Genomic DNA, 285758 nt, shown 5'->3' with positions numbered 1-285758 from the left:
TTCAATCCATTGAATAAATGGAGCTTTATATTTATCTTTCCAATGCAGCATTATCGGTCTTTTGGCCATAGAGAATCCATTTACGCTGTCTGGTTGTCAAATTCCCTACAGTAGGCACACAGTTCAAAAGAATATTATCTTTTGAAAATTCTAGCTTTTTCCACAGTCATATTTATATAATCCATGACTTCCCCCCAAAACTTACCAGGATGTCAGGGAACTGCCATCGGAAGGAAGGGAAGTGAAAGGGCTCACACAGGTTGGGAGAGACTCAGCAGCTGAAGAGGGAACCAGTAGGGGGAGAGGAGCTGAGCTGAGGGAAAGGGAGCTGGAGGGATGGCTCAGAGACACTTCCAGCGAAAACAGTGGGGAGGTTTCAGGACCTCCTGTAGGGACACCCACTCCTCGCCGGAAACTGTCACGCAGAGAGTCCAGAAGACGTGTTTCCGTTAAGGAGCTTTTATGTTGGAAGCGATTCCGAAAGCAACCACTGTCGGAATCTGCCAGCGACTGACGGAGCCATGTTTAAGGGGCTCCGTTACAGACAGAGGTTTGCAAACTTGACCAAACTCTGAGGGACTTGGATTTTACACACAAGCAGCTCATCGTCCCACCACAGCATTCCGACAGTCTCCGTGAGCAGCTTGTGCAGGAGAAGGCATCATGAGCAACCCAGCCGGAACTGGAGAAGCAGGAGCTGGAGCGGGTCCAAGCCTGGAAGAAAGGTACCGGGTGTTGGAGGTCCAGCTAGCGCTGCAGACGGCGAGGCTTGAGGAGAGGAGGGCTCAGGATGCAGACAAAAAGGGGAAAGACACCCAGCTCGCCAGAAAGGTACCAGGATTGGTGCAGAAGTTTGGGGGGGAGCCCAAAGACTATCATGGCTTTCGGACAGAGATGCAATATGCCCTCAATCTGCAGTTTGATGAATTCCCTGACGAGGAATCACGAGTGGCTTTCGTGATTGGGCATCTTGAAAAGGGGGCGAGAGACTGGGTTAGACCCCTGATGGCAGCGAATAGTGACGTCCTAAAGGACACGATGAAGTTCTTTCGCGCCATGGATCTGATGTTTTCCAGCGATATTGAACAGGGAGTGGTGCGCAGACAGTTAATGGCTTGCAAACAGGGGAGCCGATCTGTCCGTGAGTACTGGACTGAGTTCACCATGTTGATCCATAAATTGGGGTGGGATCTATCGGCGGAACCCATTCAAATGCTCTTTGAAGAAGGGCTTTCTTCGGCTGTGAAAGACGAACTTTCCCGGGCGCCCAGGGCGGAGTCTATGGACCAGCTGACCAAATCAGCGCTGACCATAGGAGCGCGCCAGGAGGCGAGAGCATTGGAGAGGCGGGAAGGGAAGGGGGAACGTTGGAAGGAGTTACGCATTCCAGACATTCCAGAGCCAACTTTCCCGCCGGCAGAGCCGATGGAAATCGGAACAGCGCGCGCGCGCGCAGTTTCAAAGCCCAGTGAGGGGGGAAAGAAGGAGGGAAAAGGCGCCCGGAAATGCTATCTCTGCCAACAGCCAGGTCACTTTGCCAGAGTCTGCCCCCAGAGGAAGGAATGGCAAGGGATGGTAGGAGCTGTGGAGGGAAGAGAGGAAGAAATACCGGAGCAAGTAAAAGCCAACGCCTGGCTGCCACCGTCGGGGCACAGCAGCCAGGCCAAAGAGCAGTGAAAGTGCCCACGCCAGAACCTCCTAAACCCGCCCTAGTGATAGAAGTGGCGCTAGAGCTGCCAAACGGACACCCTCTAAAGATAAAGGCGCCGTTGGACTCAGGCAGCTCCTGCAATTTCATGAGCAAAGAGTTTGCAGCTGAACACCAGATACAGACGATCCCTTTAAGCAACCCCCTGCAGGTGACCACGATCGATGGCAGGGAGCTGTTGGGAGGAGAAGTCAGCTTGCAGACAGTCCCAATGATAATGAAGGTGGCAAGGCACAGCGAACTGATAGCGTTTAATGTGGCCACCTTGGGAGGAGCTCCCATTATATTGGGGATGAGCTGGCTAGCGTTACATGATCCGCTGGTGGGCTGGCATCAGAGAGTGGTTTCTTTTGGTTCAGCACATTGCTTAGAACACTGCAAAGAGGGAAAGGGTTTGGCAGGGGCCCAAGCCACCCTAGCAGGGACTGAAGTAACGGAGAACGTGAAGGTACCACGACAATACGCAGATCTCCGCGACGTCTTCAGCGAAAGGGAAGCTGACCAACTACCTCCGCATAGACCCTTTGACTGTCAAATCAATTTACTCCCTGGGGCACAGCTCCCTGTAGGCAAGCTGTACGCCATGTCAGACAGAGAGATGCAGGAGCTAAGAGAGTTCATTGACAAGAACCTGAAGAGAGGGTTCATCAGAGAGTCCAGGGCGGTGGGGGGCAGCCCAGTGTTTTTTGTGGATAAAAAAAACACGAACAAGCCGAGGCTGGTGTGTGACTTCAGGGCCTTAAATGCAGTGTCAGAACCAGTGGCTTTCCCTATGCCCAGGATTGACGACATTTTGACAAGGGTGCGGAAGGGAAAGATTTTCACAAAGCTGGACCTAAGGGGGGCGTACAACCTGATACGAATAAGGAAGGGGGATGAATGGAAAACCACCATGTTCACCCCTTTAGGGGCATTTGAATATTTAGTTATGCCCTTCGGCCTACAAGCAGGCTCCGCATGCTTTCAATCGTTTATGAACCACGTCCTGGGGCCTTTGCTTTACAAGAATTGTGTGGCCTTCTTAGACGACGTGTTGGTGTATTCTGAGAATGAGGAGCAGCATGTGAGAGACGTCAGAGAAGTGTTGAGCAGGCTGCAAGCTAACCAGCTGTGGGTGAAACTGGAGAAGTGTCAGTTTCATACCAAGGAGGTGGAATTCCTGGGGTATCGCCTGTCAGACAAGGGATTGGCCATGGATCCCGGCAAGGTCCAGGCGGTGCTGGAATGGAAAACACCCAAAACAAGGAAGGATGTGCAGAGGTTCCTAGGATTTGGGAACTTCTATCGTAAGTTCATCCGAAACTTTGCCCACCTGACGGCGCCCATTACGGACTGTCTCAGCAGTAAGAAGAAGTTCGTTTGGACTGAGGAGGCGGAGCGAGCATTTGAGGAACTAAAAAGGGCCTTCGCCTCGGAACAACAACTCCTGCATGTGGATTTACAAAAACCGATGAGAGTGGAAACTGACGCATCAGACAGAGCGATTGGGGCGGTGCTTCTGCAGCCAGGGAAGGAGGAGTCAGAGTGGAGACCGTGTGCCTTTTTTTCGCGAAAGCTGAACAAATCCGAGAGGAACTACACGGTGTATGACCGAGAACTACTAGCCATTCATGAGGCGTTCCGGAGATGGAGGCACCTGCTAATTGGCGCACAACATAAGGTGCAAGTGTGCACTGACCACAAGAACCTAGAGTATTGGAGGACGGCACGAGTGCTCAACCAACGGCAAGTGAGATGGGCCCAGGAGTTCTCCAAATTTAACTTTGAGATTTGTTACGTGCCAGGCCCAGAGAACATTAGGGCGGACGCTCTCTCACGCAAACCTGAATATTTGGAGGGGGAGGGAGCACCCGAAGAGAGACATGTCATCCCAGAGGACCGCTGGGTGTGTGGGGCCGCATTGGTGGGACAAAGAGAACTGGTAGAGGAAACAGAGAATGATGAATACGCCCAGAATAAGCTCAGAGGTCTTAGGGGTGAGGGAGAGGAACCAGGGGGTTTCGAGGAAAGAAATGGAGCTTTGTATTACAAAGGGGCACTGTATATCCCTGAAGGAGACTTAAGGGGGAGGGTACTCAAGCAGTTGCACGACAGCCCCACGGCGGGGCATTTTGGACAACACAAAACCATGTGGTTGGTCACCAGGGAATTTTGGTGGCCTAAGGTGAGGGAAGATGTACGGGAGTATGTAAGAGGGTGTGAGCAATGCCAGTGAGCCAAAGGGGAGAGGCGGGCACCGGCGGGGCTATTAGAACCCTTACCAACCCCAGAACGACCTTGGGAGGCAGTGTCGATAGATTTTATGACTGATCTGCCGAAGTCCAAGGGGAAAACAGCCATCATGGTGGTGGTAGACCTACTAACAAAGATGTGCCACTTTGTAGCCTGCTCGCATGCAGTCACGGCGGAAGAGACAGCGAAGTTATTTGTAGAACACATTTTTAGGTTGCACGGGGTGCCATTGAGGGTGGTCTCAGACCGAGGAAAACAATTTACTTCCAGGTTCTGGAGGAAGCTCATGAGCTTACTGCAGGTGGAGGTCAACTTTTCGACTGCCCGGCACCCTGAAACCAACGGGCAGGCGGAAAGAGCAAACGGTGTCCTCCAGCAATACCTGAGGTGTTATGTCAATGACAGAGAGAATGACTGGGTAGAAAAGTTGGCGCTGGCGGAATTTGCCTACAACAATGCCGAGAATGTGTCCACAGGGATGAGCCCCTTCTTGGCTAATTATGGGTGTCATCCCAGGGCTTTCCCAGGGGGAGAAGGGGAGAGATGGGGCGTCCCGGCAGCCGAGCATTTTGTAGAAGAAATGGAAGCAATCCATCGTCAGCTCCAGCTCAACTTAGAAAGGGCGAAGGAAGAATACAAGAGGCAGGCAGACAAGAACCGAAGGGAAGGTGAAACCATAAGGGTGGGAGATAGGGTGTGGCTGTCAACTCAAGGGTTGCCGTTCAAAGGAGGTTGTAAGAAATTAAGACCCAGGAGATTGGGTCCCTTTGAGGTCATTCAACAGGTCAACCCAGTGGCTTTCAGGCTCCGGTTACCCAACCACATGAAACTGCACCCAGTATTTCACAGGTCGTTACTGTCACCGTATGAGGGGGGACGAGAAGGGATGGCCACTCAGGGACCGGTCATAGAAGAAAGGGAATGCAGCAGCCATGTGGCAGAAATCCTCGACGCCAGGTGGAAGGGGGATCAGGTGGAGTATTTGGTAGCGTGGGAAGGAGAACCGGAGTCAGAAAACACTTGGGTAATGGCAGAAGATATCAATGACGAGGTATTGATAGAAACGTTCCATCAAAGGTTCCCAAGGAAACCTCAGCCTGTGGAGAGGTTCCGGAGGGAATACTTTGGGACCACCGATGAGGAGGAGGAGTTGGAAGGGTTCTCGGAATCGGAAGGGGAAGGGGAGATGGACTCTGAGGAGGAGGAGTACTTCGAGACCAGGAACCGCAACAGGTGGAGAGAAGTGTTCGGGACATCGGAAGATGAAGGAAGTTCATTCCGGGGTTTTGCCTCCTCACCGCCCGTAGAGGAGGGGGCGAGAGGGGATGAAGGGGGCCCTGGAGGGGAGGTGGATGTCAGGGAACTGCCATCGGAAGGAAGGGAAGTGAAAGGGCTCACACAGGTTGGGAGAGACTCAGCAGCTGAAGAGGGAACCAGTAGGGGGAGAGGAGCTGAGCTGAGGGAAAGGGAGCTGGAGGGATGGCTCAGAGACACTTCCAGCGAAAACAGTGGGGAGGTTTCAGGACCTCCTGTAGGGACACCCACTCCTCGCCGGAAACTGTCACGCAGAGAGTCCAGAAGACGTGTTTCCGTTAAGGAGCTTTTATGTTGGAAGCGATTCCGAAAGCAACCACTGTCGGAATCTGCCAGCGACTGACGGAGCCATGTTTAAGGGGCTCCGTTACAGACAGAGGTTTGCAAACTTGACCAAACTCTGAGGGACTTGGATTTTACACACAAGCAGCTCATCGTCCCACCACACAAGTATAGGACATTATAAAAACATATGTTATAAAGAAGCATTACACTTATTACAGCTCCAACAAAATGATGTCTTAGAATATCCTTTTCTATACAAATGCAGTGGAGTCCGATAACTTCTAAATATTATTTTCTGTTGTATAAGTTGTAACATAAGGTCCCCTGACACCCTTGCTATAGGAGTTAAAACACTCCAGTTATCTAGGAAACATAGAAATTCCCAGTGCTTTCTCTCTCTTTTTGCTAATAATAATAATAATAAAATTTTATTTATACCCCGCCCTCCCTGGCTCGGGGCAGCTAACACCAATAAAATCACAGTAAAACCCCAATTTAAAATACAGGTTAAAATGCAATTTAAAATGCAGTCTCATTTTAAAGTAGCTGATAAATCAAGACCATAAGGGGAGGGAAACATAAGGGTCAGACTGAGTCCAAACCAAAGGTCAGGCGGAACAGCTCTGTCTTGCAGGCCCTGCGGAAAGATGTCAAGTCCCGCAAGGCCCTAGTCTCTTGTGACAGAGTGCTGGGGCCAGTGCTGACCCTGGCCCTAGTTGAAACCAATCTAACCTCCTTGAGACTCAGGACCTCCAAAGTGTTGCTATTTGTGGACCTTAAGGTCCTCCGCGGGACATACCAGGAGAGGCAGTCCCATAGGTACATGGGTCCTAGGCTGCATAGGGCTTTAAAGGTCAAAACCAGCACCTTAAACCTAGGTAGAAAAAAGGTGCTGGAACTCACTCAGTAGACCAACCCCAGAGCCAAATGAGGATCTCTTTGGGTACTGGGGAGAGTCTCCTTGCTAGCCAGAGACTTGTTGAGGCTCCTCAGCTGTGGCATGGGGAGCCTTCTGTGCCTCAGCTGAGCAGCTTACTGAAGCCCCATGCTCCTCTGGCTCACGTCTAGATGTAGGATAGAGAAGGGTGTGTGAGCAGGCGTAGAAACTGGCCTACTGTGGAAGGGTAAGATTTACATTTGCTGCTCTGCCCACATTTGCCTCTGGCCCAGCCCAGCCTGCCCTGGGGCCCTCAGAAAGTTGCCTAGAATGAAATGTGGCTCTTACAAATCCTTAGAAATGAACACATGAGAAATTGATGTGGACCAGAGCCATCCATTTCTACCTCAGTGGGAGTACACAGCCCTTGTCCTGGCTAGATGAAGACCTGGATGAGAGCATTCATTTTAGGGGGCAAGGGAATACATTGAGAGGTTGATATTGCAAACAGAAGGCTGGAGGAGACTGAGATCATTCTAACTCAGCATGTCTAACCTTACAATATCCTTTACCACCCTCTTCTTCACTCTCTTTTCTGCCTGCCCTTATAGTTACCTGCCTCGGTAGGAGCTTTGGGACACATTTTGCCACCTCCTTTATGCAGAATATTGCCAAGCAAGGCAAGCTTGAAGTGCAGATCATCGCTTACTCTGACTCGACCACCGTGACAGTCTCTGTCCCTTGTGAAGGCTGCCCGCAGGAAAAGAACTTTAAAAGAAGGCTCACTGTCGATAAGGGGAAGATGGTGCAAGTTGAGCTCCCAAATTTTGCGGAAATCATCGGCAGCAAAGTTTTCTCTAGCGTTGTCCAGATCCAGTCCGACAAAGATGTGTCGGTGGTGTCCTTGAGCTCCAAGCCTTACAGCACAGAAACTGCTCTGCTCTACCCTGTGAGCAGTTTAGGGACTGAGCATTATGTTGTGGGCCCTGCCATAGGCCCTACAGAATATTTACAAGAGTTTGCTGTCTTAACCACCCAGGGACCTAATGTGGTCGTTATCCACCTGACGAGCCCAGTGACCTTCAATGGGCAAACATACACCGCAGGAAGTAAACTGAGTGTGAAACTAAATGCTTTCACTGGAGTCCAGTTGCAAGGAAAAGGTGATCTCTCCGGCACTAGGATTGTTTCTCAGCTACCAGTGGCTGTCCTGTCCGGCCATGCCTGTTCGTGGAGGTACACTAAATGCAACCATGTCTTTGAGCAGCTCCTGCCCGTGTCCAACTGGGGGAAGACATTTGTGGCCCCTCCTATACCTTGGCAGACCAAAACTGACACCCTTTATGTCTCAGCATCCCAAGCCACCATCCTGACCTACCAGATGGGTACATCAAAGCAGACGAAAAGCCTGGGACGTGGGCAGATCCAGAAGATTCAGATCTCACCCCAAACCCCAATCTACCTCTCGGCCGATGTTCCGGTACAGGTGCTCCTCTATAGTAATGGTGGGAGCACCCGGTCTTTTAGCTACGACACCTTCTTGATAGGGATTCCAGACACTGAAAGTTACAGCCTCTCGTACAATGTGAATGGGCAAGTCGGCTTTAAGAACTCTATTCTTTTGGTGGTGAAGAGTTTGGAGACTGGTGGTCTCACGGTGAATGAGAATCTTCTGAGCGGAGTGAAGTGGAGACCCGTTCCTGGCTCAGAGTACTCTTGGGGGAGATATGACCTGCCAGATATACTTGTGCCCTACATAGTGGCAAACCCCCTGTCCCATTTTTGCGTCATCAGTGTGGGCATTGCAAATATGAATGGCTATGGGTCGTGTGGTGCCGGCAGAGACCGTAAGTAGAAGGTTCCAAAGCTTATCCATGTGTTTGATGTCTTTTTATCCTGCTTTTAAGACAAGGAATAATAATAAAATACATGAGGGCTCTGACACCCATTAGACAAAGAAAGGGAAGCAGAGGGAAAAGTTAGAAAGGGCAGACTGGTTCTTCAAGGTAAGAGCAAGGTAAGGAGTTACTAGAGAGTGCTTATATCCAGTTCAGACCAGGCACATCTTCCCTTGCTAGCAGTGGCAGCCAGAGTCCATTGGGACTGGTGGAGACAGAAGGCAGAGAGGCCAATAGTAGGTGGAGTTGAATCAATAACAGGTGGGGCAAGCTAACTCGAGGTTAGTCCCCATCCTTCTCGCTTTTGAGTTATACAAATGCTACACTGAGAGTAAGGAGGAAGGTGACACTCAGAGCCATCCTCTGGACTAGATGCAATTAAGAATGGAGGCAAGTGGAAGCTGGCTGAGGGCAGACTCAGGTTGGCGGGGCAATGACCCTTGTGCCCCACTAGGTCAGCCTCCACTCTAGTGTTCTTTCTTCAATAGCAGTTGAAGGCTCTTGTTCCTTCGGCCAATGGTTGGGGTTAGGGTGTCTTTCTGTTCCATTCTGCAGTTCCAGGACCACAGATAGGTAGAGCTGAGCACAGTGGTACCTTGGTTGTCAAATGGCTTGACTCCTGAACACATTGTCTCCTGAATGCCGCAAACCTGGAAGTAGACGTTCCAGTCTGCAAACGTTTTTTGGAAGTCAATCATCTGACGCGGCTTCTGTGGCTTCCGATTGAGTGCAGGAAGCTCCTGCAGCCAGTCGGAAGCCACGCCTTGGTTTTCGAACAGTTCCAGGAGTCAAACGGACTCCCAGAATGAATTAAGTTCGACAACCAAGGTGCTACTGTATGCTTTAAGGTAGGGAGGGGGGAAGCAAGCACCCGTTGCTTCTTTGGCTAATTGATGGGGCCAGCTTGGTCTTCCCCCTGCCTTGACTTTCTTTCTGGCATGCAGGGGTTACAGCCTCTCAGTAGCCTCAGGACCCTTCTGTTACCAATTTCCAGAAGACAACTCAAAAAGCTTGTACCCTATGTGGGGATTCATGCTGCAGAGAGTGGGAGGACATTCAGAAGTGGGTAGCATCCCCCTCAGCACTGAAATGGCTACACATACAGCTGTGGGACCCCTTCTGCCAGTGCCAGGTTCATGGGGGAGGGTAATTCACTTGGGCTTCTAATCTCAGTCAATGCCCCCTTTCAGAGTAAGAGGGAAAAGAAATGTCTTCTGTTTAAATCAGGGATGAGGAATCTGTGTCCCACCAGGTGTCAAGGGGCTCCAGTTCCCTTCATGCCTGACCATTGGCCTTGCTTGTTATGGTTGATGGGACTTTGAGTCCAAAACCATAGAGAGGGCCAAAGGTTCCCCATTCCTAGTATAAATAATGCCTAGTCTCACTAAGAAGGAGCAGCACTAGGGGGCAATGTGGTGCAGGTATCAGTCATTGATTGTAGACCTATAGTAAGATTTAAGAGATTTGACCCTTTTGCTTGCAATAATTTTTATTCTCCTCATTTATTTTAAAAATAATGCTCATAATTTTGAAAGCAACTGAGTTTAGGGATAGTAGATGAAGGAATGTGCAATACGGCATCCAAGTTAAAAAGTTTCCATTGTTGCGATAATATTAATCAGCATGATTAATTTAATAGTTTCAAGATCTGAAAAAGTGTTTGAAACTAAAAATATGAAGCTTTGCTAAATCTTCAAAGTGGTAGCAAACTTTGTATGAATTCTAATTGGTTCACAGTGCTGGCAAATAACTTCCTCCCTCCTGTCCTTAGCTGAACCAGAACTCACCTGTAGCAATGTGCTGTGCCGCAGAGGCATGGTGTGCAAGATGATAAATGGTCAACCGCACTGTGTGCCATCCTCTAATGCTACCTGCTGGGCAATGGGTGACCCGCACTACAACACTTTTGACGGACGCAAGTATGACTTCCAAGGCACTTGCACCTACACTTTTGTCAAGACACGTGCTGAAACCTTTGGACTCCCATCTTTCCATATCTTTGCCAAGAATGAAAACCGGGGGAACAAAGCAGTGTCCTATGTGACCGTGGTGACAACTGAGGTTTATGGGTATATCATCACCATGACCAGATCAGAAATTGGTTTTGTACAGGTGAGTGATGATCGATTCAGAGTTGATTCAGAAGGCAAGGTCAATGCCACTTTCGAGTCCATGACGGCCATGTGAGCTGATGGTTACTGCACATGTTCAAGTTGTAAAACAAAAGACTGGTGAAATTTTTTAAATTTTTTTTATAAGATATTTATTAAGATTTTCAAAGTATTACAAAAGAAAAAATAAAAAAATAAAAAAATACAAAAATACAAAATAAAAAATAGTTAAAATCAACTCCATCTTTCCATTACTTATTTTTCATTAGCTTATTTCCCGGACCTCCTCACGCCTCCCTTTTTTGTATTCCAATTCGGTTTGTTGGTTCAGCAAATGCCTACCCTCTTTGTTTATCCTAGTCTTTAATTTTAAAATATTATGACATTAAATTTTTACCTAAATAATCCATTTTTCATATTCCCTTATAATATTACAGCTGAAAACCACTTAATTTCTATCCAACATCATTCTAACATTCATCAATTTTACAATATTTCTGTAGATAGTCTTTAAATTTCTTCCAATCTTCTTCCACTGACTCTTCTCCCTGGTCTCGGATTCTGCCAGTCATTTCCGCCAGTTCCATATAGTCCATCACCTTCACCTGCCATTCTTCCAGAGTGGGTAGCTCTTGTGTCTTCCAGTACTTTGCAATAAGTATTCTTGCTGCTGTTGTGGCATACATAAAAAAAGTTCTGTCCTTCTTTGGCACCAATTGGCCAACTATGCCCAGGAGAAAGGCCTCTGGTTTCTTCAAGAAGGTATATTTAAATACCTTTTTCATTTCATTATATATCATCTCCCAGAAAGCCTTAATCCTTGGGCACGTCCACCAAAGGTGAAAGAATATACCTTCAGTTTCTTTACATTTCCAACATTTATTATCGGGCAAGTGATAGATTTTTGCAAGCTTGACTGGGGTCATGTACCACCTGTATACCATTTTCATAATATTCTCTCTTAAGGCATTGCATGCCGTAAACTTCATACCTGTGGTCCATAACTGTTCCCAGTCAGCCATCATTATGTTATGTCCAACATCCTGTGCCCATTTAATCATATCAGATTTCACCGTTTCATCCTGAGTATTCCATTTCAACAGCAAGTTATACATTCTTGACAAATTTTTAGTTTTGGGTTCTAACAGTTCTGTTTCCAATTTTGATTTTTCCACCTGAAAGCCAATTTTCTTGTCCAAATTGTATGCCTCCATTATCTGATAATAATGAAGCCAGTCTCGCACTTTGTTTTTTAGTTTCTCAAAACTCTGCAATTTCAGTCTATCTCCATCTTGTTCCAAAATTTCCCAATATTTCGGCCATTTGACCTCCATATTGAGCTTTTTCTGAGCTTTCGCTTCCATCGGTGACAGCCACCTTGGGGTTTTATTTTCCAATAAGTCCTTGTATCTTATCCAAACATTAAACAGTGCTTTCCTGACAATATGATTTTTAAATGCTTTATGTGCTTTGACCTTATCATACCACAGATATGCATGCCATCCAAATACATTGTTAAAACCTTCTAAATCCAAAATGTCTGTATTTTCAAGAAGTAGCCATTCTTTCAACCAGCAAAAAGCTGCTGATTCATAGTAAAGTTTAAAGTCTGGCAGGGCAAATCCACCCCTTTCCTTTGCATCAGTTAATATCTTAAATTTTATTCTGGGCTTCTTGCCCTGCCAGACAAATCTAGAAATATCTGTCTGCCACTTCTTGAAACAGTCCATCTTGTCCACAATTTGCAATGTTTGAAACAAAAACAACATTCTAGGCAATACATTCATTTTTATCGCAGCAATACGGCCTAGCAGTGAAAGCTTCAAATTTGACCAAATTTCTAAGTTTTTTTCACTTCCGTCCAACATTTTTCATAATTGTCTTTAAATAAGTTCCCATTTTTGGCTGTCATATTAATCCCCAGGTATTTCACTTTCTTAACCACTGTCAAGCCTGTCTCATTCTGAAACCTCTCTCTCTCAATCGGTGTTAAATTTTTCTCTAAAACCTTGGTTTTTTTACTTATTCAGTTTAAATCCTGCCACCTGACCAAATTCTTGAATTAATTCTAAAACCCTTTTAGTACTAGATTCTGGCTCCTGTAGCGTCAATACTAAGTCATCTGCGAATGCTCTTAATTTGTACTGTTTAGCTCCGACCTGTATACCTTTAACCCGCTGGTCCCTTCTAATCAGGTTCAGCAAAACCTCCAGGACCGATATAAAAAGCAATGGGGAAATTGGGCAACCTTGTCTTGTCCCTTTTTCTATCTTAAATTCTTCCGTCACCACATTATTTACAATTAGTTTAGCCTTTTGTTCTGAATAAATTGCACTTATACCGTTTTCAAAACCTTGGCCTACCCCCATCCCCTGTAGGTTCTTCTTCATAAAACTCCAAGAGATATTATCAAAAGCTTTCTCCGCGTCCACAAATATCAAAACTGCTTTAGTATTTATGTTGACTTCTAGTTTTTCCAGAATATCAATTATATTCCTCAAATTGTCAGACAAGTGTCTTCCCGGGAGAAAGCCCGCTTGGTCTTTATGAATCTCTTCCATCAACACTTTTTTCAAGCTCTTGGCCAAAATGTCTGCAAAAATTTTGTAATCCACATTAAGTAATGATATGGGCTGAGTCTTTTCAGTCTCTGTTTTCGGTATAAGTGTAATGTACGCCTCTTTCCAGGACTCTGGTGCCCTTTCCCCTTCCAATATTTCATTGCAGACTTCCTTTAAAGGCTGTATTAACCACTCTTTCAAGGATCTATAATATCTAGAAGTCAGCCCATCTGGTCCTGGAGATTTGCCCAATTGCATGTTTTGGATGGTACCTTCTACTTCCTGTTCAGTTATTTTATAATTCAACATTAATTTACTTTTTACTTTCTTGAGAGATTTTTTGTAATCCATTTATCTTCAGAAATCGGTCTATGTCCATTTCTTTCTGTGGCCCTTGTGTGTATAGTTGTTTAAAATACCTCTGGAAACAGTTTCTAATCTCAGTTGGGTTGTGTATGTTCTTTCCTTCCACTTCTAAATTTGTGATAGTATTTAATTTTTGTCTTTTTTTCATTTGCCAGGCCAGCAATTTCCCACATTTATTAGCTGATTCAAATGTTTTTTGTCTCATTTGTTTAATTTTCCATTCTATTTCCTGATTCATCATTTCCATATATTGTACTTGGTATAACTTTATTTCTCTCAAAATCTCCTGCGACTTTGGTTTTGCTCTCAATTTCTTCTCACTTTCTTTTATTTTCCCCAAAATTTTATCTTTCTTCTCATTTTGGCTTCTCTTCTTTATTACATTCTGTTGTATCAGGAACCCTCTCATGACAGCTTTGCTTGCGTCCCAGATTACTCTTTTTTCCACATTGGTGCTCATATTTATCTCAAAATAATCTCTCAAGGTTTTTTTGGCCTTCTTAAGCACCTCTTCATCTCTAAATGTGTCATTCATCCTCCATCTAAAGGAGCCAGTTGGTGTTAGTTTCATTTCCATCTTAACAGCGTTATGGTCGGAGCAGGTTTTTGGGCAGATTTCCACTTTTCTTGTCTTTGGTGCCATTCCTCTAGTTACCCATATTTGGTCAATTCTAGTCCATGTCATCTTGGCTTCAGAAAAGAAAGTTCCCTCTCTTCCCAAGGGATTCTTTGTTCTCCAAATATCGACTAAGTCCAAGTTGTCTGTCATCTCGAAAAATGTTTTCGGTAGTCTACCATCCTTGGTGACTACCTGTCTTTGTGCCTTATCCATATTTGTAGATACTACTCCATTCATGTCCCCCATCAAGATCAGATTATAGTCCAAATAGTCCATTAAGGTCTTGTGAAGGGATAATGAGCTGCTTGTGCGTAAAATAGTAGTCCCTCAGAGTTTGTTCAAGTCCACAAACCTCTGTCTGTGACGGAGCCCCTCAGACATGGCTCCTCTAGTCACTCGCAGATTCCGACAGTGGTTGCTTTCGGAATCGCTTCCAACATAAAAGCTCCTTAACGGAAACACGTCTTCTGGACTCGCGGCGTGACAGTTTCCGGCGAGGAGTGGGTCTCCCTATGGGAGGTCCAGAAACCTCCCCACTGTTCTCGCTGGACGTGTCCCTGAGCCCTCCCTCTTGCTCGCTTTCCCTCAGAGACCCACCTCTCCCCCTGCTGGTTCCTGCTTCCGCTGCTGGGTCTCTCCCAACCTCCGTGAGCCCTTCCACCACCTGTCCCTCCGATGGCAGTTCCCTGACAGGTCTCATGCAGCTTTTTAAAGAATTCAGATTTCCCCTCATTCGGTGCATAAATTCCTACTATCAAAAATTTCTCTCCTTGAACTTGAATTTCAATTGCCACAAATCTTCCTTGATCGTCTTTAAAAATAAAGTTCGGTGATAGTCTCTCCTTTGCATAAATCACAACTCCTCTTTTTTTAACTTTATCAGATGAAATAAACTCCTGTCCCAATCTCTTGTTAATCAATACTTTCCTGTGTAGCCTTATCACGTGTGTTTCCTGTAAGCAAATCAAGTCCAATTGTTCCTTTTTTAGTAAATGAAAAACACTTTTTCTCTTCCGAGGAGAATTGAGACCATTACAATTCCAACTTAACAGTTGCAGAGCCATGATGGGGTTACTTCGCTTTACCTCCAACTGCGCCAATTGTTTGTTCTTGTTCTGTCGGTGGTGTCACTTTCTCTGGACCATGCAATCCAAAAGATAAGTTTGCTATATCTAGTATTCCTTTTTCCAGTGCTTTTGGCTCTTCTCTGGATTCCGCTTCTTTCTGTAGATCTTCTCCGTGGTCCTTCAAAAACCTATCTTTGTCATTGACTAATCTTATTTTTATCTTTCTTCCTTTATATTTAAAGGACAGGCCTTGAGGGAATTCCCACCTAAAGATGATTCTATTACTTCTCAACAGGGCAACCAGATCTCCGTAGTTAAGCCTTAAGTCCAAAAGATGTTTTGGGGTGTCCTTAAATATCTCCACACTTGAGTCGTAAATTTCTAAAGTCTTTTGGTAATGCAGATTCAAGATTTTGTCTCTCTCCTCTTTTGTTCGAAGGGTAATCAAACAGTCTCTCACCTTGTTCTTCCTTCCTCCTCTTCCAAGTCTAAATGCACTCACTATCTTAAATTCTTCCTTCCCCAAATTCTGTTGCCAAAAATCTGCAAACTCCTGCGTAAGAAATTCAGTCAAGTTATCTTTCTCAAGTTCTGGTACAGCCCTGATTCTTAAATTTCTTTGTTTCTCCTTCAATTCAATCATAGACAGTGTCAAACCGTGGTCCTCGAGTTGCCTATAAATTGGTGGTATCTTCTCTTGAGTAGCAGTTGCTATATCTTTTGCTTCTTCAGCTGTCTTTCAGGTCAAAGCAGATTCCTGTAACAATTTTTCAATAGACTCTGTGTTGGTATTCACCTTCTGCCCCAAATTATTAATGCTTGTAGTGTTTTGGTCAATTTTAACTGATGCTTCAGCTACTTGTTTATTTGTTTCAGCTACTTGTTTAGTTAATTTTTCCAAAGATTCATTAATTTTTCCTAGTGCCTGAGCCAAAACGTCTTCGGATGACATTACTTTTAATTTAACTTGTGGAGGTGCAGCCCCTGGTAATCCAGATGGTCCAGAAGGGCCAGATGTTGAAGCTCTTCGCTGCGACGCAGTATCTGTCCGATAGGGTCTGCCAGACCTAGTAGTTTTTTCCTGAGTCAATTCTAACTTTCCTCTTCCTTCTGCCATAACACTCTCATGGGAGTCCAAGGTCGATCCCACGGCTAGAATTTGTTTTGGAATGGAAAATTCCCCTAGCCCAGTTGTTATTGTAGCAATGTCAAACCTCCTCTAGGGGGACACAGTAGCAGCCAAAGCTTGCAACTTTAAGAAAAGAAAATAGTCTTTATAAGTCCCCCAATTCACAGGGAAACAACAGTTTCAGTTGCACTTAATCAGTTACTTTAAGCAGTTACTTTAAAGCCAGGAGAAGTCCAGAAACACTGTATCTCTCTTGCAGAGTTAGCTGTCAAAAGTCCTCTGCTTACCGATAGTGCTTTTCACAGAGCAGCATTCCTTGCCTCAGGGCAGTCCGTTCCCAGGCTCTAAGCGGTGGATTTTAGCTTCCTTTCCCTCTTTTTTTTGCAGATAAATACAGTTCGAATCTTTCCCCCCTCCTCTCCTGCAATCCGGAGGGGAGATCACTTTCCTGATGTTAAGATTTAAGTCTTTTTTCAAACGTCTTTCAGAGTTTCCGCTTACAGTCTCTTTGCTTTGATCTGTTTACAAGAAAGGAAGGCGGACTTCCTGTTTATACCTTCCCGCTTCGGTGCCGAATTAAGTTATTTTTCCCTTTAAATCCAATTTAATCCTACTCATGGGTAGTTATTTTTGAAGTCAGATTGTCCCAGGAAAAAGTCAGCGCTCTCCGATAACGGCTGTGCGGCTTCACTCCATGGAAGAAGCAGTCGACTCTCAGCACTGCGCCACTCACCCCGTCTGGCTCCGGAGCCCTTAAACGGGTCCCCTTGCTGTTTGGGGGGTGCAAAAGGTGCCCGCAGAGTCCCCACGTTCACAGGCTTCACCCGCCTGTGATTTTTGAAGGGTCCCCGCTTCGCCGCAGCGGTCAGACCCGATCCCACGGAGCTGGTCCCTCAGAAGCTTAGAGGGAATCCGCCATTACCGATGACGCCAACCCGGAAGTCCTCACTCGACTGGTGACATTTTTAGGCCCTGCCATCTTGACTTTTGAGACATCTTTACATATAAGCCAACAGCAAATTTGTACCTGGCATTGCTAGGGAAGCAGAAGAAACCAAAGGATCAGTGCAGCTTCTAAAGGTTCCTTCCATGATTCAAAATGCCAGCCACTCATATCCAAAGAAAGAGGAAAACCTGCTCATGGATCTCAGGAACAAACATGTCCAATTTGGTTCAAATCCATGCAGTTTTTTAAGGTTCATGGCATCGAGATGGTGTCCAATCGTATCAAAAAACAGCCAAAATTTGTAGCCCAATAGATGGAGAAGCAGGCTTAGCTTAGCTTAGTTTAGTTTAGCATCTGCTGCTACACATGAGCAAATGGTGATTTTACCCTCTCGTGTCTTTCTTCCTCTGTAATACAGGTCAATGGTATCCGGGCACACTTGCCCATTTATCTGAAGGATGGGAACTTGCAAATTTTGCAGGTTGGCACCTCTGTCATACTTTCCACTGACTTCCAGCTGAAGGTATCTTACGACTGGCGTCACCGTCTCCGTGTCACCATCAGCAGTGCTTATCAGAAGGCTGTGGGTGGCCTATGTGGGAATTATAACGAGAATCCCAGCGATGACTTCGAAACCCCTGCAGGCACCACAGCCCCTAACATCCCGGCCTTTGGTAAAAGCTGGGAGGTGACGACTATTGGCAGCCTTTGCTGGCATGATTGCAATGGGCCATGTAAGCCTTGCGAATCCGATCAGGCCCAGAAGTATGAGTCAGAGGCCTACTGTGGTCTGCTAACCAAGGTTTCCAATGGCCCCTTTGCTTCTTGCCATGCCAAGGTGCCCCCCACAATCTACTTTACAAACTGTGTGTTTGACGTCTGCTCCACCGAAGGCAACAAACAGTCCTTGTGTGATGCCCTGGCAGCCTATGCCGATGCCTGCCAGAGCGAGGGAGCCCAAATTGGTGACTGGAGAAGGGACTCTGGATGCTGTGAGTATGCAAAGCAAGGAAAAGAAGGGGATGAACTAACTGAAGGGGGCCTTGTTTCAGATGGGAGTCTTAAAGGTGAGCGGTCTCCTAAATAACAAGCCACCGTTCCCAGGATTCTCTGGGGGAAATCATAATTCTTAAAGTGGTCTAAAAGTGCTATGAATGCATAGTGGGGATGTGATCCAATATAAATGCACAGTAGTGCACTCAGTGTAGGAACTGGGTGGCAGGGCAGAAGACCAGGCTCTCATTCTCAAGATTTGTATTCAGAATCCACCTGCTGTGTTAGTCCATGTTGCCAGTAGGGTCAACATAACATCACCACTGTGACCCACCCAACCCCTTCTCTTCCCTACAGACCTGGACTGCCATCCGAACAGCCAGTACCAAACCTGCGGAACAGCCTGCCCAGCCACCTGCATGGATGACCAAATTCAAGGGCCAAAGCTCTGCCCAGCTGTGTGTGTCGAAGGCTGCCAGTGCCTTGAGGGTTTTGTGCTGAGCCAAGGATCATGCATCCCCAAGAGCAGCTGCGGTTGTCTGTACGAAGGGCGCCCCTATGCCCCCAATGAGGCTTTCTGGGCGGATGACATGTGCCAGAAGCGTTGTGTGTGCAACCCGACCAGGAGGGTGGTGGAGTGCGCAGCTAGTGCTTGCAAACGAACGGAACGATGCCAAGTGGTCAAAGGCGTGCGGGGATGCTATCCGACTGGGAACAGCACCTGCTCTGCATCCGGGGATCCCCACTACTTGAGCTTTGACAAAAAGAGATTTGATTTCCAAGGGCCCTGTGCCTATGTGCTTGCTGAGGTTTTCAACAGACCCCTGGAACTGGAAGGGTTCAGTGTCTATGTTCAAAATGAATACCGGGGAAATACTGCTGTGACCTGGACCCGGAGTGTTCAAGTCAACGTCTATGATGTTGAGATTATAGTCAGCAGGCAACATTCTGGCAAAGTCTTGGTGAGTCTGGCTAAAAGTGGGATATCATTATGGTTATGATTAGTCCCCTCTGGTTCCATTTGCAGAGGACTCTTGTGTTGTGGCCACTGTCCGCTGGCTGACAGCCAATGAAAACTAATTCTGACCACATCCTCCTCCCTATTAAGTTGTGGAAGGAGTACACTGGGGCATATACCAGTGGGAGTTTGGCTTTCCAACCAGGCAAGAGCACTCAAGGGGGGTGCAAATCGGGGGCTGGGTGTGTGAACGCAGAAAGGTCAAAGGTGTCAGATAGAGACTTGCACGGCCACACTGGACCCCTGGACTGGAGTTTGACACACCTCCTGTTGAGATTATGGGGGGGGGGGGAACAAGAGCTCCAAATACCCTTTTCATTTTTTCAACAGCAGCATCTTCTCCTGTCTTCCTAGGTCGAAGGCTTGCTCACCTTCCTTCCCTATAGTGCAGCTGGAGGAAGAATCAAGTTATATAGGAGGGGCCAGAATGCTGTGATTGAGACTGACTTTGGCCTCGTGGTGACCTTTAACTGGGACAGCAAGGTGTCAGTCACGGTGCCCAACACCTATGCCGACATTCTGCGTGGCCTGTGTGGAAACTTCAACGGGAACCCTGAAGATGATGCCCTTGTGCCTGGGAGCATTCTGATTCCCGATAGGCCAGTATTTGGCGGCAGTGGAATTGAGAATATTGACCCAAAATGCAAGGAGATAGTGGACCCCAAATGCCCAGGGATAGAAGAATTAGCTGCCCAGCAGCGTGCAGCAGGCCAGGAATGTGGGCTTATTGTGGCCAAGGATGGGCCCTTCCGGGAGTGCCACGGCCAGGTTGACGAAGAGGGCGCCTTCCAAGATTGCATTTACGACTATTGTTTCTACAAGGGACGCTATGCCTTCATGTGTGCGGCCATCGCCAGCTATGCCGCAGACTGCCGAGCTGTTGGGGTCACCATATACCCCTGGAGGTCTGCAACCTTCTGCCGTGAGTGCTCCATTGTTTGAAGCAGTTCCTGCTAGGAAGGTTAAGTTCATTTCCAGCAGGGTCTAGGGGCAGATAATGAGAGGAGGGAACAGTGCAGATAAAAGAACAGTTTAGAAACAGTGGAGAAGGAATGAGAGAAGAAAGAGGTAACTCTCCAAGCCCACCAGACAGACTTTCATCATCTCCCTTCTATGTTTCCCTTTTAACAAAGAAATCGCGCTCAAATTGTCTATATAAACGCACACGCTGACATGTTTAGTCAAAGAAATGTCTTGCCCAGGCTACAGGGCTTAGACAGATCCAAGCAACCATCCTTTAAAGTTGCAAAAGTTCATAGTCCAATTCAAATTACAGTGTGCTCTCTGCTGGAAAAGTGTCACAGGAAGAAGAAGATTCCGCTTTCTATTGTTCCCCCTCCTGCCAGAAAAGGTGAGAGAATATGATATCATACCATCCCCTGTTTGTGACTCTAGCAACCATGACCTGTGATGTGGCTGCACATCGATCCTCTCTTAGCGGTGATGGCAGGATTTGTAGGGAGCAAGGCAGGGAGCTCAAGAGTAGTTGGAGCCAGAAACAATGAGAAACGGAGACAACAAATTTTAGTTTTCTCCCCATCCTCCTCCTTGCAGGGTTTTACGGGGCAACACAAAGACTTAGGGGAAGGAGGCTGGCAGCTATTGCCACCCACTGCAATGGCTGGAAGTAAGAAGACACTCAGGTGGGGCTGCGTAAAGCCAGGCCGAGTTTGGTGGGGCAGGTCCATATTGTTCTGAATGAACCAGCCTCTACTTCTTTGTAGATGCAAAATTTGAATGAGACCACTAAAGCATAACACTGCCTAACCTCTCTGTTTTGCACTTGCAGCCCTACCCTGTCCACTCAACAGTCACTATGAACATTGTGCCAAGGGCTGTGACCAGACCTGCAGCAGCCTGCAAGTCCCGCCTCGATGCCCGGAGAAGTGTGAGGAGGGCTGTGTGTGCAATGAGGGCTTTGTCAGGAGCACTGACACTTGTATCCCTATGTCTGAGTGTGGCTGCTTCTACAAGGGACGCTACTATCCAGCCTTGGAAGATTTCTATCCAACTTGCGAGGAACGTTGCAGGTGCCAGGCTGGTGGAAATGTGGTGTGTGTTACCGCTCCCTGCACCCCCAATGAAGAATGCAAAACGGTGGAAGGGTACCGCAAGTGCCACGCAGTTGGAAATGCCACCTGCTCGGTGGTTGGTGACCTCTATCTGTCCTTCGATGGCCGAATCATTAACTTCCAGGGTACCTGCACCTACGTCTTAACCAAGCTGCAGAAGCCAACCCAGAGCTTGAAACCCTTAGTTGTTATTGTCAAGAATGAGCCTTGGGGCAATGGGGAGATCACACTTCCCACAATGGTCTATGTGGAGGTCCTTGACAAGCAGCTTGTTTTGCTGAGGAACAACTGGGGAGTAGTGCTGGTGAGTCTCTTCATGCTGCTAAATCGACAAGCTTGGTGGGGTGGGCTTTCATCTCCTACTCACTCTGTAACCAGGATCAGGCCACCCGCTAATCATCCTGAGATATTTGCCTATGGGTTAGAAGATTGTTTTGGAGATGATTTGCTCACCATCCTTCTTTTAGGGCCAGAGTAGAAGCAGTAGTTTTCACACACATAACTACTGTGTGAATGGTTCTAAGAAGTCAATTGCAGGCTCGGGAGCACGATCCAAGTTTGCACCCTGATGGGTGAATATGTGCAGTAGGGAAGCCTTACACATAATCATAATCACGCCCACGCACTGCTAAACTTTCAATCTGAATCATCCCCTCCCTGTGTTTGCTCCTTGCATTGGAAAAGAGATCCCATTTGAGTGAATGGAAGCTTTCCTTATCTAGCCCAACAGAAATACCAGCTGCAGATGACCCATCCTGTTTCGGGACTGTGACAAAGACCCTACCTCTCTCGCCGAGGTCCATTCCATATGAGCTTGCAATATATTTTCATGTAGCCAGCTGCTAATTGTGTGAATGGCATCTTGGCTAGATTGGCCCTTATTCTGCATAGCACACCTTATTCAGTAGGCCAATCCCCTTTATTTCTCCAGGTGGATGGAGTATTGCAGCGCCTCCCTGTGAATCTTTTGTATGGGCGTCTCAGAATCTTTCAGCATGGGATCAGTATCACAATAGACTCCACCTTTGGCTTTGCACTGACCTACGATCTGTATTCCCACGTGAGGGTCACTATTCCCAGCATCTACCAGGACTACATAGGCGGCTTGTGTGGGAACTACAATGGAGACCAGAGTGACGATCTCCAGCTCCCTGATGGCACCGTGGTCACTGATGAGAATGAATTTGGTGCTGCCTGGAAAATTCCAGTTGTTGGCGTACCCTGCACGGATGGGTGTGGTGAAGAGGGCTGCTTACTTTGTGCGGAGGAGAAGAAAGAAGCTTTCAAACAGCCCAGCTCCTGTGGGCTCCTCACTGCATCCAATGGTCCATTCAGTGCGTGCCATGCCATAGTGAACCCCGAGCCATATCTGAACAACTGCATCAATGACCTGTGTGTAGGAGGTGGTGACCAACAGATCCTGTGCCAGAGCCTCCAGAGCTACATGAAAGCCTGCCAGGAGGCCAGGGTCACTATTGAGCCTTGGAGAAGTGCAACCTTCTGCCGTGAGTACCAAGAGAACCTTGATTCTGCTTTTCCTTCTTTCCAGTGGTGGTTGGTACCCACTGAGACAGGCAAGGCACAAGGCAAGGAGACTAGGAGTAAGTGGTGTCTGAGGCAATGAAGGGCAGAGCCATTGCCGACTTGTTGTAAGTAAAAAGGTGTTGCAAGCAAGCAAGGACCACTTGGGGTCTGACTGAGGTTGTTAGGCTAGCATCTTATCATCTCTAACGGATCAACCTCCATTGCTTCCTTCCACTTCTCCAAGGGGTAAATCTCATTGGTGCTGTGACCTGGTCTTTTTGTTGACCAGCATTGCTCTGGCCAGCATCACATATGCCCATCCAAAGCAGGCAGGTTGAATTCTGCTGCTTCTGCTATATGCGGGACCCCCCGATTAACCCTCTGTGTCCCTTTTCTTGCAGCCGTGACTTGCCCTGCCAACAGTTATTATACCACTTGTTCCAACATCTGTGAAACCAACTGTGCTGGACTGACTGACCACATTCGATGCCCGGAATACTGTGTCGAGGGCTGCCAGTGTGATCCTGGCTTCTTCTTTGATGGCCTGAAATGCATCTCCTTGGATGAGTGTGGCTGCTTTGAGCGTGGCAGATATTTCCCGGTATGTGGAGAGGGAGGCAGTGGTGGTGATGGGGATAGTATTGGATTTCCTATACACAACCCTTTTTGTCAGGCATCTCTAGTTAAACTAAGGAATCCACTCCCACAAGATGCAGTGATGACCATTAACTTGAATGGTTGTGAAAGAGGATTAGACATATTTCCAGAACAGAAATCTATCCATGGCTATTAATCACAATGGCTAGCTTCTATCTCTGCTGCTGGAGCAAGAATGTTGTTGTACTCAGCTGCGGCTTGCAAACTTCCTATAGGGCTTCTTGTTGGCCACCATGGGAACAGAATTCTGGTCTCGATGCCCAGTGGCCACATCAAGCCTGGCTCGTCTTACGTTTTCAATGGTGGTTTCCTTTACTATGGAAATCTTTCTTTTCCAAGTGGTCCTAGGCTGTGTTCTCTGACCCTTTCCCCCTGTATACCAGTGTTATCTCTTGATCCCTAGCCTAATGAACCTGTGGTGCTCAATAACTGTAAGGAGAAATGCATCTGCACTGCAGCTGGAGGGTTCAGGTGTGAGGCCATCACTTGCCAAGGAGAAGAAACTTGTGAGGTGATCGATGGCATCATGCGATGCCACAAGAAAGGTGACTTGTGATGATTACTTTTCTAAATGAACAGAGGGATTTTTGGATTCCCTGTATTCTCTTGGATTCCTGCGAAATAGGCAAGGAGAGCTGGGCATTATGAATTCAACCCTCCACTGGTGGCAACGGGCACTTCCTTTGAAACGTAAAAAGCACTTTCAGAGAGGCAGTATTTGTCAAGACTGTAGCAGCACATAGAGACAGAATTGAACGTTCCCTCCCCACGGTTCCAGAACTGTGTTGGCCTCCTCAGTGCTCCTGTGAAGGGAAGAGTGATTCATTGTAATCTTATAGCAAGTTGTGAGAGATGTGACCCCCTCATCTGTTTGCTTGCAGAATTATTAAATTATTATTCTCTTCTTTCATTTTTAAAGTAGGGTTTCCAATTTTGAATCCCTGGATTTAGAGATATTAGATGCAATAGTGTATCAGAAGTTAGAAACCTGATATTCTTTCAATAATATTAATAATGATGATGTAGGAAGCTTTCCCTCAACTCCAATAGGTTTACAGACAACTAACTTTCTTCCTCCTGTCCTTAGTTGTACCACCACCCAGCTGTACCATTGTAAAGTGCCGAAGAGGCATGGTGTGCAAGATGATAAATGGTCAACCGCACTGTGTGCCATCCTCTAATGCTACCTGCTGGGGTATGGGTGACCCGCACTACAACACTTTTGACGGACGCAAGTATGACTTCCAAGGCACTTGCACCTATACTATTGTCAAAACACGTGCTGAAAGCTTCAGACTTCCATCTTTCCATATCTTTGCCAAGAATGAAAACCGGGGGAACAAAGCAGTGTCCTATGTGTCTGTGGTGACAACTGAGGTTTATGGGTATACCATCACCATGACCAGATCAGAAATTGGTTTTGTACAGGTGAGTATTGAACGGTTCAGAGTTGATTCAGAAGGCAAGTTCAATGCTACTTATGAGTGCATGGCGGCCATGGAGCTGATGGTTACTGCACATGTTCAAGTTGTAAAACAAAGATTGGTGACATTTTTAGGCCCTGCCATCTTGACTTATGAAACATCTTTACATATAAGCCACCAGCAAATTTGTACCTGGCATTGCTAGGGAAGGAGAAGAAACCAAAGGATCAGTGCAGCTTCTAAAGGTTCCTTCCATGATTCAAAATGCCAGCCACTCATATCCAAAGAAAGAGGAAAACCTGCTCATGGATCTCAGGAACAAACATGTCCAATTTGGTTCAAATCCATGAATATTTTTAAGATTCGTGGCATCCAGATGGTGCCCAATCGTATCCAAAAATAGCCAAAACCTGTAGTCCAATAGAAGCTTAGCTTAGTTTAGCTTCTGCTGTTACACATGAGCAAAAGGTGATTTTACACTCTTGTGTCTTTCTTCCTCTGTAATACAGGTCAATGGTATCCGGGCACACTTGCCCATTTATCTGAAGGGTGGGAACTTGCAAATTTTGCAGGTTGGCACTTCTGTCATACTTTCCACGGACTTCCAGCTGAAGGTATCTTACGACTGGAGTCACCATCTCCGTGTCACCATCAGCAGTGCTTATCAGGAGGCTGTCGGTGGCTTATGTGGGAATTACAACGAGAATCCCAACGATGACTTCGAAACCCCTGCAGGCACCACAGCCCCTAACATCCCGGCCTTTGGTGAAAGCTGGGAGGTGACGACTATTGGCAGCCTTTGCTGGCATGATTGCAATGGGCCATGTAAGCCTTGCGAATCCGATCAGGCCCAGAAGTATGAGTCAGAGGCCTACTGTGGTCTGCTAACCAAGGTTTCCAATGGCCCCTTTGCTTCTTGCCATGCCAAGGTGCCCCCCACAATCTACTTTACAAACTGTGTGTTCGACGTCTGCTCCACCGAAGGCAACAAACAGTCCTTGTGTGATGCCCTGGCAGCCTATGCCGATGCCTGCCAGAGCGAGGGAGCCCAAATTGGTGACTGGAGAAGGGACTCTGGATGCTGTGAGTATGCAAAGCACGGAAAAGAAGGGGATGAACTAACTGAAGGGGGCCTTGTTTCAGATGGGGGTCTTAAAGGTGAGCAGTCTCCTAAATAACAAGCCACCGTTCCCAGGATTCTCTGGGGGAAATCATAATTCTTAAAGTGGTCTAAAAGTGCTATGAATGCATAGTGGGGATGTGATCCAATATAAATGCACAGTAGTGCACTCAGTGTAGGAACTGGGTGGCAGGGCAGAAGACCAGGCTCTCATTCTCAAGATTTGTATTCAGAATCCACCTGCTGTGTTAGTCCATGTTGCCAGTAGGGTCAACATAACATCACCACTGTGACCCACCCAACCCCTTCTCTTCCCTACAGACCTGGACTGCCCTCCGAACAGCCAGTACCAAACCTGCGGAACAGCCTGCCCAGCCACCTGCATGGATGACCAAATTCAAGGGCCAAAGCTCTGCCCAGCTGTGTGTGTCGAAGGCTGCCAGTGCCTTGAGGGTTTTGTGCTGAGCCAAGGATCATGCATCCCCAAGAGCAGCTGCGGTTGTCTGTACGAAGGGCGCCCCTATGCCCCCAATGAGGCTTTCTGGGCGGATGACATGTGCCATAAGCGTTGTGTGTGCAACCCGACCAGGAGGGTGGTGGAGTGTGCAGCTAGTGCTTGCAAACCAACGGAACGATGCCAAGTGGTCAAAGGCGTGCGGGGATGCTATCCGACTGGGAACAGCACCTGCTCTGCATCCGGGGATCCCCACTACTTGAGCTTTGACAAAAAGAGATTTGATTTCCAAGGGCCCTGTGCCTATGTGCTTGCTGAGGTTTTCAACAGACCCCTGGAACTGGAAGGGTTCGGTGTCTATGTTCAAAATGAATACCGGGGAAATACTGCTGTGACCTGGACCCGGAGTGTTCAAGTCAACGTCTATGATGTTGAGATTATAGTCAGCAGGCAACATTCTGGCAAAGTCTTGGTGAGTCTGGCTAACAGTGGGATATCATTATGGTTATGATTAGTCCCCTCTGGTGCCATTTGCAGAGGACTCTTGTGTTGTGGCCACTGTCCGCTGGCTGACAGCCAATGAAAACTAATTCTGACCACATCCTCCTCCCTATTAAGTTGTGGAAGGACTACACTGGGGCATATACCAGTGGGAGTTTGGCTTTCCAACCAGGCAAGAGCACTCAAGGGGGGTGCAAATCGGGGGCTGGGTGTGTGAACGCAGAAAGGTCAAAGGTGTCAGATAGAGACTTGCACGGCCACACTAGACCCCTGGACTGGAGTTTGACACACCTCCTGTTGAGATTATGGGGGTGGGAAACAAGAGCTCCAAATATCCTTTTCATTTTTTCAACAGCAGCATCTTCTCCTGTCTTCCTAGGTCGAAGGCTTGCTCACCTGCCTTCCCTATAGTGCAGCTGGAGGAAGAATCAAGTTATATAGGAGGGGCCAGGATGCTGTGATTGAGACTGACTTTGGCCTCGTGGTGACCTTTAACTGGGACAGCAAGGTGTCAGTCACGGTGCCCAACACCTATGCTGACATCCTGCGTGGCCTGTGTGGAAACTTCAACGGGAACCCGGAAGATGATGCCCTTGTGCCTGGGAGCATTCTGATTCCCGATAGGCCAGTATTTGGCGGCAGTGGAATTGAGAACATTGACCCAAAATGCAAGGAGATAGTGGACCCCAAATGTCCAGGGATGGAAGAATTAGCTGCCCAGCAGCGTGCAGCAGGCCAGGAATGTGGGCTTATTGTGGCCAAGGATGGGCCCTTCCGGGAGTGCCACGGCCAGGTTGACGAAGAGGGCGCCTTCCAAGATTGCATTTACGACTATTGTTTCTACAAGAGACGCTATGCCTTCATGTGTGCGGCCATTGCCAGCTATGCCGCAGACTGCCGAGCTGTTGGGGTCACCATATACCCCTGGAGGTCTGCAACCTTCTGCCGTGAGTGCTCCATTGTTTGAAGCAGTTCCTGCTAGGAAGGTTAAGTTCATTTCCAGCAGGGTCTAGGGGCAGATAATGAGAGGAGGGAACAGTGCAGATAAGAGAACAGTTTAGAAACAGGGGAGAAGGAATGAGAGAAGAAAGAGGTAACTCTCCAAGCCCACCAGACAGACTTTCATCATCTCCCTTCTATGTTTCCCTTTTAACAAAGAAATCACTCTCAAATTGTCTATATAAACGCACACACTCACATGTTTAGTCAAATATATGTCTTGCCCAGCCTACAGGGCTTTAGACAGATCCAGGCAACCATCCTTTAAAGTTGCAAAAGTTCATAGTCCAATTCAAAATACAGTGTGCTCTCTGCTGGAAAAGTGTGACAGGAAGAAGAAGATTCCACTTTTGATTGTTCCCCCTCCTGCCAGAAAAGGTGAGAGAATATGATATCATACCATCCCCTGTTTGTGACTCTAGCAACCATGCACGTGTGATGTGGCTGCACATCGATCCTCTCTTAGCAGTGATGGCAGGATGTGTAGGGAGCAAGGCAGGGAGCTCAAGAGTAGTTGGAGCCAGAAACAATGAGAAACGGAGACAACAAATTCTAGTTTTCTCCCCATCCTCCTCCTTGCAGGGTTTTACGGGGCAACACAAAGACTTAGGGGAAGAAAGCTGGCAGTTATTGCCACCCACTGCACTGGTTGAAAGTAAGAAAGCACTCAGGTGGGGCTGGGTAAAGCTAGGCCGAGTTTGGTGGGGCAGGTCCACATTGTCCCGAATGAACCAGCCTCTACTTCTTTGTAGATGCAAGATTTGCAGGAGACCACTAAAGCATAACATTGGCTAACCTCTCTGTTTTGCACTTGCAGCCCTACCCTGTCCACTCAACAGTCACTATGAACATTGCGCCAAGGGCTGTGACCAGACCTGCAGCAGCCTGCAAGTCCCGCCTCGATGCCCGGAGAAGTGTGAGGAGGGCTGTGTGTGCAATGAGGGCTTTGTCAGGAGCTCTGACACTTGCGTCCCTATGTCTGAGTGTGGCTGCTTCTACAAGGGACGCTACTATCCAGCCTTGGAAGATTTCTATCCAACTTGTGAGGAACGTTGCAGGTGCCAGGCTGGTGGAAATGTGGTGTGTGTTACCGCTCCCTGCACCCCCAATGAAGAATGCAAAACGGTGGAAGGGTACCGCAAGTGCCACGCAGTTGGAAATGCCACCTGCTCGGTGGTTGGTGACCTCTATCTGTCCTTCGATGGCCGAATCATTAACTTCCAGGGTACCTGCACCTACGTCTTAACCAAGCTGCAGAAGCCAACCCAGAGCTTGAAACCCTTAGTTGTTATTGTCAAGAATGAGCCTTGGGGCAATGGGGAGATCACACTTCCCACGAGGGTCTATGTGGAGGTCCTTGACAAGCAGCTTGTTTTGCTGAGGAACAACTGGGGAGTAGTGCTGGTGAGTCTCTTCATGCTGCTAAATCGACAAGCTTGGTGGGGTGGGCGTTCATCTCCTACTCACTCTGTAACCAGGATCAGGCCACCCGCTAATCATCCTGAGATATTTGCCTATGGGTTAGAACATTGTTTTGGAGATGATTTGCTCACCATCCTTCTTTTAGGGCCAGAGTAGAAGCAGTAGTTTTCACACACATAACTACTGTGTGAATGGTTCTAAGAAGTCAATTGCAGGTTTGGTAGCCTAATCCAAGTTTGTACCCTACTGGGTGAGTTTGTGCAGAAGGGAGGCCTAACACATCATCATCATCATCACCATCACCCCCACACACTGCTAAACTTTCAAATCTGAATCATCCTATCCCTGTGTTTGCTCCTTGCATTGGAAAAGAGATCCCATTTGAGTGAATGGAAGCTTTCCTTACGTAGCCCAACAGAAATAGCAGCTGCAGATCACGCATCTTGTTTTGGGACTATGACAAAGCGCACAAACGTTAAAGACCCTATCTCTCTCACCGAAGTCCATTCCATATGAGCTTGCAATATATTTTTAAGTTGCCAGCTGCTAATTGTGTGAATGGCATCTTGGCTAGATTGGCCCTTATTCTGCATAGCACACCCTACTCAGTAGGCCAATCCCCTTTATTTCTCCAGGTGGATGGAGTATTTCAACGCCTCCCTGTGAATCTTTTGTCTGGGCAACTTAGAATCTTTCAGCACGGGATCAGTATCACAATAGACTCCACCTTTGGCTTTGCACTGACCTACGACCTGTATTCCCACGTGAGGGTCACTATTTCCAGCATCTACCAGGACTACGTAGGCGGCTTGTGTGGGAACTACAATGGAGACCAGAGTGACGATCTTCAGCTCCCTGATGGCACCGTGGTCACTGATGTGAATGAATTTGGTGCCGCCTGGAAAATTCCAGTCCTGGGCGTATCCTGCACGGATGGGTGTGGTGCAGAGGGCTGCTTAGTTTGTGCGGAGGAGAAGAAAGAAGCTTTCAAACAGCCCAGCTCCTGTGGGCTCCTCACTACATCCAATGGTCCATTCAGTGCGTGCCATGCCATAGTGAACCCCGAGCCATATCTGAACAACTGCATCAATGACCTGTGTGTAGGAGGTGGTGACCAACAGATCCTGTGCCAGAGCCTCCAGAGCTACATGAAAGCCTGCCAGGAGGCCAGGGTCACTATTGAGCCTTGGAGAAGTGCAACCTTCTGCCGTGAGTACCAAGAGAACCTTGATTCTGCTTTCCCTTCTTTCCAGTGGTGGTTGGTACCCACTGAGACAGGCAAGGCAGAAGGCAAGGAGACTAGGAGTAAGTGGTGCCTGAGGCAATGAAGGGTAGAGCCATTGCCGACTTGTTGTAAGTAAAAAGGTGTTGTAAGCAAGCAAGGACCACTTGGGGGCTGACTGAGGTTGTTGGGCTAGCATCTCATCATCTCTAACGCATCAACCTCCATTGCTTCCTTCCACTTGTCCAAGGGGTAAATCTCATTGGTCCTTTGACCTGGTCTTTTTGTTGACCAGCATTGCTCTGGCCAGCATCACATATGCCCATCCAAAGCAGGCAGGTTGAATTCTGCTGCTTCTGCTATATGCGGGACCCCCCCCGATTAACCCTCTGTGTCCCTTTTCTTGCAGCCGTGACTTGCCCTGCCAACAGTTATTATACCACTTGTTCCAACATCTGTGAAACCAACTGTGCTGGACTGACTGACCACATTCGATGCCCGGAATACTGTGTTGAGGGCTGCCAGTGTGATCCTGGCTTCTTCTTTGATGGCCTGAAATGCATCTCCTTGGATGAGTGTGGCTGCTTTGAGCGTGGCAGATATTTCCCGGTATGTGGAGAGGGAGGCAGTGGTGGTGATGGGGATAGTATTGGATTTCCTATACACAACCCTTTTTGTCAGGCATCTCTAGTTAAACTATGGAATTCACTCCCACAAGAGGCAGTGGTGGCCACTAACTTGAATTGTTGTGAAAGAGAATTAGACATATTTCCAGAACAGAAAGCTATTCATGGCTATTAGTCACCATGGCTAGCTTCTATCTCTGCTGCTGGAGCACGAATGTTGTTGTACTCAGATTCGGCTTGCAGGCTTCCTATAGGGCTTTTTGTTGGCCACCATGGGAACAGAATTCTGGTCTTGATGCCCAGTGGCCAGATCAAGTCCAGCTCGTCTTAAGTTTTCAGTGATGGTTTCCTTTACTATGAAAATCTTTCTTTTCCAAGTGGTCCTAGGCTGTGTTCTCTGACCCTTTCCCCCTGTATACCAGTGTTATCTCTTGATCCCTAGCCTAATGAACCTGTGGTGCTCAATGACTGCAAGGAGAAATGTATCTGCACTGCAGTTGGAGGGTTCAGGTGTGAGGCCATCACTTGCCAAGGAGAAGAAACTTGCGAGGTGATCAATGGCGTCATGCGATGCAACAGGATAGGTAACTTTTGATGATTGCTTGTTCTTGTGAACAGAGGGGTAAACACTGTTGGATTCTCTATATTTTCTTGGGTTCCTTATTGACAGGGCATTATAGATTCAGCCCTCCATTGGTGCCAATGGGAACTTCCTTTGAAATTTTAAAAAAGCACTTTTCAAGGTTGTTCAGTCCCCAGCAACTCCAGGTCAACCGCGAAATGTCCCTTGCCTGAAATCTTGGAATGCCACTGCCAGTGAGCATAGACAACATATTGCTAGATGGACCAATGGCTCTGACTATTGCAGTTTCCAATGTTTCTAAGTAGGGAGTCACAGTTCACAGTGCCACAATAAACCGTTATTTACAAAATAGAAAAGGCTTCAAGGGGAGCAACAAAGATTATAAAAGGTCTTATCTAGAAAGTCTAAAAGAACTGGTTATGTTGAATCTAGTAAAGAGAAGACTAAGGAGGAAGCAGATCTCTTAAACTACTAGTTCCAAATCTTCCACATAGAAGAGGGCAATGTCCTGGTTTCATCCTGCCCCAGAAGGCTTAGGCTTTTGAAATTCCATACACTTCAGGTTGTATATTTTCAAACTTATCTTCCCAACAGAGTCCCGCTGCTCCCTGATTCCTGGAGCTCAGCTATCCACCTTTGATGGCCTTTCTGGGAAAGTCCCTGCTCCTGGCACCTTTCAACTGACTTCCCTTTGTGACTTCAACTCTGATTATTGGTTCCGTGTGATTGTGGAAGTTTCGTCATGTCCACCCAATGGAGTAGTCACTGCCAACTTGCTCTATTTCTTCTACAAGGGTCTATTTATTACTGTGAATAGACAGAAGGAGGCCTGGGTAAGTAGAAAGCTGAACAAGAAAGGGAGAAGTTTTACTTACGTATTAAAATATTTATTTATACAATATATGTTTTATTATCCCCTACTTTGCCATGACTTTGGGTCAGTCACTGTATTATAAACATCATCACCACAACCACTTTAGTTGTATGCCGCTTTCCCTCTCTCTCTCTCTCTCTCTCTCACACACACACACACACACACACACACACACACAATTATGCTCAAACTGGCTTATGAGAACACAACATCATAAAATCAACAATTGAGATAATAATTTCATATTAACAGCCATAATAAAGAAGCAACGTAAGGTAAATGTAATGGCAAATAAAACCCCTCACCAACATTTTCATAGTATCAATGTTGCAACATTACTCCTCCTAGCACTAATGACAAGGATGTTTGAACAGTTTCACCTTGGTCCTGGATGTTTTAGCCTAGGCTTGCCATACATCTGGAAAATTATGGTCATGCCAGCAAATCGGACACCTAAAATGGTGTCCAGGGGGGATTTTTTGAATTTTAAGAGATGTCAGGAATTTCCCGGACGTATGGCAACCCGGCTTTTGTTTTGTTTTCTGCCCCCCCCCCCCAGATCTCTTGAATTGAAATGCTCCACATCTGTCAGGAAAGGAATTCTGAGCAGGGAGGGTTTTGTTTTTGTGTGTGCATTAAGCATTCTCTCTCTCTGAGGCTAGCTCAGCATGAGACTCTTAATCTCAGGGTTGTGGGTTTGAGTCCCATGTGTTGGGTGAAAGATTCCTGCATTGCAGGGGGTTGGACGAGATGATCCTAAGGGTCCCTTCCAACTCTGCAAATCTAAATCTAAAATCTCTCCCTTTGTGAAGGAGTCCATAACAGCCCAGCTTTGCAGAACTGAAATATGCCACCCAGGGCCTAGCCAGAAAGAGGAAGCTTCCTTAAAAAAAACAATAACAAAACCAAAGTTCAACAACTATGGTGGTTTCCTAAAAACGAAATTTTACTTTTTGAAATATGGCAAGCCTATTTTAGCCACTACTACTATGTCAGCTTCAATTATCCAAGGATAAAATAAGTCTGATCAAATGCCTAGGCCTCAGCTTCCCCAAAGAATCACTGCCCATTTGGTATCACCATTCAGGCACCAGTTCATCTCATGATGTCAGTCACATTCACTCTTCTGCAGTAGCTTCTTACAAGGCTTCCAAAAATACAGGGTGGGGTAGCTAACCTACCGCACAGGGTTTATGAGGATAAAATGAGGGGCCTGGGGTGGAGAATCATGTACAACACCATACGGTTCTTGGAGAAATGGTAGGATATAAATGTAATCAAACATGGGGCCCTTAACAGAGCTGTTCTAGGTGCCCTTGGAAAATGAAAGATGCTGTCCCAGGGCCCTCCTTGTCTGGGTTTCCATCTGGGCATTCCCTTGATCTGAAATGGAATTTCCATCACAATGTGGGTAAGAAACAAAAACAAAACATGGCTGCCACTACAAAAATCATGGTATTCATGGAGACCAGCGGCATTCGCCTAACCACTCCGTGTGGTGGTGCAGGGTCTAGCCCCCAAGGTTGCTCTCAGTCATCAACAAATCAGTATACTCTGCAGGAATGAGGAACTTATGACCCTTCATATGTTAATGGACTCCAGCTCCCACCATCCCAAAACCATGGCCAATGATAAAAGATGATGGGAGTTGTAGTCCCACAACCTCTGGTTGGCCACATGTACCCCATCCCCAATCTTCCAGATTAAACCAGTTAAACCTTATAGCTCTAGTTTGATGCCAAGCACTTGGAAGACAACCCTGTTTCATTGTATGCTTCTCTTTTCTCTGTCCTGTTTAACTGTTTTGTGTGTTTCAGGTGAATGGGCTGCCAGTTCAGATCCCATCCAAAATCACAGAGTCAATAATACTTAATCTGTCTGGTGAAGTCATCACCCTGAGTTCACCTCAAGTTGAAGTAAACCTGAACCTAGCTGGAGGGGTGCAGGTGACTGCTAGTCCAGATTTGAAAGGACAAGTGTGTGGGGCGTGTGGAAACTTCAACAATGATCAGACGGATGACCTAATTGGCCCAAATGAAGTGAAAGTAATTGATGTTCCTGGGTTGTTGACATCTTGGACAGCCAGAGATTTCACCCCCTGGTAAGTTAGCTTTTAAATGCTCCTCCTTGTGGATGACTGAATGGAGGCCATCAAAAAGAGCTACACTGACAATTGCAAAAGCATGTTGGTGATATGGTGCCCCATAAGAGGTTCCAAATCTCCCTCTCTCTCTCTCTTCCCCTCCCCACATTTCACCACCAAGATGATCCAATTCAAAAGTTTGACTGTAACACAGCAATCCAGATTTTTTGCTGCCACCACCAAGAACTTGGCAGCTTTCTACTTGGCTCCACTGGTGGGGAAGGCAGTAGCAGGCCCTCTAGTGGAGTAAAGAATGTGTTGGATTCTATCTAAACCACAAAACTAACAAAATTAGAGTGATGAAAAATTGGAATCTGGTCTGACAGACTATTTTATTAAAACTGGATGAGATCCAGCCAATTGGATCTTCAGAAATGCCCTGGAATTCTACAGTCCCTTGCAAGTGATGGGATTCAAATATATATGTGGAGTTCCCAACTGGAATGGTTTACCCATTCATTTCAGTGGAAGCAACTCTTCTCTGTTCTCATGGGTATTGGTGGGTAGTATTGCCCCTTCTATTGACATGAATGGGAAAACCTGTATGAAATGAAGAGCGCACCAGGTGAGGCAAGCCATATGGGCTTCTTTCATAAATGTTCTGTGCTTTTCTGTCAGCAAACTTAGATACACACCCACCCACCAACATTCACCCCTAACAAGCCCCACAAGGCAATTAACAAGAAGAAAATGATATACAATAACAAAGTTAAAATAAAACATTCATTACTAAGAACAGCAGGAAAAAATAAATTGGTTGACTTTGAAGGGTGTCCAAAAATTCTCCTTAAATAACCATAAAATGACTTAGAAAAGGGAAAATAAACCACCGTGAAGAACCACTGTGATATGACTTCTTAATTCGTATCTTATCAAATTGTGCCATGGTTAGATTTCTCGAGCACTTGAATCAACTCCTTTTGTGTGTGTCGCCCAATATGCATCTTGCAAATTATTTTACTGTGCGACATGTTCCAATTATTCATCAATGTGCAAAACAAGGTTTCAGGCAACAAGGCTTGTGGTGGGCTTGGGCCAAGTTCCTCTAGCAAACGTCTCTGACAGGAGCAGTTGGGCCTAGCCGCCCTTTTGATTTGGAGAAGGGAAGTAGCTCAGTGGTAGAGCATCTACTTTGCGTGCAGAAGGTTTCATGTTCAATTCCTGGTGCCTTCAGGCAGGACTGGGGAAAACTCCTATCTGAACCCCTGCTGTCACTCATGGTACATACAATTGAGCTAGTTGGACCAATGGTCTGACTCGGAAAAAGGCAACTTCATATGTTCTCATGATGCCGCAGAGAAACACTATACTCATGTGCGTTCTGGAAATTAAAAAGTAGCTAGATCCAGGCACATGGCAGTGCTCAGAATCCTGGCCAGAAAGTAAGTAAGAAAGAAAGAACACCAAGGGAACACAGGGCTTCCCCTGCTGCCTTAGATGGGAGCAAACTCAGCAATTATTACATTAGGAGCTTCACTGAATTTACTGAAGTAGAGGCTTGTTTGGTCTAGCAATGCCACCAGGTGGGACTTGAGGGTGGAAGTCTATAGCTCCACTCAGTATGGTGGACTGGACGGATCCCAAACAGAAAAGGTGACATTTCTAAGGACCTAAAAAACAGATGTTCCATAAGACCATTGAGTCTTTATTTTGCCTAACTGCACCACGGTTCAGTCCATTTTATGTTCTAACTGCTACTTTCTCTCACTTTCTCTTTTCCCTTCTCAGTGTGGCGTGAGAGAAGATTCACTTGGTAAACTGAAAGATCCAGACTAAAGCTACTGAATTGTAGTAAGGGGAAACTGGTGTTTGGGTGACTGATGAAATGATGAATTTAATCCTATAATTTGGGTAATCCTTGGCAAAATCTCCTTAGAATGACTTTGTTCAGTAAATCTATTTCTTCAGATCTTTTAATTAAAGGTATGTGAGAGGGAACAGATTATGCCTAATAAAGACATCTGGCTTAATTTTGTCTTAATCTCTCTTGAGTCTAAATATGTAACAATGACTTGGCCGGGTACATGGGGGGAGGTTTCCCTCAGCACTGTTCCTGGGAAAGTTTTGAAAGAAGGCTAGGCATAGCTTTCTGTATTTTGATCCCCTCACTGAAAGTTAAAAAATACTCCTCAGGTCGCAATTAATTAATTAATTAATTAATTAATTAATTAATGTATTACCCACTGTTTGCCAGCAGGCCCCAGGGTGGACTACAACAATTTAAAATTCAGAATTAAAAACAGTTAAAACTGATTACCATCACAGGAATATGGTGAGTCCTGAAAGCACACATCTCTTGTGTCAAAGGCTAGATTAAAGAGGTGCTTCAATTTATGTTTTTATTTAAACATTGCATTATCAGGGGGCCTTACAATAAACACAGTCAACTGTACAATAAAATCAAACGGCAAACATGTGAATAGATTGAAGCAGCTGGTCCCCGAAACCAATACAAAGAGTTTTACGGCACAGGCAAGAATAAATTAAAAGTGTTTGGAAAATGGAACCAGGCCAGCCTGTCTGAGGAGAATGTTTCAGTCAGGACATTGCTGTTGAACAGGCCCTTCAATACACCACCCATGACAGTCTCCTCAGGTTGACTAGCAGTTAAACTAACTGAGGAATGAGATGAGTTTTCCAGAACAGGGCAGTAGATTGTGCCATGAATAATTCAGTTCACGCACTGCACGTATTAGCTGAAATGCACCTGCAATGGTTGAAGGTAGTTTCCTTTCTGATACAAAGGACAAGATGGCACCCACCCCCACCCCACTTACCCATTTCATGTTCCAGACTGGCAGTTGAATCTTAACCTCAGTGTTGGTGGCAGGATAATATTCCTCACTGCCCCTGAGGCAGCAGGCCAGATTATGAGATACCGTGTGGACACTGAGGGGAATTATTGGGGATTCAGGAAAGGTGGCTGTTGCTGCTGCCCTCCCTGGTTAACTTCCGCCTAATTGTAGGGCCATCCCCACTCTGAGGTAAAATTTCTGAGGTAAATAAAAACAACAAAAAGCTATGTAAAGGAAGAACCTCAAATATTACTTTGTGCTTGTGATGATATATTGCACCCTTAGAACCTCTTGCATATGTCACCTAGCGGTGTTAGTTGTATGGAATCTGCTTATTCAAAACATGTGTTGCATTTGCCTCTGAGAAGTTGGAGAGCAATAACCTCCATTTTGTGTATCAGATGCAAGCTGTCTGTCACGAAACAGTCCCTAGGTTCTGCTGCCTGGAGTTCTGAGGAAGCTTTGTCTTTTTATTCTGACTGAACTCACCACCATTAGCAATATTCCTTTCTTATCTTGTCCCCAGTTTCCCCCCTGCCACAGCTGACAATAAAAATGTGATACTGTGACCAGAGGGCCTCCGTTTTCCCCTGTACCTTAGTCCACCTAGTTTCGTTTGCTGTGGAGCCACATGAACGGGCGTGTTGTGGGCACAGAAGAGATAATGTCCCGCTCATTTCAGTTTGTATGAACATGTTGTTTGGAAGAGTGTAATGCAGCACAAAACCCAAAGTAACATAAAACCCTAAGAAAATTTATTTTTATTTAACAAAGTTTTTATACACTGCTTGATTGTAGTAGAACCTCTAAGCAATTTACAAGAAATATTGAAATTATCAATAAAACCATTTGAAAACAACAAAAACAGTTAAAGATAATTAAAATATATAGTAAAAAAGATTAAAACATGTCAACATATTTTTGTCTGGATAGGCTTGTGAAGGGGCTTGCCTGTTTTCAATAGGCAGAGAATAAGTGTAGTCCTTGCCACACTAAAAGGTCAATTTCGGATAAGTGTGGGACGAGTAATATGCAGCATCTGTAACAGTGCAAGTTCCAGTGGTCAAATGGCCATATATGGGGTAAGGTGATCTTGCAAATAAACTAGTCTCAAGCCATTAAGGGTTTTACATACCACTAGTAACCTTGAACTTGGCCCAGTAACAAATTGGCAACCACCAAAGATCTCTGAGCAGAGGTTTTATATGCTGACAGGGTCTCACTCAGGATCTAGAGTGGTCACTTTGTGATGGGAGTAGTACTACAAAACATTTAGAGGGCACCAGGTTGACAAAGGCTGGTCTACAGCCTACAGGTCTGAGCTACATCTAGGTGACATGGGCAAATTGTGGAAGGGCAGCGCTGGCACAAATCCTGAGGCTTTAAGTGTTGATCAAGATTGGAGGAAGGAGAAAAATGAAAGAGTTGGAGGCAGTATTAGCAACCACCCACCATTTGAATGGTTGTCATGTTTTACATACTGACCATGAGGAACAGCATCACCAAAATATGATCATAAGGTCAATTTTTGCCTCTTTCTTCACCCCCAGTCCTGTGGGAGTCTTCTTATGAGGCGATTTATTTGCTTATTTAACACATTTTTTCTATTGCTTTTCTATTTCCAAAACAGCTTACAGAAACAATGAATTGGGGTTATTTACTCCCTCTCACTAAATACTTTTCCAAACATGACTACCAGTTCTTGTCTAGCAATCCTACTTGTTGCACATACACTCCAAACCAGGAAAACCTGGGCAGTTGCTGATAGACTACGTCCTTGTGGAAGTAATAGCACTGACCCAAATGCCAGCTACAACCATCGAGGCCTGGTGGTACTCTCAGTACTTCTTTGACCAGCACTGTAGCCCAGGCAGCTATGTAAAATCATTATTTTGCCAAAACGCTGTCAAGATGGACTCACACAAATGCAAGACCTTTACCAAAAGCTTTTTATTGATTTGTCTGTTAGATTCAACTCGGTCTGGGTCAAGACATTGCTGTGAAACGCCCGTTGCCATGCCCCAAAGACAGCTGTAGCCTTGAACCAAGAAAGACTTTGCTGTGTACCTGGGGAGCAACTATCACACATCAGATTGGAATGTGTTGTACTGTTTGGCAGAGGGACCCCTCTATGTATGCTATGTGACACTTTGAGTCAAATGTGAATAAGCTAGTGAAACAAACTGAAAACATCAAACAATGCAAATTCAAGGAAGCAGAGGCTAGCTAGTGACCGAACTTATGTACAATATCTGTGGGGCTGAAGCTCAGCATTTCTGAGCTGGTGAACCCAATCTGCTTTGCTGCAGGAAAGCACATTTATTTAACGGCAAGAGGTGTTCCATTGTGCTTGGGAGACCAGCTGCCTGTCCTATCCCTGGGATTCAGCCAGGGAGAAGCTGTTTCTGTCACGATACCAGTCCAGATATTGCCTCAGAGGGGTTGGCACACACACACACACACATACACACACACACACACACACACACACATGCACACACTAGCATCTCTTCCTGATCTTTGTAGAGAAACCACAGCCCAACTGAACAAAATGCCTTTAAATTCAAGCATTCCAGTTTAGCCAGGTTGTGTATTGGGATAACATGTTCTTGTTCTTTCAGAAAGTGCTTGTCACTTGCCTTAAACCATGTGCCCTGGTGAAAGCACCGGCATTGACTAATAGGCACACAATGATACCCAGCCATAAAGTAACCCTTTTTGCACTGGCAGCCTTCGGCACAGTTGCTAGAGCACTTGGTGATGCTGACTGCTTCTCTGCAACCTCTGGGGCAAGCTCTGACACAGATATCGTAGTGACTGTTGACTGGGCACTTCATAACTGCAAGAAAGATTGGGGAAAATTAAGTTACTATATGAAAGGGGAAGATGAGTGTGGATTAGGAACATAGGGAGCTAGGATACTGAGTCAGTTCAGACCATTTTGTCCATTTAGCTCAGTACTGTCTGCACCATGGATAAGAAATCACCATCCCACATGCCAAACTTGGCCAATCAAGGGTACAAATTTGAACTGGACTCAGCTGCCTCACACCTGACAACATATGGGGGCCAGATGGAGAATAGGAATTGGTAAATCTCACAGTTTTGTTTATTCCCAGTTCCTTGCTTTTCCCATCTTAAGTTCAGGTCTCCACCTTTCCATGTCAGTTTGCTTTTTTTAAAGTCATTGGGAAAACTCAACAACATTTCAATGTGATTTCTCCCCTGCCAATATGCACAATTTTGTATGCAGTTTTGCCTAACATGCACATTTTTGCAAAGTGATTTCCCTTAATATAAAGCATCTTTGTGAATTATTTCCCCCTAATATATGAACTTTTATGCACACTTTACTCTAGTATATGCACTTTTGTACACTGGGTTGCAGCACTGCATTTGGAAAATTACCAATGTTTTGCAAAGTACGAATTGGGATGTTACATGCTGCCGCTTCCATCACCAAGCCCAGACTATGAGCAGACAAGTTGGTAATACCTGTTCTTGGATGTATAGTTGAGATTGTTAATAGATACTAGTGTGCACAGATCAAGAAGGATGCTGGCAGGGGTTATGAAAGTGGGGTTAGGTGCCCGTGGCCTTAGAAAGCTAATTCTATAGGAGGACTTACGGCAGAATGCTGCTGTCCTCCAAGGCTTGATCTTGACGCCTGCAGCTTGACAGGCAGTGACGTAGGCATGGATAGCCCGACAGAGGATAACAGTGTTCCCTCTTGCTTTGCAGAGGTCATGCACGCAATTGTTGTAGAAGTCTGCAGGGTTGATGGTGGAAAAGCAGGCACTGAAAGGCCCATATGGGGCTTGAAGTATGCCACATTGACTGCTGTGTACATAGCTGGCCTTCCGGCTCTCTCTGCATGCACCACATACTGAAGCGGCACAATCATCTGCGCAGACAGCCGTGGGGACGTCCACTCTCCAAGCAGCTGCAAAGACTTGGACGCTTGAGGCTGGGTGGCCAGTGGGCAGGAAGAGGTCATCATTGGATCTGCCATTATAATTACCACATAGGCCACAGGTCTGGCCCTGATAGGATTCAGGTACTCTGACAACAAGATGGTAGAGCTGGTCAAAAGAGACGAATAAGCCAAAGTCTGTCCGAATCACAATGTTGTCACTATGGTAGTACGCCCACATACCATCACTTACCAACCGGAAAGGTAAGTAGGTGGTTGCACCATTGACCTGTGGCAGTGGAAAGTTAGTGAGAATCAGGCAGGCAGACAGTTTAAGACAATGGCCACTCCTCTGATGTGTCCAAACCAACATCTGATGTAGTTTCACCTTTTGCCCTTGTTTACTGGTCTGTTTTCTACGTATGTTCCTTATACATGAAAACCTAGCATTAGCACATAGCATCCCTGAACACTAGGCTCTCCAGATTGCAAGCAGGGCCCATCACTGTACTGACACCTGCCCTGGACCCCTTGTGCTGGATGGCTTGGAGCCACCATTTTAGATTCCCTGTAATGTCAAAGCAGAAAATTAAAAAAGGTGTTGCCAAGCTGCCCAAACACCAGGGCTGTCTTAAGCATATGTGGCGCCGGGGTGCAAAGATCCACCCAGCACCCCCCCCCAGTTGCCCAGTCCCAGGTGCGCATGAGGGCAGAGCTGGCCGGCCACCCAGCGTTTTGCTGGCTTGGTCGCCCGCAGCAGAAGAGCCCACCGCAGCACTCTGACTGGCGGGTGGGCTCTTCGCCAGACTCTCGGCTGGTGCCCCAAGAGCCCAGCGCCCAGGTGCCCCGCACCCCTAGCACCTATGGGTAATATGGCCTTGTCAAACACTAATTATAGTGCTGCTGCTGCTGCCAGCTTTGGCCACAGGGACTCACTAATGAAGTAGGGGGCCCACCTGTAGAGACTTTCCCAAGGCCTCCCCCAAACCTAGATCTAGCCTTGCTAATATGACTATTGTATATTGATTGTTGCCCACCAGCCACACATCAGTTCTACTGTGCTCATCTTGAACATAGGAAGCTGTCTTATATTGAATCAGACCATTGGTTCATCTAGCTCAGTATTGTCTATACTGACTGGCAGGAACCTTCCAGGGTTTCTCAGGGGTTTCTGCCAGCCCCAGATGTTGGGGATTGAACCTGGAACCTTTTTCATACAAGGCAGATTCTCTGCACTGAGCTACAGCCCATCCGCTGACTCCATCATTACCCATAGCTATATCATTACACAACCTCATTGCTGCAACCATTCACCCTATCTATTCAACACCTCATGTCTTTTGACCAAGCAACCATGTTCCATTGCTCTCCGTTTCACAAAGGCTTACCAGGACAATGCCTCTCTTTTCCCGCAAGATGGAGATGGTGTTTTGATAAGCTGTGACTGACACGACCTTCGTCACAGAGATCTTGCCGCTGGACCGCCTCTCATTCTCCACGTTGACAGAGAAGGGCTGAAGGGAGGTCTTCTGCGTGCAGCTCCTAGCCAGGGTGTAGGTGCAATTGCTCTGGAGGTCAAATGTGGTGCCATCAAAGGTGAGATAGTGTGGGTCACCAGCCACATGACAAGAGCCACTCCTCTTGGGGGCAAGTGAGTGGCATTTCTGGACACCTTCCACCACACGACATTCCTCATTAGGACCACAGGAGGAACGGTGGCAGTCCATGATGCCACCTACTTGGCATACACATCGCTCCTTGCAGAATCCGTTGAGATAGAAAGAGTCACCCGCCTTGTAGTAGAAGCCTTGGTGGACACAGCCACACTGGGAGATGGGAACACACTGGTCGCCACTCAGAACATAACCTTCATTGCATTCACATCCCTCGTGGCATCTAGTAGTGCACGGGTTAAAGAGGCTGAGACAAGTCACTGGGCAATTGCTGGTGCAGACTTTATAGCGGCTGTTTGCGCTGCATTTAGGTGCTGGAGAGAGACAGGAAGACATTATTGACCTGGTGGAACCCCACTTAGTCTGGCGTATTCTCCTAATCCCCCCAACCTAAAATGTAAGTGTAGGAAGAGATACTAATTTCAGACATTTCCAAATCTTGTTTCTAACAGGGGGATCTCCTGATCCTGACTCTAGGAATAAGTGCATAAGCTGAATCAGATCAAAATGTCCATCCAATTCAACATCCTATTTTCCACAAAGCCCAACCAGATTCTTCTGAGAAGTCCACAAGCAGAGGATGAAGAAACTGGTTTTCCCATCAGGCTCTCCAGAAACTGCTACCCAGATTTATATGAACTCTGAAACCTGGAGGTCGCCTATAGCTATCATGACTATAGCTATCATTGATGATGAACATAACATATTACAATGTATTTATATACCACTTTTCATTCCACAGATAGTTGTCAAATCCCCATTGTGTGTATGCAAGTGGCAACCACCACAATCTGGAGCAACAAGTTCCATATATTGTGAACATATTCCCCTTATTTGTCCTGAATCACCTGCCAATCAGTGTGGACGACCTCAAGTTCTAAGTACTGAGAAAGGGAAAAACTTTCTATCCACTTTCACCATCAAATAAAATAATTTTGAAAATTGGCCTGGGAGTTTATGTACTCATCATTCCTTGGCAGGAACTGGGGGTTCACTTTCTGCAAGGTTATTGACCATGAACTTACTACAGAAACTGGCAGACCTCCACTCATAGACCCTGGTGCCATATGCTTGGCAAGCTGCGGCATAGGAGGAGATGATGTGACAGACGGCATTTTTATTGGTCTTGTTGGAGCAAAAGTCAAAGACACAGTCTTTGAAATATGATTGAGGTGGCACCTTGCTGTGGCACTCCCTGAAAGGGCCACGCATGTCCAGCAGGAGGCCACACTCCTTGCTCGTCTTCTGTGAGTGTTCAATGTTCACAAGGTCTGCACAGGCCTCCTTCTCCTTCTCAATGCACCCTGGGATGTCCCGAACTTTCCAGCTTCGGCCAAAGTCCCCTGGGTTAGTTGTCAGAACTTGGCTGTGTTGCAGAGTCATGTCATCATCTGCCCGCCCATTGAAATTGCCACACAAGCCACACACGTCACCCCTGTAAGCTCCTGGCACCGTGAGACGGATATTGTTAGTCCCATCAAATGCGACAGTTAAACCAAAATCAGTCGTGATCACAATATCCCAGCCGTGGCGGTAGAGGGCAACTTTGTTGTATTCAATGTTGTAGGGCAGGTGGACCAACAATCCATTCAACTGGAAAAGGTAGGTGAGGCAGGGAGAAAGAAAGAGAGAAAAGAATTTAGAGATGTTGTATAAAGCAGATGTGGGACAACACATGCTTTTGAGGGAAAAGGTCTTGCCTTCACTCAAATGGACCAGGTAGCAGTAGATGATGGGAAAGATTCTGCCTGCCAATCACTGTCTCAGAGCCACTGCCAGTCTAAGTAAACAGTAATGTGCTAGATAAACTTTCCCCAACTGGATGCTGTCCAGATGTTTTGGGCTATAACACTCATCAGTCCTAACCACCACAGCAAATAAATGAACACATAGTTGGACCACCTGTAGGTATTCAACTTGCAAGTCAAGATATTTGGGAACAAAAGAACACAAGAACAGCCCTGTTGGATGAGGACAATGGTCCATCGGGTTCATTATTCTAGTTCCCAGATGCCCCTGGGAAGCCTACAGGCAGGATACAAGTGCAACAGGGCTACTCTTCTCACTTGCACTTCCAAGCAACTGGTATTCAGAGGCATTCTGTCTCTAAGAGTGGAGGTAGAACATAGTCTTCATGACTGGTAACCATTGATAGCTTTGTTCATGTATGCTACCTTGGATTCCATTACGGAAGAAAGTGTGGATATAAAAGAAAGGAAACAAAGAAGCAAATACATAAATGAAAATGGCGAGTTGTGCCTAGCCCTAGGAGAAGATACTATGGAGACAGAAGAACTTTAAGAGCTCCACATCAATACATAATTGTGAATAAACCATCCTGTTTGGGTTGCTTGCTCCTTTCATACTGAATAATCAACCTCAGAAATAAGAAGTGATTGATAAATCCAAGAAATTGCATGAGTTCTAGCAGAAGGGCAGAAGAAGTGCACTCACCAAGACTTTACTATGGCTGACTGTGATTGTAAAACCATAGACTTTGATCTCAATGGCTTTGGTGGCAGGATAATCCTTGTGTCCCTTCCTTTCATGCCGAACCAGGACTTGAAACTGGGTCAGGTTTGCTCTCTTGTGGCAGATTTCAACCAGGCGATAAACACAGGTCCCGTAGAAGTCATAGCGCAACCCATCAAAGGTGATGTAATGCAACTGTCCCACAGCAGTGCAGGTCCCATAGTAGGTGGGGTAGCACTTTCTCATGCCATTGACAACATGGCACCCTTCCATCTCCCTGCAACGGGACTCATGGCAGATCACTTTTTTATCTTGCGCCCTGCACAAGCAACGCTGATGGCACTGCTGGTCACCCCAGAACTGCTCAATGGGGGCATAGAGACGACCATGGTAGGCGCAGCCGCACCGGTTTTTGGGAATACACTTGCCACTATCCAGCACGTAGCCAGCCTTGCATTGGCAGGTCTCCACGCAGGGCAGGTGACACTGCTTTGGAGCATCAGGGTTGGTGCAGGTGGCTGGACATGCTGAGCCACAGGGCATGTATTGACTGTAGTCAGGGCAAGACATGGCTGCAGAAAGGAAAGCAGAGGTGAGCACATCCACTGTTCTTACATAAAGCCCTATCTTTGCTTGATAGCAACATTTCATCTAATGGTTGGAGGATGGATGGCGGCTAACAGATTGAGGTTGAATCCTGACAAGACAGAAGTACTGTTTTTGGGGGACAGGAGGCGGGCAGGTGTGGAGGATTCCCTGGTCCTGAATGGGGTAACTGTGCCCCTGAAGGACCAGGTGCGCAGCCTGGGAGTCATTTTGGACTCACAGCTGTCCATGGAGGCACAGGTCAAATCTGTGTCCAGGGCAGCTGTTTACCAGCTCCATCTGGTACGTAGGCTGAGACTCTATCTGCCTGCGGACTGTCTCGCCAGAGTGGTGCATGCTCTGGTTATCTCCCGCTTGGACTACTGCAATGCACTCTACGTGGGGCTACCTTTGAAGGTGACTTGGAAACTACAACTAATCCAGAATGCGGCAGCTAGACTGGTGACTGGGGGCGGCCGCCGAGACCACATAACACCGGTCTTGAAAGACCTACATTGGCTCCCAGTACGTTTCCGAGCACAATTCAAAGTGTTGGTGCTGACCTTTAAAGCCCTAAACGGCCTCGGTCCAGTATACCTGAAGGAGCGTCTCCACCCCCATCATTCTGCCCGGACGCTGAGGTCCAGCGCCGAGGGCCTTCTGTCGGTTCCCTCATTGCGAGAAGCAAAGCTACAGGGAACCAGGCAGAGGGCCTTCTCAGTAGTGGCGCCCTTCCAGCAGATGTCAAAGCGATAAACAACTACCTGACATTCAGAAGACATCTTAAGGCAGCCCTGTTCAGGGAAGTTTTTAACGTGTGATATTTTACTGTATTTTTGGGTTTTATGGAAGCCGCCCAGAGTGGCTGGGGAGGCCCAGCCAGATGGGCAGGGTAAAAATAATAAATTATTATTATTATTATTATTATTATTATTATTATTATTATTACATTGAGGTTCTAAATCAGGGTTCTCCCAGCAGCTGGCAAGGCCAATGGCTAGGGATCATGGGAGCTGTAGTTCAAGAACATCTGAAGGGACATAGGTTTCCCATCCTTGCTGTAAGCTTATCTATCAAACTAAAGTAGCCATTCCCCCCCACAAGGTGGTTCAGGATTATTGAACTGCAGGAGAGCCTTTTAGCTAAATAGCAGGGTCAAATCTTTTTATTTTATTTTATGATAGTGTATTCCTGAATACACTTACTTAATATATGCCTATATATGTGCACAGTATTTCAGTATTTCAGTTATGAAACACATTCCCTTCTGGAACCACAGGTTGCATTACTGCAATGGGTCTATGCAGGGCTGAATTTGAGGTTAGTCTGGAAGCTTTAGCAAGTGCAAACTGTGGCAGTTCAATTGCTCACTTGGGCAGGATATTACCACCATGTTATGATGCAGCTGAAAGAATTGCACCGGCTGCCAATTAATACTGGGCTAAGTTCAAGGACTAGCTTACTTAGACGATCATCTCATCCCTTATATACCCAACTGATCACAGCACTCTCCAGGAGAGCGTTTCCTGCAGACATTATCTTATCAGGAGGACTATTCTGTCCAATATAGTAATTAGTCCTTTAGTGTCATAGCACCTACCCTTGGGAACTCCCTCCTATTAAATATTAAACAGGCACCACCTCTGTTATCTTTTGGTTCCTAGTGAACACCTGTCTCTTTGCACAAGCCTTTTAAGCAGAGATCATTCCCAGTCTGCATCTGTGTTGGAAACTTTCTTATATATTTTAGATGTTTTAATGACTTTATATTTTGTGCGCTTGCTTCCCTAGACTCCTTTGGGAGGAAGGGCAGGATATGTATTTCACACGTAAATAATAAATACTACAATACAACCCTCATCTAGGTGCCCATAATTGCATAAGTAGCTCGATCCCTCTCTCCATGAATGCTCTGCAGTACTCACGGCAGCCGGCATGTTTTCTCCAGGCAGATATCACTGCCCCTTCTCTTTGGCAGGCATCAGCGTAAGTCTTCAGTGCTCGGCATAATATCTGCTTGTAGCCCTCAAAGGCACACAAATCAATCACACAGTCGTTCAAATAGGGCTTGGGGTCAATCAAGGCATGGCAATGTCGGAACGGGCCACCTCTGTGCTTAGTAAGCAGGCCGCAATAAGTCTCCGCTCTGTATCTGGTCGCCATCTCTGGAGAACAGCGCCAGCATTTGCCATGGCAGCCATGACTGCATTGGCTATCACCATCTTCCACCTTCCAGCTCCTGCCAAACTTCACAGGATCGGTGGCAAAGCCTCCCAAAGATGTCATAAAGTCATCATTGGGGTCCCCGTTGTAGTTGCCACAGAGGCCGCAGATATGGCTCCGAAAGGCTGGAGTGACCTTCACCACTAGGTAATAGTTCCAGTCATAGTAAACTTTCAGACCAAATGATGTTTCCACAACCAGTTGGCCTCCTCTGTGGTATAAGGAGAGCTTCCCATCATGCATGCTTATGGGCAGGCGGGAGCGTACTTGGTTGACCTGGAAGCGGCAAAGGCAGATAAAAGAATGTTTTTCTTTAGTCAAGATTATATACACATACTCTGCAAATTACCGTATTTTTCGCTCTATAACACGCACCAGACCATAACACGCACGTAGTTTTTAGAGGAGGAAAACAAGAAAAAAAATATTATAAACGAAATAGTGAATATATGATTTTTGTGGTTCATGCTGTGGCCACAGACATGTGATCTGACAGTGAGTTTGGAGTAGCCCAATGCAAAAATCCTGAGGATCCATGTGGATCCATGCTTTGTAACCATGGAGGAGGGAAGGAAGGGGAACTATGGATCCTCTGCTCACGACTGCAGCAGACCCCCCCCCCGCCACCCGCAGGCATTCGCTCCATAACACGCAGAGACATTTCCCCTTACTTTCTAGGAGGAAAAAAGTGAGTGTTATGGTGCAAAAAATACGGTAATTGAAGTGACACAGCAGCATTCCCTCACCCGATGCCCTCCAGCTTTTTGGGACTCCAATTCCCATCTGCCCCAGCCAGTGTGGCCAATGGCAAGTGATGATGGGTGCTGGAGTCCCAACAATGGTGGTGACCTGGCTGACGAAAGAGAACCGGGAGTTCTTCTGGCTCTTGGTGTAGATATGGAAGAAAGGTAGAGCCGAAGTGGGTTGGCAGGTCTTAACCACGGTGTAAGTGCAGGTACCTTGGAAATCGTAGCTGCGTCCGTCAAAGGTGTGGTAGTGGGGTTGTCCAGAGGCCCAGCAGATTGACTGGGCGGGCGAAACAGACACACACTTGGGGACACCATTCACAACTTTACAGGTTGTCCCTCTCTTGCAGTGAATTGTGCGGCATGCTTGTGCTGCTACTGGCACACATTTGGGCCGTCCATTTATAACTTGACATACAGTTCCCCTTTGGCAATGGGTACTATGGCAGGAGCTCGGCAGAGGGACGCACTGGGGCCAGGCATTCACAATCTGACAGACAGTCCCCACACTGCAGCGGAATTTGTCACAGGAAGGTGGGTTGTGCACACATTGGGGGAATCCATTAACAAGCCGACACACAGTCCCCACTTGACAATGTACAGAAGCGCAAGAAGGTGCTGCTGCTGGAACACATGTTGGCCGGCCATGTGCAATCTGGCACACCATTCCCTGTGTACAGTGAGTTTTGTTACAGGAAGACAGAATGGGTACACAAGTTGGCAAGCCACTGATGACCTCACAAACAGTCCCTCTTTGACAATGTGCTCTGTCGCAGGATGGTGGGACAGCAACACATCTGGGCCAGTAGTCCACAATTTTACAAACTGTCCCATCTTGGCAACGGAAGTGGTCACAGGAAGGAGGGCTCGGAACACAGTGGGGCACACTGTCCCTGCACTGCAACTGAATTTTGCACAGGAAAGTGGGCTGGGAACACATTGGGGCCCACCAAAAACCTTTTGACATACAGTCCCGATGTTGCAGCTGACATTTCCACAGGAGGGTGGGATGGGAACACATGTGGGCCAACCAGAAACAATTTGACACACAGTCCCTGCACTGCAGCTAAATTGGTCACAGGAGGGTGAGATTGTAACACACCTGGGCCAACCATAAGCCATTTGACACACAGTCCCTGCACTGCAGCTGACATTTCCACAAAATTGTGAACTGGAATGGGGAACGCATTTGGGCCAACCACTACTGATCTCACATACAGTCCCTTCTTTGCAATGGAACTTGTCACAGGAAGGCGAGATGGAAATACACCTTGGATGCCCTTCATATATCTCACACACAGTCCCTGCATGACAGCTGATTTTTTCACAAGCAGGTGGGCTCATACGGGCAACACATTTGGGCCAACCACTGCTGATTTCACAAACTGTCCCTTCTTTGCAATGAAAACTGTCACAGGAAGGTGAGACAGAAATACATCTTGGATGCCCTTCGTATATCTCACACTTAGTCCCTGCACTGCAGCTGAATTTTTCACAGGAAGCTGGGTTGGAATGGGGAACACATGTGGGCCAACCACTACTGATCTCACATACAGTCCCTTCTTTGCAATGGAACTTGTCACAGGAAGGCGAGATTGAAATACATCTTGGATGCCCCTCGTATATCTCACACTTGGTCCCTGCACTGCAGCTGACTTTTTCACAGGATGACAAGCTGGAACGGGGAACGCATGTGGGCCAACCACTACTGATTTCACAAACTGTCCCTTCTTTGCAATGGAACTTGTCACAGGAAGGCGATACGGAAATACACCTTGGATGCCCTTCGTATATCTCACACTTGGTCCCTGCACTGCAACTGAATTTTTCACAGGAAGCTTGACTGGAACGGGGAACGCATGTGGGCCAACCACTACTGATCTCACATACAGTCCCATCTTTGCAATGGAACTTGTCACAGGAAGGCGAGATGGAAATACATCTTGGATGCCCTTCATATATATCACACTTGGTCCCTGCACTGCAGCTGATTTTTTCACAAGAGGACAAGCTGGAACGTGGAACACATTTGGGCCAACCACTACTGATTTCACATACAGTCCCTTCTTTGCAATGGAACATGTCACAGGAAGGCGAGACGGAAATACATCTTGGATGCCCTTCATATATCTCACACTTGGTCCCTGCACTGCAGCTGATTTTTTCACAAGAGGACAAGCTGGAATGTGGAACACATTTGGGCCAACCACTACTGATTTCACAAACTGTCCCTTCTTTGCAATGGAACTTGTCACAGGAAGGTGAGATGGAAATACACCTTGGATGCCCTTCGTATATCTCACACACAGTTCCTGTACTGCAGGTGAATTTTTCACACGAGTTTCTAATGGGAATGCAGGTGGGCCAGTCATCAACTGATTTACAAAGTGTTCCTTCTTTGCACTGGATTTTGTCACAAGAGGCTGGGATTGGAACACACATTGGCCAACCATCTATAATTTCACAAGTAGTCCCATCCCTGCAGCCGAGTTTGTCACAGGTGGGTGGGATAGGCACACACTGAGGCCAACCATCAACCATTTTACAAGTTGTCCCCTGACTGCAATGGATTTTGTCACAGGACGGTTGGATTGCTGTGCACTGGGGCCAACCTTGGATGATTTTACAAACGGTCCCTTGTCTACAGTAGACGTTTTCACAGGAGTGAGGGGCTGGAACACATTCTGGCCATCCGTTAACTGTTCTACAGATGGTTCCCACTTTACATTGCAACTTGTCGCAGGTGGGAGGGATGGGAATGCATTTGGGCCTTCCATCAATGAATTTGCAAACAGTCCCCTCTGCACATTTTGTTTTCTGACATGAAGATGGCAAAGGCACACATGTGGGCCAGTTATGCACTATTTCACATACAGTTCCTTGTCTGCATTTATATCTGTCACAGGAAAGCGGGATGGGTATGCATGTTGGCTTGTCATCAGCCATTTCACACGCGGCCTCTTCTGTGCAAACAAAGGACGCACAGGACGTTGGTTTATCTGGGATGCACGTCGGCCAGCCATTGACAATATCACACACTGTTCCCGTTTTGCATTCCGTATTCTCACAGGAGTGCGGCAGGGGCACGCAGCTGGGCCACCCGTTCACCATTTCGCAGACATTTCCCACTGCGCACTGGATTTTGTCACAGGATATTACGGTGGGCACACACTTGGGCATGCCATCTGTGATCTCACAGATTGTTCCTTCTTTGCAGTGAATGGTGCCACAGGAAGGTGCAACGGGCACGCAGGCGGGAATCCCGTTAGCTATCTTACATTCTGTCCCCTGCTTGCAGTGAACTTTGTCACAGGACGGTAGGACGGGTACACACCTGGGCAAGTTGTTCACAGTCTTGCATTCAGTGCCAGCCACACAATTTAAATTGGCACAGGATGGCCCTGGGACACACTTAGGCCAACCATTCACAATATTACACACAGTCCCTTGCTCGCAGACGGTATGCAGGCAGGATGGCGGCAATCGGACACACGTCGGGTAGCCATCGATCACTTCACATATGGCCCCTTTATCACAAAGAAGGACACCGCATGATGCTGTTACTGGGACACATTTAGGCTGACCATGGACAACCTCGCATTCAGTCCCAACTTCACATTGTTTTTTTTTTCATGCATAATTTTTATTAATTTGCATAATACAAAATACAAAAACAAAATATAAAAGTTCGATTCTCATTTTCACAGGTTTTTAAGTATGACTTCCTTCAACCTTTCCACAAATCATCCGTAATAATCTTTTATAAAAGTTCGCATTTCTTAATTTGTAATGCCATTAATCATTCTAGTTCTTCCATTTCTCTTTAGACAATACTCTTTTCTTTTTACAGAGCTCCTTTAAAGCCCACTAGTGTTATCTGTCCATCACTTAAATTTTCCAGATATTTCGTAAAACTTTCCCAATCCTTAATGAACCTCTGGTCTTTTGAATATCTAATTTTCCCTGTCATCTTATCCATCTCCGCATAATCTAATAGTTTTGCTCTCCATTCCTCAATTGTCGGTAGGCCCTCTGATTTCCAATTTTGAGCTAATAAGACTCTTGCTGCCGTTGTTGCATACTGGAACAGCTTGTGATCTTTCTTTTTTATCTCCCTTCCTACCAATCCCAACAGAAAAGCCTCGGGTTTTTTAACAAAAGTATATCTTAGAATTTTCTTCATTTCGTTATATACACTCTCCCAGAACCCTTTAACCTTTTGGCATTCCCACCACATATGGTAGAAGGTCCCCTCCCTTTCCTTGCACTTCCAGCATTTATTACAAGTTCCATACATTTTGGCTAATTTTGCAGGAGTCATATACCATCGGTAAAACATTTTCATTAAATTCTCCTTTAGTGTCACGCAAGCTGTAAACTTGAGATGTTTTTTCCAAAGTTTCTCCCATTCTTCAAAATATATATTATGACCGATATCTCTAGCCCAATATATCATTACCGACTTTACTTCCTCGTCTATTAAATTCCATTCCAATAACTGATTATACATTTTAGACAAAATTTTATAGTTGTTATTCAATATCTCAATCTGGAATCTAGAATCTTTATCAGCATATCCTTTGTCTTTAATATCTTTCCTGAACATTCCGTTTATCTGGAAATAGTGCAGCCAATCATAGACTTTCTCTTTGACCTGTTCGTACGGCTTCATTTTCCACTTTCCTTCTTCTTTCATTAACAGTTGTTCATAGGAAGCCCAATTGTCCCTCATGTTAATCTTTTTAACGCTCATGACTTCTAGTGGCGATAGCCAATGGGGTGTTTTAGGTTCTAACATATCTCTGTTCCTCTCCCATACCTCAATCAGTGGACCTCTGAAAATATGATTTTCGAAGCCCCTGTGTACTTTTCTCCTCCCATGCCATAGATAGGCGTGCCACCCAAATCTGTTGTTAAATCCCTCTAGGTCTAGCACTTCCTTATCTTCCAGTTTTATCCATGTTTTGACCCAGCATAGGCATGACGCCTCATAGTACAATTTCAAATCTGGCAGGGCAAAGCCCCCCCTTTCCTTCACATCTGTCAACAGTTTAAATTTTATTCTTGGTTTCTTGCCCTGCCAGACGAATTTTGAGATCACCCTCTGCCAGTCTTTAAATATCTTTATACCCTTAATTACAGGAATGTTCTGGAACAGAAACAACACTTTTGGAAGCACACACATCTTGATTGTGGCTATTCTGCCCCAAAATGACAGTTTTAGCTTGCCCCATGTTTCAATATCTTTCTTAACTCCTTTCCATACTGTCTCGTAATTATTTTTGAATAAGTCTATGTTTTTTGGCGTTACCCATATTCCTAAATATTTCACCTTTCTGGCCACCTCTATTTCCGTTTCTCTTTGTAATTCTTCAGTTTTATCTGTATTCATATTCTTTACTATAATTTTTGTTTTCCTTTTATTTAATTTGAAGCCAGCCACTTTTCCGAATTGGTCAAATTCTTCGAGTACCTCTTTTATTGAATCTATTGGATCCTCCATTGTTACAACCAGGTCGTCTGCGAATGCCTTAATTTTGTATTCGTTCTGCCCAACTGTTACTCCTTTTATCCCCTTATTTTCTCTTATTGAATTTAGGAGGACTTCTAACACCATTATAAATAACAATGGGGACAGTGGACATCCCTGTCTTGTTCCTTTTGCTATTCTTATTTCTGCTGTCTCCACATTATTTATTATCAGTTTTGCCTTTTGTTCCGTGTAGATTGCCTTTACCCCGTTGTAGAATTCAGTGCCAACCTCCATATATTCCAATTGTTTCAGCAGGAAATCCCAGATTATGTTATCGAATGCTTTCTCTGCATCCACGAACAACAACAAACCTTGTTTATCACACCTGTCAGATAAATATTCTATAATATTTACTATGTTTCTTATGTTGTCCTTCATTTGCCTACCCGGCAAAAAGCCCGCTTGATCTTTGTGTATACTTTCTACCAATATATTTTTTAGTCTCCTTGCCAGAATTCCCGCAAAAATCTTGTAATCTATGTTTAATAGGGAGATCGGTCTATAGTTTTTAATCTGTTGTAAATCTGAATCCTGTTTGGGGATTAGTGTGATTAGTGCCTCCTTCCATGTCTCTGGTATTTCTCTTTCTTTAAGGATATTATTCATTACTTCTTGCAATGGAGTCAGCAAGACTGACTCCATTTCTTTATAATAGCTACCAGTAAACCCATCTGGACCTGGGGCTTTCCCTTTTTTTAATTCCTTTATTGCTTCTTTGATTTCTTCTACCTCAATTAGGGCACTCAATTTTCCTTTCTCCACTGTGGAAATCTTTTTTATATTCTTACATTTTAGAAATCTTTCTATTTTTCTCAGATTATTCCTTTCACTGTTTTTAAAAAGTCCTCTGTAGAAATCCAAAAAGGCCTTCCTTATTTCCTTGGGATTATTTATCTCTTCTCCCTCCACCTCGATTTTATTTATTGTGTTCTGTTCCTTCCTTTTTTTAAGCTGCCAAGCTAATAGCTTTCCTGATTTATTAGCATATTCGAAGCTTCTCTGTCTTAATTTTTTGACTTTCCATTCTATTTCCCTATTTATCAACATTGCAAACTGAGATTGTAAAACTTTAATATTCTCTTTTATTCTCTTATTTTTGGGGTTTTTAGTTAATTTTTGTTCGTTGTCCATTATTTGCTGTAGAATTTCATTTTTCCCTTTTTCTCTTTTTTTATTCTTAATTGCACTCTGTTGAATGAAGAAACCCCTCATCACCGCCTTGCCTGCATCCCACACCACCTTTGGTTTTGTATCATTACCTAAGTTATCCTCGAAGTATTCCTTTAACCTTTTCTGAGCTTTCTCTACTATCTCTAAATCATCTAACAAGTAATCTTTCATTTTCCATCTGTATGATCTTTCTTCCAGCCCTTTCAGTTCCATTTTTACTGGGTTATGATCCGAAATCGTTTTGGCCTGGATCCCCACCCGTATAGATCTTGGTACTAGTTCTGCTGAGGTCCATATCTGATCTAATCTCGAGGATGAGTCATTGGGTTCTGAGTGGAAAGTATATTGTTTTTCCAGAGGGTATTTAAATCTCCAAATATCCACCAAATTACAGTTCTGAACCAATGAGAAGAAGGTTCTGGGTAGCTTTCCTTCTTTGCCCATTCCATCCCTTAACCTGTCCATCTCTAACGACACCACACCATTCATATCTCCCAATAGTATTATTTTCTGATCGACGTATTCAAATAGCTTTCCCTCTAACATCCTATAAAACTCCGATTTGTTATCATTAGGTGCGTATATCCCCACTATTATTAGGTTTTCTCCTTGCCAATTAATTTGAACTGCTACTACCCTCCCTCCTTCATCTTTGAAAATTTGTTGTGCTTCAATTTGTTTTTTGATATAAATAACCACCCCCCTTTTTTTACTTTGGTCTGACGATACAAATTCATTTCCTAATCTTTTATTAATCAAAACTCTTTTATGCTTCCTTGCTATGTGGGTCTCCTGTAAGCAGATAATATCTAAACATTCTTTCTTTAAGATGTACTCGATTTTATTCCTCTTTTTCTTATCATTCATCCCATTAACATTCCAGCTCCAAACTTTTAACACCATGGTAGTTTACCTTTGCAAGAAACTGCTATCTCTCTTTAAACTCTTTCCGCTCCCCCCTCCTCCTCTTCCTCTTCCTCTCCCTCTGTCCTCTCTGTTTCTTCTTCTGAGTCTTTCCTTCCTTCTGCCTCCTCACTTTTATCTTCTTCTTTTTGTATTTTCAGTTCTTTATATTTTCTTAAAAATTTACCGGTTTCTTCTGGACTTGTCAATTTTTGCCTCTTACTCTTGTAAGTGAAGGAAATTCCTTCAGGGAACTCCCATTTAAACTCAATATTGTTCCTTTTCAGAGTCTGTACCAGTTCTTTATATGAGTCTCTGCATTTTAGCAGCCTAACTGGAATGTCTTTGAAAATTATTACGTAATTTCCATCACTATTCAGCCTTTTCCCTCTGTTTTTTTTGGAGAATCATATTCCTCATTTCCCTTTCTTTAAATGTAACTAAACAATCTCCTACAAATTTTTTATTTCTGGCTGATTTGGCTTTCAGTCTAAATGCAGATTGTACTGCGTTTGCCATCTCTTCTATTGGAATCTCCAACCAGAGGGCTAATTCTGTTATTAGTTTCTCTTTTATATTTTCACCTTGTAATTCTGGCACGGCTCTTAATCTTAAATTAACTTCCCTCTGTCTTAGTTCATTCATAGCAATTAAGTCTTTCATTTCCTCTTGGTTTTTGTTCAACTCCAAAATCTCAGCTTTTATCTTATCCTCCTCACGTCTCACATCTTTCATTTCTGATCTTGTCTTTTTCAGACCTTCCTCCACTGCCTGTGTCCTCCTAAATACCTCTTTCAGTTGACCCTTCAATTCGTTAACTGTTTCTTCTATCTTTTTGTCCATTTTCCCAATTCTATTGTCTACTTGTTCTAATTTGAGCTCTAAATTTTTCTCACTTTGTTTTATCTCCGCAAACATTCTTAAAATATCTGCTCTAAAGTCTGCTTCTTGTTTGGATCCCTTTCTATCCACTGGTGTTCCCCCTTCTGGTCTTTTTCCCATGTTTGACATTCTTACTTGATTAGGTACAACAGATACTCAGTAAAATAGAGGATCTTAGTTTCTAGCACCCGTTGAGCAATACCCGTTTGGCCCTTGTGGCCCCGACCCACAGTATTTTAACGGTCCTTAAATAGTCCACGTGGATCAACTTAGTTCCTTTTGCAGTAGACCTTCTTTGGAGGTGTCTTGAAATTCTTAAATTCTCACAAAAGCAGTGGGGAAGGTACTCTTAGAGAGTTCTTAGAAAGATCTTTTAAATTACAATTGGAGAGTGAAAGTTCACACCTTAATAGACCCTACAATTTAAGCTGGAAGAAGACCAAAAACATGTGTAAAGCAGAAGAAATACACAGAAAAGAAAGGGAAATCCAAGTTGTAGTAATATACTCTGTCCACCAGGTGGCTCTCTCTAATGCTACACAGCTCCAAAGGCAGTCTCTCTCTGAGGGCAGTCTGGAGAGTCAAGCAGCAGAGGGGGAAAAACTATTTTCCGATCGTTAAGTAGCCATCAGAAATCGTAGATCTTTCCAACTCAGAACTGAGATGTCAGTTAACAGTCCTTAAATAGTCCACGTGGATCAACTTAGTTCCTTTTGCAGTAGACCTTCTTTGGAGGTGTCTTGAAATTCTTAAGTTCTCACAAAAGCAGTGGGGAAGGTACTCTTAGAGAGTTCTTAGAAAGATCTTTTAAATTACAATTGGAGAGTGAAAGTTCACACCTTACTAGACCCTACAATTTAAACTGGAAGAAGACCAAGAACATGTGTAAAGCAGAAGAAATACACAGAAAAGAAAAGGAAATCCAAGTTGTAGTAATATACTCTGTCCACCAGGTGGCTCTCTCTAATGCTACTCAGCTCCAAAGGCAGTCTCTCTCTGAGGGCAGTCTGGAGAGTCAAGCAGCAGAGGGAGAAAAACTATTTTCCGATCGTTAAGTAGCCATCAGAAATCGTAGATCTTTCCAACTCAGAACTGAGATGTCAGCAGGGAGATGGACGTGCAGAAGAGAATTATAAACCAGGCTGATCCATACTGCAAAAGTAGGTAGTCTTTGTTAATTAGCCTCTGCAGCGTTTCCGTTTCTCCTAATGGCGTCGGCACTTTCTCTTCCGCTCTCACTTTACTGTAATCAGCACAGAGAAAGACTCCTTCTCCTCCTTCCCCCTCAGTTCATTAGGCGGTTCCAATATAGAAGCTTTACCCTCTGTCCCCTGTTTTAAACAGTCCTATATTTTTTAATAGGTATCCAAATGCTTTAATAAAAGAGTCTTTCAGGGAAACAAAGCAATCACTAGGGGAACTCACTTTCTTTTCCGCGCTCTGGTGCTTTCCTGCGTGTTCGCTGATTCCGGATAAAGGCTGAACTCCGTAAACCGTTTATTTTCCGCCGGGTTTCTCTGTTCCAGAAACGTTGCACCCCTCAAGTTTAGCTTACTCCCCGGTTTCCTGTGCTTGAAAGCGGAGCGCTAACCCTCGGCGAGACCGGGGCTTTCCGCTACTTGGGAGGGTGGATATGGCTGCCCTTGACCTGCTGCTCAGCGCCGCCGCTCTCTTCGCCTCTTTTAGAGGTTACCTGACGGCGAGGCGAGCCGCGACCAGTCTCTGCTGGGCCCCTGTACCTCCGGACACCCTCCAGAGGTGTATCTGGGGTGCTTTTCGCCCTTCGGCACCCCCTTTTCCTCCCTTTGTAGGTCGGGATTTTCGCTCTCAACCAAATCCCTTCTCGCTTCGAGGACGCGCTCCACCGGAAGCCAAGGATTTCCGTCCCAACTTCACATTGGACTTTGTGGCAGGAAGGCTGGTGGGGCACACACTGGGGCCAGCCATTGATGAGGCTGCACACTGTTCCCAGCTTGCATTGAGTATTCTCACAGGATGCCGGTGCTGGGATACATTTAGGGAAGCCACCAGCTAGGTCACATATTGACCCTTCTTGGCACTGGACTTGATGACAAGATGGTGGGTGAGGGACACACCTGGCATGGCCCTCTACTATCTTGCACACTGTCCCCTCTTGGCATTGGATGGTATTGCAGGTCTGAGGTTCTGGGACGCATTGTGGCTGATTGTGCGTAATGCTGCATACGTATCCCTTTCCACAACTCGTTCCACTGCAGGGGATGGGATGAGGGCTCAGTGGAGGCAGGGCTGCTAGAAAACACAAAGAATCACTGAGGGTAAATGGAAGAGCTATCAGTACAGAAATATCTTGGAAGGCCCAGAAAGGCATGAAAGAGAAAAGGAAATAATAGGCTATGAAATAATGCCCTGTTCCACAGAATCTCAAAGCCTGTCCCCCACCACCAACCATTTCTGTACATCATGGGTGAGGAACCTGTGGCCTTCCAGATGTTGTTGGGCATCAGCTCCCATCAGCCCAAGCCAAGCATGACTGATGGAAAGGGATCATGGGAGTGCAGGTTTCTTCATATAGCACTGTCCTCCCTTCTTTCCTCCCATATCAACCTACCTGTGCACTCAGCTAATCAGAGAAGGCTCTTTGTGTTCAGCCCTAAGGAGAAGTAGGTCATGTAAGTACAAAAGCACATAGAAACACAGCAAGCGGCCTCCTACAAAGCCAGACCATTGGCCCAACCAGCTCAGCATTGTCCACACTGACTGGATGTGGCTCTGCAAAAGTTTCAGATAGGGAGTCTTTCCCAGCCTTACCAGGAGAAACCAAGGATTGAGCCTGGGACCTTCTGCATGCAAAGCAGTTCTTCAAGCACTTCCTCTTTGCCTTACACTTTTGGTGCCTCTCACTCCTTTGCTAGCTGGCTGATCAGTTGGAACTGTTGCTTGCAGAAGGTGGTCAGTTCTAGACCATTTGCAGATCGTGCCTATGTTCCAGGCTCAGTCCTTGGCACCTCTGCTTACAAGAGTCAGGTAACAGGAGTTGGGTAGGGCCCTGCAGCTCTGCTGCCAAGGAAAGCAGATCATTCTGGAGTAGGTGAGCAAATGGTCTGACATGTCATAAGATCACTTCTGTTTCCCTTTTTCCAAAATTGTGTGATGTACCTGTGCTCTTCAACCTTGGGTCCCCAGCTGTTGTTGAACTACGACTGCCATCATCCAAAGCCGGCTGGGGATGATGAGATATGGGATACAGCAATATCTGGACACCCAAGATGGGAGAACACAGTGCTCCATGACACTGTTCTCAGACTTCCATAATTCCCTTACTAAAGCAGCCTAAATGTTCCATAGTAGCAGTTTAATCCTTTGATCACTCGTCAGAGAGAATCCAGAAAATGGAATTGCCAATCTATTGCATTCCAGTGCTTTCTGAGTTCCCCATCCACCTTTTTCAGACCTGATTTGCATCAATTTTTTAAATTAAAAATGCAACAGAGTGCACAGGTAATGTTACTGAAGCTTTTCAGGGCTAATGCCCTTTTAATTAGAAATTTCCTTCTTGGATCTTATGCTTCCTGCTCAGTAGGGATATGGCATTATAGATTTATTTTATTGTGAAAATTTCTAGACTGCTTGATGTGTGTGTGTGTAGGCTGTGCACAGTATTCAGTGAAAGTGAACATGTAATAAAATAATTAAGCAAATCATAAAGACTCTCCTCCCTGAAGGGGAGGGGAGGGGTTGTGGTCGGGGCCTGAGCTCCGGCTAGCAGGGGGCGGGGCCCCCTGCCGCCCGCTCACCTGGCTGGCGCTCACGCCCCCTCGGTGGCCCTCCAACCAGGGGCCACGGGGGGGCGTGTTCAGCAGTATTTTGCTGCAGCGCCAGCCTTCCCCCGGCCTCATTCTTCCTCCTTCGCCCATCGCGAGTCAGCAGAGTTGGAGATCGCTGCCGTCGGAAGCCAGGGAAGTATTTGCGTTGCCTCTTTTTAGTTTTTACCGCGGTACAGTGAGCATACTGTGCGCCTCTGGATGACTTTGCTGTGAGCGTTCCCTGTATTTTGTTCCTGATTGGTTACCTGTGTTCCGCATCGGCAGGCATTTCTCTGCTCCGGGCTACAGCCCACGTGGGCGCTACTTCTTAGCCGCCGCTCTCAGCCGCCTAACAGCTGACGGGCGCTTTTTGATTTTCCCTTGCTTCTGCACTGCCGGTTCGAGGAGTGGGGAGACGGGATTAAACGATCGCTTCGTGGCCGCCCAGGCAGTGTCGTTTGGGTCTTGCTCCGTTTGTTTTCTTGCGTTTGGGGCTTGGGGTTTTGTCCTTTGGTTTAGCTTAGGTTTGTGGTTTGTTTTAGGTACGTTTAGGTGTGCGTACTGCGTCCTTGAGGACAGGGCTGCTCGGGCGAAAGCCCACGTGACCGCTCCCCCTGGTCGGGCAGCTCACTGCCGCCCATCAGCTGACGCGCGCGCTCCATTTGCCTCGCTTGCTTTTGCTCCCAAAACCTCGCGGCTGAGCGCTACTCCTCCTAGCGGCTTGTGGGGCTTTTGGAAGGAGAGTCTTTCGGGCACGATCATTTGAGGAGTACCCGGGGTGCTTTGCTCCGTGAGGGCCGCCGGTGTGTGGTAGCCCCACGTGTTCCGCAGCCGCTTTGTGGGGGTTGCTAGAACGTTGTATCGCCGGGAATACAGCCTTTTAGAGCAGCGTGTGTGCGTCTTGCAGCCTCCTCCCCCTTCCGTCCGATTTCCGTGTGCTGCCTTTTGCTGTCGCGGGCGTGTGTGTGTGCGTGTGTCTTCTTGTTCTGCCTCACTGTGTGGAGCCCCTTTTCTGTAGTGCGTTTCTTGGGACAGAACTCAGGTGGTCTGGGAGTGTGCGTTTGTCTGTGTTTGTGTGTGTGCCTGTGTGCTCCTGGCAAATTGTTCCCTCCACGTGCTTACCAGCCCTGCGATTTCTTTGCCACCCCCCCTCCCATCTTCTGCCTGTGAGTCTTTGTCTTCGGTTTGAACGGGAGCGGTTGTTTCAGTGTGGCTGGGGTCTCTGTCTTGCCGTGTCCCCCGTCTTTCCTTGTCCTTAGAATTTCCAATCCCTGCAAGTCCATTGCTTCTCTCCCCCCCTCCTCCTTTCTTTCGTTTGAGAGTCTTTGCCTAGCTTAAAAGGGATAACTTGTTTCTGTGTTACTGGGTGTCTCCTAGTTCGCCTAGTCTCAATCTCCAGGGTGCTCTGGGCTTTCCCCCCCTCCCTCCCCCCTCTTGTCGGTTTAAAAGGTCTTTGCTTATTTCCAGGTCTGCCTGGGGGACCCTGTTTGGGGGTTGCCATAGAAACGCCCCTGCTGTGGCCTCCTAAAGGACAGCTATTGTTCTTGGCTCGCTCGTTAGGTTGCCATAGAAACGCCATTGTGTTGCCAGCCAGCAGGGCAATTTAAAGGCTGATGAGCGATAATTAAGCCTATTGTTCCCCAGAGTCACATTTCCAGGGGATTTTGCCAGCTTATCTTACCTCTGGCAGGCAGAGGATTGCTGAGCTATTGTTCGTTTGTATGAGGAAGTGAAGTTTGGCAGCAGTCGTGAACCACCTATAGTACCTTGGCTTTATTAATTCAAGTTTAGTGGGAGCGGCTTCTCTCCTAGCTGCTGCCCTCACCTGGCTAGCCCACAAAGGGGGAGTTATAGTTGCTTTACTCCCTAGTAATTTGCCAGCGGTTCCCATTCCACTGTGTCACGTTCAGCCGGTAGTACAGGCATTTTAGTAAAACATATTTTGTTTTATCAACATCAATAACAAGGTTTAGATAGCAGTAAGAGATTTGATCTGGTTAATTAAGAAATAAATAAATTAATCAATAAGTAGAAAACCGCTTGTATTATAACGGATTTAGACATAATAGATAAATACAAAATATAAATAAATTAATAGATAAATAATAAATTTTAAAAAAATAATAATAATAATAAAATAAATAAATAAATAAATAAATAAATATAAATAAATAAATAAATAAATAAATAAATAAATAATAAATAATAAATAAATAAATATATATATACATATACAATAAATTTAAATATATAAATAAATAAATAAATAAATAAACACACACACACACACACACACACACACACACACTAACAAGCACCGTTACACTTGTAGCCTACAAAGCGCACCTTATGGCTCCTAAGAGGAAGCGTGCGTCCGTAACCACTCGTAGCTCAGCAGCGGGCACACCGAGAGGACAACAGGGCAGGAGTAATAATGCAAAGCCCCCCATTTCCCACTTCCTGAACGCTTTTAGATCTTTTATAGATGAATACGAACAACGCTTTCCTGACGCGAACCCCAGTCCCCCCCTTCTCCTGATGTCATCCCGGATACACAGGAGTTCCCAGAGAGTTCACAATCTTCCCAATGGGACGAACTGCCTAGTACATCGGCTGCCCTCTTTAATGATACGCATGTGCCGGGGGCGGCTGCGAATCCCAACCCACAACCGGTGCGTACTAGGTCCCAGTCACGGGCGTCGGCATCCGGGTCTCGGGCGCGGGGGGGGAAAGCGACTTCTAAGTCTATTCGTAAAAACAATCCTACTGCCCCTAGCTCTTCTAATCGCTCACAGGACAAGCGGCCCAGGGTCCAGTCGCCGGATTCCGCGTCTTCGTCGGCCGCGGAAGACGCGCAACAGGAAGAGAAGGGCACCGTCGCCGCCGCGCCAGTGGAGAAGCCTTCGGGTAAGAGGCGCGAAAAGAAAAAGCACATATGCAGGAAGAGCAGGTCTCGGAGGGAGGAGACGGATGATGATACAGGTACTTCTTCTTCTGAGTATGACAGCGACGCGTCCCTAGGTTCCTATTGGGGAAAAGGGGAGGAGGTGTCTGGTCTCCCGGACTGGGCGCTGTCAAGGAGGGCCAATTGCCATCGTAAAAAGTTCGGGGGGACCCAGGAGTGGAAGGATGGAGCTCTGGTAAAAGATGCCATTGTATCCACCTACTCAACCTCAGATGTTATACCGGGCGATCATCTTTCTCCTAAATTACGAGCAAAAATTCTAAATGGTGAGTTCGTCGACATGTTCAAGTTAGTACCTCCAGCAGAGGAGTTAGGTAGGGGAGAGAAGAGGCCCTCTCACGGTAAGAGAAAGAGCAAGTATCCTTCTGTGCCTAGGACGTTTGAAAATTGGCTCGATGGTTTTCAGGCCTTTATGGGAACGATTGTCGCTGCTTACCCCAAGCGTGCGGTTCACCTTGTTGCCTATCTTTCACATATCCGCACTGCCTGTGCCCTCTCGGGGGAGGCTGCAGCCATAAGCTATGACAAGAAGTTCCGTAGGAAGGCGTCCAGGATCCCGTTAGCACGCTGGGATCAGATCGAGAATGGAATCTGGTCTGTGGCGGTGGGCCCGTATGTTGAGAAGAGGGCAGGCGACCCCTATCGGTCGGCCAGGAGTGATCAAAGGAAGGAATTTAAGCGTCGGGTGTGCTGGGAGTACAATAAAGGATTTTGCCAAAGGCCATCTTGTAAATTCACGCATGAATGCGAAAGATGCGCCGGGGCCCACCCCGTTACATCCTGCTTTAAAGGGGGGAAGCAGCCCTTTCGGGGAGGCCGGGGGTTCCATCATCCCAGTCCCAGGGGGGCCCCCGCAGCAGGGAACAGAAGGTGAGGTAGTCTTGGAATTGGCCTTTTCCCCTATCAAACTCGCCCCCCTTTGCGAACTTCTGTCTCTTTACCCGGATAAGGATGCAGCTTCTTACCTCCGGGAAGGTTTTTCCAGCGGGTTTCGTATTCCTGTAACGGGTTCTTTGATCGCTAAAGATTCACCTAATCAAAAATCAGTTAGAGAGAGACCGGAAGTTGCCGAAAGAAAGATAGCAAAGGAGGTGAGCGCGGGCAGGGTGGCAGGCCCGTTCGATAGTCCCCCCATCCCAAATTTGCACATATCTCCATTAGGCATTGTGCCCAAGAAAACCCCCGGTGAGTTTAGGCTCATTCACAACCTGTCCTTTCCAAAGGGCGGCTCCGTCAACGATGCCATCCCGCCCGAGTTATGCACGGTTAAATACGCCACCTTCGATCAGGCGGTTAAGTTAATCCGTAGTTTTGGTCCTGGGGCGTTATTGGCAAAGTGTGATATCGAATCGGCCTTTCGCCTCTTACCAGTTCACCCTGAAGATTTTCGGCTTCTGGGTTTCAAGTTTCAAGGTAAATACTACGTCGATAGGGCCATGCCAATGGGCTGCTCAGTGGCCTGTTCGGCATTCGAAGCCTTCAGCACGTTCTTGGACTGGGCCCTGCGTTTCAGGACAGATACCATTGGGGTCACGCACTACCTAGACGATTTTCTTTTCGTGGGTAGAGCCAACACGGGGGAATGTGCCTCCTTGCTTGAGGCCTTCTCAGCTCTGGCCGAGGACCTTGGGGTTCCTCTCGCTGCCGAGAAAACAGAGGGACCAGCCACGCGCCTAACTTACCTTGGCATCGAGCTGGATACAGTGGCCCAGTCATCCCGTTTACCCGCGGAAAAGATTGAAGCCCTTAAAGAATTAATTCAAAACACTCGTAAGCTTAGAAAGATCACCCTTAGGCAAATTCAATCGTTATTGGGCCACTTTAACTTCGCGTGCAGGGTGGTGTCCCCCGGACGCCCCTTTTGTGCCCGCCTTGCCAGATTATCAGTCGGTCTGAAACACCCCCTCCACCGGGTTCGCCTCCCCAGGTCGGTCAAAGCGGATCTCGAGGTATGGACAGCCTTTTTGGGGAAATACAATGGGGTTTCTCTTTGGCAGGATGTCCTGAATCTGTCATCAGACTTTCAGGTACAATCGGACGCAGCAGGGTCTTTAGGTTTCGGCCTGTACTTCAAAGGGCGCTGGTGCGCGCAACGTTGGCCGTCAGCATGGCGGGGACAGGCCATCACGAGGGATCTCACCTTTCTTGAGTTCTTTCCAATAGTGGTGGCCGTTCACATCTGGACGGAAGAGTTTCGAGATCACCGAGTGTGCTTCAGGACCGACAACCTGGCGGTGGTGAACATTCTTGCCAGGCAGTCATCTCGGTCTGCGAGGGTTTCCTCCCTTCTGCGGGCGTTCGTCCTCCGTTGCCTTGAGTACAATATTCTATTCTCAGCCAAATTCGTACCCGGAGCCAATAATGACATAGCCGACGCATTGTCTCCATTCCAGATTCCTCGCTTCCGGTCGCTCGCACCTGGAGCACAACTGTTGCCCGAACCCTTTCCGGAGTACCTGTGGAACGTTGGAGACGCAAAGTGATACAGGGAGTATTAGCGTCCGTGGCACCTTCCACGCTCCGGTCTTATAAGAAGGCCTGGAGCGATTTCCTGGGTTTCAGGTTTGGGTTATCTGGGCTGTCACATAGTGCTCCTCCCACTACTGACGACGTCCTGCAGTACCTGTCCCATCTGGATGATCTCGGACGCGCTACAAAGACTTTAAAAATCCACGTAGCAGCCATCAGCTTCTTTTCAAAGGCGACGTTTGCACAAGACCCATGCAGCGATTTCTTGATCCGTAGAGCTATTGAGGGTTGGGGCAGGATGCAACCGCCTAAGGTCGTTGGCCGTAAGCCGATATCTTACGGATTACTATCTCAGATACGCGTGAAACTCAGGACAATTTGCTGGTCGAGGTTCGAAGCACGGCTCTTCTCCGCAGCATACGCCATAGCCTTTTTTGGTGCGCTCAGAGTTGGTGAGGTGGTGTGTGAAGCTGGGGCGCGGGGTTTTACTCGCGGCCTCCTGTGCGAGGACGTACAGCTATCCGAATCTGGTGTGTCAGTTCTTGTACGTCAGTCCAAGACTGATCAGGCTGGCAAGGGTGTCCTGCTTAAGCTCACGGCGTCGGCCCAACAGGGCCCATGTCCGGTAAAGGACACAAGGCGGTATCTCTGCCTTAGACCAGCCGTCCCGGGACCGTTCCTGATCCATGAGGATGGGTCGCCCCTGTTAAGGTACCAATTCACTAGAGTATTGCGCAAGGCTATTGAGGCTTGTGGCCTATCCTCCCGGGAATACGCCGCACATTCATTCAGGATCGGAGCCGCTACCACGGCCGCGCACCTGGGGCTACCGGCAGAAAGGATAAAAGAGTTGGGCCGGTGGAAATCCAATGTTTATAAATCATATATTCGCGACTTTTTGCCTACCCCTTAATCTACTTACCCTTCCTTCTGTTCTGTTTTACCCCCAGCTATGTCCGGAAGAAGCGTGTGGATTTGCGGCCACAGTATAGTTCATTGGGCCCGCGTACGAGCAGTGACCTGCGGCCTCGCGCCCAATCTTGGTCTGCCACGTGGTGTTCGAGTTTCCTGGTTTTCAAGAAGAGGCATGCGTTGGGAAGAACTGATGCCTGTGCTTGGGGAGAAGATAGCCAAGCTAGGCCCTCCCGACATCCTGGTGATTCATTTGGGGGAGAATGACCTCGTTAACAAAAGGAGCGTGGACTTGTTGTCGAGCATAAAAAGAGACTTGAATGCATTCGCAGCCTGGTGTCCCAGAACGACGGTGTTCTGGTCCTCCTTCCTGAAAAGAACTGTGTGGCGCGGTGCGCATAATTGTATGGCCATTGAAAGAACCAGGAAACTCGTAAATCGGGCGGTAGCCCGTTGGGTGCGCTTTATGGATGGCCGAGTGATTTATCATGACCGTATCCGGATTAGCGACAAAGCTTTATACCGGGATGACGGTGTCCACCTATCGGATCTGGGGAATGACTTCTGGTTAGCTAGTGTCATCAAAAGCATCTGGGATTGGTTGCAGCTTTGAGGGTATTGGCGGCGAGCCTTTGGCTCGGGTGGCGGTAGGCATTGGAATAATGTGTTGCGGTGTGTGGAAGTGCTAGGTGTGGCCATCGCCTATGCCTTCAATTTTTAGGGGTATTCCGTTAAAGGAATCTGGGGGTCGTGTATTCCGTCCGATGCCTGCTTGGCGGGAGGCCTTGGCACGACCCTCGGTGACAGCAGGGGTGAGCCTATAGTTGGATTAGCATCAACAGGCTCCACCTACTGGTGAAGAACCCACTTGTTTCGATCCAATGCCTAAGCCAATACCTTTTCAATTGCTGTAACCAATAAAGTTGTGGCCTTTTTCTAGCCCATTAACCTTATATCATGTGTCCATGTGTCTTCATTTCACTTCGCCTGGGGTCGGGCCCTCGAACCACAAGTACATTTAACATTGAATTTATTAGCTCCTGTTCTCTCAAGGGAGGCAATCTTTGCTCATTGGTTTGCTCTCATTCTTTTTCTTTTCTTTTCTTTTTGTCAACTGCAATTTATAAAAAAGAAAGAAGTGAGGAAATGAAGAATCAAAGCCCCTCTGATTAGAACAGGAACTAATTAATTAAGAAGCTTTTAAGATGCAATTCCTCTCTAATACTACAGTTGGTAGGAGCCACACAGAGGGAACTTCTTTATAAAATCGTAGGAATATTTACTGAATGAGGCCTCTGAATAAACATTATTGTAGGATATTGGCCTTGCTGGTGGGCAGGGTCCCCCCCCCCAGCCAGACCTCATTAGAACTCAGCTCTGGCACCTTTCAGGTGGGTGCCATTGCCATTCTAAGAGCATGAGGGAGGCGTTCATGGTGAATTCTGGCACCTCTTTTTCTAGAAAAATAGCATTGCTGGTGGGCTTTGCTAAATTTAGTAATAGCATTAAATACTTCATGGAATGACCATTTTAATCGCTCTTCCAGCTGACTGGGTACAAGCAATGCCTTAGCAGTGCTACATGGCTCTAGTGCAGAAGCAAACTTTGCCTTAATTGTGCTCAGACTGAAAAAGACACAATAGCTCCTGCACCAGAGACTGGACACTGGTGGTCTTCCAATAGTGGCTGAACTACAACTCTTGCCTTCCCTGGTCATTGGCCATGTAGTTGAGAGTTGGAGTCCAACAACATATGGAAGGCCGCAGCTTCCTTACCTCTGGGATATGGTGATATAGGTTAAGAAGAAGAAATAGATATGGCAGCAGGAGATGACTTTGAGATCTTGGATACATCAGGGGAACTCTGGATGTGCAGCATGTAACAGGAAGGATGGAAAGGAGGAAGGAAGGCAGGACTTACAATGGATGGCAAAGGCCACAGAGCCATAGCTATTGTGTGGGGCGACCCCAATGCTCAGAAGGCTGAAGGTAGACTTGGGGTGTTCTACAAAGTGCATTGCCTGGTGCCCACTGAAGATGAACTCAGTCCAGGAGTAGGAAGTGCCTGGTATGACCCGCCAGTGTGCATAATGCAGTGGTTGCTTGTCTAAGGTAATGCTCTGGCACGTTCTGCTCTCTGCGACAATGAGTCCCAGGTTGTGGAAGCCTTCCTGACCCAGGATGCTGTAGGATTTGGAGTAGTCAGACATTGCAGGGACACCAGAGAGGAAGGGGTCATAGGGAACACCCTCTTTGACCCCTCCTGTGGCGTAGAACAGCACTTGGACACCCACATTAGAAGAGATGTACAGGGGCTTTTGGCCTCTCACTTCAACTGCAATCACCTGCCCATCTTGCAAATGGTGCTTGGCATAATGGCTGCCAGAACGGACTTGGAGGTGTGTTGTCTGGCAAGCAGCCACATAGGCCACATCGTAATTGGTCTGGAAGGGCAGTGGGGCTACCAAGAATTCTTTGCCCCATTTCCGGATGGGCAGCAGCTGCTCAAAAACATGCTGGCAATTGTCATGTGCCCAAATGCAGCTGTGGCCAGACAAGACTACAACCGGCTTGTGAGAGACCACTTTGGTGCCAGAAAGGTCCTGGTGGCTTTGGATCTGGACAGCTTGGTAAGCTTCAAGGGAGATAACGAGCTTGCTTCCTGGCCCATAAGTCACTCCATGGAAAGTCACTTGGCCGGTGACATAGATGAAGACTTGAGTAGGGTCCTGGCTGGATACCATGGAAAACTCCTGGAACCCTTTGGAAGGCTCTCCAAGGGGTGTAACCACGTAGTGAGTATTCCCAAGTAAATACCTGGGGTAGACAACTGTGGTGGCAATTGAGTTGGGTTTGGAGCTAAGTGAGAGGACCGTGACATCATGGGAGGCCCTGACGATGACGGCAGAGTGGAATTTGTTGCTTCCAACCATTTCGACGTTACTTGGCAACTGTACTGGCACGGTCTCACCACGCTTGACAGCAAAGTCCCTCAGGAACTTGGTCTTGTAGACGGCAACAGTGACAGAGGTGCCGTCTTTTAGGCCAGTGACGAAGAGTTTGAAACTGCCATCCTCAAAGCTTTTCTGCAACCCGTTCTGCATGAAGGCTGTTATGAAGTGCTTCCCTTGGGTTCGCCCAGAAACTCTACCTAAAGAGATGAGAGAGGGATGCATTTGCTGAAATAATTGAAAATCAAAATGGCTCTCAAAGCAGTATTCTGCCTCTGAAGGCAAAATCAAGCTGAAGGTTTATATATCCCAGCCTACTGTTCTCACAGTGGCAAACCTGATGCCTATGGGAAGACAGCGAGCTGTACTGTTTTCAGGGGCTGCTAAACCATTTTTATTCTAACAAGCCTATCCAGGTATGTAACTGCAACATTTGTAATAATTACTGGTTTTATTTTGTACATTATTATTATTATTATTATTATTATTATTATTTAGACTTACTAGTCACTTGTTACCTAAAGAGCTCAAAGTGACGTGCATGACTTTTTTTAGACTGTTGGTTTTTTTTTGTAAACAAGTTACAGGTCTTTTGTTCTAGCAAGAGGTATATCAATTTTGTTAAATAAAAAATAGTGAGTGCAACATAGATTGCAGGTTGCACATGGGCCCCAAAGCACTTTAATCTATAGTTTTCTGTTAGAACACAAAAGTTTATAGCCATGACTATACTTACCACACAGAAGAGCGATCCAGGCCCATAGAAGCAACATTTTGATCATACTTCAGCCTGGAATGTAAAAATATAAAACATCTATTGGAATTCCGGAATAAGCTGTATTCAGCACTAACGTTGGGTTATTCTTGGTTCCATACCCTCCAACATTTCTCCATTGAAAATAGGGATGTCCCATTTCATAATGATAATTTTACTATTTATACCCCACACATCTTACTGGGTAGCCCCAGCCACTCTGGGCAGCGTCCAACATATATAAAAACATAATAAAACATTAAACATTTTTTAAAAACCCTTCCCTATACAGGATTGTTTTCTTCTGATGGCTCAGGGGTCGGATAACTCCTCCAGTGAAAATAGGGACATCCTAAGGAAAAGTGGCGCATTCTGGGATCAAATCAGAAACTGGGACGGCTTCTCTAAATCAGGGATGCCCCTGGAAAATAGGGAAACTTGGAGGGTCTGCGGGTTTTCCACATGGAGCAGTTTTGATAATGTTTGCGCCACTGTGGCACAAACTACACCAGTAAGGCTCACTGACCATAATGGGGCTTACTTCTGAGTAAACACAAACTGTATCAGTAAAATCCTGTGTACGTTTAGTCAGAAGTGGTCCCGATGTGTTCCGTGAGACTCAGACCCTCCAGGTATTTTCCTGGGACAGTCCCAGATTTACAGAAGCCATTCTTGTTTCTGATTTCATCCTAGAATGTCCCGCTTTTCCTTAGGACGTCCCTACTTTCATCAAAGAAATGTTGGAGGGTATGGTACGGTGTCTCTATTTCATCAGAGAAATATTGGGAGGGAATAGAGTTATGCAACCCCCAAGCCATGTGAAGGTAGCCCTGCATAGGGAAGGTTTGTTTGTTTGTTTTTAAAAAAAGTCTAACGTTTTATTATGTTTTTATATATGTTGGAAGCCACCCAGAGTGGCTGGGGCAGCCCAGGCAGATGGGCGGGGTATAAAAAGGAAAATTCTTATTCTTATTTTTATTATTTACAGTGGCACCTCGGGTTACAGACGTTTCAGGTTACAGACTCTGCTAACCCAGAAATAGTACCTCAGGTTAAGAACTTTGCTTCAGGATGAGAACAGAAATCATGCAGCAGCGGTGCGGCAGCAGTGGGTGGCTTCTGAATTTGTAACAAGAATTGCCCTGAATTTTTTAAAGAAATATAGTTCCTTCCCATAGCAAGGCTGCCACCTTCCTTGCCACCATCCCCACCACCGCTGGCATGGAGTGACAGTGTGCTCAATTTGCACCACCTCCCAGAAGCAGTTTGCACCACCTCCCAGACGTAAATGCAAATGGAAGCTGGTGATCTCGTTTGCATTCTTGGAGAGGACTGGTGGACAGGCTGCCACTGCAACGTTCAGGAAGAGGAGAAGGGTGGTGGCGGCAGCAGTTGGCCCCCGTCATGATTCAGCCCCACAAAGCCAGCCCCTCACTCTGCTGCTTCTGCCTCGAATCCAGTCTCTAGGAATGGGACAAGATAAATACACTAGCAAGATTATGGCTCCACACTGAGTACAGCCAAGTCCGCTGCAGAGCTCTTTGCCCTATGCGGAGCAAAAATGCACGCAGAGCTTACACCGAGGATGTTTGTGTGACACTTCCCAGCTTGCCTGCTTTCCTTCTCCCTTGCTAAACCGTCGGGGAGACTGATTAGCTGGCCAAACCAGTCCTCGTTTGGAAGCCAACCATTTCAAACAAGAAAAGGGGGTTTCTGCTTAACGACAGGCAGCGATAATAGACTTAGGGGCATCTCAGCTGCAGCCATGCAAAATTACTTGCACACTATAACAATGGCTGGCGCGGGTGGAGCTGTGGTCTAAACCCCAGAGCCTAGGGCTTGCCGATCGGAAGGTTGGCGGTTCGAATCCCCACAATGGGGTGAGCTCCCATTGTTCGGTCTCAGCTCCTGCCCACCTAGCAGTTCGAAAGCACATCAAGTGCAAATAGATAAATGGGTACCGCTCCGGCGGGAAGGTAAACGGCGTTTCCATGCGCTGCTCTGGTTCGCCAGAAGTGGCTTAGTCATGCTGACCACATGACTCGGAAGCTGTACACCGGCTCCCTCGGCCAATAAAGCGAGATGAGCACCGCAACCCCAGAGTCGTCCGCGACTGGACCTAATGGTCAGGGGTACCTTTACCTTTATAACATTGGCTGCTTCTTGAAATGTGTTGCTGTCAAATGCTCTGCTGGGCTTTCCAGCTGCTGCACCTCTGCTGCTTTCCAGAGGTATGACTGGCTGTTTTTGGAAACTGATTACTGCTGGACTGGATAGAGCTATGCTCTGATGTAGCAAGGTTGTTGTTGTTCTTTTACTTTCACGGTGAGCGTGAGGCCAGTGGAAGGCGGCATCATGCCAACGAAGAACTGAGATAAACAAGTTTCAACAAGTTGGAGCTGTCATGAGATGCTGCAATGTGTGTCAAATTACTAATCTGTTGGCAGCTTTTGATTGAATTTCTGTGGGTAAAATAGGAAAATTTGATAAAACTCAAAGTAAGTCAGACAACATGGTAAAATCTTAGGCAAATGCGTATTTAAAGAATTTAATCAGGAAATGCAATGGGGGGATTGGAGGTCAAGTTAAACTGAATTACAAAACGATGTACGAAGCAAGTATCAATTAAGGAATGAAAGATTGTATACTTCTATTTTTTGTGTGTGTTTAACATCAACTGATCGTCCTTGTTATGTTATGCAGTTTTCTTTTATAAGTTTTTATTAAGATTTTCCAACAAATTTTAACATATTCAGAAATTCAAATTGCATTTTACATTTTCAATTACACCCCCCCCCCACGCGACTTCCCCCAACTTCCCTTTCTGGTTTATAATATATTTATTCATTCTGTTCATAATTTTGTATACCTTATATACTAAAACTAAAATTATATTCTTAATCTATTCTTGACGTTTTTAACCTCATACAGTGGTACCTCGGGTTAAGTACTTAATTCGTTCCGGAGGCCCATTCTTAATCTGAAATTGTTCTTAACCTGAAGCACCACTTTAGCTAATGGGGCCTCCCGCTGCTGCCGTGCCGCCGGAGCACAATTTCTGTCCTCACCCTGAAGCAAAGTTCTTAACCTGAAGCACAATTTCTGTCCTCACCCTGAAGCAAAGTTCTTAACCTGAAGCACTATTTCTGGGTTAGCAGAGTCTGTAACCTGAAGCGTATGTAACCTGAGGTACCACTGTATTTGTGTTTTCTATTTACATTTGTCAAATCCAGCAAGTGAGTTCATTTTAATGCATTGTTTCTTTTTGTACATCTTAAAGGGTTCCCAATCCTTTTTAAAGTCATTATTGTCTTTATCTTTAAGTCTCTCAGTTAACTTCGCCTTTTCTGCATATTCCATCAACTTTTCTTGCCAATGTTCTTTCGTTGGCATTTCCTCGCTTTTCCATCTTTGAGCTAATAGGATTCTGGCCACAGTTGTCGCATACATAAATAAATTCTTTTTCTCTTTTGGTAACTTTTGCCCTACAATGGCTAATAAAAATGCTTCTGAACTTTTAACAAACATTTTTTCCATTTCATTATAAATCATACCACAATAAATTTTGATTATTTTGCAATTCCATTACATATGAAAGAAGGGACCTTCCTTTTCTTTACATTTCCAACACTTATTAGAGCTCATTCTATACATTTTTGCCATTTTCACCAGTGTAATATACCATCTGTACATCATTTTCATATAATTCTCTTTCAACAATATACAATCCGTAAATTTTAAATTGCTCTTCCATAACTTTCCCCAATCTTCCATTTGTATATTGTGTTCTATATCTTGTGCCCATTTAATCATTACTGATTTCACCTCCTCATCTTTTGTCTCCCATTCTAGCAATAAACAGTAGGTTTTCTTTAGTTACTTACTATTCTCTTCTGTTATTTCTCTTTGGAATCTAGATATGGTGTAGTTAAATCCTTTCTTATTATCTTCCTTAAAGATCTCATTTAAGTGCCGATGTTGCAGCCAATCATAAACCGAATCTTTGCTTTCATCATAATCTTTTAATCTTAATTTCCCTTCTCTTTCTATCAATAAATCTCTAATGTTGGCCATTTTGCCTCCATATTTATTCTTTTGATTGACATTGCGTCTGTAGGGGCCACCCACCAGGGTGTTTTTTGCTCTAATACATCTTTATTTTTTTCCATACCTTTATCAATGCTTTCCTAATTATATGATTATGAAATCCTTTATGTATCTTCCCTTTATTATACCATAAATATGCCTGTCAACCAAATCTATTATCGTGTCCTTCCAAGTCTAATAAATCAGTATTTTCTAATTTAATCCAATCCCGGATCCAAGTAATGCAGCTTGCCTCATCATACAATTTTAAATCTGGAAGAGAGAAGCCTCCTCTATCCTTCACATCTGTTAATATTTTATATTTTATTCTCGGCCCCTTCCCTTTCCAGATAAATTTAGATATATCTTTTTGCCACTTCTTGAGGGAAGCTGCATCACTTATTACTGGTATTGTTTAAAATAAAAACAGCATTTTTGGCAAAACATTCAGCTTGATTGCTGCAATTAATCCTATGAAGGAGTATGTTATGTTATGCAGTTTTCAACCAATAAAGCTCAGTTCTCTCTCTCTTTTTTTAAAAATAATTTTTATTAACCGGCCAATCAGATCAAATCAAATCACATCACACAAATTCCGAATTACAAAGCCAAATTTTAAATTTTGTTGAGGGGACCCATATTTCAAGATCCGAAGGGGGATTCTGATCATCTTCTTGCTACTGCATTAATGTCCAAATCAGTCCAAACAAAGTTCATAATTCTATCCAGTCTTATCTTGCTGTTTCCACATCACATCTTGTTCATATATTTTCTCTTTTTTCTTTATGATCTCTTCTGATAGTCTCCTTAAGCCGATAAACACCAATAATAATCCTGTGTGAATTTTTCCGTTCTTCCAATCCTCAAATCGAGATGGTTTCCATATATCATCGCCTTCATAGATAACATCGCTCTTTCCATCATTAATTGCAGAACTGTCGATCTTAAGTCCCTCTGAGGAGTTTCATTCACAATACAAAAACAGCTCTATTTCTCTATTTCTCCTCCCAGACTTAAGTCCTCTGACGGAACTTCCCAATATAGCGACAATATTTTTAACTGCGTCATTCCAAAGCCCTTATACATTCCACGCTCTTCTTAAAACATGCTTTGGTTCGAAAGTTTATCTCCACACAGCCTTAAATCCACAGCTTAAGTCCTTAAATCGACATTCCTGACTTGTGAGGGGAGGGGATTCTTGTTTAATCACATAAGGAAAGAAAGGGAAGTTTTTTTCCCCCTCCCCCATCAGTCGTCAGTCCCTTTGCCAAACCGAGTCTTGGCGTATCTTCTCATAATCTATGCTTGTTCCTCCGACTCGTCTTGTTTTATCAGAGATCTCTTCTGTTAGCAGTCTTTACTCCCCCTCCTTCCTTGAAATATGTGCATTCCTTCATCCAAATCGTTTCTTTTGAAGTTTTTGCAGCTAGTGGTGCGGATCAGAGACGGCGTCCAGGAGTGCCGTAATCCCACAGGAGGGCATTGTGCCTAGTGCCCCCATCCCCACAAAATCGGGGGTGGTATAGGGCACAGCAGGCAAGGGCAGTCCCCCCCCCCCACAATCCTGGGGGGGTAGGGAGGCTATTTACTCCCATCACAGCTTCCAAATTACCTCGTGTGGGTAGGAGAGATGTTATTGTCAGCCATCTTCTGATGCGCCCCCTAGTGCCCCCCCCCAATAAAGCTCAGTTCTCACTGAGTTGTTTTAAACCTCCCTCAGGAGTTACTGGTATGATGGTGCCACAGAGCCACCCTCCCAACACCAGGATTTCTGCCACTCTTAATTCATTTATTTATTAAATTTATATATGAGGATTGTGACAGGGTGGAGCAGGGCAGGGGTGAGGGCAGGGGTGGACCTACATCAGGCTTCCTCAACCTCGGCCCTCCAGATGTTTTGAGACTACAATTCTGTGGGAATGTTCTGGGGTGCAGGAGAGGATATATTGACTAATTATATCCTTATCCAACTTGTGCTAACAAGTTCCCAAAATATCAGCAGAGTTTATAGACATTCCCCTTTAAGTTCGCAACGGTAACGTGTGCACAGGTTCGCTAGAACCTCTATAATAATTACTCTGGTAATTTCCCCTTTTGTTCCCTCTTAAAATACGACACAGTCTTTATAAAAGTATAAAAGAGTTTACTCACGTTCTGTTCACAATATGATCCCAGAAGGCAGACAGCTTAAAAAGGTTACATACATTCAGAATCTATCTTGTAGCAAGATAGACCTTATCTCCTCTCTTGGCTGGGAGCCAAGAGAGCATCCTTAGATGTTTCCTCATCTAACCCTGCCCTGTGCTTTTGTCATTACCTGCACAGGTGAGGCCACACCCACCTCTGGTCACATGCGGAGGAAGTCCGTCCCCAGGAAGTTTACCTGCTTGCTGGACAGACATCCCTCCCCATTTTCTAACATGTACACTCTAGGAATGTTGTCATTGACTGCTCCTGTGTTTACATCCCACAAATTCCCATCATCCCTGACCACTGGTCCTGCTCGCTAGGGATCATGGGAGTTGTAGCCCAAAAACCTCTGGAGGGTCGAGGTTGAGGAATTCTGACCTACATTTTTGGGACCCTGAAGCTTGAACTGCTATGGGGCAGCATACGACGTACAATTAAAATAATTATTTAACATGTTGGATACAGTGGTATCTTGGTTCTCAAACGCCTTGGTACTCAGACAACCTGGAATCCAAACACTGCAAACCTGGAAGTAAGAATTCCAGTTTGCGAACCTTTTTCAGAAGCCGAAAGTGCTCCATTCTGAGCACTATGCTTTTGTTCTGAGTGCCACACTTCCATTTTGAGTGTTACGCTGAGGTCTGCCTGTTTTTGGTATTTATTTTGCGTTTTTGTTTCATGGCTCTTTTTTTTGTTTTTGTGATTGTGTGGAACCCAGTTCAGCTACTGATTGATTGATTGTGTGACTGCAGTACATTGATTATTGCTTTCATTTTATGGATCAATGGTCTCGTTACATAGTAAAATCCATGTTAAATGGCTGTTTTAGGGGTTGTTTTTAAAAGTCTGGAACGGATTAATCCACTTTACCTATCTTTCTATGGGAAAGTGCGCCTTGGTTTTGGAACGCTTTGGTTTTGGAATGGACTTCCGGAACGGATTAAGTTTGAGAACCAAGATACCACTGTATTTTGAATGCCTATGGAGTATTTAGCCTAATGCACCCTCTAGAAGATAAGAAAAGTATTTGCAGAGGCCGCTCCACAACATGGGATAGAATGTGCTAATACAGCGCTAGATTCTTGGGCAGGAGTGGGGAACTTTAGGCTCTCCAGACGTCGCTGAATAACTCTCCCTTTTGCAACAACAACAAAAATATAGCTGTGATGGAAAGAAGACACCTTCAGCCAATCATTTTATTGCAGGCTTCGGTGCAGGTCTTGTCTCAAATGTTCCTGGCAGGACAGTGGAAGATAAGGACTCCTCCCTGGTTCTTTGCTGATCAAGCTGCTAGACTCCTTGACCCACTGACATGTAAACTTATAGAATATTGCTTGGCCCGATCCCAGTTTATTGCTTTTCTGTCAAAGTATGTTTAACGAGGGTGATATTCTGACGTAGCTCTCATACCTCCTTGTTTGCTTAGCTGCCCATCCTTGAGCTCTGACAATGATCTCAAGCGATAAAATTCTTTAAAGGCTTCTTCAAATAGTTTAAAACTTGTACATAAAAACCATTGCCTCATAGGGGAAGAAAAGGAAAGATAATGAGATTTTGCCCTTGAAGCTGTCATGTTAGATGGCCACACCCACATTTCTTCTGTGTGGGTATGCATGGGTTGGAAAGCTGTGATTGGCTCTCTGTGTTTCTTACAGGCTCCAGTCGGGGCAGAAGAACCCAAGATCTAATAGCATGGTCAGAGCTGTCTCCAGGAACTGCACGTTGCTTACATTCATCGGATGTCAGTGGGGCCAGATTACATCTTCTCTTGCAATCTGCCTTTAATTGGTTTCAGAAGCAAAATGCAATGAATGTGTGTGTCCTCTCAGCCCTGTACTTAGAAACAAGGGTACAGGGGACTAAAATAGGTGTGTTGTCTTGCTCCCTTTCATCAGAGGCTGAGTAATCCTGAGCCAGCTGCAGAATTTTATTAAATTCAGCGGACTTATTTTGCTGCAAAAGTAGGGTTGCCATATTTCAAAAAGTAAAAACCAGGACACCCTGAAAGTTGTGGAGACCCCAGCATTGTTGAGCTTCTTTCTTAGGAAAACACTGAAATGGTTGAGTTTTTCTTCGGAAAACCCCAAAGGCATAGGAGAGGTTCAGTGGTTGCAGCTGCCAAAGGATCTTGGGTATCTTTGTACAGTACAGTAACCTGGTACCTCAGGTTAAGTACTTAATTCATTCCGGAGGTCCGTACTTAACCTGAAACTGTTCTTAACCTGAAGCACCACTTTAGCCAATGGGGCCTCCCGCTGCTGCCGTGCCACTGGAGCACAATTTCTGTTCTCATCCTGAAGCAAAGTTCTTAACCTGAAGCACTATTTCTGGGTTAGCGGAGTCTTTAACCTGAAGCGTATGTAACCTGAAGCGTATGTAACCTGAGGTACCACTGCAGATGGCAACGTATGACCCATTAAGAGTATGCCCCAGGTGGATATTTCATGGGCAGTCCTTATACAGGCTCCTGGAAACACGGACTTTCTCATTTAAAAGTACCTACGAAGTGGTCTGAGGGTTGTATGCTCCTTCTATGTTCCCCTCCTCATTCCCCCCCCCATTTAAGCCCCCCTCCCTGAGTGGATTGCCACTTGCTTTCAGTGTACATTGAGCAGGCCCCTTGAAAGGGTGGCAGAACTTGATGTTGTTCAGTGGACAGCATTCACCCCTGCTTCATAGAGGCCTGGCAATCCCATAGAATTCCGCTTCCGCTGTGTGCCACAGTCCACTGCTGAAAAACCTTCTCTAACACTGGGCAACAATTTTTTACTTTTTGAATGTTGTCTAGATTTCTACAACTGATTTAGGGTATTTTTGCACTGCTGAATCAGGAAATAGCATCCGTTTCTCTCCATCAGGTCAGGTTTTTGTGCTATGTTGATTTGAAAAAAATCAGATGTTGTGACAAAATCGATTACATTTTTGTGGCATTATTAGCTGATTTTTGTCAACACATATCATCCTAAATATGTTTTTAAGAGAAAAAAATGTTTTCCCAACAACATATATTGATTACCTGATAGAAACATCGATTACTGTAAACTGAATTGTGGGCATTGATAAAGGTAAGTACACGTAAATTGCATGTTGCTTCACCATTTTTCAAACTTCAGGGCTTGAACTTCCGTTTCTTGGAACTCCTGGAATGCTCAGCGGCAGGGAGGTCTCTCTTCAGAGTCCAACAGTAGTCAGCCATCATGACTGCTTCCCAGCGACCCTGATACCTGGTCTCCATCTCTTTCATGTCCTGATGGAATCTCTCCCCCTGCTCGTCACTCATTGAACCCAGGTTCTCAGGAAACCGGTCCATACGTGAAAATAGGTAGTGCATCTTGACGCTCATATTGCAGCCCAGGTTTCTGAAAGCAGTCGGCATGTTGTTGACAAGTTCTGCGTAGTTTCTGGCCTTATTGTTGCCAAGAAAGTTCTTCACTACCAGAAAAAATGCCTTCCACGGTTCCAGTTCCACTTCGTTCATTGAGTTTCCGAACCCTGGATCTCTGATGAGCTGACGGATCTGAGGACCGTCAAAGATGCCAGCTTTCAACTTCTCCATGGTCAATCCTGGAAAAGCCTGGCACAAGTAAGTGAAGCAGTCACCATCCTTGTCCAGAGCCTTGGTGAACTGCTTGATTAAGCCAAGCTTGATGTGCAGTGGTGGGAAGAGCATTCTGTCTCTGTCCACCAGAGGGTCATTGATGACGTTCCTTTCTTTGCAAGGCACCAATTCCTCCCGCACAGGCCAGTCCTTCTTTGTGTAATGCTGAGCACGGTCCCTACTATCCCACATGCACAGAAAACATGGGTACTTGGTGAAGCCAGACTGTTGTTCCAACAAAAAGTTCACCATCTTCAGGTCAACACAAATAAACCATTTATGCTGATCATAACCAATTTTCTCCAGCACATACTTCACCGCTTCATAGTTCTCCTTCAGTGTACTCGAGTGAGCCAGGGGTATAGAGGCAAACTGGTTGCCATTGTGTAGCAGAACACATTTCAGTGATCGCTTGCTGCTGTCAATGAACAGTCTCCAATCTTTGGGTTTGTACTGTGGCACTCCAAGCTTGAGCAGAAGCTGCGCAATATCTGCACAGTACACCAAGTCCTTCTCTTCCGAGAAAAAACGGAGGTACTCTTGATGCCTGTTGCAGAAGAAGCTAATGCGAGCACTGTCAGAGAGGAGGTTTTTTTCCTTCAATCTGGATGCCAACAGTTTGGCAGAGTCCTTTGACAAGCTGAGGTCGTAAACTAGATCATTCAACTCCTTTTGGGAAAATGGATGTGGAGCATCATCTTCAAGAACCACTTCTTCTTCATGTCCTTCAACACTGGAGGCATCTTCGTCACTAATGTCAGGAAGTTCTCCGAAGATAGGCACTGGAATTTCATCACAGGACGACATGCTGATTGAAGATCAGGATACTTGAGGCTGCTCCAGTTCTTTCTGTTGATCCCAGCCGCACCAATTTATGGAAGATTTCGAGGTTTTATGACTTCAAACTGATCCCTTTTCGACATAATCACCCAGAACTATCGGACCTGAATACTTCTTGTCATTAAAATAATCATTTCCAATCAAAACAATTATTCGACATGGCATTTTACCCCCACCAACTTCTTCTAAAATGCTCCACACAAGCGTACATGTGATCAAAAACGTAGAAAAACGACATGTGGCCATAGCTCAAAAACTTGACCTGATTGAGCAAAACCAATGTGATTTTTGGATTCAGCGCATCAGATTCTTCCTAAATCAGCTGAAAAAACGCAGACAACAAATTTGTTGTTGACCAGTGTAATTTACCCAGAATATTCTGTAGAAATATCTACACAGACATATAGGACCAGGGTGTTTTTAAAAATTCAGTTAAATTTCATTCTGTGTGTATGTGTGTGTGTTTTAGCTGCCTTTTATGTTGTGTGGTCAACACTGTACGTGGAAATATTAACCAGCTCAAATATGTGTTGAAAGTGTAAGGAAAAGGAGGGGACATTTTACCATATGTGGTGGGACTATATTGAAATTAAAAAGTTTTGGGAAATGATATACAGTGGTACCTCGGGTTACATACGCTTCAGGTTACATACGCTTCAGGTTACAGACTCCGCTAACCCAGAAATAGTATCTCGGGTTAAGAACTTTGCTTCAGGATGAGAACAGAAGTCGTGCTCCGGTGGCGCAGCAGCAGCAGCAGCAGGAGGCCCCATTAGCTAAAGTGGTGCTTCAGGTTAAGAACAGTTTCAGGTTAAGAACGGACCTCCAGAACAAATTAAGTACTTAACCCGATTGTACCACTGTACAATGAATTGAAGAAATTGTTCCATCTAACATTTGTTAAGAAACCTGAAGCATTTCTGTTAGGGATTGTAGGAAAAGTCTTGCCAAGGAAGGTGAAAAATATCTTTATGTATGCGACAACGGTGGCGAGAGTCCTAATAGCACAAGGATGGAAGAATGAGGATACCACAACTATAGAACTATGGCAAGAGAAACTGATGGACTATGCAGAATTGGCAAAACTGACACATAAACTACGGGAAAAGGACAACTGTGACTTTTAAGATGAATGGGAACCTTTTACAAAGTACTTAAAGAAGCAACAAAGTGAACTGGACTCCTTGGTAGGCTTTCAATAAACACTCACAAACTTTTTTTTTGACAATAATCAGTCAGATAAATTAAGGATTTATACAATTTTGTAACATGCAGAGAATAGCATCTGTAAAGAAACCAGAGATTGGAGCTGAGGGAAGTCAGGGGCGGAGGGTAGGGTAGGTCGTCTTAGGGGAGGGGGAAATGGGGGGGGGGAATTAAAGATGATATGTTTTAAGATAATATGTTTTGTTCAAATTCCTAATAAAAAAATATTTTTTTAAAAAAACCATTGTATGTGGAAATATTAGATTCCACTGGGATCCTGTAACTAGAATTCTGTACCCCACCTGGAATGTTATATTTTATGGATGAATGTTAAAGAATCCAGTTGAACCTGTCTTTCTCTCCAGCCATGAGGAAATGCAAATAACACACTTCTGGGATGAGGATAAAGGGAGCCTATATATGGGGATGAAAATAACTCAATTGTGGGACGCACAGCACCCTTCTGCAGGTGAGTATGTGGTAAATGATGGTCATGCCCTGCATTTCTGGATGATTTGAGGATGACCATTGCAGACAACATGGCAAGGCTGGCAGTAGACGTTTCCATGTTTGATATTGGAATTAGAAGAAACTGGGAACGTCACGGCATTTAGTGGGTTTAGATTCTGGACTAAACTAGGGCCAGAGAATCTCTCGCTCTTCAGATGTTGTTGGGCTCTAATATGGCTTGTCCTCATGAATGATAGGAGTTGTACTCCAGCCGTAATTGAGTTCAGCTGGGGAATTCAGCATAAATTGAACTCCAGTTGGATCTCGTAGAATCGGAGAATGTTTAAACTTTGGCTGGATCATGTTCATTAGTTTTAGCTGCCACCTTGTAAATTTCATCTAAGAATAAAGGGTTTTAGCCTATACAGTGGTACCTCGGGTTACATACATTTCAGGTTACATACGGTTACAGATAGGTAGCCGTGTTGGTCTGCCATAGTCAAAATAAAAAAATTCCTTCCAGTAGCACCTTAAAGACCAACTAAGTTAGTTCTTGGTATGAGCTTTCGTGTGCATGCACACTTCTTCAGGTTACATACGCTTCAGGTCACAGACTCCGCTAACCCAGAAATAGTGCTTCAGGTTACGAACTTTGCTTCAGGATGAGAACAGAAATTGTGCTCCAGCGGTGCGGCAGCAGCAGGAGGCCCCATTAGCTAAAGTGGTGGTTCAGGTTAAGAACAGTTTCAGGTTAAGAACGGACCTCCGGAATGAATTAAGTACTTAACCCGAGGCACCACTGTACATAGGATCCAGCTTGTAGGGGCTGAGGTCCCTTCACACCCCCATTAAATATTTGAGGGGGGCCAGGGGCTTGCCATTCAAATGGTGTGCATGTGCCATGTCTTGTGATCGATTATGTGAGGCAGGGCTTACCGCCCCTCCCAATATTTTATCCAGGTTGGCGCCCCTGAGCCTATAGAAGCAAATGCAACAACATAGCTTTATTGGTCTTTTAAGGAGCTACAGAGTTTCTTACTGTTCTCCTTAACTTCCTTTGTCCTTCAGCAGAGCCCCATCCTATTTTAGACGAAGCTAAACACCCATCTAGCCCAACAACCTGGTCTCATGGGTCCCAGCAGATGCCTATGGGAAACCTGCAGGGAGGACCTGTGTGCAACGGTACTCTCCTCACTTGTGCTCCCCAGGAACTGGTCTCCAGAAGCATATGGCTCATGCTGGCCATGGATGGACTTAACCTTCCTGAAGGACACCCTTAGTCTTTAGTCGGGGAAGTCGGCTCTTGCTTAAGGGGATTGGGGAGGCACAATCTAGCCACCACTATAATGGACACCCTTAATTGCTCGCACGGGAGGCAGGGAGGGCCGCCATCTTGGATGGCTTTAAAAGGGGATTAGCCAAATCTACTACATTGTGGCTACTACCCACAATGGCGATGTCAAAGAGAGTGTAGTTTTTAATTCCAGGTGTGGGGAAACACAGGTGGGCAGGTGCTTGTGTACTCATATCCAGCTTGCCCGTTTCTCTCAGGCACCTGTTCAGCTACTGTGAGAACAGGATTCTGGACTAGACGGGCCACTGGCCTGATCCAGCAGGCTCTTCTTGGGTTCTTAAGTTAGTCTTCAGGGAGCCTCAGGAGTGTTTTGTTCCTACGTGCCAAGGTGGAGAGACTCTTTGGAGATAAGTTCACAGGAACTTCTGGGAGGTGACAGCAGTGTGACACACCCATGGAACATGGGTAGGCAAACTAAGGCCCAGGGGCCAGATCCGGCCCAATCGCCTTCTCAATCCAGCCCACGGACAGTCTGGGAATCAGTGTGTTTTTACATGAGTAGAATGTGTCCTTTTATTTGAAATGCATCTCTGGGTTATTTGTGAGGCATAGGAATTCATTCACTTTTTTTTCTTTCCAAAATATAGTCCGGCCCCCCACAAGGTCTGTGGGACAGTGGACCAGCCCCCTGCTTAAAAAGTTTGCTGACCCCTGGTTGGAACTATAATAAACTAGCTATGTTTAGTGGTGGCTGATGCCTATTGTGATTGGATCGGCAAAGGCAGGGAGGCTAACGGGCGAAGGCAAAAATATTGACAGACGGAACTGATTGCTGCTAGATTTGTCCCCATCTCCTTCCCTGCAGAGTTCTAGGAGGGGAAACCGAGACTAAGGAGGAGGACACTGATAGCCGGGCTTGGTTGCAAATACGAAGGCAGGCAGGCAGAGTCTGGCTGAGGACAGTGCACCATAAGCTCCAGTCTCTGTACCCCATTAACTTACCCCATATGTATCCACTCGAACACTTTGATCAGCAGAACTGGCACTTTTACAGGTGCCACATAATGTAAGAACTTGATTGTTTACTGTGGCAGCACTGAAACATTGGAACTCCTTGCCTATTGATATCAGGCAGGCTCCTTCACCGTATTCTTTTGGGTGCCTGCTGAAGATACTATTATTTAGGAAAGCCTGTCCAGTTTGTATGAGTTTTAATTTGTTTTAGGCTATTTGTTTTAGGCTATTTTATTGTAGCCTTAACTTTCTGTATGTCTTAAATGATGGTTGCATTTTTTAAAAAGTAATAATTCTGTCGCTTTATATTTTATCTTTTCTGTAAACGCCTTTGAGGTCTTTTTCTACAATCAAGTGGTATATATATATATCTGGTGAAATAATACAAAAATAAATAATATCCAAACACGATTTCTTCTCTCTCTTTCCTTGTCCAGCCATGGGGAGGACAAGCTTCTTCCTCATCTGCCTTTGGGTCTGGAGCTCAGCATTCTGGGGTGAGTATTAATGAGAATGGAGGCAATGGCTTCGAACTGAAGAAAACAGGTGGGAGAACAATATGCTTTTGTAATTAGAAGGCAAATAATATTTCTCTCTCTCTCCCAATGGCCCGACAGGCACCTGGGAGCTTCCAAGAGCTCAACTGAGAAAAGAAAATGGGGTGATGGAGGTATAGGGAAAACAGGGAGGCTGCTCAGTTTTCTAGCAGATAAATGTGAGTCAGGGGCATAGCAGAGAGGGCTTACTGGGGTGAGCATCCCAGGAACATTTTTCTTGGGAGTGTGCTGCTTATGCCACCCTCCCTGAGCCAGCCCTCCGCCATGGAGCTGGCTTGGGAGGGCGGTGGGAGGAGGACATGACAGCCATGCACCCTTCGATCCCAGGCCCTCAAAGGTAAGGCTGGGATCAAAGGGTGCATGGCATCCTTCTCACGCCACCCTCCCTGAGATCCCAGCCTCGCAAAGCGCTGCAGGGCCAGGTGCACTTTGCAAAGCTGGGATCATTCCAGCCTCGCAAAGTAGCTTGGGGCTGGTGTTGCTCTGGCTCAGGCTGGGCTAGTGCATGGCAGCTCTGTTTGCCCATCACACTCTGCCCCCAGAAACGTGTGCCCCCCAGTCACTGGAGGAGGAAGGTGAGGGTGGGTGGGGGGCACTGCCCCGGGTGCCATCCCTGGGGGAGGGTGACAAAATCCTCCGGGCGGATCGGTGGAGCGGCGCTCGCCCCCCTGCCACTGCCGTGATCGTGGTGGCGGGTTTGCGGCAGCAGTGCTGTACACGGATCGCAGCAGCAGTGCCACGCGTGGATAGCAGCAGTGGTGTCATGCGCAGTTTGCGGAGGTGGGATTGTGGCGGCACCCTCGTGGGCAGATCGCCCAGCCCCTACCGCTCCGGATGCCGTAGCCAGTAGCTACGCCCCTGCCCCGAATGATATGAAAACACGCTCCACCACTGACGTATCTGGTAGAAGAGGAGAACTTGGTTGCAGAGGAAATGTTTGCGGGAATGTTTCAGGAGGAAAGAGGAAGGCTGTGGTTTAATGATAAAACATTTGCAGAAGATCCCAGGTTCACTACCTACAATCTTCAGTTAGGGGTTTGACAGAACCCTCTTTCTTTCTTTCTTTCTTTCTTTCTTTCTTTCTTTCTTTCTTTCTTTCTTTCTTTCTTTTTCTTTACAAAACAGATGCTTTTTTTAAAAAAGAAAAATGTGAAGAAAAGAAGAAAAAGCGGAAAAAGAAAATAGTATACCGCTATTACGATTGTTAACAGTTAAAAATGACCATTTTTAAGCTACTGCATTTTGTATAAATGACTTCCAAATTTCATTATACTTGTTGCAGAGTCTATGTCTATAAGCAACCCATTCATAAATGGGAAGTGAAGTCAGGTCTTCAATCCATTGAATAAATGGAGCTTTATATTTATCTTTCCAATGCAGCATTATCAGTCTTTTGGCCATAGAGAATCCATTTATCCTGTCTGGTTGTCAAATTCCCTACAGTAGGCACACAGTTCAAAAGAATATTATCCTTTGAAAATTTTAGCTTTTTCCGCACAGTGATATTTATATAATTCATGACTTCCCCCCAAAACTTACTAAGTATAGGACATTATAAAAACATATGTTTTAAAGAAGCATTACACTTATTACAGCTCCAACAAAATGATGTCTTAGAATATCCTTTTCTATACAAATGCAGTGGAGTCCGATAACTTCTAAATATTATTTTCTGTTGTATAAGTTGTAACGTAAGGTCCCCTGACACCCTTGCTATAGGAGTTAAAACACTCCAGTTATCTAGGAAACATAGGAATCCCCAGTGCTTTCTCTCTTTTTTTGGTAATAATAATAATAATAATAATAATAATAATAATAATAATAAATTTTATTTATACCCTGCCCTTCCTGGCCAGAGCTGGGCTCAGGGCAGCTAACACCAATAAAACCACAGTAAAAACATAATAGGGGAAAAAGAGAGGGTGGGAAAACCCCCAATTTAAAATACAGGTTAAAATGCAATTTAAAATGCAGCCTCATTTTGAAGTAGCTGATAAATCAAGACCATAAGGGGAGGGAAACATAAGGGTCAGACTGAGTACAAACCAAAGGCCAGGTGGAACAGCTCTGTCTTGCAGGCCCTGCGGAAAGAAGTCAAGTCCCGCAGGGCCTTAGTCTCTTGTGACAGAGTGCTGGGGCCAGTGCTGGCCCTGACCCTAGTTGAAACCAATCTAACCTCCTTGAGACTCAGGACCTCCAAAGTGTTGTTATTTGTGGACCTTAAGGTCCTCTGCGGGGCATACCAGGAGAGGCGGTCCCATAGGTACATGGGTCCTAGGCCGCATAGGGCTTTAAAGGTCAAAACCAGCACCTTAAACCTAGGTAGAAAAAAGGTGCTGGAACTCACTCAGAAGACCAACCCCAGAGCCAAATGAGGATCTCTTTGGGTACTGGGGAGAGTCTCCTTGCTAGCCAGAGACTTGTTGAGGCTCCTCAGCTGTGGCATGGGGAGCCTTCTGTGCCTCAGCTGAGCAGCTTACTGAAGCCCCATGCTCCTCTGGCTCACGTCTAGATGTAGGATAGAGAAGGGTGTGTGAGCAGGCGTAGAAACTGGCCTACTGTGGAAGGGTAAGATTTACATTTGCTGCTCTGCCCACATTTGCCTCTGGCCCAGCCCAGCCTGCCCTGGGGCCCACAGAAAGTTGCCTAGAATGAAATGTGGCTCTTACAAATCCTTAGAAATGAACACATGAGAAATTGATGTGGACCAGAGCCAACCATTTCTACCTCAGTGGGAGTACACAGCTCTTGTCCTGGCTAGATGAAGACCTGGACGAGAGCATTCATTTTAGGGGGCAAGGGAATACATTGAGAGGTTGTTATTGCAAACAGAAGGCTGGAGGAGACTGAAATCATTCTAACTCAGCATGTCTAACCTTACAATATCCTTTACCACCCTCTTCTTCACTCTCTTTTCTGCCTGCCCTTATAGTTACCTGCCTCGGTAGGAGCTTTGGGACACATTTTGCCACCTCCTTTATGCAGAATTTTGACCAGCAAGGCAAGCTTGAAGTGCAGATCATCGCGTACTCTGACTCGACCACCGTGACAGTCTCTGTCCCTTGTGAAGGCTGCCCGCAGGAAGAGAACTTTGAAAGAAGGCTCACTGTCGATAAGGGGAAGATGGTGCAAGTTGAGCTCCCAAATTTTGTGGAAATCATCGGCAGCAAAGTTTTCTCTAGCGTTGTCCAGATCCAGTCAGACAAAGATGTGTCGGTGGTGTCCTTGAGCTCCAAGCCTTACAGCACAGAAACTGCTCTGCTCTACCCTGTGAGCAGTTTAGGGACTGAGCATTATGTTGTGGGCCCTGCCATAGGCCCTACAGGATATTTACAAGAGTTTGCTGTCTTAACCACCCAGGGACCGAATGTGGTCGATATCCACCTGACGAGCCCAATTACCTTCAATGGGCAAACATACACCGCAGGAAGTAAACTGAGTGTGACACTAAATGCTTTCACTGGAGTCCAGTTGCAAGGAAAAGGTGATCTCTCCGGCACTAGGATTGTTTCTCAGCTACCAGTGGCTGTCCTGTCCGGCCATGCCTGTTCGTGGAGGTACACTAAATGCAACCATGTCTTTGAGCAGCTCCTGCCCGTGTCCAACTGGGGGAAGACGTTTGTGGCCCCTCCTATACCTTGGCAGACCAAAACTGACACCCTTTATGTCTCAGCATCCCAAGCCACCATCCTGAACTACCAGATGGGTACATCAAAGCAGACAATAAGCCTGGGAGGTGGGCAGATCCAGCAGATTCAGATCTCACCCCAAACCCCAATCTACCTCTCGGCCGATGTTCCGGTACAGGTGCTCCTCTATAGTAATGGTGGGAGCACCCAGTCTTTTAGCTACGACACCTTCTTGATAGGGATTCCAGACATTGAAAGTTACAGCCTCTCGTACAATGTGAATGGGCAAGTCGGCTTTCAGAACTCTATTCTTTTGGTGGTGAAGAGTTTGGAGACTGGTGGTCTCACGGTGAATGAGAATCTTCTGAGCGGAGTGAAGTGGAGTCCAGTTCCTGGCTCAGAGTACTCTTGGGGGAGCTATGACCTGCCAGATATACTTGTGCCCTACATAGTGGCAAACCCCCTGTCCCATTTTTGCGTCATCAGTGTGGGCATTGCAAATATGAATGGCTATGGGTCGTGTGGTGCCGGCAGAGACCGTAAGTAGAAGGTTCCAAAGCTTATCCATGTGTTTGATGTCTTTTTATCCTGCTTTTAAGACAAAGAATAATAATAAAATACATGAGGGCTCTGACACCCATTAGACAAAGAAAGGGAAGCAGAGGGAAAAGTTAGAAAGGGCAGACTGGTTCTTCAAGGTAAGAGCAAGGTAAGGAGTTACAAGAGAGTGCTTATATCCAGTTCAGACCAGGCACATCTTCCCTTGCTAGCAGTGGCAGCCAGAGTCCATTGGGACTGGTGGAGACAGAAGGCAGAGAGGCAGAGTAGGTGGAGTTGAATCAATAACAGGTGGGGCAAGCTAACTCGAGGTTAGTCCCCATCCTTCTCGCTTTTGAGTTATACAAATGCTACACTGAGAGTAAGGAGGAAGGTGACACTCAGAGCCATCCTCTGGACTAGATGCAATTAAGAATGGAGGCAAGTGGAAGCTGGCTGAGGGCAGACTCAGGTTGGCGGGGCAATGACCCTTGTGCCCCACTAGGTCAGCCTCCACTCTAGTGTTCTTTCTTCAATAGCAGTTGAAGGCTCTTGTTCCTTCGGCCAATGGTTGGGGTTAGGGTGTCTTTCTGTTCCATTCTGCAGTTCCAGGACCACAGATAGGTAGAGCTGAGCACAGTGGTACCTTGGTTGTCAAATGGCTTGACTCCTGAACACATTGTCTCCTGAATGCCGCAAACCTGGAAGTAGGCGTTCCAGTCTGCAAACGTTTTTTGGAAGTCAATCAACTGACGCGGCTTCTGTGGCTTCCTGCAGCCAGTCGGAAGCCACACCTTGGTTTTCGAACAGTTCCAGGAGTCAAACGGACTCCCAGAATGGATTAAGTTCGACAACCAAGGTGCTACTGTATGCTTTAAGGTAGGGAGGGGGGAAGCAAGCACCCGTTGCTTCTTTGGCTGATTGATGGGGCCAGCTTGGTCTCCCGCCTGCCTTGACTTTCTTTCTGGCATGCAGGGGCTACAGCCTCTCAGTAGCCTCAGGACCCTTCTGTTACCAATTTCCAGAAGACAACTCAAAAAGCTTGTACCCTATGTGGGGATTCATGCTGCAGAGAGTGGGAGGACATTCAGAAGTGGGTAGCATCCCCCTCAGCACTGAAATGGCTACACATACAGCTGTGGGACCCCTGCTGCCAGTGCCAGGTTCATGGGGGAGGGCAATTCACTTGGGCTTCTAATCTCAGTCAATGCCCCCTTTCAGAGTAAGAGGGAAAAGAAATGTCTTCTGTTTAAATCAGGGATGAGGAATCTGTGTCCCACCAGGTGTCAAGGGGCTCCAGTTCCCTTCATGCCTGACCATTGGCCTTGCTTGTTATGGTTGATGGGACTTTGAGTCCAAAACCATAGAGAGGGCCAAAGGTTCCCCATTCCTAGTATAAATAACGCCTAGTTTCACTAAGAAGGAGCAGCACTAGGGGGCAATGTGGTGCAGGTATCAGTCATTGATTGTAGACCTATAGTAAGATTTAAGAGATTTGACCCCATTTGCTTGCAATAATTTTTATTCTCCTCATTTATTTTAAAAATAATGCTCATAATTTTGAAAGCAACTGAGTTTAGGGATAGTAGATGAAGCAATGTGAAATACGGCATCCAAGTTAAAAAGTTTCCATTGTTGCAATAATATTAATCAGCATGATTAATTTAATAGTTTCAAGATCTGAAAAAGTGTTTGAAACTAAAAATATGAAGCTTTGCTAAATCTTCAAAGTGGTAGCAAACTTTGTATGGATTCTAATTGGTTCAGAGTGCTGGCAAATAACTTCCTCCCTCCTGTCCTTAGCTGAACCAGAACTCACCTGTAGCAATGTGCTGTGCCGCAGAGGCATGGTGTGCAAGATGATAAATGGTCAACCGCACTGTGTGCCATCCTCTAATGCTACCTGCTGGGCAATGGGTGACCCGCACTACAACACTTTTGACGGACGCAAGTATGACTTCCAAGGCACTTGCACCTACACTTTTGTCAAGACACGTGCTGAAACCTTTGGACTCCCATCTTTCCATATCTTTGCCAAGAATGAAAACCGGGGGAACAAAGCAGTGTCCTATGTGACCGTGGTGACAACTGAGGTTTATGGGTATACCATCACCATGACCAGATCAGAAATTGGTTTTGTACAGGTGAGTATTGATCGATTCAGAGTTGATTCAGAAGGCAAGGTCAATGCCACTTTCGAGTCCATGACGGCCATGTGAGCTGATGGTTACTGCACATGTTCAAGTTGTAAAACAAAAGACTGGTGACATTTTTAGGCCCTGCCATCTTGACTTTTGAGACATCTTTACATATAAGCCACCAGCAAATTTGTACCTGGCATTGCTAGGGAAGCAAAGGATCAGTGCAGCTTCTAAAGGTTCCTACCATGATTCAAAATGCCAGCCACTCATATCCAAAGAAAGAGGAAAACCTGCTCATGGATCTCATGAACAAACATGTCCAATTTGGTTCAAATCCATGCAGTTTTTTAAGGTTCATGGCATCAAAAACCAGCCAAAACTTGTAGCCCAATAGATGGAGAAGCAGGCTTAGCTTAGCTTAGTTTAGTTTAGCTTCTGCTGCTACACATGAGCAAATGGTGATTTTACCCTCTCGTGTCTTTCTTCCTCTGTAATACAGGTCAATGGTATCCGGGCACACTTGCCCATTTATCTGAAGGATGGGAACTTGCAAATTTTGCAGGTTGGCACCTCTGTCATACTTTCCACTGACTTCCAGCTGAAGGTATCTTACGACTGGAGTCACCATCTCCGTGTCACCATCAGCAGTGCTTATCAGGAGGCTGTCGGTGGCCTATGTGGGAATTATAACGAGAATCCCAGCGATGACTTCGAAACCCCTGCAGGCACCACAGCCCCTAACATCCCGGCCTTTGGTGAAAGCTGGGAGGTGACGACTATTGGCAGCCTTTGCTGGCATGATTGTAATGGGCCATGTAAGCCTTGCGAATCCGATCAGGCCCAGAGGTATGAGTCAGAGGCCTACTGTGGTCTGCTAACCAAGGTTTCCAATGGCCCCTTTACTTCTTGCCATGCCAAGGTGCCCCCCACAATCTACTTTACAAACTGTGTGTTCGACGTCTGCTCCACCGAAGGCAACAAACAGTCCTTGTGTGATGCCCTGGCAGCCTATGCCGATGCCTGCCAGAGCGAGGGAGCCCAAATTGGTGACTGGAGAAGGGACTCTGGATGCTGTGAGTATGCAAAGCACGGAAAAGAAGGGGATGAACTAACTGAAGGGGGCCTTGTTTCAGATGGGGGTCTTAAAGGTGAGCAGTCTCCTAAATAACAAGCCACCGTTCCCAGGATTCTCTGGGGGAAATCATAATTCTTAAAGTGGTCTAAAAGTGCTATGAATGCATAGTGGGGATGTGATCCAATATAAATGCACAGTAGTGCACTCAGTGTAGGAACTGGGTGGCAGGGCAGAAGACCAGGCTCTCATTCTCAAGATTTGTATTCAGAATCCACCTGCTGTGTTAGTCCATGTTGCCAGTAGGGTCAACATAACATCACCACTGTGACCCACCCAACCCCTTCTCTTCCCTACAGACCTGGACTGCCCTCCGAACAGCCAGTACCAAACCTGCGGAACAGCCTGCCCAGCCACCTGCATGGATGACCAAATTCAAGGGCCAAAGCTCTGCCCAGCTGTGTGTGTCGAAGGCTGCCAGTGCCTTGAGGGTTTTGTGCTGAGCCAAGGATCATGCATCCCCAAGAGCAGCTGCGGTTGTCTGTACGAAGGGCGCCCCTATGCCCCCAATGAGGCTTTCTGGGCGGATGACGTGTGCCAGAAGCGTTGTGTGTGCAACCCGACCAGGAGGGTGGTGGAGTGTGCAGCTAGTGCTTGCAAACCAACGGAACGATGCCAAGTGGTCAAAGGCGTGCGGGGATGCTATCCGACTGGGAACAGCACCTGCTCTGCATCCGGGGATCCCCACTACTTGAGCTTTGACAAAAAGAGATTTGATTTCCAAGGGCCTTGTGCCTATGTGCTTGCTGAGGTTTTCAACAGACCCCTGGAACTGGAAGGGTTCAGTGTCTATGTTCAGAATGAATACCGGGGAAATACTGCTGTGACCTGGACCCGGAGTGTTCAAGTCAACGTCTATGATGTTGAGATTATAGTCAGCAGGCAACATTCTGGCAAAGTCTTGGTAAGTCTGGCTAACAGTGGGATATCATTATGGTTATGATTAGTCCCCTCTGGTGCCATTTGCAGAGGACTGTTGCGTTGTGGCCACTGTCCGCTGGCTGACAGCCAATGAAAACTAATTCTGACCACATCCTCCTCCCTATTAAGTTGTGGAAGGACTACACTGGGGCATATACCAGTGGGAGTTTGGCTTTCCAACCAGGCAAGAGCACTCAAGGGGGGTGCAAATTGGGGGCTGGGTGTGTGAACGCAGAAAGGTCAAAGGTGTCAGATAGAGACTTGCACGGCCACACTAGACCCCTGGACTGGAGTTTGCCACACCTCCTGTTGAGATTATGGGGGTGGGAAACAAGAGCTCCAAATATCCTTTTCATTTTTTCAACAGCAGCATCTTCTCCTGTCTTCCTAGGTCGAAGGCTTGCTCACCTGCCTTCCCTATAGTGCAGCTGGAGGAAGAATCAAGTTATATAGGAGGGGCCAGGATGCTGTGATTGAGACTGACTTTGGCCTCGTGGTGACCTTTAACTGGGACAGCAAGGTGTCAGTCACGGTGCCCAACACCTATGCCGACATTCTGCGTGGCCTGTGTGGAAACTTCAACGGGAACCCGGAAGATGATGCCCTTGTGCCTGGGAGCATTCTGATTCCCGATAGGCCAGTATTTGGCGGCAGTGGAATTGAGAACATTGACCCAAAATGCAAGGAGATAGTGGACCCCAAATGTCCAGGGATGGAAGAATTAGCTGCCCAGCAGCGTGCAGCAGGCCAGGAATGTGGGCTTATTGTGGCCAAGGATGGGCCCTTCCGGGAGTGCCACGGCCAGGTTGACGAAGAGGGCGCCTTCCAAGATTGCATTTACGACTATTGTTTCTACAAGAGACGCTATGCCTTCATGTGTGCGGCCATCGCCAGCTATGCCGCAGACTGCCGAGCTGTTGGGGTCACCATATACCCCTGGAGGTCTGCAACCTTCTGCCGTGAGTGCTCCATTGTTTGAAGCAGTTCCTGCTAGGAAGGTTAAGTTCATTTCCAGCAGGGTCTAGGGGCAGATAATGAGAGGAGGGAACAGTGCAGATGAAAGAACAGTTTAGAAACAGGGGAGAAGGAATGAGAGAAGAAAGAGGTAACTCTCCAAGTCCACCAGACAGACTTTCATCATCTCCCTTCTATGTTTCCCTTTTAACAAAGAAATCACGCTCAAATTGTCTATATAAACGCACACGCTCACATGTTTAGTCAAATATATGTCTTGCCCAGGCTACAGGGCTCAGACAGATCCAAGCAACCATCCTTTAAAGTTGCAAAAGTTCATAGTCCAATTCAAAATACAGTGTGCTCTCTGCTGGAACAGTGTGACAGGAAGAAGAAGATTCCGCTTTCTATTGTTCCCCCTCCTGCCAGAAAAGGTGAGAGAATATGATATCATGCCATCCCCTGTTTGTGACTCTAGCAACCATGACCTGTGATGTGTCTGCACATCGATCCTCTCTTAGCGGTGATGGCAGGATTTGTAGGGAGCAAGGCAGGGAGCTCAACAGTAGTTGGACCCAGAAACAATGAGAAATGGAGACAACAAATTTTAGTTTTCTCCCCATCCTCCTCCTTGCAGGGTTTTACGGGGCAACACAAAGACTTAGGGGAAGGAGGCTGGCAGCTATTGCCACCCACTGCAATGGCTGGAAGTAAGAATACACTCAGGTGGGGCTGCGTAAAGCCAGGCTGGGTTTGGTGGGGCAGGTCCATATTGTCCTGAATGGACCAGCCTCTACTGCTTTGTAGATGCAAGATTTGAATGAGACCACTAAAGCATAACACTGCCTAACCTCTCTGTTTTGCACTTGCAGCCCTACCCTGTCCGCTCAACAGTCACTATGAACATTGCGCCAAGGGCTGTGACCAGACCTGCAGCAGCCTGCATGTCCCGCCTCGATGCCCGGAGAAGTGTGAGGAGGGCTGTGTGTGCAATGAGGGCTTTGTCAGGAGCACTGACACTTGCGTCCCTATGTCTGAGTGTGGCTGCTTCTACAAAGGACGCTACTATCCAGCCTTGGAAGATTTCTATCCAACTTGCGAGGAACGTTGCAGGTGCCAGGCTGGTGGAAATGTGGTGTGTGTTACCGCTCCCTGCACCCCCAATGAAGAATGCAAAACGGTGGAAGGGTACCGCAAGTGCCACGCAGTTGGAAATGCCACCTGCTCGGTGGTTGGTGACCTCTATCTGTCCTTCGATGGCCGAATCATTAACTTCCAGGGCACCTGCACCTACGTCTTAACCAAGCTGCAGAAGCCAACCCAGAGCTTGAAACCCTTAGTTGTTATTGTCAAGAATGAGCCTTGGGGCAATGGGGAGATCACACTTCCCACGATGGTCTATGTGGAGGTCCTTGACAAGCAGCTTGTTTTGCTGAGGAACAACTGGGGAGTAGTGCTGGTGAGTCTCTTCATGCTGCTAAATCGACAAGCTTGGTGGGGTGGGCGTTCATCTCCTACTCACTCTGTAACCAGGATCAGGCCAGCCGCTAATCATCCTGAGATATTTGCCTATGGGTTAGAAGATTGTTTTGGAGATGATTTGTTCACCATCCTTCTTTTAGGGCCAGAGTAGAAGCAGTAGTTTTCACACACATAACTACTGTGTGAATGGTTCTAACAAGTCAATTGCAGGCTCGGGAGCACGATCCAAGTTTGCACCCTGATGGGTGAATATGTGCAGTAGGGAAGCCTTACACATCATCATAATCACCCCCATGCACTGCTAAACTTTCAATCTGAATAATCCCCTCCCTGTGTTTGCTCCTTGCATTGGAAAAGGGATCCCATTTGAGTGAATGGAAGCTTTCCTTATCTAGCCCAACAGAAATACCAGCTGCAGATGACCAATCCTGTTTCGGGACTATGACAAAGACCCTACCTCTCTCGCCGAGGTCCATTCCATATGAGCTTGCAATATATTTTCAAGTAGCCAGCTGCTAATTGTGTGAATGGCATCTTGGCTAGATTGGCCCTTATTCTGCATAGCACACCTTATTCAGTAGGCCAATCCCCTTTATTTCTCCAGGTGGATGGAGTATTGCAGCGCCTACCTGTGAATCTTTTGTATGGGCGTCTCAGAATCTTTCAGCACGGGATCAGTATCACAATAGACTCCACCTTTGGCTTTGCACTGACCTACGATCTGTATTCCCACGTGAGGGTCACTATTCCCAGCATCTACCAGGACCACGTAGGCGGCTTGTGTGGGAACTACAATGGAGACCAGAGTGACGATCTCCAGCTCCCTGATGGCACTGTGGTCACTGATGAGAATGAATTTGGTGCTGCCTGGAAAATTCCAGTTGTTGGCGTACCCTGCACGGATGGGTGTGGTGAAGAGGGCTGCTTACTTTGTGCGGAGGAGAAGAAAGAAGCTTTCAAACAGCCCAGCTCCTGTGGGCTCCTCACTGCATCCAATGGTCCATTCAGTGCGTGCCATGCCATAGTGAACCCCGAGCCATATCTGAACAACTGCATCAATGACCTGTGTGTAGGAGGTGGTGACCAACAGATCCTGTGCCAGAGCCTCCAGAGCTACATGAAAGCCTGCCAGGAGGCCAGGGTCACTATTGAGCCTTGGAGAAGTGCAACCTTCTGCCGTGAGTACCAAGAGAACCTTGATTCTGCTTTCCCTTCTTTCCAGTGGTGGTTGGTACCCACTGAGACAGGCAAGGCACAAGGCAAGGAGACTAGGAGTAAGTGGTGCCTGAGGCAATGAAGGGCAGAGCCATTGCCGACTTGTTGTAAGTAAAAAGGTGTTGCAAGCAAGGACCACTTGGGGGCTGACTGAGGTTGTTGGGCTAGCATCTTATCATCTCTAACGGATCAACCTCCATTGCTTCCTTCCACTTCTCCAAGGGGTAAATCTCATTGGTGCTGTGACCTGGTCTTTTTGTTGACCAGCATTGCTCTGGCCAGCATCACATATGCCCATCCAAAGCAGGCAGGTTGAATTCTGCTGCTTCTGCTATATGCGGGACCCCCCGATTAACCCTCTGTGTCCTTTTTCTTGCAGCCGTGACTTGCCCTGCCAACAGTTATTATACCACTTGTTCCAACATCTGTGAAACCAACTGTGCTGGACTGACTGACCACATTCGATGCCCGGAATACTGTGTTGAGGGCTGCCAGTGTGATCCTGGCTTCTTCTTTGATGGGCTGAAATGCATCTCCTTGGATGAGTGTGGCTGCTTTGAGCGTGGCAGATATTTCCCGGTATGTGGAGAGGGAGGCAGTGGTGGTGATGGGGATAGTATTTGATTTCCTATACACAACCCTTTTTGTCAGCCATCTCTGGTTAAACTATGGAATTCACTCCCACAAGAGGCAGTGGTGGCCACTAACTTGAATGGTTGTGAAAGAGGATTAGACATATTTCCAGAACAGAAATCTATCCATGGCTATTAATCACAATGGCTAGCTTCTATCTCTGCTGCTGGAGCAAGAATGTTGTTGTACTCAGCTGCGGCTTGCAAACTTCCTATAAGGCTTCTTGTTGGCCACCATGGGAACAGAATTCTGGTCTCGATGCCCAGTGGCCACATCAAGCCTGGCTCGTCTTACGTTTTCAATGGTGGTTTCCTTTACTATGAAAATCTTTCTTTTCCAAGTGGTCCTAGGCTGTGTTCTCTGACCCTTTCCCCCTGTATACCAGTGTTATCTCTTGATCCCTAGCCTAATGAACCCGTGGTGCTCAATGACTGCAAGGAGAAATGCATCTGCACTGCAGCTGGAGGGTTCAGGTGTGAGGCCATCACTTGCCAAGGAGAAGAAACTTGTGAGGTGATCGATGGCGTCATGCAATGCCACAAGAAAGGTGACTTGTGATGATTACTTTTCTAAATGAACAGAGGGATTTTTGGATTCCCTGTATTCTCTTGGATTCATGTGTAATAGGCAAGGAGTGCTGGGCATTATGAATTCAGCCCTCCATTGGTGGCAACGGGCACTTCCTTTGAAACGTAAAAAGCACTTTCAGAGAGGCAGTATTTGTCAAGGCTGTAGCAGCACATAGAGACAGAATTGAACGTTCCCTCCCCACGGTTCCAGAACTGTGTTGGCCTCCTCAATGCTGCTGTGAAGGGAACAGTGATTCATTGTAATCTTATAGCAAGTTGTGAGAGATGTGACCCCCTCATCTGTTTGCTTGCAGAATTATTAAATTATTATTCTCTTCTTTCATTTTTAAAGTAGGGTTTCCAATTTTGAATCCCTGGATTTAGGGATACTAGATGCAATAGTGTATCAGAAGTTAGAAACCTGATATTCTTTCAATAATATTAATAATGATGATGTAGGAAGCTTTCCCTCAACTCCAATAGGTTTACAGACAACTAACTTTCTCCCTCCTGTCCTTAGTTGTACCACCACCCAGCTGTACCATTGTAAAGTGCCGAAGAGGCATGGTGTGCAAGATGATAAATGGTCAACCGCACTGTGTGCCATCCTCTAATAATACCTGCTGGGGTATGGGTGACCCACACTACAACACTTTTGACGGACGCAAGTATGACTTCCAAGGCACTTGCACCTATACTATTGTCAAAACACGTGCTGAAAGCTTCAGACTTCCATCTTTCCATATCTTTGCCAAGAATGAAAACCGGGGGAACAAAGCAGTGTCCTATGTGTCTGTGGTGACAACTGAGGTTTATGGGTATACCATCACCATGACCAGATCAGAAATTGGTTTTGTACAGGTGAGTATAGATCGATTCAGAGTTGATTCAGAAGGCAAGTTCAATGCTACTTACGAGTCCATGACGGCCATGGAGCTGATGGTTACTGCACATGTTCAAATTGTAAAACAAAGATTGGTGACATTTTTAGGCCCTGGCATCTTGACTTATGAAACATCTTTACATATAAGCCACCAGCAAATTTCTACCTGGCATTGCTAGGGAAGGAGAAGAAACCAAAGGATCAGTGCAGCTTCTAAAGGTTCCTTCCATGATTCAAAATGCCAGCCACTCATATCCAAAAAAAGAGGAAAACCTGCTCATGGATCTCAGGAACAAACATGTCCAATTTGGTTCAAATCCATGAAGTTTTTTAAGGTTCGTGGCATCCAGATGGTGCCCAATCGTATCCAAAAATAGCCAAAACCTGTAGTCCAATAGAAGCTTAGCTTAGTTTAGCTTCTGCTGCTACACATGAGCAAAAGGTGATTTTACACTCTTGTGTCTTTCTTCCTCTGTAATACAGGTCAATGGTATCCAGGCACACTTGCCCATTTATCTGAAGGGTGGGAACTTGCAAATTTTGCAGGTTGGCACTTCTGTCATACTTTCCACGGACTTCCAGCTGAAGGTATCTTACGACTGGAGTCACCATCTCCGTGTCACCATCAGCAGTGCTTATCAGGAGGCTGTCGGTGGCTTATGTGGGAATTATAACGAGAATCCCAACGATGACTTCGAAACCCCTGCAGGCACCACAGCCCCTAACATCCCGGCCTTTGGTGAAAGCTGGGAGGTGACGACTATTGGCAGCCTTTGCTGGCATGATTGCAATGGGCCATGTAAGCCTTGCGAATCCGATCAGGCCCAGAAGTATGAGTCAGAGGCCTACTGTGGTCTGCTAACCAAGGTTTCCAATGGCCCCTTTGCTTTTTGCCATGCCAAGGTGCCCCCCACAATCTACTTTACAAACTGTGTGTTTGACGTCTGCTCCACCGAAGGCAACAAACAGTCCTTGTGTGATGCCCTGGCAGCCTATGCCGATGCCTGCCAGAGCGAGGGAGCCCAAATTGGTGACTGGAGAAGGGACTCTGGATGCTGTGAGTATGCAAAGCACGGAAAAGAAGGGGATGAACTAACTGAAGGGGGCCTTGTTTCAGATGGGGGTCTTAAAGGTGAGCAGTCTCCTAAATAACAAGCCACCGTTCCCAGGATTCTCTGGGGGAAATCATAATTTTTAAAATGGTCTAAAAGTGCTATGAATGCATAGTGGGGATGTGATCCAATATAAATGCACAGTAGTGCACTCAGTGTAGGAACTGGGTGGCAGGGCAGAAGACCAGGCTCTCATTCTCAAGATTTGTATTCAGAATCCACCTGCTGTGTTAGTCCATGTTGCCAGTAGGGTCAACATAACATCACCACTGTGACCCACCCAACCCCTTCTCTTCCCTACAGACCTGGACTGCCCTCCGAACAGCCAGTACCAAACCTGCGGAACAGCCTGCCCAGCCACCTGCATGGATGACCAAATTCAAGGGCCAAAGCTCTGCCCAGCTGTGTGTGTCGAAGGCTGCCAGTGCCTTGAGGGTTTTGTGCTGAGCCAAGGATCATGCATCCCCAAGAGCAGCTGCGGTTGTCTGTACGAAGGGCGCCCCTATGCCCCCAATGAGGCTTTCTGGGCGGATGATGTGTGCCAGAAGCGTTGTGTGTGCAACCCGACCAGGAGGGTGGTGGAGTGTGCAGCTAGTGCTTGCAAACCAACGGAACGGTGCCAAGTGGTCAAAGGCGTGCGGGGATGCTATCCGACTGGGAACAGCACCTGCTCTGCATCCGGGGATCCCCACTACTTGAGCTTTGACAAAAAGAGATTTGATTTCCAAGGGCCCTGTGCCTATGTGCTTGCTGAGGTTTTCAACAGACCCCTGGAACTGGAAGGCTTCAGCGTCTATGTTCAGAATGAATACCGGGGAAATACTGCTGTGACCTGGACCCGGAGTGTTCAAGTCAACGTGTATGATGTTGAGATTATAGTCAGCAGGCAACATTCTGGCAAAGTCTTGGTGAGTCTGGCTAACAGTGGGATATCATCATGGTTATGATTAGTCCACTCTGGTGCCATTTGCAGAGGACTGTTGTGTTGTGGCCACTGTCCGCTGGCTGACAGCCAACGAAAACTAATTCTGACCACATCCTCCTCCCTATTAAGTTGTGGAAGGACTACACTGGGGCATATACCAGTGGGAGTTTGGCTTTCCAACCAGGCAAGAGCACTCAAGGGGAGTGCAAATCGGGGGCTGGGTGTGTGAACGCAGAAAGGTCAAAGGTGTCAGATAGAGACTTGCACGGCCACACTAGACCCCTGGACTGGAGTTTGCCACACCTCCTGTTGAGATTATGGGGGTGGGAAACAAGAGCTCCAAATATCCTTTTCATTTTTTCAACAGCAGCATCTTCTCCTGTCTTCCTAGGTCGAAGGCTTGCTCACCTGCCTTCCCTATAGTGCAGCTGGAGGAAGAATCAAGTTATATAGGAGGGGCCAGGATGCTGTGATTGAGACTGACTTTGGCCTCGTGGTGACCTTTAACTGGGACAGCAAGGTGTCAGTCACGGTGCCCAACACCTATGCCGACATCCTGCGTGGCCTGTGTGGAAACTTCAACGGGAACCCGGAAGATGATGCCCTTGTGCCTGGGAGCATTCTCATTCCCGATAGGCCAGTATTTGGCGGCAGTGGAATTGAGAACATTGACCCAAAATGCAAGGAGATAGTGGACCCCAAATGTCCAGGGATGGAAGAATTAGCTGCCCAGCAGCGTGCAGCAGGCCAGGAATGTGGGCTTATTGTGGCCAAGGATGGGCCCTTCCGGGAGTGCCACGGCCAGGTTGACGAAGAGGGCGCCTTCCAAGATTGCATTTATGACTATTGTTTCTACAAGGGACGCTATGCCTTCATGTGTGCGGCCATCGCCAGCTATGCCGCAGACTGCCGAGCTGTTGGGGTCACCATATACCCCTGGAGGTCTGCAACCTTCTGCCGTGAGTGCTCCATTGTTTGAAGCAGTTCCTGCTAGGAAGGTCAAGTTCATTTCCAGCAGGGTCTAGGGGCAGATAATGAGAGGAGGAAACAGTGCAGATAAAAGAACAGTTTAGAAACAGGGGAGAAGGAATGAGAGAAGAAAGAGGTAACTCTCCAAGCCCACCAGACAGACTTTCATCATCTCCCTTCTATGTTTCCCTTTTAACAAAGAAATCACGCTCAAATTGTCTATATAAACGCACACGCTCACATGTTTAGTCAAATATATGTCTTGCCCAGGCTACTGGGCTTTAGACAGATCCAAGCAACCATCCTTTAAAGTTGCAAAAGTTCATAGTCCAATTCAAAATACAGTGTGCTCTCTGCTGGAAAAGTGTGACAGGAAGAAGAAGATTCCGCTTTCTATTGTTCCCCCTCCTGCCAGAAAAGGTGAGAGAATATGATATCATACCATCCCCTGTTTGTGACTCTAGCAACCATGCACCTGTGATGTGGCTGCACATCAATCCTCTCTTAGCAGTGATGACAGGATGTGTAGGGAGCAAGGCAGGGAGCTCAACAGTAGTTGGACCCAGAAACAATGAGAAACAGAGACAACAAATTCTAGTTTTCTCCCCATCCTCCTCCTTGCAGGGTTTTACGGGGCAACACAAAGACTTAGGGGAAGGAAGCTGGCAGTTATTGCCACCCACTGCACTGGTTGAAAGTAAGAAAGCACTCAGGTGGGGCTGGGTAAAGCCAGGCTGAGTTTGGTGGGGCAGGTCCACATTGTCCCGAATGGACCAGCCTCTACTGCTTTGTAGATGCAAGATTTGCACGAGACCACTAAAGCATAACATTGGCTAACCTCTCTGTTTTGCACTTGCAGCCCTACCCTGTCCGCTCAACAGTCACTATGAGCATTGCGCCAAGGGCTGTGACCAGACCTGCAGCAGCCTGCATGTCCCGCCTCGATGCCCGGAGAAGTGTGAGGAGGGCTGTGTGTGCAATGAGGGCTTTGTCAGGAGCACTGACACTTGCGTCCCTATGTCTGAGTGTGGCTGCTTCTACAAGGGACGCTACTATCCAGCCTTGGAAGATTTCTATCCAACTTGCGAAGAACGTTGCAGGTGCCAGGCTGGTGGAAATGTGGTGTGTGTTACCGCTCCCTGCACCCCCAATGAAGAATGCAAAACGGTGGAAGGGTACCGCAAGTGCCACGCAGTTGGAAATGCCACCTGCTCGGTGGTTGGTGACCTCTATCTGTCCTTCGATGGCCGAATCATTAACTTCCAGGGTACCTGCACCTACTTCTTAACCAAGCTGCAGAAGCCAACCCAAAGCTTGAAACCCCTAGTTGTTATTGTCGAGAATGAGCCTTGGGGCAATGGGGAGATCACACTTCCCATGATGGTCTATGTGGAGGTCCTTGACAAGCAGCTTGTTTTGCTGAGGAACAACTGGGGAGTAGTTCTGGTGAGTCTCTTCATGCTGCTAAATCGACAAGCTTGGTGGGGTGGGCGTTCATCTCCTACTCACTCTGTAACCAGGATCAGGCCACCCACTAATCATCCTGACATATTTGCCTAAGGGTTAGAAGATTGTTTTGGAGATGATTTGCTCATCATCCTTCTTTTAGGGCCATAGTAGAAGCAGTAGTTTTCATAGACATAACTACTGTGTGAATGGTTCTAAGAAGTCAATTGCAGGTTTGGTAGCCTGATCCAAGTTTGTACCCTACTGGGTGAGTTTGTGCAGTAGGGAGGCCTAACACATCATCATCATCATCATCATCACCATCACCCCCACACACTGCTAAACTTTCAAATCTGAATCATCCTATCCCTGTGTTTGCTCCTTGCATTGGAAAAGAGATCCCATTTGAGTGAATGGAAGTTTTCCTTATCTAGCCCAACAGAAATAGCAGCTGCAGATCACGCATCTTGTTTTGGGACTATGACAAAGCGCAAAAACGTTAAAGACCCTACCTCTCTCGCCGAGGTCCATTCCATATCAGCTTGCAATATATTTTTAAGTTGCCAGCTGCTAATTGTGTGAATGGCATCTTGGCTAGATTGGCCCTTATTCTGCATAGCACACCTTATTCAGTAGGCCAATCCCCTTTATTTATCCAGGTGGATGGAGTATTTCAACGCCTCCCTGTGAATCTTTTGTCTGGGCAACTTAGAATATTTCAGCACGGGATCAGTATCACAATAGACTCCACCTTTGGCTTTTCACTGACCTACGACCTGTATTCCCACGTGAGGGTCACTATTCCCAGCATCTACCAGGACTACGTAGGCGGCTTGTGTGGGAACTACAATGGAAACCAGAGTGACGATCTTCAGCTCCCTGATGGCACCGTGGTCACTGATGTGAATGAATTTGGTGCCGCCTGGAAAATTCCAGTCCTGGGTGTATCCTGTACGGATGGGTGTGGTGCAGAGGGCTGCTTACTTTGTGCGGAGGAGAAGAAAGAAGCTTTCAAACAGCCCAGCTCCTGTGGGCTCCTCACTGCATCCAATGGTCCATTCAGTGCATGCCATGCCATAGTGAACCCCGAGCCATATCTGGACAACTGCATCAATGACCTGTGTGTAGGAGGTGGTGACCAACAGATCCTGTGCCAGAGCCTCCAGAGCTACATGAAAGCCTGCCAGGAGGCCAGGGTCACTATTGAGCCTTGGAGAAGTGCAACCTTCTGCCGTGAGTACCAAGAGAACCTTGATTCTGCTTTCCCTTCTTTCCAGTGGTGGTTGGTACCCACTGAGACAGGCAAGGCACAAGGCAAGGAGACTAGGAGTAAGTGGTGCCTGGGGCAATGAAGGGCAGAGCCATTGCCGACTTGTTGTAAGTAAAAAGTTGTTGTAAGCAAGCAAGGACCACTTGGGGGCTGACTGAGGTTGTTGGGCTAGCATCTCATCATCTCTAACGCATCAACCTCCATTGCTTCCTTCCACTTGTCCAAGGGGTAAATCTCATTGGTGCTGTGACCTGGTCTTTTTGTTGACCAGCATTGCTCTGGCCAGCATCACATATGCCCATCCAAAGCAGGCAGGTTTAATTCTGCTGCTTCTGCTATATGCGGGACCCCCTGATTAACCCTCTGTGTCCTTTTTCTTGCAGCCGTGACTTGCCCTGCCAACAGTTATTATACCACTTGTTCCAACATCTGTGAAACCAACTGTGCTGGACTGACTGACCACATTCGATGCCCGGAATACTGTGTCGAGGGCTGCCAGTGTGATCCTGGCTTCTTCTTTGATGGCCTGAAATGCATCTCCTTGGATGAGTGTGGCTGCTTTGAGCGTGGCAGATATTTCCCGGTATGTGGAGAGGGAGGCAGTGGTGGTGATGGGGATAGTATTTGATTTCCTATAAACAACCCTTTTTGTCAGCCATCTCTGGTTAAACTATGGAATTCACTCCCACAAGAGGCAGTGGTGGCCACTAACTTGAATGGTTGTGAAAGAGGATTAGACATATTTCCAGAACAGAAAGCTATTCATGGCTATTAGTCACCATGGCTAGCTTCTATCTCTGCTGGTGGAGCAAGAATGTTGTTGTACTCAGATTCGGCTTGCAGGCTTCCTATAGGGCTTCTTGTTGGCCACCATGGGAACAGAATTCTGGTCTCGATGCCCAGTGGCCAGATCAAGTCCAGCTCGTCTTAAGTTTTCAGTGATGGTTTCCTTTACTATGAAAATCTTTCTTTTCCAAGTGGTCCCAGGCTGTGTTCTCTGACCCTTTCCCCCTGTATACCAGTGTTATCTCTTGATCCCTAGCCTAATGAACCCGTGGTGCTCAATGACTGCAAGGAGAAATGTATCTGCACTGCAGTTGGAGGGTTCAGGTGTGAGGCCATCACTTGCCAAGGAGAAGAAACTTGCGAGGTGATCGATGGCATCATGCGATGCAACAGGATAGGTAACTTTTGATGATTGCTTGTTCTTGTGAACAGAGGGGTAAACACTGTTGGATTCTCTATATTTTCTTGGGTTCCTTATTGACAGGGCATTATAGATTCAGCCCTCCATTGGTGCCAATGGGAACTTCCTTTGAAATTTTAAAAAAAGCACTTTTCAAGGTCGTTCAGTCCCCAGCAACTCCAGGTCAACCGCGAAATGTCTCTTGCCTGAAATCTTGGAATGCCACTGCCAGTGAGCATAGACAACATATTGCTAGATGGACCAATGGCTCTGACTATTGCAGTTTCCAATGTTTATAAGTAGGGAGTCACAGTTCACAGTGCCACAATAAACGGTTATTTTCAAAATAGAAAAGGCTTCAAGGGGAGCAACAAAGATTATAAAAGGTCTTATCTAGAAAGTCTAAAAGAACTGGTTATGTTGAATCTAGTAAAGAGAAGACTAAGGAGGAAGCAGATCTCTTAAACTACTAGTTCCAAATCTTCCACATAGAAGAGGGCAATGTCCTGGTTTCATCCTGCCCCAGAAGGCTTAGGCTTTTGAAATTCCATACACTTTAGGTTGTATATTTTCAAACTCATCTTCCCAACAGAGTCCCGCTGCTCCCTGATTCCTGGAGCTCAGCTATCCACCTTTGATGGCCTTTCTGGGAAAGTCCCTGCTCCTGGCACCTTTCAACTGACTTCCCTTTGTGACTTCAACTCTGATTATTGGTTCCGTGTGATTGTGGAAGTTTCGTCATGTCCACCCAATGGAGTAGTCACTGCCAACTTGCTCTATTTCTTCTACAAGGGTCTATTTATTACTGTGAATAGACAGAAGGAGGCCTGGGTAAGTAGAAAGCTGAACAAGAAGGGGAGAAGTTTTACTTACGTATTAAAATATTTATTTATACAATATATATTTTATTATCCCCTACTTTGCCATGACTTTGGGTCAGTCACTGTATTATAAACATCATCACCACAACCACTTTAGTTGTATGGTGCTTCCCCCCCCCTCACACACACACACACAATTATGCTCATACTGGCTTATGAGAACACAACATCATAAAATCAACAATTGCGATAATAATTTCATATTAACAGCCATAATAAAGAAGCAACGTAAGGTAAATGTAATGGCAAATAAAACCCCTCACCAACATTTTCATAGTATCAATGTTGCAACATTACTCCTCCTAGCAGTAGCAAAAATGACAAGGATGTTTGAACAGTTTCACCTTGGTCCTGGATGTTTTAGCCTAGGCTTGTCATACGTCTGGAAAATTATGGTCATGCCAGCAAATCATGTCCAGGGGGAATTTTTTGAATTTTAAGAGATGTCAGGAATTTCCCGGACGTATGGCAACCCGGCTTTTGCTTTGTTTTCTGCCCCCCCCCCCCCCGGATCTCTTGAATTGAAATGCTCCACATCTGTCAGGAAAGGAATTCTGAGCAGGGAGGGTTTTGTTTTTGTGTGTGCATTAAGCATTCTCTCTCTCTGAGGCTAGCTCAGCATGAGACTCTTAATCTCAGGGTTGTGGGTTTGAGTCCCATGTGTTGGGTGAAAGATTCCTGCATTGCAGGGGGTTGGACGAGATGATCCTAAGGGTCCCTTCCAACTCTGCAAATCTAAATCTAAAATCTCTCCCTTTGTGAAGGAGTCCATAACAGCCCAGCTTTGCAGAACTGAAATATGCCACCCAGGGCCTAGCCAGAAAGAGGAAGCTTCCTTAAAAAAAACAATAACAAAACCAAAGTTCAACAACTATGGTGGTTTCCTAAAAACGAAATTTTACTTTTTGAAATATGGCAAGCCTATTTTAGCCACTACTACTATGTCAGCTTCAATTATCCAAGGATAAAATAAGTCTGATCAAATGCCTAGGCCTCAGCTTCCCCAAAGAATCACTGCCCATTTGGTATCACCATTCAGGCACCAGTTCATCTCATGATGTCAGTCACATTCACTCTTCTGCAGTAGCTTCTTACAAGGCTTCCAAAAATACAGGGTGGGGTAGCTAACCTACCGCACAGGGTTTATGAGGATAAAATGAGGGGCCTGGGGTGGAGAATCATGTACAACACCATACGGTTCTTGGAGAAATGGTAGGATATAAATGTAATCAAACATGGGGCCCTTAACAGAGCTGTTCTAGGTGCCCTTGGAAAATGAAAGATGCTGTCCCAGGGCCCTCCTTGTCTGGGTTTCCATCTGGGCATTCCCTTGATCTGAAATGGAATTTCCATCACAATGTGGGTAAGAAACAAAAACAAAACATGGCTGCCACTACAAAAATCATGGTATTCATGGAGACCAGCGGCATTCGCCTAACCACTCCATGTGGTGGTGCAGGGTCTAGCCCCCAAGGTTGCTCTCAGTCATCAGTATACTCTGCAGGAATGAGGAACTTATGACCCTTCATATGTTAATGGACTCCAGCTCCCATCATCCCAAAACCATGGCCAATGATAAAAGATGATGGGAGCTGTAGTCCCACAACCTCTGGTTGGCCACATGTACCCCATCCCCAATCTTCCAGATTAAACCAGTTAAACCTTATAGCTCTAGTTTGATGCCAAACACTTGGAAGACAACCCTGTTTCATTGTATGCTTCTCTTTTCTCTGTCCTGTTTAACTGTTTTGTGTGTTTCAGGTGAATGGGCTGCCAGTTCAGATCCCATCCAAAATCACAGAGTCAATAATACTTAATCTGTCTGGTGAAGTCATCACCCTGAGTTCGCCTCAAGTTGAAATAAACCTGAATCTAGCTGGAGGGGTGCAGGTAACTGCTAGTCCAGATTTGAAAGGACAAGTGTGTGGGGCGTGTGGAAACTTCAACAATGATCAGACGGATGACCTAATTGGCCCAAATGAAGTGAAAGTAATTGATGTTCCTGGGTTGTTGACATCTTGGACAGCTAGAGATTTCACCCCCTGGTAAGTTAGCTTTTAAATGCTCCTCCTTGTGGATGACTGAATGGAGGCCATCAAAAAGAGCTACACTGACAATTGCAAAAGCATGTTGGTGATATGGTGCCCCATAAGAGGTTCCAAATCTCCCTTTCTCTCTCTCTTCCCCTCCCCACATTTCACCACCAAGATGATCCAATTCAAAAGTTTGGCTGTAACACAGCAATCCAGATTTTTTGCTGCCACCACCAAGAACTTGGCAGCTTTCTACTTGGCTCCACTGGTGGGGAAGGCAGTAGCAGGCCCTCTAGTGGAGTAAAGAATGTGTTGGATTCTATCTAAACCACAAAACCACAAAACTAACAAAATTAGAGTGATGAAAAATTGGAATCTGGTCTGACAGACTATTTTATTAAAACTGGATGAGATCCAGCCAATTGGATCTTCAGAAATGCCCTGGAATTCTACAGTCCCTTGCAAGTGATGGGATTCAAATATATATGTGGAGTTCCCAACTGGAATGGTTTACCCATTCATTTCAGTGGAAGCAACTCTTCTCTGTTCTCATGGGTATTGGTGGGTAGTATTGCCCCTTCTATTGACATGAATGGGAAAACCTGTATGAAATGAAGAGCGCACCAAGTGAGGCAAGCCATATGGGCTTCTTTCATAAATGTTCTGTGCTTTTCTGTCAGCAAACTTAGATACACACCCACCCACCAACATTCACCCCTAACAAGCCCCACAAGGCAATTAACAAGAAGAAAATGATATACAATAACAAAGTTAAAATAAAACATTCATTACTAAGAACAGCAGAAAAAATTAAATTGGTTGACTTTGAAGGGTGTCCAAAAATTCTCCTTAAATAACCATAAAATGACTTAGAAAAGGGAAAATAAACCACCGTGAAGAACCACTGTGATATGACTTCTTAATTAGTATCTTATCAAATTGTGCCATGGTTAGATTTCTCGAGCACTTGAATCAACTCCTTTTGTGTGTGTCGCCCAATATGCATCTTGCAAATTATTTTACTGTGCAACATGTTGCAATTATTCATCAATGTGCAAAACAAGGTTTCAGGCAACAAGGCTTGTGGTGGGCTTGGGCCAAGTTCCTCTAGCAAACGTCTCTGACAGGAGCAGTTGGGCCTAGCCGCCCTTTTGATATGGAGAAGGGAAGTAGCTCAGTGGTAGAGCATCTACTTTGCATGCAGAAGGTTTCATGTTCAATTCCTGGTGCCTTCAGGCAGGACTGGGGAAAACTCCTATCTGAACCCCTGCTGTCACTCATGGTGCATACAATTGAGCTAGATGGACCAATGGTCTGACTCGGAAAAAGGCAACTTCATATGTTCTCATGATGCCGCAGAGAAACACTATACTCATGTGCGTTCTGGAAATTAAAAAGTAGCTAGATCCAGGCACATGGCAGTGCTCAGAATCCTGGCCAGAAAGAAAGATAGAAAGAAAGAAAGAAAGAACACCAAGGGAACACAGGGCTTCCCCTGCTGCCTTAGATGGGAGCAAACTCAGCAATTATTACATTAGGAGCTTCACTGAATTTACTGAAGTAGAGGCTTGTTTGGTCTAGCAATGCCACCAGGTGGGACTTGAGGGTGGAAGTCTATAGCTCCACTCAGTATGGTGGACTGGACGGATCCCAAACAGAAAAGGTGACATTTCTAAGGACCTAAAAAACAGATGTTCCATAAGACCATTGAGTCTTTATTTTGCCTAACTGCACCACGGTTCAGTCCATTTTATGTTCTAACTGCTACTTTCTCTCACTTTCTCTTTTCCCTTCTCAGTGTGGCGTGAGAGAAGATTCACTTGGTAAACTGAAAGATCCAGACTGAAGCTACTGAATTGTAGTAAGGGGAAACTGGTGTTTGGGTGACTGATGAAATGATGAATTTAATCCTATAATTTGGGTAATCCTTGGCAAAATCTCCTTAGAATGACTTTGTTCAGTAAATCTATTTCTTCAGATCTTTTAATTAAAGGTATGTGAGGGGGAACAGATTATGCCTAATAAAGACATCTGGCTTAATTTTGTCTTAATCTCTCTTGAGTCTAAATATGTAACAATGACTTGGCCGGGTACATGGGGGGAGGTTTCCCTCAGCACTGTTCCTGGGAAAGTTTTGAAAGAAGGCTAGGCATAGCTTTCTGTATTTTGATCCCCTCACTGAAAGTTAAAAAATACTCCTCAGGTCGCAATTAATTAATTAATTAATTAATTAATTAATGTATTACCCACTTTTTGCCAGCAGGCCCCAGGGTGGACTACAACAATTTAAAATTCAGAATTAAAAACAGTTAAAACTGATTACCATCACAGGATTATGGTGAGTCCTGAAAGCACACATCTCTTGTGTCAAAGGCTAGATTAAAGAGGTGCTTCAATTTATGTTTTTATTTAAACATTGCATTATCAGGGGGCCTTACAATAAACACAGTCAACTGTACAATAAAATCAAACGGCAAACATGTGAATAGATTGAAGCAGCTGGTCCCCGAAACCAATACAAAGAGTTTTACGGCACAGGCAAGAATAAATTAAAAGTGTTTGGAAAATGGAACCAGGCCAGCCTGTCTGAGGAGAATGTTTCAGTCAGGACATTGCTGTTGAACAGGCCCTTCAATACACCACCCATGACAGTCTCCTCAGGTTGACTAGCAGTTAAACTAACTGAGGAATGAGATGAGTTTTCCAGAACAGGGCAGTAGATTGTGCCATGAATAATTCAGTTCACGCACTGCACGTATTAGCTGAAATGCACCTGCAATGGTTGAAGGTAGTTTGCTTTCTGATACAAAGGACAAGATGGCACCCACCCCCACCCCACTTACCCATTTCATGTTCCAGACTGGCAGTTGAATCTTAACCTCAGCGTTGGTGGCAGGATAATATTCCTCACTGCCCCTGAGGCAGCAGGCCAGATTATGAGATACCGTGTGGATACTGAGGGGAATTATTGGGGATTCAGGAAAGGTGGCTGTTGCTGCTGCCCTCCCTGGTTAGCTTCCGCCTAATTGTAGGGCCATCCCCACTCTGAAGTAAAATTTCTGAGGTAAATAAAAACAACAAAAAGCTATGTAAAGGAAGAACCTCAAATATTACTTTGTGCTTGTGATGATATATTGCACCCTTAGAACTTCTTGCATATGTCGCCTAGCGGTGTTAGTTGTATGGAATCTGCTTATTCAAAACATGTGTTGCATTTGCCTCTGAGAAGTTGGAGAGCAATAACCTCCATTTTGTGTATCAGATGCAAGCTGTCTGTCACGAAACAGTCCCTAGGCTCTGCTGCCTGGAGTTCTGAGGAAGCTTTGTCTTTTTATTCTGACTGAACTCACCACCATTAGCAATATTCCTTTCTTATCTTGTCCCCAGTTTCTCCCCCGCCACAGCTGACAATAAAAATGTGATACTGTGACCAGAGGGCCTCCGTTTTCCCCTGTACCTTAGTCCACCTAGTTTCGTTTGCTGTGGAGCTACATGAACGGGCGTGTTGTGGGCACAGAAGAGATAATGTCCCGCTCATTTCAGTTTGTATGAACATGTTGTTTGGAAGAGTGTAATGCAGCACAAAACCCAAAGTAACATAAAACCCTAAGAAAATTTATTTTTATTTAACAAAGTTTTTATACACTGTTTGATTGTAGTAGAACCTCTAAGCAATTTACAAGAAATATTGAAATTATCAATAAAACTATTTGAAAACAACGAAAACAGTTACAGATAATTAAAATATATAGTAAAAAAGATTAAAACATGTCAACATATTTTTGTCTGGATAGGCTTGTGAAGGGGCTTGCCTGTTTTCAATAGGCAGAGAATAAGTGTAGTCCTTGCCACACTAAAAGGTCAATTTTGGTTAAGTGTGGGACGAGTAATATGCAGCATCTGTAACAGTGCAAGTTCCAGTGGTCAAATGGCCATATATGGGGTAAGGTGATCTTGCAAATAAACTAGTCTCAAGCCATTAAGGGTTTTACATACCACTAGTAACCTTGAACTTGGCCCAGTAACAAATTGGCAACCACTAAAGATCTCTGAGCAGAGGTTTTATATGCTGACAGGGTCTCACTCAGGATCTAGAGTGGTCACTTTGTGATGGGAGTAGTACTACAAAACATTTAGAGGGCACCAGGTTGACAAAGGCTGGTCTACAGCCTACAGGTCTGAGCTACATCTAGGTGACATGGGCAAATTGTGGAAGGGCAGCGCTGGCACAAAGCCTGAGGCTTTAAGTGTTGATCAAGATTGGAGGAAGGAGAAAAATGAAAGAGTTGGAGGCAGTATTAGCAACCACCCACCATTTGAATGGTTGTCATGTTTTACATACTGGCCATGAGGAACAGCATCACCAAAATATGATCATAAGGTCAATTTTTGCCTCTTTCTTCACCCCCAGTCCTGTGGGAGTCTTCTTATGAGGCGATTTATTTGCTTATTTAACACATTTTTTCTATTGCTTTTCTATTTCCAAAACAGCTTACAGAAACAATGAATTGGGGTTATTTACCCCCTCTCACTAAATACTTTTCCAAACATGACTACCGGTTCTTGTCTAGCAATCCTACTTGTTGCACATACACTCCAAACCAGGAAAACCTGGGCAGTTGCTGATGGACTACGTCCTTGTGGAAGTAATAGCACTGACCCAAATGCCAGCTACAACCATCGAGGCCTGGTGGTACTCTCAGTACTTCTTTGACCAGCACTGTAGCCCAGGCAGCTATGTAAAATCATTATTTTGCCAAAACGCTGTCAAGATGGACTCACACAAATGCAAGACCTTTACCAAAAGCTTTTTATTGATTTGTCTGTTAGATTCAACTCGGTCTGGGTCAAGACATTGCTGTGAAACACCCGTTGCCATGCCCCAAAGACAGCTGTAGCCTTGAACCAAGAAAGACTTTGCTGTGTACCTGGGGAGCAGCTATCACACATCAGATTGGAATGTGTTGTACTGTTTGGCAGAGGGACCCCTCTATGTATGCTATGTGACACTTTGAGTCAAATGTGAATAAGCTAGTGAAACAAACTGAAAACATCAAACAATGCAAATTCAAGGAAGCAGAGGCTAGCTAGTGACCGAACTTATGTACAATATCTGTGGGGCTGAAGCTCAGCATTTCTGAGCTGGTGAACCCAATCTGCTTTGCTGCAGGGAAGCACATTTATTTAACAGCAAGAGGTGTTCCATTGTGCTTGGGAGACCAGCTGCCTGTCCTATCCCTGGGATTCAGCCAGGGAGAAGCTGTTTCTGTCACGATACCAGTCCAGATATTGCCTCAGAGGGGTTGGCATCCAAAAGTGATCTCGATTCTAGGTTTCAGTAGGAGTGGATTTTAAAACGAGCTAAAAATATAAGGGAATAACAGAGCATTCAGCGCCTTGTATATCAAACAACAGTATTCCAAATCCCTTGTGGGAGTATACCCATACTTGGACATGCATCATGGTGGGCAATTCCAAACTGTGTATAGGCGTTATTCTTAACAGGAGACACTAAAGAGCCATTGCTAAGGATGAATAAATCTGTTGAGGCTTGCCCACACTTCTACTCGTGTCATAAAATTGCTGTTTTTGAGTTATTTTAAGGGGAAATCGGGGAAATCAGCACTGCCAACATGGGCTGCCATACGTCTGGAATTTCCCGAACATTTATTTGATTTCTGCCTGGACACTGCTGATGAATGCAGTATTCTGGATATGTCTGGGAAATTCTGGACGTTTGGTAACCCTATTTCTAGGCATGGGTCAGAGTAGGTTTCCCCTTGGCCCGTTCCTGCATACAAAACATTCTTTCTACCACAGAGCTACGATGGTAAAGAAGCACTTTTATATCATTCTTCCCCAATCTGGTGCCCTCCAGATTCTTTGGACAACAACTCTAGGCAGCCCCAACCAGGATGACCAATGGTCAGGCTGTAGTCCAGACCACTTGGAGAGCACCAGGGTGGAAAAGTCTGCTGGCTCTCAAGCAGTGCCATGGAAGTCTTCGTTTAGACTGAGTCTTGCTTCTAGGGAAAAACATATTGTGGAGAGGGGGAAAGAAAGGAAGGATGTGAAGAGAAGAAAGCAAGAAAAGAGTTAAAAGGAAGCAAAGATGAAATAATGGAAGAAAGAAAAGAGGAGGAAAGAAGAGCAGAAATCATAGATAAAGGGAAATAAGTTTACCTTAACACCCTCAAGCATGAGCTACAATTTGACACACACCCCTCAATGGCAATGTGTTTACAGTTGAGGCCCAGTCTTCCATGATCAATAGGCCCCAATAAACTGTTCGTTCTTCTCCTTCTTCCTCCATGCTTGGGTCATGGGGTGCAACCTTGAGATGCTCAACAGAGCAGCATAAATAGCATCAGTAGAAACCTACTTTCTTAAACAACCAAGTATCCAGTTGCCATCATTTATGTCCCAGTTGCTTTTTTTGGGGGGGGGAGATTGCACCCTTGCCCATTGACTTAAGCAGTGGGGATCATTAAATAGATTAGTGAAATAAGACATGCAAGCATTGGGGAAAAATTGATTAAGTTTCTGTCCTTACATACCATTTTGCATAGCTGTCGTGACTCGCCAGTGGCTAATGACCTCTGTAATGGTGTGCGCTACTCTACCGTTGGGTAACCGCAAGTCATCTGCACCATTCCCATTGAAGTTTCCACAGGCTCCGAATACTTTGTTGGCCAGTTCACCACTGATGGCCACTGTCAGGTCTCCTCTGGTGCTATAGAGAACCCGCACACCTGATCTGTGTGCCACTGTCACCAAGTCCTGAGCCAGGCTTATCGATACTTCCTTTGAGGGCTGGATTGGAAGATGCACTGGGTGCCCATTAACCTATAACATGTAAACCAGCTGGTCATTTAGAACTACTACAGATGATAAAGACAAAACAAGGAGAACAACAATATAACTTTAGAAGATGTGTGGTTGCTGGAGAGATATAGCTTCTGCTAAACTCACTGTTCTTCCCCATGATATGACCATGACCTACCCCTTAAGCCTCTGCATTGGATCCTGCAAGCTGCATCAATTTCAAGCTTTTGTCACAAAACTTCTAAAGCTCATGGCCTTAGACTACCACCCCTCCCTCCATTTTCTGTATCATACATCTAGCACATTTGCTAGGGAACCTTTCCAGAAATGTATGTGAATACACACATACCCATATATTTTGAAACTCTTATCAAAATTCCTTTCATTTTCCTTTGAATTTGTATAGAAGTTTCTCTTGAGAGGACCTTCGAATTCAACTTGAGTTTCAACTACGCCATTGCCTATGACTCAGAAGTGTACCTATTCGCTCGTTCACTCTTTCTGTGACACACACACTGAATTATGTCACTAGCCCCTAAGAAAACTACTGATAGTCTTCTATATCCCTGGGCATTTTGTTTGAGCAAAACTACCCTTAAATTTGCTGATTCAGTGGCAATTCTTAACATCTTTTTTCTTTCTCTGATCTCTGTGCCCCTCCAATTCTATGCTCTACATTTTTCAATGCATTCACCTCTCCAGAGTTTTCATATAAAGCTTTCCTATATCAGACTAGTCTCATCCAACCTGCATCTCTATTGCCAACTGACTGTGTGGTGAGTGCTGAATGTGTAACGTGTGTATTTATGTTGGTGGGTATGGTGCATGCATGTGTGAAAGTGTAGAGTGGCTCCACCCCTTGTCAGTTATTGCTTTTCCTGCTATTGGCTTTGGCCCTGCCCACTTCTGGCATGAATCCTATGGAAGGCTGGCCAAAGAGAATTAAGCCCACCCTTATAGAGTGTCTATTGCAACTGTATACGCTAATTTAATGCTCATTAGTTACAGCATTCCAGGGCGGATAAATAAAAAGGATGACAAGTTAGTGGGAAGAGTGGGAGGTGAGATGGCGGTGTGTTGATTGGCAAGAAAGCTTATGTGGAAATAAGAAGTGGATACTGAAAGGTATAATGGCTGATAGAATATGAGTTCTGTCAGCTTCCATTCTTTACTTCTTACCGTGACTGAGCTGTCCTGCTTCACCAGCACAATAAGCTTGTGGAAATAGATTGTGACAGTGACCACAAGGGGTGTGGGGCATGCAGGACATTTCTGCAGCTGAATTACCACCCGGAACCAAGATGTAGACTTGGCATTGATGAGCACGGAGATCTCATAGGACCCTACAGGGGGAACCTTTCCGGAGACCCCGTCGTAAGTTGTGAAGATGTGCCCCTGGGAAATGGTGCAATGGCCCTCTTGCCGGATACAAGTCCACTTGGCATTACTCAGGACACAGGTTTGTCCAGCTGCACATGGTAGCGGTGTGCACACGACCCGACCTTGACGATGGCAGGTACACTCCTCCCTGCAGTTGGCTGTGATCACCTTCACTCCAACCTGCCAATAAAAACACAGTGTTGAAAGCAGGTGACTCTTGCATTTTGCCATGTTTGAAATCATATAATGTATGGTGAGTTTATGTGGTATCTTCCATATGTTATCATCACAGTTCTGCTGACCCAACTGCAAATTTGTGTGTGTGTTTGACACAGAAAAAAAAATACTTTCATCACATCATTGAGTAAAAATAGAAAAAAATAGTTGGTGCCTCCTAATTTCCAGTGGGAGCATATTCCAAAACATGAATGCCACCACACTGAAAGATCTGCCTAACAAACTTCAGGGGCATGTGACACCCACAAATGTGCTTCTGGAACCTACACCACTCCCATTTCTGCCTCTACAACATTATTTCTTCCCATTGCTCCATAAACATCCCAGCTAGCCTTCTGCTTCCTGTTGGAGCAAAACACTTCTTCAGGTGTTATTTCCCCTTGGTGCAGAAGAATTCTTAACAAGAACAATCTGTGAGTGTGCAGCTGTGGTTATGCCTCTGTTTGTAAGTGTGCATGTTAAAGTTCTTCTCCTTCTCCTTCTCTCTCTCTCTCTCTCTCTCTCTCTCTCACACACACACACACACGCACACACACTAGCATCTCTTCCTGATCTTTGTAGAGAAACCACAGCCCAACTGAACAAAATGCCTTTAAATTCAAGCATTCCAGTTTAGCCAGCTTGTGTATTGGGGTAACATGTTCTTGTTCTTTCAGAAAGTGCTTGTCACTTGCCTTAAACCATGTGCCCTGGTGAAAGCACCGGCATTGACTAATAGGCACACAATGATACCCAGCCATAAAGTAACCCTTTTTGCACTGGCAGCCTTCGGCACAGTTGCTAGAGCACTTGGTGATGCTGACTGCTTCTCTGCAACCTCTGGGGCAAGCTCTGACACAGATATCGTAGTGACTGTTGACTGGGCACTTCATAGCTGCAAGAAAGATTGGGGGAAATTAAGTTACTATATGAAAGGGGAAGATGAGTGTGGATTAGGAACATAGGGAGCTAGGATACTGAGTCAGTTCAGACCATTTTGTCCATTTAGCTCAGTATTGTCTGCACCATGGATAAGAAATCACCATCCCACATGCCAAACTTGGCCAATCAAGGGTACAAATTTGAACTGGACTCAGCTGCCTCACACCTGACAACATATGGGGGCCAGATGGAGAATAGGAATTGGTAAATCTCACAGTTTTGTTTATTCCCAGTTCCTTGTTTTTCCCATCTTAAGTTCAGGTCTCCACCTTTCCATGTCAGTTTGCTTTTTTTAAAGTCATTGGGAAAACTCAACAACATTTCAATGTGATTTCTCCCCTGCCAATATGCACAATTTTGTATGCAGTTTTGCCTAACATGCACATTTTTGCAAAGTGATTTTCCCTAATATAAAGCATAATATAAAGCATAATATAATATAAAGCATCTTTGTGAATTATTTCCCCCTAATATATGAACTTTTATGCACACTTTACTCTAGTATATGCACTTTTGTACACTGGGTTGCAGCACTGCATTTGGAAAATTACCATTGTTTTGCAAAGTACAAATTGGGATGTTACATGCTGCCGCTTCCATCACCAAGCCCGGACTATGAGCAGACAAGTTGGTAATACCTGTTCTTGGATGTATAGTTGAGATTGTTAATAGATACTAGTGTGCACAGATCAAGAAGGATGCTGGCAGGGGTTGTGAAAGTGGGGTTAGGTGCCCGTGGCCTTAGAAAGCTAGTTCTATAGGAGGACTTACGGCAGAATGCTGCTGTCCTCCAAGGCTTGATCTTGACGCCTGCAGCTTGACAGGCAGTGACGTAGGCATGGATAGCCCGGCAGAGGATAACAGTGTTCCCTCTTGCTTTGCAGAGGTCATGCACGCAATTGTTGTAGAAGTCTGCAGGGTTGATGGTGGAAAAGCAGGCACTGAAAGGCCCATATGGGGCTTGAAGTATGCCACATTGACTGCTGTGTACATAGCTGGCCTTCCGGCTCTCTCTGCATGCACCACATACTGAAGCAGCACAATCATCTGCACAGACAGCCGTGGGGACGTCCACTCTCCAAGCAGCTGCAAAGACTTGGACGCTTGAGGCTGGGTGGCCAGTGGGCAGGAAGAGGTCATCATTGGATCTGCCATTATAATTACCACATAGGCCACAGGTCTGGCCCTGATAGGATTCAGGTACTCTGACAACAAGATGGTAGAGCTGGTCAAAAGAGACGAATAAGCCAAAGTCTGTCCGAATCACAATGTTGTCACCATGGTAGTACGCCCACATACCATCACTTACCAACCGGAAAGGTAAGTAGGTGGTTGCACCATTGACCTGTGGCAGTGGAAAGTTAGTGAGAATTAGGCAGGCAGACAGTTTGAGACAATGGCCACTCCTCTGATGTGTCCAAACCAACATCTGATGTAGTTTCACCTTTTGCCCTTGTTTACTGGTCTGTTTTCTACGTATGTTCCTTATACATGAAAACCTAGCATTAGCACATAGCATCCCTGAACACTAGGCTCTCCAGATTGCAAGCAGGGCCCATCACTGTACTGACACCTGCCCTGGACCCCTTGTGCTGGATGGCTTGGAGCCACCATTTTAGATTTCCTGTAATGTCAAAGCAGAAAATTAAAAAAGGTGTTGCCAAGCTGCCCAAACACCAGAGCTGTCTTAAGCATATGTGGCGCCGGGGTGCAAAGATCCACCCAGCACCCCCCCCCCCAGTTGCCCAGTCCCAGGTGCGCATGAGGGCAGAGCTGGCTGGCCACCCAGAGTCTTGCTGGCTTGGTCGCCCGCAGCAGAAGAGCCCACCGCAGCACTCTGACTGGTGGGTGGGCTCTTCGCCAGACTCTCGGCTGGTGCCCCAAGAGCCCAGCGCCCAGGTGCCCCGCACCCCTAGCACCTATGGGTAATATGGCCTTGTCAAACACTAATTATAGTGCTGCTGCTGCTGCTGCCAGCTTTGGCCACAGGGACTCACTAATGAAGTAGGGGGCCCACCTGTAGAGACTTTCCCAAGGCCTCCCCCAAACCTAGATCTAGCCTTGCTAATATGACTATTGTATATTGATTGTTGCCCACCAGCCACACATCAGTTCTACTGTGCTCATCTTGAACATAGGAAGCTGTCTTATATTGAATCAGACCATTGGTTCATCTAGCTCAGTATTGTCTACACTGACTGGCAGGAACCTTCCAGGGTTTCTCAGGGGTTTCTGCCAGCCCCAGATGTTGAGGATTGAACCTGGAACCTTTTTCATACAAGGCAGATTCTCTGCCCTGAGCTACAGCCCATCCGCTGACTCCATCATTACCCATAGCTATATCATTACACAACCTCATTGCTGCAACCATTCACCCTATATATTCAACACCTTTTGACCAAACAACCATGTTCCATTGCTCTCCGTTTCACAAAGGCTTACCAGGACAATGCCTCTCTTTTCCCGCAAGATGGAGATGGTGTTTTGATAAGCTGTGACTGACACGACCTTCGTCACAGAGACCTTGCCCCTGGACCGCCTCTCATTCTCCACGTTGACAGAGAAAGGCTGAAGGGAGGTCTTCTGCGTGCAGCTCCTAGCCAGGGTGTAGGTGCAATTGCTCTGGAGGTCAAATGTGGTGCCATCAAAGGTGAGATAGTGTGGGTCACCAGCCACATGACAAGAGCCACTCCTCTTGGGGGCAAGTGAGTGGCATTTCTGGACACCTTCCACCACACGACATTCCTCATTAGGACCACAGGAGGAACGGTGGCAGTCCATGATGCCACCTACTTGGCATACACATCGCTCCTTGCAGAATCCGTTGAGATAGAAAGAGTCACCCGCCTTGTAGTAGAAGCCTTGGTGGACACAGCCACACTGGGAGATGGGAACACACTGGTCGCCACTAAGAACATAACCTTCATTGCATTCGCATCCCTCGTGGCATCTAGTAGTGCACGCTACTGGGTTAAAGAGGCTGAGACACGTCACTGGGCAATTGCTGGTGCAGACTTTATAGCGGCTGTTTGCGCTGCATTTAGGAGCTGGAGAGAGACAGGAAGACATTATTGACCTGGTGGAACCCCACTTAGTCTGGCGTCTTCTCCTAATCCCCCCAACCTAAAATGTAAGTGTAGGAAGAGATACTAATTTCAGACATTTCCAAATCTTGTTTCTAACAGGGAGATCTCCTGATCCTGACTCTAGGAATAAGTGCATAAGCTGAATCAGATCAAAATGTCCATCCAATTCAACATCCTATTTTCCACAAAGCCCAACCAGATTCTTCTGAGAAGTCCACAAGCAGAGGATGAAGAAACTGATTTTCCCATCAGGCTCTCCAGCAACTGCTACCCAGATTTATATGAACTCTGAAACTTGGAGGTCTCCTATAGCTATCATGACTATAGCTATCATTGATGATGAACATAACATATTATAATGTATTTATACACCACTTTTCATTCCACAGATAGTTGTCAAATACCCATTGTGTGTATGCAAGTGGCAACCACCACAATCTGTAGCAACAAGTTCCATATATTGTGAACATAGGCTCTTCCCCTTATTTGTCCTGAATCACCTGCCAATCAGTGCGGACGACCTCAAGTTCTAAGTACTGAGAAAGGGAAAAACTTTCTATCCACTTTCACCATCAAATAAAATAATTTTGAAAATTGGCCTGGGAGTTTATGTACTCATCATTCCTTGGCAGGAACTGGGGGTTCACTTTCTGCAAGGTTATTGCCCATGAACTTACTACAGAAACTGGCAGATCTCCACTCATAGACCCTGGTGCCATATGCTTGGCAAGCTGCGGCATAGGAGGAGATGATGTGACAGACTGCATTTTTATTGGTCTTGTTGGAGCAAAAGTCAAAGACACAGTCTTTGAAATATGATTGAGGTGGCACCTTGCTGTGGCACTCCCTGAAAGGGCCACGCATGTCCAGCAGGAGGCCACACTCCTTGCTCGTCTTCTGTGAGTGTTCAATGTTCACAAGGTCTGCACAGGCCTCCTTCTCCTTCTCAATGCACCCTGGGATGTCCCGAACTTTCCAGCTTCGGCCAAAGTCCCCTGGGTTAGTTGTCAGAACTTGGCTGTGTTGCAGAGTCATGTCATCATCTGCCCGCCCATTGAAATTGCCACACAAGCCACACACGTCACCCCTGTAGGCTCCTGGCACCATGAGACGGATATTGTTAGTCCCATCAAATGCGACAGTTAAACCAAAATCAGTCGTGATCACAATATCCCAGCCGTGGCGGTAGAGGGCAACTTTGTTGTATTCAATGTTGTAGGGCAGGTGGACCAACAATCCATTCAACTGGAAAAGGTAGGTGAGGCAGGGAGAAAGAAAGAGAGAAAAGAATTTAGAGATGTTGTATAAAGCAGATGTGGGACAACACATGCTTTTCAGGGAAAAGGTCTTGCCTTCACTCAAATGGACCAGGTAGCAGTAGGTGATGGAAAAGACTCTGCCTGCCAATCACTGTCTCAGAGCCACTGCCAGTCTAAGTAAACAGTAATGTGCTAGATAAACTTTCCCCAACTGGATGCTGTCCAGATGTTTTGGGCTATAACACTCATCAGTCCTAACCACTACAGCAAATAAATGAACACATAGTTGGACCACCTGTAGGTATTCAACTTGCAAGTCAAGATATTTGGGAACAAAAGAACACAAGAACAGCCCTGTTGGATGAGGACAATGGTCCATCTGGTTCATTATTCTAGTTCCCAGATGCCCCTGGGAAGCCTACAGGCAGGATACAAGTGCAACAGGGCTACTCTTCTCACTTGCACTTCCAAGCAACTGGTATTCAGAGGCATTCTGTCTCTAAGAGTGGAGGTAGAACATAGTCATCATGACTGGTAACCATTAATAGCTTTGTTCATGTATGCTACCTTGGATTCCATTATGGAAGAAAGTGTGGATATAAAAGAAAGGAAACAAAGAAGCAAATACATAAATGAAAATGGTGAGTTGTGCCTAGCCCTAGGAGAAGATACTATGGAGACAGAAGAACTTTAAAAGCTCCACATGAATACATAATTGTGAATAAACCATCCTGTTTGGGTTGCTTGCGCCTTTCATACTGCATAATCAACCTCAGAAATAAGAAGTGATTGATAAATCCAAGAAATTGCATGAGTTCTAGCAGAAGGGCAGAAGAAGTGCACTCACCAAGACTTTACTATGGCTGACTGTGATTGTAAAACCATAGACTTTGATCTCAATGGCCTTGGTGGCAGGATAATCCTTGTGTCCCTTCCTTTCATGCCGAACCAGGACTTGAAACTGGGTCAGGTTTGCTCTCTTGTGGCAGATTTCAACCAGGCGATAAACACAGGTCCCGTAGAAGTCATAGCGCAACCCATCAAAGGTGACGTAATGCAACTGTCCCACAGCAGTGCAGGTCCCATAGTAGGTGGGGTAGCACTTTCTCATGCCATTGGCAACATGGCACCCTTCCATCTCCCTGCAACGGGACTCATGGCAGATCACTTTTTTATCTTGTGCCCTGCACAAGCAACGCTGATGGCACTGCTGGTCACCCCAGAACTGCTCATTGGGCGCATAGAGATGACCATGGTAGGCGCAGCCGCACCGGTTTTTGGGAATACACTTGCCACTATCCAGCACGTAGCCAGCCTTGCATTGGCAGGTCTCCACGCAGGGCAGGTGACACTGCTTTGGAGCATCAGGGTTGGTGCAGGTGGCAGGACATGCTGAGCCACAGGGCATGTATTGACTGTAGTCAGGGCAAGACATGGCTGCAGAAAGGAAAGCAGAGGTGAGCACATCCACTGTTCTTACATAAAGCCCTATCTTTGCTTGATAGCAACATTTCATCTAATACATTGAGGTTCTAAATCAGGATTCTCCTATCAGCTGGCAAGGCCAATGGCTAGGGATCATGGGAGCTGTAGTTCAAGAACATCTGAAGGGACATAGGTTTCCCATCCTTGCTGTAAGCTTATCTATCAAACTAAAGTAGCCATTTCCCCCCACAAGGTGGTTCAGGATTATTGAACTGCGGGAGAGCCTTTTAGCTAAATAGCAGGGTCAAATCTTTTTATTTTATTTTATGATAGTGTATTCCTGAATACACTTACTTAATATATGCCCATATATGTGCACAGTATTTCAGTATTTCAGTTATGAAACACATTCCCTTCTGGAACCACAGGTTGCATTACTGCAATGGGTCTATGCAGGGCTGAATTTGAGGTTAGTCTGGAAGCTTTAGCAAGTGTAAACTGTGGCAGTTCAATTGCTCACTTGGGCAGGATATTACCACCATGTTATGATGCAGCTGAAAGAATTGCACCGGCTGCCAATTAATACTGGGCTAAGTTCAAGGACTAGCTTACTTAGACGATCATCTCGTCCCTTATATACCCAACTGATCACAGCACTCTCCAGGAGAGCGTTTCCTGCAGACATCATCTTATCAGGAGGACTATTCTGTCCAATATAGTAATTAGTCCTTTAGTGTCATAGCACCTACCCTTGGGAACTCCCTCCTATTAAATATTAAACAGGCACCACCTCTGTTATCTTTTGGTTCCTAGTGAACACCTGTCTCTTTGCACAAGCCTTTTAAGCAGAGATCATTCCCAGTCTGCATCTGTGTTGGAAACTTTCTTATATATTTTAGATGTTTTAATGACTTTAAATTTTGTGCGTTTGCTTCCCTAGACTCCTTTGGGAGGAAGGGCAGGATATGTATTTCACACGTAAATAATAAATACTACAATACGACCCTCATCTAGGTGCCCATAATTGCATAAGTAGCTCGATCCCTCTCTCCATGAATGCTCTGCAGTACTCACGGCAGCCGGCATGTTTTCTCCAGGCAGATATCACTGCCCCTTCTCTTTGGCAGGCATCAGCGTAAGTCTTCAGTGCTCGGCATAATATCTGCTTGTAGCCCTCAAAGGCACACAAATCAATCACACAGTCGTTCAAATAGGGCTTGGGGTCAATCAAGGCATGGCAATGTCGGAACGGGCCACCTCTGTGCTTAGTAAGCAGGCCGCAATAAGTCTCCGCTCTGTATCTGGTCGCCATCTCTGGAGAACAGCGCCAGCATTTGCCATGGCAGCCATGACTGCATTGGCTATCACCATCTTCCACCTTCCAGCTCCTGCCAAACTCCACAGGATCGGTGGCAAAGCCTCCCAAAGATGTCATAAAGTCATCATTGGGGTCCCCGTTGTAGTTGCCACAGAGGCCGCAGATATGGCTCCGAAAGGCTGGAGTGACCTTCACCACTAGGTAATAGTTCCAGTCATAGTAAACTTTCAGACCAAATGATGTTTCCACAACCAGTTGGCCTCCTCTGTGGTATAAGGAGAGCTTCCCATCATGCATGCTTATGGGCAGGCGGGAGCGTACTTGGTTGACCTGGAAGCGGCAAAGGCAGATAAAAGAATGTTTTTCTTTAGTCAAGATTATATACACATACTCTGCAAATTACCGTAATTGAAGTGACACAGCAGCATTCCCTCACCCGATGCCCTCCAGCTTTTTGGGACTCCAATTCCCATCTGCCCCAGCCAGTGTGGCCAATGGCAAGTGATGATGGGTGCTGGAGTCCCAACAACATCTGGAGGAATCCCGGTTTGCAAAGGCTGTGATGAAGCAAAACGCCAACATTTCTAGTGAGGTCAAACTTCACTTTCAGGAAGTTTCTATTTAAAGAAGCAACTTTAGTTGTGATGCTGACTAATAAAGTAGAATCATTTGTGATCACGTGACTTCCAGGTGATGTGAAACGTTTACTTAAAAACACGTTTACTTAAAAACAACAACACCGAGAAAGGAGTAGCTCTGCATGAATCTGTCAGCTTCTCTTTTTTCTAGGCTTAAGTTCACTTTGCTGCACTTCTGCTTCACTTTGCAATTCGTTTCTTTTAAAAATAATGTTCTCACAAAGTTGTCAACATTTCATTGTGCACTTCTCCAAATCTGCAGATTTTTGCAAGCAGGTTTTTCTAACAATTCATTTCACCGCTATTGGTGTTTTTATGCATGCTTTCCCCTAATGCCACATTTTCAGCCCTTTTTTCTGGTTGCAGAACTGCAATGCAAAATTCAGAGAATTGCAAATTTTGAAAGTGAGCTGCTTGAGTTTGCATATCATTTCAGAAAATGTGAACTTGGTAGGCTCGCATTAAAATATAAACAGAGCCATATTTATTCCTGATCCCTACGGATCCTTATACTTGGAATAGTCAAGTACTTTTGTGGGAAAGCACCCCGAGATGACAAATGCAAATTTGGAAAATCAGGGAGTGTCTGAAAAACTGTGAGAATGGCACAGTAAAAAAGGATGGTTTCAGATAAGTGGATTCTGACAAAGGTAGATAGGAGACAAAATCTCCACCACCTTCAAATGCATCAATTAAAAGAAAAAAGGTGTAGGAAACTGCTGGCCCTGCAGAGGCTGCTGAACCAATCTCTCTCTCTCTCTCTCTCTCTCTCTCTCTCTCTCTCTCTCTCTCGTAACCTACCCTGGAATGCTATAGTGAAGGACAGGTGTGTGAGAGAAATAAAATAAATAAGCAAACTGTAGCCCTCCAGTTGTTATTGGACTTCAGCTCCCATCAGCCCCAGCCAGCATGGCCAACAGTCTGAAATGAGTGGAAGTCCAGCAACAACTATAGATTCCCAACCCCTGGCGCCACTTCCTCAGTTTTAATAAAACCACACAGAGATGGGCTCTTACTCTGACAAGGCCATATTCGTACTTGACCATGGTGATGTTGGAGCCATAGACAGAGATGGTGACCTGGCTGACGAAAGAGAACCGGGAGTTCTTCTGGCTCTTGGTGTAGATATGGAAGAAAGGTAGAGCCGAAGTGGGTTGGCAGGTCTTAACCACGGTGTAAGTGCAGGTACCTTGGAAATCGTAGCTGCGTCCGTCAAATGTGTGGTAGTGGGGTTGTCCAGAGGCCCAGCAGATTGACTGGGCGGGCGAAACAGACACACACTTGGGGACACCATTCACAACTTTACAGGTTGTCCCTCTCTTGCAGTGAATTGTGCGGCATGCTTGTGCTGCTACTGGCACACATTTGGGCCGTCCATTTATAACTTGACATACAGTTCCCCTTTGGCAATGGGTACTATGGCAGGAGCTCGGCAGAGGGACGCACTGGGGCCAGGCATTCACAATCTGACAGACAGTCCCCACACTGCAGCGGAATTTGTCACAGGAAGGTGGGTTGTGCACACATTGGGGGAATCCATTAACAAGCCGACACACAGTCCCCACTTGACAATGTACAGAAGCGCAAGAAGGTGCTGCTGCTGGAACACATGTTGGCCGGCCATGTGCAATCTGGCACACCATTCCCTGTGTACAGTGAGTTTTGTTACAGGAAGACAGAATGGGTACACAAGTTGGCAAGCCACTGATGACCTCACAAACAGTCCCTCTTTGACAATGTGCTCTGTCGCAGGATGGTGGGACAGCAACACATCTGGGCCAGTAGTCCACAATTTTACAAACTGTCCCATCTTGGCAACGGAAGTGATCACAGGAAGGAGGGCTTGGAACACATTGGGGCCAACCGGAAATCATGTGACACACTGTCCCTGCACTGCAACTGAATTTTGCACAGGAAAGTGGGCTGGGAACACATTGGGGCCCACCAAAAACCTTTTGACATACAGTCCCGATGTTGCAGCTGACATTTCCACAGGAGGGTGGGATGGGAACACATGTGGGCCAACCAGAAACAATTTGACACACAGTCCCTGCACTGCAGCTAAATTGGTCACAGGAGGGTGAGATTGTAACACATCTGGGCCATCCATAAGCCATTTGACACACAGTCCCTGCACTGCAGCTGACATTTCCACAAAATGGTGAACTGGAATGGGGAACGCATTTGGGCCAACCACTACTGATCTCACATACAGTCCCTTCTTTGCAATGGAACTTGTCACAGGAAGGCGAGATGGAAATACACCTTGGATGCCCTTCATATATCTCACACACAGTCCCTGCATGACAGCTGATTTTTTCACAAGCAGGTGGGCTCATACGGGCAACACATTTGGGCCAACCACTGCTGATTTCACAAACTGTCCCTTCTTTGCAATGAAAATTGTCACAGGAAGGTGAGACAGAAATACATCTTGGATGCCCTTCGTATATCTCACACTTAGTCCCTGCACTGCAGCTGATTTTTTCACAGGAAGCTGGGTTGGAATGGGGAACACATGTGGGCCAACCACTACTGATCTCACATACAGTCCCTTCTTTGCAATGGAACTTGTCACAGGAAGGCGAGATGGAAATACACCTTGGATGCCCTTCGTATATCTCACACTTGGTCCCTGCACTGCAGCTGAATTTTTCACAGGAAGCTGGGTTGGAATGGGGAACGCATGTGGGCCAACCACTACTGATCTCACATACAGTCCCTTCTTTGCAATGGAACTTGTCACAGGAAGGCGAGACGGAAATACACCTTGGATGCCCATCGTATATCTCACACTTGGTCCCTGCACTGCAACTGAATTTTTCACAGGAAGCTGGGTTGGAATGGGGAACGCATGTGGGCCAACCACTACTGATCTCACATACAGTCCCTTCTTTGCAGTGGAACTTGTCACAGGAAGGCGAGATGGAAATACATCTTGGATGCCCCTCGTATATCTCACACTTGGTCCCTGCACTGCAGCTGATTTTTTCACAAGAGGACAAGCTGGAACGTGGAACACATTTGGGCCAACCACTACTGATTTCACATACAGTCCCTTCTTTGCAATGGAACATGTCACAGGAAGGCGAGACGGAAATACATCTTGGATGCCCTTCATATATCTCACACTTGGTCCCTGCACTGCAGCTGATTTTTTCACAAGAGGACAAGCTGGAACGTGGAACACATTTGGGCCAACCACTACTGATTTCACATACAGTCCCTTCTTTGCAATGAAACTTGTCACAGGAAGGCGAGATGGAAATACATCTTGGATGCCCTTCATATATCTCACACTTGGTCCCTGCACTGCAGCTGATTTTTTCACAAGAGGACAAGCTGGAACGTGGAACACATTTGGGCCAACCACTACTGATTTCACATACAGTCCCTTCTTTGCAATGGAACATGTCACAGGAAGGTGAGACGGAAATACATCTTGGATGCCCTTCATATATCTCACACTTGGTCCCTGCACTGCAGCTGATTTTTTCACAAGAGGACAAGCTGGAACGTGGAACACATTTCGGCCAACCACTACTGATTTCACATACAGTCCCTTCTTTGCAATGAAACTTGTCACAGGAAGGCGAGACGGAAATACATCTTGGATGCCCTTCATATATCTCACACTTGGTCCCTGCACTGCAGCTGATTTTTTCACAAGAGGACAAGCTGGAACGTGGAACACATTTGGGCCAACCACTACTGATTTCACATACAGTCCCTTCTTTGCAATGGAACATGTCACAGGAAGGCGAGACGGAAATACATCTTGGATGCCCTTCATATATCTCACACTTGGTCCCTGCACTGCAAGTAACTTTTTCACAGGATGACAAGCTGGAACGGGGAACGCATTTGGGCCAACCACTACTGATTTCACAAACTGTCCCTTCTTTGCAATGGAACATGTCACAGGAAGGCGAGATGGAAATACATCTTGGATGCCCCTCGTATATCTCACACTTGGTCCCTGCACTGCAGGTGAATTTTTCACAAGAGGACAAGCTGGGACGGGCAACACATTTAGGCCAACCACTACTGATTTCACAAACTGTCCCTTCTTTGCAATGGAACTTGTCACAGGAAGGTGAGACGGAAATACACCTTGGATGCCCTTCATATATCTCACACACAGTTCCTGTATTGCAGGTGAATTTTTCACACGAGTTTCTAATGGGAATGCAGGTGGGCCAGTCATCAACTAATTTACAAAGTGTTCCTTCTTTGCACTGGATTTTGTCACAAGAGGCTGGGATTGGAACACACATTGGCCAACCATCTATAATTTCACAAGTAGTCCCATCCCTGCAGCCGAGTTTGTCACAGGTGGGTGGGATAGGCATACACTGAGGCCAACCATCAACCATTTTACAAGTTGTCCCCTCACTGCAATGGATTTTGTCACAGGACGGTTGGATTGCTGTGCACTGGGGCCAACCTTGGATGATTTTACAAATGGTCCCTTGTCTACAGTAGACGTTTTCACAGGAGTGAGGGGCTAGAACACATTCTGGCCATCCGTTAACTGTTTTACAGATGGTTCCCACTTTACATTGCAACTTGTCGCAGGTGGGAGGGATGGGAATGCATTTGGGCCTTCCATCAATGAATTTGCAAACAGTCCCCTCTGCACATTTTGTTTTCTGACATGAAGATGGCAAAGGCACACACGTGGGCCAGTTATGCACTATTTCACATACAGTTCCTTGTCTGCATTTATATCTGTCACAGGAAAGCGGGATGGGTATGCATGTTGGCTTGTCATCAACCATTTCACACACGGCCTCTTCTGTGCAAACAAAGGACGCACACGACGTTGGTTTATCTGGGATGCACGTCGGCCAGCCATTGACAATATCACACACTGTTCCCGTTTTGCATTCCGTATTCTCACAGGAGTGCGGCAGGGGCACGCAGCTGGGCCACCCGTTCACCATTTCGCAGACATTTCCCACTGCGCACTGGATTTTGTCACAGGATATTACGGTGGGCACACACTTGGGCATGCCATCTGTGATCTCACAGATTGTTCCTTCTTTGCAGTGAATGGTGCCACAGGAAGGTGCAACGGGCACGCAGGCAGGAATCCCATTAGCTATCTTACATACTGTCCCCTGCTTGCAGTGAACTTTGTCACAGGACGGTAGGACGGGTACACACCTGGGCAAGTTGTTCACAGTCTTGCATTCAGTGCCAGCCACACAATTTAAATTGGCACAGGATGGCCCTGGGACACACTTAGGCCAACCATCCACAATATTACACATAGTCCCTTGCTCGCAGACGGTATGCAGGCAGGATGGCGGCAATCGGACACACGTCGGGTAGCCATCGATCACCTCACACATGGCCCCTTTATCACAAAGAAGGACACCGCATGATGCTGTTACTGGGACACATTTAGGCTGACCATGGACAACCTCGCATTCAGTCCCAACTTCACATTGGACTTTGTGGCAGGAAGGCTGGTGGGGCACACACTGGGGCCAGCCATTGATGAGGCTGCACACTGTTCCCGGCTTGCATTGAGTATTCTCACAGGATGCCGGTGCTGGGATACATTTAGGGAAGCCATCAGCTAGGTCACATATTGACCCTTCTTGGCACTGGACTTGATGACAAGATGGTGGGTGAGGGACACACCTGGCATGGCCCTCTACTATCTTGCACACTGTCCCCTCTTGGCATTGGATGGTATTGCAGGTTTGAGGTTCTGGGACGCATTGTGGCTGATTGTGCGTAATGCTGCATACGTATCCCTTTCCACAACTCGTTCCACTGCAGGGGATGGGATGAGGGCTCAGTGGAGGCAGGGCTGCTAGAAAACACAAAGAATCACTGAGGGTAAATGGAAGAGCTATCAGTACAGAAATATCTTGGAAGGCCCAGAAAGGCATGAAAGAGAAAAGGAAATAATAGGCTATGAAATAACGCCCTGTTCCACAGAATCTCAAAGCCTGTCCTTCACCACCAACCATTTCTGTACATCATGGGTGAGGAACCTGTGGCCTTCCAGATGTTGTTGGGCATCAGCTCCCATCAGCCCAAGCCAAGCATGACTGATGGAAAGGGATCATGGGAGTGCAGGTTTCTTCATATAGCACTGTCCTCCCTTCTTTCCTCCCATATCAACCTACCTGTGCACTCAGATAATAAGAGAAGGCTCTTTGTGTTCAGCCCTGAGAAGTAGGTCATGTAAGTACAAAAGCACATAGAAACATAGCAAGCGGCCTCCTACAAAGCCAGACCATTGGCCCAACTAGCTCAGCATTGTCCACACTGACTGGATGTGGCTCTGCAAAAGTTTCAGATAGGGAGTCTTTCCCAGCCTTACCAGGAGAAACCAAGGATTGAGCCTGGGACCTTCTGCATGCAAAGCAGTTCTTCAAGCACTTCCTCTTTGCCTTACACTTTTGGTGCCTCTCACTCCTTTGCTAGCTGGCTGATCAGTTGGAACTGTTGCTTGCAGAAGGTGGTCAGTTCTAGACCATTTGCAGATTGTGCCTATGTTCCAGGCTCAGTCCTTGGCACCTCTGCTTACAAGAGTCAGGTAACAGGAGTTGGGTAGGGCCCTGCAGCTCTGCTGCCAAGGAAAGCAGATCGTTCTGGACTAGGTGAGCAAATGGTCTGACATGTCATAAGATCACTTCTGTTTCCCTTTTTTGCAAAATTGCGTGATGTACCTGTGCTCTTCAACCTTGGGTCCCCAGCTGTTGTTGAACTACGACTGCCATCATCGAAAGCCGGCTGGGGATGATGAGATATGGGATACAGCAATATCTGGACACCCAAGATGGGAGAACACAGTGCTCCATGACACTGTTCTCAGACTTCCATAATTCCCTTACTAAAGCAGCCTAAATGTTCCATAGTAGCAGTTTAATCCTTTGATCACTCACTTGTCAGAGAGAATCCAGAAAATGGAATTGCCAATCTATTGCATTCCAGTGCTTTCTGAGTTCCCCATCCACCTTTTTCAGACCTGATTTGCATCAATTTTTAAAATTAAAAATGCAACAGAGTGCACAGGTAATGTTACTGAAGCTTTTCAGGGCTAATGCCCTTTTAATTAGAAATTTCCTTCTTGGATCTTATGCTTCCTGCTCAGTACGGATATGGCATTATAGATTTATTTTATTGTGAAAATTTCTAGACTGCTTGATGTGTGTGTGTGTAGGCTGTGCACAGTATTCAGTGAAAGTGAACATGTAATAAAATCATTAAGCAAATCATAAGTACATTTAACATTGAATTTATTAGCTCCTGTTCTCTCAAGGGAGGCAATCTTTGCTCATTGGTTTGCTCTCATTCTTTTTCTTTTCTTTTCTTTTTGTCAACTGCAATTTATAAAAAAGAAAGAAGTGAGGAAATGAAGAATCAAAGCCCCTCTGATTAGAACAGGAACTAATTAATTAAGAAGCTTTTAAGAGGCAATTCCTCTCTAATACTACAGTTGGTAGGAGCCACACAGAGGGAACTTCTTTATAAAATCGTAGGAATATTTACTGAATGAGGCCTCTGAATAAACATTATTGTAGGATATTGGCCTTGCTGGTGGGCAGGGTCCCCCCCCCCCCCAGCCAGACCTCATTAGAACTCAGCTCTGGCACCTTTCAGGTGGGTGCCATTGCCATTCTAAGAGCATGAGGGAGGCGTTCATGGTGAATTTTGGCACCTCTTTTTCTAGAAAAATAACATTGCTGGTGGGCTTTGCTAAATTTAGTAATAGCATTAAATACTTCATTGAATGACCATTTTAATCGCTCTTCCAGCTGACTGGGTACAAGCAATGCCTTAGCAGTGCTACATGGCTCTAGTGCAGAAGCAAACTTTGCCTTAATTGTGCTCAGACTGAAAAAGACACAATAGCTCCTGCACCAGAGACTGGACACTGGTGGTCTTCCAATAGTGGCTGAACTACAACTCTTGCCATCCCTGTTCATTGGCCATGTAGTTGAGAGTTGGAGTCCAACAACATATGGAAGGCCGCAGCTTCCTTACCTCTGGGATATGGTGATATAGGTTAAGAAGAAGAAATAGATATGGCAGCAGGAGATGACTTTGAGATCTTGGATACATCAGGGGAACTCTGGATGTGCAGCATGTAACAGGAAGGATGGAAAGGAGGAAGGAAGGCAGGACTTACAATGGATGGCAAAGGCCACAGAGCCATAGCTATTGTGTGGGGCGACCCCAATGCTCAGAAGGCTGAAGGTAGACTTGGGGTGTTCTACAAAGTGCATTGCCTGGTGCCCACTGAAGATGAACTCAGTCCAGGAGTAGGAAGTGCCTGGTATGACCCGCCAGTGTGCATAATGCAGTGGTTGCTTGTCTAAGGTAATGCTCTGGCACGTTCTGCTCTCTGCGACAATGAGTCCCAGGTTGTGGAAGCCTTCCTGACCCAGGATGCCGTAGGATTTGGAGTAGTCAGACATTGCAGGGACACCAGAGAGGAAGGGGTCATAGGGAACACCCTCTTTGACCCCTCCTGTGGCGTAGAACAGCACTTGGACACCCACATTGGAAGAGATGTACAGGGGCTTTTGGCCTCTCACTTCAACTGCAATCACCTGCCCATCTTGCAAATGGTGCTTGGCATAATGGCTGCCAGAACGGACTTGGAGGTGTGTTGTCTGGCAAGCAGCCACATAGGCCACATCGTAATTGGTCTGGAAGGGCAGTGGGGCTACCAAGAATTCTTTGCCCCATTTCCGGGTGGACAGCAGCTGCTCAGAAACATGCTGGCAATTGTCATGTGCCCAAATGCAACTGTGGCCAGACAAGACTACAACCGGCTTGTGAGAGACCACTTTGGTGCCAGAAAGGTCCTGGTGGCTTTGGATCTGGACAGCTTGGTAAGCTTCAAGGGAGATAACGAGCTTGCTTCCTGGCCCATAAGTCACCCCATGGAAAGTCACTTGGCCGGTGACATAGATGAAGACTTGAGTAGGGTCCTGGCTGGATACCACGGAGAACTCCTGGAAGCCCTTGGAAGGCTCTCCAGAAGGTGTCACCACATAGTGAGTATTCCCAAGTAAATACCTGGGGTAGACAACTGTGGTGGCAACTGAGTTGAGTTTGGAGCTAAGTGAGAGGACCGTGACATCATGGGAGGCCCTGACGATGACGGCAGAGTGGAATTTGTTGCTTCCAACCATTTCGACGTTACTTGGCAACTGTACTGGCACGGTCTCACCACGCTTGACAGCGAAGTCCCTCAGGAACTTGGTCTTGTAGACGGCAACAGTGACAGAGGTGCCGTCTTTTAGGCCAGTGACGAAGAGTTTGAAACTGCCATCCTCAAAGCTTTTCTGCAACCCGTTCTGCATGAAGGCTGTTATGAAGTGCTTCCCTTGGGTTCGCCCAGAAACTCTACCTAAAGAGATGAGAGAGGGATGCATTTGCTGAAATAGTTGAAAATCAAAATGGCTCTCAAGGCAGTATTCTGCCTCTGAAGGCAAAATCAAGCTGAAGGTTTATATATCCCAGCCTACTGTTCTCACAGTGGCAAACCTGATGCCTATGGGAAGACAGCGAGCTGTACTGTTTTCAGGGGCTGCTAAACCATTTTTATTCTAGCAAGCCTATCCAGGTATGTAACTGCAACATTTGTAATAATTACTGGTTTTATTTTGTTATTATTATTATTATTATTATTATTATGACTTACTAGTCACTTGTTACCTAAAGAGCTCAAAGTGACGTGCATGACTTTTTTTAGACTTTTTTTTTTTTTTGTAAACAAGTTACAGGTCTTTTGTTCTAGCAAGAGGTATATCAATTTGTTAAATAAAAAATAGTGAGTGCAACATAGATTGCAGGTTGCACATGGGCCCCAAAGCACTTTAATCTATAGTTTTCTGTTAGAACACAAAAGTTTATAGCCATGACTATACTTACCACACAGAAGAGCGATCCAGGCCCATAGAAGCAACATTTTGATCATACTTCAGCCTGGAATGTAAAAATATAAAACATCTATTGGAATTCCGGAATAAGCTGTATTCAGCACTAACGTTGGGTTATTCTTGGTTCCATACCCTCCAACATTTCTCCATTGAAAATAGGGATGTCCCATTTAATAATGATAATTTTACTATTTATACCCCACACATCTTACTGGGTAGCCCCAGCCACTCTGGGCAGCGTCCAACATATATAAAAACATAATAAAACATTAAACATTTTTTAAAAACCCTTCCCTATACAGGATTGCTTTCTGATGGCTCAGGGGTCGGATAACTCCTTACCGTCCAACATTTCTCCAGTGAAAATAGGGACATCCTAAGGAAAAGTGGAGCATTCTGGGATCAAATCAGAAACTGGGACGGCTTCTCTAAATCAGGGATGCCCCTGGAAAATAGGGAAACTTGGAGGGTCTGCGGGTTTTCCACATGGGGGAGCAGTTTTGATAATGTTTGCGCCACTGAGGCACAAACTACACCAGTAAGGCTCACTGGCCATAATGGGGCTTACTTCTGAGTAAACATAAACTGTATCAGTAAAATCCTGTGTACGTTTATTCAGAAGTGGTCCCGATGTGTTCCATGAGACTCAGACCCTCCAGGTATTTTCCTGGGACAGTCCCAGATTTACAGAAGCCATTCTTGTTTCTGATTTCATCCTAGAATGTCCCGCTTTTCCTTAGGACGTCCCTACTTTCATCAAAGAAATGTTGGAGGGTATGGTACGGTGTCTCTATTTCATCAGAGAAATATTGGGAGGGAATAGAGTTATGCAACCCCCAAGCCATGTGAAGGTAGCCTTGCATAGGGAAGGTTTGTTTGTTTGTTTGTTTTAAAAAAGTCTAACGTTTTATTATGTTTTTATATATGTTGGAAGCCACCCAGAGTGGCTGGGGCAGCCCAGGCAGATGGGCGGGGTATAAAAAGGAAAATTCTTATTCTTATTTTTATTATTTACAGTGGCACCTCGGGCTACAGACGTTTCAGGTTACAGACTCTGCTAACCCAGAAATAGTACCTCAGGTTAAGAACTTTGCTTCAGGATGAGAACAGAAATAATGCAGCAGCGGTGCGGCAGCAGTGGGAGGCCCCATTAGCTAAAGTGGAACCTCAGGTTAAGAACAGTTTCAGGTTAAGAACGGACCTCCAGAACGAATTAAGTTCTTAACCCGAGGTACCACTGTAATAGGACAGCCCTATTTTCTTTGGAGAAATATTGGAGGATATGTAGGACTTCCTGCCTAGTAAGAGTGTTTAGGATCACAGCCTAATATCTTACCTTTTCTGAGATGAGAACAGATACAAAAAAGAAGCTTCCTTGGGCTGTGTATGGACAATCATTTCAATATAGAAACAGAACATTCCCTGCCCCTTTGCACTACTCTGGCACCGACCCAGAACTATGATTAGCAGCTTCATATATGTGCAAACATAAAGTGGGGGAAGAGGGTTGCTGTAGGGGGAAATAGCCTGTCCATTGTTCCCAATTGTAGCATACCCTCCAACATTTCTCTGCTGAAAATAGGGACGTCCTAAGGAAAAGGGACGCGGGTGGCGCTGTGGGTTAAACCACTGAGCCTAGGACTTGCCGATCAGAAGGTCGGCGGTTCAAATCCCCGCAACGGGGTGAGCTCCCGTTGCTCAGTCCCTGCTCCTGCCAACCTAGCAGTTCGAAAGCACGTCAAAGTGCAAGTAGATAAATAGGTACTGCTCCGGCGGGAAGGTAAATGGCGTTTCCGTGCACTGCTCTGGTTCACCAGAAGCGGTTTAGTCATGCTGGCCACATGACCCGGAAACTGTACACCGGCTCCCTAGGCCAATAAAGCGAGATGAGCGCTGCAACCCCAGAGTTGGTCACGACTGGACCTAATGGTCAGGGGTCCCTTTACCTTAAGGAAAAGGGGGATCAAATAAGAAACTAGGATGGCTTCTGTAAATCCAAGACAATCTCTAGAAAATAGGGATACAGTGGTACCTCGGGTTACAGGCACTTCAGGTTACAGACGCTTCAGGCTACAGACTCTGCTAACCCAGAAATAGTACCTTGGCTTAAGAACTTTGCTTCAGGATGAGAACAGAAATCACATGGCAGTGGTGCGGCGGCAGCAGGAGGCCCCATTAGCTAAAGTGGTACCTCAGGTTAAGGACAGTTTCAGGTTAAGAACAGACCTCCATAACGAATTAAGTTCTTAACCCAAGTTACCGCTGTACTTGGAAGTTCTGTTGTAGTACTTGTGTGGGCCAGGCACCCCTTCCCCCACGTCCGGAAAGAACAGACAGAACAACATCACTTGGGGTCAAATCAGGCTAAAACTTTATCGATTCCAGATGTAAAGGTTTGGCATAGGCAATGGGTATAACAATTGCATCTCCAGCCCACCATCCCGAGCCACATCGATCTGATTCAGAGAGATTTGAGAGGCATCCAAGCTAAAGCAGCTTCCCTTTGATTCACTCCAAACAATCTAGATCATCCTGGAGCCTCACAAACCATTCAGAGTTTCAGAGGCAATGGGAGAGGCAAACCGTGTGCCAGCAAAAGTGACAATGTTTCTCCTTAAACTTTCCATATAAGGAAAAAAAGAACTAGGGTGGGACACATACAGAGGGAGAGAGATTAGTGGTGTACTTTTGTGACTGACAGCTTTGGCTTCCAACTGGAGAATAGTTTTATCAGGGGCTCTCCTTTTTACTTTCGATCACAGGGCAAAGGGAATCTGAACAAGGTTGCTCCTGTGCCAGCTGCTGCCTGTTCAGCAGGGGACTACAGCTGACAACTCCCCAAGTAGGCATTTGAAGTTCCACCAAGTCCAAACAACCTAGGTCAATCCAACCAAGCATGTTTCCCCTGGCTGCTTGGTAGAGCAGAGGGTAAGGCATCCCTTCTTGCTAAAGGCAGTGGAGGACCTGGGCATCTCAAATTCCAGCAGTGCTCTGTGCGACACCAAATTCACCCCCCTCCCCACCTCTTCCATTCAACATCACAGTTGCAGCATCCCCTGTCGAGCCACTGAGGCTCCATTCCCAGTGTGACCAAACTGGTTGGGCTCTCCTAAAGTTGCCTCTGCCAATGGTAATGCCTTCATAGCAGCTTAGAGTAACTGTGCCACCAACTCAATGCATGCATAAAACCCCAGATTCAATCCTAGCAACCTATTGTGTCAGGCCATTGGATCAGCTAGCTCTGTAATGTCTACACTGACTGACAAAGGCTCTCCAGACAGAGGTCTTTCCCAGTCCTACCTAGAGATGCTAGGATTGGCCCTGGGGCAATCTACATACAAAGCAGATGTCCTACTAGTGAGCCACAACCCTTCTCCAAGTAGCGCTGAGAATGGCTGGGACTCTGGAGAGCCACTGTCAGTCAGTGTCGGAAGTACAGAGGTAGGTGGACCAGTTTGCTCTGCCTTGGTATAGGGCAGCTTCCTATGTTCCAAATAAGCAACTAGGGAAGCGTAACTGGTGAGGGAAAGAACTGGCCATGCCACCTTTCTCCTGCAGCATAATGGAAAACCCAGTGGTGAGCTAGGCTGCCCGCTTTGAACCAAAGAGTGAGAAGGTCACATCCTGTTTTACTGAAAGAATATACCGTATTTTTCACTCCATAAGACACACTTTTTTTCCTCCTAAAAAGTAAGGGGAAATGTCTGTGTGTCTTATGGAGCAAATATGTGGTCCCTGGAGCCAAATTGCCCGGGGGAGAAAATCAGATCATGCCTTTTCTTTATTGAAAGAGGGAAGTGGGTGTTGAAACAAAGCCGCTGATCGTTTGCTGATTGGGGAGAGAGATAAGGGACGCTAGAGATAAGGGAGGCTGCCTGGGAGGGGGGAGATAAAGACAGCAAAGTTGCAAAGGGGGGAAATAGGAAGACTAAAGCAATAACGAGAGAAATTTGAAGAAAAGGAGGAGCAAAAAAGTGCTCCAGCTAAGGTAAAAACACTAAGGCAAACAAGAGGGAAGAGAGTGTTGAAAGGAAACAGCTGATCGGTGGGATCGGGAGAGGGATAAGGGACGCTAGCGGAGGCTGCCTGGGAGGGGGGATGTAAAAGCCCATGGATCCTCAGGATTTTTACATTGGGTCACCCCAAATTCACCATCAGATCATATAGCATGTCCATGGCTACAACCTGCACCAAAAAAAATCACACGTCCACTGTTTCCTGGGGCTGCAATGGTGCAAAAACGTTGTTACAAAGCACGGATCCACATGGATTCTCAGGATTTTTTGCATTGGGTCACCCCAAATTCACCGTCAGATCACATGTCTGTGGCCACAGCATGAACCACAAAAATCATACATCCACTGTTTCGTTCAGAATTTTTTTTCTTCTTGTTTTCCTCCTCTAAAAACTAGGTGCGTCTTATGGTCAGGTGTGTCTTATGGACTGAGAAATACGGTAGGTGAAGGGGTACTTTGAGGGACTTTCAAGAAGACAAGTGGGGTTTTAGGGTTGCAACAAACACACCAGGGTTGGTGTTCAGCACCGTCGCATGGGGAAAAGTACAGCCGTACCTTGGATCCCGAACGTCGCAAACCCGGAAGTGAGTGTTCCGGTTTGCGAATGTTCTTTGGAACCCGAACTTCCAGTGTGGCTTCTGCGGCTTCCAATTGAGTGCAGGAAGCTCCTGCAGCCAGTTGGAATTCACGCCTTGGTTGTCGAATGTTTTTAGAAGTCGAACGGACTTCCGGAACGGATTCTGTTCAACAACCAAGGTACGACCATACTGCAAATTTCTCACTGAAGAGGGACAGAGAATCCCTTTTAAAAACACCCCACATTTCAAAGGCTCAGAATGTAAGATGTCCACAAGAATCCATCTCATATTTTCTCAAAAGGGTGTTAATCACCCATTCCATCAAGGATGAAACACTTTAAAGTTTCTTTCTGTCGTGCAGGTTATTGACTTAATGGTACCTCTATGGTGTATGTATACAAACTGGCCACCAAACCAAAGCAATGAGGGAGCAAATTTTTTTGGCTCCTCCAAATCGTCCTGTGCCCATCCTTCTGAAATTTGGCAGATTTCTTACCTAGGGGCACCTCTATGACATATGACTCTTTCATGCAAATTGGTCACAAAACAATAATTAAGCGAACTAAACAAAGATTAAGTGAATAGTGTATTTTTAAATCACCCTGAAACTATAAAGGCTGCCCTTGCAGGAAAAATACAGCAGAACATCTCCTGAAATTCCATCTAGTTCAGCCACTAAATAGAAAAGTTATAGACGGCCCCTAATTTTTTTAAAAAAGAAAGCTAAATGCATTGTTTCAGCAGCTTTAATATCTGCAATTTTACTGCATGCAGTTGTTATCTATTTATAATTCTAATGTGAAATTGCTCTGTGATGCTTCTTAGGAAGCAATTCATAAATGAAATAAATATTAATATTAAAATGTACTTTTAACGAAACTGTACCATAAGGTTTGGAAAAGTTTGTGGTCTGATTGGTAGCTGCATTACAACCTGCATATAATCTTGGAACTAGTGAATTAGATTGGCTTGCTTTAAAATGTGAACCAAATGTATTTCTCCTCCATCCCCGCCACTCCCCCCCCCCAGCCACTTATAAGATCTGTTCCTTCCTACCTTGGTTGACTTAGTCTTCCCAGTCTTGGTTTACCTCATTCCTAGCTCCTGGCTGAGATCCTGGTCTCAAAATCTTGGTTTTCTAGCCTCTGTGATCCAGATTCTAGCCAATAGGGTGAAGGGACACTCCTTTTTGACACCCTTCAGCACTATTCTAATTGTCGCTTGCCTATTGGATGCCTGAGAGCAAGAAAGGCGGGATCTTTCTTTTGCACAGTTCCCTTGGGAACCAAAGATGAAATGGTACCGGTAATTCCAACAGCTGCCATGTGGGGGCAGCCCTGTGCCCATATCATGTGGGGTTCCTCATCTTTCAATGCCTCATAGTCTCAGATCTGTTTGGGGGGGGGGGTTGCTTGTCCCTAACAACAAATTTAAGATGTAACAGAGAAAGGGGGGAAATGTCAAATACAACTGTCCTCATTTTCATAATGTTCCCCCCGCAGCCCACAAACTCACAGATAATGGCAAGAAATAGTGCCACCAAAGTGTTGTTTGGCCCTGACATATGTGTGGGGTGTGTTGAAGGCTACAAAAGGGCTTTCATTGAACTTCTATCCCATAAGAAATAGAATTGTAGAGTTGTAGGAATATGCAGCTGTCTTTGGCATTATCAGCACCATGCTCTAACCCATGGTTAGGCAAACAAGGGCCCGGGGGCTGGATCAGGACCAATCGCCTTCTAAATCCAGCCTGCGGACAGTCTGGGAATCAGCGTGTTTTTACATGAGTAGAATGTGTGCTTTTATTTAAATGCATCTCTGGGCTATTTGTGGGGCATAGGAATTCGTTCTCCCGCCCCCCCAAAAAATAGTCTGCCCCCCCCACAAGGTCTGAGGAACAGTGGACCGGCCCCCTGCTGGAAAGGTTTGCTCACCCCTGCTCTAACCATTTAAGCTACACTGACACCAAGAAGAGCAAAGAAAGACCATCAGTTCTAGCACAATGCATGTTGCGATACAAACTACAATATTTCCAGAGTTTTGTGTATATTGAGAAGCGAGCAAGCAAGTCTCTGTCTTGAGAGCAGTCTTGCATTCTTGAACCACCAGCCATGAACAAGTTAATAAAAAAAAAAAATAGAGAGCATAAATGGGCCACACGGGTGAGCGTTAGGGGTGAGTCTCCAGTTTTTATTTCCCCATTCATAAAGTTCAGTTCAACATTTCTCGGCGTCAGTTTGCAATTTTCAGCAAAAGATCCTGGTGAAAGGTTATCAGCTTTTCCTAACAGAACACACTTCTTTTCAGTGTGTGCATTTGAATACACACTTTCCCTGAATGTGAATTTTTTTGTACACAACTGTATCACAAGGTTTGGAGAAGTTTGAATTTCAAAGAATAGCTCTGTTCTGGTTGGCTTATTGTTTCAGGAAGTGCAAATAAGGTAGGTTCACCTAAAAAAATTAACCAAACTGAATTTCTCCTCCACTCATACTGGGGGGGCGGGCGGTAAAACAGAAAGCTGCAAATCCTGTTGTCCACAACACAATATAGCCTTTGAACTCCCTGAGCGGGCGCCACTTAGTCTGGGTCTTGAAAGGACTTGGCGTATTTAAACATGTTTGCTTCAGACTCTGATCTCTTCCAAAGCAGGCAAATGTTTCTTTGCTTCTTTATCTGCCCAGCTAATATCGTACATGCCAGAATAAATGGATGCGAAGGATTATTCTGCTGGGGGGTATTCAGATGCTCAGTTACTCATCGTGTACAGTAGGACGGAGAAACTGCAGCCCTCCAGCTGTTGATGGACTCCACCTCTGTTCAACAACATCTGGAGGACCACGGCTCTATTCCTGATGAACAGGAAAGAATACATTCCCCATCATTTCCAAGCTCAATCAAGTTCCTGAAGGAAGGCAAGAATATCTCACAAATCTCTGGAAAAGGACCACTAGACAGAGCAATTTTGTTAGGGGTGGCACCCAATTAATTAGTCAAATGAGTTTCAATTTATTCATCTGTACAAATATGCATATGTGTAAAACAGTACCTGTGATGAAAACAAAGCATTGATTTTGGGATATTTAGCTGATGCATGCACATTTCATAGAAGTACTCATCTTAGAAGAGGCAACAGTAGCACAGACAAGGCAGGACTTTTCGACAAATGCCCAAATGCCCTATCTCATCATTCCTCTGAAAATGAACAGAAGGGCTCTCAAACTCAGCCGGTTTACCAAATTTTAAAATAATACAACATCTAAAAAGGGGAGCTCATGCAAGACCATCAAGTCCAGAGTCTAAAATGATCTTCTACTGAGAGGCATTCCTTCCTTTCTAAGATGGGAGGTGGAATGCCTCTTCTAATACAGTGACCATCCCCTTCATTTATAATAATAATAATAATAATAATAATAATAATAATAATAATAAGCAACTTTTATTTGCATCCCATCCCCCTGCCGAAACCCATCTAATTAGATGGCTTTCGGCAGGATTAGGGTTGGGAACAGTAAATGCTCATCGGGCCCAACTGTTTGTGCTCTTCTTATATGGGCCTGTGAGAATGTAAGAAGTTACATTAAACATATTTAACATTTTTTGAACTACCAGTTTTGCTTCCTGATTAATCAGGAGCACCTTTTTAACTGAGCAAAGTTGTTGCTATTTAATGAAATACGTAATTTTTAAAGTATTTAAATTGTCACAACAGTGGTTAAATATTTAATTGTCAAAACAAATAAAACAAACACTGCTTTGAAATGCCTTGAAATGTTTGGAAATAACAAAGGTAAGCTGAAAAAAAAAGCTTTTAATTAGGAGGCTGAGCTGAATGTTCAGTAATAAGCTTTTGTTTCTTGTTGTTGTTTTTAGGACAAAAAGAAGGCCTTGTCACGCAACTAAAATGTCCCCCAAACAACTTCCCCAGTGCTTACCTGTCCATTCACTGTTGTTCACCGCTCAGATTGGCAGACTTCTTTTCATGGAAACAGTACCATTTTCAGGTATCTAGGGAGATTTGTCTGCAATGATCTCATTGAAGGCGAGTTAAGCTAGTGCAGAGTAAGGGAACTGCATTCACTCCGAATTTAACTCCGTTTGCCACCAGTGACATCATCACGTGAGGTCAAAGTTGCTCATGAAATGTGTCATTCCCTTCATTTTCATTCAGCCCTATAACCAACTAATATAACTGATTCACCAACTAAACATTGCAGCCATACAAGTTGTATAAGAGACAAATTTATTCCCAATTGTAGCTTTAATTTTTTTTTATCTCAGCAGGAGTTAAAGTGTGGCCAGACCAAGAGAGCTGGATATTGTAGCTTCTTATCTCCTCAAAGCACAAGGAGAGCAGCATTTGATTAGCATGAAAAGCTCGTGATTTCAAAGCCATGTTTGGTATTTAGGCGGTCACAGTGTCACAAGTCCTGGTTTGTCCTTTTCACGGTTGAATCTGCAGTGTGTTTTCATGAGGCCTTCTCAAAATTGATCCCCCACCCACTACTTTATTGAATGAACATCTTATGTGGAATATAAGCCAGAGACTATGAATGCCACTTGAGTATTTTGTCTCCTTGTGGCAAATACAAGTTTCATTGGGTCTTGTGCCCAATGAAAGATAGGAGACCGACCCAAGAGGCATTGTTTATTTGTCCCTCTGTGACCAGAGTTGCGAGCCACGCTCTGCCATTATGCTGTGGGTCAAAGCAAGATCATGTCAATGCCCAATTATGCCTTTTCTTTCCTTAACTGCTCAAGAAATTAAAAGCAAAGACACGGTCACTGTGGAGTCACTGTGCTGAGATTTATGGCTGGGGTGTCTGATTGATCTCAATCCCAGCCTGGGAGGAGTGTGTGAGCTGATTGTACTATATCTCTGCAGAGTGGCAAAGGTGCCCTTAGCCCGCTGTTAAGTGAGAGGGGGAACAAATGAAGAATCACACAGGGGCCCCAACAAGCCCCCCCAGACCCTCCAAGTGTCCTCTATTTTCCAGGGACAGTCCTGGATTTATAGAAGCCACCCCGGTTTCTGATTTCATCACAGAATGTCCTGTTTTTCCTTAGGATGTCTCTATTTTTATCAGAGAAATATTGGAGGGAATGGGCTACTCCGCCCCCCAAAAAATGCATTTTGAAAACATGATGATTAAAATATTACTTTGTGAACAAAATCTGGGGCCTGAATTATGTAAATGCCTCGGGAATCTGTCCCACGAAGCCATTCCAAATACAGTGGACTCTCGGGTTGTGAACATGATCCATGTGGGATGCACGTTTGCAACCTGCAGCAGCGCGTCTGCTCACGCGCAGGTTGTAATTTGGCGCTTCTGCGCATGCACGACCTCCAAAACCCGGAAGTAACCCGTTCCAGTACTTCCAGGTTTCAGAAGTCCATAACCTGAAAAAATGCAACTTGAAGCGTCTGTAACCTGAGGTACGACTGTAAAGGGTGCTACCGCTAAAAAGGCCTTTGGAATCAAACCCACAAGAATTCTACTGAAAATGGGATGAACCCTGATAGAAATCAAGCTTCAGAAGGCTGTTGAATGACAACATGCCTGACCTTAGGCCAGGCTGGCTGGGGCTGCATGTTCTCCATCTCTGATTTGACAGGTGTGGCTCAAGGCTAGACTTTGTGGGCAAAGCCAAGGCAAAGCTAAGCACTTTTCTGCACCGAATTTCGGTAGGGCTTCATTCTCCTTCACTCCACAGCTTCCTTTGGGGATGGACCAATAGAGTTGCAGAGCACATGTCTCTCGTGGATGTTTAATCCCTGGTAGTAGGTGGTAGGAGACACCTCTGACTGAGACCCTGAAGAGGTGCTGCCAATGAGAGCAGATGCCAATAAGCAAGAAAGACACTTAGACTGACCTGGCATAAGCATCATCATCATCAACATCATCATCATACCCCACCCATCTGACTGGGCTTCCAAAAACTTTCCAATACAGGGCTGCCTTGAGAAGTCTTCTAAAGGTTACTTATATCCTTGACATCTGATGGGAGGGCATTTCACAGGGTGGGCACCACTACCGAGAAGGCCTTCTGCCTGGTTCCCTGTAACCTCACTTTTCGCAGTGCTGGACCTCAGTGTCTGGGCTGAATGATGGAGTGGAGACTGGGGACCATGAGCAGGGGTATGCTGTTGGGCTCATGCCCCCAGAGGCACCTGGGTGGCCACTGTGGGAAACTGGTTGCTGGGCTGGGATCACATCCACAGCATACATTTAAAGCACTCTTATAACAATTTAACAGCCATGGCTTCTTCCAAAGAATTGTGGGATCTGCAGAAGAGTTTGGATTTGATATCCCGCTTTATAACTACCCGAAGGAGTCTCAAAGCAGCTAACATTCTCCTTTCCCTTCCTCCCCCACAACAAACACTCTGTGAGGTGAGTGGGGCTGAGAGACTTCAGAGAAGTGTGACTAGCCCAAGGTCACCCAGCAGCTGCCTGTGGAGGAGCGGGGAAGTGAACCCTGTTCACCAGATTACGAGTCCACCGCTCTTAACCACTACACCACACTGGCTCTCTTGTTAAGTCTTGCTAAGCATGTTGAACAGGCATCGACAAACTCCGGCCCTCCAGATGTTTTGGGACTACAATTCCCATCACCCCTAGCTAACAGGACCAGTGGTCAGGGATGATGGGAACTGTAGTCTCAAAACATCTGGAGGGCTTGAGCTTGCCTATGCCTGCTCTTGAGAGCTGTTAGGAGACCTCTCACAGAGCTCCGATAACCAGCATGCTTAACAAATTCCTCTCCTTCCTTGGAGGTTTTTAAGCAGAGGTTGGATGGCCACCTGTCATGGATGCTTTAGCTGAGATTCCTGCATCGCAAGGGGTTGGACTAGAGGACCCTTGGGTCCCTTTCCAACTCTGCAATTCCACGATTCTATGAAATTACACTTCCGAAGATTCTTGCAGGGTAACCATGATTGCTAAAGAGCACTTTGAATGTTTGGTGTGATTGAGACCTGGATGGACTTCTGGTCTGATGCAGCGTAACCTTTCTATGATCTTATTCCTAGCTTCTGTATCAGGAGGACATCCTGCTAGTCAACCTCCTTGGATGACTCCTAAGATTAAAATACCAAAGGAATAAGGCACTTGGTCACTGTGGAAAACAGGATATAGTGAACTATGACCTAGGCAGACCACTGGCTTGATCTGGCAGGGCTGTTTTTTATCTTAAGCCACCCTGCTAAGTTGCTTTGTGATGACCTTCCAGCTGCATTAAAAATGGCGATTGGAAATTGGAAACTGGAACTCTTCAGTGACTAAGGTTTTTTTTTTTAAAAAAAAAAGACCTTGAGGCACTTATGAGTTATGTATTGCATCAAGAGCAAAAGCTATTAAGCTTGTGATCTGCACAGCGGCTCCTGGAAGGCTCAATTATTGCGAGCACGAGAGCACGGGGACCTCAGTTATGGAAAGAGGATTTGCAGCCCTACACAAGAAGGCCAGATGACAATGGGAGCCATGGCTAATTGCAGCCTGAAGGACCACAGTGACCCCTCCAGTGTCAACATCCCTTCAGACAACCTTAGTAAAGCAGGAGTATAAAACAATGCCCCTTTGCTTGTTAAGACTTCTCTTCAAAGGATGAGATGTGTCCCGACTGGTTACAGTTTCAGGATGTGCCTTTAATCAAGTTGCATAGCGGCTGAGATATACTTCTGGTCCCTCCAGACATCCCTTTTGTTGTGAAGTCATGATTATTTGCGCTCATGATGGTATCAAGGTGGTTATAAACAATCCCACTTTCAATACTCCTTGCCTGCAAAGGTTTTGGGGTGGGCATATTGCTTTGTATCCAACTGCTGCATATCCTACAACTTCTTGCTGAAATCCTATAGATTTTTGTACCATAGACCAGGGGTCTGCAACCCGCGGCTCCGGAGCCACATGTGGCTCTTTTACACCTTTGCCGCGGCTCCGGGGTGGATACTAGCGAGGGGAGGAGGCGCATTGTGCGCCCTGACACTCCCCAATGTGGCGGGCGCTGTACTGGCTGTGACGTCGCATGGGGGCGGTGCGTGCGTTAGTCACGCACCGTCCCGACATCACCTTCCCGCCCGCCTGCTACATTGTAAGGGGCATGTACGCTGGTCACTGTTTTGAAGGGGAGTGAAGAACACACACACACAAAAAGGTAACTTGTTAATTTAACGTTTATTTCTATGAGGAGGAGTAATTCTGAAGGGTCAAACAAAGAAATAATAAAAAAGTGACAAAAAATTTATTTTTATAATGACGAATTTTGCAGCTCCCAGTTTTTTTTTCCTTCGGAAACGGGTCCAAGTGGCTCTTTTTGTCTTAAAGGTTGCAGACCCCTGCCATAGACATTCCAAATTATTATTATTTCTCCCAGTTTAGCCGTGTTGCAGTGCAAGGCTGCCCCTTCAGATGACAATGGGGAACAATTGCAGGACAACTAATAAAGCAGAACTCCATGTGTCCAGTCCAGCATAAATCTACCACAAATGCACTAGCAATGCTTCAATTACATGTTGCACAATACACCCCTTACAAAACATGAGTCTGGAGGGGGCCCTTATTTTTTGTGCGGAAAAGAGGGCAAAAAGGTTAACAAGCAACTGTTGCTTGGGAAAAGGTCATCGGTGACCATCTTAATCTCTTTCCCAGCTACATCATTTTGTGGTGAGGATAATGACAGCGCAGAAACAATTTCTCCACTGGTTCTTTCTGCCCTTCCTTGCTGTTTGCCTTCTTATCTTAGGGGTGCCAACTGACTTTGGGGAGGAACCCTGTCTGGCTTGCTCTTGTGCAATTCCTTAGCAGCAATTCAGTCTGCAGAAACTGGCAGGAAGGTGACACTTGGCCATAAGCATGATCACTGGCCAACGTCTGCAGACCAAGCTTGTTGAAAGGCACAGCGATAAGGCGGATAGTGGTGGAAGGTAGGGAGAGGAGAGAGAGGTGGGGAAATATTGTTTAAAAAGGTGTAGTTGTAGGTATATCAGTGTATTCAAATCTGAATTGTCAAATTGTGTTATTATTGCTATTATGGTTTTTGTTGTATGTGTCTTTTGCGGTTGATGTTTGTATCGAAAAAATGATGATTAATAATAATAATAATAATAATAATAATAATAATAATAATAATTTATTATTTGTACCCCGCCCATCTGGCTGGGTTTCCCCAGTCACTCTGGGTGGCTTCCAACAGAGATTAAAAATACATGTCACACATTAAATGTCACACATTAAAAACTTCCCTGAAGGGCTGCCTTCAGATGTCTTCTAAATTTCAGGTAGTTGTTTATCTCTTTGACATCTGATAGGAAGGCGTTCCACAGGGCGGGTGCCACTACTAAGAAGGCCCTCTGCCTGGTTCCCTGTAGCTTTGCTTCTCGCAATGAGGGAACCGCCAGAAGGCCCTCGGCACTGGACCTCAGCGTCCGGGCAGAATGATGGGGGTGGAGACACTCCTTCAGGTATACTGGGCCGAGGCAATTTAGGACTTCAAAGGTCAAAACCAACACTTTGAATTGTGCTCGGAAACATACTGGGAGCAAATGTAGGTCTTTTAAGACTGGTGTTATATGGTCTCGGCGGCCACTCCCAGTCACCAGTCTAGCTGCCGCATTCTGGATTAGTTGTAGTTTCCGGGTCACCTTCAAAGTTAGCCCTACGTACAGTGCATTGCAGTAGTCCAAGCAAGAGATAACCAGAGCATGCACCACTCTGGCAAGATAGTCCGTGGGCAGGTAGGGTCTCAGCCTGCGTACCAGATGGAGCTGATAAACAGCTGTCCTGGACACAGAATTGACCTGCGCCTCCATGGACAGCTGTGAGTCCAAAAATGACTCCTTTTTTTAAAAAAGGCACAGTAAAGAAATGTGGCAACCCTATCTGGTCTTCTCAGCACCCTCTTGTCCTGGGGAAGGGTCATAGCTCAGTGGTACAGCATGCATATATTTGTAAATAAACCATATATCCTAAAGACACTACAGTCTCCACTGGGCCTCACTCCAAAGGAAATATGAACCCTGGGTAAGTGCTTGGAATCGCTGGAATCTTGCAGTACTTGGAGACTGGGATGGCATGCAAGAATACTTTTTTTTTTTGCAAAGCATACAGTGGTACCTGGGGTTACAGATACTTCAGATTACATGTTTTCAGGATGCGCACCGCGCCAAACCCAGAAGTACCAGAACAGGTTACACCCAGGTTTTGGTGCTTGCGCATGTGCAGAACGGCTAAATCGTGCTTTGTGCATGCAGAGAAGTGCCGAATCGCGACCTGCGCGTACACATGCACAGACGTGGCGCTGCGGGTTGCAAACATGCCTCCCGCACAGATCACATTCGCAACCCGAGGTTCCATTGTATTCCGCTCCATCAGTATTTATGTTTGCCCTAATACATGCATCATGGTATATTTTCACAAATATCTGCATTTTTTTTTATACACACTTTACATTGTAGGGCACATTACTAAGCTGCAAAATTCAGAAAAGTGTGAAATTTGAAGGGTAACTGTGTTCTGGTTCGCATATTGTTTTGGAAAGTGTGGATTAGGTAAATTGCGCCTTTCGATGTGAACTGAATTTAATTGGTCCTTCATCCCTATGACTTGTGGACTTCCTTCCTGGTCCAGCTCCCTGTTTCATGCTGGAAACCCAGAGCTACAGCATCCCCAAGAGGTGGCTGTCCAGGACCTCCAGGCCACATAGGAGCTCCACTATGAGTACAGTTTTTTGGGGGGGAAGTCTTAACCTCATGAAAGAAATCTAGCCCACAGGGGAAGCCTTGGGAAATCAACCACACAGCTTTCACCCATGCCTGGAAAATGACTGGAAGTGCCAACATACAAATCTTCCAGCAGAGGGCATCATTGAACTATAATAACAGGGAAATCACCTGCATTTTTTAAAAAAACAACAACGGTGACAGTAAATCTCCATTGTTGGAACAGTTTGGAATTGCAGATTACAGGCAGAACTAAATGCTAAGGGAGAGGGATACACAGGGGTCTTTCTGTAGGTGGAGCTATTTCTGCCCCAGTCATAAATCAAGTAGATAAAGACATTTGTCTGCTCTATTTCTGGCATTTTTACCCAATTCTTCTTCCAAGGAGTGTGAGGTGGTGCATACACACTCACACACCCAATTGACATCTCTCCATCCTCATTCCAGGAGAGTGTGGCTTAGGGGGAACCCGCAGGAGCAAATAGAGAGGCCTGGGGAGCTGCCTTTGGCCCTCAGCTTTCCTGTCTCAATCCTAATTTTGGTGGTAGCACCTCAGTTGCACAATATTCTCCCCAAGTGCAATCCTCTAGGTGTGCACATTAACATATTTTGGTACCATAAGATGACCTTTATATTCTTCCAGGCCTTTCATCGGAACCATGTTTGGTCTTCATGTGTTGTTTTCAGCACAATTTATGATGCTTTGCTCTCTTTTCTGTGAATGCTATATTGATCTAAAATGTTTTTGACGTGGTAATGGTTGGAATGTTGTGTGGACCACTCAACCTTTCACAACTCTGCACGTGAACTCGTACTCTTTTTCAGTCACTTTTGGGGCGTCTCGCCCATCGATGGATATACAGTGGTACCTCTGGTTGTGAATGGGATCCGTTCCGGAGGCCCGTTCGCAACATAAAAACTGAAGCGCCGTATCTGTGCAGGTGCGTAGCATGATTTGGAGCTTGTGCGCATACGCAAAGTGCGATTTAGTGCTACTGTGCATGCGCGAGCAGTGAAACCCAGAAGTAACCCTTTCTGGTACTTCCGGGTCGCCGCGGGACGCAATCTGAAAAAACGTAACATGAAGCAATGAGGTATGACTGTACTTGTTTGCACATTCAGTTCTGAGCTAGGTGAACCAGATGGTCGGACTGAGCATAAGTCATCTTCCTGCATTCCTAGGAGAAAAACATTTGCTCTGCATGCACAAGCAGCCTCCATTGCATGTTAGTTTGTAGCATAAATGTCCAGTGTTGTTCTATGCCTATGTAATAAACAAAGAACACCTCCTGAGCTGCCCTCCTGGGGCAGAGGGAATACTTTGATGGAAATATATTCAATTTACTCAGAGGAGAATGGATTAACACGAGAACTAGGGTTATTAGAAAACTAGGCAATATTAGTCTTTGACTGGAATTTAATCGCTCACTTTTCAGAGATCCTTTTATTCTGTAGTTTGTGGCTCGCAGCCAAAGCTTTCAATAGGGAATTTACATTGCTTGCAAATCGCTGTGTAAGTTTACATTACCGGACGACAGCATTAAATAGAAACCTCTCTGTGTTAGCTTAAGGTGTTAGACAAATAAAACACCTGCCTGCCTACTCACGTATGTGGAGATTTCCACTGAAGCCTGGAGATATACATCTCGAGGCTCCCAGACCCAATGACCAAACCAAATTATTCCTTTCTTCCCTCTTGGAAGCAGGGAGGGTAGCTGTTGCAATTTTCTCATGGACTTGCCTGAAAAATTAAATAAATCAGATCAAACATCTAGAAATAACACCCATTAACCATAGCAGAAGTAGAAACTGCAACGAAATGTTGCAGTGTGGCATGTTCATGTTTACTGTGCCGGTCATTCATTCATGCCCTCCTCCACAAGAGCACCTGCTTTCCATGCAGAAGGTTCCAAATTCAATCCCCAGCATCTCCAGGTGGGGTTGGGAATATCCCCTGCCTGAAATCTCGAAAAGCTGCTGCCTGTCATTCTAGACAACACTGACCTAGATGGACCAGTCTGTCATATTCCATGATCACTGAGCACACTCCATGTTGAGTTGTTTCCTGAGAGTTCTCTTCCCTCTGCCTGCCCCATTTAGGGTTTTTGCCTCCCAAAGATTTCTGATACAGTGGTACCACGGGTTACAGACGCTTCAGGTTACAGACTCCACTAACCCAGAAATAGTACCTCGGGTTAAGAACTTTGCTTCAGGATGAGAACAGAAATCGCGCAGCAGCGGTGCGGCGGTAGTGAGGGGCTCCATTAGCTAAAGTGGTGCTTCAGGTTAAGAACAGTTTCAGGTTAAGAACAGACCTCCGGAACGAATTAAGTTCTTAACCCGAGGTACCACTGTACTTCTGCATGTGAGGGTTTTTTATTTGTTTGTTTTAATATCATTTGAAGTTGTGTGTGTTACCCCCTCCCTTCCAAAAACCAGACTGGGTTCCCCACAAGTCAGATGATACCTGCCTCTTTTGTAGTGATGGGAAAGACTCCAATTCACATCATCCCCAGCCTGTGTTTGGCCAACTGTCAGGATGATGGGAGTTGTAGTCTAAGAAAATCTGGAAGGTCACAGGCTCCCCATCCCTATTCTCTGTCCTTATTCAGCAGCGGCAGAGATTTTAGAATAGGGTCTCTAGCTGTAGCATTATGAATTCTGCTTCTGGCACAAATATTCATTGTCCTGCCTGTACTCTGTTCATTGGTTACGTGGGATTTTCTTAGCTTTATTTGTCTGCCAGCCTTGGAGATTACCATTATTACCATTTTGTCATCCCTTCCAATAATAGCTGAACAATTATTTACTTGTGGAATACACTCTCTATCTGGTGCACATTTTTCACATCAGCAAAGAGAGGTGGAGTGGATAAGAAATTGTTTAAGCACACACATACCTTGAATTGTTTGAATAATCCCTGCAATCAGACTTTTCAGATGCAGCGTGAACATTATTCCAGTTGCCAGGGTGATGGTGGTGTTCATTTTGCCCTGGTTTCTATACTTCATTCCCTAGAATAAAGACAGCCTAAATTCTTTTCTGGCTACTGGCTTCATTCATTAATTAAAAACCCTGACACTTGGGAGCAGGTTAGTTTCCCACAAAATGATCGGAGAGAACAGTGCTTAAACATTATGCCTCTTATGCTTTTAGAGTACAGCTACCATCAACCTCATAGGGGACAAGGGTGGCGCTGTGGTCTAAACCACTGAGCCTTGGGCTTGCCGATCGGAAGGTCGATGGTTCAAATCCCTGCGACGGGGTGAGCTCCCATTGCTCGGTCCCAGCTCCTGCCCACCTAGCAGTTCAAAAGCACGTCAGTGCAAGTAGATAAATAGGTACCGCTCTGGCGGGAAGGTAAACAGCATTTCCGTGCGCTGCTCTGGTTTCATCAGAAGAGGCTTAGTCATGCTGGCCACATGACCCGGAAAAACTGTCTGTGGACAAACGTTAGCTCCCTCGGCCAGTAAAGCAAGATGAGCGCCGCAACCCCAGAGTCAGTCACGACTGGACTTAACTGTCAAGGTCCTTTACCTTTACCATCAACCCCAGGTGGAATGGCCAATGGACAGGAATGATGGGAGTTGTAATCCAACAACACCTGGAGGGCTACCATTTGAGTCTCCCACTCCTGATATTCTGTTTTAGGCATGGAAGAGAAATTCAGTTTTCATTCAAAGGTGAATCTACCTAATTGGTACTTTCTGGAACAATTTTTTAAAAAGCAAAGCACAATCCTCCTTCAAAATTCACAGTTCTCTGAATTTCTCAAAGAAGTTCTCCAGGCAAGTTCTGTGCACAAAACCCCCAGCAGACACTCAGTTAAAGTGCCAATAAAAATACAGATAACAGCAAAAATTACATAGAAAAATGCATTCTTCCAGGGGAAACTGTTTTACAAAAAAATAAATAAATGCATATTGAGCATAATTGCAATCACATGTGAAAATTGGGAGAAGTTTGCACTAAAGTACTGATGAATTTTCATGTGGACTTAAAATAAAGAAAATGCAAACATAGAATTGTGGAGAATGAAATTTAAAAGTAGAAAACTGGAAAACTGGCATATTCTGTCATCTCAACTCAGTTTCCAATATGTGCCTCAGCTTCTGTGAAGCTCCAGGCTTATTCCTCAGCCTCATGCCAAGAGTAGAAGCTACCATCCTTCTCTGTTTTGCTCTTCTTTAAAAGACCAGGCCCTTGACACACTCCAGCTCTGTTCCTCATAATGAGGGAGAAGAGAAAGCGAAGGAGGCACACAGAGCTGTTCATCCATTCTGTGTTGCTTTTTCCTGAATGGCTGGGCTTCAGTGAAGTCTTTTTTCAAACACCAGCGTTGCCTCATGAGGGGATGAGAAGAGGGATCTGCTTTCTCACAAGAACAAGAAGAGAGAGCTGCCATTCCCCTCCATATTCTGCTGCAGCGGAGTTCCAGAAGTTTCCAGCAAAGGAGAAACCCCAGCCTTTTAGGAGGAAAACCAGCTGTTTATTCTGGATGTAAACCTGTGGAGGCTCAGAACCCCTCACTCACTTGTCAGCAGCCATCTCAGACACCCTCACAAAAGGCTCCGCCTCCTCCTCACACGCTATTAGGAGGGCCCTCTCATACCTTCTGCTGCATGTCACCCCAAACCCTGAATGGTGAGAGATTTCAGGGGTTCCAGGCACTTGCCCATGGTTCATGTTTCCTTTGGAAATGGAGACTGTGGTGTCTTTAGGATAGATGGTTTATTTACACATATATACAACCAGAGCCTATGATAACAATAACACCCCAATGGGTCTCCTTGGATTCAAACATACATCAAATATTGCTCTTTCTCTCTGTCTTCTCCCAGCTTGCTCCATTACATCTGGCCCAAAGCACTGCAACTCAGCTCTAAACTCTGGCTTCATACTTCAAATTATTCACAAGCAGGGGCCCCACCCATTTGCTCTGATTCAGTGCTTGCTTATTTAAATAATTTATGCACCACACCTTTGGCATGATGATTAGACTCCATTTTGCTGCTGGGTTTAGGCATAATAATCTGTCTAAATAGGTACGATTAATTATTATTATTTTTTTTTTTTTGCTTTTTGTGGGCTTGAAACCACCACAAAACTCCATACATATGATTGTGCTTTGTCTTTTGCAAACACCAGGCTCTCATGTCTCATTTTGGGACCCTTCAAAGACAGATTATGGTAGAGGATTCTTATGTTTAAAAGTGGGGGAATGGGCTGCTGCTTCCATGTGCTTCCATGGCCTTAGAGTCACAGAATCATAGAATTGTAGAGTTGGAAGGGACCACAAGCGTCATCTAGTCTAGCCCCCTGCAATGGAGGAATCTTTTGTCCAACATGGGACTTGAACTCACAACCTTGAGATTATGGGTCTCATGTTCTATTGACTACCAAGGCCTTGGAACTTGACAGCCGTCAAATACTCTCTGCATTTTGGCCAGCAACAAGCGGAACTGGAGGACAGTTATAGTTTCCACTTCATTTTTTAAAGGAAACCTCCAGAGTGCTAATTCCCCTTTCTCTGGAAATAGTTATTAAAAGTTGCCTGTCAGCAAAAAGGATCCAAGTACGACAAGTTCTCTCATCCAGATGAGATAGTAAGCAAAGGCCAAAAATCATTTGCTCTCTGCCCTGTTATTTCCCAGGAATCTCCACTGACTAACTGCTCTCTCGGGGAGTCAAGAACACCTGCAGCACAACACAGTTGAAGAATGTATTTGCTTGATAAAATGTGGAATAAAGAACGAGAATTGCCAGCAGTTCCCTTGCTAAGGTCCAGCCCACCTCACCCAGAACTCATGTCTTCTGATGCCAGTAGCATAGGATGCATGGCTAAAGTAACATGGTGATGACAGAAATGCTCTCTGCACGTGCTCAGACACTGCGAAAAATTTAAAATGATGGTTGCATGGCGTTAATCAGCAGTGGCTACAGTTAGAAGAACTCTGCATGCCAAATAGGCTCAAGGCCTGAAGGCCATGGGTCTATTTGTTCAAACCAGGGATGGGAACTTGGAGCTTTCTAGATATCATTGTACTCCAATTCTTCCCCAGCCAGCATGGCAATGAACAGGGATGATGGGAACTGTAATCCAACCACATCTTCCCTTCTTATGTGACACCTTTTCTCAGGGTTATGGCTCTGCCATCACCTGTTTTTGGTTTTTTATGGCATCTCTCTCAGCCAATCTCCTAAGGAAGCTGGCGCGACTTATTTTCTAGCCCTTGTGAAATCCATTGATCAAACCCCACATTTACTGCTTTCAGAAATTATGGGGAGAACCTGGCACCCAGGAATTTTAAGGGATCTTTTTTACCCCTTGCAAACCCATAAGAGAACATTGTGGGACAAAGCAGGGGAGATTGTAGTAAAACCTAATGTTGTTGGCAACGGATCACTCTTTTGAATTATAGTAAATGATGTGACCTCTTCATGGATCACTGCCTTGTCATGGCGAAGGGGCTTGAATAGAGAAGCTATGAGCTATGCTGTGCAGGGCCACCCAAGATGGACAGGTCATAGTGGAGAGTTTTGACTACACATGATCCACCTGGAGCAGGAACCGGCAAGCCACTCCAGTATCCCTGCCAAGAAAACTCCATGGACAAAAACAACAGGCAGATAAAAGTTATGACGCTGGAAGATGAACCCTTCAGGTCGGAAGGCAACCAACATGCTACTGAGGAAGAGTGGAAGACAAGTACAAGTAGATTAAGAGCTGCTGAAGCGGCTGGGCCAAAGCCAAAAGGTCACTCAGTTGTGGATGTGCCTGGAAGTGAAAGGAAAGTCCAATGCTATAAAGAAAAATATTGCATAGGGGATGACAAAGGACGAGATGGTTGGATAGTGTTCTCGAAGCTACTAACATGAGTTTGACCAAACTGCGGGAGGCAGTGGAAGTGCCTGGTGTGCTCTGGTCCATGGGGTCATGAAGAGTCGGACACGACTAAACAACTAAACAACAACAAAAATAATGTGAGGTAGTCTGTGGCCTCAGGATAAAATTTTGGGGACGGCAGGCAGGGACTGGTAGGGTGAGCTGGGGTCAGTGATGACATGGTTGGTGAGTAAAATGAGACATGAAAGTAATATACAAATGGGAAGGCAAAACAAAATAACTAAGGAAGACAACAGGTAGGACAAAAGTATAAAAGGTCCTTTAACAATGTGAACAACACAACACAACACATCCCAATTCTTTTTTATTAAAAAATAACAATAACAAACCAAAAAAATCCCAGAACATTTTAGCTATCAAAAGACACCAAGAATGTGTGGTCCTTTCAAGCTGAGTGGCGCAATCAGTCTTTAGAGGAGGAGAAAGATGGCAGGAAGGTGTGAATACAGGGGGAAATGTAAGGTGAGAACCTTATTTTTCTGAGAACAATGACAATGCAAGACACTGGGCACAGAGAAATACCACCTATGGAGTTGGCAGCCAAGAATGAATGATTAACATTAGTCAAAATTAAGTTGCACTTTCAATCATGAAAGGAGTTTTTGGGACGAATAAAGGTCAAGGTCCATGGCAGTAATTTCACAATAAACTAGTTGGGCTTTGGTTGTAAGGTGTTTGGCAAACTGAATGATTTTGCAAGCCGATTTTGCACAAGGTGATTTCGAAAGCTAACGAATTCTAAAATTTCACAGAGCTCAATCCCTACTCCCATCAACCCTAGCAAAGCATGGCCAATGGCCAAGGGTGACAAGAGTTTAGAGCTCAAAAAGTGAAATCCCGGACACAAAAGTTATTGAGCTTTTTTCTTACTGCTTCCAACTGCAAGCTTGTAAAGGGCTTGTAATTCTGCAACATCTTGAGGGTATCAGGTTGATGGAAGGCTAAACCACAGCTTTGGCCTTCAGGGGCAGCAACGTGGGGGATCCTCGCTCAACACAACTAGAAATGTGGCTGAGATGAGTTGGACCTGCTTCACATTCTCAGACTCTGAGCTCCATCCCTTTCTGGTATCACCTGGCTGGGCAGAGGTGGGGGGAAAGCAAAAATCACTGGCATCTATTCTTCTGCCCACCCCCACCCCACCTGAGGTTTGTATGAATTTAAAGGAACCACCCAAATCCCTGGCTGCTGGTCTTTAATCTCTTCATGATAAATTGCAGTTTCTTAATCTAGCAGCAGTTTTCTGAAATCATTACCACATCCTGGATGAATTCCTCTTAAACTTGCCTCATCTCCTTTAGCTATTCCCTAAAACGGTATCAAACATTTAAAAAGGAAAAAGAAACAACAATTGCAGAGGCTCTGTGCTGAAATAAGTAGTTTCTCATTAAAATGGAAATGCTATTTTAAGCGCAATGACCTAGGGTTAACCCCGCTATTGGAAATCCTATTAGACTGCAGAAATCCCTATTAGTTCATTTCAATTTTCCTGGCTCTTGATGGACAAAGGACTCAGATCCGGATCTTGTTTTCTACTAAAAACCTTACAGAATCTTAGAACTGTAGAGTTGGAAGGGACACCAAGGGTCACCTAGTCCAACCCCCTGCTAGGCAGTACTATCACTCATATCCACAGAATGCACAGACAAAGCAAGGAGCACTGGTGCAGCAGGTGCAGGACATGGCTAGGCGAGTGGAGGCACTGATCCAACAGCTGACATGCCCCCTGCATTCCTGTTAGAAATGAGTGGGGCAAATGGGGCTTTAGCAGGGAGGCAGCTTTGGATTGAGCAAGCAAATGAAAACCCACATGGGGGTTGGGGTTGAGTTCATGCCAAGACTGGCATTTCCATGCCCCAGGCAATGGAGGGGGTGGCCATGCTGGCTTAGAATCGGACTGGGCACCAGTCATCTCCTCAGTGGGCAGAGGCCAATGCCATACCCTCCAACATTTCTGTGATGAAAATAGGGACGTCCCATTCCACAATGATAATTTTACTGTTTATACCCCACGCATCCGACTGGGTTGCCCCAGACACTCTGGGTAGCTTCTAACATATATAAAAGCATAATAAAACATTAAACTTTAAGAAACAAGCAGAAAACCCCCCTTCCCTATACAGGATCGCCTTCAGTTGGCTCGGGGGTTGGATAACTCCATAACCTCCAGCATCTCTCCAATGAAATAGGGACATCCTAAGGAAAAGTGGCACATTCCAGTATCAAATCAGAAACCAGGATGGCTTCTCTAAATCAGGAACCACCCTGGAAAATAGGGACACTTGGAGGGTCTGCGATGCAGATGAAGGCTCTGGCAGCAGAACAAGCCGGACTGGCGAACAGCTACAGCTCTCTCGCTTAATTAAAAACAGAAGCAGAAATTACAGCTTAGCCCAAGTTGCCTAAGGGAGTGGTGCTGCAGTCCCATATGGCCGCAGCGAGTCAGGGTGGCCTCTTGACTTCAGCACAGACCCCTCTACCAGCCATGCTGGCTGCTGGTGTTTGTCCATGGTTGTAGCTCATTGCAGGTGAGCCAGAGGGCAGGGTTTTGGAAGAAGACCAGAAGGAAACAAGATCCATTTTCTGGTTATACAAGCCCAGGCCTCAGTTGTCGCTGGATTCCAGAGGGGCTGGTTGATTTAGGATACACACCCAATGCCTATGCTGAAGCCTGCTAACATCTATAATCAACAAAGTTGTGACCTGTTGAAATCCTGTCTAGTTGCCCTGTGGCTATGGCATCTTTATCATGCCTTCACCCAGGGGTGTAGCTAGCTGTTCCGGAACCTGGACCGGCAGGAGCAGGGTGATCTGCCCACGGCGGTGCTGCGGTGATCCGCCCAGGGGGGTGCCATGGCGATCTGCCCACAGAGTCTGCCTGGTGGACGCAAGCCCCACACTGCCGTTTCGGGCAGAGTGGGGCCCCGAGCCACCGTGTCACTCCTTTATTATCACTATTTGTGTGTGTGCGTTTGTGCAGGTGTGTGTTTTGAATGGAATGTTTGGGAGGAAATAAGACAGTAAATAACAAATAACAAACAAAATATTGATGTATGTAATTTTTATTTCTCGATTATATTTTGTGGTAGTATGGTTGTAATGCTTTTTGTAACATTAAATCATTCAATAAAAATTATTTTTTTAAAAAAGAGAGAGAGAGAGACGCGTGGCTTGGGGCGCTGCAAGCCAGGCCCCGCGGTAAGTGCCGCCCCCTGTGGTGTGCCATTTTGTCACCCCCTCAGGGATGACACCCAGGGCAGACCACCACCCCCACCCAACACATTCCTACGGCCCTACATTCACCCCACTGCATGTGGCTCCCCTGTACTCAGACCCACAGGTAGAGACTGCCTTTCATAAATAGGGACACGTACTGGGGAGGGAGAGGGAAAATAATTTGGGTTTCACTTATTGATTTGAACAAAACACCCAACTCTTGGCTGTGGGTCTCTGGTCTAATAATGCATTTCATCAGGCCTTTCCAATGAATACCACAATTTCTGCAAACTGGACCACAATGACTAAAGTTTCGACACCTTATTCCAAAGAAATGTACAGTCCCTAAAACTGCACCAGGCCCCTGGGGCATGAGGACATAGGAAGGTGCCTTATACCAAATAAAACCATTTCTCCATCTGGCTCCTTATTGTCTGCACTGACTAGCAACAGTTCTCCACAGTTTCAGTCAGTGGATGCTCCCAATCTCACCTGGAGTTGCTGAAGATGGAACCTGAGACCATCTGCATTCTGCCATGGGCCTTCCTCATATAGTCCGGTATTGCAATAGTTAGGTTGTGAAATGAGTAACTGCTCTGAAAAGAACACAATGCACTGGAGTTGACACTTGATGGGCAAGCTAGCTTTTGATTCGATTTGGAATCTGATTAGCCAATTGCAAGTATCACTGCAGAATGCTCAGAATAAGGTCAGGTATCTCCCCCCACATCACCCCATATCACCCCATGATTTTCAACCAGCCTCCACATCCTTACCCCCAAGACTTGGACAAGTAATTTTTAAGGCTTTGGGGATCTGCAGGGAAATCTGGTCAGGCCTCCGAGATTTGACAAGAAGCTCTGCAATCACAGGGCTCAGGTGAGCAAGGTCCAAGAAACGGGTCAGCCTAAATGACTGACATCTTGTAAGCCCTCTTCCTAACACTTTCTCGATCTGCCTTATGGCGATGCCAAAATGCTCTGCCCCAAGGCTTGGCATTCCATGGAAAATCAATGGAACTTAAGGGCAGAGCTTTAAATACCTTCACATGGGATAATGCCACAGACAATGGAGAACTGTAATGGCCACAAGGGGCATGCAGAATATTTCGCTACCTCTTGTACTTTCACAGCTTCTCTAAACCAGAGTTGGGATCTTCAAGCATTAGGGGGTGTCACCCTACAGGCCTCTCTATTTGGCATGGGGGCTCTCCCCAGGCCACACCCCTCCCCAGCACACTTTCCATGTTGGAGGGTATGCTCTTCTTGAGTGTCTTTTGTCTGACTGGAATCTGTCCTTAGTGCTCTTGGTGGCAGTCACACTATGGCTGCTCTGTGGTTCATGGCATAACACAAAATGGCTCACTTATCTATTACAGCTCTGACTTCACCCATGGGTTCAAAACACCCAGGGCGGCTTACAACAATTAAAGCACAACATCAAAAACAGTTTTAAACAACTTTAAATTACAGAAATAAGGTGGGTTCTAAAAATATTATTATTACTATTTATTGAATTTATATATTGCCATATACCTGGGGGTCTCAGGGCAGTTCAGAGAATAAAATCAAGATATAAAATCACAAAATACATAATAAAAACAAAAACAACAACTCAATAGCCCCCCCCCCATTTTTTTAAAAAGGGCATAGGATGTAAATCAGATAAACCAAAGGCCTGGTTAAAAATAAATTTTTTTACCTGGCACCTAAAGGTGTATAATGAAGGTGCCAGGTGAACTTCCCTGGGGAGAACATTCTACAGATGGGGAGCCACTGCAGAGAAGGCCTGTTCTCGTGTTGCCACCCTCCAGACCTCTCGAGGAGGAGGCATACAAAGAAGGTCTCAGAAGATGATCTCAGGGTCCGGGAAGGCAGTGGTGGAGCTAGCTGCTCAGGCACCCAGAGCGGCACTCAGGGGCGGGACGATTCAACCAGGGGGCGGGGCAATCCGCCCAGGGTGTGATTGGTGCATGGCGATCCACCCAGGGTGGATTTTGTCACCCCTCTCTGGGATGACAACCAGGGAGGACCACCCCCCTGTCTCCCTTCCTACGCCCCTGCAGGTAGGCTCATATGGAAAGAGGCGGTCCTTGAGGTATTGCAGACTCAAGTTTCAAAAGTTGGGGTTAGGAGGTAAGGAGGTATGTCTTGTGCATTTGCCAAGAGCTGTATAATGAAGGTGCCTGATGCACTTCTGAGGGAACTTAGCAGCTGCCCCAGAGAAGGCCCTCTCCTGGGTCACCAGACCCCAAGCTTCTGAGGCCAGTGGGACAACTCAGAGGGCCCCATCTGCTGACCTTAGCACCTGTGTGCTCCACCTGTAGGGAATGAGGTGGCCTTTTAGGTATTTGGGCCCTGAGTCTTCTAAAGCCCTAAACACGAATGTGAGCACCTTGAACTGGGTCTGGAAATGAACTGCCAACCAGCCCAGCTGTTTTAAAACAGGGCTTATGTGAGATGGGCCAATAATCTGATTGCTGCATTTTGCACCAATTGAAGTTTTTTTGAGTCATCTTCAAGGGCAGCCCCACGTAGAGTGCATTTCAATAAAATAAAATAAAATAAAAAGCCTAGAAGTTACTAGAGCAGGAAGTACGATGACCTAGTCATCTCTGTCCAAATAGTGTCACAACTCGTGAATCTGCCAGAGGTGAAAAAAGGCACCCTTAGCCACTGAGCTCACCTGAGCCTTCAGTGATGGTGTTGAATCCAGAATTTGGAACTGTGTAGGACACTGCAGAACATCTCTAGCTCCATAGCTAGTTACGTGAAACGGCCCTGGAGGTAGTAATGGAATCACTGAAGCACAGTTCCCACAACCCCCAAACCCTTGGGATGCACCCGTAGGATACAATGGTCAACAGTATCAAAAGTCGCTGAAAGATCAAGGTGAATGAGCAGTCCCCGCGATCTCTTTCCCAACATCCTGCCTTTTCAGACACAAATTAGAACTGGGTGTGTGCAGAAAGAAGAGAGAGATAAGAATTTGGGTGGAGGGCAGGATCAGCCAAAGTTCACAACTGAATTATATGTGCAACAATGGTTTCATATTCTCTATCCTACCATTATTTGACCTTTGTAGTGTCCCTACGGCTGCTTCTAAATTAGTGAAGAACTTCCTCTACAGTTTGGTGGAACTGGACTTACTTAAGACACCTCGTCCCTATAAAAAGGGAACAAACGGTGAAGAGATAGAGGGGTGGGTGGGCAGAACCCTCCTTTTCTCTCCTTTGCCGTGCCGCAACAGGTCTACTGAAGGGCTGAAGGTAAGATATTGCTTTGGGTTCTTTTTGTCAACCACCTCTCCTGAATGAAGCCAACCAAGGCCATACCTGAGCTAAGGGACTTTTTCTGGTCACCACCATTAACCATAATAATGGTGACCAGAAGGTAATTTTAAATTCATTTTTAAAATAGCAACAAAAACAGCAACAACACTGTAGAGTTCTTTCGCTGCAACAATATCGTGCTTGCTTCTTTGCTTCATTATTTTTAAAGACTTCTGCCACTCTACTTTCTGAGCAATTCAACGATGATACTAATTCAACATACCAAAACAATATTTCGAAACGCAATCCCAAAATTCAGAAATGCGGAACCTTCTCCGGCATGAGTGTCATATTCGCTCACAGGCAACTTTCCAGGAGCTGCATATCAGTGGTGGATGAGGCTCATATCCAAGGCTTATTATTCTGTATTTTATATTGGGTGTTTCTTTACATGTTGTACGTTGCTTTGAATCCTAACTTGGGAGAAAGGTGAGATACAGTGGTACCTTGGGTTACAGACGCTTCAGGTTACAGGCTCCGCTAACCCAGAAATAGTACCTCGGGTTAAGAACTTTGCTTCAGGATGAGAACAGAAATCGTGTGGCAGCAGTGGGAGGCCCCATTAGCTAAAGTGGTACCTCAGTTTAAGAACAGTTTCAGGTTAAGAACGGACCTCAGAACAAATTAAGTTCTTAACCCGAGGTACCACTGTATAAATATATAAAACATAATAATAATAATAATAATAATAATAATAATAATAATTGCTGCGTGAAGAGCCTCTCCTCTGCCATTAAACAGCTTTCCCAGGCCTGCCTGCCTCTCCTCATGTTGCAAGGGGTGTGGTCTCCTACTGGCAGCCACACAAACTGCTGCATGACGACACCTTACATTTTCATGTATATAGGAAGATAATATGCAGCTCCCTGGTGGGGCCCTAGCAAATGGGCTGTGGGCACAGCATCGGATATCAGTCAGGCTCTCTCGTCACCAATACTAGCCCATGCCTTGTTGTAACGTATAATGCTATGGACTACATCTCCCTTTTGTACCACTGCACATGTCATACTGCAACCCTCTTTGGTGCCAGCCCACACTGCAGAAAAAGCATTCTCTGCCTGTATGCTACTCCAGTGAAATCCAACAGTTTCCATGTTATCAGGCAGTTGTTGCAGGGCCATTTATTTTGGAGCTAACAAAGCATGCAAACTAGTTAATTGCTCAGTCCTGGGAAAACATTACTACATTTCACTAGCTTAATAAAACTCACTCTTCCTTTCCTCCACGACTGTCACAAGCACAGATTTCCATCTCCAGTTGCGTTTTTGGCAGTGTGCCACATCATGTAAACCTATGCATTCTGGAGGGTGGCCAGGCCCAGAGAGCCACAGATTTGAAACTAGAGACAAGAAGAAGAATTGAGCTTGGGAATACTGAGCAACCTTGCAGCGATTCACATCAGGGCTCTCCCTATCACGGCCCTACTGCTAACTGTTCCAATTTGACTGGGACACCCCAGAATTACAGAAGCCATCTTGACTTCTTATTGGATCCCGGGATGTCCCATTTGCCAATTATTACAATAAACTGTCATGAAATTCTACTCATATTGAGTAGGGGAGATTCCAACGTATAGTTAACAGGGTAAAAACTTAAAACACATTGCAGGATTCCTCCCAAAATAGACCAGAGGTGATTAATATTTCTTCCAGCAGAGCTTTACTGCTGCTGAAGGCAAATGAGTGTAATGGTCACAGATCCAATACATTCAGGATTGGCACCGTCCATAAGAAATCCAGTTGCAACAGACTTAACTTAAATTTACAATAACTTATAGTAAGACTAAAACCATAACATGAAGCATACTATGTATAGAACACCACATCAGAAGGAAAGAGAGATAGAAAGTGAAACGCAGGCTCCTTTTGGTCTTATTATTATAGCCAGCATGACCTTGACAGAAAGAGATAACAGAACCAGTTTAAGCCAGCTGCACTCAGCTTCTCTGAAGCAATAACCCAAACATCATGAAGCGTCTGCTTGTTTCTAGGCAGAATAGAAACTTACGTGTCAGCACCAGTTTCTTTCACACATAGAAGCTTCCAGAACCCTTTTGAATGAATTAGAATAGGAAAGATCTCTACACATCAGATCAATACTTTCTGTACCAAGAAATGCAGACTGACATAAACAAATACATATTTCTTTACTGCCAAGAGATTTGGGGAGCGGAGTTTACCAGTGTTAGGTAAAAAGAGATGTTTGAACCAGATGGTCAGAGCCAGGGTGGGTTGGTGGGGACTGAATTATACCCTGAATCATAATATCTGAACTACTTTATTTTGCTGTCTTGTAGCCATGGCAAGGAAACAGCTACTGCTTTGGACCTGGTTGGCACTTCTATGTGGTGAGTTTGGAATTAACCATGAACTTGCAGGTTGACCCATCTAGGCAGACACTCCTTCCAGTTTTGTACCTGGTCACAACTCTCTCCCAAAGAACAATTGAACTGCATACCCTAACGCCTCACAGAGTCCCAGCCTGGTACGCCTGGTACGAGTCCCAGCACTCTTAGAATATATAAATGACAGTTCCCAGGATTCTTTGGAGGAAGCCATAACTAACAGTAGTACAGTGGTACCTCAAGTTACAAAGGCCTTAGGTTACAAACGCTTCAGGTTACAAACTCTGCTAACCTGGAAGAGTTGCCTTGAGTTGAGAACTTTGCCCCAGGATGAGAATGGAAATTGTGTGCCGGCAGCGCAGCGGCAGCAAGAGGCCCCATTAGCAAAAGCACGTCTCTAGTTAAGAAGAGTTTCAGGTTAAGAACGGACCTCCGGAACGAATTAAGTTTGTAACAAGAGGTACCACTGTATAAGGGTACTACAGATGCATGTTGTGGGTGTGACCTCTTCGGGGCAATTAGAGATATTGGCAGAACAATAACTCGCTCAGAGCCTGGCAAATTCCCCTTGACAAAAGCATACAGTGCACAGCGATGGATATCTGGCACAGAGTCCGATATCCTGTTTGTTGTGGGGAAAAACCTGCCCTTCCCCTGCAGTGGTGGGAAGCCTATGGCCGATGATGCTCAGCTCCCAGACCCTGTGATCATCACCTGAGGCCCTTCTTCATGGGCCACCTCCTCCATGAGAGGTCCAGAGGGTGGGAACAGTAATAATGATCAGCCCCAGACAGCAAAGCCAATATTCAGGGATGATAGTGGTAGTCCATTAGAATCTGGAGTTCACCAGTTCTTCATCCCTGCAGCCAAGTATTTACAAAGTATAACTCTGCAGTGTGTCTTTCTTCAGGTCACTTAACACTCTGCTATGAACACCAAGCTTTAACAGATAAAAGAGGCAGCAATTATTCATCTGTTAAGGCTTGGTGTTTGTAGCAGAGTGCTGAACATTTCAGGGTTCAAGTCATCTTCCATACTTCCATCATCTTCCAGACTGATGTTTTAATGTATTTTTAATCATTTGTTGGAATCCACCCAGAGTGGCTGGGGAAACCCAGCCAGATGGGTGGTGTATAAATAATAAATTATAATTTATTATAAATAAATTCTTCTTCTTCTTCTTCTTCTTCTTCTTCTTCTTCTTCTTCTTCTTCTTCTTTCATTCCCATATGACATTTTTTTAAAACCCTCAGTTTTTCAATAAAGCAATTATCTCTTTGCCTCCCTTTCCTGGCCCTGATTATATCTTGAAATTTTGCCATCTTTATTAAATCCCAAAATTTAATCATCCAGGTTTCTAATTCAGATGCTTAGAAGTCACTTTGCTTGCAGTGGTTTGTGTAGAGAGCTGCATAAAATGCTCTGTTCGGAGCGGCCCAGAGTGGCTGGGGAAACCCAGCCAGATGGGCGGGGTATAAATAAATCATCATCATCATTCCCCCCCCCCCCATGTTTAGGTCATGCATGTGAGCTGCTATTAAAAGATTAATACCCATTTGTTTAGCTTCTTGAAATACCATGTCCTTGATATAACCAAGTAGCATTATTAAAGGTTTCCTTTAATTAATAATTTTGATTCCATTATCACAATTGTCCTGTCCTACAAGAATATAGTCAGAGGAGTACACAATATTTCAAATGCTACAACACCATGTGATTATGGCACTGTATTGAGCTGTATTGAACTTTGTGCAGCTGTACAGGTTTGGCAACCATCTAAAACCTCACAAATTAAAAGCACACAAGGTGGAGAGCTTAAAAGACCTTTCTGTGTTGGGTTTTCCCAGTGCAGAAAGAGCTTTTAAGTTTTCCACATTGTTTACCGGGCTCTGGGAGGCTCCTGGAAGATCTTGTAGGGCTATCCAAAATCTTGCGAGAACCTCTGAGAGCCCAATAAACAACTTGAAGAACTCAGAAACTATCTGCTTTACATGGGGGGCAAGGCTCAGTTGGTGCACTCTTCTGGAAAGGTAAGATTTCTCATGAGGATTCTGAGAAATCCTGTTCTTAGGATTGTTTTGACTATACAGAATTTCAGCTTTATGCACTATCTCCAGAACGTAATCCCTGCGCAAGCTGCAAGTTAATTGCACTTTGTTAATTATGCCTTTCAGGGTATTGTGGAGCAAGTTCCTGTGGGGAGGAATTTGTCACAGCCTTCCTTCAGAACCTCTTGGAAAGTCAACCCAATCCTAAGTTTGAGTTGCTTATCACTGGATATCATCCTGCAACAACCGTCACGGTCACAGCAAACAAGTCTACATTCAATAAAAAGGTTTCTGTCAATAAGCAGACAGTGTCAGTTGAGGTCCCAACCTCTTTGGAGATGAAGGGGACTGAAATCTTTGATGCAGCTGTGTGGATTCAAGCCGACAAAGAGATCTCAGTTGTTTCCCACAATTACAGGATCTCCACAAGTGCTACCACAGTTGTGTACCCAGTTCAGCAGCTGGGCACATCATATTATGTGGTAACCCCAGTGGGGAATGATGCAAACACTTTCAAGGAATTTGCAGTTGTAGCCTATGAATTCCCCACTCAAGTCACTATTCACCTGAAAGGGGCTGTGACATTCCAAGGGAAGGTTTATGCTGCAGGGAGCAGGCTTGTTGTGGACCTGAAAGCTTTCCAAGCAATCCAGCTGCAAAGCTCAGCTGATTTGTCTGGCACCAAGGTTGAATCAGTTGCGCCCGTGGCTGTTTTGAGTGGGCACAGCTGTGCCAAGCAGTTCTCATCTTGCGACCATGTTGCTGAGCAGCTCTTGCCTGTTTCCAGCTGGGGCACCACCTTCATAGTTCCCCCAGTGCCCTTCCAAACTCAGACTGACATTGTGTATGTCATCGCTTCCCAAGATAACACTTTGATCCAATACCAGTCTGGGGCCACTCCAAGCTCCCGCCGCGCGGTGGCTGGGGAAGTCATCCAGTTTCAAATGCAGCCATCTCAGTCCTATTTCTTCTCTGCCAATGCAGGAATCCAGGTCCTTTTCTTCTTTGCTGGTAACAGCAAGAACTACGACCCTTTCCTCATCAATGTTCCTGCTTTAAAAAGCTATTGCACATCATATCACATTGATGGGATTAAGGCGTTTGATAATTTTGCTGTCATCGTAGCAAAAACCTTAGATTCAAATGGGATCACACTAGAGAAGAGAGCCATTGCAAATGCCAAGTGGACATGCATCCCTGGAACAGAGTATTCTTTCAGTCAACTTAGCTTGGGCAAAGAAGCCAGTGCCCTCTCTGTAGAGCATCCCAGCGCTCCTTTTGGCCTCTTCATCCTTGGAGGTGCATCTGCCGATGGCTATGGCTCTGTGGCCCTTTGCTCTTGTGGTAAGTATCCTAAGTTGCACATATAATTTGTGCTATGAATGAGTAGTTTGATTATCTTCTCTGTACTTGAGAACAGAATGTGCTCTTTTTTTTCCCCATAGAGAAAGGAACATGACTATAGGCAAATTTACTGTATAAATCAGGAATAGTGACCCGGTGGCTCTCTGGATGCTGTTCAACTCCCATAATCTCCAGTCAACATGACCCATAGTGAGGGATGATGGGAATTGTAGTCCAGCAACATCTCGCAAGGCACAGGTTCCTCATTGCTGATATAGGTGGTTGTAGGAGTAGTAGCAGCAGGAAAAGTTGCTCTTATTGATCTTTATGGCTATTTCCATGTTGCAGCAGAAGAGGAATTGAGTTACATGGGCAAGGAAGGCAAAGGGAGGGTATATTAGCACATCTGCATAGAAGACTTCCTCCAAGCAGCTCAGGAAGATGCATATGAGGCTATGTTTGGGAGGTAAAAGGTAAAGGTAAAGGGACCCCTGACCATTAGGTCCAGTCATGGCCGACTCAGGGGTTGCGGCACTCATCTCGCTTTAATGGCCGAGGGACCCGGTGTACAGCTTCCGGGTCATATGGCCAGCATGACTAAGCCACTTCTGGCAAACCAGAGCAGTGCATGGAAACGCCGTTTACCTTCCCACCAGAGCGGTACCTATTTATCTACTTGCACTTTGACGTGCTTTCTAACTGCTAGGTTGGCAGGAGCAGGGACCGAGCAATGGGAGCTCACCCCGTCATGGGGATTCAAACCACCAACCTTCCGATCGGCAAGCCCTAGGCTCTGTGGTTTAACCCACAGCGCCACCCACGTTAGGCTAAAAGAATTCAGAGCACTGACGAGGACTATCTTTTAATAGTTTGATCTTGCACCATTAACTGGGATCTTCTCTCTTTTGACAGCAAAATCCTGTCCTGAGAACAGCCATTATGAAGCCTGTGGGTCTCCATGCCCGGCCACCTGCAGCGACACAGTTGGGCCCAAAGACTGTTCCTCGTTGCCTTGTGTGGGGGGCTGCCAATGCAATAAGGGCTTTGTGCTGGATGAAGGGGAATGCATTCCCACTACGGTCTGTGGGTGTGTGTTCGAGGGGGACGCCTTCTCCCCTGGTGAGCAGTTCTGGGCAGACAAGACATGCACAAAGCGCTGCATCTGTGATGCAAAAACCAGAGATGTGAGGTGTTGGGCAACAAGCTGCAGAAGCTGGGAGCGGTGTGAGGTGCAGAATGGAGTCCAGGACTGCTACCCTTTCAGACAGCCTCCCCCCAGCAATCCTGCCCCCACAACCCCCACAACCCCCAGTTCCCCTACCACCACCATTTCCCCTACCAGGAATGCCACCTGCTCTGCTTTCGGTGGCCCCCACTACCTTAGCTTTGATGGCCAGAAGTTTGACTTTATAGGCACCTGCGTGTATCAGTTTGCTGCACTGTGTGAGAAGCGGAGGGGCCTGGTTGACTTCCAGGTGCTCGTCCAAAATGACCATCGAGGCAGCCAGTCTGTGTCCTTTACCCGGCTTGTAGAAGTGAAGGTTGATGGGGCATCCATTGTGATCAGCAGAGACAACCCTGCAAAAGTCGTGGTGAGTTTTGATGAATAATTTGTTTAAATGTTAGGGTTCGTTATTGTATCCACAGGATGTGTGCCACTTTAAAAGCCAGGGTCCTGATCTAGTTTTTACAGCTGTGTAGCAGTGTAGCAGGTGCTGATAAGTCACTGTAATTAGCTGTGTCAGCAATTGTGGATGATGTATAATGTGCCGTATGTAGCTTAATCTGGACTGGGTGTCCATCAATATGCAGATGATACCCAGCTCTACCCCTCTTTCAAATCAGAACCAGTGAAGGCGGTGAAGGTCCTGTGTGAGTGCCTGGAGGCGGTTGGAGGATGGATGGCGGCTAATGGATTGAAGTTGAATCCTGACAAGACAGAAGTACTGTTTTTGGGGGGCAGGGGGCGGGCTGGTGTGGAGGACTCCCTGGTCCTGAATAGGGTAACTGTGCCCCTGAAGGACCAGGTGCGCAGCCTGGGAGTCATTTTGGACTCACAGCTGTCCATGGAGGCGCAGGTCAATTCTGTATCCAGGGCAGCTGTCTACCAACTCCACCTGGTACGCAGGCTGAGACTGTCTCGCCAGAGTAGTGCATGCTCTGGTTATCTCCCGCTTGGACTACTGCAATGCGCTCTGTGTGGGGCTACCTTTGAAGGTGACTCGGAAACTACAACTAATCCAGAATGCGGCAGCTAGACTGGTGACTGGGGGCGGCCGCCGAGACCACATAACACCGGTCTTGAAAGACCTACATTGGCTCCCAGTACGTTTCCGAGCACAATTCAAAGTGCTGGTGTTGACCTTTAAAGTCCTAAACGGCCTCGGCCCAGTATACCTGAAGGAGCGTCTCCACCCCCATCGTTCTGCCCGGACGCTGAGGTCCAGCGCCGAGGACCTTCTGGCGGTTCCCTCATTGCGAGAAGCAAGGCTACAGGGAACCAGGCAGAGGGCCTTCTCGGTAGTGGCGCCCGCCCTGTGGAACGCCCTCCCATCAGATGTCAAAGCGATAAATAACTACCTGACATTTAGAAGACATCTTAAGGCAGCCCTGTTCAGGGAAGTTTTTAATCTGTGATATTTTACTGTATTTTTGGTTTCTATGGAAGCCGCCCAGAGTGGCTGGGGAAACCCAGCCAGATGGGCGGGGTACAAATAATAAATTATTATTATTATTAATAATCTGCCCTGGTGGATGGATGGGTGATCATTATGGACACTATGTAAGATGTATGTTAGAGGAGTTTTCTTACTAAACCATGCAAAGATATTTTTACGTCTCTTCAGTGTTTCCATTTGTGTGGTCTACTCCGCACACACTCTGTGGCATGTTTCAAATGCCCAATCATTGAGGTGGGGAACCAAATGCAGCCCTCCATGTCATCCTGGCCCTCAGGACTCTCCCAACAGTGCACCCCCTGCCCTGCCATACTTCTCCCCAGGGTATAGCCTTCCCCGACCTTGCTCTGTAACCTCCTTGAGTGCTTTTCCTGATTTGAATGTGTCCGTTGAGTCCTAATAATGTTTTTATGGAAGAAAGATAAAGAGGGATATATGAGCATGTGTGAAACTAGCCTACTGTACAAAGGTAAACGTAGCATTCATTGCTCTGCCCACTTTTGCTTTTGGCCCCTCCCACCTGTGGCATGTGGTTCCCCAGGAAGTTGCCCAGAAGGGAATGTGGCTCCTCATGCGGAACATCACAGTTGGAAACTACTGAGAACAGTGGAGGGGATTATTATGATAATTAAGGTAAAGTCGTACCTTGCTGAACGCCTTGGAGCTCAGACATTTTGGTTCCCAAACACCGTGAACCCGGTTTGCGAATGTTCTTTTGGAAGCCGAACATACAATGGGGCTTCTGTGGCTTCTGATTGGCTGCAGGAGCTTCCTACAGCCAATCAAAAGCCACGATTTGGTTTTTGAACGTTTTGAAAGTCGAACGGATTTCCGGAACAAATTCTATTTGACTTCCAAGCTATGTCTGTTCTTGGCATGGTTCCTTTCCTCTCCATGGCTAGGGCCCAGAAGAAAGATGGAGTGGGCTGTGTCCATTTTTCATTGCTTTTGCAAAGAGACCATTTTGTGATTATATGAAATCTATTTTCCAGCAGTATTTTTTTTATTGAAGTATTACGTTGGACAAAAAAATCCTACATTGCAGGGGCATAGGACTATAAGAGTTGAATTTCCTACCCCAAATGATAAGTTTTGCTGTTGACCTCTGTACTCTGGAGCAGCCTTGGTTAGCCTTATGCATTCCAGATAGCATTGATCTCCCAAGGATCAGAATGCATAAGGCTAAGCAAAGCTGCCACAGATACATCAAGTATCACAGAATCATAGAGTTGGAAGGGACTCCATGGATCATCTAGCTCAGCAGTTCTCAACCTGTGGGTCCCCAGATGTTGTTGGACTACAACTCCCATCATCCCTGACCACTGGTCATGCTGGCTAGGAATGATGGGAGTTGCAGTCCAACAACATCTGGGGACCCACAGGTTGAGAAACAATGATCTAGCCCAACTCCCTGCAGTGCAGGAATACGCACCCATATGGGGATCAAACCTGTGACCTTGGCATTATCAGTACCACGCTCTAACCAACTGAGCTAACTGGCAAGGCTATTACAAAGGCACTTCTGAAATGTTCCCCTTTTAAAATGGGCTCTAGGTGAATGGATTGCTGACCAACTTGCCCTTCAGCATCGGCAACGGCAGAATCTCCATATACAAGAGAGGGCAAGAGGCAGTGGTCCAGACAGACTTCAGGATGACCATCACCTTTGACTGGCAAAGCCGCGCCACTGTGACTGTGCCCAGCAGCTACGATGGCGCCCTGTGTGGTCTCTGTGGGAACTTCAATGGCAACAAGCAGGATGATCTGACCATGAAAGATGGCACAGTGGCTCCAAGCCCATCGGCCTTTGGTCAGAGCTGGAAAGTGCGGGAGGTGCCAGGCTGCAGTGAGGGGGGCAAGGGAGAGTGCCCTGCACGGCTGACCATCGAGAAGCGTCAACGGAGCCTCAACAAAGAGTGTGGGCTCATCCTAGCCAAGGGCGGCCCCTTCAGAGAATGTCACAGCAAAGTGGATCCAGAAGGATACTTCCAAGATTGTGTGTACAATTATTGCTTCTTTGATGGCCAACAAGCTGTGATCTGCCAGGTCATTGCCAGCTATGCTTCAGCGTGCCAGGCAGCTGGGGTGAACCTCTATCCTTGGAGATCGGACACCTTCTGCAGTAAGTGCCCAGAGCTGTTTTCTGAGATTCCTCAGATCTTCATAGAACATGGTAATTTATCTGAAATGGCACACAAAGTTACCAACACTGCTTTTGCTTCTGAAATATATATACAGTGGTACGTCAGGTTACATACGCTTCAGGTTACATATGCTTCAGGTTACACACTCCGCTAACCCAGAAATAGTGCTTCAGGTTAAGAACTTTGCTTCAGGATGAGAACAGAAATTGGCCTCCGGTGGCGCGGCGGCAGCGGGAGGCCCCATTAGTTAAAGTGGTGCATCAGGTTAAGAGCAGTTCAGGTTAAGAACGGACCTCCGGAACGAATTGAGTACTTAACCCGAGGTACCACTGTACTAACTTTGTTTCTGTGCCATTTTGGGTAAAACCTTATGTCCAAAAATCTCCCTGCTGATGATCTGCCTTGAAGCAGATGGTTGGATGTAGCAATGACCCCAGTAGTGGCTAGTGGCATGGCCTGGACAGGGCAGCCTTGCTTATGCAACATTGGCAAGCCAAGCAAGCAATGCTGCCTTGCCTGTGCCCCAGGGGCTCCTGATTGCCCCACCTGACACCCTGGCCAAACATTCACTTCTTCAGTGATCAGCTGCAAAGGAGCAGGGGACTTTTGTAAATCAGTAGAGGCACCCACTATGAAAAATAGCACATACTACCATTGAAAAGGGGGGAAATGTAAATGTGTTTTGTGGGGCATGGACCCAGATGGGAGTAATAGGTCAAAGACCAGTTCACAGCCTGGAATCTGCCTTCAAACTGTCCATACAATGCTGGGGAACATAGGAGCCAACTCCTAGGGGCCATAGGCTCCAACTCTATGGGGTTGAGGACATCTCCTTCCTGCACAAAATATGTGGGGACAGGGCTGAGCCACGCCCCAGCCCATCTTGAGGGGTCAGGCCTTCCTGGGCCTCCGCACAGTGGTGGCAGGCCTAATCAGGCCTCACAGCCTCTTCCCAGTGCCTGTGACATCACACATGTGTCACACTTTAGACGTCATGAGCGCATGATGACCCCCTCCCCATGTCAGGTGGAACACAGCGCCTCTTCTAGGTCCAAAGTCCCTCCATGATCCCCAATAACATATTTGAAGAGGAACGCCCCCCCCCAAGTAATTGCCATTCAAATGGTGTGCGTGCACCACAACCTGATATCAGTTATGTGGGGTTGGGCTTACCTGTCCTCCCCTGATATTTTATTGAAGTTGGCGCCCCTGCAGGGGAATGACAAGTAGGACACTGCTATTGTGCTTCTGTCCTACTAGTGCATTATCATCTGATTGGCCACTTTGAGAATAGAACGGAACGCTGGAAGCCTTTTTGAGATATAGCAGGGCTCTCCTTATGTCCCTCCGCCCATAACCTCTTTTAGCAGATCAACTTTGCTTTTTCAGCCATGTTCTTCCTGCCAGTGTTTTACCACCTTGCTTCGTTTTGGCAGGTCTTTCTTGTGCTCCAAATAGCCACTACGAGCTCTGCGCTAGCGGCTGCGCCAAGACCTGTGTTGCAGCCCCATGTCCCACTAAGTGCCAGGAAGACTGCGTGTGCAACAAGGGCTTCGTGCTGAGTGGTGATCGATGCATCCCAGAATTCCAGTGCGGTTGTCTCCACCAAGGCCAATACTACCAGGCAGGAGATACGTTTTACCCCTCTTGTCAGGAGCGTTGCACATGCCAAACTGGGGGGAGTGTGAGCTGTGTTGCATTCTCCTGTGGCCCCAATCAGGAATGCCGGTTGTCAGATGGCGTTCGGAAATGCCACCCTGTTGGCAGCACCACCTGTTCTGCTTCAGGTGACCCTCACTATCTCTCCTTCGATGGACTGGCCTTTGACTTCCAAGGCACCTGCACCTATACCTTGGCTAGGGCCAGCGGAAACAGCCGAGGTTTGAATCCCTTTATTGTCAATGTGGAAAATGAGGCCTGGGCGGATGGAAAGGCGTCTGTCACCAAGATGGTCTCAGTCAGGGTCTATGGCGTGACACTCACATTACTACAGAACAAGGACGGTCAAGTGCAGGTGAGTCCATGCTAAAAGGGGAGGACAATCTTTAAATCTTTACTTATCCCCACCCCCTTTTCCATTAAGGCATTGTCTTTGTTCATTCATTCAATTAGTCATGAAAACATCTGCCAATTTCTGTTTCTCTCAGTTTCTAATTTTTCCAGTCCTAAGTTCAGCTGTCTGCGTTATTGCGAAGTTCTCTTAACATGCAAAGTTTTGTATGCAGATTTGTTTAATATACATTTTGTCGCAATCAATTTTCCCTACCACGATGCATTTCATATGTTGTTTTCACTAATAAGAAGCTTTAAAAGTATGCATTAAAGGACACCTGTACGTATTTTTGTACATATTTGGTTTGAGAACTGCATTGCAAAATTCAGAAATGTGTTTTGTTTTGTTTATGGTTTCTGGAAGCACAAATTACGTAGATTTCCATAAAAATGAAAACCAAACCCAATTTATCTCCTGCCTCAGTATTCCCAATTGAGTATCATAGGAAAAAACAGTGTGAGCCCCTCCCTTCCACCATGCGAATAGCATTCTGTTTGCATGATTCTTACCCTCCTTTCTTGAAGAGGAATGAATAATGAAATCTGGGCTTCTGTGTGATTGTACGCTTATGCAGAAGATCAGATTGGCACTGGGAGCTATCCATGTATGAGAGGGGAAAGTCTTGCGATTCTGTCTCTGGTAAATTTATGAATGGGCAGAGCACTTAAAGCAGAGATGGGGAACCTGTGTCCCTCCAGATGGGACCAACTCCTGTTATCCCTGACAATTGATTCTGCAGGCTAAGGCTGAGAGGAGTTGGAGTCCAATACCCAGGGCAAGCTCACCCATGAGGGAAGGCCTCAGGTGGCAGGATCCATAGGGGCAGCACATCTGGCCTTCAAAAATGCATTGCCTGCTGCTGCTGTCCCAGAAGCAACAACAGCTGCTGCACACTCCTTGAAGGCCAGATCTGATGCATCCTCAGAAACCCCCACCCCATGGTCCTCTACAGTGGCCTCTTGGTGAGTAGGAGGCACTGCTCGTCTTCTAAGAAGGAAATGGTGGGGCTGCCCTGGGCTTTGCACCTGACTGGCGTGATTCAGAGCAGAACCCTCCCACTTCCATTGTGTCCTTTGATAACCACTTCAACCATCAGGTAAGGTTCCTTTGATTCTCTCCTGCCCTAGTTCTCAATGTAGATCTTCAATCTCTCCTTGTTATCAGAAATATTTATTGCCCCCTGATTTGTCAGTAAGCTCATACACACAAAGTCTCTTCCTCTCATGTCTATAACACGCAGAAAGGGACTAATACAGGCACAGGCAAACTTGGCCCTCCAGATGTTTTGGGACTACAACTCCCATCATCCCTGACCATTGGTCCTGTTAGCTAGGGATGATGGGAGTTGTAGTCCCAAAACATCTGGAGGGCCAAGTTTGCCTATGCCTGGGCTAATATATCAGAGTAGTGGGATAAAATAGGGTCCCTGCATATGCTTCATGAACATTCTTCCAACATTTCTGCAAGAAGCCAGCCCTACTCAACCGGGGGATGTTCTGTTTCTTTCTCCCAGGTGAATGGCCTGTTCTACAATCTCCCCATAACCGTTTCTGCTGACCGGATCAGAGTCTATCAGCATGGCACCGAAGTCCTGATAGAAACTGACTTTGGTCTCATTGTGAACTATGACCTGGTTTATGACATAAAAGTCACAGTCCCAAGCACCTACCAGAACCAAGTGGAAGGCCTGTGTGGGAACTACAACGGGAAGAAGGAGGATGACTTCCTGCTCCCCAATGGCAAGACAGCCTCTGATGTAGCTGTGTTTGGCGCTGCTTGGAAAGTTCGGGTCCGTGGGGCAGTTGAATCTTGCTCAGATGGATGCTCTGGAAGCGACTGCCCAGTCTGCGAGGAAAAGAAAAGGGAGGTCTTCAAACAGCGCCACTACTGTGGGATCCTCACTGCATCTGATGGCCCCTTCAGTGCTTGCCACGGAAAGGTCGATCCCAGGCTATACTTCAGCAACTGCGTCTACGATCTGTGCCTGGGTGGTGGGGACAGCAAGGTGTTGTGCGACAGCGTCCAGAGCTATGTGTCTGCCTGCCAAGTGGCCAAGGTCTCTGTCAAGCCCTGGAGGAGCCCTTCCTTCTGCCGTAAGTACTGGGGACTGAGCAGTGCTGTGCTTTTAACTGGAGAGGTGAAAGGAGAGCAGGCTCTGATCTGACTCCCTACGGCGTTGGACGCAGTCCAAGGTGTGTGTGGTCAAATGCACCCAATACATTTGCTACTTTGATAGTCATGACCTCCCCCAAGAAACCCTGGCAACCGTCCTTTGCTAAGAGTGCTGAGAATGGCTAGGAATGAGTTCCTGCCAGAGCCAGCAGTGTAAGGCAGTGATGGGGAGAACCTTTCAGCTCAAGTGCCTTTCTTTTGTAGGAAACCTTGTAGCATTTTGTGTTTTATATTGTGATTTTATCTTTTGGCACACCCTGCAGGTACAGGGCAGTGCACAAAATTAATTAATTAATTAATATAAGAATTTTTTATAATTAATAATAATTCTAGCCAGGCAGAAACATTCACGCAGTCTGCACAGCAGGGTTGTGTTTTCTGTAGTTTACTAGTCACACTCTCTGACTTCATTCTCCAGCTTCCCAGTCACCTTAAGTATTGCTGGGTATCTTTTTGCCTAAGATGAGTGTTTTTCTTCTATTCCAATTTAGCTCTGCGCTGCCCCGCCAACAGTCACTATGAGATTTGTGCCCAGCTCTGCGCCACCTCCTGTGCCAAGATCACAGACTCTACGAAATGTCCGGAGACCTGTGCTGAGGGCTGCCAGTGTAATTATGGCTTTTTCTTTAACGGTGTTGGCTGTGTCTCCGCAAAAGACTGTGGGTGCTTAAAGAATGGACGCTACTACAAGGTAGGTGGCTTTCCGAACCTTATCTACCTCCCTTCCTTTTCAAATCAAATCCTCCAGCAGGATAGTTTAGGAGAGCCAGGACATGTCATGTAGCCTACATAGCTCCAAAGAGGTGAATGGCCAGGAGGGCTTAGGAAGAAAGCAGCCAAATGTTAGGCCTGAGGAATTCTCTCCCTCCAATCCCGATGGTTTCAAGGAGGAAACAAGGAAACTTTTACTTATGATTTATTCAGTCACTGCGGTAACAGACAAAGCATTTCAATCTTTCCTCCATGATTGAATTGCTCACTCTGGCTCCTCCTCCTTCCCCCTTCCTCAACAGCATTGGTCCCTACGGAAGCCTCCTGTTGCCAAAGGTCTCTGCGTACATTGCTCTTGTACCCTTAACGACCGTCGCATTTTAGGGGACGGAGGGTCCTCTATGCTGTCTATTGAAGTGTTCGCTGGCTGCTCTATCTCCCCCCTTACTTCTCCTTACTCCATACAGCTTGGCTGCTCACCAGTCTGTGCTTTGTTATCTCCCTCATAGCTTGGCTGTAATTCAATACTGTCTCTCTCTCCCCTGTCAGCTACAGGAGATGGGGGAGGCGATTTCCACCACTCCTCCGTCTCTTCATTCCAGTCCCTGACACCAGAGGACACCTGGTTGGCCCCTGGGGACACACAGGGCAGTTCTTCCCATTCTGTGGATGGTCTTTGTACAGCCCTAGTGGATACTATTAGCAATACACACCTACATCTGTAGATTTGATTCTACCCATATTCTATCACTACTACATTTTATTTTTTTTCCAAATTTCCCATCAGCCCAACGAAAAGGTTCTGCAAAATGTATGCCAGGAGAGCTGCCGTTGCATCCCAGGCCAGGGGGTTATCTGCGAAGCACATAGCTGTGCAGCAAACGAGAACTGTGAAACCATAGATGGCATCTTGAGATGTGTAAATAAGGGTAAGGAAAGATTCGTTCAAGAGAGTGATGGGCAACCTGTGGCCCTCCAGATGTTGTTGAACTACAATTTACATCAGCCCTGAACGTTGTTCATGGCACAGATATACTGGCAAGAAGATGTCCTGTTGTCTTTCGCCATGCCTAAAACTTAGCTCCACCTCTCCACTGATAGTTGCCATCCCTAAATAGTATGTAGCACTTTCTCATATTTCCTCCTTCCTTTTCAGATCCATGTAAATCCCTGAAGTGCCGAGAAAAGGAAACATGCAGGATTGAGAACGGCCAAGCCAAATGTATCCCAGACTTCTCAGGAAGCTGCTGGGGCTGGGGGGACCCACACTATCACACCTTTGACACCTTGAAGTTTGATTTCATGGGCACCTGCTCTTACACTATTGCCAAGTACTGTGGAAATGATGCTACGCTGGTGCCTTTCACTATCGATGAGAAGAATGACAACAGGGGCAACCAGGCTGTGTCCTACGTGCGTCTGACCAACATCTATGTCTATGGGTACAAGATCTCCATCCACAAACTGGAAACTGGAAAAATCCGGGTATGTTAAATAGTCAGGGGGGAATGACCCCACTGAGTGTAATGGAATTCATTCCGATATACAGCACTTTGAAAGCCCAATATTGGGCTAAAAGGTAAAGGTAAAGGGACCCCTGAACATTAGGTCCAGTTGTGGACGACTCTGGGGTTGCGGCACTCATCCTGCTTTATTGGCCGAGGGAGCCAGCATACAGCTTCCGGGTCATGTGGCCAGCATGACTAAGCCGCTTCTGGTGAACCAGAGCAGCACACTGAAATGTCATTTACCTTCCTGCCAGAGCAGTACCTATTTATCTACTTGCACTTTGACGTGCTTTCGAACTGCTAGGTTGGCAGAAGCAGGGACCAAGCAATGGGAGCTCACCCCGTCGCAGGGATTCGAACCGCCGACCTTCTGATCGGCAAGCCCTAGGCTCTGTAGTTTAACCTACAGCGCCACCCTTTCCCTTAATATTGGGCTAATGTAGAACAAAAACAATAAGGAGGGGGAATAGAGGCCAATGATTGCAGGCCAGTGTCAAGAATTCAGATATCTATACAATTCAGAAAAATGTGGTAATCGCCAACACACAACTTTGCATTACACTGAATAATGATGCTATAAATTCTGCAAAGTGAAAACTGAATGGTGCACAAATACACACAAAACTTGAATCCTTGTCTTGAGCTCATGGGTTCAAGTTGGATTATGAGCAACTGTGGGTACTTTTGGAGTTGGCTTGGTTATGGACCCCCTTATGTGAATGCACTGCCAAACCAGAAGTGTTCACTTGACTTGTCTGGCTTGCCAAGTAATGTTCCCAAGGACCATTGAACAGTTTAAGCTACCAAAAATAGATAATTGGTCATGCGAAGCAGAACAATGGATAGTGGTAGTTAGCAAGGGTCTCAGTTCCTTGTGAGTCACCTGCAATCAATAGGTTAGGTCAGGGATAGGCAACCTGTGTCCCTCCAAGTATTGCTGGACTACAACTCCCATCCTCCTTGACTATTGGCCATGCTGTTTGGGGCTGATGGGAGCTGTAGTCCAAGAACATCTGGGTGGCCTACAGGTTCCTCATGCTTGCAGATTTCCCAGCCTGTGTTTAAACAAGGCCTTGTTGTGCGTAATGTTGTTTGATCATGTAAATAAGTCATGGTCTCTTGGGATGAAATGAGCCATCGCTAACAGAGACGTCAATGAACTAGAAGGTGGCTGTGACTCAGCTCAGCAAACATGAATCAGGATGATGTCAACCACCAGCAAGTACAAATGTAGCCCAATACAAAGGCACAACGCCAAGCCAATTAAATAAGAAAAACATCAAGGCTGGATTTGGCAGAGTTCCCTGATTTACGTTATGAAGGGTAATTCCTTCCATACAGGGAACTATTCTCTTTCTCTCTTTATCTGTTGTCTGTGTCTCTCTGTCTATCTATCTATCTGTCTGTCTGTCTCTCTTTTAGGAATACAACCTACAAACAGCCAACTTTGATGTCAAATATCCCACTCCAACCTTTTACAGATATAGTCTAGAAGAGTGTCATCTTAGAAGATGACATCTCAGAAGAAGAAGAACCCCAAAGGGGTTGTCAAAACTCTTCTGAAAATAGGCTGTTCTGTTAAATACTAAATCCAGTATTGGTCAGTGGGATGGGGCAGCATCACTGACCTAACCTCCTGTCACTGGTGTCACTGTGGCTTCATGGGAGGGCTGAGACCACAGCAAGCTCAGCGCAATGAAAATGCACCAGCAGGCGCACTGGATTGGCACCATTGGTGTGTTTGCCTTTCTGCAGCCTCACTAACCCCTTGACCCTCCCCTTCCTGATAAGCCGCAGTGATGCTGGCAATGGGAGGTCAGGTAAGCGCTGCTACTGCATATACAGCTACTGGTCCCAATGACAACTTTAACATCAAACAACACAATTCTAACCAAATCTATTCAGATATGAGTCATATTGAATTCAATGGGGCTTAGTCCCAGGTATGTGCAGTTGGAACTGCAACCTAAAGCTTTGTGGGATTGTATGGCACGGTGTCTAAAAAGCCTCCAATAATTCCTGTGTGTGTTCTGTCTTGCCATTCTGCCTTTAGTTAAATGACATCATTACCAGCCTGCCACTGACCCTTGAAGATGGTAAGATCAAGCTGTACCAGAGTGGTTCCTATGCTATCCTGCAAACAGATTTCGGCCTCCAAGTATCATATGACTATAACTGGTATCTGCTTATCACAATCCCCAGTAGTTACTATGGGGCCATTTGCGGACTGTGTGGAAACTTCAATCAAAACCCTGCAGATGACATGGCCTACCCCAATGGCACAAAGGCTTCCTCCATCGAAAGCTGGGCCAGCAGCTGGAAAGTCAAAGACGGGGACCCCTTTTGTTGGGATCACTGCCAAGGGAATTGCCCAACATGTGATGAGAGCAAGAGGGAGCGGTATGGAAAGGAAGATTACTGTGGGCTGATCAGCCAAACCTCAGGGGGGCCCTTCAGAGAATGCCATGCCAAAGTGAATCCAGATGACTTCTTTGATAGTTGTATTTATGATGTGTGTCTCAACGGAGGGACCAAGAAAATGCTTTGCCAGGCCTTGGAGGCCTATGCTAAAACCTGTAGGAAAGAGGGTGCCACCATATATGATTGGAGGACAACCTCTGGCTGTGGTGAGTGCTCTTCCTCTATACAGAAACACAATAGCTTAGTCATCTCAGTAAGGCCTATAGATTATTGCAGCCTGTGGATATGGACATGCTGTTTGAAGAAGCACAGCCGACCACCTGCCTCCTTCGCGCTTGCCCATCTTGGCTTCTTCAAACAAGCCGTAAGGGATTGACCAGGTGGGTCCAAGGAGTGATTAATGCTACACTGGAGAAGGGCGAGGTACCAGAAGTTCTACAATGTCTATCAGCCAGTAGCAAATATCTCTTTTCTGGGCAAGGTGCTTGGGGAGGTGGCGGCGGTCTAGCTTCATGCATGTTGGAGGAAGCTGATTACTTGGAACCATTCTGGTTTGGCTTCAGGCCAGGTCATGGCACTGAATGCAGGGAGTGCAATCCTGCTCATTCTCCTTGATTTTGATATCTCAGTGGCTTTCCATACTGTTGACCCTGGGATCCTTCTGCAGCATCTCAGGGAGGTGGAGGTTTAGTGGCACTGTACTTCAGTGTTTCTGCTCCTATCTTTGGGGCCATTTCAAGAAAGTAGTCATGGGAGGCTTCTGTTCAGTGCCATGGGAGTTGCCTGTGGTGTCCCACAGGGTTCCATCTTGTTCCCCATTCTGTTTAACATGTATATATACAGAAGCTGACAGCTGAATCTTATTTTATGCTGGGACCCTCTACTACACCAAAGAGCAGCTTTGTTTCATCCATAAATTTCCAAAGTACCTGTACGTCTAACATTAATTACATCAGCTTTTGCCAACGTGAAGCTTTAGCGCATTCTCTCAGTTTTAAGACCCCCGCTGTTCTCCTCCTTACAGCCTTGCCGTGCCCTCAGAATAGCCACTATGAGTTCTGTGGCAATGCCTGCCCTGCCAGCTGCGCCGACCGCAATGCTCCCTCTGCCTGCAAACAGCCATGCGTGGAAACCTGCCAGTGCAACGATGGCTACGTCCTCAGCGTCGACAAGTGTGTGCCTGTTGGGAGCTGTGGCTGCACCTACAATGGGCTCTACTACAAACCTAGAGAAGAATTCTGGGCTGATGAGACCTGTGGTTCCCGCTGCACATGTGATGCCACCCTGGGCATCGTGGTGTGCAAACCAGCTGGCTGCAAAGCCAGTGAGCAGTGCACTGTGGTCAACGGTGTCCGGGGCTGTCACCCCAGTGTTTCTGCTACATGCATAGCAACTGGGGACCCTCACTATACCACCTTTGATGGGAAGAAATTTGACTTCATGGGTACCTGCATCTACCAGCTGGCTGGGCTCTCCTCTAAGGACCCGACTCTCAGGCCTTTCACTGTCAGTGTGGAGAACAACCACCGGAGCAGCAACACAGATGTTTCCTACACCAAGGTGGTGACTCTGAAAGTCTACAATGCAACCATCATGTTGAGCCAGGAGTATCCACAAAGAATCCAGGTACCGACATGGGCAATAGTTGGATCATTGTGTTGGTTCCTTGGATCATTACAGGATCCTTTTAAATGGTGCCTGTGGCTCCAGGGGTGGGGGGTGGGGGCTAGCCAATGTTGTAAACTTTTCATTTATTTCACAGAAGTTACACACCACTTGATTGTAATGAAACCTCTGGGTGGTTTACATGAAATAATGGAACAGTTAGCTACAACTGATTAACACTTTTAAAAATGCTTAAAATTAATAGTAGACTTAAGTGAATTTACAGCAAGTCACCATCTATGCGTCTTACTAAGCTTGCCTAAGCCAAATTGTTTTAAACCAGCACCAAAAAAAATACAGAAAAGTTACCTACCTGATGTCAAGGGGCGGGAGGTTTCAAAGTGCAGGTGCTGCCACAGCAAAATACAATTTACACTCATTGAAGTAGCTCTTGCATTTTGACAGCGGTGATAGTTTTACTCAAAATATACCCATTGAAATTAATGGATATAATTCAGTCATGCTCATTAATTTAACTGTGTCTACTTATTTGGATGACTGGTGTTCACCAATGTTGGATACTTACTATAGCACTGGTGATGGTTCCTTTGCATCACATTCCAGGTTAATGGCATTTTTGTGAACCTGCCTTTCTACCAAGGAGACAAGATAAAGGCTTATATCAGTGGTGTTCATGGCTTCATCAAGACTGATTTTGACCTGATTGTCACCTACGACTGGAACAGCTACGCCAGAGTCACTGTACCCAGTGCATATGCCAATGCCGTTGGTGGCCTCTGTGGCAACAACAACTTGAACCCCAATGATGACTTCATCATGAAGGATGGGAGACAAACGTCTAGCATATCCCAATTTGCAGAGAGCTGGAAGGTGGCAGAGGTCCCTGGTTGTACACCAGGTTGCGCAGAGAATTGCCCACCATGTGAAGAGGCACAGAAACTCCCCTATAAGGGTGACCGATTCTGTGGGGTCCTCATCAAAAAGAACGGACCATTCAGGCAATGCCATCAGCTCATCGACCCAACGCCCTACTTCACTGATTGCATCTTTGACGTCTGCCAGTATCGTGGCCGGCACAGCATTCTGTGTGATGCCATTGGTGTTTATGTGGCAGCGTGTCAGGACCTGGGAGCTGTGATTGAACCATGGAGATCTAACAATTTCTGCAGTAAGTATCACCTCCTGGTGCTGCTTTAGCATAGGAATATGAGGAGCAACCTAATGCCAAGTCAGAGCATTCGCTAGCATCTCAGACAGGGGCCCTTTTCTAGTTGTATCTGGATATACTAGGGATTAAACCAAGTACCTTTCACCCCTACCATGTTTTGCTGTAGGGAGTTGTGTGCCAAATGTAAAGGTGCATGAGCTGAAAACAAATTGCACAAAACCTTGACAAGTGTAAAATTTGAGGTTTGGAAGTAAAATTTCTCCTCTCTCCAAGTGTTTTTATTTCAGTACTAACTTGAGTCATGCTCAGAGCAGACTAACTATAAATATCAGAAATTCTACCTCAGGTCCATTCATTTCAGTGGGGAAACTCTGAGTACAACTTAGTTGGATGCAACCCATAGTGTATAGATTTCAAAGACTACTTGGAATATTTTTAATTTGTTTGATCCTCTGGATTTGTCAGCCAACATTTATGTCCTGGCATGTACAGACCACTTAAGAATTCAGATCCACCTGAAAGATCCACTCTGTTAAAAAGGTCATATAAGAAATTTGGCATTAGATTTCAAGTGTTTTGAATTTACTGATCTCCACATCAATTTCATTTCAACCCTGATCATTCATGCCCCTGGTTCACATCTGTCCAATTTTTAGTCTTGATCCCAGCGAACAGCTGGGCAGCACTATCGATCTTAGTCTGATCCATCTAGACACTATGAATGGTGTTACATCTTTAATATCTGTGCTTGATATTGTTCAGCAATTTTAGGTGTTGCAGAACAAAGCCAGGTAGTAATAGTAGTAATGATAGTAGTATTTGCACAGACAGACATCCATGTTGTTCAACTATGCCAGTAACATGGGAAATACAGTAAGCCCACAACTTATGCAGGGATTACATTCTGGGGATCGCACCAAGAGTCAAATTGTGTATAATCAAAACACATTTGGATGGGAGGGGTAAAATAAATAAATAAATAAATAAATAAATAAATAAATAAATATTATTAATGGCGTGTGGGATTGCCAAAGTCATTCTTCCTGGAACCCCAGCCCCCTCCCCCCCATTTCATTTATTTATTCTTATTTGCCAAGAGCATAAAGCTGAATGTGCACAAGTTAAATGCACGAAGTCGCAAGCTTGCCATATGAGAAAGCTGTTTTTTAGTCAGACTAGGATTTGCTCTAACCAGCAGATGTCACTGTAGACAGAATCTGCAACAGAGCACAACAGACCTATTCAACTCCAGGTGTCCAAAGAACCAGGTGTCTGCCAAAATAACTTACATGCTAGCTTGAAATTCCCCACATTCTGTTTTTGTCCTTTCTTCCAGGCCTTGCCTGCTCACCCAACTCTCGCTACGAGCTCTGCGGAAACGGCTGCCCTGCCACTTGCCGTGGTCTCTCGGCTCCTGAGGGGTGTGTGACGTCCTGCAAGGAAGGATGCTATTGCAAGCCTGGGTTTGTCTTGAGTGGGGACCAGTGTGTCCCTGTTGGCAGTTGTGGCTGTGAGCACCAGGGCAACTACTACAAGAAGGGAGAGGTTTTCTACCCTGGTTCCTCTTGCCAGGAACGATGCCAATGTGCAGACAATGGAGTTGTCAAATGCCAGAAAATCTCCTGTGGGCCCCACGAGAAATGTAGGGTGAAGGATGGTGTCCCAGGCTGCCATGCGGTAGGGTGCGGAAAATGCAGTTTGGCTTTGGGCTCCCACTACATAACTTTTGATGGACGGGCCTACAACTTCCAAGGAACCTGCACTTATACTTTGGCTAAATTGCAAGGAAAGAATTCTCAGCTGGCAAACTTCTCGGTGTTGGTGGAGAATGACAGGTCACTGACCAAGACGCTTATAGTCTCTTTTCATGGATACACCGCTGTCATTGAGAGGGCGATGAAATGGAAGCTCAAGGTAAGTCCTGTTCCAGGTTTTGTCTCTTCATGGTAGAAATGGTGACACAGTTCACCTACAGTTTCAGGAGCCCTGGGGAGAACTTCCTCTCCCATTGTCCCCCGTTCCCTATCAGTAAAAAGGTAAAGGGACCCCTGACCATTAGGTCCAGTCGTGACTGACTCTGGGGTTGCGGCGCTCATCTCGCTTTATTGGCCGAGGGAGCCAGCGTATAGCTTCCGGGTCATGTGGCCAGCATGACTAAGCCGCTTCTAGCGAACCAGAGCAGCGCACAGAAACGCTGTTTACCTTCCCACCGGAGTGGTACCTATTTATCTACTTGCACTTTGACGTGCTTTTGAACTGCTAGGTTGGCAGGAGCAGGGACCGAGCAACGGGAGCTCACCCCGTCACGGGGATTCGAACCGCCGACCTTCTGATCGGCAAGTCCTAGGCTCTGTGGTTTAACCCACAGCGCCATCCGTGTCCCGTTCCCTATCAGTAGATACTGACTAATCTGCTAATTTTGTTTTCTCTCCATTTCTCATTTCCCCCAAGTTCAGTTCTCCGGATTTCTGCAGCAATATGTGATTTTTTAATTTTAAAAAAAATCTTCATAGAAATCCATCAACATTTTAGTGATACGCAGTCTCGATTGCTCAAAGATTTTTAAAATATTAAGCGGTTTATAACTTCTTTAAATAATAAAATATGATGAAAAAAAATGGAAAAAAAAACTTCTTTAAATAATAAAATAAATAACATATACATTTTGGCAAGCAACGTTCCCCAACAGAATGTATTTTCATATGTTATTCTGGCCAGTAAATTACATTTATGAACATTTTCCCCAAATATATGCGTTTTTGTACACATGCATTGGTTGGAGAACTGCATTGTAAAATCTGGAGAATTGATCATTTCTTAGAGAAGCTGCATTTCACTTCATGTATTGTTTTTGGGAGGTGCAAATTCAGGAGTTTGCCATTCAAATGCAAAGAAGACCAAATTTCTGCCCCATCACACTGCAAGCAAGTGTGATGGGGAGGGGAGAAGGGGAGGAGAGGAAAACCTCTCTCTGCTTTCCCCTCGGTATTCTGTAGCTGTTGCTCCTGCTAAGTGGAGACACTGAGGGTATGGCTGCATGGATTTTGCACATGTGCTCATGCAATTGTACAATAGCTGTGGGATTTGATCCTGAGTGAGAACTGGCAAGCTCCATCCCTTAGTTCTTTCAAATAGACCTTAAGGATTTCCCTTTTGACTGTAGTCTTTAGTAGCTAACAAATTATGACTTGGGCTGTAGTAATGGTATTGTATGGCCTGGCTCTGAAATATTAGAGTATTGCTGGATTATTATTATTGTATGTTTCATGCTCGCTTTTAATGGTTTTGTTGAAGGAAACATTTAAAAGGGGTTTTGATATTGTGCTTTGATATATTTGATATAGTCATACTTGATGCATCAATACTGTGTTGATATAGGGTTCCTTCAGATGACCTCATTAATAATAATAATAATAATAATAATAAATTTTATTTATATCCCGCCCTCCCCAGCCAAAGCCGGGCTCAGGGCAGCTAACAACAATCAAATAATCAAACAATCAAATAATCCAACATTCTAAAAACATTTCATTATAAAAATTAATTAAAATCAAATTAATGGCAACCGTTAAGCAAAATTCTGTGCAGGTTGCCAGAGGAGGGAGTCAGGCTGCGCCCTGACCAAAGGCGCATCATCCATCCTGATTTTCTCATACAATCTTGTGCGGTGGCTAGACTATGTCTGATCTTCACTGAGCATTTGTTCTGATTTGTTTTCAGGCAGGTCATATGTCCCCGAGTATTCATCCTAATTTGCTTGAGGGGCATTTACACATCTTCCTGTTAAACATTTGCTCATTCCACACATTTTCCCCATCACTTTCCTACCTGAAAAAAGTCCATTTTTAAAAAAAATGGATTTCTTGCCCTGGGGAGAAAGGTACTTTAATCTGCTTCAATTAAGTAAACTTAAATTTCTGGCATGTGTTTGAATCCCTCTTGCAAAATAGTAGCAGCCTGCAGACACCCTTAGTTCAAAAACTGTGTTAGGAGGTATCCCCCCCCCCCCAAAATGTGGTTGATAAATCCATTTAATAATAAATAATAGTAATTTAAAACTGTCACCTTACATGGTCACCTTCTCTGTGGTTAATGCAGGTGGATGGACAGCTCTACACGCTGCCCATGAAGACAAAGGATGGGAAACTCTGGGCCAACCAGGAAGGCAATAATATCATTGTCCAGTCTGACTTTGGTCTCAAAGTCCTTTTTGATACCTTTTCGTACATCTTGGTGTCTGTCCCCAGTAACTACCAGGGACATGTCACTGGCCTATGCGGTAATTTCAACAGTGACAGGACCGATGACTTTACTCTACCTACGGGGAAAAGCACCCAGAATGTGATCGAGTTTGGGGCCTCTTGGAAGGTTCCCATTGATGGTGTCAGATGCTCTGATGGCTGTGGAGATAAATGCCCCGTCTGTGATGCAGCCAAGACAGCGCCGTACCGACCTGAGAGTTCCTGCGGAATGATCCAAGCCAAATCCGGCCCCTTCAGGAACTGTCACTCCTTGGTAGACCCTGCCGAATTCTTCAACCACTGTCTGTATGACATGTGTGCAGCCAATGGTGCCAGAGAAACTCTCTGTAGGAGCATCCAGGCCTACGTCACTGTATGTCAGGCTGCAGGAGTTACAATTGGAGCCTGGAGAACAAACAGCTTCTGCCGTAAGTTTGCTCAGTAACCTGAAGTACCACCTTCTTTTTTATCCCACCCACTCACACTGATGCTTAAAATATTCATTCTGCTATATTAGACAAGATGTTGCCCTGCATATGCTGCTGGACTACAGCTCCCAACAACTCTGGCCATTGACCATGTTGATTTGGGCTGATGGGAACTGGAGTCCAAAAACAACCGTAGGGCACCATATTGGCTACTCCACTGTAACAGAATAGACAGCCACTTTGATATATGCCATTGGGAGGAGCACAATGGGAGAACATGGTCAACATTTAAATCAGCATTTCATCTTCTCCAACATTTCTCCAATGAAAATAGGGATGTCCTGCTCCATAATAATAATAACAACAATTTTATTATTTATACCCCACCCATCTCACTGGGTTGCCCCAGCCACTCAAGGTGGCTTCCAACATATATAAAAACACAATAAAACATTAAACTTTTAAAAAAACTTCCTTATACAGGGCTGCCTTCAGATGTCTTCTAAAGGTTGTATAGTTACTTATCTCCTTGGCTCAGTGGTCACATAACTCCATTCCCTCCAATGAATAGGGATGAAAATAGGGATGTCCTAAAGAAAAGCAAGGCATTCTGGGATCATATCAGAAACTGGGATGGCTTCTGTAAATCCGGGACTGTCCCTGGAAAATAGGGACACTTGAAGGGCCTGGCATTTAGATCAGGGTGAGAAATGAGACCCTCCACACTGCTCCATTTGGCCTATTAAGCCATTTTGGTTAAACTACACCCACTTGCCCTGCATAGACCTGATATCAGCTATGATGTCAGGTGTGGCACAGGTAAGAATGAGGCTTGGCCAAAAGGGGCTTTGCAGGCACTGCTAACTGAGTCATGGTTTTCCAGGAGCTTTGGAAGAGCTTTGCAAGATTTGCACATTGTGCCTGGCATTTGACAAGCACTGAGCACAGGACTTACAAATCGCTTTGTGCAAGTGCTTTCCAAATGCTCCACCACCAGCTGGAAGCACTGTGTGATTCCCAGTCCTGTGTCAATTTGCAGATTGTTGGGTGTTTGGGACACACTAGGCAAAGCGCTTTGCAAGCTCTTTCAACTTTGACACGTGTGAAGCACCTGACATCATTATGACATCAGATGATGGGCAGGTAGGAGGTCCCACTCACCTGTCAAAGTTGTCCTGCGGGGTTGGGGAAAATAAAGATCTGGCCTGCTTATCCAACCCTCATTTTGACGATGCAGCACCTATGTCCTTTTATTGCTGCCCTTAAAAATAAGCCCTGATACGGGACAGTAAAGCAGCCAGAGATGGAACGGTGAGTGGAGGGGTGTCCTATATGGATGAAAAGCTTCAGAATTTAAGAATGGTTAGCTATACCTGCCTGGACCATTCCTGCCTCCTATAACCCCTGGTCCTCTCTCCCCTTCTTTTCAGCTCTCACTTGCCCACCCAACAGCCACTACGAGTTGTGTACAAGGACCTGTGGTTCCACCTGTACCAGCTTGTCCACTCCAGGCCAATGCTCAAAGAAATGCTTTGAAGGTTGTCAATGTGACAGTGGCTACCTGTTTGACGGCGACAGGTGTGTGGCAATGGAGAACTGTGGCTGCGTGCATGACGGGCACTACATCAAGGTAAGTCCAGCACTTGTGGAAACCGTTGTGTCTGTGCGTATGTGTGTGCCACTTTAAGAGCTCACCCACACTTCCCTTTGCCCTGCCCCTTTCCACCAGGAAAACCCACAGTTTAGCGCTAAATTGGAACAAATGGCAGTTAGGTTTTCTGCAGATTGCAGATTGCTCCAATTTAGCATTATAGAAAGGGTTTTCCAAGGGGGAAAGGTGATGCAAAGGCAAAACAGCTTGGAAAGCATAGGACAAGTGGAAAACATCTAGGCAAGGGACAAGCGGAAGTCTACATGAGCCCTTAGTGAGTCTGCAAGGGCTAGTATCTCTTCCCTCCTTCGGATTGCCACTCTTGCATTGCTTTGTGCTGAACTCAAATTTCCACAACAGTAACATAGGTGAATGTATATGCATGCTTGTAGGTGAGAGGCTTGAAGGAGCACACCATGTCAAAGGGGTGGTTGTCACCTTCTCACACCCACCTCGGCCTCATAAAGGACAGCTGGTGAGGCTGACAGCAGCAGCAAAACACAGAGAGACAAAAAGGAGAAAGAGTTGCTGATAAAGGCCAAGATTGTGGAGCAAAGGAGATACAATAAGAATAGAGGGAGGCAGCCTCTGGCCCAGCAAAACTGATGGGGCAGATTACTAAAGGAGAGAGGGAGGACAGCGAGAGAAAGCTAGCTGTTGCAGAGGCCAAGGAGGGAGGCTGAGGGAAGCAGATGTGAGAGGAACAGCTGGGAAGGAGAAAGAGATGGGTGGCGAGGGAGATCTGAGGTTATAACAAAGGTAACTAAGAAGGCCTGCACATCACAGCAGAAAACCTTTGATAAGAAAAGCACTTTCCTCCTTGGGGAGTTGAGGAGCCAAGAGGTGGAATCTGTAATAAGCAACTGGCTGTGTGAAAATCCTTGGAGATGATGGACACAAGAAAACTCAACATCTGAAATAATTAGTATCATTTAAGTAGGAATACAATACATTGCGCCAGAGTGGGAGAGGCTGCGACCAGGTGATCTGCACCCGTGGCATGTGGTGAATTTTTTCTTAGGGGGACAGTTAGGGCCAGAGGTGCCACCTTGTGAGGGTGATGTGGGGGGAGACATAGTGCAGGTGAGCATCGTGCCTCCCTCCCTAAGCTGGGCAGAAACTTCCCGGGACTCAGGAAGGAGGTGGCAGGGGAACATTTAAGAGACTAGCCTAGTCCGCTGACAGCACACCACTGATCTGCACTGAACTGTTGATGGGCAATAACTCCTGTTTTCCCTTTTTATGATTCTTTATACTGGACAGTAGACAGACCTTCAAATAGAGTATGCCTTCAAAGAGAGGACTGCAAAGGAGGACAGATGGGCACTCTATTCCTTGTCCAGGCTGTGCTCCAACAGAGCTATATAACCTCAGCTGTATAACAAAGCTTTATTTAACCCCTGAAGAACAGGGTTTCACCTCCAAACATGTTGAGCACAAAGGAGTTAGTGAGAGGATGGATGGACTGAGTCCAGACCTGCCCACTGTATTTGGGGAGGGGGAGTTATTTGCTTCCATTTTGGACTTTGACAAGGGGCCAGAAAAATCTGAAAGGCTTCTGGGACTTTGCGTGATCCTGATAATGTTATATGCAGCATGCTATGGCATATAAGTCTGCACCCTTTGAAGAATACAGATTAGATTCTTCCCTATTCTCTGCCCCATTGAATGTCTCTGTTGTTAACAGGGATAGCTATATCTGTCTATTTCTGGTCTATGTCAGTTTCACATCCATTGATTAGCATGGCATGAAGTTCATGCAAAAATAGTATGAGTAAATGTATTAAAGTACAAAATGTGACCTATTTTAATATCTATTTTCCTGTTGATTTATCATTTATGCAGCAATGGTGTGCTAGATTGTAGCTTTATAGAGGTAATTCTAAGTACTCAGGCTTGTACATGTTGAATTAATAATAATAATATTTTAAAACATTTGCATTTAAATTTTAATCCTTTTTTCTCCCCTCCCTCTCTCTTGGGCTGTAAATCTTACAGGCTGGAGAGAATATTGTCTCAGAAGACTGCTTGAAAAAATGTACCTGCCGCCCATCAGGCCAACTGGTTTGTGCAGAAAACAGTTGCCAGCAAGGAGAAATCTGTGCCCTCCATAACGGTGTGCGCAGTTGCATAAGGCCGAACGGAGAGTGTGCCGTCCTCCCTGGAGCACACGTGACTTCCTTTGACGGTGTCTCTGGGAAAATTCTGTATCTAGGGGCTTACGAGGTTGCAACCCTTTGCAATGGCAGTGACCCCTCTTGGTTCAAGATCGTGGCAGTTGTCGACAAACACAACGGCTGGGATTTGCCAGCAGTGACAAAGATACATGTATTTTTCAAATGCCTGTTTCTCACTGTAAAACCGAACAAGGAGGCATGGGTAAGTTCCCGGTGCAGGATCCTGGTTTGCGTCCAATGTTAGTCACACACAATGGACAGGACTACCTTAGGTTCATTCATTTCAGTGGATCTACCCTGAGTAGACGTCAGCCAAATACTTTCTGCTTTAATGTGTGCTGCCCAAGTGCAATGCCTTGCTAGGCTTTCACCAACAGAGCAACAGGCTTCTTTAAGCAACTAGCCATCCTGGCCAAGGTGAGAGACGCTGGGAATTGTAGTTGAGCAGCATCCAGAGATCACCACATTGACCAAAGCAGGGGAGGGTAAACTGAGGCCATCCAGTCCTCTCTATCTGGCCCATGGGACTCTTCCTGGGTCATTCCCCCTTCCTTGGCCACACCTCTTATCATATCCCTTCAGCAGGAATAATGCATATTGGTTGCCTAGATGGACAATAGAGAAGGGACATCATATTCAATCATCATCATAATCCTTTTATTATTTATACCCTGTCTGACTGACTGAGTTGCCCAAGCTACTCTGGACTGCTTCCAACATATAAAAAAACCATAATTAACATAATTATAGCCTACGCTGTGGGTTAAACCACAGAGTCTAGGACTTGTCGATCAGAAGGTCAGCGGTTTGAATCCCCGCGATGGGGTGAGCTCCTGTTGCTTGGTCCCTTCTCCTGCCAACCTAGCAGTTCGAAAGCACGTCAAAGTGCAAGTAGATAAATAGGTACCGCTCTGGCGGGAAGGTAAACGGTGTTTCCGTGTGCTGCTCTGGTTCACCAGAAGCGGCTTAGTCATGCTGGCCACATGACCTGAAAGCTGTACGCCCGCTCCCTCGGCCAGTAAAGCGAGATGAGCGCCGCAACCCCAGAGTCGGTCACGACTGGACCTAATGGTCGGGGTCCCTTTACCTTTTATACAAAGATAAGTGTGCAGCCATTCATTGCCTCGGCTCTTTTGCCTCTGGTCCCACCCACCACAGGGACGCGGGTGGCACTGTGGGTAAAACCTCAGCGCCTAGGACTTGCCAATCGCATGGTCGGCGGTTCGAATCCCCGCGGCAGGGTGCGCTCCCGTCGTTCGGTCCCAGCGCCTGCCAACCTAGCAGTTCGAAAGCACCTCCGGGTGCAGGCAGATAAATAGGGACCGCTTACCAGCGGGAAGGTAAACGGCACTCCGTGTGCTGCGCTGGCTCGCCAGATGCAGCTTGTCACGCTGGCCACGTGACCCGGAAGTGTCTGCGGACAGCGCTGGCTCCCGGCCTATAGAGTGAGATGAGCGCACAACTCTAGAGTCTGGCAAGACTGGCCCGTACGGGCAGGGGTACCTTTTACCACCCACCACTGGCATGTGGCCCCCCATAAGGGATTGTGGCCCTCAGACTGAAAAGGTTTCCCTCCCCTGCTCCACCCATTAACCCAAAACCTTTCTCCCTCCTTTTCTGCACTTCAGGCTAATGGGCGCAAAATTACGCTCCCAGCAAAGGTCTCTGAAGATGCCCACGTGAGCCTCTCTCAAGACGGGATAACTATTCATTTGGCCTCTGAAGTAAAAATTCTGCTCGGACCTCGTGGGGAAATGAAGACGCAAGTCTGTAAAAGCCTGGCAGCAAAGCTCTGTGCCTCCTGTGGGAACTTCAATGGAAATCGCGCTGATGACCTGAAGCTGCCCAGTGGGAAGGTAGCAAGCAGCTTGTCTGAGGTCATTGCTGTCTGGAAGGAGGAGGAATTCTGTGCTAAGTGAGTGGCTCTGAGAAAGGTCTTTGACCAAAGAGGACATGTAAGTGTTGCAATTATTCTAACAAGTATATATACCTATTAAGAAGTCATTTTGCTTTTTTTAATAAATGGATTTCAAATATCATTGTATATATTCATACATACTCTATGTCTAAAAGCAATCCATTTGCATGTTGCAAGTGTGGTCATATCTTCTATCCTTCATGAGCCAGTGTGGTGTAGTGGTTAAGAGTGGTAGATTCGTAATCTGGTGAACCGGGTTCGATTCCCCGCTCCTCCACATTCAGCTGCTGGGTGACCTTAGCCTAGTCACACTTCTCTGAAGTCTCTCAGCCTCACTCACCTCACAGGGTGTTTGTTGTGGGGAAGGAAGGGAAAGGAGATTGCGAGCCGCTTTGAGACTTCTTAGGGTAGTGATAAAGCAGGATATCAAATCCAAACTCTTCTTCATTCAAAGGGGGGCATGGTACACTGGTACCTTGGTTCTCAAACTTAATCTGTTCCGGGAGTCTGTTCAACTTCTGAAACTGTTCAGAAACCAAGGCGCGGCTTCCGATTGGCTGCAGGAGCTTCCTGCACTTAAGCAGAAGCTGTGTCGGATGTTTGGCTTCTGAAAAATGTTTGCAAACCAGAACACTCACTTCTGGGGTTTGTGGCATTTGGGAGCCGATTTGTTCGACAACTAAGCCGTCCGGAAACCAAGGCACCACTTTTATCTTTCCAGTGTATCAGTATCAGTCTTTTAGCAGACGTAAGGCCATGGAAAGTTGCTCATTAGCTAAAAAGGCACTCAGAGCAATTTACAAAAATTGGTTATTAAATCCCTGCCTGCAGACTTGCAGTCTAAAAGGTCATGACACAAAAGGGGCAAAACCAGGAATAAGAGGAAGGATGGAAAAGCAGACTCAACCTCTTCAAGTTACGGGTCTTGGAGTTTTCTAAGTTCTTGTCTTTTAAAAAGAGCAGCCTCTCCCTGGAAACATCCTTCCATCCCAGATCAAATCCAGGAGCAGAGAAGGTGACAGTGTCTGGGCCAGGAGGACAAGGCAGCTCCTGCCATGCAGCCCTTTCCCCAGAGAGCAGGCTGGATGGCAGGCAGGCAGTTACTCCCTACAGACAGAAAAAATAGCATCTGGTAGCAATAAGCAGGCTGTAAAACCAGGAGTAATTGATTAATTACACTCAGAGAGCAAAGTCATTGCAAATTGAGCCGTTACGTGTTAAATGAAATTCTACAGTGCTGCGGGAAGCATTGTGAAGATTCTCACTGAAACATAAATACACTCACATTGCCTTCTTCACAATTTTCTCTTCTAGTGAGGCCTAAAAGGTGCCTGAAGCAAAATGAACCCCTCCCTATGCTGCTTCTGGAAGAAACTTTGCATTTAAGCTCTCGGGCAAAATTCCTTGGTATGGCGTATTCCCTGGCTTCACAGTTCAATGTTGCTCAACCTGTTATCAAGTTTACTTTGACTGCCTAATAAAATGATGGCACTTTTGCTTAAGAATCAATAAAGCTTTTTTTGTTGTTGTTGTTGCGAACTTCACTTTGTTGGCATGATTTTAACTCTGGGAATATGCAGAGATGTGAGAGGTCTGGTAGGAAACTCATGGCGATGTTCAAGCAAGAAGGCAAGGAAGCAATATGATCTAGAGCAGTGTTCTTCAACCTTAAGTCCACAGAGCTAGTTGGACTACTCTTCCCCATAAGGTCCAAGGGCAGACTACAATCCACAGTTGTAAAAAGAGACAAAACCGCTACAATTATTTGCGAAACAAAACCGTTCCAAATGAAACAGAACGGTATAAATGCAGCAGAAAAGGTGTGTCCCACAAAACATTGCTTTATATAAAAGCGATATAAAATAAATAGCCATATAAAATACATGCATAAAGCAGTATAAAATATAAATAAAGCAATATAAAAATATGCTAGGTGCCCTAAAATAAGCAGCACATATACAAATACAGTGGTACCTTGGGTTAAGTACTTAATCCATTCCAGAGGTCCGTTCTTAACTGAAACTGTTCTTAACCTGAAGCACCACTTTAGCTAATGGGGCCTCCCGCTGCCGCCGCACCACCGGAGCACAATTTCTGTTCTTATCCTGAAGGAAAGTTCTTAACCTGAAGTACTACTTCCAGGTTAGCGGAGTCTGTAACCTGAAGCGTATGTAACCTGAAGCGTATGTAACCCGAGGTACCATTGTACATACAACAGTACATATCGCAGTTTCAAAATAAAAAAAGGTAAAGGGCCACTGACAGTTAAGTCCAGTCACAAACAACTCTGGGGGTGTGGCGCTCATCTCACTTTACTGGCCAATGGAGCTGACATTTGTCTGCAGACACTTTTTCCGGGTCATGTGGCCAGCATGACTAAGCTGCTTCTGGAGAAACCAGAGCATCACACTGAAATGCCATTTACCTTCCTGCTAGAGCGGTACCTATTTATCTACGTACTTGCACTTTTGGGCGTGCTTGCAAACTGCTAGGTTGGCAGGAGCTGGGACCGAGCAATGGGAGCTCACCCCATCACAGGGATTCGAACCGCCAAGCCCAAGGCTCAGTGGTTTACACCACAGCGTCACCCGCATCTCATAACAGTGGTGCATTAATACTCATATCCATCTTTCTAAGTTTCCCAAATACCGTCCCACTTCATTCATTTCTTCCCTTTTGCTCACATTTTCCTTTTGTTTCCACAATTATTATAAATTATTTTGTTATGTTCAACGGAGACCACTATTTGTCAGCTGTTCCCTCAGGGCACCATCTGTTTCCACTCCCCTTCTTGCAAATAATGATGAACAAATGTTGGCTCTGGGGTATGTAATGGTCCATACAGGCTTGAGACTCCTACTCTGGGATCAGTCCAGTGGAATCCTGAACCTCCTCTTACGCAAACCCATGAAATTTGGCTTCCACACTTTTTTGTTTAACTTGGCAAGAACCTCGCTGAAATCTGTTGGTTTGGAATGGGCGGCTGAGACTCAGCTCAGTCTAGGGACTGAGTTGGCCATGGTCACTTTGGTGGATGACATTTACAGATGTGTGTGCTCCACTATGGCCACATGCACCATGCCATTCATTTGAAGTACACTTAACACACATTTCATAGAATCATAGAGTTGGAAGGGAACCTGGGGATCATCTAGTCCAACCCCCTGCAGTACAGGAACATGCAGCTGTCCCTTACGGAGATTGAACCTGCAACCTTGGCGTTATCAGCACCATGCTCTAAGCAACTGAGCTATTTGAAGTGCATGACTTCCCCCAGTGAATCCTGGGAACTACAGTTTACAAGTAGAACTAGTCTGATATCCTGCAGACCTGTTGGGTTGAAATAAACGACAGACGAGTGACCAGTGTCATATGGGAGGCATCTACCGAGCATGTCTCGGGGAGTCCCTTTTATTGAATATTACAGCATTGCCACATATGTGCTTGTTGCTGATTGGTTAACACGAATACAATACAAGGGTTGAATATAGGCATTAATGATCAATAGATTAAAGGTTGGGAAAGGGAACACAGAGTTGGACAGGTGTGAAAACCTCCTTATTAAACAATTACTAAAGATTGATATAGCAAGACTTAAACTATAACTAATGATTGATATAGCAAGACTTAGAAGAGCATAACCATCGCATTCCGTAGATGTGGTCAACCATGCATTAAGAACAGGTCAGGGTACAATGTTTCATGAACTCAATGTGAGCTGAACATTCTGTGAGAAAAGAATGCTTTAGCTTAAAGTGGTTTGCCAGACTCATGTGCAGAAGCAAAACTTCCCATCACAGACCCACAGCCTTTTGAAGGGGTGCTTGCAGGAACCAGGGTGCCTGCGAAGATTTTAATTGGTGGCCCTGGGCAGAGGCCTCAAACTGTGTGTTTTCTTTCTTTTCTTTTCTTTTTTTAAAGTCTCTAGCCCTCCTATAGGGAAAAGTGTGATGCAAACATGCATTGCAGGGGGTTGGACTAGATGACCCTCATGGCCCAATTCTACGATTCTGTAATTCTAAGAGAGGATGGCTACTCTTCTAAGTGATTTCTGTCAAAGGAGCTCAGGTGGCTGTTCCACATGACCAACGCCGGATTTATGTATAAGCTAAACAAGCTATAGCTTAGGGCCCCACTCTCTTGGGGACCCCCCAAAAATTTAAAGGAAAAAAATCTGGATGTACATTTCCAAAATATAAGATACAAAACAAATAAAATAAAACCTACATACAACAACAGTCTTTTGTGTTGTGTAGGCTCCTATGATGTAAGTAATGGGCCTGCTCCCTAGCCTGGTTTGCTCATTTCTATACCAATTACTTTGATAAAATACATATTTTGTTATGTGCAAATGGGTTTAGATACCTATTAGGTCCATAAATTACAATATAGCATATATTCAACACAAAAAAGAGCAACCATTTGTTGTTAACAAAGGACAGCTGTACATATAAAGGGCCCCATTACCTTCAGTAGCTTAGGGTCTCATCAAACCTAAATCCGGCCCTGCACCTCACAGTGTTTTTAGCCAGTATCTGCTCAGGCATAGAGTGTGAGACCTTTGCCTAGGAAGCACGGGACAAAAGGTAAATGTAGATGAACCCTCCCTTTGCTAAATACCTCTATGTCTTGTAAACTACTTTTTCCTACCACAGGGATGGAGAACCTGTGACCTTCCAAGTCTTCTTGGACAACAGCTCCCATCATCACTGGCTGTTGCCCATAATGGCGGGGGCTGATGGGAGTCCAACAACATCTGGGGAGCCACAACTTTCCCCTCACTGTGTATCAGAGAAGTATCAACAGAATTGGGATATATATTTTTGGAAGGGAAAAAAACAGACTAGTTGGTTTAGCTCAGTGTTTCAGAGTTTCCCAAACTTGGATATCCAGCTGGGGATTGTAGTCCTCAAACAACTGGCGACCCAAGTTTGGGAAACCCTGGTCTACAATGACCAGCAGCAGCTCTCCAATATTTCAGGCAGGGGACATTGCCAGCCTCACCTGGAGATGGCAGGGATTGAACCTGGAACCTTCTGCATGCAAAGTAGGTGCAGGTGCTCTACACTGAACGGGAATATTATTCTGAAATGGCGAAAATGACCAGAAGAATCAGAAATCAGGAAGATCAAAATTTTAAAAAGAAATGGGGAAATTTATAATCTATCTTAAAAACCATTGTAAACCGTTAAAATCGTTAGTAGGATTGGAATAACATTTGTAGTTTAGATATCTAAACTTGCTAAAATGTACAGGACAAGAACTATTGAGTGCTGGAAATGTAAAGAAAAGGAAGGTTTCTTTTACCACGTGAGGTGGACTTGCAAAGAGGTAAAGGTTTTCTGGGAAATGATATATAATGAGTTAAAGAAAATGTTTAAAAATACTTTTGTTAAGAAACCAGAAGCCTTTTTATTGGGTATAGTGGGTGAAGAGTGACCAAGGGAAGATGAAAAGACTGTTTATGTATGCAACAACAGAGGCAAGAATTCTCTTAGCCCCAAAATGGAAACAACAAGAAGTACCAACAAAAGAAGAGTGGCAGAGGAAGATGATGGACTTTGCAGAACTGGTGAAGCTGTCAGGAAAAATCCAAAACCAGCGTGATCAAGTATTCCAGAAGGACTGGAGTAAATTTATACAGTATTTGAAAGATTACTGTAAGCAATTTAACATCACTAGCAGGGTTTTCTGAAGACTCGTAATGAGAAACTTTCTCCCTTTTTATTTTAACCTACATTTTAATGTATTTTTGTAATGAGTGAAACTAGAATTGGAAAACATATAAAATGCAATGATATAAAGGTTGATTTTGAAAGCCATAAGTCGGGAGGGAAGGAAGTCAATGGGCTCTAAAGAGCCAGAGAGGTAAAGTGGATAACAATGATATGATTGTATATTATTAAATGGAAAACTAATAAAATTATATACAAAAAAAGGAATAACACTTGTAGTTTAATGGTGAATTTTGGACACAATGGAGATGTAAAATATTTGGATTATCATAAAAAATGCAGGAGGAAATGATTAACAATAGGACCCACAAAGGGGAGGAGGGAAGTCCAGGAGATTCTTTAGAATCTTGTTTTATGTTGTATGTTGGATATGTGTTTGTAAAATTTTAATCTGAAAAAAACAAATAAATTAATTTTTTTTTAAATCAACTGGAGTATTGTGAAGGAAGGTGTGTCCGAATGACTAGTGAACAGGGCTTTATTTTTAGATGGAGATACAATTATTTAAATCAGATTTTTATTTTTATTTTTGCAGTAAACCCACATGAAAATTGCAACCAATATCCTCCTGGGTTCCAAGAGGCAAGAAAGGGATGGTTTGCTTTGGTCATTGGGTCTGGGCGGCTTGAGGTGTACGTCTTCAGGCTTCAGTGGGAATCTCATATACGTGAGTAGAATGTCAGGTGTTTTATTTGTCTAACACCTTCAGCTAACACAGGGGAGGTTTCTGTTTAACTCCATCCTCTGGCAATGTAAACTTACACAGTGATTTACAAGCAATGCATATTCCCCAGGGAGAGCTTTGGCTGAGAGCCACAAACCACAGAATAATAGGCTCTCTGAGACTTCATAGTGAGTGGTTAAATTCCAGTCAAAAACTGATCTTCCGGGACAAGTCCCTAGGTCAGGAAATTAAATATATTTCCTTCATCCTTCCGCATGTTCAGGAGGTGTTGTATATTTGTTTGTTGCATGGGCATGGAACAAAACTGGGCATTTATGCTATGAACCAGCAATGTGCAGGCGAAGGTTCTTGTGCTTGCAGAGCAAGTGATGTGCTCCTAGGAACCAGGGAAACTGCAGAATCAGACCATTTGGCCCAGCATTGTTTACACCAGGGGTGGGGAAGCTGTGGCTCACCATGTGCCAAATTTGGCCCAGCAGGAGTCTCAATTTGGCCTATGAGGCTGCTTTTCACAAACCACACCCACCTGCCCCACACCTGAAGCCATCTAGGATGTTAAGTGTGGGGCATGTACTGACCTGGCTACAAAGGGACAATCTGGAACTTAAAGTTAGCTCCTGGTTGTTCCCTTTTTCTTATGTTTTAGCAGTGATTTCAGTGCAACCCACTTCATGCAAGCGATTCCTGCAGCTGGCAGGCTTGACTTCGGTGCCCATCACCTGATGGTCACCTGATGGTCATTGAGCTGATGAGCAGCTTTGCAAATGCCAAGTGCAGGGCTGAGAAAGCCCCTTGTGCTGTGGTTCCCAAGCACTCGACAACCAGCAGGGGTGGGGTGGAGATACATAACAAAAACATTCTCCACACCTTGTCAACACTGGCTAGCAGTGGTTCTCCAGAATTTCAGATGAGGGTCTTGCTGAGCATTCATTATTAAGAGTTTCTGGGGATCGAACCTGAGACCTTCTGCATGCAAGGCAGATGACCCACCACTGAGCTGTAGCCCTTCCCCTGTAATGCAGACATTGGATTCCAAGTACTATGCTTTTCCTTTGTGGGTTCTTTATAGGGATGGGGGAGAAATCCGATTCAGTTCATGTTGAAAGGCAAATCTCATGTGAACTTTCTGAAACAATATGTCAACCGAAACACAGTCATTCTACAAAATTCACACTCCTCCGAATTTTGTAATGTGGTTCTCAGAGCCCCTGGCAGGTTGGGGGGAGCAGAAAGTGGGGTCCCAGGGAAAGCATCGGTGGTGGGCTCTTGCAGGACTCAGGCAGTTCCCCAGGGATAAACAACAAAGATCCCCTGTGTTGCAAACAGAACAATCTAACAACCCCAAAGCAACACAGTAGGCTAATAATATGATTACAACACTTCTATATCACTACTGAATTGTATCTTAATTTACAATTAGATAGCCTACAATATATACATGGTGACACCAACTAATTGAGGATGTTTCACCCCTCCCATTGCAAGAATCTGCTGACAATGTTTCAGAAAGGAGGGGGTGGATTTTGCTCATCGCTTCTTCCACTCCAGCCTGTGGGAGTCTGAGTGTTATCTGTAAATAGATAAGGTGACCTCATCAAGCAGCTGTAACACTCATGCAGTCCAGCGTCTCCAATTAGTCTTTAGTTAGTTTATGCAGTAACTATAGAGAATAAAAGAAGTTATACTTCAGAGCTGTCATTTGTGTGGTTCATGATCTGCTGTGCTCCACTGACTTTTGGAACTGAGTTTGGTGCTCACAGCTCTAAGCTGTGAGTCCACAGCACTTAGACCTGCTCCCTGCAGTGGAAGGTCTCTGGGAGTGCTTTTCCAGCTCGCCTGGCCCAGTCGGGGCTGAAGAGGTTGAGCCCAGTCATTGGCACTGGCTCAAAGGCAAAACTGGCACTAATATGAGTTAAGAAAATGTCCCAAAGCAAGGGATTGTTTGGCTAGTATAATATCACAAAGAATCACTCAAGCTTGAGGCAACATACCTTCCAAGGTAAGTGTAAAGTCAGACAAAGCACAACTTATGCAGGGAATAAGTTGAAGGATGTTGGTGCTCCAAAAACAGCAGTAGGACAGTCCTTCCAAGTGTTTCAAATGTTCTTCCTCAGCTGATAATAATACCAAATAAAACCAAGTACATTCAAATACAATAAATGAGATGCTATACCTGAACATTCTACAAACGGTTATTACACAATAAGAGATACATTACCAAGTAAAATGTCCAAAAGGGTACACAGGATACAAATGGTTCAGCATTCACTAATCAGTGTAATTGGCTGACACTGTTAGCTAAAACATGGTTGCATCCCCAGGGATGTCAGATGCTCATGCCAGACTCTTAATCTCAGGGCCGTGGGCTTGAGCTCCATGTTGAGCAAAAGATTCCTGCATTGGAGGGGCTTGGACAAAATGACCCTCGTGTTTCCTTCCAACTCTATGATTCTCTGTCTCTACGTTTCTGTGTCATGGCCTTGAGGGTTGGGGAAGGGGAACATGGTAGCATGAGAGCCAGCAGAAGCAGGCAGTTGATGTGAGTGTCTCTGATCCTTCATGAGCGCTCAGTTATCTGAGGTTTGGACAAGGGGAGTCCGGTTCTTAAAGAGAGCCGTGAGTCAACAGGAGACATTTTTTCCTATACCCCCAACCATGAGGTGTTTCCTGCAGCAACAAAGCTTTGTGGCGACCATATGAATCAGGAAAGAACAGGAAGCAGTTTGTGCTGATTGTGCGGCTGCAATTGCTTTGTGTCGTGTTACAGATAAGGGTTCTTGGCATATGGAGAGAAAGTAAGCAGAGGAATAACTATTTGGTGTGGCTCCACTACTAAAGAGGGCTTAGCTTTTCTAGCACGGCAGCAGTTGCGGCCCAGCTTGGGTGCTGATGAGCCAGGGGGTAACATAGTTGTCCTGTGTGGCTGGCTGTCATCATGGCAGCTGTGGGTGCTGGTGGGATTTCCCGCCAAACGAGCCAATCTCAGCCCTGGTGGTGTGGCTCTGGCGGCAGACCTTTCAGAGGAACAGACCAAAGGCAGCTGTGCTGCAATTGGGCAGTGCAGTCACAAACTGGATGTCCCACTTGCCCAGGCTGAATGCCGTGGCTCTGTCCGAAGGTAAACAGGCAGGGCACATGTTTGGCCTTGCTGTGGAATTAATTGGTCGCTGTAGAAGAAGAGTTTGGATTTGATATCCCGCTTTATCACTACCCGAAGGAATCTCAAAGCAGCTAACATTCTCCTTTCCCTTCCTCCCCTACAACTAAACACTCTGTGAGGTGATTGGGGCTGAGAGACTTCAGTGAAGTGTGACTAGCCCAAGGTCACCCAGCAGCTGCATGTGGAGGAGCGGAGACGCGAACCCAGTTCCCCAGATTATGAGTCCACCGCTCTTAACCACTACACCACACTGGCTGTAGTTGGGTCCGGAAAGGAATTTCAGCCTGTCTGGGTTTTTGTTTTGGTTTGGTTTTGCCTTATTAGGAGCAATTGTCACAACTTTTGGTGGGAAAAGGCATTGGGTTGGATCCTTAGCCTAAAGCTAAGGATCAAATTCAGCTTCAGGATCAAATTTCAGGGTTAAAGGGCTCCAGGGGGAGTGTTATGTCCTGAAGCCATGGAAACACCTCAAATGGTGACCTGGCGGGTTTCACCTCATTATGACTTGTGTTGTGAGGGGCCTCCTTATCAGTAGGATCAGCTATGATGGATTATCATCCTGCAGGCACATTGGCTAATTCAGGATACATAGCCAATGTGCCTGCTTACATCTGTAATCAATAAAGTTGCGGCCATGTTCATTTCCAAAATGCTGCTGTGCCATTCTTGCTGTTCTTACACATCCACAATCCTTACAACACCGCGGGGCAACCCCTGGCCTGCTGTGCTGTGGTTCACAATAGCACCAGCTCATAAATGTGCTAAGTGAGACCCCTAAGTCAAATTGCTTTTCATGTTACCCTGCTGTAAGCAGGAAACACCAAGCATAAAATGAATTCCCCTCCAATTTGAGTCATTTCAGATATATTGCAGCAGCAGTTTCCTGAATACACAGGGGTGAGAAGCAAGCTTGGCTTCCACATTCATTCTCTTGTATTGCTCAATCCAGCAAAATCTGCAACTCATGCTGGGTATGTGGGACCATGAATTAATCTGTTTGTCTCAGTTTCTCATTTTTTCCAGTCTGAGATTCAGCTTGCTACATTCCTGCACCAGTAGTTCTTTTTAAAAGTCTAATATACATGATTCCCCCCCCCCAACATTTCCCCAAGTACACATACTTTTGTATGCAGTTTTGCTTATTTTACAATATCCTATGCCTCAGCCAGAAAGTATGGATTAAAAAAAACAAAAACAAAAGAACCTCAACTCACTGGAAAGGAGTAGGTTTGGATGAACTAAGGTTGTTGAGCTTTTTTTGCATAATCGCAAAAAAGATCTTTTTGAGCTATTTTTTTTTTTTAATCGCCAAAAACGACACTGTTGACATGGGTTACCAGTATTCCGGCTATGTCCAGGAAATTCCAGATGTATTGCAACCCTAGGATGAGCCTGTCAATTACTCATTTTAAAAATATTAAAGTCAGTTTGTGCATTCCCACATTAGTTCCCTTTTTATTAAAAAAATAAAAATAGTCCTTTTGAAAGCTGTCAGCATCTACGTGTACATTTCTCCCAGTGTAGATGTTTTTGCAAACAGTTTCCTTTGACATAGTGTCATCTGACTTCACTGGAGAAAAAGTCGATGCAGAGATAAGGTTTCATTCAGCAGCTCTGTTTTTGTACCAGGTGCACAATCCAGGATCTTGAGTTTGTTGTTTGCTCACAAGTAAAGAGTGATGCCTGTCATCCTGAGCATTTCGTGATGTCACAGCTCACATTAGTAACTTTAAACCCTCAAGTTTGTGCTCTGCACAGATGGTCACAGAAAAGTTCTGGTGGATTCTTGCATCTTCTGCAGCAAAACGGTCACATTCTGTGTGCTCCATTTGTCCTCAAGTGCTACGTGAAACTAATGGAATCTCATGGGAAATGGCCCAGTAGTCTGTAAGTGCTAGGTTGGCTTGCAGAATTATGAAGGTGGCCTCTATGTCCCCACATATGTCATTGGTTGGATGACTGAGTTGGCCACCCCTGGCCAAGTCCCTCGGTGTAACATGCAACACAAGGCATCAAATAACAGAAAACATTTGTAGTGGGCGAGTTCCAGTGGGTGGCATGAGCTCTTAATCCTCTTGACTAACATGATTTAAGTCAACAGAGGGTTAAGGAGCCATGACTGCCGAGATACATTCCCATCCCCTCCCATGTGAAAGGAGGCAACAAATATTGACCAAAGGGCTCAGCAAACTCTTTTAAGGAGGGGGTTCCAAGAAATGTTAGAGTAAGAGGTGCGGTAGCATTGAGTAGTGAAGACAGGGGCGTGTGGTGTGAGAGCAAGAAACGAAGGCTGGAGATGTTAATAAAGGAAGATCCTTTAAGCTAAGCTAAGAAGAAGGCATGCTGGGCAAATCCTCACCTTGATCAATCTATGTCCCCACTGCAGAAGGATGTGCGGATCCAGAATTGTCCTCCATAGTCACCTACAATCACACTTGTTAAAAAAAATAAAATTTTATTAAAGATTTCTTAATTTACAAAAAGACATGCATTGTCTCTTTTTCCAAGCTGTGTTTTCTACAAATCAGTTTCATTTGTTGTGAGACATTAGTGTTATATACAATGTTAGGTTAGGAAGAAGAGGGGGAGGGGGAATGGTGAGTGGCGTGGGGTCGGGTGGCAATGCTTCAATTCTTCTACTTAGTGTTTGTGTAGGGTTTTGCGTCAGTGTCAGTTGTGTGGGTTCTCTTACTATTCACTTGTATTTCCTTGGGGGTGGCCTTGGGTTTGGTTGGTTGTAGTGAGATTTGTTTTTGTGTGGGGTGTGTGTGTGTGTGTGTGTGTGTGTTTGCCAGATTGATTCGTATGCTGTTGGTGGGTTCTTGTTGTTGTCTTGTTGGACTGTGTATGTGATGAAGGGTAACCATAGCAGGGTAAAAGCATCTTCTTCTATTTGTCCCGTGTCAATTTCAGTTTGTTGGTACCTACAGACACACTGTCAAGACCATATTCATGGAAGACAATCTAACTCAGCTATGAGTGATAAGAAGAAGAAGAAGAAGAAGAAGAAGAAGAAGAAGAAGAAGAAAGTTTTACCCCCTAGACTGGTAGCTTGTAAGGCAGGCGGTAGGGGGCTGGCTGAGGACACACTGTGGTGGTCATTATCATTAATTCCATTTATTATCTACCCTTCACCAGCAGGTCCCAGGGCAGGTAAAAACAATTTAAAATTCAGAATTAAAAACAGCTGCAACAGAATACAGCCACAGGGATAGGGTGAACCCGGAAAGCACATATCTCAGGTGTCAAAAGGCCGGGGTTAAGAGGGATGTCTTCAGCATTCACCAAAAGCTGTAATGAAGAAGCCAGACATATCTCTGTGGGAGGGAGTTCCACAACCGCAGAGAATGTCCCCTGCCAGGCCACCACTACAAAACCTATGTGGAAGGTGGAACTACCAAGAGAGGCTCCTCTGTTGATCTTAATAGACCCAGAGAGGATCTGTAGGAAAGGAGGTGGTCTTTCAGATACCTGGGGCCTAAATAATGTAGGGCTTTGAAGAGTAGCAATAGCACCTTGAACTGGGCTTGGAAGCAAAGCGCCAGCCAGTTCTTAGTATAGGTGGTTGGTTGGGCAGTGGTCAGGCAGTTATTTGTCCTAATCAATCAGCTTCCACTGGTGGGGATTGCTTCTGAGTAAACATCTACAGGATGCATCTGCAAAAGAGGATGTACTACATGCCCTTTTAGTACTGTTGGGAAGAAATTCGAGATTTTCTCCAGAAAGCCTCTCTTGGGCCCTAAGCACACTGCGCTGAGTAAACCACACTGCCCCAAGCACTCCAGCTCATGATCCTTTAAGTAATCCAAACTTAAACACGTAAACACTTTCGTGGTAAGGAGAATTGCATGTGTATTGACCCAAATCTGAGCTTACTGTCCCTCCTCCAGGAAGCAATGACTCAACCTATCACACACCTCTGTATATGCTACCTTAATGTGCTGGGGACTCCCTCCAGTATAAATGTGGCAAACTTGTCACCAAGAGAATTAGGAGCTTCCCAGCAGGTAAGTGGACTTTTCTCATTAGACATCTGTGAAATGAACATGGGAGGAGTGTGAGGAAATGGATAAGTCCACCGAGCTTTCTTTGATTATGTACTATCTGGTTTCAGAAGCCCGTATGCAGGCTATATTCAAAATTATATCTTAATAGATTTGCAAATGAAGTAAATGGGGGAAACATACTTTGCTTTTAGAGGAAAAATATACTTCACAGCAAGCATCATCTTAGAAGAAGCACTCTGTGCTTTGCAAGAGAGAATTGGGAATGTCTGCGTAATACCCACTCTTGTTATTTTTAATGATATAATAATTTTAAAAATAAAATAAAAAAGTGATTCATCTATCAAAGACTTTTTATTCCATTTGTTCCTAACCATTTAATCCTATAAAACGAGACAGCCTTAATAGATAGATGCAGTATTTCTGAAAGGAGGGTTTGACATATTTATTTATTCAGAAAGGTTTGTAGACCACTTAATCACAAAACTCTCTAAGCAAAAATGATCAGTAAAATTATCAACAGAACACAGCTAAGATTCACAAAACTTTTTTAAAAAAACAACACCTGAGTATACACAAAAAAAGAGAAAACACAGATGAATTCAGTCAACAAAAGCAAAAATTGGTACAAAAATAAGCTTTCAGTAGGCATCTAAAACCTCGAGTTAAGAACTTCATTCATTCTGGAGGTCCATTTTTAACCTGAAACTGTTCTTAACCTGAGGTACCACTTTAGCTAATGGGGCCTCCCGCTGCCGCTGTGCAATTTCTGTTCTCATCCTGAAGCAAAGTTCTTAACCCGAGGTACTATTTTTTGGTTAGCGGAGTCTGTAACCTGAAGAGTCTGTAACCTGAAGCGTTTGTAAACCGAGGTACCACTGTATAGCAAAGGTACCTGCATAATGTCAATAGACAGGGAGCTCCAAAGCATAAATGATGCCATGTTGAAAGGTTGACTCCTTGCAGATGCAGAATGAATATCATAATGTATGCCAGTAAAGAAAAAGAAAAAGAAACAATACATTCACACATTTACCATTGGCTCTAGTTTGGTCCTTACTCTTTGATGCACTTGCATCATAAGGTTGAGCACCAAAGTGTCATTCCTCTTTCTTCTCTTCTTGTTTTGCAGCCATGGGGATGAGGATGCTGCTGCCAATCGCTGTGGGGCTCACCCTCCTCGGTGGTGAGTAGAGACTTGGGTGGTGTGACTAGGAAATTGTCCAAGGACGAAAGTCTGCAAATAGGAGGACTGAATGGGCAACCCACAATTCAGCCATGTGACCAGATAACAATCGGTAGCAGATAAGAGTCACATAGTTGGGGAGATCTATAGACAATGTATCCATGCCTCTGATGAGGTTTGCCACAAATTTAGTGAATTGTCAGGAGTACAGGCTTTGGATATGGGCTGGTTGTGGGCTTAGTGATTGCAAAATCTAGGCAGACCCTCAAATCATGTACTAGGATGAACATTCTTCAGGTGATATGCAATGAATTCTACTTGTTTTGTGAGCCCACCCGGAGTAGGAATCACCACTTTAAAGGATCACGGGACTAAGAGTGTCTTAACCCCTACCCTGCCTGAGACATTTGTGAGCTTCTGAAAGCCAGAGTAGATGATAACAGTAGACGGGCCAAGACACTTCAGTGTGTAGCGATATGTGTACCTGTGTGCAGGGCTGGATTTAGGTTTGATGAGGCCCTAAGCTGCTGAAGGTAATGGGGCCCTTTATATGTCCAGCTGTACTTTGTCAATAACAAATGGTCGCTGTTTTTTTGTGTTGAACATATGCTATATGGTAATTTATGGACCTAATAGGTATCTAAAGCCATTTGCACATGTTGCCATACAACCAGTCCATGCAGAATGTAGGCACCCTATATATAGAAATGAGCAAACCAGTGATATTTTAGGGAGCAGGCGGGGCCCATTACTTACATCATAGGAGCCTACACAACACAAAACACTGTTGGTGAATGTAGGTTTTATTTTATTTGTTTTGTATCTTATATTTTGGAAATGTACATCCAGGTTTTGTTCCTTTAAATTTTTGGGGGGTCCCCAAGAGAGTGGGGCCCTAAGCTACAGCTTGTTTAGCTTATATGTAAATCCAGCACTGCCTGTGTGCATGCAAGGACGCTGAATACGAGGGTGTGAATAAACAGAGTCAGAATCGAATGTACTATTTCTTCATCCTGAGCAAAATCTGGGATCCTGAGAATTTAATTATTCCTCCCTGCTACTCTTTCCTTTTTTAAAAAGAGCAAGTTCCTAGCCAGTGGAAAGTATGAGATATTATTATAGAAGATAGTGTCAGTTTGAAGCTTCGGAAAGCAGAGGATATGTCTACACAGGATTCCAGGTAGGCCCTCCTTGACAGAGGCCGGTCCCTTTACTGAAGGAACGGCCTAGAGGGAAGCCCTCCCTTTGAAAGAGTCCCCTATTTGAAGGGATGACTAGTGTGATAGGACTCAGCTACACAGCTGCAAATAAAATGTTTTAAGTGTGTTGTAAAGCGCATTATACAATGGTGGCACTAGATGGCAATGGTGAGTTATGGCAAATTCAATATATTTTTCAAAACATTTTTTTAAAGCATTATCACATTATTTATATGTGTGTAGATTCCACCTCAGCCTCATTTAAAGTTAAAGAGATGCCTGAAGTATCAGTAGCAGCAGTAGCAGTAGATAATAAATGAAATCCAGCAAGCAGGTTGTTAGGGGGCAGCGAGGCAAGTCTGGATTCAGTCTCCCTTTCCCCAGCAAAACAGCTGATGGCCAGAATGAAATCTTTTGAAAAAGAGCTAACTACACATGCATGAGAAGCCCAGATATTCCGCATGAGCCAGGGGCTCATGGGTCTGCCAGTATCTTCTCTGGCACACATGACCTCTGTCTATGCCACCTCAAATATCCACAATGCATGAGAGAAGTGTTTGCTTTTCTCAATCAGTTCCTGTTTGCTCTGGCTTAGCCTCTCCTGCTTTGAACACAACCCCTTAGGCATGCCTACATTTTGTTGGGTGTGAGGATTGGACACTCGCCATCTTTTCCCTGCTGAACAGAGGGAAGCAGCAAAGAATGTCTCTCTGTGGGGCTGATGTCATTGCTTCCCCCTCTGATCTTTTGTGGTCCTGCCTCTTTTTCTGCTCTTCTAGATCCATTTTGTGTTATGCCACCCTTTTGACATCGATTTTGTGAGGGGCACCCATGGCACTTTCTAAAATTTCCAAAAATGCCTATTGCACTGGGAAGTTGGAAACGTCTGACATGGGGCTACTCTGCTAGATGATGTAATAAGTATTCTTATTTCTGGGGTGTGTACAGAAATTTTTTGATGGGATAACCCTTTGGTAAGGCACATTGTCAAGACTTGCAGGCATTACTTGGGCATTTAGATTCTTTTATTGTCTTCCCATAAAGTCCTTGTTCAATTAAAGGAAAAACAAAATATTTATTTCCCACCGTCAGATATTTTGGTGGGGGGATTTTATAGACCCTGTCATAATACCCAGACATCATACTGTCCAACCTTTGGAGATCCAAACCCACAGGTATGTCTTCTGGGATGTGCTCCTGGGCAAGTCAGGTGACCCACTCCTCACTCCCCAAATCTCACGAGGTGCCTAAAAATACACGAGATTGCAGCCCCCAAAAAGTGCTTTCTGGGTTGCAGAAGGACAGTGGAAGAGCATGCTTACTTTTCTTTCTTTTCTTCCAGGCTTCCATGCCGTAATGCCCACTGGCCGGGAGTTCATCACAGCCTTCCTGCAAAACCATAAGCTGGACTACTCTGAAGCTCAGTTCCAGCTCTATGTTTCCGGCTACTCACCTTTTACCACCGTCACTATCTCAGTCTACAAATCTAAGTTCCACAGCCAATTCCCCCTTGCCCGGGGTCAGACTGCAAAAGTGAAGATACCAGCTTATGCAGAGATGGCCAGCACAGCTAAATTCTGCTACACCGTCGTGGTGAAAGCTAACCAAGACATCTCTGTGTTGGCCCTCAACTCCAAGAAGAATACAGCCGACACCACCGTGATCTACCCAGTCCACAGCCTAGGCTCTGAATACTACATCCTCACACCTCCTGGAGAGCTGTCCAATTCATACAAGGAGTTCTCCATCATTGCGTGGCAGGACCTCACTGCGGTGGAGATCAATCTCAAGGGCAGCGTGAGATTCCAGGGGCGCATCTACCCAGCAGGCAGCAAGCTGAATGTTGTCCTTTCTCCATACGAAGCCATCCAGCTCCAGAGCCGCCAAGACCTCTCTGGCACCCTTGTAAAATCAGCACGGCCAGTGGCAGTGCTGAGTGGGCACACCTGCGCCAATATGAACACCAATTGCAACCATGTGGTGGAGCAGCTTCTGCCAGTGTCTAGCTGGGGCCGGGCCTTCTTTCTCCTCCCACTCTCTTTCCAGACAAAGTACGACCTTGCATACATAGTGGCGTCCCAGCCCACCACAGTCACCTGTGTCTCTGGTGGGATCCATACGAACTACAACCTTGTGGCCGGGCAGGTGCTTCAGCTGAAAGTCTCACGTTCGGGTCCCATTTACATCACAGCCAACGTGGGCATCCAGGTCTTCTTCTTTTGCACCGGTGGTACCCATTCTGGCCTGACCTTCGACCCCTTCCTCCTCAGTATCCCTGACGTGTTCAGCTACTGTACATCTTACACCCTTGGGGGCCTGGAGGACTTTGACAATTCTGCGTTCATCGTTGCTAAGACCGCTGCTGCTTCTGGGATCACCATGGATGGTCGTGCGTTGAGTGGCACCTCTTGGAGACAGATTCCAGGAACAGAATACTCCTGGAGCGAGTACAGTCTGGGGAAGAAAGAAAGCACCCATTCCATGACACATCCCAGCATCCCCTTTGCCCTGCTAAGTTTTGGCATTGCCAGCAGGAATGCCTATGGTGCATTGGCACTCTGCCATCGTGGTGAGTTGTGGGGCTTGTTGAGGTGGGAGATCAAGGTGCTGAATTTCCGTTGAGCAAAGGATGATCAGCATTGCAGGGTCCGAATCCCTGCTCAGCAATGGAACTCAATGCATGATCTTGGGCCAATCTCTCTCTTTCAGTGTAACCAACCTCACAGGGCTCTTGAGGAAATAAATTGGGCTTCCCTCCTTGTGCATAGCTTCTTGGAGAAAGGGTTGGATACAAAGGTAGTCTCCAGTTCATTGGAACATAGGAATATAGGACCTGCCTTAAAATCATAGATTTGTAGAGCTGGAAGTATCACCTAGTCCAACCCCCTGCAATGAAGGAATCTCAACTAAGGCATGCGTGACAGATGGCCATACAACCTCTATTTGAAAACCTTGCATGTAGGAGAGGTCACCACCTTCCAAAGCAGTCTGTTCCTTATACTGAGTCAGACCACTGGTCTACCTAGCTCAGTACTGTCAACACTGATGGTCAGTGGATCATCTGCCATAGCAGTTTCTCCCTCCCCCTCCCCCACCCCAGTCTTACGTAGTCTTTCTAGATTGCCCACATGGCAAGAAGAGAGAGTGTGCAATCAGGACTGAGTAGCTGACAGTCTTAGTCATATACAACTCTCTCGTGGCTTTTCTGCCTGGAAACACATGGGAGGGACCTCTTGCCACAGCAACACATTTGGACTGGGATTGGCTGAGTGGAGCAGAGCGCTGGCCAGATAAGAGAAGATGGACAGAAATGTCACCAGGAGCAACTCTAAATTCAAATGTTAGTAGAAAATGTGTGCAAGGCAGGAAAGCATGTGTAGCTTTGAGATTTTGGGGGGAAATCCTTAAAAAAAAAAAAATCATTGAAATTCTCCTTGGGAGTGCTCTGATGGTGTTTCCTGCTTGGCAGGGGGTTGGACTCGATGGCCCTTGTGGTCTCTTCCAACTCTATGATTCTATGATTCTATGATTCTAGGTCTTTGCCCTATAGCCTCAAGTGCAAGAGCCTTTGCTGTGTGCAGTGCCTATATAGCTGTGCATGCCTAGGTACGCAGCTCTTTGCAGATGTTGCCTTGAGCATGTGCACATCTAGAGGATTTAGTTAGCAGCATGCATAATGTTGAGGGCCTGAAACATTGGCATGGACCCACCGACCTTCATCTCCAAGTGTTTGGCATGTATATGGAGAAGGTCAGACAATGAGAGGATAGCTTAAGTATTGCTATCAGAACTTTATCATTTAACTTGTCGGATGTGTTGGGCTATACAGGGGGAAAAGCTGGCTTCCTCCATCCCTCAATCTATTGCTCTGATTGTGTCGAAGGCCACCCATTCAACCTCTCCTCTCTCTCTCTTCTTGTGCCCATTCTCTTCCTCTCTTCCCCACTCTTATACTAACCCCTCCTCTTTTCTCACCAGCCTCTCAGCCTGTCCCCCAACCATCCTGCAGTTCCACCAAGTGCCGGAAGAAGGAGACTTGCCAGATCAGGAACGGCCAGCCTGTATGTGTGGCACAGTCTACTGCCACCTGCTGGTCTCTGGGTGACCCCCATTACCGTACTTTTGACAAGCAGAAATACAACTTCATGGGCACCTGCACCTACACACTGGCCAAGACCTGTGGATCGGACACGACACTCCCAGCTTTCCACATCACAGCCAAAAATGAGAACCAAGGCAGACGGAGCGTCTCCTTCATAGGGTTTGTGACAGTCCAGGTCTATGGATACCACATAAGTATGGCCAGAAAGGAGTATGGCATAGTCAGGGTAAGAACAATAGCATTCCATTGTCTTAACTGCATGAACCAGGGCCCATATCAGGCTAGGGATGAATGGGTCAGTCAACTTCCATTCTGTGTCACTTTTGCATGTGCTAATTACACTGAGGACTGATCATCCTATTAGGACTATCCCTCCTGATATTTCTGAATGGGCATGTGTAGTTCTATTTTAAATAGTTTATTGTGGCACACCATGACTTGGATTGCATACGTTGGGTGCCACATTGGGTGTGGCTAGTCCTGTTTCACAGCAGGTAGTTGGAACAACTCCCAACTCTATCACCCTACACTAGGGGCTTCCATAATGCATATCTAACAGTAACATATTCTGTACCAGGTGAATAACCAACGCTCCCAGCTGCCCATCTCCCTGCAAGAGGGGAAGCTGCGTCTATACCAGAGCGGGACCTCTGTCTTCATCGAGACTGACTTCTCACTGAAGGTTTCCTATGACTGGAACAACCGCCTCTGGGTGAAGATTCCCAGCAGCTTCTTTGAGAACGTTTGCGGCTTGTGCGGTAACTACAATGGTGACCCTACTGATGACTTCAAGACCTCAGCTGGGTCCTTGGCCCCCAGCCCTGTGGAGTTTGGGAAGAGCTGGAAAGTGGACGATGGCAACAAGCTCTGCTGGGATGACTGCCATGGAGAATGCAAGAAGGTCACCTTGGAGGTGCTCATCAAATACAAAGTGGAGACTTTCTGTGGCTGGATCAGCAAACGGGAGGGCGGCCCGTTCAGCCAGTGCCACTCTGTCATTGACCCCGAAATCTTTGTGGAAAACTGTGCCTATGACCTCTATATCTACGAAGGGCACCGAGAGACTTTGTGCCAAGCGCTGCAGAGCTATGCCGATGCCTGCCAGAGGGAAGGCGTAACCCTGTTGGACTGGAGAAGACTCACGGGCTGCTGTGAGTAGAATTAATTGCTTATGACAGGGGTCCCCAAGCTCCTTTGGGCCCAGGATCACATTTGGAAATATAAGAAACTGTTGTGGGCAACGCAAATTGCCCGTTTCCCAGAAGAAAAATTGGTGGTGCTCATAATGCTTTCCTTCCCAAAAATTCAAAACACTTATACATTGCTCAAAACAAATAAAACACAGGAGGCAACTGTATTAAGTAACACTGTAAATTAAATAACAAACAATTTGCCTCTATTTCACAACACCCAGCCTCAGCAGCTTGGGGCATCCATCTCAATCTACCTAAAGGCTGTCTTACCATTGGTGCTGGGAGTAATGGGTGTGCAATCTCTCTGATAATAAATCCCAATGAAAAAGAAAGGGATTGTGGATAATTGTGTCCTCATTCTTCTCTGTCTCTCTCTTTTGCAGTGCTCTCCTGCCCTGAGAACAGCCAGTACAAGCTCTGCGGCTCAGCCTGCCCAGCCACTTGCAACGACCAAGCTCTTCCTTCCAACTGCTCTTCATCACGCTGCGTGGAAACTTGTCAGTGCAACGAGGGTTTTGTGCTGGAAGCTGGGAAGTGTATCCCCAAGGCAGCTTGCGGTTGTGCCTTCGAAGGGAAGCTCTTTTCTCCCGGCGAGCAGTTCTGGGGAGACAGCACATGCACAAAGCGCTGCATCTGTGACCCGCAGAGCAAGCAGATGAAATGCCAGCCTGCCAGCTGCAAGGCTGGAGAGCAGTGCAGGGTGGAGAATGGCCTCCAGAACTGCTACCCAACTGGTTACGCCACCTGTTCTGCAGCCGGTTACTCTCATTACCACGGTTTTGATGGTCAGAGTTTTAACTTCCAGGGCACCTGCCTCTACACATTTGCAGGACTCAGCCAGAAGCACAACGACTTGGTGGATTTCCAAGTCTTAGTCCAGAACTCAGGCCAGGGCAGCTGGTCTACATCCCTCAACAAACTGGTCAAGGTTCAAGTCTATGGCCTGGAGATAACAGTCAGCTGGGCTCATCATGGAAGAGTTCTGGTGAGTCTAAATGAGGCCTCCTTTGGGGAGCGAGTCTGTTAAAATCCTGCACATATCTATGGAGCACATATGTGCGTGCCCCGTCCCCATTCCACCCTGTTCCACCCTCCGTTCCACCCTCGTTCTGCCTTCTTCTGGGTTCAAAAGAACCCACATGTCAGCAATCGCACGTAAATTGTACACACCAAAAATGTCTTTGCTAAGCCATCATTTGGCATAGCTCAAAGCCATAGCACCAGATTTTGAGCATGATCTTCCCCACTCACCCTTCCCACTTTATCTCTCCTCCCAGGTGAATGGCTTGCTGACCAACTTGCCCTACAGGATGGGCCTGGACCAAGTCCTCATCTATCAGAAGGGCTGGGATGTTGTGATCCAAACAGATTTCGGCCTCACCATCAACTCTGACTGGCAAAGCCGCCTCACGGTCACTGTGCCAAAGTCCTACGAAGGGGCCCTTGGTGGTCTCTGTGGCAACTTCAACAGCAACAAACAAGATGACTTGGCATCCAGTGATGCAGCCTCAGTTTCGACAGCCTTGGGACGGCGCTGGAAGGTGGCCGAGTCCCTGGGATGCAGAGAAGTGAGCCCCAGGGTTTGTCCGGACTTGGAAAACATTGCCCAGCGCCAGCGAGGCGTCAGTGCAGAATGTGGACTCCTGGTGGACAAGAGTGGCCCGTTTAGGGAGTGCCATGGCAGAATTGACCCTGAGGTGTTTTTCCTGGACTGTGTTTTTGACTACTGCACCTTTAATGGTCAGAAGGCTGTGCTGGGCCATGTTATTGCTGCTTACACTGCAGCCTGCCAAGCCATACAGGTGACCATATATATCTGGAGGATCCACATATTCTGGAGTAAGTATGATCCAGTTTGCTCCAGTTGTGAAGAGGGTGGAGGTCCCTAGGGCAGTTTTGTTTTTTTTAAGCTTGGGCCCCTCAGTATTGCTGGATTGTGTAGAATGGGGTTAATTTAGAAGGTGCAAGGCAAGTTATATGGCATAAAGGATAGGAGTGATAAAGATTTGATCCAGTTCTCATCGGACGGCGAAATTACACAATTCACGCTTTCCAAAGCAATGGGTGAACCAAAAGGCAGCCACCCCTCAAAATCTACACTTTTCCAAATTCCACAGTGCATTTCTCCAGCCAAGTAATGTGCTCCAAAAATGCATATTAGGTACGGTAAAGGATAACAAATGAATATATCAATGACAATAACACAGGGAAAAAAGATGCTATAAAAGGGAAAGTTGCGTTAAAATATATAAGGAGAAAATTGCTCTAAAATGCTGAAGAATGTTTATGGGAACATTTGGGCATTGTTTTCTAAGGGGGGGGGGGAGGTGCAAACTGATGTGGAAATATGGAGAACTGGGTTTAACATTGAGAAACCAGAACTAGCAGATTTCCCTGTCCCTACACATTGCTCTTTCCTCCCATGTCTCGTTCCTCTCCACCTCCCAGCATCTGCCTGCTGAGGCGGCCCTCAGCCCTGGTTCCAACCCTTCCATTTCCTCTTCACTCTCTCACAGTTTTCCACATCTGTAACAGGCAGCCAATAATCTGTGGCCCCCTGAGTGTGCTTTGTCTCCATTGGGCTGTTTAGGGCAGGTGGGTTGCTCCTTAAGGTTCTCCTGAGCCTGCTGACATCTCCCTTTCGTGTATGGGTGGGTGATGCAGCTTTGGCTACATAAGCAACAGCACTCACATCCCGAACATTGGAAACAGGGGGAGCAACGCTGTCACTACAGCCTGGGTTTATGTTAGTCTCCGGTGTAGTAATGGAAATAGAAGAGTTCGTGATATTGATGGGAAATGCATTTTCTAACCCTCCCATTCCAGAGCCAGTCTGTCCCCGAAACAGCCACTACGAGCTCTGTGCCAGGAGCTGCCAACAGACCTGCAGCAGCCTCTACTCCCCTCTGCCTTGCTCAGCACACTGTGCAGAAGGCTGTGTCTGTGATGAAGGCTTTGTGCTCAGCGGCGACCGCTGCGTCCCCATGTCTCAGTGTGGCTGCATCTACCAGGAGCGGTATTATACAGCTGGGCAAACCTTCTACCCAACCAGCAAGTGCAATGTGGAGTGTATGTGCCAGGCTGGTGGAGCGGTTGCCTGCAAGGAAACCTCTTGTGGCCCTGGTGAGGAGTGTAGGGCAGTGGACGGCGTCCATAAATGCCACCCCGTTGGCTCAGCCACTTGCTCAGTCTCTGGCGATCCCCATTACATCTCCTTCGATGGAGTACGCTTCAACTTCCAGGGCACCTGCACCTATGTCCTTGCTAAGGCTGCCATCACAGACAAGAAGAACTTGAAGGCTTTCACCATCACAGAAGAAAATGAGGCCTGGGGGAGCAGAAAAGCCTCGGTCACCAAGATGGTCTCTGTGGAAGTCTATGGCACCACACTTACTTTGATCCAGAACAAGAAGGGACAGATCAAGGTAGGTGTTTGCATGCTGCCCATGCTCTTATCCAAGAAGCTCTGGGCAGTGCACATATGTCTCCATTTTAACTCCAAGGGTCTTCTTCTTTGGCAATCACTCATAACTGAGTAAGGTTGTCTTCCATAAACATGGTTTTAAAAATGAGTCCGTAAGTTACTGTGGAAGCCAATACTGGATCCACACATCATTCCACAGTGGGGACATTGGTGTCCGGGCAGGAGTTGATCACGGTGAGGGTTTGCCAACTGTGCCTTCCTCATACCACGTTTCTCCCTTTCATCAGAGTTCAAGCGTCTTCAAAGTCCATGGCACCTTTGGTAAAGGCTGTTCTCCAATTGGAGCGCTCGCAGGCCAGTGTGTCCCAGTTGTTGGTGTTTATACTACATTTGTTTAGATTTGCCAAACTCCAAGGGTGGGGATGCCTAATTAGGCAGACCAGGCTATTTTGGCCAATCACATCCACCTGCTCGTTACATTCACCCAGGGCTTTTTTCCTGCCGGAACTTGCTGGAACTCAGTTCTGGCACCTCTCAGGTGGGCGCCATTGCTATTATAAGAGAACAAGGGAGATATTCATGGTGAGTTCTGGCACCTCTTTTTCTAGAAAAATAGCACTGCCTACACCTGATGCTGTATATGCATTTGGGGTATTTCTGAGCCAAGAATTGCATCACCAAATTCAGAGATGTGTGAGAGCTGACAGTTAACTGTGTTCTGATCCAGGTATTTGTCCAGACAGTGCACATCGGATGGAGTTTGCCATCTACAGTTCATTTTATACAGCTAATTATAAGGAATTATATCTAACACTCACACACATGTGTATGTTTAAAATTAGGGTCACAACTATCCTCTCTGAATTTTTAATTGTGTCATTTTCGGTTTCACTTGGCAATTTTATCTCCTCGGTGGTGCTAACATATATTTGCACTTTTGTACACAAAGTGCAATGGCCAGGAGCTCATGCAAACATAGCTAACTGTATATATTATCTCCTGCACATCTTAAGTCAATTAAACATTAATAAAGCTATTGCTTAAGCCAATGAAAAGTTACAGCCCTATCATTTCAATGGAAAATTCAGCTGCTACGTTTGAACATGAGATCTGCTTCACTGAATAAATCCAGACTTGGGAGAGAAAGACCAGTGCTTTAATCATGGCTCTAGTTCTACATTAGCATATCCCAAGAAGACCACAGATGCATTTGACCTTGGTTAGGCCAAAGGAAGCTGCCTTATACTGAGTAAAACTTTTGGTCCATCCAGCTCAGTATTATTTGCTCTGCAATGACATGGAGCAGCTATCCAGCATTTCAGAAAGGTTGTTTCTCCCTGCCCTACCTGGAGATGCTGGGGAATGAACCTGGGACCTTTTACACGCAAATCATGGACACTACCACTAAGCTGTGGTCCTGTAGTTTTTGTGCTGAAGGGGTTGCACTACTCAAAAATAACCAGTGATGAGTTTCTTAAGCACAAGAGCCACCAATTCAGCAACTCCGAGATGGGGCTGCTATAATACAATATGTCTTCCTTAGTGTCCAGGAAGTATGACTTTCTGCCAAGTTCCAATAATACAATTTGCACACTAGATTTGCATGTGAATGGATCCTTGTGAGTGGATATGTTTACATATATCTATACACAAGAATCTGCTTTCCAACAGATCTTAAAGATAACTTTGCTCATGAGCTTGTTACCTGCTGAACCATTCACAAGGTGCCCCTGTGCATGTCAACTTGGGTGGAGTTCAACAATACTTGTGAGAGAAGGGCCTATTGCTGGAGGGTCAAAGATCCCTGAGACCAGTTTTGTGTCCTTTGAACATCTGCCCTTAGAGTCAGCATGTCCCCTTCTTCCAGGTGAACGGAGTGTTTCATTCCCTACCCGTTGAATTTTCTGGTGGACGTCTCAGAGCTTATCAGCATGGCACTAAAGTCCTGATAGAAACCGACTTTGGTCTCATTGTGAGCTATGACCTAGTTTACCGTGTGACAATCACCGTCCCAGGAAGCTACCGGAACCAAATGCAAGGCCTGTGTGGGAACTACAACGGGAAGAAGGAAGACGACTTCCTGCTCCCTGATGGCAAGACAACCTCTGATGTAGCTAAATTTGGTGCTGCCTGGAAGGTTCCAGTCCCTGGGGCAGTTGGACCTTGCTCAGATGGATGCTCTGGGAGCAGCTGCCCAGTCTGTGAGAAAAAGAAGGAGGAGGTTTTCAAGCAGCGCCATTACTGCGGGATCCTCACTGCGCCGGATGGCCCCTTCAGTGCTTGCCATGCAAAGGTAGACCCCAGTGTGTACTTCAGCGACTGCATCTATGATGTGTGCCTGGGCAATGGGGACAGTGAGGCCTTGTGTCAGAATATCCAGAGCTACACGTCTGCCTGCCAAGAAGCCGGGATCCCCGTCCAGACCTGGAGGAGTCCATCCTTCTGTCGTGAGTACTGAGAACTATGGGTAGTATTATTATAATAAATATCTTTTTTAAAAAAAAAATTTGTCATGTACCATGTACTCTCTCTGTTGCAGCTCTCAGCTGCCCTCCAAACAGCCAGTATTCACTCTGTGCTGATCTCTGCTCCACTCACTGTGCTGGGATCACCGACTCCAGAATATGCCCCGGGACGTGCGCGGAGGGCTGCCAGTGTGATGACGGGTTCTTCTTTGATGGCCTTGGCTGCGTCACGGTGGAGACCTGCGGGTGCAATGACAATGGAACATATTATAAGGTGCTTTCCCCTAAAGGAGATAGTGTTGCATTGCTTTGAACAAGTGCAAGGTAGGAAGTTCCCTCTTCAGCTATTTAAAGGGCTATTAAACCAGGAGTGGAGAACCTTAGCACTAGGGGCTAAATGTGGCCCTCCAGGCTTCTCTATCTGCCCCTCTGGACTATATCCAGGACACTCCCCTCTCCCCAGGCCACACCCCTCACTGGCCCTGCTTCATGCCTTCCTTGAGTGTTTTTACCAGGCTAGAATGTGTCCTTGAACTCATAATGCCTCTTTCTTGTCTGGATGAAGGATAGAAAGGAATGTGTGAGCGTGTGTGGGAACTAGACTACTGTACAAAGGTGAAATTAGTTTATATTTAAATTCCACCCACTTTTGCCCGGAGGGCTGAACACAAACCAATAGGTTCAAATTCCGAGAGAAAAAATGATGTAGCCTAAACATTTGGAAGAACATGATGATGGCACAAAGGTAGTGGTTGCTCCTTCATTAGAGATTTTTAAGCAGAGTCTGGATGGCTACTGTCAGGGAACTGCCATCGGAAGGAAGGGAAGTGAAAGGGCTCACACAGGTTGGGAGAGACTCAGCAGCTGAAGAGGGAACCAGTAGGGGGAGAGGAGCTGAGCTGAGGGAAAGGGAGCTGGAGGGATGGCTCAGAGACACTTCCAGCGAAAACAGTGGGGAGGTTTCAGGACCTCCTGTAGGGACACCCACTCCTCGCCGGAAACTGTCACGCAGAGAGTCCAGAAGACGTGTTTCCGTTAAGGAGCTTTTATGTTGGAAGCGATTCCGAAAGCAACCACTGTCGGAATCTGCCAGCGACTGACGGAGCCATGTTTAAGGGGCTCCGTTACAGACAGAGGTTTGCAAACTTGACCAAACTCTGAGGGACTAGGATTTTACACACAAGCAGCTCATCGTCCCATCACAGCATTCCGACAGTCTTCGTGAGCAGCTTGTGCAGGAGAAGGCATCATGAGCAACCCAGCTGGAACCGGAGAAGCAGGAGCTGGAGCGGGTCCAAGCCTGGAAGAAAGGTACCGGGTGTTGGAGGTCCAGCTAGCGCTGCAGACGGCGAGGCTTGAGGAGAGGAGGGCTCAGGATGCAGACAAAAAGGGGAAAGACACCCAGCTCGTCAGAAAGGTACCAGGATTGGTGCAGAAGTTTGGGGGGGAGCCCAAAGACTATCATGGCTTTCGGACAGAGATGCAATATGCCCTCAATCTGCAGTTTGATGAATTCCCTGACGAGGAATCACGAGTGGCTTTCGTGATTGGGCATCTTGAAAAGGGGGCGAGAGACTGGGTTAGACCCCTGATGGCAGCGAATAGTGACGTCCTAAAGGACACGATGAAGTTCTTTCGCGCCATGGATCTGATGTTTTCCAGCGATATTGAACAGGGAGTGGTCCGCAGACAGTTAATGGCTTGCAAACAGGGGAGCCGATCTGTCCGTGAGTACTGGACTGAGTTCACCATGTTGATCCATAAATTGGGGTGGGATCTATCGGCGGAACCCATTCAAATGCTCTTTGAAGAAGGGCTTTCTTCGGCTGTGAAAGACGAACTTTCCCGGGCGCCCAGGGCGGAGTCTATGGACCAGCTGACCAAATCAGCGCTGACCATAGGAGCGCGCCAGGAGGCGAGAGCATTGGAGAGGCGGGAAGGGAAGGGGGAACGTTGGAAGGAGTTCCGCATTCCAGACATTCCAGAGCCAACTTTCCCGCCGGCAGAGCCGATGGAAATCGGAACAGCGCGCGCGCGCGCAGTTTCAAAGCCCAGTGAGGGGGGAAAGAAGGAGGGAAAAGGCGCCCGGAAATGCTATCTCTGCCAACAGCCAGGTCACTTTGCCAGAGTCTGCCCCCAGAGGAAGGAATGGCAAGGGATGGTAGGAGCTGTGGAGGGAAGAGAGGAAGAAATACCGAAGCAAGTAAAAGCCAACGCCTGGCTGCCACCGTCGGGGCACAGCAGCCAGGCCAAAGAGCAGTGAAAGTGCCCACGCCAGAACCTCCTAAACCCGCCCTAGTGATAGAAGTGGCGCTAGAGCTGCCAAACGGACACCCTCTAAAGATAAAGGCGCTGTTGGACTCAGGCAGCTCCTGCAATTTCATGAGCAAAGAGTTTGCAGCTGAACACCAGATACAGACGATCCCTTTAAGCAACCCCCTGCAGGTGACCACGATCGATGGCAGGGAGCTGTTGGGAGGAGAAGTCAGCTTGCAGACCGTCCCAATGATAATGAAGGTGGCAAGGCACACCGAACTGATAGCGTTTAATGTGGCCACCTTGGGAGGAGCTCCCATTATATTGGGGATGAGCTGGCTAGCGTTACATGATCCGCTGGTGGGCTGGCATCAGAGAGTGGTTTCTTTTGGTTCAGCACATTGCTTAGAACACTGCAAAGAGGGAAAGGGTTTGGCAGGGGCCCAAGCCACCCTAGCAGGGACTGAAGTAACGGAGAACGTGAAGGTACCACGACAATACGCAGATCTCCGCGACGTCTTCAGCGAAAGGGAAGCTGACCAACTACCCCCGCATAGACCCTTTGACTGTCAAATCAATTTACTCCCTGGGGCACAGCTCCCTGTAGGCAAGCTGTACGCCATGTCAGACAGAGAGATGCAGGAGCTAAGAGAGTTCATTGACAAGAACCTGAAGAGAGGGTTCATCAGAGAGTCCAGGGCGGTGGGGGGCAGCCCAGTGTTTTTTGTGGATAAAAAAAACACGAACAAGCCGAGGCTTGTGTGTGACTTCAGGGCCTTAAATGCAGTGTCAGAACCAGTGGCTTTCCCTATGCCCAGGATTGACGACATTTTGACAAGGGTCAGGAAGGGAAAGATTTTTACTAAACTGGACCTAAGGGGGGCGTACAACCTGATACGAATAAGGAAGGGGGATGAATGGAAAACCACCATGTTCACCCCTTTGGGGGCATTTGAATATTTAGTTATGCCCTTCGGCCTACAAGGAGGCTCCGCGTGCTTTCAATCGTTTATGAACCACGTCCTGGGGCCTTTGCTTTACAAGAATTGTGTGGCCTTCTTAGACGACGTGTTGGTGTATTCTGAGAATGAGGAGCAGCATGTGAGAGACGTCAGAGAAGTGTTGAGCAGGCTGCAAGCCAACCAGCTGTGGGTGAAACTGGAGAAGTGTCAGTTTCATACCAAGGAGGTGGAATTCCTGGGGTATCGCCTGTCAGACAAGGGATTGGCCATGGATCCCGGCAAGGTCCAGGCGGTGCTGGAATGGAAAACACCCAAAACAAGGAAGGATGTGCAGAGGTTCCTAGGATTTGGGAACTTCTATCGTAAGTTCATCCGAAACTTTGCCCACCTGACGGCGCCCATTACGGACTGTCTCAGCAGTAAGAAGAAGTTCGTTTGGACTGAGGAGGCGGAGCGAGCATTTGAGGAACTAAAAAGGGCCTTCACCTCGGAACAACAACTCCTGCATGTGGATTTACAAAAACCGATGAGAGTGGAAACTGACGCATCAGACAGAGCGATTGGGGCGGTGCTTCTGCAGCCAGGGAAGGAGGAGTCAGAGTGGAGACCGTGTGCCTTTTTTTCGCGAAAGCTGAACAAATCCGAGAGGAACTACACGGTGTATGACCGAGAACTACTAGCCATTCATGAGGCGTTCCGGAGATGGAGGCACCTGCTAATTGGCGCACAACATAAGGTGCAAGTGTGCACTGACCACAAGAACCTAGAGTATTGGAGGACGGCACGAGTGCTCAACCAACGGCAAGTGAGATGGGCCCAGGAGTTCTCCAAATTTAACTTTGAGATTTGTTACGTGCCAGGCCCAGAGAACATTAGGGCGGACGCTCTCTCACGCAAACCTGAATATTTGGAGGGGGAGGGAGCACCCGAAGAGAGACATGTCATTCCAGAGGACCGCTGGGTGTGTGGGGCGGCATTGGTGGGACAAAGAGAACTGGTAGAGGAAACAGAGAATGATGAATACGCCCAGAATAAGCTCAGAGGTCTTAGGGGTGAGGGAGAGGAACCAGGGGGTTTCGAGGAAAGAAATGGAGCTTTGTATTACAAAGGGGCACTGTATATCCCTGAAGGAGACTTAAGGGGGAGGGTACTCAAGCAGTTGCACGACAGCCCCACGGCGGGGCATTTTGGACAACACAAAACCATGTGGTTGGTCACCAGGGAATTTTGGTGGCCTAAGGTGAGGGAAGATGTACGGGAGTATGTAAGAGGGTGTGAGCAATGCCAGCGAGCCAAAGGGGAGAGGCAGGCACCGGCGGGGCTATTAGAACCCTTACCAACCCCAGAACGACCTTGGGAGGCAGTGTCGATAGATTTTATGACTGATCTGCCGAAGTCCAAGGGGAAAACAGCCATCATGGTGGTGGTAGACCTACTAACAAAGATGTGCCACTTTGTAGCCTGCTCGCATGCAGTCACGGCGGAAGAGACAGCGAAGTTATTTGTAGAACACATTTTTAGGTTGCACGGGGTGCCATTGAGGGTGGTCTCAGACCGAGGAAAACAATTTACTTCCAGGTTCTGGAGGAAGCTCATGAGCTTACTGCAGGTGGAGGTCAACTTTTCGACTGCCCGGCACCCTGAAACCAACGGGCAGGCGGAAAGAGCAAACGGGGTCCTCCAGCAATACCTGAGGTGTTATGTCAATGACAGAGAGAATGACTGGGTAGAAAAGTTGGCGCTGGCGGAATTTGCCTACAACAATGCCGAGAATGTGTCCACAGGGATGAGCCCCTTCTTGGCTAATTATGGGTGTCATCCCAGGGCTTTCCCAGGGGGAGAAGGGGAGAGATGGGGTGTCCCGGCAGCCGAGCATTTTGTAGAAGAAATGGAAGCAATCCATCGTCAGCTCCAACTCAACTTAGAAAGGGCGAAGGAAGAATACAAGAGGCAGGCAGACAAGAACCGAAGGGAAGGTGAAACCATAAGGGTGGGAGATAGGGTGTGGCTGTCAACCCAAGGGTTGCCGTTCAAAGGAGGTTGTAAGAAATTAAGACCCAGGAGATTGGGTCCCTTTGAGGTCATTCAACAGGTCAACCCAGTGGCTTTCAGGCTCCGGTTACCCAACCACATGAAACTGCACCCAGTATTTCACAGGTCGTTACTGTCACCGTATGAGGGGGGACGAGAAGGGATGGCCACTCGGGGACCGGTCATAGAAGAAAGGGAATGCAGCAGCCATGTGGCAGAAATCCTCGACGCCAGATGGAAGGGGGATCAGGTGGAGTATTTGGTAGCGTGGGAAGGAGAACCGGAGTCAGAAAACACTTGGGTAATGGCAGAAGATATCAATGACGAGGTATTGATAGAAACGTTCCATCAAAGGTTCCCAAGGAAACCTCAGCCTGTGGAGAGGTTCCGGAGGGAATACTTTGGGACCACCGATGAGGAGGAGGAGTTGGAAGGATTCTCGGAATCGGAAGGGGAAGGGGAGATGGACTCTGAGGAGGAGGAGTACTTCGAGACCAGGAACCGCAACAGGTGGAGAGAAGTGTTCGGGACATCGGAAGATGAAGGAAGTTCATTCCGGGGTTTTGCCTCCTCACCGCCCGTAGAGGAGGGGGCGAGAGGGGATGAAGGGGGCCCTGGAGGGGAGGTGGATGTCAGGGAACTGCCATCGGAAGGAAGGGAAGTGAAAGGGCTCACACAGGTTGGGAGAGACTCAGCAGCTGAAGAGGGAACCAGTAGGGGGAGAGGAGCTGAGCTGAGGGAAAGGGAGCTGGAGGGATGGCTCAGAGACACTTCCAGCGAAAACAGTGGGGAGGTTTCAGGACCTCCTGTAGGGACACCCACTCCTCGCCGGAAACTGTCACGCAGAGAGTCCAGAAGACGTGTTTCCGTTAAGGAGCTTTTATGTTGGAAGCGATTCCGAAAGCAACCACTGTCGGAATCTGCCAGCGACTGACGGAGCCATGTTTAAGGGGCTCCGTTACAGACAGAGGTTTGCAAACTTGACCAAACTCTGAGGGACTAGGATTTTACACACAAGCAGCTCATCGTCCCATCACAGCTACCTATCAGGGAGGCTGTAGCAATGAATTTCCTGCCTTGGCAGGGAGTTGAACTAGGTGACCTATGAGGTACCTTCCAGTTGTATGACTGAGCCTATCCCAGTTTTGTATTCTTCATGCAGTGGCTATTCAAGGTCTTGTATCACACAAGCACCAGGCATTGGCAAACAGTAAACAGAACTCAATAGTAGTAGTAATAATAATAATAATAATAATAATAATAATAATAGTTTATTTATACCCCACCCATCTGGCTGGGTTTCCCCAGCCACTCTGGGCAGCTCACAACAGAATATTAAAAATACGACAAAACATCAAACATTAAAAACTTCCCAATACAAGGCTGCCTTCAGGTGTCTTCTAAAAGTTAGATAGTTGTTTATTTCCTTGACATCTGATGGGAGGGTGTTCCACAGGGCAGGTGCCACTACCAAGGAGGCCCTCTGCCTGGTCCCTGTAACATCACTTCTCACAGTGAGGGAACCGCCGGAAGGCCCGCAGAGCTGGACCTCAGTGTCTGGGCTGAATGATGAGGGTGGAAGTGCTCCTTCAGGTATACTGGGCTGAGGCTATTTAGTAGTTGGCCAGATATTCTCTTATCTTCCAGAAGAAGGCAGACTCTAAGCTGCAAATGGCCACATTGGCACTGAGATTGGGGAAATAGCACCGCTTTAGGACTGCTACTGTTTTCTTGCAGGTTCCACTCATGGGAGGTTCATTTCTCCTCCACCACCATTGAATCTCTATGGCCCAAAGTCACCCAGTGAGCTTAATGACCAAGTGGAGGTTTGAACCCTGGTCTCCCAGGTCCTGGTCAAACACCCTAACCACTACACCACACTAGCAGATTGTACCAGTGATATAAATACATGGGAGTCTAGATTCTTGAGTTCTCTTTCTAGAATGATCTGGAAGAGGGGGAAGCAATATCGCAGGTAGAGCACATATGGTTTGGAAACCTGTTCCTCAGTCTGGCCTTCACGTAACTGAAATATGTGCTTACCAGTAAAGGCTATGGTGGTTGGTCATTTAATGGTTTGCTTTCCCCTTGGCAAATGCCCTGGCAGCCCCATGAGAAGGTCCTGCTGAATGAATGCCAACAAATCTGCAGCTGTGTCCCAGGCCGGGGAGTCACCTGTGAGTCACATAGCTGCACCAGCGATGAGGTCTGCGAGGTCCAGGATGGGGTCATGAGCTGTGTCAATAAAGGTGAGAGGCTGGATGCATTTTCAGAATGACAATTTGAGGACCTGGCTGACCCAGGTCTCAACTAGGGATGGGGTGGGGGGAGTCAATATAGTTTGCATTTCAAGATGAAACTACTTAATCCACACATCCTGAAACAATATGCAAACTGAAACAAAGCCATCCTTTCGTGTCCAGTCTTCTCTGAATTTTGCAATGCAGCCCTCCAGGGAAGCCATTGTCAGCTTAGAAGTATGCCACTTTTCCACAATTGTGCCCAAAGTGGTCCAAAATGAACAACACTAAATATAACCATTAAAAATAAGCATATTAAGAACAATTAAAAATGGTCATAATATCAAGAAGCACAGAGAATGAGTGAATAATAATAATATAAATTATGTGCAATGGAAAGAAGTTATCCTAGATTTACAGCTTGAATCTAGAAATGTGTACGGAATGCATACAAATAGGTAAAAGGTATGTAAAATGCATGTATAGTAGTGCAGAAATATTACACGGCATGCAAAAATAGTAGGGGAAATGATTTGCAAAATAGTGCATATTAAGCAAACTTGCATAAATAGGTACATACTGGGGAAAATATACACTAGCATGCTGATTTCATGAGGGCTTCTTAAGAAAAATCATAAACTGATGTGGAAAACAAGATTGGAAATACAGTGGTACCTTGGGTTAAGTACTTAATTCGTTCCGGAGGTCCGTTCTCAACCTGAAACTGTTCTTAACCTGAAGCACCACTTTAGCTAATGGGGCCTCCTGCTGCTGCCGTGCTGCCGGAGCCCGATTTCTGTTCTTATCCTGAAGCAGAGTTCTTAACCTGAAGCACTATTTCTGGGTTAGCGGAGTGTGTAACCTGAAGCATATGTAACCTGAAGCGTATGCAACCCGAGGTACCACTGTATGAGAAAATGAGAAAAACTGAAATTGACAGATCTGCCCCTCCCTAGTCTCAGCTCCCAACAGGACTGCTGCATGCAGAGTAATAAATGTAGCACTTGTCTTGATGAAGGCTGTGGTGATGCACACACTGAGCATCCATTGGGGAGTTGCCATTGAATGCATGCCTTAATGTGTTCTGGGATTGCATGTCTGTCTTTCACATGTTTATGCCCATAGGGCACTGTTGTACATGGATTGCCTTTCAGAACATCTGGCTCTGATCATAGAAATTCTGGTTAACTTCTGGAGCAGTCCCAAAACACAACCATCTATACACATAGACTCACAAGTCATTGAAATGGACCTGGGCTGTCACCATATGGCGTCATGTGTTCAGCGACCATGGGGTGATGTACACCTCTTTTGCCAAAGGCTTCCCATGTGGGACCTCTGCTCCTGCATCGAGTCCACAATGGTTCTTTTCTTTCATTTTAGATCCTTGCAAAGCCTTAAAGTGCCGGACCAAGGAGACGTGTAAGCTGGAGGATGGCAGAGCAACATGCGTCCCGAATTACAACGAGACCTGCTGGGGCTGGGGAGACCCGCACTACCACACTTTCGATGGGAAGGACTTTGACTTCCAGGGTACCTGCACCTACACAATTGCCAAGTATTGCAGCAATGACACCACCTTGGTGCCGTTCACGGTGGAGGCAAAGAATGATCACCGGGGGAGCCAGACCATGTCCTACGTGAGACAGGCCAATATCTATGTGTACGGGCACAGCATCTCCATCCGCAGGAAGGAAGCGGGCAGAATCCGGGTGAGTCTTTGCAGCGGTGTCTTAGAATTACAGAACTGTGGAGTTGAGAAGGATCCCAAGGGGAATCTACATACATCAGGACATGCTACAGGGGAGAAAAGCCCTCTGGGGTGTTCCTGATGGTGAACCTGAGAGACAGATGTGATCCTGCAGGCCTATCCATTGGGCCCTCTGGACTCTCCCCAGAACATACACTTTCCCGGCGACACTTCCTTTTCCTTAGTCACACACACTAGGGTGGAAATTTGGGGGCATGAAATTATGCTGGGAAAATGAGAAATGGGGAGAAACAAAAAACCGACATGTTTGCCCAACCCTAGCTATATTCACTGAATTTTACATGAATGTATGAATGAATAAACTTCATTTCTTAAAGTCATAGAACATCATAATATAGATACAGCAAACAATCATTTTGACATATTAAATAAACAAATATAAATGCAAAAAAAATCTGATTATTATTCAGTGCTTTGTTTTCTGGGCTACTCAAGGGTATGCAGTACTGGCAGCTTCCCCCCCCCCCCAAATGTTAAAATGTACTTACTGTAACAACTATATGGTGAGTACCGGCAACTTAAAAACAAACAAACCAACAAACCGTTGTTGTTGTTGTTGTTGTTGTTGTTGTTGTTGTTGTTGTTGTTGTTACCTTTATTTAGTTATCACATTTATTTCCCTGGTCTCCCAGGTCCTAGATAGTGACTTTATTTTTGCCTACAAACAGGGTACATATCTGGTCCAGGAGGAATGTTTTTGACAGGGACTGGAGAACAGTTAAGGGATGTGTGTGCCAAGGATGCTCATGTAAAGGGTAGTTTTGCAGGCAGTGGGAGGCAGTGTCAACGTCCTAAGCTGGCAATCGAGGGCGCTATTTCAGAAACTAGTGTACTGACAACTTTCTCTCCCCTGCCTACAGCTGAACGGTATCATCACAAGCCTGCCTGTAACTTTGGAGGACGGGAAGCTGTGGCTCTTCCAGAGTGGCTTAAATGCTGTGCTGCAAACCAACTTTGGCCTGGTGGTGACTTTCGACTGGAGCATGATCCTGGAGGTGACTTTGCCCAGCAGCTACTATGGCACCATCTGCGGCCTCTGTGGGAATTTCAACCAAAACCCAGATGACGAGATGGTGACGCCCGCAGGCCACAAGCCTGCTTCTGAGGTGGAGTGGGCTAAGAGCTGGAAGGTGAACGACCGCGACCCTTTCTGCTGGGACGTCTGCGATGGGAACTGCCCGACGTGTGAAGAGAGCCAACGGCAGCTCTTTGGAAGCGAGGAGTTCTGTGGGCTTCTCACCCAGCTGGGAGAGGGACCCTTCCGCGAATGCCATGACAAGCTGAGCCCCGACAACTTCTTTGACAGCTGCCTCTATGACGTCTGCCTCAACCACGGGGCCAAAAACATCCTGTGCAAAGCGCTGGAAGCTTATGCTACTGACTGTCGCAAGGAAGGCGTGGACATCCACGAATGGAGAGCACGGAGCGGCTGCGGTGAGAATGAGTCAGGGAGGGAAGCAGCTCCCTTGCATTGTGCTCCCAGTCCTCAAATGCTGATCCCCAACAAAGTTTCATTGGTCTGGTTTGCTAAGCTAAACCATGGCTAAGCATGAAAGAACAAACGTGCAGGCTTGCAGTGTGTGTGTTGGGGGGAATCATGGCTGCTATGTTCCCTGCACAGCCCTGCAGCTGCTGCCATGCTGCCCAAGGCTCAGCCATGGTTTGGTTTAGTGCTAAGTCTGAATAATAATAATAATAATAATAATAATAATAATAATAATAATATATTATTTATACCCCGCCCCTCTGGCTGGGTTTCCCCAGCCACTCAGGGCGGCTTCCAACAGAATATTAAAATACAATAGTCTATTAAACATTAAAAGCTTCCCTAAACAGGGCTGCCTTCAGATGTCTTCTAAAAGTCTGGTAGTTGTTTTTCTCTTTGACATCTGGTGGGAGGGCATTCCACAGGGCAGGTGCCACTACTGAGAAGGCCCTCTGCCTGGTTCCCTGTAACTTGGCTTCTCGCAGTGAGGGAACCGCCAGAAGGCTTTCGGCACTGGACCTCAGTGTCCAGGCAGAACGATGGGGGTGGAGACGCTCCTTCAGGTATACTGAATCTCTGCTCGTGCTTTGACTCATGCGACTCATGGTTTGCTCCAGGGAGAGGTAGGGGCTGCACAAATTTCATATTGAAATGCATTTTTAAAAATACGTTTCATTACAAAATACATATTAAAATGCATATATTCTCAACATATGCATTTATAAACATATTGTACTCTAATACATCTGCATTTTAAAACAAATTTTGTTAATTTTTTTTGAGCCGAAAACTAACTCAAAATTTGAAGATTGAAATCTGAAGGGTCATTTTGTTCTGCTCTGCATGTAGTTATGGCAGGAGTGGACCAGGTCAGTTTCTAAAGAAGTCGCAGAAATTGAATCTCTGGAGCATCACTGCTTGCCCCATGATGTAACTTATATGTGTTTATTAATTACAATCATTCATATACTGCCTTTCTAGAGACAAATCCTTCTAAGACGGCTTGCAGGCAACATTAATTAAAAAAATATATATATTCAGAAACGCAAACAATATCAACATATTAAAAAGTCACCAGGATCCTTTCCAAAGGATAGTGGCTGGCAGATGGCCCTATAGTGGGTGGGGGAAAGGACAGTCTAGCCAGAAGTCATATGTACCTTCCCTTTTTTTGCTCCTGAAATTCTTCCCACAGGACCTATAGTGAATGCCATGGTGGGGCAGTGGCACTCCCTTGACCTCCGGTTGGTTGCATCAATGCTGCTTACCAGAAAGATGAGGGCAAGAATGGAGGTGATGAGGTCAGTGCAGTGCAAAAATAAAATAAAATTGCACCACGGTGATTTTACTCCCCAGCCTCAACCTCCCAGGAAACAGCAGTGATGAAACTGACCAGAGGTCAGGTGTGAACCACATCCACCACACCATCCACTACTGCAGAAGACAGCTTGCCCTCTGGGGTGGAAGAGGTAGAGCAAGAGCTGAGATGGCCTTTGCTTGCTTCCCCCTCTCTCCTCCAGTCCTTCCAACAAAGCAGTTTATGACAGGTGGCTTTGTGGAAGTGTGCGGAGGGCGGAGGGGGTAGTCTACCTGGAGCAGGGCCTGGGGTGTCTTTGCCTGCCTCCTTGTCTCATGTAATCCTTCCCACTTGATTGTGGATGACAGATCCTGTGCAGGTAGGGAGAGGATAGACTTGCTGAAGCAGACCCTGAGGTGGTCTTTGTCTGTCCTCTCTCTCCTATCCCTAGTGTCAGGCTTCGGAGAAATGGCTTCCTCCCTGCCACCCTTTGGCCATGCATTGGCAGAAGAAAGCAATTAGAGTCCCTTACCAGTTTGAGGTGATGCAGGTGGCGCTGTGGTCTAAACCACAGAGCCTAGGGCTTGCTGATCAGAAGGTCGGCAGTTCAAATCCCCGCAACGGGTGAGCTCCCGTTGCTTGGTCCCTGCTCCTTCCAACCTAGCAGTTCAAAAGCACATCAAAGTGCAAGTAGATAAATAGGTACCACTCCAGCGGGAAAGTAAATGGCTTTTCCGTGCGCTGCTCTGGTTCGCCAGAAGCGGCTTAGTCATGCTGGCCACATGACCTGGAAGCTGTACACCGGCTCCCTTGGCCAATAAAGCAAGATGAGCGCCACAACCCCAGAGTCGGCCACGACTGGACCTAATGGACCTAATGGACCTTTGCCTTTACCAGTTTAAGATTGTTTTAATGATCACAGCAAAAGAACAACGCAGCCATTCTCGGAGTAAAGGTGCTCCCAATTAAGCTTCCCTCCTACTTCCCCCCAAGTTATCTCTATCACTCCCCCCTTCTGGCAACCTGTTCTCACAACCACTGAGCCTTCTGCATAGCAACCTTATCAGCTCTCCTTGCCCTTGGAGATAAAGGTTGGACACTTTCTAGCGAAGGGGAGTCAGTTATCCCTCTCTCCTAGCTGTGCCCCACTCAGCTCTGCCCAGCTGTTGTTCTCCAAACTATGTCCCTCTGCAAACCAATTCTCTAAATCTATACTGCTCCACTGTTCCTGGGGAGCTTCTGTCAGGAGCAGCAAGAGGGGAAGGTTCCCACCATTCCTCATCAGAGCTGTAATCCTCAGTCTGGTCTCTGACACCTAGGTTAGTCAGTGGTAGATGGCCATGAGGTGCTGGTGCTGGTACTTGATCTCTCCTTTTGTTGCAAAGTCTTTGTTGCTTTGCCCTCTTTCAGCTTTGTCGTGCCCTGAGAATAGCCACTATGAGGCCTGTGGAAACGCCTGCCCAGCCAGCTGCTCTGACCGATCTGCTCCTTCGATGTGCGATAAGCCCTGTGTGGAAACCTGCCAGTGTGACCAAGGCTACGTGCTCAGCACTGACAAGTGCGTCCCCGTGAAGAGCTGTGGCTGCACTCACAATGGCCTCTACTACAAGCCGGAAGAGGAGTTCTGGGCCGATGAAACCTGTGGCTCTCGCTGCAGGTGTGATCCCAGCTTGGGCATGGTGGTGTGCAGTCCAGCCAGCTGCAAAGCTAGCGAAAGGTGCATGACGGTGGATGGCATCCGGGGCTGCCACCCCATCAGCTATGCCACTTGCACAGCAACTGGGGACCATCACTACACCACTTTCGATGGGAAGAGATATGACTTTTCAGGCACTTGCATCTATCAGCTGGCTGGGCTCTGCTCCAAGGACCCAACTCTCACTCCCTTCACCATCTCTATCCAGAACAGCCAAGGCAGTAAGACGATGCCTTTCTCTTCTGTGGTTACCTTGGACATTTACAACAGAACCATTACGATCAGCCAGGAGCATCCTCACACAATCAAGGTATCGGGGACATAGGGAGAAAAATGGTATGGGATAGTGCAGGCATGGGGACCCTGTGGCCCTCCAGATGCCACTGGGCTGCAATTCCTTTAGAAATTGATTTAGGCACTAGGAGAAGATATATTGTTTAGCTACTATCTTTCCTTGCTCACGAGAGGGAGATCAGCAGTGCACTATCCTTTGCAGCTTAAACTTGGAAGCAAAGACAAGGTTGGTTTAACCTCCTTGAAACAATGATCCAGGATGCTTTAAGGCAGACTGGATTTTCCCTGGTATTACCCCTTTTCTCCCCCTTAAAAATAATAGCTGCACATAGACATTGTTTTTGTGAAAAACCAAAAGTAGTATTTACTTACATATGTAATCCGGGTCTTAAAGCAGCAGCTACAGTAGCAAAGTAAAGGCAGCAATAAACAAATGAAATTGCCTCAAATTAAATCAGATCAACTGACCCATTTGGCTCAGTACTGTTGATACTGACTGGCATCAGTGGCCTAGGTTTTCAGAAAAGTTTTCACACTCACCCTGCAAGTCACATGGAGGTGTCAGGGATTGAACCTAGGATCATCTACATGCAAGACAGATGTTCCACAAAACAGCTAAGGCCCTTCCCCCAAAGCATAGGCTGTGACATATTTGGTTCATTTAGAAGCACAGAATTGTAAAGTTGGAAGAGACCACAAGGATCATGTAGTCCAAACGTCTTGCAATGCAGGAATCTTTTACCCAATGTGGGGCTCAAACCCACAATCCTGAGATTAAGAGTCACATTATCTACTGACTGAGCTAGCCCTCGTGGACAATATTCCTGTATCTAAACCTTAACAACCCTCACAACTCCACACAATTACTCATTGTCTCCCCTATTCTCCAGTCAACATATGCAATGGTTGTGGTAGTGAGAAGTGAAGCTCAACAACATCTGAAGTGCCATAGGTTCCTCCTTTCCAGCAATACACCTTTTAGTCAAGTTCTTAATCCACCCTCCTCTATCACCTTCTTTGGGTTGGCAGGCTATGTTTTGGCACCTTGGCAACATTTTCTCTGTCTCTCCTCTAGGTGGATGGAGTATTTGTGGATCTGCCCTTCTACCACGAAGATAAGGTGAAGGCCTACATCAGCGGAGCCCATGTCCTTATAATAACCAACTTTGATCTTACCGTGACCTTCGGCTGGAACAGACTAGTCCACGTCACTGTTCCCAAGAGTTACCGCAATGCGCTTTGTGGCCTCTGTGGCAATGACAACCAGGACTCCAGTGATGATCTGATTATGAAGGGCGGAAGCCTAGCGGCCAATGTCAACCAGTTTGCAGAGAGCTGGAAGATAGGTGAGATCCCTGGTTGTGGGAATGGATGCACCAGTAACTGCCCTGCCTGTGAAGAAGCACAGAAACAAACCTACAAGGAGGACCGGTACTGCGGGATCCTCATCAGAAAGGATGGGCCATTCAAGCAGTGCAATAAAGCTATAGATGCAACAGCCTACTTCGAGGATTGTGTTGTCGATGTCTGCCGATACAAGGGCCACCACGAGACTCTCTGCAGTGCCATCAGTGCTTACGTGACAGCCTGCCAAGCTCAAGGCATCCAGATCGGGCAATGGCGATCAGCCTCCTTCTGCAGTAAGTATTGGATCTGCTTCAACAGGGTAGCACTTATCTAAATTGGGCTACAGTGATTTTTAAAATTGCTGCTAGCATGCAGAGTTTCTGCTGCGGTGCTTTGATTGTTCTCAAGCTAACTTTTTAGACTATCATGGAGTGTGGTTGTATTTAATGGGGAATCGTGCTTGGAATAGACCCACTGAAATCAATGGGCTTGTCATATTCAGAGTAGACCCGTTGGAATTGATGGGCTTATATAACTAGTTGAGTGGGTTATATCTAACTTACTAAGAGTAAATCCATTGTAAATAATGGATCTGACTTAGGTTTGGGTTTATTCAAAGTAGAACTGGCATTGGGTACAACCCATTGATATTATTGAGTTTATTCTGAGTATGACTTAGTTCGATACCACCTAATATTCTCAAATAGCCTTTAGATGGGTTATTTACATTATTCTGAAGAACATTTTCTAAAAATGCCGTTTATACATTTACTAAATTACTTAAATTTGTGGGTGAAACAACCAGCCAAACCATGGTTCCCAGCAACACTAGGAGCCAGTAATAGGTGGGGCAAACATAGAATCATAGAATTGTAGTGTGTGAAGGAACAAGAAGAAGAAGAGGAGTTTGGATTTGATATCCCGCCTTTCACTCCCTTTAAGGAGTCTCAAAGCAGCTAACATTCTCCTTTCCCTTCCTCCCCCACAACAAACACTCTGTGAGGTGAGTGGGGCTGAGAGACTTCAAAGAAGTGTGACTGGCCCAAGGTCACCCAACAGCTGCATGTGGAGGAGCGGAGGCGCGAACCCGGTTCCCCAGATTACGAGTCCACCGCTCTTAACCACTACGCCACACTGAACCCCAAGGTTCATCTATTCCAAGCCCCTGCAATGCAGGAATAATAAACTGCACATACATCATACATTTTAGCCTAAAATCAGGTTGGCAGAGTTGGGAAGGGGATTATTAAAATTAAACTAATTCAAATGATTTTGTGTGTGTGCATGACAGAACAGAAAGTCCTGGCTGATTCCACCTGGCTAAGATAACACCTAGCATTGATACCCCCCACCCCACCCCATCTTTTCCTCCTCACCTGTTCATGGTCTCTGATGTTTCCTTTCAGGTCCTTCCTGCCCCCGTAACTCCCGCTATGATCTCTGTGGCAATGGCTGCCCTGTCACCTGCCACGGCCTCTCTGCTCCAGATGGATGTCAAATGTCCTGCAAAGAGGGCTGCTACTGCGATGCTGGGTTTGTCCTGAGCGGAGACCGGTGCGTCCCTGTCGGGGACTGTGGCTGTGTGTACCAAGGCAGGTACTACAAGAAGGGAGATAGTTTTGTCCCCAGTGCCTCCTGCCACGAAAGATGCCGCTGCGGAGACAACGGAGCTGTGGAGTGTCAGAAGGTCTCCTGTGGGGCCCAAGAGGAGTGCAGGGTGGAGAACGGCATCCAAGGCTGCCACTCCATCAGCTGCGGCAAATGCAGCATGGCTGGAGGAACCCAGTATATTACCTTTGATGGACAGACCTTCAACTTCTTCGGCTCCTGCACTTACACCTTGGCCAAAGTCTGCAGCAAGAATCCCGAGCTTGCACACTTTTCGGTGGTGGTGGAGAACGAGGGGTCAGGTGACAGTGAAGTTGTACCAAAGATGGTTGTTGTCACTGTGCATGGTTACACCATCAGTCTTGTGAAAGGAATGACCTGGAAGGTTCTGGTAGGTGTCCTGTTCTGTTCATCTGCTAGAAGTTGTCTCCTTCCTGTCCATATACAAACATCACATAGAGACACTATGTGAAAGTCTCCCACTTCCTTGCTGCGCTGTTACCTTTCCACTGTGCACTGCTGATCTTCCATCATTAATTTCCCCCAGGTCTGAAAGGTCTGTAGCCAATTCCAAGAAATAGTGGACATAGTCTTACACTGAGTCAGACCATTGGTCTATTTAGTTCATTATTGTCTACACCAGGCATAGGCAAACTTGGCCCTCCAGATGTGTTGGGACTACAACTCCCATCATCCCTAGCTAACAGGACCCCTAGTGGTCAGGCATGATGGGAACTGTAGTCTCAAACCATCTGGAGGTCCAAGTTTGCCTATGCCTGGTCTACACTGATGGCCAACAGGTCTCAGTCTACCTCAAGATTGAACCTGGGACCTTTTGCATGCAAAGTAGATGCTCTGCCACTGAGCTACTATGGAGAACTTGTATGGAATATCCACCAGGCTGGGCTGTCTCCAGGTTTGAGGGGGGCCTTGAACAAAGTTCCTTCTGGTTGGTCCCCTCCCCTATAGGAAGGAGAAGCAGCAGACAGTATTATCCCAAGCACCATCTGGTGTCTGGTTTTAGCTGCCCTTTAGATTTCCAACAATGCTTTGAAGTGATGCTAAGATGGCAGTTCACACACCCAACTGCTCAGCACTGACTGGTGCACAGGAATGCTTAAAAAAGGTGTCCCAATGCATGCACCAGTAGATCTCATGACCCCAACATCTGCTGAATACCTCAGAGTACTGATGCTGGTCCTGCCACCAACTTAAAAGTTCAGCTTATGATTCTTAACTATTTCTCCAACCAGCATTGCAGGTTACAGCAGGATAAGAGGAAGTGTGAGTGAATCAGGCTTCCCATTTCTGTATTCTTGGTGTATTTTATTTATTTATTTAACAATATACCGCTTAATCAACTAAAACCTCTAAGCGGTTTACGTAATGCAATATAAAATACCGATTCAAATCAAACATTAGAGACAAATGGGCATAAAATGTGTCAACATATAGATAAAATCAGCAATTTGAAAACAGATGTACATTTTAAAAAATGCATGTTTTAAAAATTACATGCCTGGGTAGACTTGGCTAAGCTGTTGATTTATGTAACATGATTTGTGTACTGCTCAGTTATCAGAGCAGTCTACATCAAACAATGCAAAGCGTTCATTGAGACAAAATCAAATGAAATCAAATGTCGACATCAAATTTATCAAGGTACAAACAGAACCAGCAATTTAAAAACAATTACACATTTGCAAAATGACATGCTGCAATGTACAAAGTGGTAACTACTGCTCATGCATCTCCTTATTAGATGTTCAAATTTGTACAAAGATGGAGGCCTGGGGCAGGAAGTTCCCACACTTTGACTGACTCGGTCGTGCTTCCCTCCCTGCTGTATCCAGAAACACATGAACTTGCACCATTGTCTGTCTTCATTCTAATACAACGGCCCATGTGCTTTTCTTTTCTCTTCTGTCTGATCTGCATAGGTGGATGGAGAGATGCACGCCCTGCCGCTGGTGATAGACAGGAGAGACGTTTGGGTAAATCAGGAGGGGAAGAATATTGTCCTGCAGACAGATTTTGGCCTAAAGGTCCTCTATGATTCCTCCCATTACATTCTGGTAAATGTTCCCAGCGTGTACCAAGGTCAGATGTGTGGCCTTTGTGGCAACTTCAACAGTGACAGGAGCGACGAATTCCAACTGCCCAATGAGAAGAGCACTGGGAACGTGACAGAGTTTGGGGCATCCTGGAAAGTAGAGCTCAATAATGCCGGCTGTTCAGATGGCTGCAGGAAGAAATGTCCCTTGTGCGGTGCTGCAGAGACAAAGCCATACCAGGTCGAGAGCTCTTGTGGGCTGATCCAAGCTGCGTCAGGCCCCTTCAGCGAATGCCACTCCTTGGTAAAGCCGACTGAGTACTATAACCGTTGCCTCCATGGCATGTGTGCTGCCCATGGGGCAAAGGACATCCTCTGCCAGAGCCTCCAGGCCTACGTTGCTGTGTGCCAAGCAGCTGGAGCAAACATCAAGGCGTGGAGGACAGCCTCCTTCTGCCGTAAGTGTATATGTGGATCTGCTTCTCCATTGGTGGTCAGCATATACTATAGGCCTGCAGCGTTTTATGGTTCCTCAGCTTTTTCTGCAGTTCTGGACCCAAATGTAGGTCCACTCTCTGTTCACGCTCTCTGGGTTTTCCACCTCCCTCCTTCCTGACAGTCAGTGCTGTGCAGTGGTTAGAGCATAGAACTAGGGCTGGAGAGGCACAGGCTCATATCCTAATTCAGCAAAACAAACAAAGCTCATGTACCAGCTTTGGGCCAATCACTTTATTTAACCCTCCAACCCCACACACTGCCCTTAGCCTTGTTTCCTGCCCTGTCTCTCTCTAGTGCCTAGGGATGGAGGGGACATTCAATTTAGTTTGCATTTAAAGGCAAAGCTACCTACTTCACACTTTCCATTAACAGTGCACAAACTGAAACAAACTTTGCTCTCCTCTGAATTTTGCTATGCGGTTCTCCAGCCAAGTAATGTGGACAAAAATACACATACTGTTGTTGGGCATGCATTAAAAATAAATAAATGCATATGTTGGCGGAAAAAGCATCTTTAAATGCACAGTACTACAGTAGTGCCTCGAGTTACAAATTTCGTTCCGGGGGTCCGTTCTTAACCTGAAACTGTTCTTAACTAGAGGCATGCTTTCCCTAATGGGGCCTCTTGCTGCCGCTGCACCGCCGGCACATGATTTCCGTTCTCATCCTGGGGCAAAGTTCTCAACTCAAGGTAACTCGTCCAGGTTAACGGAGTTTGTAACCTGAAGCATTTGTAAGCTGAGGCGTTTGTAACTTGAGGTACCACTGTATTGTGGGAAATTGCTTTGTGAAAGAAGAAAAAGTAGTACATATTTGGAGAAATTTGCCTTAAAATACTAATGAAATTTAACAGGAACTTTTTAAAAAAGAAAAGAAAAGTTCCAAATTGATATGGAAATGAGGAGAATTGAATCTAATATGTGGGGGGGAGGGATGACAAATTGAGAGAAATAGATTGGCAGATTTACCCATCCCTACTAGTCTCCAGCCAGCTCAGCCAATGGCAAAGGGGGTTTTCTGCTTGCTCCGTCCTTCACAGACAACATTCTGACAGTTCAGACAATCATTGTCAGCAGCTTCACTCCCACCAAATCCCTTAGCATACTAGAATTTTTTTAAAAAAATAATTTGTTTTTTTAAAATTTGTATACAACCCTTCATCCACAGATCTCAGGGCAGTTCACAACATAAAAATACAATACAAAAGGGCAAAATACATGATAAAAACAAGAACACCCCCCCAAACCAATAACTCCCTCCCCACCACCACCAATGGAGAAGGTAATGGAGGTTGTTCAGTTGCCATTACTCCTTCCATTGAATTGTCCCTTGATATCCTCCTTGCATGCATGAGAATCAGGGGAACTTTTCTTGGCAATCGTATCACTGTGTTTCCCTTCTCTCTGCAGCCCTTGCTTGCCCTGCCAACAGCCAATATGAGCTGTGCACCAGGTCTTGTGACCTTACATGTGCAGGCCTTTCTGCTCCCACCCTGTGCACCAAGAAATGCTTTGAAGGCTGCCAGTGCATTGCTGGCTTTGTGTCTGATGGGGAAACCTGCATGCCGATGGAAAGGTGTGGCTGTGTGCATGATGGGTACTACATCAAGGTGTGTCCAATATATTCCTCTTTCCTTTTTATTTAATAAATTTATTTATTTGGTTTTTCAGATAAAAACTTTACAGTCACATGTCTCCGATGGGCGGGCTCTTCCCTGGACTCCAACTCTTAGGGCCCGGACTCTCGGCCTTGCGCCCCTGAGAGCTTGGCGCCCGGGTGCCCTGCACCCCTGGCACCTATGGTTAAGACGGCCCTGTGTCCAACATGAAAACAAGATTCCAAGGAATCTCTTGGCCTCCCCTCTTCCCCTTTGTGGGTCCTATTGTTAATCATTTCCTCCTGCATCTTTTATAATAATAAAAATGTTTATCTCTCCATTAAACTACAAGTGATATTCCAATCCTACTAATGATTTTAACTGTTTAAAATTTACATGACAAAAGCTAGAGCTGTTCAGAAAATCTCTCTCTCTCATCCCACTTTTGCAAAACCATTTTCCCTTGAGAAAATGTTTGGGAAAGGAGGGTTTTCATCTGTTTTGGAAGGAGAGGAAGAAATATCAGGGCATGTCAGAGGGTTGGCTTACCTTTGCTTGTTTTTAGACAAGTTGACCAAAGGCATACCCTCCAAAACTTTGAAGCCCAAATCTGGGATGCCATCTTCCCAGACACTGTCTTCCCAATTTTTATCTTTGGCAGCAAGGTGGCCATTTTGGTTCTTTTCACTTTGAGGCATTACCAAATAGTGCTAGGCCAAAAATATCAGTCTAACTCTAGTCAACCTTAGATGACCTTACCTTTTCCTAGCAGTTCAAAAGCTGCTATTGATCAGACCAGTGCAAATAATCAACCTGCATGTCTGGGGATCCCCCTGTAGGCTGAAGAAAGCATCGTCTCCAAGGATTGCTCTGAAAAATGCACCTGCCATGCCTCAGGCCGGCTCACCTGTGAAGAATTCACCTGCAAGAAAGGAGAGGCATGTGCCCTCAGGAACGGCGTGCGGGCCTGTGTGAAGCAGGAAGGCCAGTGTACCCTCACCTCAGGAGCCCAGCTCACCACCTTTGATGGTGCCTCGGGGGAAATACTCTACAGCGGTGCCTATGAAGTGGCTTCTGTCTGCGACATCCACGCCCGTTCCTGGTTCCGAGTGGTCGTGGATGTCAAGGAGTGCAGTGATGGGGAGGTGATGGCTGGGGCTGCAGTCTATGTCTTTTTCCAAGATGCCTTCATTGCCATCAACAAGAACAAGGAGGCTTGGGTAAGAAGCCCTGACTTGATCCTTCTGGTCATGTGGGTTGGTGCCTCTCCTCTGCCCACAACCCAGTTTGGAGTTCTGACTCCCAACTCAAAGACTCGTGAGCTAAGTGACCTTGATATGTGCCATGTTCTCTTTTTCTGTCTGTGTGCTCCAGGTGAATGGACAGCCAGTGAAACTCCCAGTGACTGTCTCTGAAGTTGTGTCTGTGAGCTTCTCCCAGGATGTGGTTGCAATCAGCCATGGGGCTGGTCTTCAGGTTCTCTATGGACTCAGAGGGGAAGTGACAGTGAAGGTCAAAGACAGCCTGGCGGGCAAGCTTTGTGCATCCTGCGGAAACTTCAATGGTGACAGCTCTGATGACCTGATACTACCCAATGGGAAGATTGTGACGAACATTGCTGAGGTTATTGATGCTTGGAAAGCCAGAGACTTTATTGGCTGGTGAGTCACCTCGCAGTTGTTCCACTGCTCTGTTTGTTTCCTAACCTAGACATCTCCAGTTTGCTTGGAAATGGCAGACCTCTCATCTAATTGAGAAAGAATTTTGAAGGCGCAGCTCTTTCCTTTCAACCCCAACCCCCTTTTCGGGCACAGCAGTAACCATGAAAACTAATATTAACATCCAGTTTAAATGCCATGTCTTCTTGTCCCAAATCATCCTTGGGAATGGTAATTTTGTGAGGGAGCTCAGAACTCTTTGTTAGATTTCTGGAACTGGGATTCCCACTGGGAAATTGGCTAATTAATGATGGCTGAATAGAACTCAAAGTGCCTTTGATGCATTGAGCAGGCTTGCCCCTAGGACAGCCTTCCCTAACCTGGTGCCTCCCAGACATTTTAAACTACAACTCCCATCACCCCTAGCTAGCATCGCCAATAGTTAGAGAATTTGAAAGTTGTAGTCCAACAATCTCCAGAACTTGGGGAAGGGCTGCCTTGGGAGCTTGAGAGGCAGATTCCAAACACTGTCTTTGGCTGACCCACTCCTTGGACTAGCCATCAATGACTAGCCAAATTATGTTTGAAATGGCTAAAAATAGAACAAAAATGTTCTCTCAACCTGCAGTTTTCCAGGCACTGCCATGTGATCTTAACTGCACCAGGAAACATTCACCCAGGTGTGTTCCTGGTTTTAGACTTGACTGTCAGATCTTGGCTACTTAAAGGCTAAACCATGTATGACATGGGAGATCTACAAATGGGTCTTCCACCATTTTTTAAATTTGCTTTTTTTTACTTTAAAGAAGCCTCTGTTTTTTTGACACACTCATTTATTTCCTAGTTGGGGCAATCATCTATGCTGCTATTAGGCCTGTGGTGAAAAATATATAGGTGCGTTCATGATGTCTGCAGTGTGGGGCATGCGTAGTGATTTAGATTTGGATTAAACAGTTTAGGAATAAAAAACTAATTCCCCATCCTCCCCAGTAGCATTGCCCTAGTCAAAAAAATAAATAAACATTCAACCTTTTTTATTAAAAAAAAATAGGCTAGACAAAGGTCTTTCATACCACCTGCTATCTGATCCTTGTAACTGAGGTTGCCAAGGATTGAACCTGAGACCTTCTTGTATGCAAAGCTAGAGTGCTCTGCCATTAAGCCAGGGGTGGGGAATCGGTGACTATCCAAATGTTATTGAACTCCAATTCCCATCAGCCCCAAATAGCATGGCTAATGGCCAAGGATAATGGAAGGTGATGTCCCTTAACAATGGAAGATTCACAGTTTCCAAACTAAACCATGGTCGTTCTGTATTGCCTGCTGAGTACCTCTGATTTTTGGATCACAAAGACCAGCTAACAGCACAATCCTAGTCATGTCTGCTCAGACGCAAGTCTCAATGGGGCTTAATTTCAGGTAAGTGGGTAGAGGACTACAGCCTAATTCTTTTTTGTCTCTCTGTTGCAGTGAGCAATAGTTGAAAGTGACCATCAAGACTGGCACCTGCCTGCTGCACCAGTGATAGTTGCCTGCAGCTGCTTTTTACAATGTTGCTTTGGAGCATGGCTACATGTCAAGCCTGAGTAAGCTGCAAAAAGACATGAAGGATGTTATGAAATAAAAGTGCATGGTGAATGTCAATAAAGATATCTGCAGATTTGTCTCTAGAAAAATAATTCTGACCATATGTAACAAGCCTTTGCAGATTCTCAATCGGGAGGCTCGGTTGATGTAAGCCTGCAAGTTTCTTTTAAGAGAGGGGTGGGGGAGAGATGATTGATAGGTGCAGTAGACTCAGATCCTTTAAGACAACCTCAGGGAAACAGCATTTCCTTTAGATTCCCTTCCAGCCAGTGCTTCTTACATCACACAGCCCAGTAATAAATAACAGCTGATTGGAGCAGATCATGTGAGTAATGATGGCATGAAAATGACCTTCTACATGTCTTTGGCTAACACGTGGGGGTGGAATGAACTTTTACACTTTTCTGAATTTTCCAATATGCTTTTTTTGGCTCCAAAACTTGCTAAAATATGTAAGCACTTTTATTTTAGGGTCAAATGCATTTGGAAATGCATGCATTGAGGAAAAACATCTGTATTTCATTGTAAAAGACATATATTTATATATAGCTACAAATGTTCACACACTTTTTTATTTTTTTGAAAAATCACACATTTCTGTGGGAATGTGATAGATGGAATTGACTCATGAATGAACAGAAGCCAATGCTAGTCTTACTCAGAGTAGACCCTTAAATTCTCGCACATGACTAAGCTATGTCCATTAATTTCAATGGGTCTACTCCAAGTATAACTTAGTTGGAGACCCATGAACTGTAAATAGACTCATCCGTATTTTCCTGCTTCTAATCATCTCAAATTGTGCAGATGACATTTCATAGCAGGCCCACCTTAATTGTCCAAGCTAAATCAGACCAGAGAGGCATTTCATAGCATATGCATCCATCCTGGGTGTGCAAGAAAATTAGTTTGTACAAACAACAGAAGGTTGTCAAAGGGTTTACGTCTTTATAGATAAGGACATGAATTTATAGCGCTTGGTTAGAGTGCAATAGGTTTACACATTTTCATTTCTGAACATCTTGCGATTCACAAGCCACCAAGGGATCAGATGCTGAACTCTCATCAAACGTCCGGAAACATTTGGACAGGCTGAAGATAAAGGACTTCATATTTCTAGAACAGGTCAAAGGTCCATCTACTTGAGCACATTTGAGTCCCACAGTTGCCAGGCAGATCTTCATGGAAAGCTGACAAGCAGAACAAGAAGCTGAGAGCTATTCTCCCTAATAGTTTGTCTTCAGAATGTGGTACACAGAGCTACTGCCTCTGTACATGAAGGCTCCATTCTCAGTTATTGTAGATAATCACATTCCGTTTATTAACTGGTTGCTCCACTCGTGCAGGATCTTTTGGATGTTTCTTTTTTTTAACCAAATACAGCATTGTTCTAAGGTGCTTGTGCATCCAGTGCATGCTTCCAGATTGGGATTTTAGATATATCTAGAGAGGAAAAGGCATAAGAAGAGTTGTGTTATGCAGAGGCCATGGGCTGAGCCTGTTTTCGTAGATGCTCTAGTTGTACAGTAACACAGGCGCCGAGTTGCACTTAGCATTGAGGGGACCCAATGCATGCAGAGGAGGCTGACCATCAGGAAGGTATGCTGGCAATCCATCTGAGATTGTCAAAGGGACATGCAGGGCTAAGGTGTCCCTTTGATGATCTGGAAGTTGTGCCGGCTATCTCAAATTGGCACTGGTCATTTGGTTTTCTGCCAGCTATGCTTCCCAGAAAGCTTTGGGAACAACACGACGTGGCATTGCTCTCAAAGGCAAGTGGGATGTGTCTAGTAGTGGGATGCTAGTGGGACACATTAAAGAAAGAAAGAAATTGGGGTTAGGATCAGAAAAAAGGTTGGCCTTCTCATGAGTTGAAGGAATGGAAATAGCAACTTCCCCTCCCAAAGATGGTTGCTTTGCTTCTCCCCTCCCAACTCCTGGTACTGTGCTTCTGCAAGCCAAGCGATGGTTTGGCTTAGTGTGATGTGCAGACTTCCACTCTTCATTTATCTTACTCTAAACAAACCATGGAGTGGGCCCTTAGAAACAATAGCAGTCTGGAGAGTCACTTACCTGTCTAAGGAGTTTCTCATGTGCAGGTATCAGTAACTGTGGAAGCAAGCAGAGGAGAGAGCATTGTGAGACTGGCCCTCAAGCTGTGCCATCTGGCAACCCAATGTTTCTTCTTGTTAGATTGCTTCTAACACTGAATGTATGTATCCCTCTGCATAGCATGTGCGTGTTTTGGTTGGGGGCTGAGGAGTGGGGAATAAAAAGTCCTTGTACAGTGGTACCTCAGGTTACAGACGCTTCAGGTTACAGATGCTTCAGGTTACAGACTCTACTAACCCAGAAACAGTACCTCGGGTTAAGAACTTTGCTTCAGGATGAGAACAGAAATCGTGCGGCGGGAAGCCCTATTAGCTAAAGTGGTACCTCAGGTTAAGAACAGTTTCAGGTTAAGAACGGACCTCTGGAACGAATTAAGTTCTTAACCTGAGGTACCACTGTAGCTGCTTAACACTTGCAGGAAGTGCTTGCAACCCAGTTCAACCCAACAAGGACGAAACCCCATCTGTACTACACATTTGCAGCAGTATCATACCACTTTAAGCAGTCTTGGCTCCCCCCTCAAAATCCTGGGAGCTGTGGTTGGTTAAGGATGCTGAGAGTTGCCAGGAGACCCAAATTTATCTTAGAGAGCTACAGATCCCAGATAACAACTGATCTTTCTCAGTGAACCCTAGAAATTGTAGCTTTGTGAAAGGAAAAGGGGTGGCCCAAAAACTTTCAGCATCTTTAACAAATTACAGTTCCTAGGATCCTTTTTTAGGGATGCATGACTCTTTAAAGTGGCATGATGTTGTTTGCTATGCATAGTGCAGATGGGGCCTCAGAAAGGGAAGGGGGGCAGCAGTGTTAGGAAATGGGGAATTAGACCTTGTGTGAAATATATGGGGGTGAAAATTTGAAGAGAAGCCAATGGTTGGGGAGGCAGAGAGCCGCCTTTAGGCAGGGATGATGATGATGATGATGATGATGATGATGATGATGATGATTGATTATTATTTATACCCCATCCATCTGGCTGGGTTTCCCCAGCCACTCTGGGTGGCTCCCAACAGAATTAATGATAATAATAATAAAAAAGAAGCGATAAAACATCAGACATTAAAAACTTCCCTGAACAGGGCTGCCTTCAGATGTCTTCTAAAAGTCAGATAGTTGTTTATTTCCTTGACATCTGATGGGAGGGCATTCCACAGGGAGAATGCCCTCTGCCTGGTTCCCTGTAACCTCAACTTCTGACAGTGAGGGGACTGCCAGAAGGCCCTGGGAGCTGGACTTCAATGTCTGGGCTGAATGATGGGAGTGGAGACCCTCCTTCATGTATACTGGGCCGAGGCCGTTTAGGGCTTTAAAGGTCAGCACCAACACTTTGAATTGTGCTTGGAAATGTACTGGGAGCCAATGTAGGTCTTTCAGGACCGGTGTTATATGGTCTCGGCGGCTGCTCCCAGTCACCAGTCTAGCTGCTACATTCTGGATTAGTTGTAGCACCAGGGATGGCTCTGGAGAGAAGTGCAAAGTAGAGCATATTCTTCACATGCAGAAGGTCTCAGGTTGAATCCTGGGACCTGCATTTAACAATCTACCTCCCTGCCTGAGAACCTGGGAAGCTGCTGCCAGTCTGAGTAGGCAGTGCTGTGCTAGATGAACCCTCTGACCTGAGAGACGGCAACTTACCCTATGTTCCTATGAGTGTAGGCTAGTTCTGTAGCCTAAAGCTACTCCTGGCTTCCCCAACCTGGTGCCCTCCAGATGATTTGGACTACAACTCCCATCATCCCTAGCCATGGGAAGCAACTGTTGAGAGTTGGAGCCTGATACGTCTAGAGAGCACTGAGCTGGGGGAGGCTGTTTTACCTTATCACAAAGAGTCAAAAGCCACAGTTGGACCTACTCACCACTCTAAGAAGTCCCTAGCCTTCCAGGCATCAACAACCTCAGCAATGTCTCCTGCAATCTGACCACTGGGCAGCCGCAGGTCATCTGAGACTTGATTGTTGAAGTTCCCGCAAGGGGCACACAACTTCCCTGCCAGGCTCTCCGTGACTCTCACGGTCACTTTGCCGTTGGAACCGAAGAGAACTTGCATCTGGGAGCTTTGGTCAATGACAGTGGTGTCCTGAGATTCAGTGATAGACACTGCGTTGGAGACATTCAGGGGAGGTTGCACCAAGAGCCCGTTGACCTGAAAGGCAAAGAGGACAGGTTGAGGCAGAGTCATGCTGAGAGTCATTGGGGGTGAATGGGATTTGTTTCCCAATTCCAGAAGGAGAAGAAAATGAGGGGCAGATCAAAGCAGAAACAGGACATACATAACAAACTTTTGAATTATTATTATTATTATACTTTGCCTTTCTTCCTGGCTCAAGACAGCTTACAGATAAAAATAAGAACTGCTAAAAACATAGAAAATACAATCATTAAAAACAATTAAAACATTGATGGAATTAAAATTATATGCATATATGAATTCTATTAAAACCATATCAATAATTACATTAAAAACAGCATGGCACCAGCCCTTTCATTAAACGATTGGTACAAACTAGAGATAGGTCCATCCCTAACCCAGCATCCTGCTTTACAAAGTGTCCAGCTAATTGCTTCCAGGAAGCCCAGAAGCAAGGCTCTTCTATGCTTTATCTTCCAGCAACTGATATTTAGAGTAGGGATGGGTGAATCCGTCAATTTTGGGTTCACCCAGTTTCTCATTTTTCCAGTCTATAGTTGAGTTCTCCACATTTTTGGATCATTTTGCAACTCTCTTTAAGTCCTCGTGAAAATTCACCAACATTTTCGTATGAATTTCTCTTCATATACATGTGTTTCTATGCAGATTTGCCTCATATACACATATTTGCAGAGCCATTTCCCCTAATACAATGCATTTTTATGCTCTTTCAACTTATATGCATTTTATGCACTCTTTACCCCGATACATGCATTTGTGCACACATTTCTTTGTACTGCATTTGTACATTGTACATTGCATTTGTACTGCAAAATTCAGAGAGCTGCAGGTGTCAAAGGATGGCTGTACTTAAGTTCTTACGTTATTATTATTATTATTATTATTATTATTATTATTATTATTATTGAAGTAGGTGGGTTTTGCCTTTGGATGTGAACTGACACTCATAACATTTGGGCTGCAGGTTCCACTGAACTATTGTAGCCGACAGTGGCTTACCCAAGTCTCCTTGTAATTGGTCACTGAGATGAACGCTTCTCGGAAGAAGACATAGACGGCTGTCCCAGCTGGCACAGTGTCTTCATTGCATTCACTGACATCCACCAGCACCTTGAACCAGGATGGTGACTGCTCATCACAGTAGGAGGCAATCTTGTAGATGCCACTAGCGAGCAGTTTCCCTTTGGCTCCATCAAAGGAGGTGAACCAGGCTCCTGGGCTGAGTGTGCAGTGCCCTTCCTGCCTTACACAGCTGCGGACCTTGTCTGTGAGCACACAGGTCTCCCCTGCAGCACAGCTGGTTTCTGCACAGGTGAGCTGACCTGAGGGACGACAGGTGCATTTTTCTGAGCAGTTATTGGAGATGATGGTCTCTCCTGCCTGGAAAGAAATTCCAGAAAGATGATAAGACTTCCTGTTGAAAATCAACTTTTAGATATCAAAACCAATACCGTAAATCCAGGAGGGAAGGATGGGTTGAAGGAAAGGATAGGAAACGGAATCAAAATTATTTTATTTGTTTATTAAATTTCTTTCCCACTCTTCTAAACAAAGAAAAAAATGTACTTGAAACATTTAAAAAAAATAAGAAGAATGAAGAACATTATTAAAAATTAAGAACTTCTCATCTCACTTTTCAGGCCGAGGGAGACAGTGTTTTTCCACAGACAGCTTTCCAGGTCATGTGGCCAGCATGACTAAACTGCTTCTGGCACACCGTGACGGAAACCAGAGTGCATGGAAACTCCATTTACCTTCCAGCCGCAGTGGCACCTATTTATCTACTCACACTGGCATGCTTTCAAACTGCTAGGTTGGCAGAAGCTGGGATAAAGCAACGGGATCTCACCTCGTCATGGGGATACGAATGGCTGACCTTCTGATTAGCAAGCCCAAGAGCCTCAGTGGATTAGACTACAGTGCCACCCACTCCCCTACTTAAGAACATTTAAAAACCAACCACATATCCCTGCAGCTGATTATTTCCATGTTACTGAGAACAGTATCTTTCAGCCATGAAATGAGCATAAACATGGTGGGGTTTTTTTGCTTTTTGTTTTAAAAAAGACAGATGACATCTCCAGGGAAGGCATTTCACAGGCAAGGAACTCCCACCAAGAAGGCCCTGCCATGTGTCCACTGATGGTTATATAAATCCATGGTGATCAAACTTTGATACAAAATAGGCAGCTGCTGCAATGGAAGCAAAGACTGAGAAACAAGAGGCCCTCTCCTCTTTTATACAACAGCCACCATAACATCAGCACATACACCATAATCTGGCCGTTGGAGCAAGACAGACAGACAGACAGACAGACACATAGATATACGTGTGTGTGTGTGTGAGAGAGAGAGAGAGAAGATACACGTGAAAGGTTCCTCTAAACTGTATCACAATCACTGCACTGCTGAGGAACCTTCTGCTTCATAAACCATCACCAACCTTGATGTAGCGCCCATCATAAGCACAGCCACACTTGTCCATGGACACACAATCTTCCCCATCAAACACGTAGCCAGTGTCACACTGGCAGCCTTCAAAGCAATCTCCGGTGCACTGAGATGGAGCAGATAAGGCAGCACATGTGAAATCGCAGGATCGGGTGCACAACTCATAATGGCTGTTAGCTGGGCAAGGCAGAGCTGAAAGGAAGAAAGGAAGGTGTACAGAATGAGATGATCTGTACTCAAGGGTTACCTACAGCTCTCCTTCACCTATGCTAGAGCTGTGTTATCTATCAGCTCTTTGTAGCTCTCTGACTGTATTTGCCTTGGAGTTTGAATCCATCAACATCTGAAGACTTGGCTCCCATGATGTATGCCAGTGTTCTTTAATGTAGTGTTCTCAAATGTTATTGGACTACAACTCACCATTCCTGATCATTGACTTTGCTGATGGGAGTTGAGTCCAACAATAGCTTGAGAGCCAAGGCTGATGAACACTGATGCATGCCATGCTGAACTTCTTGGAGGAAAGGAGGAATGGAAATGAAATTCAGCGAATAGAATTATGCCCAGAACAGTTGTTTCTTCTTCTTCTCTCTCTAGTACTCTAAAAATATGTCAAGAGCTAAATATGTAAAGCAACACGATGTATCTGATAAGAGAGACCCATGTTAGGCTCCCCGATCCCCCCTCAGACACAAAATATACTGTGTGGACTTGGGAAAATTAAGTAATGGTCTTTCAGATCTTCCTAATGTGATTTTCCCCCAGCTACTTGTGCCCTTAGATGTACAGTATAAGGGAGATCAAATCACTATAAGATGTGTCTTCATAGAGTTGGAACCATCAAGCAAAGGTCTGCAGTACATACTTTTGTGACCCAGCTTCACTGAGATTTACAAATTATCTCTCACCATTTGGACATTGGACATGTTCTCAGTCAATGGTGCCAACAGGAGACCTTTCTCTCATGCAAAACCAGAGCAAAACAGCTTTAGAGGAGTGATATTCCTCAGGGATAGAACATGTGAGGAAAGGGTTAAAATTTGCTGACTCACAACAGAAGGAGTTCGTTCTCCATGCTCCAATCTTGACTCCAGCCAGTTGGCATGCAGCTGCATAGGCCTGAAGGCTTCGGCAGAGAGTCTCTGCAGCTCCACCGGCCACACACATGTCATGCAGGCACTGCCTCAAGTACTCAGCAGGGTTAACCAAAGAGTGACAGTCTTTGAATGGACCTGTCTTGGACTGGATCATTCCACAGGAACTCTTGGCCTCGTATGGTGCTGTCTGCTCTGCAGCACAGGTGGGACATTCCACACCACAGCCATCAGAGCAAATGGCACCATCCACAGGGACCTTCCAGGAGGCTCCAAACTCATCCACACTTTGGGTGACTTGTCCATTAGGCAGCATGAAATCATCACTCGTGTCACCATTGAAATTGCCCCCAAGTCCACACATATGTCCCTGGTAGGTACTAGGAAGAGACACATGGACGAACGAGGAGGTATCATAAAGGACTGTGAGGCCAAAGGATGAATGGACAATGATATTGTTCCCCTCCTGGGTGATCCAGAGTTTCCCATCCACTGTATTCATTGGCAAAGTGTAGAGCTCTCCATCAACCTGTGCAAACAATAAATCATATTAGCTGGATGGAGGTCTGGTTGTAAATTCAAACACAAGTGCTCATTACTAGGAAGTACATACCATAGCTTTCCACTTCATCCCCCTTTCAAGGACAATAGAGTGTCCGTGAACAGAGATCACAACTGTCCTTGTAATAGGAGAACGTCCATAGTCAAGCATGCCGTTCTCCACCAACACGGAGAACTTCACTAGGTTAGGGTCCTGGCTGCAGACTTGGGCTAAGGTGTAAGTACAGGAGCCATGGAAATCAAAACTTCGTCCATCAAAGGAAATATAATGGGGGTCACCAGATGCTATGGTTGTGCCGTACCCCACAGGGTGGCAGCCTTGGATGCCATTCTCCACCCTGCACTCCTCATGTGCTCCACAGGAGAACTGCCCACATGTGGTGGCTCCATTGTCCAGACAGCGGCACTTCTCCTGGCAGGAGCTACCGGGATAAAACTCCTCTCCCTTCTTGTAGTATCTGCCCTGGAACATGCAGCCACACTCTTCTGGAGGGACGCACTGATCCCCACTGAGGATGAAGCCAGTATCACAAAAGCACCCTTCTGTGCATGGAGCCTCACACACTTCTGGAGCTGAGAGGCTGTTGCAGGTGGCAGGACAGCCACTTCCACAGAGCTCATAGTGGGAATGGCGTGGACAGGGTGTGCCTGGAAAGAGAAGAAAGGAGGAGGAGAATGACAACCATTGCAGATTAACAGTGAGGATGCATCCAACCTACATTTCAAACAAAGGTTATTTTAATGGAAATTCTAGTGGTCTTGAATAGTGGGGAGGGAACACTCATCCAGGAAGAGAGATGTGTTCATTGGGATTCCTAATGTTTTCTGGAAGGATAATGGGTCTGAGTGGCTGGAACAGAACAAATGGCCTACATGGGGACTGTATTGTGTAAGTATCATTCATAGTGATAGTTCAATAGGACTTCCCAGAGTACACTGCAATTAGAGACAAGCTGTTCTGGGACAGATTTCCAGTAAAGAAGAGAAAAGGGAAGGACGATACTGCCGAAGGGTCTCTTATGGGAATATCCCAGGAGGAGACTATTAAGATAGTAGACAGCTGTTTTTCAACAGAGGATTTTGTGTTCTGTTGTCATAGCCCAACTGAACAACAAATGATTAATGTAATGCATAGCCAATAGGGCTATGCATCCTGGGCCCAATCCAGCATTTTGGATTGCATACCCTCCAACGTTTCTCCAATGAAAATAGGGATGTTCCATTCCACAATGATAACAAGATCTATATCAGGAACATGGTGGAGAATAAAGATCTACATCAGGAGCAGCTGGCCCTATGGATCCTGCTGCCTGAGGCGGTTGTCTCACCTTGGCTCATGGGCGGACCAGCCATGTCTTCAACAGTTACTTAACTAAAACTCCCATTATTGCTGACTGACTGGGGCTGATGGGAGGTGGAGTCCAGGAACATTTGGAGACCCTCAGATTCCCCACTCCTGATACATGAGGCAAAATCATGATTTTGTACCTTGGACTGGTGCATATATTTTTAGCATTCAGCGGATATTTGACACATGCTCATGCAAAGGCACATGAGTACATGATGCACAGATGCAGGAGAGCCCAAACTTACTGCAAAAAGAGGCTGATCTCCATTTCCCAACCTTGACATCCAGTGCTTGGCAGGCTGTCACATAGGCACTGATGGCACTGCAGAGAGTGTCATGATGACCCTTGTATTGACATGTGTCAAAAACACAGTCCTCAAAGTAGGATGTTGGGTCAACGGCCTCATGGCACTGTCTGAGCGGTCCATCCTTCCTCTTGAGGATCCCACAGAACTGGTCCCCCTTGTAGGTCTGTTTCTCTGCCTCACTGCATATTGGGCAGTCACTGCATCCTGCAGAGCATCCTGGGACCTCCTTCAACTTCCAGCTGTCTGCAAATTGGATTTCATCTGTCGTCTGAGTTCCATCCTTCATGACAAAATCATCACTGGGATCCTGATTGGCATTGCCACACAGACCACACACAGCATTGGCGTAAGTGTTGGGAATAATGACCCTGGCATAACTGTACCAGTCAAAGCTGACTCTCAGATCAAAGTCTGTTTTGATGAAGCCATGGACTCCACTGATGTAGACCTTCAGTTTATTTTCGTAGGAGAAAGGCAGGTCCACAAAGACTCCATTCACCTGGAAAACATTGAAGTGACCACCCATAGGCTTTCAGTGAGACATCTTCAGGTAGGGCTCCCTGTCTGAAACTCTGGAGAGATGCTACTACTCACTATTGACAATACTAAGCTGGTTAGACCAAAGGTCAGTATCAGTATAAGGTAGCTTCTTATCCTCCTATGCTCAGAAGGCATTCTATTGAGAACACTTCTGAGATTTTTCTTTCCCACACTACTAGAACGCTGTAGAATTTTCTCTGAATATTCTCCATCATATGTGTGTCAGCCAGCCACTATTTCTCCTGATTCCTACAATGCCTTAGAATGACACTAGATCTGGGGTATTGCAAAAGTTGAAAAATAATGTCCAAGTTGTTACCACAGATGCTGCTATTGTCATTTTAAGCAGCAGCAATAAACAAACAAACAGAGAACCCTTGGGAGGGGAAAAATGTGCTAATGGTAAGTCCAACCCCCTGAGGTTCCCTAATTTAAAGCTTCCTCACACTTTCCCATCCTCCAGCATTCTTTTTCCCTTTGGTACCTTAATCTTGCGTGGATGCTCTTGGCTCAGACTGATGGTCATGCCATAGACCTCCAGAGTCACCACTTTGGTAAAGGACACTGCCTTACTCCCTCGGTTGTTGTTCTCCACTGTGACCAAAAATGGGGTGAGGGTGGGGTCCCTGGAGCAGACCGCTGCCATCTGATAAACGCAGGTGCCTTGGAAGTCATACTTCCTCCCATCAAAGGTGGTATAGTGAGGGTCGCCAGTTCCTATGCAGGTGGAGTATGTCGTCCCCTTGCAGCGGCGCACGCCATTCACCAGGGCACATTTCTCGTTGCCTTTGCAAGCGGCCTTCCGGCATCTCACTTGGCCCAGGCTTGGATCACACTTGCAGCAAGACTGGCAGTTCTCATCGGCCCAGAACTCCTCCCCAGCCTTGTAGCGGAGGCTGTTATGCATGCAACTGCAGTTCTCCACAGGGACACACTTGCCACCATTGAGGACGTACCCATCATTGCACTGGCAGGTTTTCACACAAGGATCTTTGCAAGCAGAGGGGGCTGACGGTTCAGAACAGGTTGCCGGGCAGGCATTTCCGCAGGCCTCATAGTGACTGTTTTCAGGGCAGGCGTCGGCTGCTGGGTGGCGGGGAAGAATGGATTAGATTTGATAAGATACTACTTTTACATATCAATTAGACAAGTAGCACGTGGGACTCACAGTCAGTTTTAGAAACTATGAAATAGTCTACAGTGCCCTCCCTGGACCACACACTCTCTTCATATGGCCATCAATGGCCCTGCTTTGCACTCTGGGCATTTCTGCCTGACTGTAATGTATACTTTGATCATTCTTCTTGCTAGTCTGGTTGGAGGGTACAGAGGGGTGTGCTACTGTGCTGCTTCACCCACTTTTGCCTCTGGCCCTGCCCACCAGTTTCATGTGGCCCTTTGAAGCTTGCCTAGAAAGGAATATGGCCCTCAGGATAAAGAAGGTTCCCCACTCCTGGCATAAAGATAACCTGCTGATGGACCAAATCCTACTTGGACCAAATCTGTTGATAGAATTGTAGAGTTGGAAGAGACCATGAGGGTCATCTAATCCAACCTCCTGCAATGCAGGGATCTTTCACCTAATGTGGAGCTCAAACCCACAACCTTGGGATTAAGGGTCTCATGCTCTACCAACTGAGGTATCCCAGCAGTTCAATAATTATTGTCTAGATCCATAATGGGGGCAGCAGTTGCAGGTAATCATTGCACACCCTGGGACATGAGCCTAAAGAACTGTTGCTGGCCCCTCTCCATTTTCCCAGTGGCCCTGGTTGCTTCAAGAGCATCCACAGAAACTGTACATTTTCATGGGGCGGAGCAATGAAGGAAGAGAAAGCCACAGGATTAGCCGAGGGTTGCTTTACTCTGTAGAGCAGGCATGGGGAACCCGTGGCCCTCCATATATTGCTTGAACTGCAGCTCCCCTCACCCCTCTACATTGGCCATGGTGGTTGAGGCTGTTGAGAGTTGGATCCCAAAATCTGGAGAGCCACAGGGTCCCTTAAGTCCTGCTCTAAGGGAGCTCTTCCTGTAACTCCTTGCCTCTGCTCCCTTGAACCCCAACCCTAAACTAGTTTTGCGACCACCTCTCATTTCGTACATGCAGTGCTGCTGTGGATGGGTTCACCAGCTGAATGATGGACATTTTCTTGGGGAGTAATTTCTTCAGCATACGTCTCATTTGCCTGTTGGTCAGGCTGGGCTCGTCCGCAACCAGATGTCACCTTCCATTCATCAATGGCAATGCCCTCTTCTTTGCAGGCGGTGGCATATGTCTCCACTATTTGGCACAACACATCTTTGTCCCCTCCTTTTAAGCACATTCCACTGACACAATCATTAAAGTAGCTGGTGGGGCTGATGGTGGGGTGGCATGCTCCAAACGGGCCTCCTGAAACTTGACTGATGACCCCACAATACCTTTTGCTGCCAAACAGTTCCTCCTGTCTATCACTGCAGGCCAAGCATTCTCCTTGGCAGGAATCTGAACAGGCAGGGTCCTGATAATCAACCTTCCAGCTCCTGGCCCAGTCCACCACGGAGGAGGTAAAGGTACCATTCAGATAAGTCGTGTCATCATGGGGTTCGGTGTTGAAGTTCCCACAAAGCCCACAGGTGGCTCCATAGTAGCTGCTGGGGAGAGTTACCACTACAACCCCATCAGTGTCATACATCACACGGAGGCCAAAATCTGTTTCAATGATGGGCAATCCATTGCTTTCAAAGACCTTGATTTTTCCACCCTCCAGAGTCGCAGGGATGCTGGCTGCCACACCATTCACCTAAGAAGAAAAAAGAAGGGGTTGCAGGGTAAGGGAGAGACACACTTTATAGTCCTCTCCAGCAAACTTTGTCCCCTGGACTGCGTGCCATTGGTTAATATCCTTAAAAATAGGTTCCAAGGCTGTCTGGGACGTATGCCCTCCATGTAACAAAATAACCCTTTCCTCTTTTGGTGCCTGGGTCACCACGGGGCACTGAGAAGTAGGCTTCCTCCGAATGAGGAGGCTCAATTTTTCCAATTGACCCCTTCTCCCTCTGGGTACTCCATGAATGTGTCAATATTTTTTCATGATCACACCTAGGCTTGTGGCCATCTCCTCAGCCTGTAGCTTCCAACCTTACTATGGATACATTTGCACCATACATTTAAAGCGCTTTTACATCATTTTAAACATGCATGGCTTTCCCCCAAAGAATCCTGGGAACTGTAGCTTGTTGAGAGTTGTTAGGAGACCACTATTCCCCTCACAGAGCTACAGTTCCCAGAGTTCTTCAGTAGGCAAGATTTATTGTTAAACCACTCTGAGAATGAACATGTCTTGAGGTGCCCTTGTTTTTCTGATTCCTATTAGTGCTGGTACTGAAAAGAGTCACTGGGACGAAACACTTGTGGTCTCTGACTCTCCATATGCCCCACTTTTAGCATTTAAAGGACCACAAGATATTTGGAGCCATTTGCAGCTCATTTAACAGATTATTTGGGGTTGTGGCAGGGATGATTACCGATTCATTGAGATCCCTCGAGTTTTTTCACTATCGTTACTGCAGCTCATTATGCACTTCTGACACCATGTAACAATTCTGGGTCTGCAGACAGATATGAGGAATTATTTGGAAGTACCAGGGTCACGGGACTCGGGTACCCAAATTACCAGCTTCTTAATAATAAGGGAATATATGCAAATTACGAACTCTAACGTGGTCTCTCTCACCACCCCCACTATAGTTATGAATGGAAATGACCCAAACCAAAGAACCTGGATTCTTACCATGAGTTGGACACTTTCTCCCTTGTTAATGGTGACCGTGTGACCATACACTTTGAGATGGCTCAGCTGCATCTTGGCAGCATCCTGACTGTTCACGTTGCTGCTCTTCTCCTCCAACGCGAAAGGGACCAGTGTGGAGTCACTGCCACAGTACTTTGCAATGGTGTAGGTGCAGGAGTCTTGAATGTCCACCAACAGACCATCAAAAGTCTGGAAATCCTGGGCAGCGGAGCCCTGGCAGGTCCCCATGTACTCATGAACACATCTCGCTTGACCATTCTGCGTCACACATGTTTCCTTTGTCCTGCACTGGAGATTTTTGCAGGGATCTGTGAGAGGAAAATGCAACCAAGTCATTTTAAGTAGGTTCAGGTAGATAATGGCTTGAACCTTAAGATAAAGTAATACGAGAAAGTTCACTTAGAACATGGAAGTCTAACATGAAAAGTTATGAGTAGGAGTGGAAACCATTTGGAGGTTTGGGGAATGCATAAAGAGCATGGTGAGGAGTGTTATCCTTCTCCTTTCCTATAATCTTTTAATACGATCAAAGTATTTCAAAGTGTAATACTTTTAAATTTAGGTGCTCAGAAAAAAATTGCATAGAAATTGATCAGTAAGAGTAATTTAAATGATGTACTGGATAAGTTATGGTTTTTATAAAATTTTATAAGAGAAAATGAGAAAAAAAGTGCTATCTTTCTAGTTTTGAAAAGTTCTTGTAGTCTATTTATTGTAATTTATGATATATGAGAATAGTGCTTTTTAAAGCATGTGGGGCCCCAGTTTTTAACACTGCCTTGCTATATTTTCTATAAAAGTGTGGTGTGTGTGTGTGACTGACCATAATAGAGCTGAGCATCATTGAATCACATGGCAGTTGTTTCAGTTTGCATATTGGTTTTAGAAGTGCAAAGTAGGTCATTTCTCATTAGCATGCAAGCAGGACTGAATTTCTCTTCCAACCCTAGCCCCAGACAACATGGTCAATGGTTTGGGATGATGAGAAGATCTAGAGGGCACTAACATTGCCTATCCCTGAGTTGAAGGATGAAAGAAGAGGAGGGGAAAGAAGAGCTGGAGAGAAGGAGGGGAAAGGAATCTCATTTTACCATTTGCACAAATAGCTGGGGAGCCATAAGCCTTCTCATTTCCAATTCCAACACTCAGCAGCCCAAAGGGGGAAGAGGCATGTTCTATTGTGTGGACTGTATATCCCTGGCCCAAGCTGTGTGATGCCCAGGAGTATTCAGTGCCAGACACCAGCTTCCACTGAAGACCACTCAGTGGTCTCTTATCCAAAGTGATCCCGGAAGTCTCTGAAGATTTTGCAATGATAAGGGCATAGTTTTCAAAATGGTCGTGCCCATAGATGTGGTACGCCTGACAATAGCTGGAGATGTCAGGGATTGCCATGAAGAAGGGGTCATATTGGAGGTTCCCATAGGTTCCGCCATCACTGAAGAACATCACCTGGACGCCAGAACTAGCTGAGAGGGACATGGCAGTTGTCCCTTGAATGCCATACATTGTCGCCCGGGCAGCAGGCAGATTCCGGCTTCTCTTGCTCTGTCTCATCTGAGTATTGGCATGAGTCTTTTGGGAAGTGGAAACAAACACCATGTCATACTCCATGTTAAAGGGCAAAGAGGGGATGATGAAGTTGGTGCCCCAGCTGGAAACAGGCAAAAGCTGCTCAAAAACATGGTCACAAGCATGGACTTGCCTGGAGACGCATGTGTGTCCACTGTAGACGGCTACTGGTTTCTGGGAGACTATTCTAGTGCCTGAGAGGTCCACTTGGCTTTGTAGCTGAGCAGCTTGATAAGGTTGGAGTGAGATGGGGAGCATGGTCCCCCGGGGATAGACTCTACCTTGGAATGTAATAGCCCCTTTCAGGTAGACCTCAACTGCTGTAGGTTCTTCCCAAGCTATGATGGCTACCTCTCTGTAGCGATCTGTGCCCACGTTTGGGGTAACGACGTAGTACTCAGTACCTAAGCTCGCTACGGGATAGACAATGGCGGTGTCAGCTGTCTGGGGTTTGTAGTTCAGAGAGAGAATGGATATGTCCTTGTCAGCCCGGACAGTGAGCGTGTTTTCAAAGACAGTGCTTCCAACCATCTCCGCCTCTGGTGGGATTTTCACTGACAGTGTTTGGCCAGCATTCACCTCGGTCTGTACTCTTAAGGCAGGCCGCTTCATAGAGATAGTAATGGATGTGGCAGGAGCATACCCTGTGATGAGCAGCTTAAAATCTCCCTGGAACATCCGTGGCAAGCCGTTCTGCATGAAAGCTGTGATGAACTCTCTTCCTAAGGGGCTAGAGGAGACTGTGACAGGGAGCATGTTGAACATCATCCAGGCAGGGCCACTTGAAATACCTAAATGGGGAGGGGGGATGAAGTTTGAGAAAGTCAGTGAAACTTTTCATTGGGGCCTAAAAACTATTAAAGTAGGACTCCTTGAGGAATGCATTTAGAGGCAAAATGCAAGAAAAAGGCAGCATACATTGCACTTCAGTTGCAAAACCAGGAGGTTCACATCTCAGTTAAAGAGTATGCTGTGAGCTCAGCTTTTGCATAACAGTCTTCACCAAGTTGACTTGCGGCAGAACTCTGGACCAAAGGATGCTTGCTCTGGCACAAGTCAGGTGGCTCGTGCCAGAGCGCTTGGGACAAAAAAGAGAGAGCATCCCAGTTTTGGTCCCCAAGGTTTTGGAGGGTATGACACTGCATGGGAAGTGAAAGAGAGCTTCATGAACTGGGAAGAGTTGCAAGGATGTTTGATGTCAGCACGGTTAATAAAGTCATTGGTAAACAGGTCAGGGAATCCAATCTCATTCACAAAGGAGAAGATTTGGGAAAGGGGGAGGCAGAAGACAGCACAGCAAGTGTACAGCCTTGTTCATTCTCTGGATTAGAGCCAATAGTATTGAACAGACTCCAGAGTTTTGCTGATTTGTGCTGCGTTGATGTGGAAAGATTCCTATATGTTTACAGCCAGGATTTTGGGGGTTTGCTGCCAGCTTTGGGAGAAACGAAAGGATCTTGCTTGTATTCACAAGGGGCAGAGGTGTTAAGACTTTTGTCTAGTTACCCTCCCTCTTTGACACCCTACAAGGAGACCAATGAGCATCAGTTATGCAACAGAGTACTCACCCCATAGTAAACAGAACCTGGTCCAGAGATTGATCATCCCCATGCTTGACAACGCACTAACAGAGGCTGCAAAATACATTTTGTGATTAGATTGGAACACTTGGTCCTTCCAAGACAATAGCCACCCACCCAACATTTGCCAGATGAAAATAGCTGGAGGTTTTCGCAACACAAGTTGTCAGCCCAAACTGTGTTTGAGAGCAAGTGAGTCAAGTTCAACTGGGGTCTGCGTGATGCTGAAGCTGCAGCTCTTCATATACTGGTGAGTAAATCCCAGTAAGAATAATGGGCTTTCCCCACACAGGTATGCGGATGAATGCAGCCATACTTCCCTGAAATCTGGAGAGAGACATTGGCCCACTGCATCGATTCCTTACCCTGCTCCTAGCAGTTAGATCTATTTATAATAGTGCCAGCTGGCCAGGGGCAGATAATAATTAATGCCCTGGCTTCCTCCTGTGGTTTGATCTGCAGAAACCAGCAAGTGTAGATTTCTATCTAGACATGTCTGCAGATGTAGATGCCACTCATAATGAGATTCATCGGCTATAACAGCAGAGCTAAGATTTTGGTGGATGCAAGCAATTTTATTCTCAAAGTGCTTCACAAACAAGTCACAAGTTTTGTTTGTTTGTTTGGCACATTGCAAATCTACAGAACTTACATTACACATAGTCTCACTCCAAAGAGCCTCTGCTCTTCTCTTTTAGTTAGCACATTTTAATAATTTTGTACATAGTCATGGCTACTAGCCATAATGGCCATGTTCCACTGCCACTATAAGAGGCAGCCTGTCTCTGGATATCATCTGGTGGCAGCTGCAGGTGTGCAGAGCACTGTTGGGTTCATGTCCTACTTGCAGGTTTCTCACAAGCATCTGGTTGGCCATTGTGAAAACAGAATGCAGGACTAGATGGGACATTACCCTGATCCAGCAGGCTCCACTTATATTCTTACACATGCTTCAAGCTTATCGGAGGGTGGGAGGATGGCATACCAGTGATGGACATTGGGGCCTCAAATTTCATTGGCACCCTGTGTGATGCAAAATTAGCCCCCCACCCTGACTTTTAAGGTTCCACTCTAAATCATAGTTCAGCTCAGTAGGAGAACATTTGTGTTTCATGCAAAAAGTTCCGGGTTCAAGTCCTAGCATCTTCAGGTAAGGACTGGAGAGACCCTTGTCTGAAACCCTGGAGAGACATACCACTATTCAGCGTAGACAGCCCTGAACTAGATGGATCAATGCCTGACTCAGTATAAGGTAGCTTCTTATGTTCCTAGGTGTTTTCAAGTATGGCCACTACTGAAAGCAGGATTCTGAATTAAGTGGACCCTATTGGTTTGATGAAGCAGGTCTTCTCTGGGCTGCAACTCAGAGCACTGTCCTAGTCTGCAACATACATCTGCAAAACACCCTCCTCCTTCAGTTTTGTTAGGCTGGTGGGGAGATAGCAACCCAGAATTACAGGAAGTATTGTGACCTTGCCCTCTTATGTCAAAACAGAACATAGGCATGGTTCAGAATTAAATGGACTGTCTTGCAGGAGTGGAGAAATTGTGGTCCTCCAGATACTCTTGGACTACAGCACCTCTCTTACATTTTTTAAAATCAGTTTCCAATTACAGTCCAATAGTAGCCTCATTATAACAATACCAATTTATAATGCAATTATTAATATCAATCATTCAAATACTAAATTATGTAATTTAGATAAAATCCCCCCGATGCTAGATTTGATGGCTTGATTATTTTCTTTATTTCTGTGTTACAAAATCTTATTAATTTCAATTGCATTTCGGTCATAATAACAATCCCTTATACAACAACTGCAATATTAATAACTTCTACTTGACACATTAAATGATTTCTGAAACTACAAGGGAGGAACTCAGACTGTACCCTTGTTCTTCCTGTGTGTGGCTGTCTACATGAGTCAAGGAGAAGAGTGTGACATGGGGTGGTGAGGGAGGTGGGAGGCTGAACGCGGGGAACCCGCCCCCCCTCCACAAAGCAGGGAAGGATTTCGTGTCATGAGAGAGAGTGTATTCCCAACACCCCCCCAACCTGTCCTTTATTTTGCCCTACCAAAGGTGGCAACCCTAGTGGCCTGCTATCAAATCTGCTGTTTCTATATGGGAACGGGAATTTCCCCTCTCACCAGATTTAAGAACAGTTTTTGCTGGAGTTATTCATATGGAGTTATTCATAAAGGAAACCCACTGTTTCTTACCTTCAGTTTGCTTGTGTTTCTGATGCACTCGAATCGAGAACAGAGGGAGTTGCTGCCGCCGGATCCCTTCCTCTGTTTTCTCCCTCTTCCATAGTTTCCCTTTATATAGGGAACAAATGCCAGTTCTGGGAACTCCCCAATGGGACTTGAGGGTTGATGGATTCTTTTTTCTTTTTCTTTTTTTACCAGAATAGATTTAAATTAAAATGGGCTGTGAAGATAACAACCAACTTGGGACCTGAGATTCCTGGACCAGCCCTTTTCCTGATGAGACTGCAGTCATGTCTTTGGTTGTGAAATGTTTTGGCCATGGGAAAGCCACTGGTGATTAATAGGAAGAAATGATAACATATTCTGGCATCCCCCAAACCAACCTGCTCATAATTGACCATGTCTAAGCCAACGACAGAAGATAAATTATTTATTAGGTGTCAGGGCAGTGACATAGTTAGCAAATCTGGTGCAATGAGCAAGACCCCAAAGGGTTACCAGAAACCGCAGGACATCGGTCTGAAGTCTGAACATTCCACTCCAAACCAGCAGATTCCAGTGAGCAGATTAAACAAACAAATGGGGAAGCCAAATTTCATGTGTTTGTGTAAAAGGAGGTTCAGGATCGCCCTGGACTGTGCCCAGATTAGGAGTCTGAGGCCTGCGTGGACCATTAGAGCCTGAAAAGCCAACATTCGCTCATCATTGTTTGCAAGAAGGGGAGTGGAAGCAGATGGTGCCCTGAGGGAACAGGATAGCTGGCAAATAACGATCTCCTTTTATCGTAACAAAACAAGTTGTAAGGAAATTAAAGGAAACTATGAGCACAGGGGAAGAAATGGATGAAGGCGACAAAGGGTATTCGGGGGATTTACAGATGGATCCTCTGTTTTATTAATACACAAGCATTTTGATATAGCAATACGTATTGTTGTATGTCTCTGCATATGTGCTGGTTACTTTGGGAAAGCCAGAGTGTATATACCTATATGTATATTTTTATGCTGCTTTTTTATATTCTTTATTGCTTTATGCAATAAAGCATTGTTTGGTGGGGCCCACCTCTCTTGCTAACTTTACACTGTTCTCTTCCATTTGGAACAGCTTTACTCATTTAATAATTGCAATGGTTCTATCTATTTTTACAGCTCTATATTCTATTTTTGTAACCCGACCCGGGACCTTATGGTGGACGCCGGCAAAGAAGTTTTATAAACAAGCAAACAATATGCTTACAAGTTTTTTTGTCAGGGAAGTGGTATGCAAATCTCATCAAATAACAAGGAAATTATTGATTTGTTTGTTTGCTTTTTTGTTTAGAACAATGTTTCTGCATCACCAACTCACACACACAAAAATCACGGTGGTATGCAATAAAACAATCAGAACACCATACATTTATAGAATCATAAAATTCGCAACAAATGTTCAGCTCTGAATCCTAGATCAACAGAGCTAAGATAATGACCAAAGAGAATTGCACATTTCATAGCCTAGGGTGCATAGTCAGAGCCCCCGGCTGCTGAGCAAGTAGTGGTGCTTACAGGTTGACAGCCCCGGACCCCACTGACCACAGTACATTGCTCACTGGCTGCAGTTAGCTTGTTTGCAAACCACTCTGTCCCGGGTGGAATCGCATGTGCAGCGGGAACCACAGGTCTCATCAGCCCAGAATTCTTCTCCAGATTTGTAGTAGAGCCCATTGAAGGTGCAACCACAGCTCCCAACAGGCACACACTTGTCTACGCTGAGGTCGTAGCCATCGTTGCACTGGCAGGTTTCCACACATGGCTGTTTGCAGGCAGAGGGAGCCTTGTGGTCGGCGCAGCTGGCAGGGCAGGCATTGCCACAGAACTCATAGTGGCTATTCTGAGGGCACGGCAAGGCTGTAAGGAGGAGAAGAATAGCAAGAATTTAACAACAGATAAAATGGCCTTCAGTTACTGCCCAGAAGCGGTCACTTTGTTTGACAATGGGCGATGCTACAGTAATGTTAAAAGCTGGCATGCAGTGCTGGAAGGCAAAAAGGTGGAAATATTGGGAGTGGGAGAAGCCACAGGATATAGGGATATTTAAATAAGATGTAGCTTACTTTAACCATACTTTAACCTTTAGTAGCACAGAAGACTAATAATAATAATAAAATTTATTTATACGCCGCCCTCCCCGGCCATATATTATGCACAGATTGGGATACTTACCACAGGAGCAAAGGGCTGTGGAACCAATGCCAATGAAAGGTGAGACTCCAAAGATCAAGAGTCCAAAAGGAGTACTGGGATGCTCTACAGAGACAGCAGTAGCATTTCTGCCCAAACTGAGCTGAGCAAAAGAATATTCTGTTCCAGGAATTGGTCTCCACTCAGTGTTTGTAAAGACTTTCTTCTCTAATCTGATCCCACTGGAAACTGAGGTTTTGGCTATGACCACAGCAAAATTTGCAAACCATCTTATCCCACCAGTGCGATACGATGTGGAATAGCTGGTTAAGGCTGGAATATTGATGAGGAATGATTCATGCATGACGTTTTGGTTTTTGGCACCAGTATAGAAGAAAAGGACCTGGATTCCTGCATTGGCAGAGAAGTGAAGTGGCTGAGAGGGTTGCATTTTGAACTGGACGACTTGCCCAGCCTTTGCCTGACGGGAACCCTGAGTGGTTCCAGAATGGTATTTGTGTTGAAAAACTAGCCCCCTCGGGAGAGGCTGGCCCCTCTCCCAGGCTCCCGGGGCTTGTTTGCCGGTGATCTACCCTGGCTGGCATCCCGGCAGTTCAGGAAGATCTTGATATAGGCGACACCTCCCTGCATGAAAGGTGCACACCCCCTTCTTCCTTGCATACCAGCAGGAGAAAGAAGATAGTCAGAAAGTCTATTTCATCTATGGTTTATTTCTGACTGTACAACTGTACAAAAACATGTCTGCTCGCTCAGTCTTCTCCGAGCAACTCACTGAGACTTCCTTCACAAAAGCAACAGGAAGGTCTCATATTACACAAAGAACAAATGCCTGAGAAATCCCTGAAACTTCCTGTCCCACGGTCAGGGCCATCATGTGATGTAAACATCGAACTGCTTGTTCTCAGCTGCGTAGTAGTCATATCCCAACAATTTGATCAAGGTATTTTGGGAAGCAATGACATACACAATGTCAATTTTGGTTTGGAAGGCGAGGGGGGGTGGGAACTATGAAGTTGGTACCCCAGCTGGAAACAGGCAAGAGCTGCTCAACAACATGGTCGCAAGTTGTGAATTGCATGGCGCAGCTGTGCTCACTCAAAACAGCCACGGACGCAACTGATTCAACCTTGGTGCCTGATAAATCAACTGAGCTTTGCAGCTGGATTGCTTGGAAGGCTTTGAGGTCAACAACAAGCTTGCTTCCTGCAGGATAACCCTTCCCTTTGAATGTCACAGCCCCTTTCAGGTGAATAGTAACTCGAGTGGGAGATTTATGGGCAAATTCTTTGGAATTGTGTGGCATGTGATTGCCCGCTGGGGTTACCACATAATACAATGTGCCCAGCTGTTGGACTGGGTGCACAACTGTGGCAGCACTTGTGACAGCCTTGTAATTGATGGAAAAGACAGAGACGTCTTTGTCAGCTTGAATCCACACAGTCTGATCAAAAATGTTGCTCCCCCTCATCTCTGAGGAGGCCGGGACCACAACGGACACGGTCTCTTTCTCATTGACAGAAACCATTTTCTGGAATGTAGACTTGTTCACTGTGACTGTGACGGTGGTGGCAGGTTGATATCCAGTGATAAGCAGCTCAAATGAAACATTGTGCTGGCTTGGCAAGTAGTTCTTCAGGAAGGCTGTGACAAATTCTTTCCCACAGGTACTTGCTCCACAATATCCTGAAAGGCAGATTGAAAGGGATAATCAGTCAAGTGCAAACATCTTAAAGATGTGCTCTAAGAAGTTTTGTTTGTGGTCTTGAGAGGCCTGAAGAGAAACTTCACTTCCTAGTCCCTCTTGTTCTAAGCAAGCTGAATTGAAAGAGCATCTGGTAAACGTGTTCCTTCCTTTCACTATAAACCTCTGCCATCTTCCCTTATCATGTGTAAACCTAAAAGTAAACAGAAGAGCATCTGACAATTCCTAGAAATAATCCACCAAGATATGATTATCTACATGCCACTCCTTTCTATACCACCCAATCCCCATAATTACCCTCAATATATCTTATAGCTCTACAATTCTATGATTCTAAGTTTCAATTGGGGACGTGGGTGGCGCTGTGGGTTAAACTACAGAGCCTAGGACTTGCCGATCAGAAGGTCGGCGGTTCGAATCCCCACGACGGGGTGAGCTCCCGTTGCTCGGTCCCTGCTCCTGCCAACCTAGCAGTTCGAAAGCATGTCAAAGTGCAAGTAGATAAATAGGTACTGCTCCGGTGGGAAGGTAAACGGTGTTTCCGTGCACTGCTCTGGTTCGCCAGAAGCAGCTTAGTCATGCTGGCCACATGACCCGGAAGCTGTACGCCGGCTCCCTCAGCCAATAAAGCGAGATGAGCGCCGCAACCCCAGAGTCGGCCACGACTGGACCTAATGGTCAGGGGTCCCTTTACCTTTACCTTTACCTAAGTTTCAATTGTCTGACACTCTTGCCAGCAGAATTCAAAATAATCTCTTTTCCCCATTGCACTTGGACAACAGAATAAGATTTTTCCAGAAGCTATTTCACAGAAGAAGAAAATGACAAACTTTTCGTGGCTGGCACCATTTAAAAACTTTGAACACTCATTCACTGTCAGGAAGGCAGTATTTATAGTTTTTGTTTCTATGTTAATTTTAAAGCCAAACTTAGCCATAAGATATGATGCTCTCTCCTTCCTAGTTAGGCATCTTTTGGATACCAAACAAGCCTCATCTTTCACATCTAGACATTTTATAATAAACAGCAGTTCATATAACTTTATGTCACACATCGGAAAAAACGAGAGTGACATGAATTGGAAACATGGCTGATTAATATTTGGCAAAGAGACTATTGTTTTATTGAAAAAATGAGGTTTTAAAATATGTTGTTGTTTAGTTGTTTAGTCATGTTGAACTCTTTGTGACCCCATGGATCAGAGCACGCCAGGCACTCCTGTCTTCCACTGCCCCCCGCAGCTTGGTCAAACTCATGCTGGTAGCTTCCAGAACACTGTCCAACCATCTCGTCCTCTGTCGTCCCCTTCTCCTTGTGCCCTCCATCTTTCCCAACATCGAGGTCTTTTCCAGGGAGTCTTCTCTTCTCATGAGGTAGCCAAAGTATTGGAGCCTCAGCTTCACGAATGGAGAGGTTGGATCTTCTTGCAGTCCATGGGACTCTCAAGAGTCTCCTCCAGCACCATAATTCAAAAGCATCAATTTTTCAGCAATCAGCCTTCTTTATGGTCCAGCTCTCACTTCCATACATCACTACTGGGAAAACCATAGCTTTAACTACCGTATTTTTCGCTCTATAAGACGCACCAGACCACAAGACGCATCTAGTTTTTGGAGGAGGAAAACAAGAAAAAAAATATACTGAATCTCAGAAGCCAGAACAGCAAGAGGGATCGCTACGCAGTGAAAGCAGCGATCCCTCTTGCTATTTTGGCTTCTGGGATAGCTGCGCAGCCTGCATTCGCTCCATAAGACGCAGACACATTTCCCCTTACTTTTTAGGAGGGAAAAAGTGAGTCTTATAGAGCAAAAAATACAGTATATGGACCTTTGTCGGCAAGGTGATGTCTCTGCTTTTTAAGATGCTGTCTAGGTTTGTCATTGCTTTTCTCCCAAGAAGCAGGCGTCTTTTAATTTGGTGACTGCTGTCACCAAAGCATTCTGGGGCAGGGGGTGTACTTAATTTGCTGGGAACTTCTTAACTTTAACTAGCAAGCCTGTGTTTAAAGAGCAGGTTGATATTTACTAAATAATAAAATGTAAGGAAGCTGTCATGCTGCTGTTTGTGTAGCTACCCACAGGTGGTGCTACAAACTGCAGCATGATGATGGGACAGCAGTGTTGGAGGAGGAGGGAGACAGGGCAAGGAGGCAGGCAGGAGCTCAGTGAGTGAACAAGTGCCCCAGACAGGCAGGTGAGCAAGGTGCCCCAGGTAAGCTGCAGAGCAACAGCCAGACCAGGGCAGCTCCCCAGGAACTGAAGCTGCTGCTGTTCACCTCATACCTGTTTTGACCTCAGCAAATTCAGAGGCCAGGGAAAACAGAAACAGATGTGGCAATTTGCCCGAGATGAGCCACAGGCTGTGCAATGTCAGCACACCATGCGGCATGTGCATATGACATCAGCATGCCCCATGGCAGATGTGCATGACATCAGCATGCCCTGCCGCATGCTTGTCCTGTGTCACATGCCATAGTGCATGCTGATGTCACGGAGCATGCTGATGTTTGGTGTGGATACATGGAACTTTGAGGGGTCTCAGGCCCTTCGCTGAATGGGGGGGCACTCCTCTTGGCCCCCTTTACTTGGCACTGTTGTTCCTGACCATTGGCAGTGCTGGCTGGGAGTGATGGGAGTTGGAGTCCAACAACATTGGACATAGGTTCCCCACCATGGTAGGGACTGGGCATGTGTTAACATGGCCAACAGTCTAAGGTTACCAGATGTCCCCGTTTCCCAGGGACAGTCCCCAGATTTACAAATCAGTCCCCATATAAAATCCATTGAAGTTGAAAAGTGTCCCCGGATTCATTGAAAAAAAACTGGTAACCTTCCACTAGGCTCTGTGCCAGATAGCCACAGTCATGGAGTAGATTTTTCAGTCAATGAAAAATGTGCCAGGCTGTGATTAAGTCCCTGTTCTGTCAGCATCTGCAACTGCCCCACAGAGACAAGAGTACAAGAAAAATCTCCCTTGTAGGGTCAACTTGCCAGTTGCTGGTTTGTATCAAACTCACCATATAGGAGCACTAGCCAGTTCCAAAGCAGCAGCAGCCTCTTTGCCATGACTACAAAACAGCAGAAGAAAGTGGTTCAGGTAATCTGCAGATTCAATATAAGTTCCTCCTTCACCCAGCACTCTGATCATTTGCTCCTTGAACATCTACAACATACCTTCTAGAGCCTGCAAGACGACATACAAATTCTGGCTCCCACAGCTCCTTTTACCTAGCTCAACAAATTGTAATCTTTCTAACTCCATTTCTTTCAAACAGCTACAACTACGGTTATACAAAAAGCTCTTTTGGCTAGTTCAAGATGTTTCACAAGGAATTAATTCCACTTTTTGCTTATCGCTTTACAAAACAAAGTTAGTCAGTTCCCATTGAGTTGACAGTTCAGCTCAGGTTCCTTCAAATGATTGTCGTCAAAAAGATATCAGCATTCAGAATGCTAGAAGCTGCTCTGCTAAATTATAAGATATGCTTAAGAAGACTAGTAAAACGTCAACATACACAGTGGAATGTGAACTGATTAATTTATTTTGTTCAACAATTCTGTTTTTTAAACTTAAAGGCCAAAAAAAGCCTAAAGCTAAAAGAAAAGAAATAGCAGATGTAAGAGAATGAAGGTGCAGACATTTGCCCTTAATTTGTCATGTTGTGATATAGAACTCCAAATGTCGATCACACCTTAACTCATTCTTTGCCAACATGGTGTCCTCTAGATGCTTTGAACTACAGCTGCCATCAGTCCCAGCTGTGGTTGTAGTCCAAAACATCTGGAGGGCACCAGGTTGGCAAAGCTCTCCAGTCACTTCCACCGGCTGTATAGGTCTGAGGTTTGAACTTTTATCTTCCTACCAAGTGGCATGTAAATCTTACAAAATAAATCCCATTCCAAATGGCTCTTCTGCGGGCCAAGGAGCACCAGGCATGAAGGTTGTTTACCTCTCCCAACATCAAAGCAACACTAACTCAGCAAAGAAAGGAAGTGATCTCACTCACCTACTGAACGCATCTGACTAGTTCAGCATTCACAGGAGCTGGGCTTCTATAGTAGCTTATCCTTTAATGGCTCAGCCAGTGTCCTAAGACGTTATACCTGATAGTTCTAAACAGGAAATCCTGCTAACTGACAGCTCTAGTATGACACTGGGCAAAATCTATAATCCAGCCAATGTAAATAAGGAACTATCTGCTTTCTCCTAGAACTTAGTAAATAAGGAACTACTTTCTTTCTCCAGAACTTCACAAGCGTTCAAATTGCCACATAGAACTTTGCAGCTTGCATAGCTATGATGTACAAAATTTGTTTTTTATTAGGCAATTTCTAAAAAGGCAAAATTATTAGTAGCAATGGAAAGAGAGCATTTTGTGGTGTAGGTATGACTTGAAGTAAGAGTTAGTGATAAGCATAATCCTGCAGTAGCAGGAGAGGTTTATTGGCCAATCTCACATAAGCCCTGTTTGAAAACAGCTGGGCTGGTTGGCAGTTCATTTCCAGGCCCAATTCAAGGTGCTCACATTCGTGTTTAGGGCTTTAGAAGACTCAGGGCCCAAATACCTAAAAGGCCACCTCATTCCCTACAGGTGGAGCACACAGGTGCTAAGGTGAGCAGATGGGGCCCTCTGGATTGTCCCACTGCCCTCAGAAGCTTAGGGTCTGGTGACCCAGGAGAGGGCCTTCTCTGGGGCAGCTGCTAAGTTGTGGAACTCCCTTCCCTCAGAAGTGCATCAGGCACCTTCATTATACAGCTCCTGGCAAATACTAAAGACATACCTCCTTACCTCTTTACCCCAACTTTTGATACTTGAGTCTGCAATACCTCAAGGACCGCCTCTTTCCATATGAGCCTACCTGCAGGGGCGTAGGAAGGGAGACAGGGGGGTGGTACTCCCTGGTTGTCATCCCAGAGAGGGGTGACAAAATCCACCCTGGGTGGATCGCCATGCACCAATCACACCCTGGGCGGATTGCCCCGCCCCCTGGTTGAATCGTCCCGCCCCTGAGTGCCGCTCTGGGTGCCTGAGCAGCTAGCTCCACCACTGCCTTCCCGGACCCTGAGATCATCTTCTGAGACCTTCTTTGTATGCCTCCTCCTCGAGAGGTCTGGAGGGTGGCAACACGAGAACAGGCCTTCTCTGCAGTGGCTCCCCATTTGTGGAATGCTCTCCCCAGGGAAGTTCACCTGGCACCTTCATTATACACCTTTAGGTGCCGGGTAAAATTGTTCATTTTTAACCAGGCCTTTGGTTTATCTGATTTACATCCTATGCCCTTTTTTAAAAAAATGGGGGGGCGGGGGGCTATTGAGTTTTTGTTTTTGTTTTTATTATGTATTTTGTGGTTTTATATCTTGATTTTATTCTGTGAATTGTCCTGAGACCCCAGGTATAGGGCCTGTATATAAATTCAATAAATAGTAATAATAATATTTTAAGAATCCACCTTATTTCTGTAATTCAAAGTTGTTTAAAACTGTTTTTGATGTTGTGCTTTAATTGTTGTAAACCACCCTGGGTGTTTTGAACCCATGGGTGAAGTCAGAGCTGTAATAGATAAGTGAGCCATTTTGTGTTATGCCATGAACCACAGAGCAGCCATAGTGTGACTGCCACCAAGAGCACTAAGGACAGATTCCAGTCAAAACACTCAAGAAGAACATACCCTCTGACATGGAAAGGTGTGTATCAATGCCGGGGAGGGGTGTGGCTTGGGGAGAGCCCCCATGCCAGATAAAGAGGCCTGCAGGGTGACACCCCCCTAATGCTTGAAGATCCCAACTCTGGTTTAGAGAAACTGTGAAAGTACGAGAGGTAGTGAAATATTCTGCATGCCCCTTGTGGCCACTGCAGTTCCCCATTGTCTGTGGCATTATCCCATGTGAAGGTGTTTAATGCTCTGCCCTTAAGTTCCAATCGTATAACCATTGATTTTCCATGGAATGCCAAGCCTTGGGGCAGAGCATTTTGGCATCGCCATAAGGCAGATCGAGAAAGTGTTAGGAAGAGGGCTTACAAGATGTCAGTCATTTAGGCTGACCCGTTTCTTGGACCTTGCTCACCTGAGCCCTGTGATTGCAGAGCTTCTTGTCAAATCTCAGGGGCTTGACCAGATTTCCTTGCAGATCCCCAAAGCCTTAAAAATTACTTGTCCAAGTCTTGGGGGTAAGGATGTGGAGGCTGGTTGAAAATCATGGGGTGATATGGGGTGATGTGGGGGGAGATACCTGGCCTTATTCTGAGCATTCTGCAGGGAAGCATGCAATTGGCTAATCAGATTCCAAATTGAATCAAAAGCTAGCTTGCCCATCAAGTGTCAACTCCAGTGCATTGTGTTCTTTTCAGAGCAGTTACTCATTTCACAACCTAACTATTGCAATACCGGATTATATGAGGAAGGCCCATGGCAGAATGCAGGTGGTCTCAGGTTCCATCTTCAGCAACTCCAGGTGAGATTGGGAGCATCCACTGACTGAAACTGTGGAGAACTGTTGCTAGTCAGTGCAGACAATAGCGAGCCAGATGGAGCAACGGTTTTATTTGGTATAAGGCACCTTCCTATGTCCTCATGCCCCAGGGGCCTGGTGCAGTTTTAGGGACTGTACATTTCTTTGGAATGAGATGTCGAAACTTGAGACGTTGTGGTCCAATTTGCAGAAATTGTGGTATTCATTGGAAGGGCCTGCTGAAATGCATTATTAGACCAGAGATCCACAGCCAAGAGTTGGATGTTTTGTTCAAATCAGCAAGTGAAATTCAAATGATTTCCCCTCTCCCTCCCCAGTACGTGTCCCTATTTATGAAAGGCAGTCTCTATCTGTGAGTCCGGGTACAGGAGAGCCAGGCGCAGTGGGGTGAAGGTAGGGGCAAAGGAAGGGGGTGGGGGGGTGGTCCGCCCCAGGTGTCTTCCCCACGGGGGTAACAAAATGGCACACTGCAGGGGGCGGCACTTACCGCAGGGCCTGGTCTGCAGCACGCCTGAACCACGCTTCTTTCCTGGGAGTGACGCAGTGGCTCAGGGCCCCGTGCTGCCCGAAACTGCAGCATGGGGCTTGCGTCCACCAGGCAGACTTTGTGGGCCACTCGCCATGGCGGATCACTGCAGTGCCCCCATGGGCGGATCGCCCTGCCCCTGCCACTCCGCATGCCGGATTAGCTAGCTACGCCCCTGGGTGAAGGCATGATAAAGATGCCATAGCCACAGGGCAACTAGACGGGATTTCAACAGGTCACAACTTTGTTGATTATAGATGTTAACAGGCTGTAGTATAGGCATCGGGTGTGTATTCTAAATTGACCAGCCCCTCTGGAATCCAGCGACAACTGAGGCCTGGGCTTGTATAACCAGAGAGTGGATCTTGTTTCCTTCTGCCCTCTGGCTCACCTGCAATGAGCTACAACCATGGACAAACACCAGCAGCCAGCATGGCCGGTAGAAGAAGAAGTGATGTCTTCCCTGGCTGTGGTGAAGTCAAGAGTGTTGGGAATCTGAATATGTGCAGCTTCACACAGAGTCAATTAGGGTTTGGCCGGCAGCCAAGGCAATGTTAAGGAGTAAAGTCTGCCTGGTGATACAGAGGCATGGAGACAGCTCCATGATTGGTCAAGCTCTCTCGTGGGAATAATGATTTATGGCCTACTAACTTTTTTTCTTAAGCGTTTATTAATTTTCCAATAAAAACATCTAATTAACATATCGAATCAAATCCAATAAAAACAAAAAACTAAAATTAAAAAAGGTCCAATTGTCTTCCAAATTGTAATAATTTTTGTTTTGGCTTCCCACGGTTTGAATTCCGAAGCGCTTTCAACATCATAGTCCTGCCTCTCATCATCATCAATGTTTTTCATAATTCCATATCCGATCTTTTCCTCCACGTTTTGACTCTGGTTCTGTGATCCTCATTCATGTCAGAAGACAGATACTTTTTTTTTCTATGGAGTGCAGATTTGTGCGTATATTGTACTCTTTCAGCTGTTTTTATTTTTTCACCCCACCGCTTCATTTAATGGCATCAAAATCCAGAGTTCTGTCCAGCTCTTTGAGAATTGTTATTTTGGCAGCTCCCAAATCGTTAAACTTTCCCGTCCAGGTGTTATCAAAGAAACAAAGAGAAACCTCCTTCTAAAACTCCTTGTTGATTTATTCTTAAACAGACTGTTTGCAATGTAGCCATATATCAGACAGTTAACAATTGGCCTTTGGAATCCCCCAAACCCAATCCCCCCTCCGGGCCCTAGAGGGGGGCTGCCAGACATCCATTTAGCCCTCTCTCTCGCTCATAATAAAAAACCTATTTTGCAAACAGATGTATATATAATATTGTTTCCATTCTTTATGAACAACCATCAGTTAGCTCCTGTTTCTCTTAATCAGGGAAGTATTTCAGATATTCCATAAATGCGTAGTCGGTAGAAGCCATTTTGTTCTTTGTTCTTTGTTTTCGTCTTTAACAGACATTTCAAATCTTAGAAGAAAAGCAGCTGCGAATAGGTCCCAATTATATATGAAAGTCCATCTGTACTCACTTTTTGAAGATCAATTTAGGTTCTTAATGAGGCTTGGCATGCAATACGGATTGTTAATGTTAGAGGAAGAAAAAAAAAACATACCAAGCCCCTCCAGATTCTAAACATCATGATGAGGATCTCTTTGAAGTTCGATCTTTTGCACCAGAGACTGTACATACTGCAGGCTTTTCCCCAGCTTCGTCAGTTCAGAGCGTGTCTGTTTGTTTTTCAAATCTTTATATTTTCCCAAACAGATGTGTCCGGCTATGGGGTGGCATCACAGGAGTGTCAGTCCGTCCCTTGCTCCATAACCCAGTGCCCCTGCCGTCTGCCACATCGGCAATCTGGGGCAAACCGTGGGTCATCGAGACAGTCCTCCCCTGCCCTGGGGAGGCTGCCAGGGCTAATTACCCCCATATCAGCCCTGAATTATCGGAACGGCTGAAGTCCAATCGTGTGGGATCCACCATTTCCCACCGCCGGAAACAGGAAGCTGATTTATGGCCTACTAACTTGAATGTGTTCAGTCAGTGAGAGTAGGAGTTGGAGGTTGAGAGTTGTGTAAGAGAGAGCAAGTTAAAGATCCGTGTTCTGTTCTGTTCCTGTAAATAGTCCACTGTATATAATAAACACCTTTAAGTGCAAGTTACTGGTTCCTGCTTTGTCCATCCTGTCTGCAGCCAATTGCCATTTGCTTTCGTGAACTCTGCGTATACTCCACTAAGGTCTGACTAAGGTCCTGCAACAAGTCAGAAAGTTGCGAAACACCAATAAAGAGGCCACCCTGACTCGCTGCGGCCATGTCGGACTGCAAGGCCACTCCCTTAGGCAACTTGGGCTAAGCCGTCACTTCTGCTCCTGTTTTTAATTAAGCGAAAGAGCTGTAGCCGTTTGCCAGTCTGGCCTGTTCCGCCTCCAGAGCCTTCATCTGCATCGCAGACCCTCCAAGTGTACCTATTTTCCAGGGTGGTTCCTGATTTAGAGAGGCTGTCCCAGTTTCTGATTTGATCCCGGAATGTGCCACTTTTCCTTAGGATGTCCCTATTTTCATTGGAGAGATGCTGGATGTTATGGAGTTATTCAACCCCCGAGCCAACTGAAGGCGATCCTGTATAGGGAAGGGGGTTTTTCTGTTTGTTTTTTAAAGTTTAATGTTTTATTATGCTTTTATATATGTTGGAAGCTGCCCAGAGTGTCTGGGGCAACCCAGTCAGATGAGCAGGGTATAAACAGTAAAATTATCATTGTGGAATGGGACGTCCCTATTTTCATCACAGAAATGTTGGAGGGTATGGCATTGGCCTCTGCCCACTGAGGAGATGACTGGTGCCCAGTCCGATTCTCAGCCAGCATGGCCACCCCCTCCATTGCCTGGGGCATGGAAATGCCAGTCTCGGCATGAACTCAACCCCAACCTCCATTTGGGTTTTCATTTGCTTGCTCAATCCAAAGCTGCCTCCCTGCTAAAGCCCCATTTGCCCCATTCATTTATAACAGGAATGCAGGGGGCATGTCAGCTGTTGGATCAGTGCCTCCACTCGCCTAGCCATGTCCTGCACCTGCTGCACCAGTGCTCCTTGCTTTGTCTGTGCATTCTGTGGATATGAGTGATAGTACTGCCTAGCAGGGGGTTGGACTAGGTGACCCTTGGTGTCTCTTCCAACTCTACAGTTCTACAATTCTGTAAGGTTTTTATTAGAAAATGAGATCCGATCCAAGTCCTTTGTCCATCAAGAGCCAGGAAAATTGAAATGAACTAATAGGGATTTCTGCAGTCTAATAGGATTTCCAATACCGGGGTTAACCCTAGGTCATTGCGCTTAAAATAGCATTTCCATTTTAATGAGAAACTACTTATTTCAGCACAGAGCCTCTGCAATTGTTGTTTCTTTTTCCTTTTTAAATGTTTGATACCATTTTAGGGAATAGCTAAAGGAGATGAGGCAAGTTTAAGAGGAATTCATCCAGGATGTGGTAATGATTTCAGAAAACTGCTGTTAGATTAAGAAACTGCAATTTATCATGAAGAGATTAAAGACCAGCAGCTAGGGATTTGGGCAGATCCTTTAAATTCATACAAACCCCAGCTCTACCAGAATCCTGGTAAGGTGGGGTGGGGGTGGGGCAGAAGAATAGATGCCAGTGATTTTTGCTTTTCCCCCACCTCTGCCCAGCCAGGTGATACCAGAAAGGTATGGAGCTCAGAGTCTGAGAATGGGAAGCAGGTCCAACTCATCTCAGTCATACTTCTAGTTGTGTTGAGCGAGGATCCCCCATGTTGCTGCCCCTGAAGGCCCAAGCTGTGGTTTAGCCTTCCATCAAGCTGATACCCTCAAGATGTTGCAGAATTACAAGCCCCTTACAAGCTTGCAGTTGGAAGCAGTAAGAAAAAAGCTCAATAACTTTTGTGTCCGGGATTTCGCTTTTTGAGCTCTAAATTCTTCTCACCCTTGGCCATTGGTCATGCTTTGCTAGGGTTGATGGGAGTAGGGATTGAGCTCTCTGAAATTTTAGAATTCATTTGCTTTCGAAATCACCTTGTGCAAAATGGGCTTGCTAAATCATTCAGTTTGCCAAATACCTTACAACCAAACCCCAACTAGTTTATTGTGAAATTACTGCAATGGACCTTGACCTTTATTCATCCCCAAAATTCCTTTCATGATTGAAAGTGTAACTTAATTTCGACTAATGTTAATCATTCATTCTTGGCTGCCAACTCCATAGGTGGTATTTCTCTGCGCCCAGTGTCTTGCATTGTCATTGTTCTCAGAAAAATAAGGTTCTCACCTTACATTTCCCCCTGTATTCACACCTTCCTGCCATCTTTCTCCTCCTCCTCTAAAGACTGATTGCTCCACTCAACTTGAAAGGACCACACATTCTTGGTGTCTTTTGATAGCTACAATGTTCTGGGATATTCTTTTTTGTTATTGTTACTGTTATTTTTTAATAAAAAAGAATTGGGATGTGTCTGTCGTGTTGTTCACATTGTTAAATGATCTTTTATACTTTTGTCCTACCTATTGTCTTCCTTAGTTATTTTGTTTTGCCTTCCCATTTGTATATTAC

At 46.0% G+C, this 285758-nt stretch overlaps 13 protein-coding genes across 14 annotated transcripts in view; 7 read left to right on the top strand and 6 right to left on the bottom strand.

Moving 5' to 3' along the window:
- Positions 1–10501, top strand: part of LOC308483176 (IgGFc-binding protein-like) — a gene marked incomplete at both ends in the record, with an annotated part of 11338 nt that extends 837 nt beyond the window's left edge. Inside the window, 2 exons of the mRNA XM_081016762.1 lie at positions 7028–8263; positions 10086–10501. Of these exons, the coding sequence (XP_080872888.1) occupies positions 7028–8263; positions 10086–10501 (1652 nt within the window). The remainder of the gene's footprint in view (positions 1–7027; positions 8264–10085) is intronic.
- A 6877-nt stretch (positions 10502–17378) lies between these two features.
- LOC308483175 (IgGFc-binding protein-like) lies at positions 17379–23933 on the top strand (the record flags this gene model as incomplete). The annotated part of the gene is made up of 8 exons (XM_081016761.1): positions 17379–17414; positions 17532–18105; positions 18464–19068; positions 19479–20046; positions 20914–21500; positions 22128–22701; positions 23122–23402; positions 23781–23933. The coding sequence occupies 8 exons, from the start codon at positions 17379–17381 to the stop codon at positions 23931–23933; spliced, it is 3378 nt and encodes a 1125-aa protein (XP_080872887.1).
- Positions 23934–25542: 1609 nt separating this feature from the next.
- Positions 25543–37468, top strand: LOC308484086 (IgGFc-binding protein-like). Its single transcript, XM_081018623.1, has 10 exons — positions 25543–25884; positions 26243–26847; positions 27256–27823; positions 28693–29279; positions 29933–30506; positions 30929–31128; positions 31588–31729; positions 32323–32561; positions 34420–34703; positions 36474–37468. The coding sequence occupies exons 2-10, from the start codon at positions 26305–26307 to the stop codon at positions 36481–36483; spliced, it is 3147 nt and encodes a 1048-aa protein (XP_080874749.1). The 5' UTR covers positions 25543–25884; positions 26243–26304; the 3' UTR covers positions 36484–37468.
- A 1291-nt stretch (positions 37469–38759) lies between these two features.
- Positions 38760–50092, bottom strand: LOC308483174 (IgGFc-binding protein-like; the record flags this gene model as incomplete). The annotated part of the gene is made up of 8 exons (XM_081016760.1): positions 38760–38801; positions 40180–40379; positions 41169–41742; positions 42842–43440; positions 44152–44719; positions 45581–46170; positions 48109–48742; positions 49244–50092. The coding sequence occupies 8 exons, from the start codon at positions 50090–50092 to the stop codon at positions 38760–38762; spliced, it is 4056 nt and encodes a 1351-aa protein (XP_080872886.1).
- Positions 50093–50492: 400 nt separating this feature from the next.
- LOC308483173 (uncharacterized protein) lies at positions 50493–61536 on the bottom strand (the record flags this gene model as incomplete). Its single annotated transcript, XM_081016759.1, has 3 exons — positions 50493–50560; positions 50703–52731; positions 61417–61536. The coding sequence occupies 3 exons, from the start codon at positions 61534–61536 to the stop codon at positions 50493–50495; spliced, it is 2217 nt and encodes a 738-aa protein (XP_080872885.1).
- A 3150-nt stretch (positions 61537–64686) lies between these two features.
- On the top strand, positions 64687–66922 carry LOC308483172 (uncharacterized protein; the record flags this gene model as incomplete). Its single annotated transcript, XM_081016758.1, has 2 exons — positions 64687–66686; positions 66784–66922. The coding sequence occupies exons 1-2, from the start codon at positions 64975–64977 to the stop codon at positions 66920–66922; spliced, it is 1851 nt and encodes a 616-aa protein (XP_080872884.1). The 5' UTR covers positions 64687–64974.
- Positions 66923–83838: 16916 nt separating this feature from the next.
- LOC308483171 (IgGFc-binding protein-like) lies at positions 83839–112826 on the top strand. The gene is made up of 22 exons (XM_081016757.1): positions 83839–83864; positions 86591–86650; positions 89643–90878; positions 92680–93020; positions 93517–94090; positions 94449–95053; positions 95462–96029; positions 96897–97483; positions 98111–98684; positions 99101–99300; positions 99760–99901; positions 100444–100784; positions 101290–101863; positions 102222–102826; positions 103235–103802; positions 104672–105258; positions 105918–106491; positions 106912–107111; positions 107571–107712; positions 108307–108545; positions 110357–110640; positions 112427–112826. The coding sequence occupies exons 2-22, from the start codon at positions 86593–86595 to the stop codon at positions 112434–112436; spliced, it is 9009 nt and encodes a 3002-aa protein (XP_080872883.1). The 5' UTR covers positions 83839–83864; positions 86591–86592; the 3' UTR covers positions 112437–112826.
- Positions 112827–115221: 2395 nt separating this feature from the next.
- LOC308484076 (IgGFc-binding protein-like) lies at positions 115222–129693 on the bottom strand. The gene is made up of 10 exons (XM_081018593.1): positions 128734–129693; positions 126836–127409; positions 125184–125773; positions 123755–124322; positions 122434–123038; positions 120763–121336; positions 119745–119944; positions 118633–119013; positions 117186–117474; positions 115222–115989 (listed from the first exon to the last, which is right to left on the bottom strand). The coding sequence occupies exons 1-10, from the start codon at positions 129589–129591 to the stop codon at positions 115964–115966; spliced, it is 4665 nt and encodes a 1554-aa protein (XP_080874719.1). The 5' UTR covers positions 129592–129693; the 3' UTR covers positions 115222–115963.
- Positions 129694–129787: 94 nt separating this feature from the next.
- LOC308483170 (uncharacterized protein) lies at positions 129788–137055 on the bottom strand (the record flags this gene model as incomplete). Its single annotated transcript, XM_081016756.1, has 3 exons — positions 129788–129883; positions 130771–133544; positions 135873–137055. 3 exons carry the CDS (start codon positions 137053–137055, stop codon positions 129788–129790), a joined length of 4053 nt encoding a protein of 1350 aa, XP_080872882.1.
- Positions 137056–166273: 29218 nt separating this feature from the next.
- Positions 166274–200568, top strand: LOC308484065 (IgGFc-binding protein-like). Its single transcript, XM_081018564.1, has 19 exons — positions 166274–166338; positions 168698–168748; positions 170920–172137; positions 173050–173729; positions 176370–176937; positions 178396–178973; positions 180526–181105; positions 181676–181875; positions 182683–182824; positions 183052–183380; positions 185457–186030; positions 186849–187450; positions 188054–188618; positions 189955–190532; positions 192717–193287; positions 194718–194917; positions 196937–197317; positions 198744–199070; positions 200348–200568. The coding sequence occupies exons 2-18, from the start codon at positions 168700–168702 to the stop codon at positions 199032–199034; spliced, it is 8106 nt and encodes a 2701-aa protein (XP_080874690.1). The 5' UTR covers positions 166274–166338; positions 168698–168699; the 3' UTR covers positions 199035–199070; positions 200348–200568.
- Positions 200569–209941: 9373 nt separating this feature from the next.
- Positions 209942–250659, top strand: LOC308483169 (IgGFc-binding protein-like; the record flags this gene model as incomplete). Its single annotated transcript, XM_081016755.1, has 22 exons — positions 209942–209983; positions 212572–212620; positions 213750–213803; positions 216345–217571; positions 218981–219330; positions 219682–220255; positions 220681–221282; positions 221575–222136; positions 223124–223722; positions 225589–226168; positions 226261–226460; positions 233543–233684; positions 235059–235387; positions 236307–236880; positions 239640–240235; positions 241295–241859; positions 242973–243565; positions 245115–245685; positions 247135–247334; positions 248162–248542; positions 248697–248983; positions 250451–250659. The coding sequence occupies 22 exons, from the start codon at positions 209942–209944 to the stop codon at positions 250458–250460; spliced, it is 9087 nt and encodes a 3028-aa protein (XP_080872881.1). The 3' UTR covers positions 250461–250659.
- An 831-nt stretch (positions 250660–251490) lies between these two features.
- LOC308484072 (IgGFc-binding protein-like) lies at positions 251491–270424 on the bottom strand. The gene is made up of 14 exons (XM_081018589.1): positions 270299–270424; positions 268065–268130; positions 266016–267287; positions 264904–265232; positions 263232–263913; positions 261615–262216; positions 260528–261089; positions 258987–259582; positions 258332–258902; positions 257272–257471; positions 255828–256208; positions 254536–254822; positions 252641–252676; positions 251491–252010 (listed from the first exon to the last, which is right to left on the bottom strand). The coding sequence occupies exons 2-13, from the start codon at positions 268105–268107 to the stop codon at positions 252670–252672; spliced, it is 5532 nt and encodes a 1843-aa protein (XP_080874715.1). The 5' UTR covers positions 268108–268130; positions 270299–270424; the 3' UTR covers positions 251491–252010; positions 252641–252669.
- A 279-nt stretch (positions 270425–270703) lies between these two features.
- LOC308484374 (IgGFc-binding protein-like) lies at positions 270704–278327 on the bottom strand. 2 transcript variants are annotated; one of them, XM_081019279.1, is made up of 4 exons: positions 278178–278327; positions 277188–277238; positions 272491–274152; positions 270704–272117 (listed from the first exon to the last, which is right to left on the bottom strand). In XM_081019279.1, exons 1-3 carry the CDS (start codon positions 278188–278190, stop codon positions 273440–273442), a joined length of 777 nt encoding a protein of 258 aa, XP_080875405.1. In that variant the 5' UTR covers positions 278191–278327; the 3' UTR covers positions 270704–272117; positions 272491–273439. The 2 variants fall into 2 exon arrangements, with proteins under 2 accessions (XP_080875405.1, XP_080875406.1); XM_081019280.1 differs by lacking the exon at positions 270704–272117 and adding an exon at positions 272184–272302.
- Positions 278328–285758: the final 7431 nt, after the last annotated feature.

Source organism: Podarcis pityusensis, assembly GCF_964106645.2.
Source record: "Podarcis pityusensis genome assembly, chromosome: 8".
Taxonomy (NCBI): Eukaryota; Metazoa; Chordata; class Lepidosauria; order Squamata; family Lacertidae; genus Podarcis; species Podarcis pityusensis.
The sequence above is the reverse complement of the archived record's forward strand: the minus strand, read 5'-3'. Positions and strand labels throughout refer to the sequence as shown.

What these genes read in the sequence shown, in the direction of transcription:
- LOC308483171 (XM_081016757.1), top strand. Translation starts at nt 86,593, where the DNA reads ATGGGGAGGACAAGCTTCTTCCTCATCTGCCTTTGGGTCTGGAGCTCA. An exon ending in CTGGAGCTCAGCATTCTGGG is followed by an intron (nt 86,651 to 89,642) that starts GTGAGTATTAAT and finishes CTGCCCTTATAG; the next exon opens with TTACCTGCCTCGGTAGGAGC. An exon ending in GAGGTCTGCAACCTTCTGCC is followed by an intron (nt 96,030 to 96,896) that starts GTGAGTGCTCCA and finishes TTGCACTTGCAG; the next exon opens with CCCTACCCTGTCCGCTCAAC.
- LOC308484086 (XM_081018623.1), top strand. Translation starts at nt 26,305, where the DNA reads ATGGATGACCAAATTCAAGGGCCAAAGCTCTGCCCAGCTGTGTGTGTC. An exon ending in ACAACTGGGGAGTAGTGCTG is followed by an intron (nt 29,280 to 29,932) that starts GTGAGTCTCTTC and finishes TTATTTCTCCAG; the next exon opens with GTGGATGGAGTATTTCAACG. An exon ending in CATGCGATGCAACAGGATAG is followed by an intron (nt 31,730 to 32,322) that starts GTAACTTTTGAT and finishes TCTTCCCAACAG; the next exon opens with AGTCCCGCTGCTCCCTGATT.
- LOC308484065 (XM_081018564.1), top strand. Translation starts at nt 168,700, where the DNA reads ATGGCAAGGAAACAGCTACTGCTTTGGACCTGGTTGGCACTTCTATGT. An exon ending in CTTGAGATGTGTAAATAAGG is followed by an intron (nt 182,825 to 183,051) that starts GTAAGGAAAGAT and finishes CTTCCTTTTCAG; the next exon opens with ATCCATGTAAATCCCTGAAG. An exon ending in AACCGAACAAGGAGGCATGG is followed by an intron (nt 197,318 to 198,743) that starts GTAAGTTCCCGG and finishes TCTGCACTTCAG; the next exon opens with GCTAATGGGCGCAAAATTAC.
- LOC308484072 (XM_081018589.1), bottom strand. Translation starts at nt 268,107, where the DNA reads ATGGGGATGATCAATCTCTGGACCAGGTTCTGTTTACTATGGG. An exon ending in CATCCACAGCAGCACTGCAT is followed by an intron (nt 262,217 to 263,231) that starts GTACGAAATGAG and finishes CCCGCCACCCAG; the next exon opens with CAGCCGACGCCTGCCCTGAA. An exon ending in CCAATTACAAGGAGACTTGG is followed by an intron (nt 254,823 to 255,827) that starts GTAAGCCACTGT and finishes TTTGCCTTTCAG; the next exon opens with GTCAACGGGCTCTTGGTGCA.
- LOC308484374 (XM_081019279.1), bottom strand. An exon ending in CTGGCTAGTGCTCCTATATG is followed by an intron (nt 274,153 to 277,187) that starts GTGAGTTTGATA and finishes TCTGCCTTTCAG; the next exon opens with GATATTGTGGAGCAAGTACC.
- LOC308484076 (XM_081018593.1), bottom strand. Translation starts at nt 129,591, where the DNA reads ATGATTTCCGGTTGGCCCCAATGTGTTCCAAGCCCTCCTTCCTGTGAT. An exon ending in GAGAAAACATGCCGGCTGCC is followed by an intron (nt 125,774 to 126,835) that starts GTGAGTACTGCA and finishes TCCTTTCTGCAG; the next exon opens with CCATGTCTTGCCCTGACTAC. An exon ending in AAAAGAGAGGCATTGTCCTG is followed by an intron (nt 121,337 to 122,433) that starts GTAAGCCTTTGT and finishes CCACTGCCACAG; the next exon opens with GTCAATGGTGCAACCACCTA.